This window comes from Caretta caretta, chromosome 9, assembly GCF_965140235.1.
Source record: "Caretta caretta isolate rCarCar2 chromosome 9, rCarCar1.hap1, whole genome shotgun sequence".
In the NCBI taxonomy this organism is placed as follows: domain Eukaryota; kingdom Metazoa; phylum Chordata; order Testudines; family Cheloniidae; genus Caretta; species Caretta caretta.
The window spans coordinates 83,384,443-83,648,329 of NC_134214.1; the positions used below are offsets into that span (position 1 = coordinate 83,384,443).

Consider the following 263,887-nt stretch of genomic DNA (forward strand, 5'->3'; position numbering starts at 1 on the left):
GGAAATAACATGAGTCAATAATATATTTACTCACAGTAATAATAACTCATGTTATTTTCATGATGTGCTATCCCAGTAGTTTGATGCCCTATCCCATTTGATGGCCTATCCCAGTAGGTATAAGTATATAAGTATGTTTATAACATTTTAAATATTCAAAGATCATAAACAGAATCCAGCAAATACCCAATACGCTGTATACAAAAGCACCCTTGCTAAAATACTTGCCCAGCATCAACTAACTTCAGCTAAGATAACACTTAAAATAGATAGTCAGCTGCAGCTTTGTAACTTTTGATTTGCTGCCAGCCTCTCACCCTTTGATTAGAGCAACAGACTTATTGCCCTGATTCGGTATCCGGGACAATGCTCAGTGGAGGACTCCATCCTGCACCTATTGAAGTCAATGGTGCAGGATCAGGCCTTAAAAGAACTGATGATTTTTCTAAAGCTGAATAAAAATAGTTGAGAAATACAAGGGGCATAAGCCTGTGAGAAACAAGTAATAACCAAGTGTGACGGGATCCCCAGGGTGCAGCCTGGGACTGTGGGACCGCTATGCCCCTGAACTTTCTCAAGCCTGGTCTGTCTCTCACAATGTCTTGCTAGTGAACAGCAGCAAACCCCTCCAGGTGCTATTATCACTCAGCACAACCACATGTGGAGCCCCACAGCCAGCTAGATTGCTTCAATGCTCCCAGAGCCACTCATGAATCACACAGAGAGGAATCAACTAAATCCCCCCAACTCCTAGCACTGTACCTCAGGAATATATTGTCTTGCACTGCTCAAGATGAGCAGTGCAAATTTATTAATTGGTTCACCATTTCATCAATGGAAAGTGGACATACACCAGCCTTTGCAAAACCTGAGCAGATTTGCCACACACTTCATACAAACTCACTGGTAAAGATAGACAATAAAACAAATTTATTAACTGCAAAAGATAGATTTTAAGTGATATTAAGTGATAGGCAAAAAGTCAGAGTTAGTTACCAAAAGAAAATATAAACACGCAATCTAAACTCTCAACCTTATTAGAATGGGCAACATCTAGATTAAGCAGTTTTTCTCACCCCACCGGATATTGCAGTCCTTAATGTATAGACTTGTCCCTTAAATCTGTGCCAGTCCCCTCAGTTGGAGTCTTCAGAGTGTCCTCATTGCTTGCAGCATAGGTGGGGTGAAGGAGAAAGGCGAAGCATGGGCCCCATGTGTTTGGTTTTATACCCTGAGTCCATGTGCTTGGAAAACACAAGTCCAGCCATGTCTGAGTGGGCATTGCTGTCTCCAGGCAAGGTTGAGAAATTCCCCTGGTGTGGCCTCATGCAGGTAGGGGCATGTCTTCACTAGCAACGTTAAAGCGCCGCCACCGCAGCGCTTTAACATGGCTGTGTGGTCGCAGCATCAGCACTGGGAGAGAGCTCTCCCAGCACTTTAGAAAACCCACCTCCACGAGGGGAATAGCTACTAGTGCTGGGAGCACAGCTCCCAGTGCTGGTGCACTGCCTACACTGGCACTTTACAGGGCAGAAACTTGCAGTGCTCAGGGGGGTATTTTTTCAGTTGCAGCGCTGTAAAGTGCCAGTGTAGACAAGCCCTAAGTTTTTGCATTGTAGCTCCCTTGCTGGACAATGGTTGTTGATGGGTTGATTGACACCCCACCCAGGTGTTGGTTACTTTCCTTGCTGTTGCCTCTGGGGAGCTAATATCTGGTGGATCTCCCAACTTAGGGCATGTTTTAGTGACAACCATACAACACAATTCTCATAACTTCATATGCATGATATCCATATATGGATAGAGAAATGACTTTCAGCAGATCATAACCTTCCCCCTGATACCTTTACGTGTAAGATCATGATTATATAAAAATGAGGAATATGGGGATTCCAGGATGCTCCCCCAAGGTACAGAATGTCACACCAGGGATGAAACTGTAGGGAGGAAAAGAAAAACCACATGACATGCTCCACCTTGTTACACTGCTGTAGTATTTTAATATATATTGAAAGTACTGTATGTTCCATGGCAAACTAGATCTATTTTTTTCCCCTTCTTGCTTTAACAGTTGCTCATAAGAGGGGTCCCTGAATAGAAACAGGGAAGCAGGGTTGGATGGAAAAGGACTCCGATTGAATGGAATACTCCAAGCTTATTAATTTCTAAGATCCAGTGGTCTAAAGTAATGAGGTTCCAGGTGTTTTTAAAATAAAAAATGTTGTTGCCAAAAAGAGGTTGGGGGAGAAGGGCATAGATCTTTCAGACTTTCTGTGCAGCTCTTGATGATGGTATCAAACTTGCTGTCATGAGGTGGACACAGGGTGTGCAGTAGAAGAAGAGTTCTGTATTGGAACATCTGCTCCTTCCTTGGTGGCTCTAATGATCTTTAGGGGTTGTAATAATTTAATAATAATAATATGTAATACATAATAATAAAATAACATTGTTACCTGTCCTGCTTTCTCTTAGGAGCTGGCATGTAAACTCCCAAGGAACAGAGACTGGCTCTCACATCTTTCAGAGAATTCAGGACTTCATCAGTTTTGCATTAAGCAGATCACACCCTTTGAATGGGAGGTCCTCAACTGTTGTTTGGACCTCCTTTGTTATTTCTGAAGATTAAAGCTAGGAAGTCCTATGCATGGTGATGGAGGTGGCCACTGAGTATGCTGTGGTATCCAACACATCAAACGCTTCCTGTAGCAGTGTGTGAGCTACCAGTTGTACCTCAGATACAATACATTTCCGTTCCTCCCAATGTTCTTGAGGGAATTTCTCTATACACTGTGATACCTTGTCACAATTAAGGTAATCATACTTTAACAGAAGTGCCTGGTAATTTGAGATGCAGACTTCATTATAAGTAAATTTTCCTGCCAAATAAACCTATTTCTGGGGAGGAATCCATGTCTCCTGAAGGAATTTTTTGAATCCTTGCTATCTGGACCTTTCATGCACTATCAGCATTACCAGAGATCAAGGAACTAGATATGTCTTTAAAATATTCAAAGGGAGTTTCAAGGGAGTTCTATCTACCAATATCTATCTACCATTTTTAGAGGTAAGTGCCAAAGATGCTGGAGTCTGCCACAAATGTTTTTCTTGTTCTAGTAGCCCCTCATAAATGATCATGGTAATCTGTCCAGGCATAAGAGGAGTGCAGAATATCTAGTGGTTTATGCAGTTTTTCTTGCACAAGCACCACAGGGATTTCTAAAGTCTCTTCTATGTGACACAAAAAATCCTGAAATATTTTAAAGTTATCTGGCTGAGTAGGAGTGGAAGGTGTCAAGGTGTCCTGCAGTGGCTCAAGTCAAGTGTGAGTACCAACCTCAGGACAGACTGTTAAGAAGCAGGGCACAAACTCCAAATTAGTTGTGAGTTCTATACTTAGATTTCAACAATGAATTAGCAAGTGTAAACCCCTCAGACACTATAAGAGCCCTTACATGAAGTCACAGACTTGGGTACTCTGATCTGTTTTGCCACCCAGGTAAGCCTACCTTTGTGATAGATGGTCCTTTACACCAAGGATCACAGCAACATACTGGTTACTCCAAGTCCTAAAGGACCAGTCATTGCTTGCTCCCAAACATGTGGAGGCCTATGCAGTCACAAGGGACCTTCTAAGCTTCTCAGTACCGATATCCTCAGCAGCACAAGAAGTACTTTACACTCAGTACCGATGCTTGCATCAGGAACCCATAGTACCTTTACCTCCCAAGCTTCTGCAGAGGCTGGTGCAGTCCAAGGGCAAGCCTCGGATGATATCCCTGGTACCAGGCTACCTATTCCCAGTCCCAGCTGTTTCTGGCCCCTGTGCCCCATTGTCCGACATTTCAGATTCTTCCTCATCGGACTCAGAGGTGCATCCATCTTTATGACAAGTTAAAAACTTCCTCAAGCTACAAACTTTGCCTTGTCCTTGAACCCTATGCTTCCACCACCAAGCGTGTTAAACAAAGAACAGGGAAAGAGACCACTTGGACACGTCTTCCCCCCAAAATATCCCCCCAAGTCCTACACCCCCTTTCCTGGGGAAGGCTTGATAAAAATCCTCACCAATTTGCATAGGTGAATACAGACCCAAACCTTTGGATCTTAAGAACAATTAAAAAACAATCAGGTTCTTAAAAGAAAAATTTTAATTAAAGAAAAAGTAAAAGAATCACCTCTGTAAAATCAGGATGGTAAATACCTTACAGGGTAATCAGATTCAAAACATAGAGAATCCCTCTAGGCAAAACCATAAGTTAAAAAAGACACAAAAACAGGAATACACATTCCATTCAGCACAGCTATTTTACCAGCCATTAAACAAAAGAAAATCTAACGCATTTCTAGCTAGATTATTTACTAACTTAACAGAAGTTCTGAAGAGCATTCCTGACCTGGTCCCGGCAAAAGCATCACACAGACAGACAGACCCTTTGCTCCCCTCCACCCCCAGTTTTGAAAGTAACTTGTCTCCTCATTGGTCATTTTGGTCAGGTGCCAGTGAGGTTATCCTAGCTTCTTAACCCTTTACAAGTGAAAGGGTTTTGCCTCTGGCCAGGAGGGATTTTATAATTCTGTATACAGAAAGGTGGTTACCCTTCCCTTTATATTTATGACAGCAAGCTAGTTGGCAGAACTGCTATTCGGGACAGTTTAGATGGCACAAATGTGGCAGCTCAAACCCTGGCATTACCCATTTCTATGAGATGTTCATGGTTACAGTTGTCTGGGATCTCCTCAGAAGTCCAGCAGACCATTGAGGACCTAGAAGCCTAAAAAATTCCAGGGAAACATTAAAATCTATAGGATACTACACTTAGGCAACGAAGAGGAAACAGTTCAATCCTCAACCACCATGCAGATACCAGGATTTTGCTTCCAAGCCTCAAGATCTGCTGAGGAGAAAGTACAGGGGTTATAGAAGACAACATCCACTGCCGCTCTTCAGCATCAGTGGGCTCATCCTGTCCAGCCCCCTCATCCAAACAGACATTTTGATGCATTGGTCAAAGGCGGTGTACCAGTTCAATTTGTTTCCCACCTTTTGTTTACAAATTGTTTATCCCACTTCCTAAGTGCTTGGGCCCAGGTAACATCAGATTCGTGGGTCTTAAGCAGTGTTCCCTCTAATTTTTTACATCCATATGCGGAATGAGTGTTGTTATATGCACCAATACAGAGGTGATGTGTGATGGGGCCAAGGGGTTTGCAGTCTGGGAGGGGGCTCAGGGCTGGAACAAAGGGTTGGGGTGCGGGGGTGTGAGGGATCTGACTAGGGGTGAAGGCTCTGGGGTGGGGCCGGGGATGAGGGATTCAGGGTATGGGAAGGGGCTCAGGGCTGGGGCAGAGGGTTGGAGTGCGGGGGATGTGGGCTTTGGGGATGAGTGGTTTGGGGTACAGGCTGCCCTGGGGCTATGGTGGGAAGAGAGGACTCCCCCCAGCTCTCTCTCGCTGCAGCAGCTCAGGGCCGGGTGAGAAGCACCTCTCCCCAGCCGCGGCTGCTCTGGTGGGGCTGGGCCAGGCTGAGGGAGAAGTACCTCTCCTTGGCAGTTCTGGTGGGGCTGGACTGAGCCAAGGTAGGGGCTCCTCTCCCTGGCAGCTCTGACAGGGCTGGGCTGGGCTGCCAGAGGGGCTCCTCTCCCTGGCAGCTGTGGTGGGCGTGGGTAGGGGCGTCTCTCCCCGCCTGCACAGCCCTTGATAGCCTGCTGCACGACTGCACAGCTTACAGGGAACTTAGGTCTTAACCATGGTGTTGTTCTTTGAGATACATTGCAACTGTCCATTTCACAACCCACACTCCCTCCCCTCTCTCTATCAGTGTCTATCCCATATGAAAGAAATGAGGGGGACTGAGGATGGCTCCATCTCTTATATTAGCACACGTGATGAGAAAGGGTGCTCAAGACACCCCAAGAGGTACCTCTGAGGGAAAAAGTTCTCCAACAACTGTGCACAAGGTAGGCATACACCTACAGTGGAACAGATATATGCAATATCTTGAAGAACAACAGTTATAGAAAGGTAGGTAACCATTTTATTATGTATTTGAACAAGTTTAGAATGAGCTATGCCATGCAACTGGATATGTCTTCTATTCCTTGGCTGGGAGCTTCTATTCTTAGATCATAAAGCCCTTGGGACAGAGACTGTATCTTTTACAAGCACAATACTATTCAACAAGCAAATCTCATCTATGCATTAATCTTCACATCTTACTGATGTGAATTGGAGAGGTTTGTTTGGATAGAGCCAATTTCCTGCATAACTGGGAGGAGGAGGAAATGTTATAATATTTTAGCCCCACACAAAATTTCACAATAGGTAGGTGTTCTTACTGAAACAGTCAGTGACATAAATGTTAGGTTTCAGAGCAAACATTCCATTAAGAGGATTGGGGAAGACAGGACTTCAGACTCTGGAAGAGAGCATTTAATTGACTAATGTTCAGAAGATTATCTTCAAAAGCATCCAACCTAAAACATTAACACTTAAATTCTGGAGAAACTGATAGGGCCAGCAGAGGTCCTTGTTTGTGACCCCCATGTCCTGGTTCATGCTAGTCCCTGTCCATAACTGGTGAAATCCTGGTCCCATTGACTACAATAGGAGTAGGAATTCACTTTTTTCAAAAAATGGAAGTTTAGGTTCTATGCATTGGGTAACTTTTGCTACACAAGCAATAAAAATAATGGGAATCCAAAGTTTGAGCTGATTTTTTTTAACCTATTACTATCTTTAATCATAAGGATATGCATCCGATGAAGTGAGCTGTAGCTCATGAAAGTTTATGCTCAAATAAATTGGTTAGTCTCTAAGGTGCCACTAGTACTCCTTTTCTTTTTGCGAATACAAATTAACACAGCTGCTACTCTGAAAAGGATATTATAGTTGCTAGTTAAACTTCACAGCACTTCTGTAAGTGAATTTCTAATGGTCTCCATTTTACAGAAAAGGAAATGGAAGCAGTACTCTTTGATGGCCATTGAGACAAATGATCCAATTTTAGTGTTAAAGCACAGTTGCACAATGGTTTTGTCTTGCTTGTGTAGATGGAACCAGATTTAAAGTCATTTGGATGCTTCCCTTTTTGTAGGACAACCACCTACCTTAGCACCCAAAGGGCTCCCAAAAATTGCATTCAATTACTATTATTCTAAAAGCAGTGTCTAGCCTACACAAAGAATTCACACTCGCTCATTTCTTCAAAGGAGGAAACCAGCAAATTCTGTCATCTGCCATACTGAGGAATCACACCTTCATTGTCAGGTCTTGTTTACATAAACGAAATCACTCCAGTTGTTCATTTTCCACTCAATTTCCTATTTCATTAGAGAAAAAAAACTGCTCTCCCTCCCCTTTTCTACTTTAATTTTTTTTTTTAATATAGTGAATTGTTCTCTTAATTGCAACACTTCCGCTACATAAAATGCTCTCACTTTGGTTCGTGGGCACAAACTTGCTCTGTCGGCAGGAAATTTAATTTATAAAAACTCTCCCTTCAAAGCATGACTGTCTTGATCTCCTGCGAAGAGGAAAAGGTAACGTGAAATGTGGCCACCGCTGTATTACACGAGCCCAGTGATGAGCTACCAAAATCTTAACAACGGGTTCCCTCCTCACCCCACGAGGAGGTCGTTGCCCACCCCCGCCCTCCGGGACTCCTGCCCCATCCAACACCCTCGCGTTCCTTGACGCACCCCCCAGGACCCCTGCCCCATCCACCCCCCTCCCCTGTCCCCTGACTGCCCCCAGAACCGGGCAGGAGGGTCTCGTGGGCCACCGTAGTGGCTGCAGCACCCACGGGGAAAATTTGGTGGGTGCAGAGCACCACCAGCAGCTCCCCACCCTGCGCCCAGCCCCAGAACACCTCACCTCCGCTCCTCCTCCTCCACTGAACGCGCTGCCCCCCTCTGCTTCTCCGCCCCCTCCCCCAGCTTCCCGTGAATCAGCTGTTTGGCGGGAAGCCTGGGAGGGCTGAGAAGCAGGTGGCGGCTTCCCACTCAGGCCAAGTGTGGCGGAGGTGAGCTGGGGGAGGGAACAGTTCCCCTGCGTGCCCCCCCGCAGGTTACCTGCTGCGGCACGGGCGGCCCTCCTCTCACCACCACCCCCCGGCCCCAGCTCACCTCCGCCTCCCTTGGCCTGCGCGGGAAGCCGCGGCCTGCTTCTCAGCCTGCCACAGCTTCCCGCACGAACAGCTGATTCATGGGAAGCCTGGGGGGGGTGGGGGTGGAGAAGCAGAGCGGGGCGGCGCGTTCAGGGGAGGAGGAGGAGGAGGAGGAGGAGCAGAGGTGAGCTGGGGCCGGGCAGGGAGCTGCTGGTGGGTGCTCTGCACCCACCAAATTTTTCCCCTGGGTGCTCCAGGGCTGGAGAACCCATGGAGTCAGCGCCTAAGGCGCCACTTTTGGCCAGGTAAATTTAGAAGCCCTTTTAGAACTGGTTGTCCCTCGTGGAACAACCGGTTCTAAAAGGGCTTCTAAATTTAACAACCAGTTCTAGCGAACCGGCTCCAGCTCACCACTGCATGAGCCCCTATGTTCACTGCTGCTGCATTACCCAGATAAAGCTATTTGATTTCTCTCCACTTCCAGAGGAGAAGTGGTTTTATTTGTTTTTTTAAAAGAAGCAGAATTAAATTTTAAGACTAGAAATGCTTAGTCTGACAGTCTGGTTACATGATTTGGTAAACCCAATTTGCATAGCAGTCTACAGCCAAGCCTACTATACTTGCCTTATGCTGTCTGCATAGTTTTACACTTACACATAGTCTGTAATCCCAAAATATTTAAATGTATAGCTACCACAATAGCACAACTGAGGGCAGCAGTGCTGGAATTGGAAATTTTTGCTGAGAAGGCCAGCTCAGAGCCCCTCACTCTTCTGAGCAGCATAATGGGATCTTTAATGTCTGCACAGAACAGACACAACCCTTTGGTCTAAAGGCATACACAGAGGGAACTGACGGTGTTCAGTTGATCTAGGTGGATTGAAGGGGCAAGTGGAATCTGCTAAAATTCAAACTAATGGTTCTACAGAGTGTAGGTATTTCAACCCTGACTGTTCGATCCCTAAGCAGATCTCCTTGGCACAAAACAGGGACCTCACAGGTCTTTATTAGAGCACTTTGTTTGCTCTATTTTAATTCACCTTGCCTTCAAGTCTATGCATTGTATTTACAGTCTTGGTAGAGAAGACAGAGAAATGGTGTGAGACGTAAAACATTATCCCCATTTTATAAGTGGGGCACTCAGCCACAGAGATTAAGTGGCTTGCTCAAAGTCACAGAGCAGGAGAATCTAGATCTCTTGCCTGTAAGTCCACTGCCTTAACCATAAATGCCATCCTTCCTCTCTACCCACTAAAATGATTTGGTCCACAGGTTTCCTACAACTGCTTGAAAGCTAGTGAGTCATATAAACTATGTGCTCCTCTGAAGAGCCTATAAAAATGTACCTCGTGTATTTAAAACTATTACTAGAAACAAGCCTAACAACATAGTTAAAACAACAAAGATTTTACCTTCTCAGAAACAGAGTCCTAAGTGGCTATGGTCTGGATAGCTTAGATATCATGACTATGTTCCCAACAGTTGAAGTTCAGCAAGTTTGAAAATAACTAATGGCAGCATTCGTGGAGTACTGATGAAAAAGCAACAGCTGAAGCAATTCATAATTGCATTGCAAACATCTTCAAAGTTCCAGCACTCAATGCTAGCTTGCTTCTTCCTATACAAAATGCCATACTGCATAAGACCAGTAGCCCATCTAGCCCAATATCCTCTCTCAGGACACTGGCCAAATGCATCAGAGGGAATGTACAAGAAAATCCATAAGACCAAGATAGAATTTCGTAGCCAGAAGAGTCGTTTTCTCTTAACACTGTTGTATTTTGGGACTATATTTTCTGTCCTAGTCCAGTAGGCCCCAGACAGTTTATCTGGTCATACTGCTGACAAAAAGTCTATTAGGTCAATATACTGGAGTGAGAAAAATTAACTTCACTTTCAAAAGGAATCACAACTTTCTATTTTATTAATAGAATATTTTATAATATATGTTTAAATTTCAGACGCAAGAACAAGGATCAGACTGTAAAACATTTTATTGAAAGTTGTCCAAAATCCAGTCAATCATGTGCTTATCTGTGCCACTAAGGCTCATCATTCTGAGCCGTACAAAAACATCTCAATATTTAAATTGAACCATTACCAAAAGACTAGATTAGTGTAGTTAAGGCACTTGAGATGTAAGTTAATTTAGCGAACTTGCATAACAGTTACATTCTAGTTTGAATGAAGCGGTTATTTCTCATGTACTCTTCAGTCTAAAGAAAACTTCCATAGCCCTTGCCCCTTTGGGACAGAGAAGAGGACAGGAGGTGAGAAATTACCTATTTATAACATCCTCCATGATAAAACTACCTCCAAGCATTTGTTCTGCCCTGCAGCACGTAGCACTATCTAGTCAAGCTGAAAGAGTTCCCACTAGTATAGGTGCTGGAATTCCTAGTCATGGAATTTTAAGACTATTTGGGCTGAAGCAGAAGAAGTCAAGTCTCCTCCTTCTTAGGGATGGGATGGAGAAGGAAGTGTCTCAGGGGCACACCATTTTCTGCTCTTATTTCCTCTAACAAGCAGAAAGCAGAAAGGGCTACTATAAAACTAAGAGAATCTCCACCGGGATAGTAATGTTTATCCTAGGATCATACCCGTATTCCCCCCCACCCAATCTCCCTAGTAAGTAAGGCTGAAGGAAATTAGAACAAGTTAAAGGAGGTGGCAAGTTACAGTTCCAAGTGATACTGACTGAAAGTGCTTGCATGTCTGCTGGTTTGGCAGGACTATGAGAATATTTTTAAACCACATTTAGGATCCCTCTGCTTTATCAGCTGAAACTGGCTCTCTTTTGGGCTATGTTTCAGATTAGTTTTTCAGAATCAACTATTTAGAATGAAGAAAAGGCTAAGAACATTCCTGACCTTGGGCTATGTAGACTGGACTCACTGTGCCAGCATTTATTGCTTACAGGGGAGTTTCAGTCTTAGGCAGTCAGAGAGTCCTCACTGGCCAATTAGTAACAGGACAATGTGTTCAGAAGAGAAGGGGGGATTTCCCAGACCTATCAGACAGCTCAGGACAGCAGAGACTGCAACAAATGGTGATAATTTTATTAAAAAAATATATCAGTGTCTTTTTGGTAATGGGGAGTGATGAGCATTGAGGGGAAAACTCAATATTAAACCACTCTACGTAACTTAATTCAAGATTCCACATGCATTCACCAGTGCTATATGTTGATGACTTTCCCTTACTCTATGGGGGTAATCAGTTGCACTGCATTGCAGTCAAATACAAGAGATTCAAGTTGAGGACTGTAAGATCTGCACATTTGCCACTAGAAGCTGGAGAGTGTTCCAGAAAAAAAAAGGAAGAGGTTTCTAGGTACATGCTGAATTTGGCCCCTTCATTCATGAAAGGGTATGACTCAGGCATCAGAGGGTTATAAAAAAAGGGAAAGGAAAAATGCCAGCGAGAGTAGCAACAGGTAGACAGGAAAAAGAATGCAATTAAAAAAAAACAAAACAAAAAACATACCACCCCCCTCACCTATGAGAGAGCAGAAAACAATGAGGCAAACAAATTATCAAACTGAATGTAAGTACTGTTTCTAGTTATTTCAAAGAAACACTAGTAGTCCATAATCTAAGTTTTGAATTCCACTAGGTTTAAAGTAAAATGGTTTAACATGATGTAAAGCTTATGAAAAAAGACTGAATCTTAATACTCCATGTCACGTTCAGAGCATACTGCTTGTCATATTAAGGCACTACACATTTTCTTTGGTTCAGTGTTTAACTATCTCATTCGCTTTAAAGAGAGGTAGCATGAACCATACACATTTAGCTCTTCAGTTCCATTACACACAATTTCAGAGTTGATATCTTTCAAATGCTCCAGCTTGTGGAATCCTTTAACTCATCAGGAAACTGCAACAAAACATAGGATATTTTTAAAAAAAGAACTGAATTAAAGTAAGAAATATTCCATTTAGTTTTCTAGACGGTTTCATTTAGAATGATTAGGGGCATATGGGAGAATGTAACATGACATGAACTGGGTATATGGTACAGCTGAGGTGGAAGTAGTTGGGGAGAAGTCCCTTTACAGCAAGTCCTATAGTAACTCATAAAGTTGATTGGCTCTGGAGGGAACCACATCCATACCTCCTGGGCTACAAAGTTGATTAACATACAAAGGTCATTGATGGTAGGAGAATTAAAAGCTGAAAATGTGGGGGTTCTGACAGTCTCCTTCCACATCAGTCACTAGAAAGAGCAGTGATCCAACTTTGTCCATTGCTCTGGAAGCACGCCCTCATTAGTTCCAAAACACAATATGGATTTTAATAGAATTTTTTTTGAAAGAACGATTGCCCTGGCAGAAAGATGAAAATATCAGCCTACAGAAGCAAGGGCAAATCATAAACTAGCAATAGAAGAGGTGGTCAATGGGAGCTGGTTTCCTAACTCCCATTTGAACTTTTAAAAATTTTCCCCCAAAAGGATAAAATAGTTACAAATCAAAACCTGGTGTTATATAGAGTCCTATTGATTAGGACTTCAGCCCCTCAAAAACTGTACTAGATGCTCCATATAACAAATGCAGAGACACAGACAGCTTTGAAGATCTCAGCCCAAGAAATGTAGAACTCCAGGTAGAATTTGGGTTCCAAATCCCTTAAGCAGCTTTGAAAAAAATCTCATCTCTAATGAGGTAACGATTACGAAAGAGGTGACTTGGAAAAAAATATAGGAAAAAAGCTTTAAGGTCATCAAATGCTTCACTCCTATTACTGAATTTATGGCGAGTAATGACAATGGGGCATTAAAGATGTTTAATACTAAGTAATCTTTGGGTTCTTACTTACTCTATACCTGTCAGATTATAAAAAGTACCGTAGCACTTTTTCTTTTGTTCTGAATAGGATAGAGGAAACAGGGACTAAACTGTTGACCACAGCAGGTAAAAGTTTCTGGTCATTACTGCAATCAATTCACTTTTACACCGTTAGTTTCACCAAAAAAGGGTCTTCAGGACAGTTTGTTTTCCATTTTTCTTCTTAAGTGGACTTCAGGCAAAGTATTGTTTTTTATAGTCACCCACTTTTGTCAAAAAACTATTGGGAAGGGAAACCCCAATCAGAATGAATGTAAGGTAACAGTTTATTGATTTTTAGTTACACTGTAAACCATGCAAGTAGCACCCCTATATTTTTATAAAATCTCAAAGTTTTAAGTCACTGTATGTTTATTTACTAGAATATTCTCTGTTCTAATCAATATAATATAGCTACATCGACACCTATGTATTAAAGCACAATAATTTAAACAGCAAAAAAGCCATACCTGTATGGGTAGCCATGGTATTTAGATCTGAAGACAGAGAGCAGCCAGCTGAAGAATAATACCACCAGGCCAACACCAGCTACACACATTACTGTAGATAAGCAACAGAGTGCAGAATAAAATGACCAGACAGGTAAGTCTACCCTGAAACCACCACTATGGATAGGGCTTTAAAAATGCTCAATAATAGCTAAATCTCCACCTGCTGCACTCAATGGGAATTTAACTGTGGATGTCAACAGGAGCAGGATTAGGCGATTGCTGAGTCCCTTTGAAAAAAATCCCACCCTGTGATGCTGGCAGACCAGGTGCCAGCTCTTGTCAAGGCTTTAGACCTCAGCAGAGCACTGACAAATTCACTGCTGAAAACCAGTCTGTTTTTTCCTGTGTGTTAGTATGGTTAAGAGGGTACTGAACTTACAACCAGGTGTTTAGACTTTATAAAATGCTTGTAAATTGCTGCATGCATTAATCTCACTTATAATATGTTTATCACACGCTATCAGGAAATATTTAAGTGTTTGCTTTGCAACTGTAAAAAAAAAAAAAAGTTTGCTCTGAAACTCTGAGCCCAGTCAGGAGGGATCATCTCCTGTTTATCAAGAAGGCCTATCAAAACTAAATGGGCCATTGTGGGACACCACAATACAAAGGCTTTGGCTATGTCTACACAGCACACCTTAGAACGGTACGGCTGTGCTGCTGCAGCCTCGCTGTTGTAAGGTGTGCCGTGTGTGGCTCTCTAGCTCTCTCCCAGCGACAAAGTAAAATTACCCCCTATGAGGAGCGGTAGTTCTGTTGACAGGAGTGCAGCTCCCGACGACGAAGTGCTGTCCACAGCAGCGCTTTTTGTTGCTAAAACTTGTTCCCGGAGGGGGTTGGTGGGGGGGTGTTTCACACCCAAGTGACAAAAGTTTTAGCGACGAAAGTGCAGTGTAGACATAGCTTTTATTAATTGCCCCTTCCACTCTTGAAGAGGCTACATGCAAAAGGGCTCGTCCCATCAGCTTGAATTCAGGAAGAAGAAAATACAACTAGCTGACAAGAACATTTTTCATCTCTTTTGCTGTTTGGACTCTCACAGGGCCAGAGCTATGAAATAGAAGCAGAGATCTGCAGGGTCAACCTGGGTTAGTCCTAAAAGACATTCAGAGCTGACATATTACAACAACTCTGTCACCTTTTGAAACTATACACTAACTCATTTGTTTATATGTGTTTGCCTGCTTTAATCTTGTAATAACTAACTCTCATTTCTCTTCTTAATTAATAAATTCTTAAATAGTTTACTATAGGATTGGCTACAAGCATTGTCTTTGGTGAGACGTAAGGTACAAATGGACTTGGGTAGCTGACTGGGGTCCTTTGGCTCCAGGAGTAACCCGAATACAGTATTGTGTGATCTTTGGTGTATAGCAACCACTTATCACTAAGTCCAGCTCGCCTGGGTGGCAAGATAGACTGGAATGCCCAATGTGACTGTGACTCCATGGTAAGACGTATAGTGCTTTAGGAGTTCACACTTGTTACTGGGTTGGTGATATCTAATTATAGAACATACAACCAGTTTGGGGCCTTTGCCCTACTTCTTGACAGTCTGCCTTGAGGTTGGCACTCATGGTAGCGGGCCACTCCAGACAGCGTGACACACCCTATATAGATAATGCAGATCCAGTATAGAAAAACAAGCCCCTCCATCTCTTTTAATTAACAAATATTACATAGCACTTATAAAAGTCCATATAACCCAGAATGCCTTTTTTTCTCTCTTGCACCTCACTAAGCTCCTCCACATGCTTCTGTAGAAACAGAAAGTTCACCTCTTTCAGGGTATACCATGCACAACAGTTCAACTGGGTAGAGGAAAGCATCTCTCACTCACACACACACGTACGTTGTGGAGCAGCAGAATAGGGGAAGGTAATTTCATCCCTAGGTTGGGAAGTAGCAGGGCAAAGGAGACAAAGGCTGGTGTCAATAACTCCCTGCTCCCATCCACAGGGCTGAGTGTGCAGAGGGAGTTTGAGCAGAATTAACTGTTGTAGATAAATGAGAGGAGCTAGTGCACGGCCAAATAAGAGTTCTTGCACATTATAATATAGAAGGTTGTGGTTGGGTCAGCGTATACTTTTCTGCTGAACCAACAGTCATGAACTGTAGAGAAGGAAATGTGCAAAACATTTCTATAGAACAGACAACAGAGATGATATACAAGCATTTAAAAAAATCTGAAGGTGACAGTGTCCCTTTAAGAAGCAGCCTACAAATAAATGTTTGAGAACCTCTGTGATAAACCATAACTGCCACAATCTATTAGGTCAATAATCTGTGAACTGACAATAGACTGAAAGAACATTAGTCGTCTTTGTTACACGAACCAAATGTACATAATGTTACTTGAGGTGTACATGCTTTATCAGGTTCTAAAATAGAACTGTGGAATGTGACAAGGTAAAGGCACCCCAGTGTGTAAAGGATTAGCAGGTCGCTGCCTGTCACATTGCTATTCAGGATGAAGTATAAAAGGAAGGGGAAGGCGAGTCAAAGAAGCAAGCTGTATCTTCTCCCCTCCTGGCTGGTTAAAGCAAGGAAAGCCTCCGAGGAACTATTGCACAGTGTTTTCCAGCTGATTTGCTCTCTGCTTCATGATAATCTGTGCATAATAAACAAATAAACCCTGAGGAAAAGACTTTAAAAGGCCTAAGGCCTGGAGCTTTATGTCCATTTCTTGGATGACGACTAATCTGGATTTTTAGTTAAAGGCCATTTTAGAAGATCAAATATATATTTGACAACCTGGAGCTACCCCAGTGCTCATCCCTCAATTATGAGTTTAATAGTTGAGCTTTTATTTTTTAGTAGTCTCTCACAGAGAAACGAGACAATAGCGAGACACTATCTTGCTTCTCTCCTCTGTGCTCCAAGTCCACTCCAACAATTGTATGAATAAAAGAGGGAATGTGAATTAACTTTGAATTTTATGGTTTTGCTAGATTTCAACAGTGAACGAAGAATTAAGTGCAGAGAACCTAAACACCTCGGGGCGGGGCGCAGGGGGGAGCTAATAAGAGTGCCAGCACTGTCGTAAACCATCACACTGGAAACATTTCCTGAATGCATCTTCCCTTGATGGAGATTCAATTAAGCAACAAAATGCACTGCTTGGATTAGAAGTAGTACTTACTTTTTCTTTTCCCCACCTCCATATCAGAGGTAGCAGCTTCATGCAGGAGTACCATTCCTAAAGTAACGCCACCATCTGAAAAGCTGTTTAAGGCTAAACTGACAGAGACACCATGTACTTATTTTTAAATTTAATAAATCCAATCATAATCACATATGTGGCACATACAAAACTTATTAGAAAGATTAAAGACTCCCCAGCCAAGATAGACACTGTAGAAAAATTACAACTAACATGCAGTAATGGTATTATTATTCCAGGAAACACAGAAGAGCAAAAACCAGGAAAATGTAAGGGATCTGTTTAACTGCACTAGCTACAAATCATAATTGGACTCAGCAAGCTTGCAACAAATACTACTTTTCCCTCAGAAAGAGGGAGGTATGAATTAAGACCTTGCCTCTAATTCATATTGCTCTACCTTGTTCACCTTCCCATTCCTGATGAGAAGTGATTCTCAAAAGCTTGTCCATGTTATTTAACTTCTGTTGGCCTAACAAGATGGTAGTTAATAGATTTCTGTTTTTGTTTAATTTGACAGACTATAAACAGGCACAAACAGCAAAGTCTGGACTTTTCTATTATTCAGTTTGAACTATTATTCACCAGTAAAAATACTGCTAAAATTAAGGTAAGGATTTATAAGTTGGTTATGCTGTATTTGACCACAAGGAAATCTAACATAGTGAAACTCTTTTGACAACAAAACAGAACACAAGCCCTACATTGTTTAATTGCATTCTAGTATGTACATTTCAGGCCTAATCCTGCTCCCACTGAAAAATAATGGGTTTTTATCATTGACTTATAGACCCTTCAATTCCAGTTGAAATGACTCTTCAGTTAGTGAAGCTACATGAAAAGAATGACTTAATTATGAAATGATACTACCAAATTGTGCCTTTTTTGAAGAGCTTTAATGATTAGAAAATTTGGTAGGTACATGGAGGGAGTGGAGACACAGACACACAAAATGAGAGCACTTTAAAGCCCCCAATTTGTTTTAACATCTTGTCATTGCAATCTGCCCGACACCTCTTGATAGGTGGAGTTTGACTAGATTCAGAACCAATAGAGGAGAGTAATAATAGCTAAAAAAGGAAAGAAATTCCCTCTGCCCCAAAACTGGTCTTTATGGCAACATTTTTGCCTCAAAAAATATCTCCCATGCTGTTCAATAAATGCACGGACATTTGGAAACCCTTTCAAAACAGTCACAAAACACTATCACCAGCTTAAAACAACCAGAATAAATCAAAAGTGCAGTGAAAGAAAACAAAGATTCCTGGTGCTTTGTATCAAACTTAACATTAATTTCTTCATTCACCTGAACTGACAAGTTATCATATATTGTGGCTACACTGTAATATTGTAAAGAGACAAAAGACTGAGCTTGTCATTTACTGAAATAAAAAGAGACTCTGGGGGGGAAGAAAAATAATTCACACAAAACCCATTTTGGAGCCTGATGAAACCGGATACCAGCTGAGAATTACAAGGTCAACTGTAGTTTTTTGTTTTGGTTTTAAAACTAGGAATGTGAAACAATGAGAAAGTTAATGCGATTTTAAGTTTTGTATCATTTATATAATGTGTACCTCCAAAATGCTTAGCAGAATTAAACTACAAAAAGGAAAGGAATTGGGGGTGGGTGAGTAGAAAAAAGGTAGACTGCATTTTCAGAGGAGAAGAGAGCTTGAGGTGGAGACACCCTAGAAAGTCTGCTCCAGATGGCAACAGCTGTAATAGAGAGGCTCATACACCAGTGACCTTACTACGGGAAAGGAAAGGTCTACAGGATGGCTGCGGTATATTATGGAGAGGTTAAAGGAAAAGGGAAGGGAATTTTGTACTAGATCTTAAAATGAACCAGTAGATGTGGAGCCAGTGCACTAGCTTGATGTTATTATGGTACATTTTCTGCTCTTTGTACTTTGAAAATGCAGGCAGGGGTATCTGAAGAGCGGGGACTTTGAGGCTGTAGAGAGGTTGTTGCTATAGAAAAGGCGAGGAGACAAACACCCTGGATGAAGATTTCAGTAAGGAGATAAGGCAGTGGCATACAGAAGTGATGTGGGGTCGGAATTGGTGGATTTACAGAAACACAAAAGATGCTTCAGGAGGAAAGTTCAGAAACAAGGACAACTAAGGTTACCGACAGTGGAAGGAAAAAAATTGCACATCTGAGCTGAGGTAAAATAGGAGAGAGGAGTTGGATTGGAAGATATTCCTCTTGTCCAGAAGAAAAACTTTAAAAACATATGTGAAGGCAGTGGTGACAAAGCTATAAGTTTACTCTGTCAAGACAGGAAAACAAAAGGTGTGAAACATTAGCATAATAGCTAAGGTTAAAATAATAATAGGAGAACTTAGAAGTATGCAGTAGCCAATGAATTAAGCATTTATGGGATTTCATTGGACAGGAAGTCTTAGTACAATGAAAGGCTCCACCAACAGAGAGAGAAAGGATAATTAGTTCTGCTTCCACTTACCTATTGCCAGACACCAACACAGGCTGTCTCAAAGAATGCAGTCGTCCATGGTTTCATTTAAGGACATACGAAGAGAACGATACCTAATCCTGTTGAATTGGCAGATTGTGGGCATAAGGAAATGTTAGCTGTTGACATATTATAAAGGCACTGCAAGGTTTTGGTCACCAATATCGGTATTATGTGATCAGTTTGAATCTTAGCAAACTACTCCTGTAGTGAGGGGAGAAGGTATAGGTTTGGCAGAAAATTAAATTGCCATCAGATATGTATATTTCATTATAAAGGATACTAAACAGTAGAACAATGTGTGTTTCAGCCACAAATTGGGCTTGGCTGCTTCCATGGATATAGTTCTGTAAAAGACAAAATTCAATTAAGAAAGAAACTTTGGAGCAGAGTTTAAAGTAATTAGTAATGGATATAAAATCTGGCCATTGAGAACGAGATAAACAGAAAGCAATAGCAAAACACAGGAAATGCAGATAAGAAAAATATTAAAAATGAAAATTATTTTCACTCAATGTGGCTTAGACAATAAAATATTAAGCATGTTTTGTTTGATATTAAAAGGTTGCAAACTGAACAGGTTAACAAACAGCTTAGACTATATGGAGAATAAAATTTTTACTGCTAGTCAGTTACATATGGAAAGCTTTGTGTATGCGGGGCTATGTTAGATCCAAGCACAACATTTTTGACAGCAGCTCAGCAATACTTTATAACACGCAGAGAATTAAAAAAGAACATGTGGTTTGAAAGTGTATGTGTCTGTCTGGGTAAAGATCATGATGTAATTTCACATTTTACTCACAAGTTAATTTAACGATCTGTGAAGCAGCATTCAGTTCAGTGTCAATATCTGGGGCACAGGCATCTCAAGAGATGTCATGTGCCCAGTAAAACTGAGAAGCACTTGAGTTGCATCTTGCCTATCTGATATGCAAGGCAGAAATGAAGAGGACAAGACAGGCTGATATAACTTTTTAATAAGTCATAGGATTAAATTATTATAAAAGTTCAGTAAAACATTGCCAAAGAGAACAAAGCATGTCTGAATACATACAAATAGAAATAATGGTTTTACGTACTAGTTACTGGGTATGTGGAGGAGGTGAGGAGAGAAGTTGTACATGTTAAAAAAAAAAAAAGGAAGGCCAGGTTCCAGGAGGCAATAAAACGGTTTAACACAGAGAACCTGAAAGCAGCAGAAGAAAGTTGCTTAAAAGTCCAACTGCTGTCACTTCTCCCACTGCCCGGAGAGGTCTTAGTTTCATTTTTTAAAATGTGTGTATGGAAGTGACAGAGTAGAGCAGCGGGGGGCATATGAGAGATGGAATTAAAATTTATTGAGACAAGACAAAGAAGGATGGATGGGCTTGAGATAAAAAGTAGATTAAAAAAAGCCAGTTCTGTTAAAATAATGTACCTCCAGAGTCTAAGCAGACAGTGCAACTGTTGCACTTCCTCTAAAATAGATTAGTAACAAGAATATATTCTAGAAGAAAGCGGTTAGCAAAATATCTATAAAATGTAATTCCAAGTTTGGAAGTAGAAAATAAAACAGGTATCATTTCTGACTCACCTAACACGTAACACGATCATTTGTACTTATCTACCCTAAATAATTTTTTTGTATCTTCACTTAATTTTGATATGTCTACAGCAAGAAATGGAAGCCTCCTCTTAAAATGCAGCATACTTGAAACTAAGAAGTCCCTCAGCATTTAAAATGAATAAATGGAACTATAGACAATGGAGTTCCCTCTTCTGAATTGGTTTTCCCTGCTCCTAATACAGGGTTCTGTCTAGACCATTCCCTTTTTAGTATTAGCTATTACATGCAATCTAGTCATGAATTAGAGTGATTTATCATACTGAGTTGAGCATGGCATGTCACCAGGCTGGTCAAAATGATCATTCTTAGTCTGATTAGTGACTACATTTCTAGTTTTATTTTTATGTATTTTATTGCACACAAGAGAAATAGCTACAAAAGACAAAACACTTTAACTGAATCAGACATTAAGCAGCCTTTGTTCTTGGATCATAGGGTTAATAGCACCATTCTTGTGGCATTGACACTAAATTATAAGGCACTACAGCAAACAGCAGTCTGGCTGTAATGAACTTCAAACCAATTTAGTATATACTGTCACATTTACTCTATGTTCTCTAAGCTAACAACTATGTAGTAAACTTGATTGGCAAATTCTGACTTCATTGCTTTGTGATAACATCCAAAATATTAATCACAATCCATAATAAAAAGGTCATGTTTCTTTGTCCTTCTTAGTCAAAAGAATGATAGGACCAGATGTGGGTCCCTCTAAATCCATGCTGGAGCCCTGAGGAGCTTCCTGTTCTCACATCTTACTCTCGAGGCCCTTCTTTCATGATTCCTATATTTCTGGCAGAGGATAAATAGGTATTCCTTCTAAACCAGTTAATACAACTCCTCAAATTTGCCCACTGACTGCTCAAGAGCTCCTTCTGTAGTATTCCTACTCTTGCTGACACAGGAAGCAAGAAGTCAGAAACAAAACTCGCATCCTGGATTTTGTGTTTTTAACATGGATCTTTTCACTGTAATCCTACAAAGATAAAGACTTACCACTTGTCCTGTATGGGGATTCTTATGAGCATATGGTGGCCCTCTGATGTGATTCCACATTTGGCCTGATGTCATTGCTAGCACAAAACACTAGAAAGAAAGAAAGGAAGAACATAAGACAAATTAGTATGGACCTCATACGTCTCTCTATTCAGTTTTCATCTTTGCAATTCACTTCACCCAGGAATGTACAGATGTTGATGTCGCCTTATACAACGCATAGCACAAGATCTATTCTTAACTGATAATGTTTCTCACAGTTTGAACTGAAAAGGTTGCAATCAAGTAGTACTACCAGACAACCATGAAGAAAAGCTACATGAACCTCATCTTCACTCTAACCAAAAGTATGGACTTTTCCTTCCAGAAGTCATGTTTTTCAAAAATCATCTGCACTCAAACCTGAAAGTCCGTGGCACAAATAACCCTTTATGTAAAATATGAATACTGTAGTAATATGATCTGCATTACACCGAACTCTTGGTCCCTGTGCTTCTGGATTTTGCCATTAAGATGAAAAGACTCTTTACAGTGTACTACGTTCTAGCCAAGATGTCCTCTCTTCTTAGAGGAACAATAAGCTCCCATTTCAAGGAACACTGGATGTGCCAAACTAGATCAGGCCACTGTCCCATCAAGTCTGGTATCAACTAATAGCAAACAAAACCACACCAAAGCCGTATAGCAAGGAAAGATTCTTTCCGATCTTCTGAATGCTATCAACATATATTTTTAATATCCTGAAATATTTTAATATCCATGTATTTTAATATCCTGAAAAATGAGTTTTACTGAATTAGACTAGGGATAATCAGAGCCTAAGTATAAACTGGGTATAAAACTCATTTTAAATAAAATTCACACTAATAATCTGTGTGGAGGGATGTGGCATGTAGTCTGGCCTCATCTGTTTGGTTACAAATGCTCTCCTAAATTGCTCATGTTCAGCTTACTCTGAGGTCAGTAGGAGAATCTGGTTTATAATACACCCAGTTGACGGAAAAAGGTTATTTGTTTCACCACTAAATAGTTTCCCACGCAGGAGAGGTAACAAAGCAAATGCAATATTTCCTTCCCTTTCAATTCAATCTGGATCAAGTTGAAACAGGGAGAGGTTAAAAAAAGTATTTTTGCTTACCAAAGCAGCAAAAGCCCAGCCAGTTTTGTTATAGAGAAAATCCAGGTTGCTTCTCCGTAAGTACACAAGGCCACCAATGACTGCCAGCAGCAGACCCAACATCAAGGGACCAGCATAATTCGGAGGTCTTATCACTCGAATCTATGCAAGCAAACGGTTATCTTAAAAAAATTCTTTTTTAAAAAAAAAGCAGGATGAATATGGAGAAATAAAACCATACCAACGTACACAACACACCAACTTAATATTTCTTTAATAATTCTAACTGTAGTTCAGAAATGAATGCCTTTTATCTTTTGTTTCAATAATACATACTATAGAGCAAAATCTGTTAGGCCATATTTAATATTCTTCCTGTGATAATGATTTATTTCCATGGAGGTGGATGCTTTTACTGGTGGGTGAATCCACACAAGTTTGTAAAGGGATTTGGAATCATTCTAGGTGGAGAGCATTAAATAAATGTAAAATATCATAATGTGGCATATAAAACAAGTTGCCTGTTTTTAAGAGATACTTCATCTCCAAAGCTCAGCTAGACACAGCTGGGCTTAGGACCTGCTTTGAACAGTGTCACCGAGTAACCAATTAGAATAGATTTCCTTCCCCATTGTATATATCTGGCAAACAGACTCTCCATAGCTAGATTTACATCGCAGGAAGGAAATGAAAGTCCATCTGTACTTACATTGACATCAGTCCTATCAGCTATCCAACGAGCAAGCTGCTCGGCCGCAAAACCTCGCACTTGCAGCTCATATGTGTCACCCCTTTTAGGTTTCCCTTTTGCTGGGAAGTTAATGAAGGTTGGAGCCGAGTTCATGTTTAGCTGCATTAAAAAGATTAATAAATAAAAGTAGAAGTGAAGCATCAAGAATTAAAGTTATTTAGCCATTTAAACTTTTCTTATTTTATTGCACGTTTCTCATTCATGTTTTGTCCTGTAGCTTATTCACGTAATTAAACAGAAGGGCTATTCATAAAATAGAACTCATGGGTATTTCAACAAAAAATGGTATTGTAGCTTGAATGTTTTTTCTCATAAATGGTCTAGGATATGCAAAAATCCATGACACAAAATTATGTATACAGTACATTAGTCAGACACATTCTTCTTGAATGCTCCATACTTTCTTCTCTCTTTAGTATCGAGAATGTCCTGAGACACCCACAGTTATTCGCTACCCAATGCTAACAATAATGCACATCTCAGAAAGCAGTTTGAGACTGGGTATTCTCCCATTAGGTTTAACACTGCACTGTTTAATTTCTAATATAAACAATATTCTCATGTCTTCAATACTGACGTCTGTGGTCAGCAAAGAACTCAAAGAAGGCTGTACAGTTAATATATGTACCTGAAATCAGCTGAGAGATAAAGCTCCTGAGAGTTGTCTATATGGTAAAGTACTATTCTTGCCCTTGCTTATAAAGGAAGGTTTTTTGAATCTTTGTATACAAGTATATCTATAAAGAAATCTATACAGTAGTGTCTAGAGTAAACGTATTGGCATCAAAAGATAATCGCATACATCTTAATGAATATTGATGAGCCTTCTCTTAATGTGTTCTAGCATATTTCTATAGCGAAGCAGCTATTTCTGTCATAAAAGACCTGCATAAAATTTCCAACAGCATGGCTTCACCAAAATTTCACCGTGAGCCTAAACCTCAGATAGAGTGTAAACCTTTCAGTGACCCTGGACTGAATTATGCTTTCAGACTAAAACAATCATGGCACTCAAAGCTTGGCAAATCAGCTACAAAATCTGATTTTCCTTTTGAGTTGCTTCAACATGAAACTGAAATCACAGTTTTATAAAGGTCCAACTGTAAATCTCCAAGATCAAGATTTGATAATTCTCTGAAAACAAATTAACACAAACATAATGTACATTCTGGATCAAGTACTATCCTGAATAATCTGTATGATTGAGCTGCACAGGTTCCAAGTAACTTGAAAGAACGCAAGGAGGGTGGCATTTCTAGTTTCTTCTGAGGATTTTGCACTTCTTTCAAAAACAGATTTTGTGTGTTAAGAGACAGACCACAGATTGTTTGCCTATAACTAACATGTACTTTTATTTTTAGGAAAAAATTAAGTGGACATTTTAAAGAGTAATTTACTGTGCATTCCTAGTAACTTGTCACATTTCTGAAAATCAGATGGACATGAAAATATTTTCAGTCAGTTAAAAAAAAAAAGAAATCAGTTTTCTGACACTGCTCCTTTAAATGGGACACAGTTTCTTAAAAATACCTTTATAACAAATTAAAGGTTCTTCCCTCTCCCATCACTGTTTAGAGTTAGAAGTCTTTTGCAAACTGCCATAAACATTTAAATTAGTTCCAGTATTTTACAAGTCACTGTAATTCCATTATTACACTGAATGGCATTACAAGAGTTAGACATAAAAGACCTAATCAGGTCATCCAGTCTATCACTCATACCTATTCAGCACTGTTACCTGCGTATTATTAGTAGTTTGGCCTATTAGTGCTACTGTCACATTAGCAAACAAATCTTGCATATTTCTCATGGATTGGAGGGTTGTTGTGGTTTTAAAAAAAATCTGTGCAATTTCTATTTTGCAGCAGTTTCGTTACAGATTGGCCAGCATCCCTCATTATGGTAATACTGTACCATATCTTTTGTATTGTATATTTCTTTATCGCTACCCCCCAGTTCTCCCCAAATAAAAATCACTTTAAAAAATGAAAGATATATTACCATCTGAAATACATCCGAGCCTTCATCAAAATCCACCATGGCAAAAAAAACCTTATTGGTAAATGCACTGGAGTATCGCCAGGAGTTTGCCAGAATCTGGTATTCTTCATCAGCTTGCCTGAAGAAAAAAACCCAACATATAAAACCAGATGCTATACTCATGAGGCTATGTCAAAAACAGAGGGACCTGTGAACATCCTTCCAGCTCTAACATCTCACTGGAAGTAACATCTCTCAACCACACCAAAACTCCTTTCCAGTTAAGATTTTAAAACTAACAAGATGTGTCATGCTTCATTGCTCATTCCTCTGTTTTCAGCCTTGGGCACACAGAGTTTTTTGTTTTTAAGGTGTGGGGCAGATCTTCTGGACTGGTCAAGCTGCACTAGGCCCACCATCAGGAAGCAGGGCATATGAAAAACTGATGCTCAAGGCTGTTTTTCATTGTGCCCAGCTGCCTGTGCTTCAAGATGCTGCTGTGACAGCTGAAGATCATCAGAATGCAGCAGAATTCAAGGTATGCCCTCTTCCCCCAACATGCTTCTGTACATGGAAGTGACCCAGAGATTTCCCCGACTAGCCATTAAAGCCATCCTCAGAGTCCCTTTATATCTCTGGAGCAATACAAAGTGGCAGAAACAGAACCTAGGATCTGATACAGTATAAATGTAAATAAATACTCCAGATATGAGCAAAATCTCAAACTGCAAGGCTCAACAGCAAACTCTAAAAAAAGTGTTTAGCCATTCACTCAAAAAGATTAATGTTAACTCCTCCAAAAACTTCCCTTTTTCATTCTGCACAGCTGCAATTATTACAGCACAGAGATCAACACAGTTAATATGACTTTAGATAATCTGTGCATATATAAGAGATTGCATTAGAAAAATACTATTACAGTTTATTGTGTCTTAGTAGCTCTCTCCCACTCTGAATGAAACTGCTCAAATTCAAGAAAAAGGTACTGCAAAGTAGGTCGGTACAGCTTTTACCCACTCAGAACATATGGCACCTTTTACAGTAACCATTAAATTTAAGTTCTTTAGAATTTAATTAAGTCCATACTTGCACACAGCACACTGTCTGTGAGGCTGAAGAGCAGTGAACATCACAACCACTGAGTAATTTCTTGGTGGTGCCTTTACAAGGCGACGAAACTTGTCTCCATTCATTCGGATAACAGCTCTTTTGCTGGCCCATTCCATCAGCTGGCTAACTTTTTCAGATAAAACCATCTAAAAAATAAAGTCAAAAATGTTTATTTTAAAAACTGGACTGACATTAAAAAGAGTCTTGTCTTTTGATCCTCTGAACCGTTAACAGTCTCATGGTGATATTTCAACAAGATGACTGAAATCCAAAAGAAATCAAGACACACATTATGTGGTCAGGTTGAGAGAGTCCACAGTTTTTTATTATAACAATGTTCAATGGGAGTTCTGAGCGTTCAGTACTTCCAAAAAAAAAAAAAAACACGTCAAAAGCCAATGATCAGGCATTAATGTACCCAGAAAACAGATCCTAATATTGTCCAGTAATACTAAACAAGCCTACTGATTTAAATTAAATTATAGATTAGTTTTGGATCACTTCGTGTAACTTAAGAACATTACCTTGTTCAAAAAATAACTGCTCAGTTCCAATGATTTCTCTACTGGTGATACTGTTAATAGGCTCCATTCTCTTTAGCTAATCCAGACAAACCCATACACAAGTAGTGCAATCATTTTCACATATAAAAACACTTATCTGTATGTAAGCTTGGACACATCTTAGTGACAGCAACTAAGTAAGGTCCACAATTCTTCCCTACCGATGATCACAGATGACCTCGTCTCAGGCACGACCCAGCTCCCCACGCTGCTCCCCACAGGCGGGGGCCCGGCTCCCCACAGGCGGGGGCCCGGCTCCGGGCGGACGGCTCCTCAAGGCTGGGGTCCGGCTCCTCAAGGCTGGGCAGCCCAGGATATGGCCGGGCTCCCCCAGCGGAAGGTAGCCAGGCAGACTATGGCCCTTATAGCTCTGGGAATCCCAGGCCGGTTTCTCCCTCAGCCCAGCTGGTGGCGGGGGGCCCTCACCTCCTTCCGCTTCTGCCCTGCAGTCCAGGGTCCCTCGCAGACCATCAGCACCACCAAGACCCCCAACATCAGCACCCGCAACGCCGCCATGTCCGCTCCTTCCACCGGCACCCGCCGCTGATTGGCCCTGCCGCTTACTCAAGCACTACTCTATTGGCCGAACAAGGCGGACAGACGACTTTCCATTCACGTCCTTGGCTCCAGCTCATTTTGTATTGGTCCAACGTCCTCATCCGTCAGCCAATCGTAACGAGGCAAGCTGTTGTAGTGCGATTGGTTGTTTGATGAATTGGGAGGAGTCGGTTCGGAGGGCCAAGGAGCGGAACTAGTGGTCGGATGGGCTGTGATAGGGACCGCAGGATCCAGGGCGGAGCTAAACTGGCCTGGGTGTTGGAGTGCGATGAGCTGAGGCAGCAGCGTCACTGCAGTTAAATAGTTGGAGTAAGGACAGCATTACAGCCAGGGCACAGGGCAGCATCAGCAATGCAGGGGGGGTGCCTCGTGGTACCGAGGTGTCCAGTCTGGCTTGCACATTATTCTAGGTGCTGTTTCAGCTATTATTTGTCTGGGAGTCTCATCCGCAGCTCGCATTGCACTGACAGTCTTTTCCTGTCCTGTCACATTGTAAATGTGAATCTTAATGTGCTATCCTCGTGAAGCATTTTCAGCGTTACTGATGACTAACCAGTACTTATCTCTTCAGCTAAAAGTCCGTTTTCCAGATTGCTTTCCTTGGCTTCCATTTTTCTGAGCACTGTCCATTACGTCTCTGGTTCTCCATTTCCAAGCTTCATTGCTCCACGGTTTATGGTGCAACTTTGAACTGTTTGCCCCTGAAATTGTTACTATATTAACTACTAACCATGTTCTTCAGCGTCTATGAAAAGTCCATGAGATCTGAAGGCGCCGACCCTCTGAAGGCAGATGGGTCTGTTAATACACAGAAGACACTTTTATTATACATTTATGCATTTTATTATACATTTATATTCGGTTAGACATAGGATAGCAGGAGCAACCAACAGGATGGCTGGATGCCTCTGAAGAAATAGTGCGTGCCGGGAGTATTATAATTAGGAAAATAATCTTTATAGTAGATCCTCAAATACCCCTCTCATGCAGCTACACAATCCTATATTCCTATTCTTGGTATTTATTTTAAAGTATCATCTTGATCCGTCAAGTTTTATTTCTTGTATCCTGTCATACTTTGTGCAGATTTGGACCCTCGTGCTGTAACTGGGTCTACCTAAGAAGACCCTTGCATGCAAGTGGAACCTCGTTGACCTAAGCAGAGCAGTTTCGCGGTTTGTCTCTTCATGGATCATAAAAACTGTCTGGAATATATCAGTATAGCTATAATAAATCAATATCGATAACATACATAGTTATATACGAATAGAGATTTCCGCTATACATACAGGAATGAACGTTCTTTGTATAAAGACAAGGCACTATCATGCATGCATCTATATCACTATCAAGAAAGAGATGGAATGTACTTCCATACCTATATCTTTCGATGTATGACATAGGTATGGATTTAAATTCTATCTTTCTCGACATATTCTTACTGAGAGATTTTAATTCGGTATCCATTACATATGCAAGAGTTTACGTGATTTAAGTAATTAAATATGCACCTGTTTGTATAGATATAAACTGTGATCTTTCAATCATATAAACTACATGCTTAATTTTACTCATATGCACATGTATTTGTAAAATCAGAGCCACAGGGATTTTACATTATTAAGATCGGTACATCAATGACCAAGTTAGATCATGCCTATGAATCAGTAAAGGCTTTCTCTGAATATATAGTGTAAATCCCTGTCTTTATTTAGTCATTTTTATAATGTAAGTCCCTATTTAATGGGCGCCACAATGTATATTAATATTATGTAAATTCCTGTCTGCGTGAGGTGATCCTTACCCTGCCGCGTAGTAAAACGCTTCCTCGGGTGCTTATTACAGTTAAACTCGGTGTTTTACTCGCACAAATGCCGAGAAGAAAAAAAAATGTGTCAGAAGTGGGATTCGAACCCACGCCTCCATACGGAGACCAGAACACCCAGCCCTCGACAGAGGAAGGCACTTTAAGCCTTGAGTCTGGCGCCTTAGACCACTCGGCCATCCTGACACTGCTGTTAAAAGGGCAGCTGGGAGATCCTTGTTCTTCACTGCAGAGTCAGCGCCACTAGCATTCTTCTCCTGCCTGATTAATTCCCATAACAAAAGCCATCACTAACGTAGGGAGTGTGGGGGAGCCCGTCGGAGTCCCGGGCCCGCAGCTTCCCGGGTACAGCGGCTTCTTCCCACACGGTTGTAAGAGCCCCTCCACGCAACCGCAGAAACTACATTTCCTAGAATGCCGTGGGGCCGCGCTCAGGAAGAGGATGGAATACAAAACGGGGCGCATGCGCAGCGTTCGGACTTCCTGGCTGGCCACCATTTTGTTTTTCACTGCTCGCAAGGGTATAAGGCGCAGAAGGAGAAGGGCAGAAATTATCCGTCCGAGACGCCAGCATGTTGCCTCTGGCCAGAACCGCGGTGCGCCTCAGCGGTGAGCTGTGGAGGGGTCCCCAGAATCCCAGTCCCCTCCGAACCGAGAGCTCTTGAGCCGTGTAGCGCCCCTTCCCCGCCCCTCCGCAGTGACCTGGTCCGCCCTGGAACCGAGCTCCCCCCGACCCCTGCAGTCAGTTGCCTCCGCGAGCCCGTTCCCCGTCCGGGTAGCCTCCGCCGAGGCGTGGGGAATGGCGTGGGCACAGGGGTCTGCTCGTATGGATGCTGTTGTAGGAATGAGACCTTGGATTGTTACTTTCCAAGGCAGAGTGGGCGCGATATATACTGGAAGCCTACGGATTGATGGGTGATGTCTTGTGTTTGAGCACATATGTAAACGTTTGGCAAAACGCTTAATTTAAGCTCAGTGGTTTTTAAAGTGGAAGCTAAAAAAAGGGCGGGGGTTTAATGTTAGGGAAACCATGTTTTAGTGTGTGACTATTTCAGTGCATTGCCTACGTAAAATGCTCTGGAAATAACATCAGGTTACAGCCTTCTTGAAGTTGGTTGTCTGGGCCTTGGTCTGACCTGGTACATTTAATTTCACAAGAGTAAGTGCATACAAAATTTTTCAGCTCTTGCGATTTATATTTCAATTAGCATTGTCTACACAGTGCGTGAGTCTTTTTCCTGGTTTTGTGTGAGAGAGAGATACCATCATAAGTTTTCTGGCTTCTTTGCTCCTTCTGGAAACACTTGGATTAATTACAGACATTCTTTGTGAAAAAGTATGTATTGATAAGTTTATAGACTAACCATATATCTTAGCATTTGAGGAAGTGATTGTACCTAGAGTGGCACTAGAGATTTGAAATTGAGTGAACAAAAGGTCTTCATTTCTGTGGGTGTATTTTATAGTTACCTGCCTAGTGAGAGTTCTAAAGTAGCTTGCCAACCAAATAAAATAAAATGTTAACAAGTCTTTGATGGATTTGTCTAAAATAATTTTCTCTGTTCCGGCAATTGTGTGGCTTTGTAATGCTGCCAGAATGTTACAAAGTCTTGTGTCTAGCTCTCTGTTTTAATGAAGATCATCCTTTATTCTTAGTGTTCTGAAGTACATTTTTTTTCTAGGGGATGCAAGGGAGGACTGCCAGAGACTTGAATAGATGTGTATATCAGTCCATTGGTACATCTTACATTTTGACAATTTCTCTTAGCTCGGGGCACTCAGTGGATTGCAGCAAGACAGAGTCACCACAAACATGCATCTGACTTCCATGATAAATATGGCAACGTTATACTACTTGGTGGAGCCCTATTTTGTGTCTCCATTTGGGGATATGTAAGTACTATATGATTGGTACTATCACTAGTGTCTGCTGTAACTGTAGCCCTGAATTTGCAAGTTGTTATGCACCTTTATAAGGATTTGCCTATATGAAGCTTTGGGGTTTCCTGAAAGAGTAATTTTGTATGCATTAATACCCCAAAGGGAAGCGATTCATTAGTACAGCTTTAAATGTAGGGCTTCAATAGGCACTTATTTTGAATACCAATTTACTGCAAGTCTTCAGAACTGTTAAACAGCTTGATTAAATATAAGCTAAGCACACTTCCTTTGTCTAATAATGCATTTCCAAAATGGGCAGCTGGATGAGTGAGCTATTCAACTCAAGTTTTCTTTTTATGTTGGTGAAAATATTGTGTGGCTGTACTATAAGAGCAAAATATTGGACTGATGCTGTTATCCCCTGAATTTCACAGTATCTGTTTTTAAATATAGATTTCTAATACAGTATGTGACATAAGTCGTCTTTTATTTAGAGTTTAGTAAAAGACAGGTGTGGATATTGAGTTATTAATATTTCTGTAATACCAGTTACTGTTGTAAAATAGTATAAATGTAATACCAATTGAATCAGTGTGAGGGGCTGAATAAGATCTCAAATCTGAGAGTAAAAATAATTCTGATAGAGAATGATGCCCCTCAACTGTGTTCTTTTATTTTAACTTCTTGTTCTTGAACAGTTGCATAGGTTAAAGATACTATAAAACTGTCACTCTAAAAGGAGACACCTAATATGCGTAACTTTTACTCTGTATAGCTTTATTGGATTTGAGGGCTACTAACTATTAATAATGGTTAGGGTCCTATCAAATTAATGGCTGTGAAAAATGCATCCCAGACCATGACATCTTTTGTGTACTTTCACCATGTAATAGGGTACTTTTTTATAGTTAGTGTCCTATGCTACAGAGTAAAAGTATACAAAAGTACACAGGTCTTCTCAAACTGGGGGTCCCCACCCAAAAGGGGTTAGCAAGGCTATTATAAGTAGCAGTGCTGCTCCTGGTGGCAGTGTTGCTTTCAGAGTTGGGCACCCAGCCGCTGCTTTGACCACTCGGCTCTGAACGCAGTGCAGAAATAATAGAGGCAATATCGTGACCCTCCTACAATAGCTTTGTGACCACCCTTTTGAGTCAGGACCCCCAGTTTGAGAAATGCTGAATCTTAAGGGCTTTACATGTTTATATTTTACCATTTTTAAATACATACTCATGTTTATTTAAAATTTAAATATCTGAAACTGTGAAATTCAAGATTTTAAAAATGCTATAACTGTGAAACTTAGGAAATGAACCATGAATATGGTAGGTACCTAATGGTCTTTTCAGTCTAGCAGAGCAAGGTATAACATGATCCAATAGCTGAGAGTTGAAGCTAGACCAACTCAGACTGGAAATAAGGCATAATTATTTAACAGGAGAGTAATCGGCCTCTGGAACAACTTACCAAGGGTCATGATGGATTCTCCATCACTGACCACTTTTTAAAACAAGATTGGATGTTTTTCTAAAAGATATGCTATCCAAATTATTTTGGGTAAGTTCTATGATATACAGGAGATCAGCCTAGATGATTACAGTGGTCTTCTGGCCTTGGAATTAGACAAACTTGTTCTTATGTAACTTTTTAATCTATTACAGGTGGCAACACAAACTGGAATTGAGTGGAATTTATCACCTGTTGGCAAAGTTACCCCAAAAGAATGGAGAGAGAAATAGCCTTTCCTTATTCTGGACTGAAATGTGCAGTAATCCTGAACTGGTCTGAAATTTTCATTTCTGCCATACGTGTAATGGCATCTGTTCACTGATTATTGCTATCTGTGATGTGGCATTACTGGTTTAATAAATATATTTAAAAATTCTTTTGTTCATCTAGGTCTTATTCCTGTCCCATGTTTCATAGCTTGCTATAAAAGTATAGGTTTCAGAGTAACAGCCGTGTTAGTCTGTATTCGCAAAAAGAAAAGGAGTACTTGTGGCACCTTAGAGACTAACCAATTTATTTGAGCATGAGCTTTCGTGAGCTACAGCTCACTTAAGTGAGCTGTAGCTCACGAAAGCTCATGCTCAAATAAATTGGTTAGTCTCTAAGGTGCCACAAGTACTCCTTTTCTTTTTATAAAAGTATAGTGAGCAATTTTAAGAATATTGCTTGGTTATAAAATCTTGAATTTTAGATACATGATATTCCTTAAAAACCACTGATATGAGTTTAGGATAGATGCAGATGATGAAGTAACTGAAGGCAAATGAATCTTTTTGCAATAACCAGACATTTAAGAGCATGTGGACGACACGTCTACTTGTGTAGACTTTATTCACTTCAGCTGGACTCTGCATGCAGACTTACTGCAGGGACACATCTTCCATTCTTAAATCATAGTTCTTTTAACAAAGAAGCATTGTATTTTGTCTTTTTTTTCACTTAGCAGTCTTCTTAAGGGCTGCAAGGGGCACTGGTTTATCAAGTCTCCCTTTCAGGAATCTATCATCCCCAGCATCCTCTACTTCTTACTGGGTAATGGAAAGTGAACTTATCTGAGTACATTTTAGAAGTACCCATTAGCCAGAATAATCATAGTGTGGAGATAGTAGCAAGAAGTATATGCTTACAGTCTGCAAAACTAAGTACCAGTAGCTAGTGACAATATAGAGGGGAGGCCAAAATGTTCAAGAATAGATTGCCTGTATAAGAGGGCTAAACATGGCTTCTGCTTGACATCAGGCTCCTGCTGAAATGGTTCTTGAACTCAGGAGGTCGATGGGAAGTTGGTAATGCCTGCCTTCTCACCATTGGTGGTGCTGTTTGGAGCCATGAATGCTCTTAAAGGTCTGACTGAGGCTCTGGCTATACCAGAAGCATTTTACCAACATTGGAATGCTGGATGCTATACTAGAAAAGCACTCCTAGTTTGGATGCAGCTGTGTTGGTTGTGCTTTCCACTGGTATAGTGAAAGCCTATACAAGTAAAAGTGCTTCGGTGTCAGTGAGGATGTAGATGCAGTTATACCAGAAAATCCCATTAGAGGCTTCTGCCAGCATAACTGTCAGGGATCACTTTTCACACACCTGATCAACATACCTATGCTGGCAGAAGTCTGTAGGTTGAACCTGTTTTTAGACTGAAAGGCAGAGGCACAGGGTGAAATCCTCATCCCAATTGTCTATAGAAATTGTCATTAATTTGCTGGTTCTTTGTATATTTAAGTAGTGCCTAGCACAATGGGGTATTTTTGCCATGTAAACCATACACCCTAGACCAGTCTGAGGAACCAGTTGCTGCCTTATTTCCTGTTGCAGCACTTGTGCAAGGGCTCCTGATAACTCTGGAGTGTTCTGACCATCTTACTTCCTAAACTTATGTTGACACTTAATACTTAGTCCTGTCATGAATGCAGGGGACTGGACAAGATGACCTCTTAATGTCCCTTCCAGTCTTATGATTTGAAACTCAAATGTATCCTGCCATATGAGGCTGAAGACTGACTTTCTGGCCTAATTGGATGTGGGAATATTACCTCTGGTGATTATAGGGCCCTTTTTCACTTTGCAGGTATATGACATTAGTGGTTTAAGACTTTGATACCTGATCCTTTCTGATTTTTAAGTTATATCCCAAAAGGAGTATTTTATAAACATTTTAGTAGCTCTTAATATGTTTACTGGTGCAATTCACTGCACTAAGATCACTTCAGTTAGAGGTGTGTAGGGCAAGTGCCCGCAGTCTTTCCCCCACCCTCAACTGTGGTGCTAAAATACATTAATATAGTTTTCGGAGTAGCAGCTGTGTTAGTCTGTATTTGCAAAAAGGAAAAGGAGTACTTGTGGCACCTTGAGAGCTTATGCTCAAATAAATGGTAGTCTCCAAGGTGCCACAAGTACTCCTTTTCTTTTTATTAATATAGTTGTACTGCTTCCTTTTTGGGGTATCTGGTAAAGGAACCGTATCCATGTGCATATGAAGGTCGAAACACAGTACTTAATTTAAAAGAAATTTGTATACACTTCTGTGGAAAGGTGCTAAAGTGAAAACTGGGAAGAATGGAAGTGCCTGAATATAGCCTCTTCCTAAGACACCCTTCTCTAATGGGAGGACTATATGACACCCACCCTCATATGCTGAGGTTACAGTAGGTTTCTAAACTGTAATCACTTTTAGAAAAATAAACCAGGGCAGCAATCTGCCTTAGTTACCACCTCCTCCTCCTATGTCGTGTGCTGGGTTCACCCTCCTTGCCACAGAGCTCCACTCCCACTTCCTTGAAAAATTTGAACGAAATGACCTTGTTCCCCCATTGCTCTGAAGAGCTTTGATTTTGTAAACGAGATCCTTAAATTAACCTGTGATGTTTCATTCTGCTTCAAAAAAACTAAACCACAGCCACTTGACCAGAAATGGTATTGGGGCGGAGGGAGAGAATCAAACTTCCTCTACAGTCCTGTGACTGCGATGTCGCCAAGGCCTTGCTGTAGCAAAAACGCTTGACTGAAAATGTTCCACCCTTCCCCTTTCTCGCAGGGTTGGGGGACTCCGGGTCATGGGGCCCCTTTCCCTTGAGGCTCCGGTACAGCGTTAGTCACTCCCTTGTCACGTGATTGGGGGACTAGCTTGAGCTCTGTCACGTGGCTTTCTGCACGGGGACGGCGCCGAGTGGCTGGCAATGGTAGCGGGGCGGGGCTGTCAGGGGGCGGAGTCTCCGCTGCCGCGCTGAGGGGCGGGAGTCGCTAGCGCAGCTGTTGAGGAGCTGGAGCGCTGCTGGCGGAGCGCTGCTGGGTGAGTGCGTGTGCGCGCGCGCGCGTTCCCTCGCCCGGCGCTGAGGGGCCCGTCCCCAGACAAGCTGGTCATCGCGCGTATCTCCTTCCCCAGTCTGCCTTGGTCAGTGCTGCCCCCCGCGCTGTGGTGGGCTTCAGCCCGGCTCCCCGGGCTCTGGCGTGGGGTGGGGGAAGCTGTGACTGCGGGCAGCGCGCTCCTCAGGCCCAGCAGCCCCGGGCTCTGGTGACATCTCCTCCCGCCGCCCCACTCTCTGGGTCGCTGAGCTGCTGGCCGTGGTGGGGGCTCCAGGAACATGGGGGAACAGTTTTCCCATCTCGCAAAATGTTTGAGCTGTATGTATGTTGGGGGAGGTCGGGAGGGAGAATGCATTAGACCTGCCGCTGGTGTGAGGGGCTATGCCAGCAGGAGAAGCCTCCCCTCTATCTCTCCTTCGCATCCCCGACAGGTATGTGTGACTAGGTATGGCCAGGATGATCCATGCAGGATTGTTGAAGCTGTTGGTCCCAGGGTATGAGGGACACAAGGTGGGTCAAGTAATATCTTTTACTTCCCTTGGTGAAAGAGAAACTTTCTAGTATACACAAAGCTCTGTTTCAGTAAGAGCTGAAGAAGAGCTCAGTGTAAGCTCAAAAGCTTGTCTCTTAACAGAACTTGGTCCAGTAAAAGATATTACCTGATCCATCCGTCTTTCAGGATGATCCAGGTAATTTCGGGAAATATAAGGTGGTGATTAGAAGGTTACTCCTGGCTTAATAACATGCCATAATCAAACATGACTCTTCACTTTTATTGGTAACACTCTAGATTATTAAAGGGTTCATAAAATCTATATATCTCTTATGCAGATTTGGATGGTGTATTTTGTTTTATTTTCTTTTATTTCTCCCAGCTTGGATAGTGAAAGTCCACCTGCCTCTCCCGCAGGTGGTGAACAGGCAAAACATGTCATTTACTGTTCTTACTGTTCTCATTTTTATTTATGCTTGGATATTTAATTATGCATTGTTCTTGTTAGTATTTTGAGACTAATCTAAAAAATAAGGCGCCTCTGTTAGTCTTATTATATACCCACATAATTAAGATGCATTCTATTCCTTAATGTTTAGAATGGTCCTATTTGGGCTATATTCATATTGTCCAAAACCCTCCATTTGCTATTGTCGGCAGTGGTTGCTGGGAAGGATAGAAGCAAGAAACAGGATTTGCTATTAATTGATCTCAAGTTTTATTAAGCTCTTGTTTGAACTGAAGTAAAAATGTTTGCCATGTATACTTTCTGATGTGCATCTTATAAAGAGCTAGAAGCCCTGAAGGATTTTTCATAGTTTGTATAACTCAGGCAGGATTTGTTAATATCTGGATTTTTTCAGTTTTTAATTCAAGCAATGTGAAACATAACTAGTTGAGAGTCTCACAAAACTTAGATGTGCGTTTAGGATGAGCTGTTATCCCTGGACTATCTAGTTACATTACTGCATAGATAAGAGCAGTGCATGTAATCATTTGCCAGTAAAGACCAAAAAGTTCAATTTGGCTAGCCTCACTGGCAAGCTCTGGTGTAACTTTCCCTCCAGACCACTCAAAAAACTCCACTTCTGTAATTTTACAAAGAAATGCTTTAACAATTAGAAATAATAAATTACAACATAGCTGGCAACCTGGTCCTAACAAGACATGTGCCTGTTACCAGCCTGATCATATACCTTGTGTACTATACGCCTTTTGCCCAACCTTTGCCTGTTTTTGTATCTTTGCAGATTGTAATGTCTTTGAGGTAGGGGCCACATATTTTTTTTCATGCAATTTCTAACACGTCTTTCATGCTACCATAATACAAATAATAAATATGAATACGTATAAATGAGGAATCACTGGTTTATAAACCCAAATTTATCTCTAGCAGTAAACAGAATACTAGTGTAATACCTTTGGGATTCTGTTCCTACCAGCTGTATGATTTCAGATAAATCCACTGACCTCTCTTAATTTTTGCGAGCTGTAAATTGAGGTGTTGACCCTCCCAAAGGTATTTTGAGGATGAATATTTGTACAAAACTTAAAAAATGGTCAGTGTTGTATATGTGCTATGTATCATTATTGGTCACAAGGATAAAACAGATAATACAAGCTTTTAGTTTATTTTAGGTGAGACACCCAGTTGAGAGTCTGGGATTTTAACAGTCTTGCAGCCTTCATTTTACATGACTGACTTTTTTTTTTTTTTTTTATTTAAATGTCCACATAGTAACATGCAGTTGAGTGATTATATTTTGGACCCTTCAAACTTCAGTTCATGCCATTTGTGATTTTTCTACGTTCAAAATTCACTGTTTGCACGTTAGAAAGGGTGGCTTAACTGGTTGTGGCGCTGTATCTCTCTGTTATCTTATGCCAGATTACAGCTTCTTTTCCTCTTCTGCAGGGAAAATTGCCTTTGAGAAATATAGGTTCTTTCCCTTCGTGTCTCCTCAACCACTTATTGCAAACACTTTTTAGTGAGTCCCTTGGAGAAAATGTGGTATTTGGAATCCAACCTCGAGAGACAATCAGACCAAATAATGAAGCCTGCAGTACCTCAGTCTAGTGGCAAAGATCCTGTGGAGTCTAAATATTTACGATAAACCTGCTACTCAGCCACTGAGAGCATCTTCACTATTTGGTATTCTGCAATTGCAGAGCCAGCCTCTTTCTAGTATTGTGCTGACTTCATTGATGGTGTTGATGTACAAACAAGGAAGTAGTATTGTTTTGTGTTTTGTAAAATACAGGGAGAAGAATAATGGGAAAGGATAAAAACTGGCAGAGAAAGGCATTTCTAAGGATATTACATAGTAAAGAATATAATAAAAAGTACAATAAAAAGCTATCGGGTGCCTTACAAATGCCATTTGAGGCCAACCTTGTATATGAGGTGGTGATGCTTTTGACTTTCTTCCAGCACAGCAGCAATGGATTGAGAACCTTTTGGTTTCTTGCATCCTAGTTGTTTCTATTTAAATTAATGGTAGAAACTGCCTCCCTTAGATTGACATGCTGCTTGTTTGTGATGGCAAGTCCTAAATCCTCTTTGTTTATAGAGGGTCTACAGTTGGAACAATACCTTGGTTTTGAGTTCAACCATTTTTTATCTCTAAAACAAAGTCTGATTAATACAGTTTTATAAATGTGTACTTGATAATCTTGTATTACAAGTTACTCACTAGACACTGCTTGCCTGCTGGTGTAATGGTTACAATCTTAAACTTTAGTATATAATTATATATGCTACTTGGCATACTTTTCAAATGCTAAATAGGATTTTGATTTACAGATGACGCTTCAGCCAGATCTTGCCTCTACCATCATCAGACTTTAATCATTCCTTGTAGAATGAGCTTCTTGTCTGAGCTACTGCAGATAAAAAATGCCCTTGAGTTTATAGGTAGCCTGTGTCCTTCTAAATGTATCAATAAGACCATATTGTAGTTTGACCCACTACAGTCTTGCTACAGGAGATAATCCTTCAGCCTACATTCCACAAAGTGGAAGGTACTTTTCAGATTTATTCCATCTCACAAATGACCATGATTTGGAACTTAAGATGGCAACAGTCTGTTGCTCTACAAATGCTATCTATTTTCTGAGTTTCTATTGAAAGGAAGTAAAGTAATGTACAGCATTGGTCCCACAGAAGCCAAGTTCAGTATTCATGGCGTGCTGCAAGACACATCTGTTTACAAAGGTATTTACTGATTTAGTTGCTTAGGAGAACTGGTGTCTCTTTGGTCAGAGAGGTAACATATTTTAGGGCTTGTCTACACTTAAAATGATACAGCTGTGCCCACTAGAGCACTTCAGTGTAGACGGTGCCTATGCCAACAGGAGGGATTCTCTTGTCGTCATAGGTAATCCACCTCTCCGAGAGGTGATAACTGGGTTGACAGAAGAATTCTTCCTTAGGCCTATCACTATCTACGTGGGGACTTAGGTTAGCTTTATTATGTTACTCAGGGGTGTGGATTTTTTATATCCCTGATTGACATAGTAAACTGACCTAATTTTTTTTGTGTAGACCAGACCTTAGTTGTTTTGAGTAACCATGGGATAGCAGTTGTTTAACGCTTATGTGTTTATGGTTGTTTGAATGCATCTAGAGATTAGCAAATCATATTAATGCAAAAAAAAACAAAAAAAAAACAACATGACATAAGCCAGAGAAGTTTTGAAAACCATCTGGGTGGGCCTTCTAATTCATTAGAATGGTCCCTTCTTATGGGAGTTTAAAAATACCCCAGGACGGTTTTTAAAAATTAATTTTCAGTATTGTTGCTGCTTATAGCTGGTAGAATATGTCCTACCATATGGATTTGAAGATGATGGGGTGGAACAGTTCAATAAACAATGGTATAGTGATTAACATGATTGGGAATCAGGAACTCAAAAGTTAAAAGCCTGGCTCTATCTCTCTCAACTCACGGTAAAAACAACGAGGAGTCTTATGGCACCTTAAAGACTAACAAGTTTATTAGAGCATAAGCTTTCGTGGGCTATAACCCACTTCTTCAGATGTATGGAGTGCAAATTACAGTAGGCAGGCATAAATATACAGCACAAGAAAAGATTGGAGTTGCCTTTACCAAGTGAGGGGTCAGTGATTCAATCAGGATGCATGTGTCCCATTCCCAACAGTTGACAAGAAGGTGTGAATGTCAACAAAGTAAAAATTACATTTTGTGGTGCTAACGATGCCAGTTGCATCAGGATGGATGGCACATACTTCATAGTTGATGGGAGATTACTTCTTGTAGTGACCCAGCCATTCCCAGGCTTTATTCAGGCCTAATTTGATGGTGTCAAGTTTGCAAACAAATTCCAGGTCTGCAGTTTGTGGTTGAAGTCTGTTTTTGAAGTTGTTTGTTGAAGAATGGCCACTTTTAAGTCTGAAATTGAGTGTTGAGGGAAGTTAGAACGTTCTCCCACTGGTTTTTGAATGTTATAATTCTTGATGTCTGCTTTGTGTCCATTTATTCTTTTGTTTAGAGACTGTCCTGTTTGGCCAACGTACATGGCAGAGGGGTATTGCTGGCAAATGATGGCATATATCACAAACCAGTGGGAGAGCATTTTAACCGCCCACTTGGTAAGGCAACTCCCATCTTTTCTTGTGCTGTATATTTATGCCTGCCCACTCTAATTTTCACTCTGTACATCTGAAGAAGTGGGTCATAGCCCACAAAAGCTTATGCTCTAATAAATTTGTTAGTCTTTAAGGTGCCGCAAGACTCCTCGTTTTTGCTGAAATAGACTAACATGGCTACTCCTCCTCAACTCACTGTGTGGCTTTGGACATGTCATTTAACTTTGGTATCTGTCCCCACATGTGAAATGAGGGTAAGATGTATCTTGAACACAGGAGTTATAAGGATTAATTATTAATATTTGTGCTAGCCAAATTATATAACATAATTAGCATGTCGCTGGCTATTTAATGGAGAGTTTGTCTTCATTTAATATTATCACTAGGAAGAAATTGTGGTCACAAAGTTCCTTTTCAGCTTCAACCAGACGTTTCTACCCTTAGAAGTAGTACTGAGTGTAGAACCTTGTGACTTAGGGCACATCTTCACTGGCAATGTTAAAGCGCTGCCGTGGCAGCGCTTTAACGTGGCTTGTGTAGTCGTGGCATAGCGCTGGGAGAGAGCTCTCCCAGTGCTCTAAAAAACCCACCTCCACAACGGGCCTGGCTCGCAGTGCTGATGCAGTATCTACACTGGCACTTTACAGTGCTGAAATTTGTAGTGCTCAGGGGAGTGTTTTTTTCACACCCCTGAGCAAGAAAGTTGCAGCGCTGTAAAGTGCCAGTGTAGACAAGCCCTAATTCAGATGTAAATTTGTGTTTGTTTTTTGTTTAAATTAGGTTCAAACTGTTGTTTTGGCCATACGTGAAGAAGAGAGGAAGATGGTATCATACCCTATCCTAGGATTTTTATAACATCCTTATTCTAACAAAAGGGTACTTATCACAAGAACAGTTTCAGTTTCATGACATCGGAAGTTCCTACATGATAGGATAGATGAGTGAGTTGTCTTCGTCTCTGGTCGCTCTGCGGGAAGGAGAGAGTGAGCTGTGAGTAGAAACTGTATAGGTTCCCAAGCTCTTGCTTATCTTGCTGTCTTTAAGCATGACCCCGCCCTATCAGAATAATTGCTATCTGAACTGGCAGCATTTTCTGTCTGCCTTAATTTGGATTTTATACCAAGAAACCGACTCCTTTTCCTGATAAAGGAAAAGACTCCTTTTCTCCTGATAAAGGAAACACAGTTTAGCAGGATACAGCATAACTGGAAGATATCTTCAAAAGTCAGAAAGTAATTTCTTTTTCCTGGTCTTAGCTAACAGGCATAGATGAGAGGAAAAATAAAATGAACTGCTTTCAAAGATGACTCTTCTCCTTTCTTTTTCTGCACATCTCTTGCAAAAAGTTTGATGTTGCAAAAATATGCCTCCTACTTCTCTTGGATATTTACTCTAAAAGAATTGTCATTTCTTTTCATATATTGTCTTGTCAAAAATCGAGGTCAAAAGTGACATTTCCAAGAAACTCCATCCAGTTAGGAGCTGTATTTTCCAGGAACCAGCAGATCCTGGTTTGTGTGCACATCTCATTTTCAAACAAATTAAATGCTCTTTATTAAAAATAATTTTATCATGCTTCTGATATCTTTTATTTTGGTAGGTAGAATCAGCTAGTAGTTAAACGTACTGAGTTAGGAACTACCAGGTTCTGGTTACTGATATGCCATATATTGCTGCATGACATCCAGCACCTCACATAATGTTGTGTTTCAGTTTTCCCATTTGTAAAATGGGGATACTTCCCTACCTGACAGTGGGGTTTTGAGACTGAGTTAACGTTTTTAAAATGTAGGCCTACATTTTCAAAATGGATCAGTGACTTTTTTGGGTCAGCATTTTTGGTTGTCTAGTTAATAACACCTTGAAGGGGCCTAATTTTAAGTACTAACACTTGTTCTCTGAAGATCAGACTCCTTTAAAATGTCTCAACATGAGTATCCAAAAAAGTTGGCACCCCAAATCACCAGGCACACTTGAAAATTTAGGCTATACAAATTATCCAAGTGCGAAATACAGTATTTTGTCACTACCTGTATTATCTTTTGTCATTCTGCCTCAAATAGTGTGTGTACCTAATGCCAAGAGAATGATCAGGGTTTATGAAGAATGAAAATTTGAATTGTTACAGACAAGGATGGCCATATTGTGTCATGGTGCAGCATGATCCACTAATTTCCACAACGTTGCTTGCTGCTAATCAATAAGGAGGTGCACCCTATGCAGATTCCAGGTCTCAGTGTGGAGTGCTCCATCTAGCATTGGAGTAAATGAGTAGTGGCACAACGTGCACAAATACCTGTAACTGGAGGTGGTGTAGTGGTTAGAGCATTTGGTTAAGAAGCCAGGGGCTGCTGGTTCGCCACCCCACCTGCCCTGCAGAGTTACAGCAGCTGGGTACCCTGTGCAGGGGACTCCACCCCAGTGGGTGTAGCAGCTCTGACAAAATAACTACATGAAACTGGAGCAGAGAGTATGGCTTTAAGATCTGTCTCAGTAAAAACTGTGGCTCTCGGATTAGGGTAGACCATGCCATGCAGAGCCCTGGGAAACTCTTCTCACATAACCAGGGGTCAGACAATGAAACTAAGAGGCAGCCGATTTTGAACAAAGGGAAGTACTTCTTCACACAACACTCAGTCGACCTGTGGAACTGTTTGCCAGGGGATGGTGTGAACGCCAAAACTATAACTGGATTAAACAAATAATTAGATAACTTCCTGGAGGTTAGGTCCATCAGTGGCTATTAGCCAAGTTGGTCAGGGATGCAACGCCACACTTTGAGTGTCCCTAAGCCTCTGACTGACAGATGCTGGGACTGGATGATTGCCTGTTCTGTTCATTCCCTTTCAAGTATCAGGCTGGGCTAGATGGACCATTGATCTGACCCACTATGGCCATTCTTATGTTCTTCTTGCATGTCAGAAGTATGGGATGTCAGACTAGATTATCACAGTCAATCAGTGTTCAATAGACATAACTTTAAAAATCAGTTTTATTTGAAAATGATTCTTTACCTATCACCTTTAGATTTGGGTGCAAGTAAATCAAATAATAAAAATAATCAAATGAATGTTGTCAACTATTTGCAACAAGTCACATTAACCCTGGGTTTTGGTTGCAGGCCTCTGATAAATACTGTTCTTATCATAAATATCTCTTAACAAGGGAATGCATAACAATAAGTACGTTGTAAAGATCTAATAACATTGTCTAATCTAAACTTCTGCCCTTGGGTCTATATATGACTTTAGCACCCTGAAATTGGAGAACCTAAATGAGAGGCTGTATAGTCCAACAGATAGGGCATTGGCACAAGTGAGAAGACCTGGATTCTATTTGCAGTGCTGCTGCTCACCTGATGTGTAACCTTTGGCAAGTCACATCCCCACTGTTTCTTCTCCCACTTGTCTGGTTGGATTGGAAGTAAGTGCCTGTGGAGTGCTTAGCACAATGGGGCCCTGATGTTGATTTGGGCCTATAGGCATTACCTTGGTACAAAAAATAGCTTTTATATATATAATATATATATCAATTTCTGACAAAACTTCAGCCAACTTAGCAATCCATATCAGGAATGACTAGAGCTCTTAAAAATTCTTCAGGATTTTTATGTTAGGGAAACTTTTTTTCACATTAACTGCAGAGCAAAAATCTTGTGCTTTTTACTAATTAATTATGGTATACGAGGAAGACCTCAAAGTTTTAACAACAAAAAAAGCCTGCCCTTCTTGATAGAATTTGTGAAAGTCCTAACAAATCATTGGAGATATATTCTGCTCCTGGTGAGGATCCTTTTTGGAGGAAAAGTCTTTTTCTGTATATGAAATGTACGCCTTCAAACCCATCAAACTGGAGTGACATAATCTTGAGATTAATTTATTTAGATATTATGCTGGACTGACAGTATGAAAACTAGCCGTATAGGTGGTAGGGTTGCCAGGTGTCTGGTTTTCAACCAGAACACCCGGTTGAAAAGGGACCCTGTTGGCTCCGGTCAGCGTCACACTGGGGGCCCAGGGCTAAGGCAGGCTCCCTATCTACCCTGGCTTTGCGCTGCTTCTGTAAAAGTGGCTGCCAGGTCCAGGTGGCCAGGGACTGGGAGGCTCCACCTGCTGTCCCCGCCCTGAGTACCAGCACCACAGCTCCCATTGGCCAGGAACCATGACCAATGGGAGCAGCGAGGGGTGGCGCCTGTGGGCACGAAGGCAGCGCACACTGCACAAAGCTGCCTGGCCGCCTATGTGCCTAGAGACTGCAGGGATCTGGCGGCCGCTTCCTCGAAGCCGCGGTAGGCACCACCAGGACCTGCTCTAGCCAGGAACCCCTCCTGCACCCCAAACTCCTCATCCCAGGCCTCATCCCACTGCACCCCAACCCCCTGGCCCAGCCCAGAGCCCCCTCCTGCACCCCAATCCCCTGGCCCAGCCTGGTGAAAGTGAGTGAGGGTGGGGAAGAGTGAGTGACTGAGTTGGGGACTGGAGTGGGGTGGTGCATGGATGGGGCCTCGGAGAAGGGGCAGGGCAGGGGTGTTCTGTTTTGTGTGATCAGAAAGTTGGCAACCCTGCTAGGAGGTCATGATTGGGTGCCTGGCTGTAATCAAATTAGTTCCTTCCACATCTGAATGTCTCAAAGCACTTTACTAACATGCCTGTATCAGACCTTGCTGCACCCCTTTATGGTGGGAAAGCTCACTGTTTTTCTTTTTCACCCTTTGTCCCTGTTTTAAAAATAGGGAAATGCAGGTTGACTTGCCACACAGGAAATCTATGGCAAAACCCAGAATAGAACACAGATCTTCTGACTTCATCATGTGTTTTAACTGTTAGAACATGCTTCCTCTTGATATGTTACTTATTTGTTCTTTGGTTTGTCATCTATTTTATCCTTATTTGAGATAATATTGACTACAAGATATAATAGTCAGATACTATTCAGTATTAATCTACCATCACAGCTGTTACTGTGAATGTTCATGTAACAATTCCATACTGTAAACTCTTGCTTTTCAAAAACTGATATTGTGATTTATTTTCAGCATTTTTTATATTTATTGTTACGCAGCTTTTAAGCTCTAGGAACTTTTTTATAAATTATTTAACGGTTATTAAATTTATTTTTCAATTACTTAAAGTAATGTAGTCAATTTTTAAAATAACAGGTGTTTTTAGATAGTGCTATTATAGTTGCTTTTCAAGTGTGAGGTGAAGCGACAGCTCCCTCTTGGCTAAAAAGAGAGTTTAGCCATTGCCTCTGTTAGAGCTATCGACAAATAATTGATTTTTTCAGTTTGGTGTCTGCACCAAGAAATCTCTCAAACAATTGTTTTTGGGTTAAACAAAATATTAAGTTCAATTAGAAACAAACATATTTTTTTAAATTCCATGTAATTTTTGGATGTTTTTTATCCTTTAATTTTTTCAATAAACCAAGGTAAATTTTGAACTGAGTTTTGAAATAAGTCTTTTTTGGCTTTCAGGGTTTTTTTTCCTTCTTTTTTTTGTCTGACACTATTTGCTGAATTTGACCTAAATTCACGAATAATTTCGGTTGACGCCAAATTAGATTTTTTGTTTGGTGAATTTTACCCACCTCTGTTATCAATAAGGGTGCTAACTGAATTGGTTGTATTATATAATGGTTTTGATAAATAACATATTTTATAAAGCATTAAAATAATATTGCTAGTTTGCTTGTATCTACATATAATGCAACTTTACAGATTTATACTGAACAGCCTAAAATTTAACTTTAACAGTTAATATTTCCCCTGATCCCATAATTCCAGGGAAAAAATCATGCCTGTGGCATATGTGCAATTTTGCAAACTAACTGCAATCCAGAAGTCCATAGTGTTGTTTACATAACACAACTTCCTTCTGAGTATCAGTCCTATGTTACTGGCATTTTTTATATATGGGCTTTTAAAAAGAAGGTTCAAGAGGTGAGGGGTTTGGCTGGCTGATTGGCTGACATCTGTGTTGAAGAGTTGTGACTGAGCTTAACATTTTCTAAACCAGGCAGCTGTTTTAGGCTTTGAAATGCTGGAATTCCCTTCTCTTCTCCCCCCTCCCCTCCAAGAGATATAGCTATGGAAGGCTACGCTAAATAACTTGGATTGAAAAATTCAGAAATAAGGCTGTGGCTTATCAGGAACTCATGTCAATGGATTGTAACTCCTTCATGCCTCTTGGCACGATTCTTTATGTTACCATATCTTAACACACTGTTCTGTTTGCCTTTTTTTATCATTCTAAATGCACAGAATCTTTATTAATGGATTAGCATTTCATTGCATAACAGTTGTGGAGAGGCTACCATGAAAGAAACTTATTAAGCATCATTAGGCATTTTGACTTGTGTTAAAAAAAACACGAGCAGACTCCCCATAGCTAAAAATTACTAATGAAAAGTGAGACTACTCGATGAAAGATGAGGACCCATCACATGGGGTGCAGTCAATAATTATTGTGCCAGTTGTGATTATACTGCATGTCAAGCAATAGATCTGCTGACTATCATTTGTGTGCATTGTTCTTATCCCCTTTCACACTACTGATCTCAGAATTCTTGTTTTTGTAGTAGTTGTAGAAGAATAAAATGTCTTCTGTTTGTTCTACCTATTTATTCATTTTTGTTGTTTGGCTCTCTGAGGTAGTAGCTCATGATTATTCTAGTTCATGCAAGTGTTAATACTGACTTCTACACTAGCCCTAAGTACAAACAGAGCCAGTGGCTGCTTGGGGCCCCACATTCCCTGCAGACTCTGCAGTCAGCACACGGACCCTGTCTTCTCTAGCAATGAGACCAGGAGAGAGAGAAAATAGCTTCCTGCCTGACATCATCATCTCTTCCCAAACCAATCCCCAGCAGCAGGACCAAAGGCAAAGGTAACTTTTGTCATTTCTGATCCTCCAACTTTGAGCAGTTTGGAGTCCTGCTTCTGCCTGTTGCCCTTGCAAACCAGTCTTGGTTGGGATGAGAGGATGAAACCAGAATAATCTATTTTAAATGATTTTTGCAAGAAGCATGTGGTATAAACACTGTACAGTTCTGGTGAAAGTCTGAGTAAATAAAAGTAGGAGCACGGCTCATACCCACTGTTGATGTCTGTGGCAGAAATGTTAAATCATAGAGCCAGGTTTTTAAGGGTCTTGTGGCTTTTAAGATTTTTCCCTGCCTCTTGGCTAACATTTGCTGAATGCGGCTCTGAGTTTGGCAGATGCCTTGATCAAAAACTGCGCTGTTAGATACCTATCATGGAAAGTTGGTGTTAAAGTTTAGAGAGATTAGCTAGTCTTAATTGAGGATTTCAGAGGAAATGTAAGGAAAGCAAATCCAGAAAGTCTCAACACTTCCAACTAGTTTTTATGCTTGTTGTGAAAGTTAAATATGGGTCCTATTTTGACCCATACACACCAGTAGCAAGTGACTGTAAAGATTAATTTTCTTGTATCTTTCTCACATTCCAAAAATACTAAAACCCTAATATAACTAGAAGTTAATGTTACAGGTGATGTATGTTGTGAGCAAAGGGTCTTGAGTTTTGTTGCATTCAGTTTACCTAACCTCACTCTCTGCCAATCCTGACCTGAGACTGGGAATTAACCCCATCAGAAACTAGATGGGGAATACTAAATTCAGGGAAATTGTGCTGTACCTAGTTTAGAAATCTGTTCAAGGGCATTTGTTCAGCAGTTTGGCATTCAGTGGTTTGTGGCTAGTTTTGCTCTTTACTTTTTCATTTCAGGTTGTATCTTTTAACTAGTAATCTTGCAACTACAAGGAAGCAAGTAACATACACAAACTGGACAGAATATAGTTACAAACCTCAATGGTGCCAAGGTTCTATTGCATAAGATCACACTGATCATAATCTTCTATGCAGGAATAATGAGCAGTTTGTAAGTTATGGACAAACTCAGATCTGATTTACCATTCTGTTTTGTTGAAACTGAAATAGAGCTTTGGCAAAATTCTAGCTTGAAGAATTTTAAGAATAATTTGAATCTACAGATCTGTAGTTTTTATAACCTTTTTTTATTTATAGACCTCTAAAAAATTTCGAATGGCAGTACGAACCCCTTTGGAAATCTTAGACGTAGCCTGTGGACACCTAGGGGTTTGCGGGTCACAGACTGAAAACCACTGCTATAGATTTTTAAAGGAAATTGTGGCTGAAAATGAATACCAGAAAATGTTGCTGATGGTATTCAGACAAGGCCTGATCCAGCCCCCCTTTGAAATCAGTTCACTGACAAAAAAGAAGCTTGGTTAACATGGAGTTAAGGTTGCCTTTTGGTATCTCCTATCCTTCCAGAATGTCTTGTTCAGCAAAACCGAACCTCTGAAAACCAGGAAATATAAAGTTAGGATACATGTCAATGAGTCTTTAACTCTGACTCTGGACCTGGCAATAGCCACTGGGAATTATGTGTATTTACTCACGCTGTGAATACAATGTGTTGTGTAGTTGGAGGAAGCAGCTTGGCATAGTTGTGATTGTGGTAAGAGGAGATCTGGGGGTCTCTGCCCATTTGTGGGGGAAGGGATCTGAAACCCCCCCCCCCCCCGCTCCGCATTTGTGTGATCAAAGTCAGAAGATGCATGTATTCCTTGAGCAATTAGCATGCCTCATTTCAGAGATGATCTGTAGGATCAGAAAGTTCTGTAGTTGTCTCAGTAGCTTAGTGTCACTTACCATGGGGCTTATGAGCAGCGAGGCCTCAAATGAGACTGCTCTGTGGGTTTAATGATAAATATGGTGTTAAATGGCATCCTGTGCATAAGGGTGAAGGGGTTATAAAAGGGAGTGAAGGTTTTTAAAAATTTAGCAGCTGTGGTGGTGTTTCTGTGGGCTAAATGTTTCAGTGTAGGGCAGGTGTAGGTAGCTCCTGTTCAGTACAGCTCACCTAAACATGAGTTTTATCTTTACCAAAGAGAAGGCATTGTTACAGGTTTCCCTCCCCTCCAAGGTGCTACCTGGGACTGGGGTACCACTGAGCCTGCCTGACCCACCAGCCTGGGCTCCCTTCACGCTGTATTTCTGAGGCAAGTTAGCCAAGCCCTCCCTCAGGCTTCAGACTGCACTTTACCAGCACACATACAGGTAGGGACACACCCAGCTGCAGAAACACACACACATGCTGAGATCAGCTCTGCATGAAAAGACACAGCGAAGGAATTGCCCAGTACTCAAGTGCATGCCCCCCTCTAGAGGTTAGACCCAAAATTGTACCATCTTGCACTGCACAGAGAACTATACAGCGTAAGCGCATGAAATTTGCCCCTCCCTCAATGTGGAGAGAGATATGCAACAGCTTTTTGCATCCCAGTTATGAATTCCACACACTGGGTTTTAGAGAGAACAAAAACAAGTTTATTACTGCAAAAGAGATTTTAAGTGATTATAAGGGATAACAAACAGATCAAAGCAGATTATCCAGCAAATAAAACAAAAACGCAATCTAAGTTTTTAAGTTACTAAAGAAACTGGTTACAAGTAAAGGAGGACTTGTGGCACCTTAGAGACTAACAAATTTATTTGAGCATAAGCTTTCGTGAGCTATAGCTACCACAAGTCCTCCTTTTCTTTTTGCGGATACAGACTAACACGGCTGCTATTCTGAAACCTGGTTATAAGTAGTAATTTCTCACCCTAAATAAGGTTTTAGGCAGGTTGCAGAGATACTTGATGGCCAGCTGCACTTGCCTGCAGCTTAAATCAGGTGACTTGATCACATGACCCTGCAGCCTTAGAGGCTGTTTGCAGCATCCACAGGAAGCCTTTCTTGGAGAGAGATTAGCATCTTCTATGACCTATTGTTTTTCCTAATGGCCCTTTCCAGCCATCAATTTAGACTGATTGCATTCTGTCTAATGACTATTCCCCCGCTGTAAACATATTTGTAATAGGTGCATAGATAACATTTCTAACTTCAGATACAAAAATGACACATGCATATAAATATTATAATATTCAGTAAATCATAACCTTTCCAACGATATCTCAGGTGCCTTGTCTTGCACAAAATACATCATAATTATGCCATACTCATATCATAATATTACTATGAAGAATATGGGGCATAATGCCACAGGCATTAGACGCTGTCCTATAGTGGTCATGTACCCTTTTCCCTGAGTGTTCTGCAATATCTGCAAAGGCAGAGTGCAAGTATGCTGTTAAGAATGTACCAGAATATTGCTCAAAGAGGCCAGAGTTAGGGTTGTCTTGGAGTATACCTTAACTTTGTATTTTCTGGTTTTCAGGGGTTTGAATTTTGCTGAATTTGACATTCTGGATGTGCATAAGATACTATCCGGCAGCCTGAGCTCTGCATTAACAACAAATTACAAGACAATCTGAGTAGGTGTGCATATTTTAGAGCACATAGGAAAGTCAATCTTTAAACAGAGGTTTTCTTAACTGTAATTACAGCAGAGTGCCAGAAACATCCCATTGTCTTCAAGAGGAGTTGGATTGAGCCTGGTGCCAGGTTCTAGTCACTTTGTGCCCAAACCTGCACATTTTTCACTTATTTCAGTTGCTGTTGAGGGCACTCAGCACCTTGTTGTATGTTCTCAGCTCATTTCAAGACCAATCCCTTAACCTGCAGTAGCAGAAGTCTTCCAGAGAATTACTAAATGCATTGAAGTGTGGTGACTTTAAACTAGGTTGTTCAGGTTTTGTAAGGGTGTGGATCGAACAAATCGGAGAATCATCTCTAATTAAATATTTATAAAACTTTTGAAATGTTTGTACTAAATGTCATGAGATAAGTAAGTGCTTTAAGTAGGACTGTGCCCTAAAAAGTGATTGTTAAATTGGTGTGTGAGGCTCTATATTCACTGTGTTCTGCATCATCATCAGATGAACTTTTTTCTAGCAAAGTTATGCCATATGAAAAAATTTAGTTAGTTGCCAGAAACTTTATAATTTTTCCTATTACCAGCTTTGCACTTAAAAACCTTTCAATAAGTGAAAAATGTTTATGCTTTTGTGCTGGCATTTCATCATTACTCTGTTTTACCCTTTAAAAAGGCACTAGATTAATTCCTTTACATGTAGAGTTTTTCATGCCATTAATTTTTTGTGTGGCATTTATTAGTTATTTATATAACTATACAAAGCACTATATGTTTGTGGGGGTAGAGGGGTCTATGCCAAGCAAATAACAGGCACCTTGCCCTGTCCAGTGATGCAAACTAGTACAATATAGAACAATAAAATAACAAAGACTGAGTAGTGGGGGTTATTGTGGTTGGAGCACATCACAGGATAGAGGGTTTTAAAGAGATTTTTGGAGGAGAAGGTGGGAGGTTGGCATAAATTAGTGGAAAGAAAAGGAGTACTTGTGGCACCTCAGAGACTAACCAATTTATTTGAGCATAAGCTTTCGTGAGCTACAGCTCACTTCATCGGATGCATACTGTGGAAAGCGTAGAAGATCTTTTTATATACACACAAATGCTTCGTGTGTATATAAAAAGATCTTCTACGCTTTCCACAGTATGCATCCGATGAAGTGAGCTGTAGCTCACGAAAGCTTATGCTCAAATAAATTGGTTAGTCTCTAAGGTGCCACAAGTACTCCTTTTCTTTTTGCGAATACAGACTAACACGGCTGTTACTCTGAAAACTGTCATAAATTAGTGGGAAGGTCATTCTGGGGGCATACCCAAAGTCATGAGTGCGTGAAATATAAAGGGAGTGTAGAAGTGCACCTTAGAGGGAGTGTGTTGGAGAAGATAAGGGCAGCGAGATAGGCAAGATCCATTGTAAGCTAATTGTAATGTGAACAATAAATATGTCAAGCTGTATTAATGTATTACAGAATTAATATTTCCATTACTGGAAATCCCAGCATATGCACACGCTATGTTAGTCACTGATGTCTAGGGAAAAAAGTAGAGAAAAATTCTGCTGATAAACATATATATACTATGAAGGATGTTTGGATGAAAAAGGCCTTTTGTTTGAGTTCATGTGCAGCTGCTGCTTATTCCTCACCTGAAATCCTTTTTCTCTGTTTGTTGTGGAAAGAAATAATCTTCACTGAAATTATTTGTTGTGTAATAAACCAGGTTCTGAATTTGGGTGACAAATAAGCAGCAGGTGCAGATGAACTTTTAAAGATCCTGTTTTCCCTATAAAAATTTTCTAGAAGTAATATAAAGAGGAGGGGAGAAAAAAACCTGAAATTTGTACTAATGATGCTCCCCCACTAATTAGGCCATCTCTTTTCTCCCGACTGTTGTAGAGTATCCACAAACATTGATCCTGATTCAGGAAAGCAGTTATGAACATGTTTAAATCTATTTTTATTCAGGAGAGCGCTCAAGAGTGTACTGATTCACTCTCCTGAATATGAATAGGGATGTATTTTTGAACTGGGAGCATGTTGAGTACATTTCTGCTCCCTTTCATTAAATGACTACCTCCATGAAGAAGCCAAGTACCATCTGTCTCTTGGGTGGTCACGTTTCACTGTATAGCAGCAGCATTATGTGGAAAGTAGGATGTCTTTCTGAATATTCCCTTAGGGTGTCAACAGGGCTATAAAATGGCAGGAACATTCCTGTGGTTGACCTTGAAAGAGCATGAGGAGGCAAGAGTAAAGAGGGAAATAGTTGTTAAAACTTCAAGAGTTTTATTAAATAATCAAATTAAGAAATTCCCATATTCCTTAAAGTTAATTCATTTTGTGCTGCATTTATGGAGCTGAAAACCACCAATTTATATAGCAAAAGAAGGAAGCTAAGACACACATTTATCATGTTTGTTTCCAGAGAGCTGGATGAATATAGCCATTCCTACTTCTTAAAAACTGAATTTTGATTCCATTTACTCTTCTCCCATGCTATAGTGGCTGCCTGACAGACAAGTTCCTTAGAGAGACAAGCTTTTGAGTTTACACCAAGGTGTTTTTCAGATATGTTCATCGTTACATTTCCCCTTCACTTTGAAATCTTCTGAGGAAAAACATATATTCTTAGTTTGTTGAAATGGATGCTAATTAGACCAAAGTGTCACTCACCTTTCATCTCATTATGAAGCATTCTTCAGAAGAGTTTCAACTTTTGTGTTTTTTCTTGTGATAGTCATGTATGTGAGTTCAAGATAAGAGATAATCCTGATAGTAAAGTGGTTGCTTCACAATCTTTGTGCTGTTCTAGTAGATTTCAAAGCAAAACCAGGTATTTTCATGCCCTTGTGTCATGGGGAGGAAGAGCATATTCATTCTGAATGAAGTCTCTCTGCAAAACCAGTTTTATGAAACATTTTGAATGTTATACTGTAGTTTAGTTTTCTCACAATAAATTCCCATTATCAGCAAAGCACTTAAGCTTGTGGTTTGCTTTAAATGCAGGAGTACTCCCGTTGAAATCATCTATACACTCTGCTGTTTTCATTGCTATCAGACATTAGGCAGTTAATTACCTTTTTCTTCAGCAATTGCTCATACTCTTTCCTGGTCAAATGTCCGTTGTAATTTTTATTTGTAAAAGACATAAATTCCTTCCTCCTTTTTCTCCTTGTTTCAAAGCTTATTCTTGTTTTCTATGAGTTAATTTTTTTTTTGCCAGTGGCTTACATAATCTAAATATTTTGCATCAAATTCTGCTTTTGTTTGTTTACTTCTCCTAGTTTAATTTTCAAACTTGAAAATATACTTTTAATTACCTTACATTTAATTATTTGGTTCAGTACATTTTAGCATTTACACAAACAGAAATGAATGCAACATCCTGCTAAGTACTAGTAAGTAGAGCTACCTCAAGGACATGTCAGAAAGGCCCCCTATCTTTTCCAGTTCGTTTCTTAGGACTGCATCCCATATGGCTGCTGTTCTTGTTAGTCACACAATAATGTGTAAAACAAACAGATCTATGGAAGAATTAATTCTCTTCTTGTGCATTCTTCTCACCTTCAGATTTCACCCAGTGCCATGGTAATTGACATTACCAAAAGCTACATCTTACTGTTTTTTTTTTAACTCCTTGCTTGGAGGTAGAACACTAGTGATTCAGAACTGATACATGCAATTAAATTGTCTTGGCTATAGCATAGAGCAAGTTTTAAATGTATGAATTCTTTTCTTCCCGAATACTTAATAAGTATATATTCAAAGGTAAAGGATGTATGTAAGTGGTTAAAGGATTCCTTTTTAGACATCTGTTTCTCTGCAGTTCCTAGCCCCCACCAAGTTGTTACTTGTACTTAATTTATATGTTCCCAGTTACAATATCTATTTAATCTTATGCGGGTCACCTTTTTTTTGACCTTTAATGCAATATGAGGTTGGATTGCTTTTTCTTTTTAATTCATGTCTCAGTATTTCCTTTTGACTGATAGGAATGTGAAGACTGAAGCAGAATGGATCCGTCACTGGGGGCAAGATCCATGGTAGTCTCCGTGGAGGGGATGACATGCAATTCCTGTGTTCAGACCATTGAACAACACATTGAGAAAATGAATGGAATTCACAACATCCAAGTAAGTAACTCTACCAAAGTCTCCTACATGATATGGTTCTGATGGGAGAAGCCATGATAAAGATTGATCTGAAGTATGCAGCAGAGGAGGAAAGGACTTAAAAACTACATAGTCATTTTATTATCTGTGGATTTGCTGTTTAGAGTGGCTTTGGAATATTTCCAGTGCCAGAGAAATGCAGAAATATACTTTTCCTGCAACTGATGACAATTCATTTCATGTTTTTTCTAAAGCACCTTTTCTCTCATACTTAACCAAGTACAGCAATGTTCTGTATAGAAAGCAGAGGAGAGGACATTATGTAAAGTCCAAAAGAAGAGAGCAGATAGAGGTCAAACTACAGGAAAAGTGGTGGTGGTCCACTTTTAATCCCAGTAAAATAGTAGTAGTAACACTTAGCTCCTACGTAGGGCTTTCCGTTAGATATCTAATAGCACCTTTACAAAGGCGGTAAGCATCATTATTCTCATTTTACAGATAGGGGAAACTGAGGTGACGTGACTTGCCTAAGGTCTCCTAAATCACAATCCAGTGTTCTGTCCAGTTGCCTTCCTGTGGCTGTTTTACCCTAAACCTCTTCAGGTCTTTTCTTCCAGACTTGCAATGTAGTGAGGCAGCTTGTATAGCCTGTGAAAGGAGAGTGTGCCTTGAGTTGCTCAGTGAATCCCAAACTAATTAACCATGGTGCCTGTCACCAGGAAAAGGAATGTCACTACGATGTGGAACTTGAGAGTGGGGATGGGGAATAATGCAAGGGAAAGGGGAGATTCTTGATGTCCCTGCCAGGCATTCAGAATTTCCTTTCCTTTTTACTGTGTTTATATGGGAATGGGAGGTGGTATTAGCTGCATTGTGCTCTTTTAAGAGAAAAAAGTAGTTCTTTTTCCTTATTAATTTAACTGTTACTATACAAAAGTGTTTTAAAAGAGGTTGAGCTTTTAGTAGAAAAATTTATCTACTTTTAATCAAAACTTCGTGTCTTCAGAGATTCTGGCTCAAACAAGAAATCCAGCTTTTGTAACCTGGGCTATTCTGGAAAAAAAAAAAGAATCTGTCTAACTTGAAACAAAACTGTTTTAACAGGAATATTTTTAGCAATGTAAGCTGTTCCATTCTAACCAATACATCCATTTTACAATATGTTTATAAATAATAAAGCAATTTAACACCTGATCAATCCATTCTAGTCTTGTGACCTGTTATTTGGTGCCAGAAAGCATATTTAATCCTACCAATTACAACAACAGTGTGCTGTTAATCCCAACTGTTTGGTGCATAGGTGAAGTTTTCCCCTGCAAATGAGGTTTTAACATTCTGTGGCAGTTAAATGATCCTGTATAAAACAATGTACCCCTTCTTTCTGTAGGGAGGTATTTCCATCTTAACAGATGTGGTCTAGACAAACATTGGGCTTGCCAAAACAGTGGAGCTTATTTTTTGGCACGTGGTCACTATAACTAGCTGTGATGCGCAGCTGTTTATCAGAGGATATGATGCAATCAGCTAGTACAGGTTACTTCTACCTAAACAAGGAGTTGGTGCCAGCTATAGAGATCTGTGAACAACAGTGGTATTTACACTAGATCCTACTTTTGATCTCCATTGGTGACTTAATAGAATTTGAACTTGATTGATTCTGGTAACAAAAAACAGATCCTCTGGCAAAATCAATAGTTCATTGTTTTTAGCAAGGGTTACTACTTTAATAGTAACATTGAGAGATCAGACCAATAAATAAGCCTCCACCAAAACTAAGTAAAATGAAGAATTAAATGAATGAAAAATACTATCTGCAAAATAAAATTATGTTAGTATCCTTCTCTTGGTGCCTTTGGAAAATTACCTGAAAGGTTTGACATTCTAGAATCTAACATAGTTTAAATTGTTCCACCCTCCTCCTGAAAATTGTACTCAAAAACCTGTGCTTGGAATGAATGATTCATGACCTCCCTGAAGATAACATGCTCTGTATAGCCCCATTAGTAGCAAGTACACTGTGAAATGGGTGTTTAAAAAAAAGGCATTAACCACTTCGTTTTGAAACAGTAGGCTAGAAATATTATTCTAATACAGCTCTTGCCAAGCCATATTTGGCCAAAAATATATTGTAGACACTAAAAGTTTAAGTGGAAGAGGCTTATAATGAAAATCAAGAGGTCATAGTTAATGCTTAGTCCACATTACAGAAACAAAACTTTGAGTTAGGTGGACAGATTTATTCTCCCCTTGGCCCATGCGTAATCTCTGTAAATAATAAGGCACTGCTGTGTTTAAGGGTTATCAGATAGGCCAGCAAAGGAAGCATATGTTGGACATCTAATGCAGCCACACACAGATTTAATTTGGCTTATTTTGTTTTGTAATTGCAAGAAAACCAATAAACTATGGTATCCTTGTTATTGATTCTGCCAAAGTGCGTAATTGATGACAGAAAAGGAGGAAGGTGGTCATTAAAATGATTAAACTGATGTAATTTGATCACAGCAATGGTCTCCTGGTTGTTTTTTGCCCAAGGAAAAGATAAAATTGGAAGATAATGTGTTGGGCCTCTGACTGGTATTGGTTTGCCCTTTTGGAAATGGAAATAATAATGTTTGATTCCATTCCAGTTGGGAGCAAATTAAATTGGGGGTATTTGTATTGTATGACGTGAAAGAGTAGGATGTCTGTGAACCTCTAAAACTTGTTGTTCTCATGTTGAAATTCTAAAGCTGTGTCTCATTCAGTAGAATTTGATCCTCTCTATCCCTACTTCTAAGGTGCTAGTCCATGCTCTGGTGTTATCCTACCTCCAAGTCCTGAAGTCTTCTCTCCAGTTTGTCTCCTCCCTTATATCTCAAATGTTGATACTAACAACACATTCTGTTCTGTCCATTTCTTTAATACACAACCCTGCTCTTGGCTATTTGCATTAACTTTTCCTCATAAAATTGAAACTTCTCCTGACTTTCAAAACTCTGTCTGGCACATCCACCATTCCTACTTTATAGCCTTCTGCATCTCTGTGCTCCACCTAAACTTATCTCCTAACCATTCCACTTCATCTAAGTCATCTCATTCACAATTCTTCTGAAACCCACCTGTTCTGCAAAAATTTCCAGCTATAAAGATTTACTATTCTGTATTGCATTAATTTATGCCTTTGAATTGCAAGCTGTGTCCAGGTTCCTAGTGGGGAGCCAGCTATGGTCACTCAATTAGGGTGAACCCCAAAGAATGGGGCAGACAATCCCCATAAAGCTGGTGGATATTCAATATCTAGATTTACCAAGACAGCATAAAACAGCTTCTTTATTACCTCACTGGTTACTCAGGAGTCCAAACAATACAGTTCCCTTAAAGTGATCCAGCCTCAGGCTTCCATCCAGGTACCTACGTCAAATATGATAAAAATTTCTGTAAATCTTATTTCATCATATAAAAGAAAAGGTTCTACCAATCCCAAAGGACTGGACACATTACCTCCCAGGTTAATGAATGTTTCAGATCTTACCCAAATACACGCTACACCTAATTCTTATTAACTAAACTAAAATTTATTAAAAAACAAAAGAGAGAGAGTATGGTTAAAATATCAATATACATACAGACATGAATTCAGTTCATTGAGGTGCAGATTCATAACAGAGACGGTGAGCTTCGTAGTTCCAAAGAGTCCTTTTAGAATTCAGTTCATAGGTCAAATGTCCAAATCTCATATTCAGGGCGTACCAGCATAACTGGGACCTCAATCTTGCGACTCAAACTTCCCCGATGAAGTGTAAGCAAATCTGAGATGACAGAATCAGGACCCACGGGTCTTTTATACAATTTCATGTCCTCTTTGACAAGTTGGGATTTCCTCAGGGAACAAAAGGTAATAGGATGATTTTGAAGGAGGTTCATCACTGGTGCTTAGCTATATGAATTAACATATGGCCATTTGCTTGTTCCTCCACCATTCACAGTACATTTCAAGGAGATGAATACTAAGATATCCCATGTTTACAATTCATTTAAATGATAGCATCGTCCTTTGGCCTCTGAATTATCAGAATACAGCATAGACAGGGACTGTTGATTACATTGTCTACCCTACTTATACATATGTAAATACACAAAAACACAAACATTATCTCCCTACCTGTCTTTTGAGGGTTATTTATTTTGCAGGATGTTTAACCCTTTCTAGCCATGCATCACACAAGCTCTTTTGATAGATACCCTGTTTATTTGGCAGAATTTAGCTGTCATACTGCACCATGTACGACTGTAGTGCTATATAAATATGAAACACCCTTATAGAAAAGGTTTTTCATATGTATATCTTTTCCATTAGATTGTGTCCTTGTAACCAGTTCTATTCAGAGTGCACTGACATTAGGGATGTAAATAATGTGTAAAAACAGTAACCATGTAACTAATTAAAATTCTATTGGTTACACAGTTAAATGTTTACCCAGGGAACTAAAGGTGCAGGGGTGCTGCAGCACCCCCATGTTTTACATTGGGATCCAGAGTCCTGGCCATGAGGCTGGCAGCCTGGAGGGACCCCGGGTATGTGGGGCCGGCAGCTTGGAGGGATGCTGGGCACGCCTCACGGCAGCTGGGACACTAAGCAGACTTTAATCTTTAGCAGAAACGGATAAGCATCAAGCTTGTCGGTTAACCGGTTAAACTCTTACATCGCGAACTGACATGTTTGGAATATAAGTAGGATGTGACAAAGTTGTTTCTTCTATTGTATGTTGTTCTAACAGTTGACATGCATCTCAGGGTAAAGTCAACAGAGAGTTTTTGTACTTTGGTTTCAGTTTTCAGTCTGTATGTCCTCACTCAAGATCATCTGTGGGAGTATTTTATGCCATTATATTATTTATTTGTATTGTGGTAGCACCTAGGAGCCCTAATTATGGACCATGACCCCATAGCCCTAGGTGCTGTACAAACACAGAACAAAAAGATGGTCCATTCCATAGAGGCCTTAAGGAACCATATGAAGAACTGGAAAGAAGGTTTCCTATACAAGATATCTGTTTCTTCAATAAACAGTTTATGCAAACTTCCTTATTTCATTTTAAATTGGATTTAAATTATGACCTAAAGATTGTTAGTTAAACACGACATCACAGAATGTAGCAGATAAAATTTAAAAAGAAAACACAGTGTAAAAAATTTGTCCAGTACCACTCCGGGAAGCTGCTAATTTTCTCCAGAAATGTGTAATTATGGCAGGGTTTACTGCTAAGTACGCACATAACAACAGGCATGAAAGAGAACATCCCTTAAGTACTGATGGTGAGGAAAGGGACATGCAGAGAGAACTACATTTGCAGCACAAGCAAATGTGAAATGTAACTCTCACCAATATGAAATTATTGTAGAGTCTGTACAAAGTCTAGTAGAATAAGCATGGTTTTCAATAATTATAGGTCAGCATCAGGAATTAACTGCTGATATGGGGAAAAATTACACTAAAGCTAATTCTTGGCCTAGCTGTAAGAAATGATACACCTTTTATGTATAATTTTTAGAGATTAGCAAGCAGGCCCTATGTATTTCTGCTTGTTATAATGTGAATACTTGTTTGTAGTTTAGATATTTTCTCTCTAATGGGTAGCCACCCTCTTGAACTTCTCATATGCTAGCAGCCTGTGTATGCAAAATAATTCCCCTGAGTGGAATTGTGCTGCATTTCTACAAGATCACTGGGCCAGCACCAACCAAACACTTCTTAATTTGATTTATTTGTTACAGCAGAACAATACAGAAAATGGGAGGGTCATTGCAAATGATTGAATTTTGCAAATGGAGGAAGCAAATATAATAAAAAGGGAAAATACACTACAAAATGTTTATTTGTTTTGACATTTGTATTTTAGCACATTATGAAGTGTTCTCAGTAACTGAAAGTTGTAAATATAAAGTAACAAGAAACCTTACTCCAAGACGCTGGTTTTAAACCTTTGCTGCAAAGAAGGGAGGGTCATATTTTTTTGAATATCCAGATTATAAAGTGTGTGTGTGTGTTAGTAAAATGAGGCTTAGCAAAGTTCTACTAATGTGATTTGGTGAATTCATACTAGGAATTTACAGCTCTTTTGCTTATCGTAAATAATAAATGAGGTTATATCACCTTCAGCGTTGGTTTACATACTAAACAAACTGGCCTAGGTTGGAAGTGACAGAAAATTTACTGTCTGATGATGGTGTAAAATGAGTTAGTGGTCACCATCTAGTGCATAGTGGACAGGTGTTGGCATCACAAAAATATTGACAACTACTCCGGGGTTCCTCCTGCCCCCTGCAGCTCTCAGCCACCGTGAGAGACAGGGGGGACCATGGAGCTCCCCGCAGCTCCCAGCTGCCACGGGCAGGGGGACCCCGCAGCTCCAAGCCCCATGGGCGGTGAGAGTCCCAGGGAATCCTACGGGGTCTCCATTTTGTCACGGATATTTTTAGTAAAAGTCAGGGACAGGTCATGGGCTTCCATGAATTTTTCTTTATTGCCTGTGACCTGTCCATGATTTTTACTAAAAATATCTGTGACAAAATCTGAGCTTTAATAATGAGGAGCTGACCAGGTTGAGGTGTCTAGGCACTACTGCAACATACATTTTAAATAATAACAAATAAGTCTTGCTTTTGCAGACTTACTTTTTCAGCCATCTGCCCATCCCCTAATGCTTTCCCCGCCCCCTCCTGTTTTCTGTAAATAATCCATTTGGTGTTCTAAAACAGGCTGTTATAGAACACACAACTCAGATTATAGGTAAGGCTCTGTTTGAGCAGAGAGCTATAGTCACAGATTCAACAGATGTCTGGGAATGTTACAGAGTGAAGCCCCCCACATCTCTGGTCTGTTTCCTTCCTTTTTCTTCTCACACTCCCGTAATCCATCACTGCACCATTGTATGACAGATCAGAGTTGTGCCTTTGCGCAGTTTCTGCTTTTTAAGATTAGATTTGATACGTTTGTTTGCAATGACTAATCCAGTTCAACAGACCTTCACTTTAGGGTTTTAATATGGACTGTAAAAAGCATTGAAACAATGTATGAAAGTTGCTGTGTGAGAGCAGTGTATGCAGTATAACAGAGCATAAGATTCTGAAATTGGCGGACTGCTTCTGTGGTAGAGCCTCCCATATCCAATCATGTTGTTGTCACACAGGTGAACATAAATTAATTTATGGTTTTCATAAGTAGAGTCTCAGACTTTGTCTTCAGGTGAGCCCTCAAGGGCAAATGATAATGGAGAAGTGTCACTATGGTAGGTGTTGGAATTATTCATATTTGAAATTATTAGTATGGGAAATGAACAAACACTAATTTAACCATACATTTTTCTATTAAATCCAAAGGCCAAATGATACTTATACAATTGTTCTAAATAATAAGCAATTTACTACATACAAACAATAACAAAACATTTATAAACATTTGATCAAGATACTTACAAACAGGCTACACCTAGGGGCGCTTAGCAGAGGCGATGTGTGTATGGGCTTGTGGGGGCATGTGCCCTGTCCCATTTGCTGCTTGGCTTGTATTGAGCATGCTCACATGGACTGAGCACGCACACTGACACTGCTGAAGCTGGCTGCCCTCACTCTGCCCCCTCACTATTGGCAGGCCTGGGTCACCTCTGGTGCTTAAACCTATATTGGTTGGCTCCAGTGTGGTTAGGCAGGTATTAGCAATGAACCCTTTAAGAGTTTACTTTTTTAAACTGTTCTGCAGAAAAGTGATGTCATTGCCAATTACTGCCTTCAGCTAAAAGCCAATTTGAGACCGTTCACGCTTATTTCCATTCTTAACCCAGATAAGATTTACAAGGCCATCCCCCCTTCCCAAGGCCACTCCTACCTATCTCCTCCCCTCCTTCTTGTGGACCAACAGTTTTTCCATTGCACCGGGTTCACATAAGCTTTAACACTGGTATGTGGTTGGGAAGGCCATGTTGTCTCATTTTAAGACAGATACTTTTTGTCTTCTTTAAAACCATCTGCAGTCACCCCTATCAATTAGAGGCATTCTTTTTAGCAACTTTCCCTTATCTCATTAGTTATTCTTTGAATTGGACATCCTCCCTATTTTATTCCTTCTGGCTGTATTATTTTCAAGGCCTTCCTTCTACTTGTTAATCAGGGCCTTTCTTTACAACGCGTATAAGAACATAAGAACGGCCATACTGGGTCAGACCAAAGGTCCATTCAGCCCAGTATCCTGTCTACCGACAGTAGCCAATGCCAGGTGCCCCAGAGGGAGTGAACCTAACAGGTAATGATCGAGTGATCTCTCTCCTGCCATCCATCTCCACACTCTGACAAACAGAGGCTAGGGACACCATTCCTTACCCATCTGGCTAATAGCCATTAATGGACTTAACCTCCATGAATTTATCTAGTTCTCTTTTAAACCCTGTTATAGTCCTAGCCTTCACAACCTCCTCAGGCAAGGAGTTCCACAGGTTGACTGTGCACTGAGTGAAGAAGAACTTCCTTTTATTTGTGTTAAACCTGCTACCCATTAATTTCATTTGGTGGCCCCAAGTTCTTATATTATGGGAACAAGTAAATAACTTTTCTTTATTTACTTTCTTCACACTACTCATGATTTTATATACCTCTATCATATCCCCCCTTAGTTTCCTCTTTTCCAAGTTGAAAAGTCCTAGCCTCTTTAATCTCTACTCATATAGGACCCGTTCCAAATCCCTGATAATTTTACTTGCCCTTTTCTGAACCTTTTCTAATGCCAGTATATCTTTTTTGAAATGAGGGGACCACATCTGTACGCAGTATTCAAGATGTGGGTGTACCATAGATTTATATAAGAGCAATAAGATATTCTTCGTCTTATTCTCTATCCCTTTTTTAATGATTCCTAACATCCTGCGTGGATGTCTTCAGAGAACTATCCACGATGACTCCAAGATCTTTCTCCTGATTAGTTGTAGCTAAATTAGCGCCCATCGTATTGTATGTATAGTTGGGGTTATTTTTTTCAATGTGCATTACTTTACATTTATCCACATTAAATGTCATTTGCCATTTTGTTGCCCAGTCACTTAGTTTTGTGAGATCTTTTTGAAGTTCTTCACAGTCTGCTTTGGTCTTAACTATCTTGAGCAGTTTAGTATCATCTGCAAACTTTGCCACCTCACTGTTTACCCCTTTCTCCAGATCATTTATGAATAAGTTGAATAGGATTGGTCCTAGGACCGACCTTTGGGGAACACCACTAGTTACCGCTCTCCATTCTGAAAATTTACCATTTAGTCCTACCCTTTGTTCCCTGTCTTTTAACCAGTTCTCAATCCATGAAAGGATCTTCCCTCTTATCCCATGACAACTTAATTTATGTAAGAGCCTTTGGTGAGGGACCTTGTCAAAGGCTTTTTGGAAATCTAAGTACGCTGTGTCCACTGGATCCCCCTGGTCCACATGTTTGTTGACCCCCTCAAAGAACTCTAATAGATTAGTAATACATGATCTCCCTTTACAGAAACCATGTTGACTTTTTCGTAACAATTTATGTTCTTCTATGTTTCTGACAATTTTATTCTTTACTATTGTTTCAACTAATTTGCCCAGTACTGACATTAGACTTACCGGTCTGTAATTGCCAGGATCACCTCTAGCGCCCTTCTTAAATATTGGCGTTACATTAGCTATCTTCCAGTCACTGAGTACAGTAGCTGATTTAAAGGACAGGTTACAAACCATAGTTAATAGTTCCGCAATTTCACATTTGAGTTCTTTCAGAACTCTTGGGTGAATGCCATCTGGTCCCGGTGACTTGTTACTGTTAAGTTTCTCAGTTAATTCCAAAACCGCCTCTAGTGACACTTCAGTCTGTGACAGTTCCTCATATTTGTCACCTACAAAAGACGGCTCAGGTTTGGGAATCTCCCTAACATCCTCAGCCATGAAGACTGAAGCAAAGAATTCATTTAGTTTCTCTGCGATGACTTTATCGTCTTTAAGTGCTCCTTTTGTATCTCGATTGTCCAGGGGCCCCACTGGTTGTTTAGCAGGCTTTCTGCTTCTGTTGTACTGATGTTCTGATGCTTCTCATGTACTTACATATTTCCTTAACTAAACTTAAGATAACTCTAATACTTTAATTCTTCTTCGAGTGATTGCTCATGTGTATTCCACAATAGGTGTGCGTGCTCGCCACGGGCTCCGGTGCCGGAAGTTTTTCCCCAAGCAGTGCCCGTGGGGGGGAGCGCCCCCTGCAGCCCCTGGAGTGGCGCCTGCCTGGCGTGGTAAAAGGGGAGCTGCGCGCTCCCCCCCCACCCTCAGTTCCTTCTTGCTGCCAGTGAAGGTGCGTTGGAACTAGTCTGCTCCAGCTTTGCTGTAGCTCGATCCCCAGTACTGTTTGTTTGTTCAGTGTTAGTATCTGTAGTTAGTTAGCTGTTTAGTTAGTTTAGTCAGTCAGTGAGCCTGGGCCGGGGCATGCCCCGTGGTTTAAGTCGTGCGGCTCTTGTAGGCGTTCTGTGCTGAGAAGTGACCCACACGCAGACTGTTTGCGCTATTTGGGAGAAACCCATATCAGTGAAAGGTGCAAGATTAGTATGTCGTTTGAGCCTCTGACCAAAAGAGAAAGGGACATTAGGCTCCTGATGGAGTTGGCGCTGGCCCCATCTCCAGCACGCCGTTCCAGAATGGTCCTCAGCACCACGGCGTTGGTACGTGGCGACCCTCTGGTTCCATCGACCAGTTGGCACTGTTCCCCGTTCACGGGGCAAGCCAAGAGGGCCAGGAAGACTCCCTCTTTGCAGCGGCACGGAGGGAAATCCAGGACAGAGGCTAGACCCATGTTGGGCAGTTGTCACTCCCCACTGGGCCCCAGGACTCCGACTCACGTCGAGCGGAGTAGCTCAGCCCCTTCAGAACAGGCCTCTCTGGATGTCCAGATGCCTTCCATGCCTGAAGCCCTCCAGGCGGCCCAGGACGTTATGTCCATACTGGTGCCAGGAGCGCCGCTGATGTTGGCCCCACTCTCCAGAGGGAAGCCGCTGCTGGGATCTCCACAGTCGCCTCCGGCTCGGTCTTGGTTGAGGGAATGTTCCCAATGCAGTTCACTGCCCAGCGACCGCTCGGGGCAGAGTCCAGGTGGATCGCCCTCGACGCCGACCAGACTGTCTGTCTGGGTTCCATATGGCCGGGACTCTTGGCACCACTCGTCCTCAAGGAGTGATTATCGACGCGACCGCGGCAGGCACTGCCAACGGTCCTCGTCTCAGAGCAGGTACCACAGCCAGTCACGGCATGATCGTCGACGCCGTTCCCGCTCGGACTCCCGCTCCAAGTCTCCAGCAAGACATCGCAGTCCCGGGCGTCGATTGCTGGCATCTCGCTGTTGCGGGTCCGCCCATCGAGGCCATTCGCAGAGCAGCTGCTACCGTCGGTACCGATCCTTCACATTGAGATTGTAGTCTCATGGCCGATGTCGATCCCGACACCCGCTGCTCCTCCCGGTCCAGAGGCAGCAGCAGATCATACGCCAGCTCGGCCTCCATTCGTAGCTGTACTTCGATGGGCCAGTCCAGGCCAGCCAAGCTGAACAGCTGGCCCCACTGGTGCCGCAGCAGGTGCAGTGGCACCGAGCATCGTGGCTGGCCCAATGGTACCAGTGGGCACCGTGGCCTCTGGCACAGCCCCCGGTGGGGGCTCGCTCGGTGGCCAGAGCTTCGAAAGCACCATCGGCCTCCCTCTCCAGACCCCCAAAGAAGAAGTCGGTGGGACGTACGTCCTCGACACTGTTCCTGGAGTCCAAACAGGTGATGGACCCTCCGATGCTGGCTGATACCCAGAGCATCGCACTGGCCTCCTCTCCCCATCCAGAGGAAGCGATTGTGGCCCCGCCCCCCTGCGCCTGCAGGAGGACTTCAGGGCCCATCAAGAACTCATAAAGAGAGTGACAGCAAGCCTCCACCTCCAGGCAGAGGAGATGGAGGATCCCTCAGACTCCCTGTTTAACGTGCTGTCCTCATCGGCACTGGGTAGGGTGGCCTTGCCTCTCCATGAAGAGGTGGCTAACATTTCAAATGCCCTGTGGCAGACACCAGCCTTGTTGGCCCCTATCTCTAAGAAAGCAGAACACAAGTACTTTGAACCCACCAAGGGGCATGCGTACTTGTATAGCCACCTGGCGCCCAACTCCCTGGTGGTCGAGTTGATCAACCACAGGGAATGGCAGGGTCAACCAGCCCCAAACCCAAAGAACTAAGAACTCTCGGAGATTGGACTCTTTAGCAAGGAAAATTTATTAGTCTTCGAGCTTCCAGTTGTGAGTGGCAAATCATCAGGCTCTCCTGGGCCGGTACGAATTCAGTCTGTGAGGACTCCCTCCAGGAGCGCGATAGAAAGGAGTTCAAGGCGCTAGTGGAGGAGGGGGCAGCGGCCACTAGGGCATCCCTGCAGGCAGCCTCAGATGCTGCAGATACGGCCGCACGATCCATGGCCTCTGCGGTGTCCATGAGACGGGCGTCATGGCTCCTGCTCTCTGGGCTTTCCAGCAAGGCGCAGTCCTCCATGCAGGATCTCCCGTTTGACGGGAAAGCCCTGTTTGCGGAGGAGACAGATACAAGGCGTCACGTCATGAAAGACTTCCGCACGACCCTCCAGATTCTGGGCCTATATGTACCGGCTCTGGCAAGACCTAAGTTCAAGCTGCAGCAGACGCCCGTCCAGGTCGCCCTCCCGAAGCATGAGGCCGCCCACAAGAAACACCAAGACTATAAGAGATGCCTCAGAGGCAGTCTTGATGGCCCCCCAACCTGGCTCTTGTAAGGGCAAGCAGGCCGGGAAAAGGTGCTTTTGATGGGATGCTTGGGGGCACCCCACCAGTCCTCATCAGGGATCCACCCTCAATAAAGCTCCCCTTCTCCAACTGGTTGTGTGCTTTCCTCCCGGAATGGTTGCAGCCAACCTCAGACTGATGGGTCCTCACACCATCTCCCGAGGTTACACCCTCCAGTTTACTTCCTCCCCGCCCAGCCACCTCCCGCTCCCGTCCCTATTGGGGGACCCCTCGCATGAGGCTTTGCTTGAGCAGGAGGTGGGGTGGCTCCTAAGACTAGGAGTGGTAGTGGCGGTGCCCAAGGAGTTCATGGGCAAGGGGTATTACTCCTGATACTTCCTTATCCCAAAGGCCAAAGGGGGGCTCAGATCTGCGAGGTCTGAACCAGTACATGGTGAAACTCAAGTTCCGCATGGTTTCCCTGGCCTCCATCATCCCCTCCCTGGATCCCGGGGACAGGTATGCTGCCCTCGATCTGCAGGACGTGTACTTCCACATCCACATATTCGAGGGGTACAGGCGCTTCCTCCATTTCGTGGTGGGACAGAATCACTACCAATTCATCGTCCTCCCATTTGGTCTGTCCATTGCCCCCAGGATGTTTATGAAATGCATGACAGAGGTAGCAGCCTCAGACGGTGGGGGGTCCAGATTTTTCCCTATCTGGATGACTGACTGGTCCAGGGCACCTCCCAGTCCCAGGTGAGGGATCACGTGGCGCTCCTCCTGTCCACGTGCACTGCCTTGGGCCTGTTGGTAAACAGCACCAAGTCCACGTTAGTCCTGGTCCAACGCATAGAGTTTATTGACGTGCTCCTGGACGCAGCGTCGGCCACAGCCTCTCTCCTGCCAGACAGATTCGAGACCCTGAAAAGTCTCATTGACTTGGTCTTAAAGTTCCCAGTGACAACAGCCGGGGTTTGCCTGCAGCTCTTGGGTCACATGTCGGCATGCACGTATGTGGTCCATCTTGCCAGACTCAGGATGTGGCCCCTCCAACTCTGGTTGGCCTCGAAGTTCTCCTAGGCCATGGACAGGATGGACAAGGTCTTCACTGTGCTGGACTCTGTGATCGCCTCCCTACGGTGGTGGTTCACCCCAAACAACATGTTCCAAGGGGTCCCGTTCAGGGACAGAGCCCCGTTGTTGGAGCTGGGTTGTGGGACGCGTCAGACCTGGGTTGTGGGGCCCATGTGGGGAACTTTCAGGCCCAAGGCCTGTGGTCGGCCCAAGATCTGACCCTACATATAAATGTCAAGGAAACCAGGGTGGTGCAGCTGGTGTGTATGGCCTTCCGCTTGCACCCGGAGGGCAAGGTAATCAGGGTCCTCACGGACAACACAGTCTCCATGTTCTATATCAACAGGGAAGGCAGGGCCTGATCCTCTGCCACGAAGCCCTGAGGCTGTGGGACTCTGTATAGCCTACAACATCCACCTGAAGGCCTTCCACCTACTGGGTGCTTGGAATGAGAGAGCTGATTGCGTGAGCAGGGACTTTTCCTTGCAACATGAGTGGTCCCTCCACCCGGAAGTGGCCCACCGGCTCTTACGAAGGTGGGGAACTCCCTAGGTGGACCTATTCGTGACTCGACAGAACTGGCGATTTCCCCGGTTCTGCTCCGGGGGGGCCTGGGGAGGGGCACTATCTCTGATGCCTTTATCCTTCCTGGTCAGGCCGGCTACTCTACGCCTTTCCCCCGCTCCCTCTAATCAGCAGGGTCCTGGAGAAGATAAAGACGGACAAGGCCTGGGTCATCCTGATTGCTCTGACGTGGCCCAGGCAACATTGGTACGGGACCCTCACGGGCCTGGCAGTAGCTCCACCGTGGCTGTTGCTGCTCCTCCCGGACCTGCTCTCTCAGGACCAGGGCCGCCTACTCCATCCCAGCCTAGCGGCTCTTCACCTCATGGCGTGGCTGACCAGTGGTTAGGCGGAGAGGAGAGGACATGCTCAGAACATGCTCAGAACAAGTTCAGCGTGTCATCCTTGAAAGTAGACGGCCCTCCGCTCACCGCGCTTATTTGGCCAAGTGGTCCCTTTTTTCTAGATGGGTGGCGGACCATGGTGTCTCTCCCATGACCGCCCCGGTCCAGCTTATTCTTGACTACCTTCTCCACCTGAGAGCTCAGGGCCTGGCGCCTTCGTCAGTCAAGGTGCACCTGGCAGCCATATTGGCCTTCCATCCACCGGTGCAGGGGCACACGGTGTTTTCCCATTCTATGACTGGCCAGTTCCTCAAGGGGTTGGACTGTCTTTTTCCGTATTCTAGACCCCCGTTTGAACCATTGGCCACGTGCTCCTGGTCTCACCTCTCATGGAAAGTGGCCTTCCTGGTTGCAATCACGTCGGCCAGGCGAGTCTCGGAGCTCAGGGCCCTGACCTCCGAGCCGCCGAACACGATCTTTCATAAAGATAAGGTCCAGCTCCGCCCACACCCCGCATTCCTCCTGAAGGTGGTCTCTGCTTACCACATGGGTCAGGACATTTTTGTACCAGTCCTCTGCCCCAAGGCCGACACGTCCAGTGAGGAGTGCCGTCTCCACACACTCCATGTGCAACTGGTTCTGGCTTTCTACCTTGAGCAGACCAAGCCGTTCAGAAAGTCCTTGCAACTATTCGTCACCTCAGCTGAGTGCACGAGGGGCCAGCCGATTTCCATTCAGTGGCTTTCCAATTGGATCACTTTGTGCATCTGTTCCTGTTATGAGCTGACGGGTGTCCCCCCGTTGCCCATTGTGAGGGCAAACTCGACTCGGGCACAGGCCTCGTCGGCTGCCTTTGTGGCCCACATCCCCATTCAGGACATCTGTAGGGCCGCCACGTGGTCTTCGGTTCACACGTTCATCTTGCACTATGCAATTGTCTCCCAGGCCAGGGATGATGCCGGGTTCGGCAGGGTGGTAGTCTGTCCTGGGAACTTGTGAACTCCTACCCACCTCCAACAGATATAGCTTGGGATCACCTATTGTGGAATACACATGAGCAATCACTCAAAGAAGAAAAGACAGTTACCTTTTCTGTAACTGGTGTTCTTTGAGATGTGTTGCTCATGTCTATTCCACATCCCACCCTCCTTCCCCTCTGTCGGAGTTGTCTGGCAAGAAGGAACTGAGGGTCCGGGGGAGTGTGCAGCTCCCCTTATACCGCGCCAGGCAGGTGCCACTCCAGGGGTCGCAGGGGGCGCTCTCCCCCTACCGGTACTGCTAGGGGGAAAAACTTCCGGCACCGGTGCACATGCTGAGCGCGCACGCCTATTGTGGAATAGACATGAGCCACACATCTCGAAGAACACCAGTTATGGAAAAGGTAACTGTCTTTTTCATGCTTATCCTACAGTAGATAAAAGCTATTTGACATTAAACTAGTGGGTGGTATTAGCTCTAAGTCATTTTTTTTCCTCTTCAAGGTATCTCTGGAAGGAAAGAATGCAACCATTATCTATGACCCCAGACTCCAGACTCCAGAATCCCTTCAGGAAGTTATAGTTGACATGGGATTTGATGCTACCCTGGCTGATTCAGACCCACAACCTGTTTTACTTGACACTACTTTTCTAACCATTCCTACTCAGTCACATGTAACATGTGAACAGATCTGTAACGCCCTACTAAAGAACAAAGGTATCTTAGGTGTTAAAATTTCCTCTGACCAAAAAACTGCAGTTGTGACATTCATTTCTTCTATTATAAATTGCAACCAGATTATTCAAATGGTGCCAGGCATAGATTTAAATACTGCAGCACCAGAGAAGACATCAGGGACTGGTGAAGATTCCATTTGGTCCCAAGCATGTGATGTTGTGCTAAGGATGAAGGTAGAGGGGATGACCTGCCATTCTTGCACCAGCACCATAGAAGGAAAGCTTGGCAAACTGCAAGGGGTACAGCGGATTAAAGGTAATGCTTTATTTTAATTTTACATGTAGATTGTTAATTGATTACTCTGTCCTTTTTTCATATCTGTTGATGCGATCTGTCATGAAGTTAGGTCGTTCAGTAGGATGATTCACCTGTGTATCAGTGGAATCACAGTTTTACGTTTTAGAGCACAAGTGAAAATGAGTTTGATCCGATTCTAGTTTCTAACAGGAGCATTCTAGTCTCTTTCCCTTCCCCAGTGAGTGAGCACTTGCCTACTTTACAAAACCGTTTTACAGTTTGGTAAGGTGCATCATCTTTGCTCAGGAGACTGCTAGGCCTAGAGACAACAGGATGCAATTAGTATTGAAGTTTGTTGACAGAGTGTCATAAAGAAAATAGCCCAGTCTCTGACCAAGCTATTGGTCTCACGTGATTACTTTACGTTTTGATTGAGACCAGAGTAATAGACCTCCTCTTTCTTTCATAGCTCTAATTATATTTAACTTTAAATAACTAATAATGTTGTATGTAAGGTAGTATCATAAATGGAGATGGCAGAAACACACATTTAATTGTCTATAACATAAAGAAAATGACTTGGGGGTCTATTATGGAAGAGTTTGTTTAGCATTAATGTAAGAAATAACTAACACACTGTTGGGCAAGGCATGAACTTTCTAGGAAAAGGTCAAAAAATGATGCAACAGGAGATTAAGACCTGTTGCAGTATTAGGCACCAAAGGTAGAAAAACTAGATCACTTTGGGTACAGTTTTCAAAAGTATCTAAGTCCCCTTTTCAGTGATTTAAGCACTTAAGAGCCTAAGTCCATCCCATTGACTTTCAGTGAGACTTAGTGATTAAATCACTTTTTAAAAATTTTACCCCATTGACAAGATGCGCTGTTCATAGGACTCTCTATGGTCAGTGATATTTAAATAGAATGTGATGAGGAGGGGATGGGGAGCAAAGACACTAATACATTTTTCTGTTTAATTTTTAGTTTCCCTGGACAATCAGGAAGCTGTTATTGTGTATCAGCCTCATCTAATTACAGCAGAGGAAATCAAAAACCAAATTGAAGCTGCGGGTTTCACAGCATTTATCAAAAAACAGCCCAAACCCCTCAAGCTGGGTGTTATTGAGGTGGAGCGTTTAAAGAACACCCAAACCAAATGTTCACAGGGAACACTTCAAAAAAGTCCAAAGCATATTAATGACTTAAAGGCCATTGTTTTCAGAGTCGATGGCATGCACTGCAATTCGTGTGTCTTAAATATTCAGAGCAGCATATCAGCACTCCCATCTGTAGCAAGCATAGTAGTTTCTTTAGAGAAGAAAACAGCTACTGTAAAGTACGACCCAGACTTCATCAGCATAGATGCGCTGAGAAGAACCATAGAGGCAGTATCACCGGAGACGTTTAAAGTCAGTCTTCCTGATGAATGTGAAAGCGTTGAGCTTTTCGATGCACAGATATCTCCAGTGAAATCTTCTCAGACAGCTTTAAACAGCACAAACCAATCCGTTAGTCAAGTTACTGTGGTAAATATTGAGGGAATGACTTGTAATTCTTGTGTGCAATCTATTGAGGGAGTCATTTCCCAAAAGCCAGGTGTAAAATCAATATCTGTGTCTCTTGTGAATCATAATGGGACTATAAAATATGACCCTCTCCTAACTTGTCCAGAAGACTTAAGATCTGCAATAGAGGACATGGGATTTGATGCTTCCTTATCAGGTAATGCCAAGCTACATTTTTTGTACCGAGTTTGTATAACTAATTCACTTCCCTTCAGCATATCATACTGCCTAGAATTAAATGTACAGACGTATGGGGTACAGACTCAACTTGCTGAATGAGGTACTATCTGTATAATTACTTTTCATGCTAATGGGGCTTGTACATGTGGAGACCCACCCCTATAGTGTGGAGACTCATTTCCTTAGTCCTCTGGATTAATTGAAGATTATTACAATAGTGGGTAAGGTGTAAATACAGCGGTGCTTGGTGTCACAACTAGGGCAGGTCTACAGTGCAGTGGCGCTGCTTCGGTGAAGACGCTACCTACACTAATGGGAGGGCTTCTCCCGTCCATGTAGGTACTCCCACTCTGCGAGAGGTGGTAGCTGTGTCTACGGGGAAGCCCTCCTGTCAACCTAGCACTGTCTATACCAGGGGTCAGGTCATTTTAACTGCATTGCTCAAGAGGGTACATTTTTCATACCCTTGAATGATGTCTTTATGCTGACCTAATTTTCTAATATAGGCCTGGCCTGAGTACTGTTCAAACATATAACAAGGAGTCATTCCTTGCCCCAGAAAGCTAACCATCTACATAACAGACAGGATACAACAGAAGGACAAAACAGATGATGTGGGAGGGTGAGTAAAAAAGGTAACAAAATGAACACAGCTGAGCAGAAAAACAGAAGTCACAGTTTGTCAGTTACCTAACTAGTATCTAAGGGAGTGGTTTTTAGGCATCAGAGCAGAGGTAGGCTTAGTTATTTGACTTAGCACCCACAGAGCAAATACATGCATCTTTCTGATAAGGTGAGTGCAATTCGGCTTCTCAATCAGGAATACTACAGTAATGTGCAGTCATGCTATGTTGTGTCTGGGTCATAACTTGTTTCAGAGGTTGTTAATAAATTCACGATTTATGATTTTTTTCCCACTCCCCAGCAAAGACAGAACCATTGGTATTAATAACTCAACCTTCACTGGAAGTGCTGTTAGACTCTCAGGATAATATGCTTTACAAAACAGCGCTGCGCTCCAAAGTGTCACCAGTCCATGATGATAAACAGGAGGCAAGGACTCCATCGAAGTGTTACATCCAGGTCACTGGCATGACCTGTGCTTCCTGCGTAGCAAATATTGAGAGAAATTTGAGGAGAGAAGATGGTGAGATATACTTCAGTAAAACCTGTTAAATCTCTAAACGTGTTTTAGAGATATCTTTACAGCTGTCGTAGTGGAATTTTAACGTGGGGTTAGAGGGAGAAACAACCACCCGTTGAATTTTGATTGTTTTACAGTGTACATCCTACAAACTGTTGCATTACTGGGTATAAAGTATGTGGTCCTGCACACTGACTATAAAGCTCCATTGCCACACTTGATACATACTACTCTAAATTGCACTCTCAGCAAATTTGCGGATGATACTAAACAAGGAGGAGTGGTAGATACGCTGGAGGGCAGGGATAGGATACAGAGGGACCTAGACAAATTGGAAGATTGGGCCAAAAGAAATCTGATGAGGTTCAACAAGGATAAGTGCGGGGTCCTGCACTTAGGACAGAAGAACCCAATGTACCGCTACAGACTAGGGACCGAATGGCTAGGCACCAGTTCTGCGGAAAAGGTCCTAGGGGTGACAGTGGACGAGAAGCTGGATATGAGTCAACAGTGTGCCCTTGTTGCCAAGAAGGCCAATGGCATTTTGGGATGTATAAGTAGGGGCATAGCCAGCAGATCGAGGGACGTGATCGTCCCCCTCTATTTGACATTGGTGAGGCCTCATCTGGAGTACTGTGTCCAGTTTTGGGCCCCGCACTGCAAGAAGGATGTGGATAAATTGGAGAGAGTCCAGCGAAGGGCAACAAAAGTGATTAGGGATCTGGAACACATGACTTATGAGGAGAGGCTGAGGGAACTGGGATTGTTTAGTCTGCAGAAGAGAAGAATAAGGGGGGATTTGATAGCTGCTTTCAGCTACCTGAAGGGGGGTTCCAGAGAGGATGGTTCTAGACTATTCTCAGTGGTAGAAGAGGACAGGACAAGGAGTAATGGTCTCAAGTTGCAGTGGGGGAGGTTTAGATTGGATATTAGGAAAAACTTTTTCACTAGGAGGGTGGTGAAACACTGGAGTGCATTACCTAGGGAGGTGGTAGAATCTCCTTCCTTAGAAGTTTTTAAGGTCAGGCTTGACAAAGCCCTGGCTGGGATGATTTAATTGGGGATTGGTCCTGCTTTGAGCAGGGGGTTGGACTAGATGACCTCCTGAGGTCCCTTCCAACCCTGATGTTCTATGATTCTATGAAATTGCCTTGGCAGTAGTGGAATTATAGCACTCAAAGGATTAAACACATTGTAAAATCAACTTTCTGATTTCTAGGGAGATTAAAACAGTTTTATCGGCTGCAGCCCCAAAGCACAAGGGAGAGCATAGAGGGTGACATAAAGTTGAAGCTTCTCATTCATCAGTACATCACTCCCCTGTGCATTGGGGCTGCAGCTTATAAAACTCTGATCTCATACTTACTCCTAGGTACATACCCTCTGTTTGCCTGTCCCACCCATAGCATGGTATTAATTAGCATTCAACATGTGCAACACATTGACAATGTACAATACAGAGAGTCTCCTGCATTTTGAGAGTAAACCAGTTACTGATGTACACAGTGGATCTTTAATCCTTAAAAACTCTGGTCAGTACAAAATGAATTGTTTCAACTTTTTAGAGGGCAAGTAATTCCTTTTAAAAAGGCACTCATTTCTCCATTCAGTTTTTGTATTCTCTCCATTATTGCCCTTTTAGAAGCTAGACAATTGCATTTTGTTTGTTCAGCACACTTAAAATGCTTTCCAGATTTTCAACTCAGTGTTAGCTAATTCTCCCCATTACACAGACAAGCCCATACTGAGGCCAAGTTAACCATGCTTTACCTGCTTTACTTCCTTGTGGTAACTACTTTCTCCCCTTCACTCCTCCCCGCCTTAGGTCATCAGTGGGGTTGGAACCCAAGGTCCCCGGAACTAAAAGCAATGAGCCTTTACTGTTTGACCTAAAGGACCAGATAGACCTGGTAACTTGGAGGCATTGGCAGACTCATAAAAACTGTTTGTGGTCTAGCAAGTAGGGAGGGATAAAGAGCCAAGCTCTTACACCGTTACATGGTCCAAAATGTAATTCATAGTTATGACCATAATTTTGTGCTCCCTTTGCTAACAGGATGAGGAGCTCTGCAGAAGCAAAATACTGCAGGGTCAAATAACAATGGCAAATGAAGGCTATACTTAATCAGTTTAAAATAATATGAAAGTTGGACAAATCTTGGACTATTTGATGCTTTAATCCTTTGGTGCTGGGAGAAACTGGAAAGTAGAGAAAATTCTTTTGTTCTGTGTTTGTCAGGACTGTGTGTTAGTTCCTTTCTCTTTCCCACATGTATTCAATCAGTTTATTTCTTACAGAAAAGGCCTTTGGAAATACAAATAGTGGGGAGCCCTAAAACCCTTACAAAGTGTGTTTCTTAAATTTCTTAAAAGGAATTTTTGAAAAAAAAAATTGAGGATGTTTTCGAGCTCCCTTAATGTATCATAAACTGGAATTTTTGAAATTAACCAACTTAAACAAGTAGTAAATCTGGCATTTCCCTCAGTTTTCATCGTCTTCCTTTACCTCTAGACTTAGATTCGTCCAGTACACATGTTCTCTCAGAGCCTACCTTTTATTGCTTGTTCTGAAAGTGCCCCCACAGTATGCTAGGTGCAGACTACCTGTTTCACAGTCTTAGTGAATGTGGGTAATTGCTAGCCTCCTGTAATATGGTGATTGAGGAGCAGTATGTTTACTAAACTAAATGTGTTTGCACATTGTTCTAATACAATGTTTAATTAACACTGTACTTTCTGGTTGTATATTTCTAGGAATATGTTCTGTGCTTGTTGCTCTAATGGCAGGGAAGGCAGAAGTGAGATATGACCCTGCTATCATACAGCCATCACTCATAGCAGATCTAATCCGTGAATTGGGATTTGGAGCTACTGTTATGGAAAACTATGATGGAGATGGAATTCTAGAACTTGTTGTAAGCAGATCATTTTAACAAATAAACCATATCAATAATTTATATTTATATTTATTGTTCAATGTGCATGTGTAATGTTTTTACTTCCTAGAAAGCTTTCCGTACAGATAGGATTGTCTGATTCAAAGAAAAATAGATATTTGTAAAATAGATAGCTGCATTTGGCTGTTACCATGGGATAAAATCTATAGTTAAAATGACAGTGTAAACTTCTGTATTGATTGATTAAAAGATAAATTCAAGATTCTGATAAAGCACCTTTAAATAGTACAGAGTTAAAAAATATTTTAAAAATTTTAAGAGTTCTTACGTTCCTCTGTTGATGTTTATAGAAGACTTATGGGCAGATCTGAGAATAGCAACACCAAACATGGTTTTACATATGTCTCTCTGTCTTAATGGCACCCATTACCAATAGTACTTGAATGCCTCACAATTATTAATGTATTTATTCTAACAACACTCCTGTGATATACAGAAGTAGAGTTATCCCCATTTAAAAAGCTTGCCCAAGGTCACACAGGAAGCACCAGGGAACTGGTCCCAGGTCTCTTTAATCCCAGGCTAGCGCTTTAGCCAGTAGACCATCCTTATTCTCCAGTTGCCTCTTCCCCACCTTCCTCTTCATGCATACTCCTGATTGCTGCATGTGTCCTCTTCGGTGTCGGTTCCAGCTTTGCTGTTGCTAATAAACATACTCTTCCAGAGCTTAGGGATAGTGCATGTGAGTACCCCTAGAGGAAGACTTGAGAATGATGTCATCATGCTAAGTGTGAGACAGAAAATGTGACTGACAATCAACAAAACAGCTGAAGTTAACTTTTCACCCAGTGCAGTCCAATGCACAAACACCTTGGTCTACACTAGGAACTGGGTAAAAAGGGGGGAAAAGCTGTTTTTCCCCTCTAATCTTTTAATCTTTGTTAGAGTAATCTTAAAGATTGCTTTTACCAAAAATACGTAGACAGTTTTTAGCTGAAAATATGACTTTCAAATAGAATATCTGCTTCTATAAGGTAAAATGTCAGTGGAAAGCTATGCACAGGTGGTTTAGAAACAAATGCAATAATACATGTCAAATAGCAACAAACCTCCCAAATATATGACAAATGTACCTTTTCCCAGTGTATTCAATCCATGCCTTTTATTGAAAGCTTGAAATATTAGCAAGGATGCAAAAAGCTGAAATGCTGATCTTTGTACCACCTCTTCAGTCTTTTTAAAAATTGTATATTGACTATAAATGGAAAAAAGTAGCATTCAGAATTTTTCAACCTTCTGTGAAGATGTGCAATTTATATGCCTCCACTAGAGACTTTGTTGTTGCAATTGATTTGGTAGGAAGTTGCTCATATACTGTGGTGATGGGCAGCAAAATAAAACCTAAATATAGATAAATATTACAAACTATATGTGGATTTGCTAACCTACACATTATTCAAATATCAAGCCACAGTGCCACCTGCTGGTCAGATAGCTGTATATTCCAAAAGGGTTTTTTGTTATACCATCTATGGATGCTATAACTCAGATAACAAAAGCACAGTTTATGGTTTCCTATTTTTTCTCAGATTCTCTGTTTGTAATAGATGAAAAAGTATTCACTAATATTTTAAAAAATCAGTCTTTGGTTTTGATAACAGGCAAGAATTTGTGTTTAACAGGTGAGAGGAATGACATGTGCCTCATGTGTACATAAAATAGAATCCACCCTTATGAAGACTAAAGGTGTATTATACAGCTCAGTGGCTCTTGCAACCAACAAAGCACACATTAAATATGATCCTGAGATTGTTGGTCCTCGAGATATTATACAAACAGTAGAGGTAAGTGCTTACGTGGTATTAAACTGTTTCATTGGGCCACTGAAAATCTTATAGAATATCCAATATGCTTCCCAGAGTTCTAAACCCTGGAATACAAGAACTCTTGGTATGTAATGGTTATGGAACAGAGGTTTATCAACACCAAAATCCTGTCCACTTTCTCTTCCACCCACTCTTCTCACCATCGGTGTAGAGAAGTCAACATAAAGAACAGGTGTTCTGGCAGTCAGGGAAACTCCATATGTCAGCAGAACAGTACTCCTTGGTGACCTTGTCCATGCCCTGCAAGGAAAGGCTGGAAGAGCATTTTAGAACAAGTTGAAGCCTAAGTCTGACAGCTATTTCTGAGGTACCTTTTGACATAGAAAGTGAAAGAATGACCTTATAAATGTGCTAATGAAGCAAGTTGAATGCATGGCCTGCTCTACCAGATAACCTACAAATATCTCTATACAGCACAAGATGTCTTAAAAAAAGTAGAAATAAGTTTACATTGCCCGCATAAGTATGTTCCAATTCTCTGTGCCAGTGGGCAAATTCCTTTTTCTAGATGGCAGGGAATGGCTTTTGTGTACTGTAGAGCAGTTAACACGTTCATGGTATAAATTGTATAACTATAATATCACAGGTGATATTTACTTGCCTGGACAAAGAAATACAGTTGAAGGTGTTTTCTCCTTGTGCAGTATTGATGACTACCTGCAAATCAAGATGAAAGTGTATCTTTTGTGATATTAATCCTCTGTATGGTAAAATCAAATCCTTGCTACATTTCTCTTCTAGGATTTAGGTTTTGATACTTCTTTAGTCAAGAAGGACAGATCTGCTAGCCATCTAGACCACAAACAGGAAATAAGGCAGTAAGTATTACTCAGTCTGTTTTAAATTCTACTTAAATGTTCATTGATTCTTCTTATAAAATTTGAGGCTGTTTTTGAACCAGTAGTGTAGTTTTCACAAATTACTTTGTTGATCTCTACAGACATTGTAGCTAAAATGTTATTATCTGTGTCATGATTAATTATCTGTTACTTGTGAAACAAGTCAGATTTTCATAATTTTTTTCCCTTATCTAAGGTGGAAAAGATCTTTTCTTGTGAGTCTGGTTTTCTGCATTCCTGTAATGGCGCTGATGATTTACATGATGATTATGGACAGTCACTTCTCAGGTGTTCACCAGCATCGCAACATGAGCAAGGAGGAAATGGAGGCCTATCACTCTTCTATGTTCTTGGAGCGTCAGGTCCTGCCAGGATTGTCTGTAATGAATTTTCTGTCTTTTTTATTGTGTGTCCCTGTTCAGGTAAATAAAAACATGGTGACTTTCAGTTTGCTGTCATTAGAAATTCACAAATAGAAATTGTCTTTTTATAAAGGAACATTAAAAAAATTAAGCACAAAAGATCACTTTGTGAATGCTTTCATTGAAATCAGTGGGTATTTTAACTTCAGTGAGAGCAGGATTGGATCCATCATCTTCTATATTTTAGCATTGTAATTATTAGTCTTTTTTTAATTTGAGCTCCCTTGATTTGCGGTAGACTTATTAGATGTTTGTTCTTCATATCAATTGAAATATTAATATTTAAACTTTTTTAACCTGAACTTTAAAAAAGGATGCACGGAAAAGAACCCTGCACCTTTCACTTTCAATAAAGTAGCTTTAGAGCAGTAATTTTTGCCTTTGTATTTTCAAATGAGTAAAGTACAGTTGTGGTTGTTGTTGTTACAGTTATTTGGGGGCTGGTACTTCTACATTCAAGCATACAAAGCACTGAAGCATAAAACTGCTAACATGGATGTGCTCATTGTTTTGGCAACCACCATTGCATTTGTCTACTCCTTCGTTATTCTTCTAGTTGCAATGGCTGAAAAAGCAAAAGTGAATCCTGTGACTTTCTTCGACACACCTCCTATGCTATTTGTGTTCATTGCATTGGGCCGGTGGTTAGAACATATGGCAAAGGTAAAGCAAAATAAAAGTACCTGCTCATGTGGTTGACATGAAATAAAATACTATAAAATGTTTGAGACAGGTTGCACTAGAAAGCATGAAAGATTAACTTTTTAGTGAGATACAGAGGCAATACTTAGCAAGCAAAATCGCAGCTTGTAAGAAAACAGAAGCAAGACTGAACTTTATATTTTTATAAATATTTGATGTAAAGTGTTACATCTACAAATTGCAGGAAATTACATGTGTGTAGTTATAGGGTGTGCATGTTTTAAAATGAAATCACATGGGAAAGTGTTATCCTGATTGCTTATCATTTGTTCATGTTGCATAACGGTTTTCAGAATTGCTGAAAATCATTTAAAATGTCAAATTTATTTTTTCTAGTCAGTTTGCAAGAAGTGTTTGTTTTAAAGGGTGAATTGTATTGCATGTAGCTGTTTAGCCTGTGATTTATTTTTTGTTGATAGCGTGATCAAAGGGAAACGTGTCAATTCATATTCTAGGGTAAAACATCGGAAGCCCTTTCAAGACTAATTTCACTACAAGCTACAGAAGCAACTCTCGTTCACCTAGGACCAGACAACATTCTTTTGAGGTATTTTGCTTTGTCCTTCCTTTCTTTTCTTTGTTTTTGAACTAATACTTTTACCTTGCTGAAGATATGCACAACAAATAACTTGTTCAACTTAAGAGAATTTGCCAGATGTAACATTAAAATGTAATAAAATTGATACCATTCTGATATCCCATAGTGGAACCTTGCTAATTTGCACTTTGAAATTGAACGGATTTTCTGAATTGGCAAGTACACAAATAATAAATAATAAAGTATAAAGCATCACAAAATGCCCTTTATCAATTAGCAATGTATGAATTGGTGAGATTCTGCTGAATATAATCCTGAAAAGTGCTTTTTGACTTGGTAACATCACTAACCATGTTTTATTAAATGTACTATACTCCCTTCTCAGTGAAGATCAGGTTGACGTTGAACTGGTTCAACGGGGTGATGTTGTCAAAGTAGTTCCAGGAGGCAAATTCCCAGTTGATGGCTATGTTATTGAAGGACAGTCTATGGTAGATGAGTCCCTCATCACAGGTAAGCTGTTTGCTTTTAAAAAAATTTAAAATATTTCTTTGCATCAAATACTTATGAACAAGGGAGATTAAAGTTCACTATTTTGCTTGTATGTTTTCTAATTGTATGTTAGGACTAGAGAGTAGTAGGAAAAATAACACTGTCAAAATCAGAATTTGCCAGCCTAATGTCTGCTGTTGGCCTTTATGTAGGTGAAGCAATGCCTGTGACTAAAAAACCTGGCAGTACAGTTATTGCAGGTTCTATTAATCAGAATGGGTCACTGCTGATCTCTGCAACTCACGTCGGAGCTGATACAACTCTCTCTCAGATTGTCAAACTTGTGGAGGAGGCACAAACCTCAAAGGTACTTTTTTCTGAATAGTGGCATTCATTTAAACTATTAGTTTCTGCCTCTTCATTTAGGCCTCTATTCAGCAAATCGCATAAAGCTTAGAGTCTTTTAAACCTCAGTATAAGTCTTAAAATCAAGACACCAAGCAATGTCCACATATCAATCAGAGAAACTTTGAACTCAAAACTTCAAAGTTCTGAGTCTCTTAATTCTCTAAAGTCATGTCAAAATGTCAAAACTATTGAGAGACTATCTAGGTTTTATTAGAAGTATATGTTGAATATGCTGAGATACTCTGGTTACACTAGTGCTTAAAAGCATGGAAGAGAGTATCATGTGATTAGAATTTATGTTTTTGTATTTTCTCTTCCGTAGGCTCCAATCCAGCAATTTGCAGATAAACTTAGTGGCTATTTTGTTCCTTTTATTGTGGCTGTCTCTGTGGTTACCCTTTTCGCTTGGATTGTAATTGGGTTTGTCAGTTTTGAAGTTGTGGAAATATATTTTCATGTAAGTGACTCTCTTAAATCACTTTCTTAAATGTTATTAAATAATAGGTGTAACAGAAGTCTGTTTGACTGCAACAGTTCCATCCTAGAATATCCTCACAGTCATTTGTCTAGTATGTTGTTCACATGCTGGAATGTTTTTCTATATTTTTGCTTATGAAAGGAAAAGTGCAAAGTCATATAGCACATGATAGTTAACTAAGTCTTTACAAAATATTTAAAATTACTTGGAAAGCAGCTATCTTAGCCCTGGTCTACACTGTGTGTGTGTGGGGTGGGGGGGGGTCAACCCAGAATATGCAACTTCAGCTACGCAAATAGCGTAGCTGAAGTCGGCGCATCTTAGGTTAACTTATCTGGCCGTGAGGATGGCGGTGAGTTGACCACTGCCACTTCCCCGTCGACTCCGCCTCTCACGAGCTGGAGTTCTGGAGTCCAAGGGGAGCACGTTTGGGGATCGATTTATCGCGTCTAGACGAGACACAATAAATCTATCCCCGATAGATCGATCACTACCCGCTGATCCGGCAGGTCGTGAAGGCCTGCCCTTATTAGTACTACTTAGCAATGGCTCTGTCTGATACAAATTAGGACTGAAAGTGTCAGCTTCTCTACTAAAAAGACTCAGAAATGGGAACTTTATTTTGAAAAAGTATCGAACTTACAAACCTGAAAGAGTTCAATGATTAACAAAAATATCTTGTTTTTAAAAATATTTTAATTGGTTAACTTAATTATTAAACTAATTATTAACTTTTTAAAACAAACAAAGCAATAACTTGACATTACAAAAACCTTGAACCTTCCAAATTTCCTTTCCTTTGGGAAAGATGATCTCTTCAATATAGGTCCCAGTTCTGCATCAGGATCTGCTGGCACAGCCCCATGGAGAATCCAGCTTGAAATCAATAGACTTTACACACTGGTGGATCTCAGTATAGGACTGGGGCCCTAATTTGCACCATCAGACAGTTAAGATGGCAGTTTCTTGCTTGATTATTTTTTCTGACAGAGGATGCAGATGAAGAGTCTAGTGGAGAATGTTTATAGGCCATTAATCACCATCTGTAGTGATTAGAGTATTGTTTATTATGGTACAGTTTCAGGGAGTCTCATGGCTTATATTCTTTAGTTTGAGAAAATAAATAGAATGAGGCAGGTGTCTTATGGGTAAAATATAGCATGTGATATGTATATGCAATATAGGACAGAATAAGGTTGCGTGGGCAATCAGAATTCTGGTACTTACTAACTTTCGAGTGCTTTACTTTTCAACTTTAACATTCTTCAAACATAGATTTTTTTTTTTATGTAATTACAAATATGCCTTTGTGACTAAGAAAATGTATAGTTGACTACGTGGTTTACAGTGTTCCTTACTCGGTTACTAAAATGTGTTTCTGCGTCCACAGGGTTACAATAAAAGCATTTCCAAAACCGAAGTAGTAATCCGCTTTGCTTTCCAAGCCGCCATCACAGTTTTGTGCATTGCCTGTCCTTGTTCATTGGGATTAGCAACCCCAACAGCTGTGATGGTGGGTACTGGGGTAGGAGCTCAGAATGGCATATTGATCAAAGGTGGAGAACCACTAGAGATGGCTCATAAGGTAAAAAATGTTATTTATTTTTCCAAGGCTTTAATTTATAGTAGGACTCTACATGCCAGTATTCTGCATTTGTTTCCAAACACAGAAGTTATCACTGCATGTTGTCTGTAAGTGGCTAGGTAGTAACTTTGGACAGTAACTTTGCATCTGAATGATTCTGCAGTAAGACCTTTATGCAACAATGCAGTTTTCTGTTTTGCTGCAGGTAAAGGTGGTGGTATTTGATAAAACAGGAACCATTACCCATGGAACTCCAGTAGTGATGCAGGTGAAGATTCTAGTGGAGGATAACCAGATGCCACGTAATAAGATTTTGGCAATAGTTGGGACTGCCGAGGGTAACAGTGAGCACCCTCTGGGGACAGCAATAACAAAATACTGCAAGAAGGTATGGTACTGAGATTCTTTTAGATGGGCAGAATATTTTGCAGTGATAGAGATCCTCTCCTATAGAGCTTTGTCTCAATATTGTGTGTGCGTCTGTGAATAACCTTGCACTGACTAGAAAGTGGTTGGCTTATTGAAGTGGCCTTTTACTTGGAGAGTTCTGAAAGTTGAAAATGATGAAGGCATGAGAGTGATTTGGTACTGTTTACACTGGAGCCTGACACTTAAACTTGTGTTTTGATGATTGCATTTTATCTGCTTATGTTCTAGATTTGGGTTTGGGTGTAATTTACTGTCAGCACACTTATAAATGCAACTGGTTCTGTATTTTTCAGAAAATGTTTGACCTTTTATCTTAGGAACTGGACTCAGAAACCCTTGGAACCTGTACAGATTTTCAGGTAGTAGCAGGCTGTGGCATTAGCTGTAAAGTCACCAATATTGAAGCATTGCTGTACAGGAGGAATGAGAAGGTTGAAGAAAATAATATTAAGAATATGACACTCATAGGAGTTGATGAGAACATTGAGGAGTCAATGCAACCTGCCTTGATTATTGATGCCAAATTGCCAAGTAAGCTGACACATACATGTAAAATAAAATTTGTGCCAAGAATGATGATCTGGTTTTGTCTGACTTTTGTTGAGGATGCTGGGGGAAGAGGCTGCCATGGATCACTAACCTTTCCCCTCTGGAGAACTGGGTCTGCAACCTCCTGGAGGTACAAAGGAGTTGCTCTTTACTTAATTAAATAGCTATGTATTTTATTCATCTGTGGAATGGGGTCATTGATGCTTCCATATCTCAAGGCACGTGGGCTAAAAGGAGCTCTATTAAAGTGGGACACAGAGATTTTAAAGTTCTGTGGTAAAGGTAATTCGTGTCAGAGCTGGAAATAGAACATGGGAGTCTACTCCCACTGCCTTTCTGTGTTCTCTTTAAAACTGTGCTTCTTCCCAGATGATTACTACCCAAAATCTTCATGTAACTTACACTCTTGACCAGTCTTTGCTCAAAAGAGGCTCAGCTCATGGCTTTCATGTGTATTAGTTGTCCCATGTTACAACTGTAGGTCCAAGTAAATGCTATCAGCCTCCTATTGCAGAACAGTTAATTCATTTACTTATCAAAAAAACAGGAAAAGAAACGTTTGTGGGCTGGGTAAGAAGAAAACAGTTCCTAAGCATTATTTAGATTTTGGGTAATGATGCTACTAGTCTGTCTGACCAAATGTATCCACATGATTGTAGGATTGTATTTTCTTTCTTCAGCTACTTTGAATCATCAAAAGTATTCTGTTCTCATTGGAAACCGGGAATGGATGAATCGAAATGGCCTCCTTCTTAAAAGCGATATTGATAATGCCATGATTGAACACGAATGTAGAGGTTGCACTGCAGTCCTTGTAGCTGTTGACGGTAAGATTGTTGTCCCTTTTCTGTGTTATTGGATTTGACTTGTGAGCATTTAAATAGAAAGTGATGAGGGAAACAATTGACCTTGAAACTATTAATAATTAAGAATAATTAATAATACCTTGCTCTTGTATAGAATCATGTGACCACAAATGAGTCTCTAGCTTTCAACTTTTTGTAACGTTTTGAAAGATAGAGCCTCGTCCATTTCTCCTTTACTGCACAGATGTTTGGGCACACTACAAGGACTTTTAAGGGTTAGGAGACTAATAAAGAAGGAGAGAGAATCCTTTGGGCTCTGAGAGGGTCTTCTAGGACCCACTGCCTGCTAAAGGTGGGGAAAAGAACTTTAATAGGAACATGTTCATTTTCATGCTGTCTGTATTAGGAGTGCTGTGTGGCTTGATAGCTATTGCTGATACAGTGAAACTTGAAGCTGAATTGGCAGTCCACATTTTGAAGACTATGGGTTTAGAAGTTGTTCTAATGACTGGAGACAACAGTAAAACAGCGAGATATATTGCCTCTGAGGTAAATTGCTGAATATCTAATTGACTTACAATTTTCTTCATGGTATTCTCCCTACCCCACCCAATGAACTCCGTTATGCTCTACTCCAAGGGGAGGGAATATCTCATTTCATATTTTAGTGTGTTCCCCCCCGCTACCCCCCACACTCATACATAGCAAAATTGGTTGAAGGTGAAAAGTGCCAACAGTGTAAAAAAAAATCCAAGATGTTAGTAACTAGTACAGAAACACTTGTAGGTTTTTTATAAGCAGCTATAACTCTGACTTCAGTGTATTGCACTTCTTACATCGGATTTGGATCAGGACTTTTAGCCTGATGATGTCCCTTTTAACCCTCATAGTGCATAATAAAATCAGTTTATTATTGAATGTTCCTCAAGCAATTATCTATGTAAGTATCTCTACTTAAATAGCTGGCATGAAAATACATTGATCATTGGAGAAAGATTACTCTTCTAGATCTCCTTGGTTTCTTTGAGTTGTTATAGCAATTAGTGTCTTCTCAGCAGTCTGTAAATTCTCTGCTAAAAGGGTGAATTAGGACTGTTTCCTGCTTTATATCTTCCTATTAACTTTTTAAATTTCAGCTTTTTTAATAGAATTGGTCTCCCTTTGCTAATCCAGTAATCACAATTACTACTTTTCTTGCTAAAATCAAGTCACATCCCTAAAATAGACTAGGCTCTCCCTTGTGCCAGTGACCTCATTGGGGAAATGATAAAATAGTGTGGCAGTGGCGGGGGAAGTCTCCAGTGTGGTATGTTACTTAAAGTGAAATTGGATTGTATTTTGTTCACTCAGAGGGATACTGTCTGCTCCTCACCAGAGAGAACAGAAAGCATATAAATTCAGAGACAGAATCTTGGACAGCACATGGAAAAGTTGTAATATGGTTTTATTCTTTCTCTTCCTTTAGGTTGGCATCACCAAAGTGTTTGCTGAGGTTCTTCCCTCGCACAAGGTAGCCAAAGTGAAACAGTTACAAGAGGATGGCAAGCGGGTAGCAATGGTGGGAGATGGTATCAATGATTCCCCCGCTCTTGCCATGGCTAATGTTGGAATTGCAATTGGCACAGGCACTGATGTAGCCATTGAGGCAGCAGATGTGGTTTTAATTAGGGTGAGTAATGGAACTAAGCTTGTTTCGTTAAAGAAAAATGGGTGGGGCCATGCCAGAGGCAGTGAAGTGAAAGCTGTTGTTTGGGACCTGTGCTCAGTCCCTCACTCCAACACTGGCCTGACTGGGACAACTTCAGAGATGATGTGCTCCATCCCTACAGACCAATGGAATTGGAGCAGGGAGGAAACTATGTTTCTCTGACTCCTAAAGGTGTGATGTTCATTGGCTCTGGAAGGAAGCTGCAGCCAGCTTTCTTTTTCTGGATGTATTGTGGCAACAGTGCCAAGTTTGAGGATGGGTAAAGGAGGGGGAATGAGGGTGACCTTTGGGGAAGGAATGGAACATTGAAAATTAAACTTTATTTTGGTAGGACGCTATAACACCTAGATCACACCTAGAACATCTGTTGATCACATCTTCCTGCGTGCTAAGTTGCACTTAATAATGAATTTTCACAGCCTGATTATAAATGCCTGAAAAACAGAGTTTGATAGGAACCCTGACAAATGACTGTATCAACACTAACGTTGCTGTAAACATATTTATTTGTTTTGCATCAGTGCCCAGGGACTCTAAACACTTATTGTGCTGGGCACTGTACAAACATAAAATAGAGGAAGGACTGACAATCTAAAGACACCTATTAGAGAGACACTTGCATCTTTTAGAAATGCTCAGTGCACAGTATTTAGCTTTGAAAACAGTAATATGATAACATTTCATTTGTGACGTTAGTTTTCTTTGACTTTTCCTATAAACACTTTTTAATTTGCAGAACGATTTGTTGGATGTGGTGGCAAGTATAGATTTATCAAGGAAGACCGTCAGAACAATCCGGTTCAACTTTGTCTTTGCTCTAATTTATAATCTCGTGGGAATTCCTGTTGCTGCTGGTACGTGAGTGTTCTGTTGTAGTACTGACATTGTGCTTTATTAATAGATGATTGCAGTGGGTTTTTTTTTTCCATAAAATGGTACCCATCGTTCTTGTCTGTGAGTGATTATCAATACAAGTTCTTTACCTTTAAAGAGATGGTGGTGGAGTAGCAGGGAGCTATCCCCTATTATGATTAATATAGATATGGTCTGTACATCGACATATATTTAAGAGAAACGTTTTGTTGAATGAGGCGTGAAAACCCATGGTTTTGACTTCATGAAGAGAACCATTTACTGCAGGGAAAATAAGCTACGCCTGCACTTGAACTTTCTGTTGTATTTTAACACATGCTAGATAACCCATTTTAGCTAATACAGCTGTAAATTTTAGTATAGAAATGACAAAATGATTATTCCTACCTGTGTTTCTGTTTTGCATACACTAGAACTTAGTCATGTTTGTTAACGTTAAAATGCAACTAAAACTTCATGTATAGTCATCCATAGGGACACTTGCTTGGTTGTATACAGTGCATTAAAGGTACTGTATAAGGATTATTCTGTTCTTATATGGTTTTTCTGGAATCAGTGCTGGTTTCTTTCCTAGGTGTCTTTCTGCCATTTGGTATCGTTTTGCAGCCATGGATGGGCTCTGCTGCAATGGCTGCCTCTTCTGTTTCCGTTGTGTGTTCTTCTCTGTTGCTAAAGCTGTAAGTGAAAAATTCTGTATTTATTTTGATTTGCAGTCATAGGTCTCTTAGTTTAGAGGCAGAGGGGTCTAGTGAACTGAGCACAGGATGAAGAGTTAGAGATTTCTAAACTCTAATCCTAACTCTGGAATTCAGGCAAGTCCATCTTTAGTAGTGGCTGTCTTCAGGATGGTCACCTTCTCAATACAATTCCTTCTTGGTTTCTTTTTTGTCCGTTTTGCTTCATCGGTGTAGCCAGTTGATTCAAAATATGTCAGGCAGTTTTGTTAAACATGTGAGTTTGAACTGCAACCACGCCAGGTGTACATGATGGGAGCTATAAAAATCAGTAGTGCACTTAGTATGTAATAACTCTTGTCACTGAAAATCTGTGGGAAGTTTTGTTGCCATGCTGGCTTTTCTACAGATTCTGTGGCTATGATGCAACACAGCTGGGAACACCACACCTGCAGGCATTGAGGACTTAACAGTATGAAGTACTGCAATAAACAGTACCCTGTTAAATGCTATGGCTTGTGTTATTTCTTACCCCTCAGCCAACTTCAATGGAGAGCTGTGGTAGATGTGATACCATATAGTGTGGGAACCAGCGAGTGCAGGCGTCAAAGGGCCATGGGTAGAAAAGGCGATGATTTCCTAACCATAGTATGCCTCTTCCATTAACAAAACCTGTAGATGTTGTCTACCAGAATGTACCTTGGAATTTTAATACCCAGTCAAGCAGTTAAATATAAGAAGTGGTACGAATCTGTTTTGCTCTCCCTTCCCCTTTTGTTTATTGTTTTAAAATAAAGCTCTCATTTGGTATTAGAATCAACCAAAAGATGAGAAATTAGACGTTTTTAACACTGCACTATGTATTCAAATTATGAATGGCAGTGGGTATTAACTGTACTGATTTGTACATGAGCATCTGCAGTACAGTTTCTTTCCACATCGGGTTGTCTCTATTCACAGTTACTGCCAACTAATTTATACTGGATTTTTTTTCCTTAGCTACAAGAAACCAAGTTATGAGAAATATGAGCCCCGTGCCCATGGCAATATGAGACAGAAGAGTCGTTCGGAAATATGTGTCCATGTTGGAATTGATGATACTGGGACAGCTTCTCCCAAACTGAGCCTAATGGATCAAATCATCAGTTATAGTAGAGCCTCACTAAATTCCCTGTTCTCAGATAAACGCTCCCTCAACAGCATTGTTCTCAGTGAACCAGATAAGCACTCACTTCTAGTGGGAGATTTCAGAGAGGAAGAAGACACAGCATTATGAAAGGCTCTTAAAAAGATACAGTTGGCTAGAATTCTGTACGCACTGATAAGTTCCAGAGGTCTGACTTATTTTAAGGATTTTCCTCTTATCTTCTCTAGGTATTAATTGCCCAATTGTACAGGAAAGAAAATATTTTTTCATGTTTTAAACACTGAAGCTGGTGCATTTATTTGCAGTGACCTTCCAGTATTTTTTACCAGACACAGCAAAGAAAGAAAGGGCAGTGGTGGCTGGAGCCTGCAGGTGAAGCCAGGTAATGTAGCTAAGAAGCTAGTAATGTCACGCTATTTTTCTAGAAGATGCTGAAATACAATTAAGAGAAAACACAGGGGAACCAGAAATGGAGTAGAGGACTGACCAACAGGCAACTGGGGACAGTTTCTTGATGTTTAGCATGGCTGATATGTTTGCTGTATCAAAGATGTTGATGACCACAGCTATAAACACTAAAAGTGCTCTTCATTTGCAAATGGATGTGCCTTATTGCATAACTTTTGGGATTTCTCTCATGTATAACTTATTCCATACAAGAAATTGTCCTGCAAAAGCTTAGAATGTTTTTTTTGTTTGTTTTTGTTTTTAAACCAAACCCCTTGCCATCTCTTCTCCCTTGATCTGGATCCTGGTCACATATAGAGAGAGAGAACTGAGGGAGCTTTGGTTTATTTCCCTCCATCTTCTCCCCGCTAAACTTCTTTCCTTTCTCTGTATATCTGTGTCCCAATACACTCCTGCGACTGAGATTGTCTGCTAGAAAGCACATTAAGTACACACAGAATGGGTTGATATGTCTTGCCTCTCCCAGCCTCTGCTAGCTCAGAAAGCACACCACCTGCGATTTCTCCCATGCTCTTCTGAGGAAGTAATAGAGTATGCTACTACCTGAATTATTGTTTATTTTTAAAAAGCCTGTTAGCATTCAGTGGAGTTATTATTAGTTACCAGCACCTGCCAATTCCCTTTAAATGAATTGCGGTGATTCATACTGATGTTACAAGGTCCACCATTGTAATCTTTACAATTACGCCTTCACACTTAAGTAATGTTACCACACAGTGTTTGCTCCATTTACTACCTACTGAGCTAATGTCAATTGCTTGTAAAGATGTTAATAGTGTACCAGAGCCCTGAACCAAAACCTGGGTTCCCAACCACGTCAATTTGGGACTATCCAGATCCAGACTATGTGAATTGGGCCCACCTTCACTTGTTATAATACTGAATTCTCAAAATTAGATTTTTGATCGCTAATCATAAATATTAAAAATGAAATTTCTCACTGAGAAAGCAACTAGGTGTTTATCAACCATTTACCTCCCTGGAATATTGGCTAATCTGCAAATCTTATTCTTGAAATCCTTTGCTGAGAGAGCTATTTACCAGTTTACTAGGTAAATAATGATGAGGAACTATACCATGAAGTCTAATCCATGGTGTGAGAGTTTAATTCTCATTTGTGTTTTTCAGAGAGGTCAGTCCATCTGTCAGAGAATAGACACAGAGAACAATAAATCTTAGTGTTCTAGTTTTTAAATTGAGAATCAGTGGTTATGCACAGGTTATGTAAAATGTCAAAAGCAAATGTTTAATGTATAATTTTCACTACTGAAATGACTGTCGCTTCACAAGGGAAAATATCAAAGTCTGAAAACAGGAAGTTTTGTGCAGCAGAATACATTGTCTCTAGGGTGTGATGAGAGAGTATTTTACACATATCGTAATGCTGAATGCAGTATATAACTTTTTGTTGTTTCCACATTAAAGAGAAAATGAGGAGTAGGAAAACATCAAATTTCCATTCAGGAATTTGGTTTCATGAGATCACAAACTGATAAGATTTTAAGAAATATTTCAATCTTGATTATATTTGTCCTTTTTAGTGTCAGGAAACTTTAGTTTATGCTATAGTAAAGCCATTCTGTTAAGTGGTATTCTCAGTCTTGAACAACACAGCTATTTCTGATTAGTGGATGAATTGTTATGTAGAAACCAGTAAAATATTGCCATGCAGCATTTATTGCTTTAAGATCACATACGTTGCTTCCATGATTCCAGTTTTGTTTTTCACCTACCCTCATTTTCAGAGGCTCTTTCTGGCAAGACTCAGCAGGTGCAATGGGGAGTATTCTGCCTGATTTGTTTTCTCAAGGAGGAATTTTACATGGCAGCAGCCTGTTTCTTTATACAAAAGAACTGGTTTTGAATTATGCTAGTAATTGGTCATCTTCTGCCTGATCTTGCAACAAATACAATTGGGCCCTGTCCTACTCAAAAATGGGAATTTTGCCACTCACTTATGTGGGAGCAGGAACAGGTTCATAATCCTATGCTTATCACATCTGTTGCATGGGAAAAAATATCAAAATTAAGACTTTTACTTCAGGAATCAAGAATGGTCACTTGGGACAAATCCTGGTTTTAAACTCTTGGTTGGTAGTTAGCAAACATACGGTAATGAGAACAATTTATTACTCAGTGTTTAAGATGAATAGATGTGGTTAAATCTGCAAGTTTTCCTTGTATGAAAGTCCCTCTTTAATTATTTCTGCATCATTAAAACCAGTATTTGATCCAGTTACTGCACATGCACAGTGGTATCCAATAACAAGGAGCCTCTTATTTTAATCAGGTGACTGAAAATTTGTTTTGCACTTGAATGAATATACACTGCATTGACATACTCTGCATTGTACATCTGGTCCAGAAAATCTGAGTCAGTCTTTTTGAAAACAGGGTTTTTTCCTGGTAAATGTCGGTATAGGAACTTGCTGACATTTTAGAATGTTTATGTTGATGCTTTGTGAATAAAATATTTCATGCTGTGCTTGAAGTTAAAAAACCAAAATGTTTTCCAGTTTGAATGTACAGTGCAGGTGAAGTAGCATAAAAGGTAAAATGTTTGAACACATGTAAATGTGATAATTTTTTTCTGTAAATATACTTTACTCCTGTCTATGGACATCTTGAAATCCTGTGATTATGTGTCATCAAAACCATTTTAAAATATTCAGTTACAAATGAAACTATGCATCAAACTAGTTTATTTATTATTATTATTTCCTGTACTGTCATTAGATAGATGTAAGACCTCTGGTTTATTTAAAAAAACAAAACAAAGCCCTGAAAATAATCATTGTCTGAAATTTTACACTGGATTTACCAGTAAACTTTTACAAATGATACAGGCATGCCTCTTATTACATGTAATCAATTTGATACCAAAAGGAGCTGTAAGACCAACAAAATCAGAACAGAAGCAGGGCAATGTTTAATTACATGAGCCGATAAGAATATTTTGTTTTCTGGCCAAGAAACCAGAAGTTCCAAGTAAATATTTTTAACTTTAGAGGAATCTTTTTTTATTAAGTTTGGTATCAGAAAAGGAACGGTGAACAATTCTGTGAAATACTAATTTTAGTACTGTTCTGTCTGTTTAAATTTACACCTATAAGTATGTAATATTACACTACAATTCTGTCAAGATTGTGCCTTCAACTTTGTAATTATAATGTTGTCAAAATGTAATGTTCAGTGCCTGTTTTTTAAAGTGCTTTCCAGAATTCCATTCTAATACTTCTGTTGTGAAGCTGTATTGTTGTGCTTCACTATAAAGCTTAAAATGTATGGCTTTTAGAAAGGATTCTTTTTCACCTAAGTAGAGTTGCTTTGCAGCATATTTAAATAGTCACATGTAGTGGGTGGGCATTATGGAACCATCTGTCTGGCACCACATGCTGTTTCAACCTTGCTCCCCCTTTCCAATTTCATAGATGACCCTCTTATTTGGGAATGTGATTTACTGTGAATTGGGATTTTTTTATTTTTATTGTCAGCTCTGCTATTGGTCTGCTACAATATATGATCTTTGGCAAGTAATTTCACTTTTGTGCCTCACTTGGTCCAGCTATAAAATGGGCTGGGATGCTGTGGGCATGGTCAATTAATGTTGGTTATGCACACTTTGAGATCTGTGGGTAAAAGGTATCAGATGGTATTATTGCAGAATGGAACCTTTCATTTATGTAGTCACTCCATATCCAAAATAAACTGCTAACTAGCATAAAGTTGTACTTGAAGCATCCTAAACAGAGAAGAAATTTAACCTGAGGGCCCTGTGTGAGGTCATGGCACCCTTTGTTCTGACCAGAGTTTAAGTCTAAGTCCTAGATCTCTGCAGATACTGTGCATGGCCAGAATGATTGCTGCAATAATTCAAAGGGCTCAGAATGAAAGATGCAAGGACACAAAAATGACAGGCAGTGGGGTGGGGGCGTTGCTGTTGAGTTCACTGGCTAATCTGTTGACTTCCACAGTATAATCTCCCAAACACAACATTTAAAATAAAAACAATAGTAGAACTGCCTCTAACATTTTGCTGTCTGCAAAATACATCTCTCCACCAAAGCAATTCTCTTACCAGCATGTTTGCTGAGTCTTCTTTCTGTTCCCCTTCCTGTGATTGCTTTTCCAGCATCATGCACACTTTATCCCTGTCTCTATGAATGTATAAGTAAAGGCATTGTTGGCTGTGAAGTATTTCTGTCTTTTGTGAAAAAGTCACAGTTGTTTAATAAGTCCTCTCTGTCACTCTCAGGCTCTGATTCTGAACAGATCTACATAGGTGCTTAACTTATGCATGGTAAGGTCCCATTGATTTTGTTGGGACTGCTTACAGTATAGAAAGTTAAGTGTGTGTGTAAGGCTATGTCTACACTGCACTTTCGTCAGTAAACTTTTGTCAAAAAGTTTTGTTAACAAAAAGTGTCAGCGTGGGCAGCACTTTGTTGACGGGAGCGCTACCGCCTCTCGTTGCGGGTGGTTTTATTTTGTCAGCAGGCAAGCTCTCTCCTGCTGACAAAGAACGGCTACGCTGCACACCTTACAGGGGCATGGCTGTAAGGTGTGCGTGTAGACATAGCCTATGTCTTTGCAGGGTTGAGTCCTTAGCTTTCCTTTAAAAAAAACATTAGCATGGGAATCCTGCAAACAGGTCTGCAGGTGCAGATCCCCATTGAAAGTAATGGGGTGCCACACACATAGGTCTGGGAATTTCAGTGCACGGATGAGACCTATGTTTCTAGCCATTGTGGTGGTGAATTTAGGGGCTTGTTTACGCACAAACTGAAACCAAAATAGCAACATTTGTTTTAATTCACACCTTTAGCTATTTTGGTGCAAGTCTGTGTGTGGACACACTTATTTCAGATTGAGTGTCCTATTTTGTTGAGGTCTATTATTTTTTACCATTTAAATTAAAGTAGAACATTCTTATTCCAAAAGAAGTGTCCACATAGATTTGCACCAAATTATCTAAAGGTGGGGACTAAAACCAATTTTTAGTTCATTTTGTGTGTGTGTACAAATCCTAATCTTTCAAATATGAACTAAGGAGTAACCCCTGGAGGTCTAGTGGTTTGGAGTAACCTAGTAAGATGAATTTGGTCAGAGAGGTGTGTTCATCTCTTCATCTTCATTTGAAACACTGAAAGACAGAATAGGTAAGATTATGTGGTAGTAGGATCTAAAGAGAAGAGGCCAGCAGCACTGTGACCACTGTGGATTGCTGTTTATAGAAGAGGAGTAAGAGAAAAAGCAAGAACTCTTTGCTGTTAACAAGAATGCTGGGAGCTGCCTGAAAGCCACCAGAAGAGAACTGCCTAGTCTATCTGTCTACTTATATGGCTGTTTTGACTGAGCGTTTCCCCCTCCGTAATGGATTTCATCCTCACAACTAGAGTTGGACAAATGACTCTTTACATTTGCTTGCATTTGTGAAAAATCAGAAAATAAATCCCATTCCTCCTGTAACAAAACCAAAAATTCTAAAAAAAAATTCACCAAATTAAAAAAGTTGTCAAAAACTTAATTGCAAACAGCCATTTTGTTCAACCTGAAAAGAACTGTTTCATTTTGTTTCTTCGCACTTTTTTACCATAAAAGCAAAGAAATTCTAGAAATGTAGGATTGGAAGGGATCTTAAGAATACATCTAGTCCAGCCCCCTGCACTGAGGCAGGACCATGTAAACCTAGATCATCCCTGACAGTGTTTGTCCAACCTGTTCTTAAAAATCTCCAATGATAGGGATTCCACGGCCTGCCTTAGAAGCCTTATAGTTCTTCTTTCATATGGCTTGGGTAGGTAGCAACAACTACAAATTTATATCTAAGTTTGATAGCCAGCACATTGCTGCAGCAGTGACCTGGTGAATGTCCTTCAGGCCCCGTCAAAAGAACAAAGGGGACATTCAGATACGATGTGCTCTATCGTTTGTGCCTGGTGACCACAGTTTGCATACAGGTGTTTGCCTCATTTTCTGTTTAAAGAGGGTTTGTCTACGTCTCCCATGAGATGTCCTGATGTGATTCAATCTGCACCAGTCTTTCCGACATAAATCAAAACCCGGTGGTTCCTCAACAGGATCAATGATAATGGTTTGTTTTGAGTGGTCGAAGTGCTCCATGTGACTCTCCATTGAACCTCAGCAGCAAAGTTGGGCGTAAGGATCTTGATACGGTTCCATAGAGGGTTGCAGGATTTTAATCTCATCTTTGGTGGGTTCTGCAGGTCATGATGCATTGGGATCCTCGTATTTGCATTGACATGATTAAGAAAGTGAGATGTCTGAGCAGCTCTTCTAATCTGTGGAGGTTGGATGTGCAATAGGAGCGGGAGCCAGTCAACTGGAGTAGATTTGAGCGTCCCTGACACTATGTGCATAGCATTATTGAATTGAGTGTCAAGGAGTTTAGTGTGACTTCTGTGAGACCACACTGGTGCACAATATTCAGCTGCAGAATATACCAAGGCAGTTGTTGCGGTTCGTAAGGTCCATGGACTGGAGCCCCATGATGTTCCGGCCAATTTTCTGATAAGCACGACACGAAACCTCACCTTATTGTGGGTGTTCTTGAGGTGCTGTCTAAAGATCAAACTCCAGTGTAACGCCAAGATACTTTGAATTAGCTTCTTGGCTGATGCTTTCACCACAGAGCTGCACATAGAATCCTAGAATATCAGGGTTGGAAGGGACCTCAGGAGGTCATCTAGTCCAACCCCCTGCTCAAAGCAGGACCAATCCCCAATTTTTTCCCCAGATCCCTAAATGGTCCCCTCAAGGATTGAACTCACAACCCTGGGTTTAGCAGGCCAATGCTCAAACCACTGAGATAACCCTCCCCCATAAAACACCTCTCCACCTGCCACCCCATTGGCCATGCCCCTCCACTAGCTGCCCACCAATATGTCTTCAGGTCCCCTCTACTTAACACAGCTCTCAGTGATCTCAGCTCTTAGTAGGGGAGCCTCACTGCTGGTGCAGCTGGATAGTCTTCTTGCATCAGAACCACTAGTCCAGAGTAGGTCTAATGCATAGACCCAAATATCAGCAATTTCAGCTCTGTAGCATATAACAAGACTCTTACTTGAGTTTGATATCAAGTTTGATATTAGCCATTTTATAGTTCAGATGGAAAGCAGTTACCACGTTTGTTTGGGGTTTTTTTGGATTAGGCCTACGTTTCCAGCATTGGAAATAATCAGCCATAGTGCTAAGATATTGGGTTAGGGTGCAACCGATGGTATGAAGGCTTGGCAATATGATCCGCATACATGAATTTTCTTGAGTCCATTGCTGGTATATAGCCTTATAGTCAGGTTAGATAATAGGAAAAAATGTTCTAAATCTCCCTTGTTGTAGATTAAGCCCATTCTTGTCCTACCTTCAGTGGACATGGAGAACAATTGATCACAGTCCTCTTTTAACAGCCCTTAACATATTTGAAGACTGTTATCAGGTTCCTCCCCACCCCACCCCCATCATCTTTTCTGAAGACTAAATATGCCCAGGTTTTTTTTAATCTTTCCTCCTAGATCAGGTTTTCTAAACCTTTTATCATTTTTGTTGCACTCCTCTGGACTCTCTCCAATTTGTTCACAGCTTTCTTGAATTGTCGCAACCATAATTTGGACACTACTTCAGCTAGCGTCTCACCAGAGCCAAATGAAGTGGGACAGTTATCTCCCTTGTCTTAGGCCTGGTCTACACTGGGGGGAAGGGGGGATCGATCTAAGATACGCAACTTCAGCTACGAGAATATCTTAGATCAATTTAGAATCACTTATTTCGCGTCCTCGCGGCGCGGGATCGACGGCCGCTGGTCCCCCGTCGACTCCACTTCCACCTCTCACCGTGGTGGAGTTCTGGAGTCAACGGCAGAGCAATCGGGATCGATTTATTGCGTCTACACTTACACATGACACTCCTGTTAATACACCCCAGAATTATATTAGCCTTTTTTGCAACCGCATTACATTGTTGACTTTTATTCCATTTGTGATCCGCTATAAACCCCATAACTAGTTATTCCCTGTTTTGTATTTGTGCATTTGATTTTTTCTTCCTAAGTATAGTGCCTTGCACATTGCTTTATTGAATTTCATTTTGTTGATACCAGGCCAATTCTTCAGTTTGTTAAGGTCATTTTGAATTCTAATCCTGTCCTTTTGAAAGTGCTACTATGCAGTGTGCACTCCTCCTTGACCTCCAAACAAGTATATACGTTCTTGATGAATAATGCAACACCTCTTCCCTTTTTTCTTTGCCTGTCCTCCTTGAACAAGCTATGCTTCTCTATACCGATATTCTAATAATGAGATTTATCTCCTCAAATCCGTGATATGAATTGTCATAATTCAGTTTATGTACTAATACTACCCGCTCTTGCTGTTTATTCCCCATATTCCTTGCATTTGTGTATAGACATCTAAGATGTTGAGCAGATTTCCCCCACTGTTATCCTTCTAGTTTCTATGACCCTACTGTAATTTTCCATTTCCCTGATTAAACCCCCACCACCACCACAAAAAAACCCATCTATCCCTGTTTTTGGTCACCTATTTACTACCTGGGTGTGGGCTTTTGTCATCTTCCCCTTTTGAACCTTTAAAGTTTAAAGTCCTCCTCACTCAGTTGGCGAGTAGGTGATTGAAGATGTTCATCCCTTTCTTGGTCAGGTGGACCCTGTCTCTTCCCAGCAGTCATTTTTCTCAGAACAGAATTCTACTATCAAGGAAGCCAAAGCACTCCTGTCTACACCAACTGTGCAGCCATGCATTCATCTTTAGGATGCATGTGTCCCCTGCCTGGGCCCTTATTCTCAACCTGGAGGATGGATGAAAACAAAACCTGTGTCCCTAACTCCTTCACTTTTTGCTTCCCGAGCCCTGCACTCACTGCTGCTCTGCTCAGTATCATATTTGGCAGTATTATTAGTGGATGATTTGGATGTGGATGATTATCATGGGTAGTGGTCAGAGAGATGGATGAGCCTTTGCAAGCTTTCCATAAGGTAGTGAAACACTTACACAATGCCCTTATCATACAGAATTGGATATAAATGCATCACAGTAAATCTACTGTGGTTTAGGATCATATTGTAAGGAGTAGATCTCTCCTTGGGAGGGTCTAGGTATATTGTGAGTATGGTTGGAAAATGTGTGTGTGTACACATTTCAAATGTTACTGTTTATTTTTCCTTGTGATGTTCCATAGACAGGGCAGTCTGTGGCTGTGTGCGTCATCAGCTGCCCCACATCGTAAAAGGAGTCAGCATCCACTGTCAGTGTTCTCTGCTGATTCATCTTAGTTTCCACCGGAGGACTGAAAGAACATGATTTTTACAATGCTTAGAATCCTAAAAATAAATGACCACTAGGTGCTCCAGAAACTGCTGTCTAACACATAGGACAGAGCATATGATCAGTGAATCATTGTGTGCATATTTGGACAGGGCTTTGAACATGTATATTTAGACAATCCAATAGTTAAAAATGTGACATGAATGGAAGACAAGATTATCTCAGAGTATATATGTTTTCAACTCTATCTACAGAACTGTGGACATATTAATGTGTAATACACTAGGACTTGTTCTGCAATGAACACCTCTATCTAAAGACCTGCAGAAGAGCTTCCCCGAAGCTTGAAAGCTTGCCTCTTTCAGTAATAGAAGTTAGTCTAGTAAAAGGTAGACCACCTTGTCTCACCCTATCTAAAGACATTTATTATTATGTATTAATACTTTTACATAGGCCATGCCCCTAGTAAAAAGAAGTGGCAAAATTAGTTCTATTGAGTTCTCTCACACAGCATGGAACATCAAAGAGGCTAGAATAAATGTTTCAGAGGGGTCTGTGTGCCTGTGATTTCTCTGGTGAAAGGACGGGGTCTTTACACACTCATTACCCTGAGTGGAACACCCCTTGCCCCCACCTGTCACTGGCATTGTGTGTTATTTTTATTTAGCGTGTGCATAGTTGTCTAGCCAAGCGATGGCATCTTCAGGGGTGTGATGCATTTCTTCTAGGCCACCGCTGAACCAAGTTGGCAGGCATTCATCAACAATGTGTGTCATCATCGGTGTAGTGCCCTAGCTGCGCAAAGAGCTGTCATGAAGGTTCCAGCGATACTGGTTGGCTGCACAGAGACCTTGCCCGGTCCAGAACCTGTTCACCAGGGACCATTGGCGATGGGGCAGGTCAAAACCAGGCGGACAAACTGTGGGGTCAGCGCCAAGGGACTGGTTGGGGATTATAAAACATATCCATTCCTCTCACCAGTGTTTCCTCCCTAACATCCTGGCGTGGCGGATGAGATCATAATGGGCAATGTGACGGCAAATGTGCAGCTGGTGGTTTAAAAAGGTCATTGTGCAGCGGTAGGCTTGAGTTGGCGCGTATTTTCTCCAGTAACCTGCCACTGGCAACCTCTGGTCTGATAGGAGGAGGAGCAATATTGCTCAGAACTGGAAGCCATGGGAGGGGAGTCGGATGCAAGGGGCCAGAGGTGAAACGCATGGCAGCATGTAACTGCCTATCTTCCAGTGGGTGCGTGGGGATGTTACAAGGGGTCCAGGCCTAGCAATGCACAGAGCAGGCCGCCACAGGGTGCACTTGAATCCCCATTTTCCCAAAGCAGGGGAAAGGGGCGGCCCTACAGCCCGCGTCACCGAGAGCCGGACCCCCAGCGCCCCGCCCCTCAGGCGGCCATGTTCCCGCCCTCGGTGAGCTAGGGCTCCGTGCGGGACGTGACCGCCCAACCCAGGCAGGCTCCGCCTCCCGAGGAGGCGGCCGCTTCTCGCTGATTGACGGGCGGCCCGGCCAGTTGTCTGACGCGGCGCGGCCGGGTGCCCAATGGGCTCCGGGCGGGGGGCGGGCCGGTTCTGCCGCCTCCCCGGGGTGACCCAGGCGCCGGGCAGAGCGTGACGGGCTGCGGCAGGGAGAGCAGCGGGCGGCGGATCTGGGGCGCGTTGGGCAGGACGGAGCCAGCGGCGGGCACGATGTCTCTCTCCACCAAGCTCACCTTGGACAAGGTGGATGTGAAGGGCAAGCGGGTGATCATGAGGTGAGGAGCCGGGCTGGGCACGGCGCCGGCTGCGGCCCGGGCAGGGCTCCGTGGTGGAGGCAGCCGGCTCCGGCGGCAGGGAGTGAGTGGGGCCCGCTTGGATGAGGGAGACTCACCCCCATCCAGCTCTTGTCCGGCCAGGCCGGCCCAGGTGTGAGACAGGGTCTCCTCCGGGCCCGCCTGCTCCCGGGCAGGGTGACTGCGGCCGGCCTTCTGCAGAGGGCTGCCTTGGTAGTGTCACTCGCCAAGCCCAGCCGGGCATTCAGAAATCAGGCGTCACTCCCCCCCCCCCCCCCCCTTATGAGATTGGATCAAAAATGATGAGCTTCTGAAATACAGAGTCCAGATTCTTTTTTCTTTTGGGTTCCGGTGTTTCAGCTTTTTACATGGGTTCGGGGCACGTTTTTCTAGGTTTTCTCCACAGCCACGAGGGCCAGAAATTTTTTCTCTCTCTCTCTCTCTTTTTAAATTAAAGTAAGGTTCTTAGGACTCCAGCAGCTGGAGCTTTACGTAAGGCATCAAGTAGCACACGCTTTGGCAACAGTCAGTCGTTCTTCACGCTCCTTTTTTTTTTTTTTAAATGTTACCCTCATGAGTGTGCCAAAAATCTGTAAAAGGTCTGTGTGTGATTGAGAATGAGGTTATGGTTCCGATCAGCGACCCAGTAAATTTCAGGGATTTATTCTAATAGTCTCAGTACACGTTCCTAAAAAAGGGAGGGCATTAACCCCCCCCCCCCCCAATCTAGCAACCACGTGTTGGTTCATATTTTACTTGGGCCCAGCTTCATGAAACTGTAGCAGCTTGTGAGAGTGATGCGTCAGTGAGCAGACTCCTCTCTAGGGCATGCGGTGCGATGTGTGCCTGTGATGTGACCCCCCAATGGGATCAGCTTTAGGAAAAGTGGATAGGGTATTTTTTTTTCCTGTTAGAAGTGTATTCAGGAGGCATTTCAAACTGTATAAGGACATTTTGGAAAAATAAAATTAGGTCTAATTTTCACTCAGGCTGTTCCTGGGGGTTTGACATAAATTGCACTGATCTGTCTTTGTCAACTGTCTAAGTGGGCCATCTTGATTATCACTACAAAAGTTTTTTTTCTCCTGATAATAGCTCATCTTAATTAATTAGTCTCTTACAGTTTGAATGGCAACTTCCACTTTTTCTCTGTGTGTGTGTGTGTGTGTAATCTTCTTACTATATGTTCCATTCTGTGCATCCGATGAAGTGGGCTGTAGCCCTCAAAAGCTTATGCTCTAATAAATTTGTTAGTCTTTAAGGTGGCACATGTACTTCTGTTCTTTTTGTGGATACAGACTAACACGGTTGCTACTCTGAAACCTGTGTTAAAAATGTATCCCGTTTAACCAGCAGGCAATCATCTACACGCTTTTTTTTTATTAGTCCAACAAACTCTTTTCTGTGGCTTTTCTTTAAATGCCCTTTATCAGCCTGGTGATGGAATACTGTGAATTCTAATCTGAATAAGATGGAATGAAATAGATATGTTTCCTTTTAGGAAGTTTGATTGACAGGCAGGGATGTGAGTTCACCTGGCAAAAGTTTATGGGATAGCCCTCTGATGGCTCTGAATATCCATTCTGACATAGGAACATGTATAGATCTTGCACTGCTTACCCAGGCTATAATTTCAGGCTATAAATGTACGGATATTTGCTTAAATTGCACCCCCCCCCCCTTTAAACTAGACCAGTTGTTCCAATAAACAACTGAAAATGAATTCATTGCTGTTAACTGAATAACGGTGATTCCTGTTAGCACAACAATACTCATTGAATTGTTAGTGCATTGCACTTCCTGATATCAGACTCTTAAACAGGAAATTCAGTTGGCCTTTATAGAAATCAATTTTAAGCCTGACCTGGGAATTGGTACGCTAGGCGCTGTGAACTCTTTTGGTACACTAGTGCTTTAAGGCACATCTGCATGCACGTAAGCTTTAGATTTTGTTCTTTCTAGGGCAAAGGCTTTTCCCAAGGTCATCTCAACATAACAAGTGCATACCACTTAATTTGGTGCATGAGTGGCAGGTGGAATGTAATGGCCATACCACTAACTTCCTTTGTGCCTGCTTCTAGTCTGTAAAAATGATTTTTTTTTTTCCCCTCTGTGAAATACCTTGTGTACTTCTGTTTTCAAATAATTCAGCAAGATTTTGGCTGTCTGGAGGCTGGTATTGCCAGATGGACAGAAGAAACTCAAGCAAAGAGAACCCAAAATGCATCCTGGTTCATTTCCCAAATACAGAAGAACAAGAATTTCAGTCTTTTTTTTTTTAACGACTAACTATTTGACCAGTTTTTCCTGCGACGTGTTTTAGGGTACAACCCTGCATTGGCAGAAGATGGACTGGCTGATAGAATCTAGTAAAATCAGAGGGTCTCCATTATTAACTTCTGTGATTTAAGAAATAAGGTGTTGTTTTAAAAGTGATTCATTTGGTACCTTATGAAGAAATTGACTCATTTGATCAAAGGCTTGCATGTTTACCAATTTAGTGTGGTACTTGGTCTTTCCTTTCTATGTCCATTGTACCAAAGGCTTTAAATGTCTTTCCTACTTCTCTCCCCTTTGAATTGTGGGGTCGATACAATCAATCAACCGTCCAAAGTCTGCTGAGTGATACGCATTCATCATCTGAGGTGAAATATTTCAAGTCACCCAAATAATTCCTAAACTCACTTTAGTTTTTGCTTGATTACCATCCTTCTAACACAATATTGCTGCTAATTTTTTAAATATGTCTGTACCATAACAAGGCTGCTAAACGGAAATACAAAATTGCAGACAAGATGTCAGGGTTGATCTGTGTGTTTTGTCTGTAGCACATTTCTCTGAAAAGAATTAGCTTGTCTTCTAATTGATACTGAATTTAACAATTTTTTTTTTTTTTTTACTCCTGTTCACTCAGATAATTTTTGGTGTATGTGTATATATACCCCACCCGTCTTTCAGTGCTAATGCAAAAGGGTAGGAGCCCTAAGCAAAACTGGTAGTTTAGTGACTTCCATAAGTCTTACATTTATTCGGTTTAAGGAGCAATCTGGTTTCTTTGTCTATTAGCTGTAAGGCTGCAGAGGGAGGCAATGGTGGACTGGAGACTTTGCTAAGCAAATTGTTCATTTGCTTCATGATTGTAAAACAGTGACAGTGTTGTGGTGGTGGGTTTTTTTTTTTTGTTTTGTTTTTTTTATTGGTCTGTTGTACCATGGGCTGCCAGTTCAATTCTTTCTGCTCAGCTACTCCTATTTTGCTTGGAGCTTTTAAAGATCTGGCCTCATGCATTTTTTACTAAGCACACTGCAGAGAAAAATGCATGCAGCCTGCTGGATTTTGGGACCATTTCATATTATGACACACAAACTCCAGGGTAATATCTCATTTACTCATCCAGATGCTGGGATACTGCTTTTACAGAGTAAAAGTTACCGTTTTCCCCAAAATTAAAAGGCTTTGCTCATTAGTCATCATGCATCAGCAACGTTTTCCTGTCAGAATTGCTGGAAGTAAAAGCAAAGAGAGGGCTGCTCTCATTAAGTTCAAACATTCTCTGTCATTCTGGCATCCTGTGAATAAGTTCTGCCTTCAGTTATTATGCAACACAACTTCCTGTCACGCCTTAGCTTATGGGTACTAGTATGCTAGACAGAAATGGCAGAAACTCCTCCCTTTTCTCTCACCATCTGGCCAATGTGCTGTTGGGAAATTACCCTCCAAATCCACATGAGATCTGCTGAAGAGAATGCAAGAAAGCTCAAGTAACTAACCACAGAAAGACTAGGGATAATTAAGGAGCTTATAAATAATAAATTAAGTGCACAGCACAGTACACCAATGGGACCAACAAAAATCACAGGCCTCTGCTTTGAAAATCCTGTGATTGAAAGACCTGAGTGCATACAGAATAAATGGAAGAGATCAGAGTTGCAGGCAATATCTGGAATACTTCATGGAATCCTTCTGCTTTCCACCACGCACCCACAGAGGTATTATAGAGGCCCTGATGGAGTAACCAGGATTGTTTTATTTTCTTCCCTCTCTTTACCCTGCAGTATTAAGGCCCCTGATCGTAATTGTTCTGGGGATGTGGTTTCCTAAGGATGTTTTATCATTGCTGCTGACTTAGCTGGAGAACTGCAGTCTGCAGAGCCAATTAATCTTTCATATGAGCTCACTAGCTGAGCATCAACTTACCTTTTCAGTGGGCACCAGAGCAAAAGTCTAAATTGGGCAGGGAGGAGGAAGTAATGGTATTCTTCCAAGCCCTGCCCAGTTGTGTTACCAAAACGCGATGCTACTCTCAGTACATTGTGCAGGTCCTAGTAAGGAGGAGGGATGATTGTTGTGTGACTTGATCAGTAATAAAATTGTAAGCAGTGTTTACCACATAAATGTAAACAATAGGCTTCAGAGTTAACGCACTGAGATGAGTGGGGAAGGACACACCATTCAAAGCTTCTATTTCAGGCTGACTGCAGACATAGGCAGAGATAATAAATTAGTTGTTTTTTTTTTTTTTTTTTTTTGGTTAGAAGATGCTTTATGACTAACTGTTGGGTCTGGAAGATTCTGAGAGAAGTAGAAAATGAATCTTGGCATCCTGCTGGAGAAATGGAGTTTTGAGAGCAATTTTCAAAGGCGCCTAACTTCCGTTGAAAGTCAATGGAAACTAGGCACCCAGCTTGCCATTCATCTTTAAACATCTCCCTCTTTACTTGTGCCTGCCTCCACTTCAGTGGAGGAGTCTGCATAGTAACTTCCAAAGAGCAAGAAACTAGCTGATGTTTCCTAAAGCTTTTTCCTCCCCATTGAGAATAAACTGTGTTGTTGGGGTTTCATAACATGGGGCCTGATAGTGCATATAGTACTCCTGTTGATATCAAACCATCAGACCCATGGGAGTTAGCTTTATGGAAGGCTTGCAGGTTTGGCTCTAATGCTGCAAGATATTCAATGCAAAGTTAAATATATTATTATTATTACAATAATATTGCATAATTTTGCAGTCCTCTTTTTCCTGGCTCAGATGCGGTCCTGCCTTTACGTGTAGTCACATTGCATGATTCTTTTAACCACGTTCATGATTTTTTATCACTAAACACGGTGATGACATGCTATAGTTTACCTTAAGCTTCCATGCTCTTTTTTTCTTTCTCTTATAACAATGTAATTTTCATGGATACTAATGTTTACTCACAAGTGGCAGCATCCATTGAATCCATAAGAAGAGATTTAATGTAACTTTTTTTTGTTCCCTTCCTGTCTTCTACACCCTGGCTACTGTGACCTCACTATTCCGATGTTTTCAGTCACATACCAGTTTCATGTTGAGACTTGCTGTACATTAGGGTAGAACTGAAAACCTTGCACTTCAGTGAGCTCTTGAATTGCTTTCCTAATTAGCAAGTTCCCCACCTCTTTTTAAAGGAAATCAGTTATTTGCAATTGAGCTTAAAACATTTTTTTTTCTTTTAGGGTTGATTTCAATGTTCCAATGAAGAACAACAAAATAACAAACAACCAAAGGTAAGACTCTTCTTAAAATCCAAGTAGAAGCCTTGGTGGCCCTGTCCACACTAAGGACACGTTATACTATACAGTTCAGCTCCAGTGGTATTAGCAATGATGTGTTAGTGTGGTTAGGCCACCAGCTGCTACCACTATGTCATCTAAATTGTCCTGGAGAAAGCCTAACTCCGAAACATTAATAAAAATGCCTGTGGCTGTCAACAACCCATCTATACTAGAGATCAGATTAGCCACTGCTGGTGTTAGCAATAGTGGGACATTTGTAAAAAAATTTCCCTAGCAGAGACCAAAGCCTTTGCTTCCACGCTAAACATGGTTGCAATGTTATAACTGTCAAGAAACTGTGTTTTCCCTGACTGTATTCTCATGTGAGAATCTGCTAGAGTTGACATGGGGTGCCAAAGGCACCTCTCCTCTCACTCAACCACATCAATGTTTTGAAAATGATTGTTTTGCAGATATAGAAGGGGACAACTGATGTACAAAACATGCCGTATGTCATTTTGGTTGACCCCAGTTGGTGCAGGTGGGATCTTAGTTCTAATCAAGGAAACATTTGTTCGGGACATTAAGATCAAATGGCTAGTTGTTTTGCTTGTCTTTGTAACTGTTCCAGCACCTACAGACAGATACTAGCCCTGTTTACACTAGTATATTTTTGATAAATTTTCCCACCATTACTACCGGCCACCTGCAGGGTTTAGGAAGGGGTCCACCCCCCAGTGTATTTGTGCAGGAGGGGGAATCCCTTCCTCTGAAGCATCAGGATAGCCATGGCTGGAGATGGGACCAGGTATCCTCTTTCTCAAGTGCTTGGTCATTGGTTCTTGCTCACATGCTCGGGGTCTAACTGATCAGTATGTGTGGGAACAGAAGGAATTTTCCCTAGGTCAGATTGACAGGGACCTTGAGAAAGGCAAAACCCCCAGTCGTGTGTGGGTTCAGGTCACTTGCCAGGATTATCTGGGCATATCTTGCTTAATCATTTCTCTGCCACTGTGGTGGCCTTGGGCACTGGTGTACCTCGGTCCCTCCTATTTTCTGTCTGGGGCACATCATAGTTTCCTATGGGATGTAATACTTTGATCACATTTCAGTTGTTGGATTTAGTGTGCAGTTCCAGGGTGATGCTGGTGGTTAGTGACATACCGGAGGTCAGGCTAAATGATCTGGTGGTCCCTTTTGGCCTTAAACTCTGTGACTCTATTGGTTCAGCTTCTAGGGCAACAGTGGGGTGGGGGGTGCTAGTTTCTGTAAGGTGCAGTGTCTACTGGCGTTCTAACCATGAACAACTATCAGGGTTAGATGATGTACATAAAACTCCTGTGCCCTGTCTACAGTAGAAGATAGCAGCAGTTCAGCTACTGAAAAATGGGTAGAAATCTAGTAGTGCAGATTGTACTTACTGTTTCTGAAGCTGTTAGACATGTCCATACTCGGTTCATCTTGCAACTAGAGTTATACCAGTGCACTCTGGGACTCCTGAAGCTCCCCATAGTGCCGTTGCTGTTGCTGTGATTGCATGCTACTGGATAATCTCCACATGCAAAGTTCTACCTTATGGGCTCCTGGATGTTAACATCAACCATACCAATCATTATAACCAGTGCCTGTTGCAGACCTATGGAGGGGCTGGATATCCCATATGGTGTAGTATTGTTGGTAATGCCGTGCAGTGTTTTAAGAATAAGGATGGATTTTACAAATGTCTGAGGGAAACCTGTGGTGGACTTTCCCCGTCATGTAATAATGTCTTCTTGCAATTTGTTCAGATGAGAACCTATTTCTGCTGTTTCTCTCTTCAGCTTGCCCTTATTTCTGTTAGAGGTCGCTCCCAGCAGATATGCTTCAAGGAGTCTGCTTCCCATGCTTAATGGCCAACAAGTTCAGTTCTCTGGGAGCTCAAATTGAACCCCTTACGAACTTCTTTTCTGTCATTTTCTTTGTGGTTACAGAATCAAGGCAGCTGTCCCTAGCATCAAGCACTGCTTGGATCATGGCGCCAAATCTGTGGTTCTGATGAGTCATCTGGGCCGACCTGATGGAGTCCCTATGCCTGACAAATTCTCCTTGGCACCAGTGGTTGGAGAACTTGAAGCATTGATTGGCAGGTAAAGTTTTATAGCTGTTGAGTTTATGCAGGCTCTCGCTATAAATGGATCTTATAAGAAAAGATGTTGTTGATGTCAGTTAGATGCATCTGTGTGTCTTGACTCGTGCTTCCAGGAAGGTCTTGTTTCTGAAGGACTGTGTGGGTCCAGAGGTGGAGAAGGCCTGTGCTGATCCTCCAACTGGCTCCATCATCCTCTTGGAAAACCTCCGATTCCATGTAGAAGAAGAGGGGAAAGGGAAAGATGCTTCAGGGAACAAGGTGAGACATCTCATTTTTAACTCAGTTGTGTCTTTCCCTTATTCACTATTGTAGGGCAAGCAGGAGTGACAAGGGGCTGTGTGGGATATTTTATAGAATGTGTTTAGAAAGACTCTGATATAGCTGGCAGCATTTACTCTCCAAATGCCTGTTTGAAAGGCACTAATACGATAATGATATTGAGTGACCATATTGACAGGTAAAAAATTGAAAGATGATGCTATTGATGCCAGGAGCTCAGGATGAAGGCGCAGTAGCGGGCATTGTTATAAAGGGAGGAGCAGAGCGAAGGGTTATGGGGAAGCTACTGGCTGCAGCTGAAGGGTTTTTATTTTGGGATGTGAACAGGAGAAAATATAGTATGGAAGGAGAGAATTTATTGCCTCTTGGTAACTGTGAGAACCATGTGTCCATTTCAGTCTTATTTCTAGGGGTACTAATGGGTTGTTTAACTACTGTATTGTACTAGCACTCTGAAATACCTTGAATAAGACTGCTTTTCCATCAGCAACCATACAGGGTCCGTGCAGCCTTGTACCTCTGACATTTTCTTGAAGGTCAGGAAGAGCACTTGCTCTCAGATGGTTTCTTTTCTTAGCATTGGTGACCCCATTAGCCAGGCAGGCTTTGGCTCCCTTCAGATACAGTGCATGGAGTGGAATGCTGATGTACAGTATGGTGCCCTTTATAGCCTGACACACAAGACTCTAGCTTAGAAAAAATAGCCTGGCGTGCAAGTGAGCCTCTGAAAAGAGGGTGCTCCCATTATGGGCACTAAGAAGCCGTGAACGGCTGGTATTTCTTGCCACAACCTAACTCTTGGAAGACAATATGTCTTATCCTGAGAGGGCCAGATTCGTTTCCTTCCGAAAGAAATAATTGTCTGCACTTACTCCAACTTACTCTTCGGTCTCTAACTGGCTGACTACATGCTGTAGCATATCAACAGGGGCACAGACAATGGAGTGTGACAGTAAAGGAGGATGTGGCAGGCTTGGTTCTTGTCCCAACAGAATGAAAATCGATGTTGCAGTAACAGTGATATTACTAATCTGTGGCCCTGTGGGGCTATTGATGATTTCTGGTGCACACTGAACATGATGGGGAAGCTTGTTAAGCACATCACTCTGCAGCGAAGTCTACATCTAGATCCATCTCCTGTTCTGCTTCTAGCAATTATTGGCTCTGAAAAGCACTTAAATTGGTCAACTTGGGAGCTACTGATAGCATTAGTCTAAATTCTGAAATTCTTTTTTGGCGTCCCTTCTTCTCAGCCCACAAGAGCAAAATGGTTTGTCTCTGTCATGAATATTAAACTCAGTTAAAATCTCTTGTTGCCAGTGGTTGGGCTGGAAAAGAGGCTATGAGATAAGTCCTGACCAGTATCAAAAAGCTGTCTTCTAGGTCATGGGTACTAACAAGCTTCTCAGATGTTCCCTACTTTCAGTAGTTCGATTTGTAGACCCAAAATGAACAACTGAGTCTGCTTTGCAATTATTTGTTGCAGAACTGCTGGTTCATATTGTAACTAAGTAACACAAACTTGTCTTTATCTCCTCAGATCAAGGCTGAGCCTGCAAAGGTGGATGCTTTCAGAGCTTCTCTTTCTAAACTGGGAGATGTTTATATCAATGATGCTTTTGGAACTGCCCACCGAGCTCACAGGTATGTTAACCACCTTCTGCAGGCAGTGGTACAGAATATCTGTCCTTTGGATTCACTCTGGATATGCGAGTTTGCTTAGTCCTGGTCTTCTATACTAGCAAGGTGTCCTGAACAGCACTGCAAAGGGAATTTTCAGATTAGCAACTGCAACTCAACTCTGATAAAGTTTGAAATTTGCTTGTTGAGTACCCCTAGTCGTTCAAAAATGGATATAAATCTTCAGGAAAATGAAGCCTGCTGGGGCTGTGATTTGGGGGGGATCCAAATATAGAATCATAGAAATGTAAGGCTGAAAGGGATCTTGAGAAGTCAAGTCCAGCCTTCTGTGCTGAGGCAGGACCCATTAAATCTTGACCCTCCTTGACAAGTGTTTGTCTAACCTGTTATTTAAAACCTCCAAAGATGGGGATTCCACAACCTCCTTTGGAAGCTTATTCCAGTGCTTAACTACTCTAATAGCTAGAAAGTTTTTCCTAATATCTAACCTAAATCTCCCTTGCTGCAGATTCAGCCCAGTATTACTTGCCCTATTTTCAGTGGACATGGAGAGCAGTTCTCTTTATAACAGCCCTTAACATACCTGAAGACTGTTATCAGGTTGCCCCTCAGTCTTCTGTTCTCAGGACTAAACATGCCCAGTTTTTAACCTTTCCCCACAGGTCAGATTTGCTAAACCTTTTCTCTTTTTTGTTGCAGTCCTATGGACTCTGCCCACTTTGACATCTTTCTTAAAGTGTGGCACCCAGAATTGGACACAGTACTCCAGTTGAGGCCTCGCCAGTTCCGAGTAGAGCAAAACAATTACCTCCTGTGTCTTACACATGACACTCCTGTTAGTGCACTCCAGAATGATATTAGCCTTTTTTTATATCTGCATCACACTGATTCCTATTCAATTTGTGATACAGTATAACCCCCAGATCTTGTTCAGTAGTATTACTGCATAACCAGTTATTCCCCATTTTGTAATTTGTGCATTTAATTTTTTTTCCCTCTGAAGTGAAGTACTTTGTGCTTGTCTTTATTGAATTTCATCTTGTTGATTTCAGACCAGTTCTCCAGTTTGTCAAGTTTGTTTGGAATTCTAGCCCTATCCTCCAGCGTGCTTGCAACCTCTCCCAGCTCGGTGTCATCCACATATCTTATAAGCATAGTCTCCTCTCTGTTATCTAAGTTTAAATACGGACTTTTCCTGACCCAGGATTGACCCTTGTAGAACCCCACTCAATATGTTCTCCCCGTTGACAGTGAACCATTGAGCATGGTCTGTGACGCAGTCGTGCACCCACCTTATAGTAATTTCATCTGAACTGCATTTTTTTGTTTTGCTTATGAGAATGTCATATGGGACTGTGTCAAAAGCCTTACTGAAATCAAGATCGATCACATCTACTCCTTCCTCCCTATCCACTAGGCCAGGTTGTTTTGGCATGATCTGTTCTTGACAAATTCATGCTGGCTATTCCTTGTAACCCTATTATCCTCTAGGTGCTTACAAATTCATTGTATAATAATTTGCTCCAGTATCTTTCCAGGTACCGAAGACCTGCTGAGCTTCCCACCACATGGGAAATGTACATACAGCTTTACTTTCAATAGCCTTGTGACATTATTTCTGGATGTATGCTGAGAAATCCCCAGTTCCATTGTCAGCTAACTAAGTTTAGTCTTGAATGACATAGTCCATGCAGCTTTTACCCATACCCATGAACCCTTTCTGAGCAAATGGCTGAATTTAACCTAGCTACCGTATAGTCGAGTCCTGTTCATTTTGTAGCTATTTAGAGTTTACCTCTTATTATAAGAATTGGCAAGCATATGAACTTTGAACTGACTTTTAGGCTATTGAAACTTAAATCACTTGAGAGACAAAATGGGTGAGGACTTTTATTGCACCAACTTCTGTTGGTGGAAGGTACAAGCTTTTGAAAGCTCTTCTTCAGGTCTGGAGAAGGAAGCAGAGGGTCTGGCCAAATAAAAGTTCAGACAGATTGTTAAGCAAAAGAGATAATGCATATTGGAAATGGTCACTTGAAACGGAGTGGGCAAGTGGGGGTTAGACTGTTATGCATAAAGAGTTTGAAGTGGGCAATTAAAGGGTAGCAGGCTGTGTGTGTGTGACAAATTTTTGTAATGAGCCAAAAACCAGTGTCTCTGTTAGTACATGGTGTTTTGGTGTCTAGCAGACTTGTTTTAAGTTCCCAGGCTAGCCTTTTGAAAGTGTTGTACATGTTTCCCTTGAAGACAAGCAGTGAAAGATGGGGCATAGAGTTAAGATCACTTGGCTAGGACTTCTCTAGACTATCAGGCAAACAACTCTGTAATCCTTTTGCCTAAAGATTGAAACTTAGTTCAGCAGACATCCACATGTGTGGGGTGCGCATATATACATGCGCAAACTCCAGGGAGGGCCTGCTTGCTGGGCTTTATTTCATAATCCAGGGCTATGTGAAGATGAATCTGCTTTTATTTTTGTTGTTCCCACCCCAGAATTTCAGGTGTTGGCCCTTGCTGTAAACATACCTTGCATGTCAAACGGTCCATGCAAAAATTCTCTGAGCTATCTACAGAACACTAAACACAGTAAGATTAGACTCATGTGTGGTCATTGTTTTCATACAGATCTCTTGCTGCTGTTGCTGAATAAAGGGTTAACATATGCTGCTGTGGACATTAAAAGTCCCCTGGCACTAGGAATGTTAGGATTTTGCTGTTGGATGGCTTTTCTACAGATTACAGAACTCTTTTTTCCCCCCTTTTGATTCCACAGCTCCATGGTAGGCGTTAATCTGCCTCAGAAAGCTGCTGGCTTCCTGATGAAGAAAGAACTGGATTACTTTGCAAAGGCTCTGGAGAGTCCGGAGAGGCCCTTCTTGGCAATCCTTGGGGGGTAAGAGCCAAAAGTGTATCTTACATGCACTATTTCATTTTAACACACACCCACTTGAGTGTAGAGTGAATGAACAGTTCTACCAGTTTGTGTTGTGAACAAGAATTGTTTTCTTCCTAAGCAAAAAATGGTGTGCAAATCTTGAGTCCCATGTAATTCACACACTACAGAGGAGCTGACTGGCTCTGTCCATTCCAGTGTTGCTGGCAGGCTCTGTTTGAATACTGTGCTAGTTTTTTAGCTGCCCTAATCAGAGTAAGGGTATGTCTACGCTGCCCACATTACAGTGCGGCCGTGGCCGCCTGTGACGTGGGCAGCGTAGACACACTTTATTGCCAGGGGAGAGCTCTCCCGGCGATTTAAAAAAACAAACCACCACCGTGAACAAGGGGTAAAGCGCTATCTATCCTGGCGCTTTTAGTGCGAAAACTTCTGTCACTTGGGGATGTTTTTTCAAACCCCTGAACGACTAAAGTTTTAGCGCTGAAAATGGCAGTGTAGACACAGCCTTAGCCAGCAGCATTATGCTGTGCAAATGAACCAGAAGAGCTTTTAGATGTAAACAATGGCCTTGATACAGAAGGTTGTCAGTTAGTGACCTTTCTACTGGGGTTCAGAGTACAGACCTAATGCAAACTCCACGTCTCTTTCTGTAAGTTGACACTACCTGTCATTATGCAACTGTGACCTACTGTAGTTAGATTCACTTCAGCTCTTTACAGGCAATTAATGTACAAAGACTTTCCCCGGGGGGACAGCTGTTGAGTAACTAGGAGTAATCTCCCCATGTGCTGCTTATTTTCTTGTGGTATGTATGCGCGCTTTTCAGGCTGGCATGTTGGTTCTGCCAGGGTCGCTTTGACCCTGAGGAATGAATAAAAACACAATGTAGACACCTGGCTAAGTGATATGAGGCTTGGACTCTGCGTAGCCTCTTGTGGTCCAGTACGACATGATTATTAAATAACATGAACACTCGTATTCTCTTCTGAGATTCCACTTACTTCTGCTTCTCGTTCTGCCCAAAAATTTAACCTGTTTCTTAAGAAATACTGTTTTATTTATAGAATATAAAAAGCTCAAACTTCCATTGTTTGTTCTTCATAACATGACCTGGGCTTAGCAACGCTCTCAGCAATGCTGCCTTTATTGACACCCTTCAGAATCTTAGTCACATCTTGCCTTCTGTTATATGCACATGCCAGTCTAGGAGAGCGATGGGAGCTGCATGCACAACACCAATGGCAGCATTTGGCCTGAATGGTTCTTTCAGAATTAAAGGGAGCAGTGCTTTAGTTCTTGGTAGTGGAAGCTCCTGCTCGAGTTGCATCTTGAAGGGACACATTATCAGAACATCAAGGATATTGATGAAATCAAGAGATCACACTACAAATAGGACCATAAGAATGGCTGTACTGGGTCACACTAATGGTCCGTCTAGCCCAGTGTCCTGTGTTCTGACTGGCTGATGCCAGGTGCTTTCAAGGAAACCAACAGAACAGGGAAGTCATCAAGTGATCCATCTCCTGTCATCCAGTCCCAGCAACTAGCAGTCAGAGGTTTAGGGACACCCACTGCATGGGGTTGCATTCCTGACTGTCTTGGCTAATAGCTAAGGCTGCGAGTTTGTCATAGAGGTCACGGATTCTGTGACTTTCCCTGACTTCTGCAGTGGCTGGTGCGCCTGGCTCAGGGGTAGCTCATGCAGCCCCTGTGCCAGATGCCCTGGCTGCTGCTGGGGCAGTCTCGGGCCACCGTGTCTCCTCCCCAAGCAGCCAGGCTGCCCCCCCCCCCCCCCGGCCGCCACCCCCTTCCTCCCGCCCCACTCTCCCCCAGTTCTGTTCACTGTTATTTTTAGTAAAAGTCACGGACAGGCCATGGGCCATGAATTTTTGTTTACTGCCTGGGACCTGTCCGTGACTTTTACTAAAAATACCCCTGACTAAAACGTAGCCTTACTAATAGCTGTTGATGGTCCTCTCCTCCATGAACTTATCTAATTCTTTTTTGAACCCAGTTATAGTTTTGGCTTTCACAGTCTCCCCTGGCAACCAGTTCCACAGGTTGACTATGTTGTGTGAAGAAGTATTTCCTTTTGCTTGCTTTAAACCTGCCTATTAATTTCATTGGGTGCCCCCTAGTTCTTGTGTTGTGAAGGGGTAAATAACACTTCCATATTCACTTTCTCCACACCATTCATGATTTTATAGATCTCTATCATATTCCCCCTTAATCGTCTTTTTTCCAAGCCAGAAAGTCCCTGTCTTTTTAATCTCTCCTCATATGGAAGCTGTTCCATACCCTTAATCATTTTTGTTGCCCTTCTCTGTACTTTTTCTGTTTCTAATATATCTCTTTGGAAATGGGATGACCAAAACTGCACGTAGCATTCAAGATATGGGCATACCATGGATTTATGTGGTGACATGCTATTTACTGTCTTCTTATCTGTCCCTTTCCTAATGGTTCCTAACATTCTGTTAGCATTTTTGACTGCTGCTGCACACTGAGCAAATGTTTTCAGAGACCTATGCACGATGACTCCAAGGTCTCTTGCTTGAGTGGTAACAGCTAATTTAGACCCTGTCATTTTTAATGTTCTTGTCACATGCATCTTCTTCCAGCTTGGGACTGCTGCTGGCTGCACAGGGCATGGGACTTCTATATGACCTGGTTGCTGGTTTGCTCTTTGGCCCTGTGTACCCTACAAAACTTGCCCACCAGTTCAGCTGCAACAGTGTTAGCAACATTAGGAGGCCAGCTGCTTAAAATGGTGTTGGCACCAGTGCACTGTCTGTGCTGTGGCTCCTGGTGATGTAATGTCTGTGGAGTTGAACTGGGGTTGGCAATAGTGGGGTAAATCCCTAATGTAGACAAGCCCTCTGTTAGAGAAGAAAATCTGCAACACTTGGTATTAAAGAGAGGGGAGAGCATGGGTTCACGTGGTGCCATCTCTGAAATTTTAGTATTATGGACACTGTCATAGCATTGTGATCTGAAACTTATGCCTAAAATAGACTCCTTTTCTTTTTGGGGGAGAGGGATTCTGTACTAGCTTTGATCTTGAAGCAGTTCAAGTAGCTTGAAGGTGGCTTTTTCTGCTGTACTTCTAACTTAATGGAGTGGTAGTGCTGGGCTAATTACATAAACTGAGCATCAGGGGCCAGTGTGAGATCACAGTGGATTATGCATTAGCTGCAGTCAAGAACTCTGATGTTCTAATCCCAGTTCTGCTGCTATCTTTCTGGGAAGCCTGGCAAGTTGTCACTTTTTCTCCCCAGTTTGTAAAATGGGAATTGTAGCCGCTACATGGGTGTGGTGAGGCTTGAATAGGTAATGTTTATACAGTGATATGAAAATATTAAGTGCTGAATATTTATCTCCTAGGAGTTGCTGCCAGTGCTGTTGTAGTATTACTCCCTGATTTTGTTATACCAGCTGTTGCAGGATGGCCTTGAGATGTAAAGCCTGGAGCATATCAGGCTGAGTTTTGCAATTCTTGGGTGGCTAAAATGGCTCTGTCTTGCATGTTGTTACCTCCTGCAAGGTACAAAGATCCAGGAAAAATGCACTGCTTAAATCAAAAAAAATCCTGCTCAAATAGTGTTATGTCTAACTATATTACTTGCTTTCTCTTCCTCTCTCCTCCCACCAGAGCTAAAGTTCAGGATAAGATTCAGCTCATCAATAACATGTTGGATCAAGTCAATGAGATGATCATTGGTGGTGGAATGGCTTTCACTTTTCTCAAAGTACTCAACAATATGGAGGTATGAAACCAGCAGTTCTGCCTGTTTTAGGGGGAGGAGGAGGGAGGCCAGGTGCTTGCACTAGATCATTCTCTCTCCCTTCTCCTGGAGTTCAGAACTGAAAGTTCATAATCTAACTCAAGAACAAATGTAATACTGAGTGGTCTCAATTTGCCAGCATTATGGGGGCCTATCGCTGAGGTCTGGATGCTGTCAAGGAATGAATAATAATTTGAAAGTAAGTACTTGTGGCCTTGGGCGACGCTCAGCCCTGTACAGAGAGCCAGCAACAAAGGCCTCCAGTGTCAGCCGTCAGAAAAGGAATTCTGTGGGGCAAAGGACTCATGCTGACCCTCAGCCCAGGGGTGAATTTCTCTCCTAAAGCGCATATTAGGTATATCTCCACTGCAATAAAAGACCCATGGCATTGCTATGGCTAGGTCAATTGACTTGGGCTTGTGAGACTCGGGCTACTGTGCTAGACAATTGCAGTCGGTCTGTAGTCTGGGCTCTGACACCCCACGAGGTGTCTACGCTGCTGTTTTTATCCCTAAGCCCAAATCAGTAGGCCTGGACTCTGATACTCGGTATCACGGTGTAGATAGCCCCTTGGAGCCTCAAAACAAGCTTTCCCTGCTGCTTCAGATTAGTAGACCCATAGCAACCCCTCCATAGTGATTGAAAGCTGAAAGAAATTCTTTTCAAATATCCCACCACACTCTTCCTCCTCTAGATTGGCAATTCTCTGTTTGATGAAGAGGGATCAAAGATCATCAAGGACCTGATGGCCAAGGCTGAGAAGAATGGTGTGAGGATCACTCTGCCCGTTGACTTTATTACTGCAGATAAATTTGATGAGAATGCGCAAAGTGGGGAAGCCACTGTGGCCTCAGGGATCCCTGCTGGCTGGATGGTAGGTGTAATAGATTCATAGATTCCAAGGCCAGAAGGGACCATTGCAACGATCTAGTCCAGAGGTGGGGAAACTAAGGCCCGCAGGTCACATCCGGCCTGCAGGACCATCCTGTCCAGCCCGAGTTCTTGGCCCGGGAGGCTCGCCCCCGGATTCTCCCCCGCAGTCCCCCCTCCCCCACAGCCTCAGCTCACTGCTCCGCCAGCACAAGGCAGAGCCCGGCCTGACCCGGTGCTCTGTGCTGCGCAGCGTAGCTGGATGTCCTGGTGCAGCCATGCTGCCAGCCACCGGCGCTCCAGACAGCGTGGTAAGGGGGCAGGGGCCAGGGGTGTGGATGGGGGTCGGGGTGGTCAGAGGGTGAGGTTGAATGGGAGCAGGGGTCCAGGGGAGGGCAGTCAGGAAGGAGCAGGGGGTTGGATGGGGTGGACGGGGGAAGTTAGGGGCAGGGTGTCTGGGGGCAGTCAAGGAGAAGGGGTGGTTGGATGGGGCAGGGATCCTGGGTGGGGGAGGGAAGAGTCAGGAAGGAGAGGGGGGTTGGATGGGGCAGCAGGGGGCAGTTTGGGGCGAGGGGTCTGGGGGTGGTCAGGGGACTGAGAGCAGGGGGCGTGGATGGGGCAGGGGTCCCCGGGGTGGCCATCAGGGAACGGCAGGGGTTGGATGGGGCGGGCCATGCCTGGCTGTTTGGGGAGGCACAGCCTTCCCTAACTGGCCCTCCATACAATTTCAGAAACCTGATGCGGCCCTCAGGCCAAAAAGTTTGCCCGCCCCATCTAGTCTAATCTCCTGTATAGCACAAGCCATAAATCTTCCCCAAAATAATTCCTTTTTGAACTGGAGCATTTTTTTAATGGTTAAGTAACCTCCCTGTTAAAAATTTGCACCTTATTTCCAGTCTCACTAAATAAACTAGGGAAAGTACATTGGGGAGAGGATGAGCATCTTTTCTAAGATTCTGTGCAGGAAGCTTGTGCATGTACTCAGCCGTGTAGTGTATATTGACTAAATAAGTTGTGAAAATGTGTGTCTTGTCTTGCATTTTTAAGTATAAATCTTGAGTAACTTTTCCGATACTAAGATGAAAAAAATAAAATTCCTTTTAAAACCTTCTGATTTCAGATCAGAGAGGTTCTGCATAAAATAGGGGATGTGCAATTTCTGTATTTAGACTTATAGTGAATGGCAGAGACTGCTCTCCAAGGCTCTGAGTGCTTTAACTTTCTTTTCAAATGACTGTTCATAATAAGAGAAATACCACAGCAGGCTTCACCATATAGCAGCAACAGCTAGCAATTTCCTCCTAGTTCCTCAATATTCACTGCCTGGGGAGGGGGGGAAAAGCTCTCGCCTCTTATCCAATCTGTTGCTGTTCCTGCACTACCAATGAGCTTACTGTGTTCTAAATAAGTTCACTAGTCCTTGTCCCAAGGAGGTGACTGTGTCTTTCAGACTGACACCGATCAGATGTGGCTAGCACCTGTCAGGCTGATGTGACTGAGAGGTGGTTCAGGAATCTCTGATTTAGTGAGGGGGTGTGTGTGTGTGTCTTTTTTTTTTTTTTTAATTATTTAAGGAAGCCACCTATATGTGGGTGATTTCTGATGAAGCTGTACAGTAATTGCATCCATGTTCTCTTACCTGTTAGGGCTTGGATTGCGGTCCTGAAAGTACTAAGAAGTTTGTGGAAGCTGTGGGCAGGGCCAAGCAAATTGTGTGGAATGGTCCAGTTGGTGTATTTGAGTGGGAAAAGTTTGCCAAAGCAACCAAAGCACTGATGGATAAAGTTGTGGAAGTTACTGGCAAGGGTTGCATCACCATTATTGGTAAGATTTTGTGTCGATATATTATAAGTTGCTGCTTGCTGGCATCGAGTTACAAAGTGATTGTAAAATCTCATGCCCTTCCTTAAGGGACTGTTCAGTTCTGCTCTGGCAGCAAGTGTGGCCTTGAAGGGTGCTGAGCACACTGCTGCGGTAGACTCAGCTGACACACAGCCTTGAGAGGAAGAGCAGATTCTTCCATGCCAGCTTTCTCTTAGTTGGATGAATTTAAATTTCCTTCGATCTATAATTAATTTGCTTTGTTTAACAGGTGGTGGAGACACTGCTACTGCCTGTGCTAAATGGAACACCGAGGATCTAGTCAGCCATGTCAGCACCGGAGGTGGTGCCAGCTTGGAACTTCTAGAGGGTAACTTCTTTCCTTCTGTTAATCTAGTTCAGAAACTGAGGGGGGGGAGTAGCTCTGCCGGTTCTCAGCTAGCCTGGGGCTTACTTTGGGGTGGCATAGTAATGTAATGTGGCCGGTGAAATACAAGGGACATAGGACCTGCTTTGTCACTACCTTTGAGATACCTAGTGACTTTTTTATTTTAAATGCTACTTTCATTCCTTACTCTACTCCTTTCCTTTCCTCTTTTCTTCCAGTACTATTCTAAAAACAGAGTTTCTCATTCCAGAAGGGGCAGAAATGAATTGGTAGAAACTAAAACACACTATTTTAAGAGCTCACCTTTGTTTTTTTAAACTCCTGGCCATGCCTTTGCTCCCCCCATCCCCATTCTTTTTAAAAAGGAAAAATGTAAACATACTAAGAGGCTTTGTCTCAGATGCTAACACCAGGAATAGTTAGTTAATCCTTGTAATAGTTCTTTAAAGGGTTTCATGAAGCAACCGATGTAAAAAGGCTGAATAGTCTGTACTTCTAGCCAAAATTTACAGTAGCTTTAGAACATTCTTTTAAACTATCCACTCATTTTATGGTGCCCTCTAGTGGTCACTTAGAATTGTACACTAGTAGATTTGAAAGTTTAAAATAGTGAGAATTTATAGGACTCTTTTATGGGGGTTGTATTGTACTGTGAATGGGTTTTCATTTCCTCTGATGATTAGCTGTTTCCCAATATGTGTAAATTCTCTAGTGCTGTCACATACTGTATAAAAGAGAAGCCACAATAGATAGTAGTGCCGTTCAGCGGTTGTATGCTAGACAGGGCTTTTGTTTCTGTTGCCTAGGGAGTAATGGTGAAGGGAAAAAATGCAAATTGCTGGAAGGGGCACTGTGCAGCTGACTTACTTGAAAGGACAAAGTTGTTTAGTTTTGGCCCAAATGTAGGTTTTGTGTGTACAGTCTCTAAATGTAATGAACCCCTAACTGATTTGAAATACTTAAGCGTTGTGAACACTAGTGAGCTCTTTAAAAATCAACTATTGCAGCATTGTACTACAGCATAAGAATAAGACTGACTCAACGAAAGTGAAACCAAATAGTCTATTTTCATCCTCAAAACCAAATGAGGTGCAGGAGTAAAATGGCATAAACAGTGGGAAAAATTAAATTTTTTGAAAAAAATCCTGTACTTCAATAATCTGGTATTTAACACAAGTTGTGGGGTTTTTGTTTCGTTTTGTTTTAAATAAAGGCTTGTAATGTTAACTCCCCACAAAATCCCTTTCCATTTCCAGGTCTGCAGGTCACCTATGATTCAAAAATATGGAACAGCATCAACGGCCAGATCCAAAGCCCATTGCAGTCAATGGGAGTCTTTCCATTGAATTCAATGGGCTTTGGATTAGATCGTAAGAGGGACTTGGTTAGAATTGTACAAACCATGTTAATTGAGCAGAGGAATCTTGACTTTTTACCTTTCATGTAAAGGGATTTTCTGTTTTCGTATGAATACAGTTGTGTATCAGATGTTCATTGGCACTTTAATGTGTGTTTGCTCATATAAAGCAGCTAAGTATAACACTAATAGCTACAAAAATTAACAGGGGTATGTGGGGTTAGTGTCCTCTTGCAGCTCAATCGTGACTGATTTGTTAAAATGTTGCAAGATGCTAGGTTAAACTTTTATTTTTTTTTAAAGTAAACCTAACTTTCCTTGGGTTTTTAAATTGCTAACAGGTAAAGTTCTTCCTGGTGTAAATGCTCTAAGCAATGTGTAATGGACAGAACGCTTCCCCAGTATGTTCCTGTGCACAGCTCCTAACCATCAACACTGCTGCGCTTCTGTATCTCAGCTCTGCAAGAGGCAGATCACAGAATGTAAACCGAAATTAGATGGCATTATGAGAAGAGGACAACGGAGGTGGCTTGAGTCTACAGTTTACATGATGTGGATTTGTCCACGGTTATCCCACTTGAACTAATGTAGTGCGTTAAATTGTTGGTGTTAATTTAGAGTGTATATATTTATATTTTGCCTCTTAAAGAGATTAACCCTTATTAAATGTCTGTTTCTCAAAATAGATTGCTGCATTAAGCTTGCTCAGTGTTTTTAGCAGCTGTTTTTTGTCACTTGACACAGTTCAAAAACATTTTTTTTTGTTTTTGAGATTGACTGTAATAGCTGCTGAATAAATGTGTCAGTGCTCACCAGTTGGTGTGTGTTCCTTCCTTCACGTAGTAACCTGCACAAGAACGCACTCATCTAAAGCTGTGCTTCATATGTTTGGGTTTTTTGCCTTTTGTGCTAATGCATTGTAAACTTCTAAAATGCATTTTCAAGCTGTCCAAGTGTTTGGCATTATTAGCATCCTAATATACTCCTGAAACTGATTTTCCTGGCATGATGCTCGTTGCTTTGAAGCTTGCAGATGCCAGATTTGTTATCAGGGCAACAACAGGACCTTACCCTAAAAAATCAGCATATATACCATTATGCCAGAACTCCGCCACTATTTGATAAGATTAGAGCTAAAACTAATTTCAGATAACAGATTAGGATGAAATTTGGGAAATTTCAGACTTGGATAAGCACTTGCAAATCTGAAAGAAATCAGCTCAATTAGCTGGTATATGATACATCCAGTTTGGATATACTAGAAATCTAGGAATCCCTGAAAGTTATAAGCATTCTTTTCCCGCTTCTGCATTGCATGTACATGCAAGTGAAACAAAGAAAGACTTGGGTGCCACCTTGGCTCACTCTTTGAGAATCAACTTCAAAAAATTAACCTCCCTTCAAACTGTTAAGGGAAGCAATTATAAAAGCATTAAGGTGTGCACTAAATGTGGCATAGCTGAAACTCTTAGCTGAGACCCTCTCTAGCCACCATTATAGGACAATTGGGGAGCAATCATAGAAACCGCATTTTAAAGAGAATAAATTTAAAATAAAAGAATTCCTCCCCCATATCCCCTTCTCCCCGCTTGTTCTAAACCTGTTACATCAGCATTTCTCAAACTGGGGTCTGTGGACCTCTGCAGGTCCCTGAAGGTACCCCTGGGGGTCTGCAGGGCCCCACTGATCAACTCCTCCCCCTCCCTCTCAATGCCTCCTGCACGCTAAAAGTCCGGTGGCGCAGCAGGGCTAAGGCAGGCTCCCTGCCTGCCCCAGCTCTGCACCACTCCCGGAAGCGGCTGGCATGTCCTTGAGGGGTGGGGTAGGGAGCCTCCATGCGTTGCCTCCCCATCCTGAGCGCTGACTCTGCAGCTCCCATTGGCCAGGAACTGCAGCCAACAGAAGCTATGGGACAGTGCCTGCGGGGAGGAGCAGTGCGCACAGAGACCCCTGCCTAGGAGCTGCTGCAAGGGGGATGTGCCAGATGTTTTCAGGGGCCACCCAAGGTAAGTGCTGCCCAACTGTAGCCTGCACCCCAGCCAGAGTCTGCAACCAAACTCCCTCCCAGAGCCCACACCGTGCACCCCCTCCTGCACCCAACCCGCTGCTCCAGCATGGTGAAAGGGAGGGGGGGGGGGATGGAGTGAGGAGGGGCGGTGCTTCAGAGAAAGGGTGGGGCAAGGGCATGGCCTCGGGGAAGGGGGCAGGGTAAGGGCTGAGTGGTGGGGCTTGGGGGTCCCTGAAAATTTTAAATCAAAATGGAGGTCCTTGGGTTGCTAAAGTTTGAGAACTGCTGTGTTACATAACAGGATGTAGCAGCTAAGGAGACTCCTAACAGCTTCCCTGTACAGGAAATTTAGCGACAGTGTTCTAAAATATGCAGTCTTCAACAGAAGAAAACACTGGGTGGAAGGGGGGTGGCATATGCTCCGGCTTCTGGGACATATCTTGTATCAGTGAGATGTGGGGGCTGTGTACCATATGTGCCTTTTGGACTGAAATGTAAATATGCTGTAAAACGTCCAATTAGCTTCTTACTAGACTGACTACTGGAGTCTTAATGGGTTGTTCACACTGTAGGTGCTACAGCAGTAACTTGTGAAACATCACTGTGAGGTAAAGGTGATCTAATGACTTATCAGTGTGGACAAAACAAGTTTTTGCAGGAGTAGGTATTTGGGCCTAAAACACTGTTTTCTGACATCTGTCTGCACAGACAAGAGAAGAAAATGTTTACAGCTGGGCTGAGTTACATTTCACACATGCTTTGGGAGAGCTGGCTATGAAAAAATTGCCTTTTGGTTTTTGAACACCTCTAATGCTTGCATTTATAAATGCAACCCTAAGTCTCTGCCTCCAGCCCAGTCTGCTCTTTTTCAGCTACTGGATCCACTTAAGACAACTAAATTTAAAACTTTCCTGTAACCTCACTATTCCATGCAGGTAGTTGCCACAAGAATATCATGCACTTGTAAATAGAAAGGGCACCATCCATGAGAAATCCTTTGTTAAAATATGGCTTGGATTATGAACAAGTTTGAGGAAACCATAGATTAAGAGAAATAAAACAAGGAAGAGCAAAAGTAATGCCTCCAAGGGACCGTGTCTCTCTCCTCTGACATCCTGAATCAATTGTGACTCAGGAAATGGCTGCTGCTCTTGCACCCATGCAGGTACCTTAGAAATGCAGGTAAAGGGATAATAAAATTGCAACAGTTGACAATCAACAACTGTTACACCACAACTGCCACACGTGATGGTAGTAGGCCGCCTTGAGAGAGTCAGCTGACAAACTCAAGGACTGAATGATGGTCTTTCCAAGTTAGGGTCGATGGCATTCACAGGGCTGAAGTATTGAGGTGGCTCATGACCTTTTTATTATACTGTAGATAATTTTTAAATGGCTTGTGTTGTAATGTAGCATCTTGGTTCTGTGTGTAAATGAAAGGCTTCACTCAGTTGTTGTGAATGTGACACTTAGCACTAAGGCTAAATTCACACAAATCTTTTAAAGCCTTTTATTTTAAAATGTTTCACTCCCAGCTGCAAGGGCTGAAGTTCTTCCTTGCTGCTATATTTTTGTTACTCTTCACTTGCTAAATATATTATTCTGTACAATTTCCCATCATCAGCTTACGATCTTTGTGTTCTAGCACCACATTTCCATTATAGGATGATTTATAACATAGTATGGAGATTAACCTTTAATGTTTTTGATTTATCATGCCCTCCCAACCAAATTCTAAACAAATACAAGTAAAGCAGAATAATAAAATCATATCTAGACGAGTATAATTTAAAACTCTGCAAGGTTTATCTAAAAAAATGCAAATCCAGCAATGCATTAGAAATAGCCATTAAAGTCATCAATCAAGATATTTATAAGGTACTTAATCACAGTGGTATCTAGGTGCTAAAACAAAATTAAGGGTTGCATACAATTTTAAATGGCTGGGAACTATACTGCCTACTAATACTAGTTATCTACAGCTAGTCTGTGGATATCTGTATGCTCATTTTGAAATGTTCCCTTTTCCTCTTACTGTATATCTTTGACCCTGTTGTCATGGGATGGCACATGTAAAGAGAGAGTTCTCAAATCCCATTGTGAAGGCTTGGGATCATTTGGGGGGCAGTGAGTTTCATAGGTTTGAAAGCTAAACTAATTCAGATAAGTGATATTGAAACGGAAACCTTTTAAATGTGAGTGGCAAGTTCCAGAATCAGGCACAACCAACAAAAAATGCTGTTAAACAACAGAAATCACGATGCATGGATGCTGCCCTTAGTCACATTTGTGTCTCAGCCATTTTTATGGTGCTGCTGATGAAGAAGAAAATACTGTTACTATTTAATGGACACACGCTGACCTTTCACTGGAAAGTCTGAGAAAGCAGCTCCATAAAGAGAGTTTGTTACTAGTCCCCCACAATCCAGTGACACAAAAGAATGAGAGTGGCACACCAATGAGTTGTGTTGTCAATAGGCAGGCTGAATGAGACAGGGCTGTCAGCTAGAAGCCATACCTGCAAAAATCTGCGTAATTATTCATGCATGGCCAGAGGAAGCTAAGATTAAAATATGTGGGGTTTTTTTAAAAAAGCTATTTCTCGTTTCTTTTCTCCCCCAGTCCCACATTGGGTTCCACAGTCAGTCTCAGATGTAAAAAGTAATAAATATTTAGACTTCATAGGCAATCTACTCATTACAAACCTCAGTCTTTTGGGGTGGTAGTTTATTGGATAAAATCTGGGGCAGGGAACGTGTCTTTATGGTGAACGCTCTCTTCGCCCTCTATAGGGCTGTGGGTGTACTGTCTATAATATTGCACATAGGCATAAAACAACACTGAGTAGGAGCAGCCAGCTCACCAAGAGTCAATTGGACAATCTCTGCCTTCGCCTAACATAAGTCATGCAAGCAAAAGGTTGCTTTCTGTGTACAGAAAAACATAACAGCGGTGGCTATTTTCAGTATGGCTCCCAAGGCGCCGGGACCCGGGAGGAGACGCCCCCCCGCCCCAGTGCAGCACCGCTGTGGACTCACGTCTTCCCTGGGGACCTTTGGGGGCGCGTCAGGGGGAGAGAACTACACTTCCCAGCAGCCTTTGCAGCGGGTTCCCACAGTGGGGCATGCTGGGAGTCGTAGTTGGCGGCGCCCGGTGAAAGTTAATCGGCGAAGCGGCGGCAGGCCGTTCCCAGAGCGCCTCGGTGTGTCTCATTCTCGTGCCGGCTTTGGCTTTGTCACCTCCCGGGGGCGCGGCGCAAGATGGATGAAGTGGCGGGCGGCTGCTGGGGCAGGTGCCCGCGGGGTAAGGCGCTGCCCCACAGGGCCGGGGGCAGGATCTACCCGCCGCGCGAGGGTCCGGGCTGGGGGCTGGGGGCGCGGGGCCGGCTCGGGTGCGGGCGGGCGCGGCTCCCGGCAGCCCAGGGGCTCTGCACGGGCTGCAAGAGCTTTTCCGCCGCTGCCCTTTGAACTACTTTGTGTCCGCCGACCAAGGGGGGATGCGCCCATCCTCCTCCCCCTTCTCGCTGTCGCGGGGCTTGAAGGGCGTTTGCTGAGAGAGGGATTTGTGGCCCCAGCTCCCTCCAAACGGCAGCGGCGAGAAACAAAACCGGCTGGTTTCCTCCCCTCCCTCCGGAGCCTCGAGAGAGGGGGACTGGCCTCCCCCCGCTGCCCACCTCTTCCCCTTCCTCCCCACCAAGCCCTGCTCTAGTCCCCGCTACTCCCTCCCCAGGGTCCCGGGGATGGGGCTGCCCCGCCCCCGGGCTCCCCGCAGGTGACGGGGGGCGGCCCTCCCCTTCTGTCCCCTTTCCGCACCTGCACCAGAGTCCTGCGGGTGCAGTCCGGCTTTCCTGGCTCTCTGCCCACCCTGTATCGTCCGAGAGGAGCTGTCTTGCCCTCCCCGCAGTTCAAAGGGGCGGGGGGTTGTCTGGCCTCTCTTCCCCCTGCTCCACTCTAGTGGGCCGAGGCAGGAGCTGGAGGGCTGGTTTTGTGGCTAAGGCACTGGGCTGGGACCCTGGAGACCTGTGTTCAGTTCCTGGCTTTACCACAGCTTGCTTTTGTGACCTTGTGGGGGGTGTGTGTGTGTGTATTCATTAATAACTGTGAGATATTTGAATACAAGAGGGGTGGGGGTATTTATCAGACAGAGGAAGGGGCTTCCCTCCCCCCTCCAGCTTGCCTTAAAGCCCAGAGAGAGCACATGCCCCTCCCCAACACCAAAGTGTGGGGCTGCCCTGTGCCACCTGCACCCCCAGCCCCAAACCTGTAGCATAAGAACGGCCCTACTGGGTCAGACCAAAGGTCCATCTAGCCCAGTATCCTGTCTTCTGACAGTGGCCAAAGCCAGGTGCACCAGAGGGAATGAACAGAACAGGTCATCATCAAGTGATCCATTCGCTGTTGCCTATTCCCAGCTTCTGGCAAACACCAGGGACACCATTCCTGCCCATCCTGGCTAATAGCCATTGACGAACCTATCTTCCATGAATTTATCTAGTTCTTTTTTGAACCCTGTTATGGTCTTGGCCTTCACAACATTCTCTGGCAAGGAGTTCCACAGGTTGACTGTGCGTTGTGTGAAAAAATACTTCCTTTTATTTGTTTTAAACCTCCTGCCTATTAATTTCATTTGGTGACCCGCTAGTTGTTGTGTTATGAGAAGTAGTAAACAACATTTCCTTATCTACTTTCTCCACACCAGTCATGATTTTATAGACCTCAATCATTATCTCCCCTTAGCCGTTTCTTTTCCAAGCTGTAAAGTCCCAGTCTTATTAATCTCTCCTCATATGGAAGCTGTTCCATACCCCTAATAATTTTTGTTGCCCTTTTCTGAACCTTTTTCAATTCCAGTATATCTTCTTTGAGATGGGGCGACCACATCTGCACACAGTATTCAAGATGGGGGCGTACCATGGATTTATATAGAGGCAATATGATATTTTCTGTCTTATTATCTATCCCTTTCTTAATTATTCCCAACGTTCTGTTTACTTTTTTGACTGTCGCTGCACATTGAGTGGGTGTTTTCAGAGTACTATCCACAATGACTCCAAAATCTCTTTCTTGAGTGGTAACAGCTAATTTAGGCCCCATCATTTTGTTGCCCAGTCACGAGAGATCCCTTTGTAGCTCTTCGCAGTCTGCCTGGGTCTTAACTATCTTTACTAATTTTGTATCATCTGCAAATTTTGCCACGTCACTGTTTACCCCTTTTTCCAGATCATTTATGAATATGTTGAATAGGACTGGTCCAGAACAGACCCCTGGGGGACATCACTATTTATCTCTCTCCATTCTGAAAACTGACCATTTATACCTATCCTTTGTTTCCTATCTTTTAACCAGTTACCAATCCATGAGAGCATCTTCCCTCTTATCCCGTGGCAGCTTACTTTGCGTAAGAGCTTTTGGTGAGGGACCTTGTCAAAGGCTTTCTGAAAATCTAAGTACACTATATGCACTGGATCCCCTTGGTCCATAATGCTTGTTGACCCCCTCAAAGAATTCTAGTAGATTGGTGAGGCATGATTTCCCTTTACTAAAACCATGTTGACTCTTCCTCAACAAATTATGTTAATCTATATGTCTGACAATATTGTTCTTTATTATAGTTTTATTATAGCATCTACATAAAGATTCTGCTCTCTTTTTCCATCCGTCCCCTAGGCCTCTTTAAATTCCAAAGAGGGTAAGTAAATCCATACCCACCAGCTGGGATGTGTTAAGAGAACAAACTTTTCACTCAGTTTACAATAATCCCAGCAGAGTCAGTAGTTATAGTTTTGTGCCACTTCCTGCAAATCGCATTTAGCTCCATAAATTTATTTCAGTTCTTTGTTCTTGAATAAGTGTCAGGATCCTGCTAATCACTGCAGCCTTGGGCAGGGTCTGGGCCTAATGATCTTTGAGGCCAGGCACTGAGGTGATGGCAAATTGGGAGAATAAGTAGGTTGGGATTCTGTCTTCATTAAACGTATTAAATATCCACTATGACCCTGCAATCCAAGCACAGGGAATAAATCCTATTAATTTCAGTGGGCTATTTACCTGTGTAAGGGATGCAAGATTAGGCAGTAAAAGCTAGATTTTGGGTACTGATGAAGCATAGCATATAAATTGGACCCAAGGTGGGTTTAAACCTCCTTTGTTCTCTTGGAGGCAGCTAGGAGCTGATAGACCCCTCCACATAAATTGGAGCAGCCCAAGGTTCCTACATCAGTGGCTTCCTAGGGGTGGTTCTGTTAGTTCTGCAGCACAAGGCTCTTCAGTAATGCCCCTTCCTGCTGCTGCTTCCCATGCTGGAGGAATCCTCAGCGGCTTGGTTAGCATGTCTCAAAGGGGCCACAGCAGAGACCAAAGTTCTGGCACTAACTGTCACTTCACATAAAATTAGTGGCTTAATCCTGGCAAAGAGCCTGGTTTCAGTCCCAAAGCGGTGTGATAGAAGCAGGAGATACGACTTGTTCAGGGGAGGAGAGATTCTGCTTTAATTTAATTTTGATTCCAATATATAATAATAATACCTAGTGTTTACTTAGCACTTTTCATCAGTAGAATTCAAAGTGCTTTACAAAACAGGTAAGTATTATTATTCCCATTAAGAATGCCTGTCACAGGCACTGGGCACCCTCCACAGATAGTTAAGAATACAAACCAGTTAATGAAAGCAGCAGTGACAACCAGTGACCTTTTCCCACACACAAGAAGCCATTCCACAAAACCACAATTTCCACATCAAATAAAACTCCATACCGTATTAGCTCCCAAATCTCAATTCTCCTCAAGCACCTGCTCAAATCAAAGGGCTTTGTGGCCTTGTAGATTAATGTATTTAGGTTATTACAGACCAAAGGAAGGGGAGCTGGGGAGTGAATTCCAGGGTTGAGGGGCCTCAGGGAGAATATTCTGTCAGTTGGTCCTTTATCCAAGTTCCGTCATTCGAATAAGTATGTGCATGTTAGGGAGCTTATTCAAACCTAGAGTCTGAACCTATCAGAGTTGGCCCTGGATCTACTTCAGTCTATTCATAGAAGAGAAAGAGTAATTCAAAATTAGAGATTGCCCAGAATTGGAACTCAGAATCTAAATTCAGTTTACATGACTCCTAAGACGAGGGAAACTTTGTGAAGAATGCTGGGCCAAAATTTTATAAGGTCAGTATATGACACTTTGTCATAAATGGATCTGAATTCTCCTGTGTCAGCCTCAAACCCAAACTCTGAATCCTATCCTAGTGCTAAACCAGATCTATGTATCTTGTCCTCTTCCTCTGCCTATTGGAAACAGAACACCCCAGGATTGATGTTTCCCTACATTGGTCACTCTGAGTACCACTACAGACAATATCCTCTTCCGCAGTCTGAGTGCTTGATGTCATGTCATAGTTATTCCCTAGGAATGTGTCTGCCCTGGATTGTGATGATAATGCTCAATGGTGACCTAATTGCCGCAGTCTCACTGTGTAGGAAAAGTATGTGTTTGTGGCCTCTTGGTATGTCTTCTCACCAAAGAGATCATTGCCTCACATTACAATGTGCCTGGTCTAGCTTTCCCACCATTGCTACCACTGTGGAATTGCACCAGTCCTAGTACAAGGGTGGGAAATTTCTTGAAAATTGCCAGTATAGAAGGAGCCTCAAATCTTAGGTGGAACTAAAGAGAAAGGAACAATGGTCTAGGTGCCATTCCTGGTGCTGCTGCAGAATTAGGGCTAGATCTGCAAAGGGGACTTAGACTCAGCATAGCAGCACCCCATTTTTAGGTGTCGTGCCTCCGAATCGAATCCACAGCTCTGAATTAGGTGACCAGGTTTCCTGGACAATGCCTGGGAAAATTAGGCACCTAAGAAGGGGATCCACCAAGCCAGCAAGCTGAACAAGGAGCTGCCTAAGCTATACAGTGGGAAATGCTGAAGAGAAAGGTGGGGCCTAAGTCTTGCCCCTCAAAAGGAATTAGCCACCTAACTCTGGGCCAGAGGGAGGTGCCTCCTCCTACTCAGAAGACAAGCCACGACTCCTTTTCTGAATTTAGATGCCTACGCCAGGTTAGCCCTTTCTCTCATAAAGGTGGTGAAGGATGTGGGAGACCTGGGTTCAAATCCCCATTTTGCCTGATGTGGAACAGGAAGTTGAATCCAGGTCTCCCGTGTGAACATAGCGCCCACTGGGCTAGGGTAATCTAGGGTGGAAGTTTCTCCTGGTGGAGCTGTTCCACTTTGTATGAAATGCTTAAATGTTTGTTGGGCCAGCGAGAGTGCGTGAGAATAATTTTATTGCCCAGTGCTTAAGGCATTCACCAGGGATGTGGTAGAACCAAGTTCAAATTGCTGTTCCAATGAGTATTTAATTATTTATACAAAGTGGAGTAGCTACAACAGGAAAGATTGAGGGTAGCCTTCCTCAGAATATCTTAGAGCCCGGTGATCAGGGCACTCACCCGGGACATGAGACCTGCATTCAAGTCCCTGCTCCCCAGAAGGTTGACTGGGGGTCCATCCCTTGGCCTGTTGGACATAAGGGGGGGTGCGGGGTGATCCCATCACCAGAGCTATGTTTTGTGCAAGGCCCAGTCTGGTAGGTGTCCTCTGAGAACATTTACTGACCTGGGCTCTGCAGATGAGATTTGTGGGGGAACCCCTAATTTGAGGATCCTGCTGGGGCTTACGCATGAGCTAGGCAGTGGGTGTCAAGATTTAAGCAGCTTTATGCACGCCCACTGCAGGTTGGATTGTTTCAAATCAAAGCAATTTAAATCACTGATTTTAATCGTCATTTAAATCAGCAAGCAGGGAACCTTGATTTAAATCTGTAAAGCCACTGTGAATGTAAGGCATGGTTAAAGTTTAAAGTATTAATCACCTACATACATACTGTAATATTGGATGTATTCTAAATGCCTGAGAGAGTTGACCTATGGAGGGAAGAGGGGGAATGGAGAGAAGCTGGGAGGCAGAGAATGGAGGAAGAGAAAGCAGTGACGAGGAGACAAAGGAAGTGAAATGGTAACAGAGAAACTCAGGGCATGTGTAAACTGGTATGGGCACTGTAGCACCATAGCATAGATGTTTCCTATACTGATGTAGGTAATCCACATTCCTGAGTGGTGGTAGCTAGGTTGATGGAACAGTTCTTCCATTGACCTAGCTGTGTCTACACAGGGAGTTTGGTCAGCTTTTCACACCCCTGGGTGACATAGCTAGGTCAATCTAAATATTAAGTGAAGACCAAGGCTGAGAGTATGGGACTATATGAATTGCAGAGAAATGGGAGGGGAAGAGATGGGCTGGAAGGAGACTGGGGAAAAAGCAGTGTGCTGGATTGTTTGGTGAGCATTATGGAGGTGACTGTGGCTGTGTGTCACACCAAGCATCCCTGTGTGTCCTCCAGCACACTCTAAAATGTCATCTATGGGAGAAAGGGAAGATGATTCCTGGTAGAATACACGTTCACACAATGAAACCTTTAGTTTCTTCGACTGCATGTCTGTAGAGAGCTCATTGCTTCCCCGTGACCCCAGGAGACACTTCCATTTCTTTTCATGTGCCAGTGTTTGGCCAGCGGATGTAGGTGGGGCACTATTGGGTTCTCTTATTAACTCTTTAATTCACTGAATTTCCTAGTCTTGGTAGAACTAGATATTTGCATAGTGTGATCAAATAGAAGATTCAGGTTCTTTTACAGGGAGGCTGTTGTGCTGCCTCAGTCCTGTTACAGTGACTCTTACGTGTGTTTGCTTTTGATGTCCGAAGCTTAGGAGTCTGCATGCGTGACCAAGGGCCAGAGCTGACTACTGAATTCATATTTCTGACTGAGGTGAGGGTTAGTATGAGCATGGGGAGAGGGGTATATGAGCAGCCCAGCAGGTACAACACAGCTAATAAAAGGGAGAAATGTCCACATTTTCTGTGGTATAAGTGTCTTGTACTGGTGTCACAATTCCTCTCGAATTCTTTCGACTCCTGCTTTTAGCACCTTCTAATATTGCAGTGATCTCTTTGTGTATACCTGCCATGGTCCTGAGTATCAGTGTCTTGAAAAGTGTAGAGCCTCATGTTTGAAACCACCTGGCACTTCGAGTAAGAGTAGGAGTTTGCTTTGGCTGCCTTTGTTCCCCACATGGTTTGTGCAACATGCTGTGTGTCATTTGCCTGTCACCCTCCACCCCAGAGTTAACTGCATCTCACTGGTGATTGTATGGTTAAAAAGTGCTTTGGGATTATATGTAAGCGGAAAGTGTTATTAGAATGATGCTCTCCAGAACCAGAATGCATTGGACCAATTGCTATTGAAATTGACTTTGCTATATGTTGAATCTTATCTATTTGAGTTGTACTATTGATTATCATTATTATTATTTATTTATTCTTGGTAGCCCTCACAATTGTATTTGGTTTAGGGTTATAAAACTCTCTATAGATGTCCGTCCTATTGTCTTTATGGTCGTCCCATAAATTAAAATACACAATGCAAAATACACTATAAAGGATATCTACCAGCTGAGATGAGAATGGTAAAATAGACCCAAGCCCCTGCAGCACTCAGTCCATCCCCTCCCCCAACTTCTGCTAACTGTTCTGGCTGCTTTCTCCAAACCACTGCCCTTGTCTCAGTTTTAGCTGAATTATGTAGCAAACAGCCCTCACCCAGTCCCATGGTTTTTAGGGTCATATATAAAAGAACCCAAGGCCAGATTTTGGAGTGTTCAAGCATCCACCATGAGGGTTAGATTTTCAAAAGAGCTCCACTCCCATTTAGGCACCTAATTAAAGGTCATATCTTCAAAAGTGCTTGGCATCCAGCAGCTCCCATTGTGATGCTTATGGCCAATTTTCAAAAGACCTCCGTAGGTTGGGTGCTGAACTCCTGAAAATTCCATCCAGAAGCACTGGGTGATTTGTTCCACTGCTGTGGCCAGGTCAGCTGTGGTAGAGATGTGAAGATGGGTTTCTTCAGCCTGGTGAATAAATTGCAGCCTGTGCCCCCTCATTAAATGTTGCCAACAAGAAAGAGCTCTTGAGGCAGAGGCAAGGGTTGAAACAGACACAGCGGTAAAAACTCCAGCAGCAGGTCTGTAGTGCGGCTCGTACTGTTGAATTGATGGAGATGCATGCCAAAGCCCCATGTATTTTTAAAAAATTAATTTCTTTATGTATGTGTTTAATACTTTAGGCCAATATTTGTGAGGCCTTTTGAGATCCTTGGATCAAGTATATTATATAAGGGTCCCAAGCCCATTACAATCCATCAAAAGAATCCCATTCCTGTTTTCAAGACATTTAAACAACAAAACAGAAACCATTTTAAGCAGCTTAATGTGTATTTATTGAAGAGACGAGTCTCCAAGAAATAGCTTGAATATCATGGCTTTTCATTACTGTATATTAAGAAGGAAATCGGAAGAACAAAAAGCTACTTTTGAAAAGTGTTCAATGGGAAACAAACTGGCAAAACCCAAGAAACTCAAACCTAAGGCTAATGAATACTCTGTCCTGAACTCGCATTGTCTCTTTTGATTCCCCACACTCTCATGAGCTGCACACAGATTCAGTTTGCCAGTCTTAACCCTTCTGACTGAGGTCTGCTCTACATGCAGTTTTTGTTCTGGTATAACTATGTTGGGGTGGGGTGTGATTTTTATTTTTTACCGATATAGTTATACCGATGCAAACCCTAGTGTGGATGCAATACTATTTGTATAAATACCAGTATAACTGAGTCTGCACTGGGGGAGGTGTACCACTTTAACGATACTATATTTTAACTATATAACTTTTGTGTGTAGACAAGGCTTATGTGTACACCAGGAGAATTAGGACCTGTGACACACCGCTGTTGCAGTTTCATGATGGAAGCTCTAGTGCAGATAGGGCTTAGAGCAGGTCTGGACTGCACTTTAGTTAAAAAGCCAGTGGCTAGCCTACACTAGCTGTTCCGCTGTTGATACTGCTGGCACAGCTGCACCCATGCCAGTTCTACAGTGGGAAATTTGAAGGAAAAACAGTGTTGTGTAGATGCACCTTTAATGTGCTGCTGTTACTTGTCACAGCAGTAATGAAATTGATGGAATGCCATAATTGAGGATTGGATAGCTGGAAGATTCAGCATTATGGAAGCCCTGTTCTGACAGATTGTGTCTGGACTATTCAGTAGCGCAGAATAGGTGCTTTCTTCTGTGAACAGCAGTAAAAACAGGATGTTTACTACCTGCAACAGTTAAATTTATTCCAGTATGGACCAAATTATAAATAATGGTTTCTGAGCTGGCAAAGATACCAAACATAATGATCTGCTAGGGTGATCTGGCCTCTTAAAAGTGACTGTTCTGTCTGCCAAAGTTTAGCAATCTGTTTAGTGTTGCTGTTGTTTGTTAAGTTGAAATGGGCCCAATTTATAGCCCATTAAAAAAAAAATGGCATATTGTGTTTTTAAAATAGAATTGATTTTCTTCGTTCATTTTTCCTCTAAATGGCCGATTAAACTTGGTATCACCAGCAGAGGATGCTGGTGCTCTGTCAGAACTCAGAACCAGCATCTCAAATGGATTGGAAAAATCTGATTAGACCTTGTTCCGTGATCAAATCTGTACTTTTTTTATTTTAGGAAAATAAAGTTTCAATCAATTATCTGATACTCACTGTCTTGCTGCTTTTAGTTCCATCAAAGGAGAAATGTAATTCTAAAAATTATCCATTTGCTTAAAAAAACTTGATGTTGGTTGTCTTTTTTGCTCTCTCTCTTTCTCTCTCTCTAACCTTTGAATAGAGTTTCATGTGTTTTGTCCTCAGCAGAGATTATCCTCCTCTTTAGATAATGTATTCTCATTTCACTGCTTCTTTTTAATTTTTTGGTCAGAGTTAATATTCAGAATCAGTTTAATATTTAATGCTGCTTTTATTGGGAGGATATAGGCTGATCCTGTAATTAGTTCCACTCAGATGTTGGGGAAGCGGGAGGTGTCTGTGTGTGTGGAGCTCATTGTAGGATTGAGGCTATACTCTTATTCTTGCAGGGGGGTGGATAAAAAGATCAATTAGATCTCTTTCAGCTCTCAATTCTGTGACTCTAATATTAAAAGTGAGCTGCAAAGGACTTAAATACAAATGGGCTTGTGTTCTTTATTTCTTTTTCTTTTTTTGTTATTGTTGTTGCTTTGCTTCTTTATGATGTATAAAGAGGGCCTGAAAGATCTTTCTTTTTTCCGAAAAGAAAATTTGCCTTTTTTTAGTCTTAGGAATATCAAGAATATGAAGTCTGCTTCTTCTGGAGGACTTGCTGAATGTCTCAGAACATGTTCTATTGTGTGTTCTCAGAACTTCGTATTGAAATTTTAGTAAACGCTTCCTTTCTTCAAAATGTTCAATAATCACTGCAGTTAAATAGCTGTTAACAACACAAAACAATACACTATCTGACTAAACATCCCTTTTCCCTCTCACTTGCTAAACTTTCATTCTTTTGTGGTATCATCATATTGTTAGTTCTTCATCATAGAATCGTACAGGGCAAATTCTAATTTCAAATGGAAAAAAAGTGTGTGTGTATATCTATATTATAATAGGCTTTCTTTGTACAACACAGAGGGGAAAAAAGAGATGCACAAGTCTAATATTTTTCTTTGTAAGTGACCTTTAAGACAAATAAACTGCAGTCTAGAACAGAAGCATTAATTTTGGTTGGGAAGAGTAAATTGTATAATGTATAATTTTCATTGTGGTGAAGTATTGATTATACTGGAATTCCATGTCCTCTATCACTTTTTATTGTGGCACCTTTCCTTAATAATGTGTCGACATTAGGGGAAAAAAGGAGATCAGTAGAGTAATATTGATAATAATACAAATAATTACTGATATCATTGGTAATGGCGTTTGTGATTGATATTCCCACATTTAAATAGTCATTGATGAATATGACCTAATTTGATTAAATGATCACTGTGATGAAGATCGAGGGACGTGATCGTTCCCCTCTATTCGACATTGGTGAGGCCTCATCTGGAGTACTGTGTCCAGTTTTGGGCCCCACACTTCAAGAAGGATGTGGATAAATTGGAGAGAGTCCAGCGAAGGGCAACAAAAATGATTTGGGGTCTGGAACACATGAGTTATGAGGAGAGGCTGAGGGAGCTGGGATTGTTTAGCCTGCAGAAGAGAAGAATGAGGGGGGATTTGATAGCTGCTTTCAACTACCTGAAAGGGGGTTCCAAAGAGGATGGCTCTAGACTGTTCTCAATGGTATCAGATGACAGAACGAGGAGTAATGGTCTCAAGCTGCAGTGGGGGAGGTTTAGATTGGATATTAGGAAAAACTTTTTCACTAAGAGGGTGGTGAAACACTGGAATGCGTTACCTAGGGAGGTGGTAGAATCTCCTTCCTTAGAGGTTTTTAAGGTCAGGCTTGACAAAGCCCTGGCTGGGATGATTTAACTGGGAATTGGTCCTGCTTTGAGCAGGGGGTTGGACTAGATGACCTTCTGGGGTCCCTTCCAACCCTTATATTCTGTGATTCTATGAAGTGCATGGAAAGCGGCCCCTGCACTACAGTGCCTTTTTATACACTGTTTTATAACACACAGTCCACTGTGGATCTGATTCAAAGCCCACTGGAGTCAATGGAAGTCTTTTCATTGACTCCAGTGGGCTTTAGATCAGATCCTATGTAGAGTCCAGCAGTAAACTTTTTTAAATCCTAAAACACTTCAGTAATAGTATTTTACACCCAAAGATTTCAGCATGCTCACAGGTCCTCTGTGAGATAGGTCCTTATTAATATACTTGGTTTAGAGATGATTAAATCAAATCCCTTCTTAAGAATCTGATCTTGAAGCCGTTTCTTAGGCAAAACTCCCATGTAAATCCGTGGGAGTTGGGCATGAATATAGCCAGAGTGAAGCCAACACATTTAATTTAATTTTTCTGTAGTCGGTGATTGCTTAGCAGCATTCTAACTATTTCTTCCGAATTGCTCTGTAAAAGGGGGCCTGTGCTTGCTAATTATAGCACTTCCCTTACAGGCTGTAGCCGAAAGGGATTAATGGTGGAAACATTGTCGCTCATTTTGTTTTCCATTTTCAGTGGGTGAGGCTGCTTTTGTTCCACTGCACACACTAAAGTCCCAACTACTCTGTGCTGGGAACTGGATTAAGGAGCTGTGTTTAAACCGCCAATCCTAGTATTAGCTGGAACCATGTTCCTCAATTCAGTGTAAAGCCTGGGATAAACAGGGTCTGAGGCTATCTATGGCCATGTCTACACTACAAATTTTGGTCGACGCTAGTTATGTTGGCATAAAGCCGCCACAATTAGTATAGTGCTTGTGCACATGTGTACTTGGCTCCTTCCATCAGCGCTGCACATACTCACCAGGAGTGCTTGTGTCAATGAACAGTGTGGTAGGTATCCTGATGTATAACTCACCATTGTTCAGTGCACTATTTTTGGGGAAGTTTTGGCAGTCCGTGGTGGGACAGAAATGAGTCTAGCAGGGGTGGCTGTGAGCAAAGGGTCAACTTCTCAACATGCCACTCTCTCCACCCCATAATTTTTGTGACTTTGTAAAAATTTCACAAACCCATGCATCTCCCCCGCCCCCCCCCCCCCCCCGTCAGCCTTCTCTGACAGAAGCATGTGGCATACACAGCTCTGTACTACTGTCATAAGTGTTGCAAACATTGGATGGTATTTGCAGAGCTGTAAGAAGAACCACATCAGCGGGGAACATGATGATTTCTTGGAGGGCAGATTGCTGTGGAACATAGTGAGAACCAATTCAAGGTTGTTGGTGGCACTCACAGAGCAGCTATAGATGATGGAGCGCTGCTTTTAGGCCTGAGAAACAGGCACTTACTGGTGGGATTGTGTTGTAATGCAGGCTTGGGATGACGAGCAGTGACTGCAGAACTTTCAGATGCACAAGGCTACATGCATCCGATGAAGGTGAGCTGTAGCTCACGAAAGCTTATGCTCAAATAAATTTGTTAGTCTCTAAGGTGCCACAAGTACTCCTTTTCTTGGATCTTTCTGGATCTGTGTGCCAACCTCTGGAGGTTGGGCAGGAGGACACCAAAATGAGAGCTGCACTGAAAGTGGAGAAGCAAGTGGCGATCTCACTGTGGAAACTTGCAGCATTGGGTTGCTGCTGGTCAGTGGGAAATCATTTTGGAATTGGAAAATCCACTGTGGGGGCTGTTATCATGCAAGTGTGCAGGGCCATTAATTGTCTCCTGCTGTGACTTTTGGCAATGTGCAGGATATAAGGGATAAATTCACAGTAATGGGGTTCCCGAACTGTAGTGGCGCAATAGACAGCACCCGTGTCCCCAGATCAATTTGCCTTTGAGTACATCAACAGAAAGGGCTACTTTTCTATGGTTATGCAAGTGTTGCTGAATCATCGGGGACACTTCACCGACATCAGTGTTGGCTCTGAATATTGGCAGCCTTTTCCACAGCCAGTGGCGATTTTAGCTGATATCTCACTCCTGAGGGTAACAAAGGCACAGAGAGCACAGCTACTGCTGGTATCCCAAAAGCTGCCTGGGCCCACATGCTGCTAGCTTATGTGCTACAATGGTGTCTGCTGAAGTTATGGCTGACTGGCATAGGAAAGTGTCCTACCATGGAGGAATAAATATGGGTGCTATCCATAGAAACCTTTGACAGATGATTGCAGAGTACATCTGTGACAGTTGCATCCAGATCTCTCAGGAGGATTCAAGGGTCATCTCTGTATACATAAACAAACTGCTTCTTAGCGCCCCCCGTAACTCTACAGAAGATTAACAACGCTACCCCTCTTTGTTGTACTGCTATCTCTTCTAGTGAGAGTAAATTAATGAAAAATTAATGGCTGTGACCTGTTAAGTTGGGGCACCATCAGTACATCACTGTAATGGGAAACACATTTGCACGCTTACCCAAGGTTCCTTACCCTGCATCGGGCTCACCCATGCTCGACTGTCGGGACTAATTGGTCTGTGATGGAATCTCAAACAGGTCCTGGCTCATGGCATAGCTGGACCACCTGGTCACATGTTCCCCATCCTCTTCCCCATCTGTGTCCATTTATTCTTTTACGTAGAGACTGTCCAGTTTGACCAATGTACATGGCAGAGGGGCATTGCTGGCACATGATGGCATATATCACATTGGTGGATGGACAAATCAGATGTCAAGAATTATAACATTCATAAACCAGTCGGAGAACACTTCAATCTCTCTGGTCACGCAATCACAGACATGAAGGTCGCTATCTTAAAACAAAAAAACTTCAAATCCAGACTCCAGCGAGAAACTGCTGAATTGGAATTCATTTGCAAATTGGATACTATTAATTTAGGCTTAAATAGAGACTGGGAGTGGCTAAGTCATTATGCAAGGTAGCCTGTTTCCTCTTGTTTTTTCCTACCCCCCCCCCCCCCCAGATGTTCTGGTTTAACTTGGATTTAAACTTGGAGAGTGGTCAGTTTAGATGAGCTATTACCAGCAGGAGAGTGTGTTTGTGTGTGTATGGGGGTGGGGGGGATGTGAGAAAACCTGGATTTGTGCAGGAAATAGCCCGACTTGATTATGTAAAGAGTTGTCACTTTGGATGGGCTAGCACCAGCAGGAGAGTGAATTTGTGTGGGGGGGTGGAGGGTGAGAAAACCTGGATTTGTGCTGGAAATGGCCCACCTGATGATCACTTTAGATAAGCTATTACCAGCAGGACAGTGGGGTGGGAGGAGGTATTGTTTCATATTCTCTGTGTATATATAAAGTCTGCTGCAGTTTCCACGGTATGCATCCGATGAAGTGAGCTGTAGCTCACGAAAGCTCATGCTCAAATAAATTGGTTAGTCTCTAAGGTGCCACAGTGTTTCTACAACCGGTCCATAGCTGTGCTGCATAATCTGATCTCCTCACGGGCCCAGGAGATCCAATATCTCCTGTCTGCTCCAAACTGGAGCACATCTGGAGCGTGTAGCTGGCATGGTAAGCTGGACAGTTGCACACAACAGTGGAGAGCAGGTAGGTACGCTTGCCAAGCTGGAAAATCAGGAAAAGGTATTTCAAAAATTCCCAGGGCTTTAAAGGGGACAGGGCCTTCTAGTCTCCGTGACCCCTGGGCAGCAGAGTTCACAATTGTGATCAGAGCAGTCAGTGTTGGGCATTTGTGGGACAGCTGCTGGAGGACTGTTAGGGTTGCCATAAGTAATGCAGTGTCTACACTTGCGCTGCGTCAACCTCAGTACATAGACCATGGCTCAGTGCTGCTCAGGAAGGCGTTACTGTGTTGCTGTAATGGGGTACTTACATGGGTAAGAGACCAATTTAAGTGGAGACACATGCACAGTTAGGTAGAAGCAAGGTGGCTTATGTCAACCTAACTTTGTAATGTAGACTAGGCCGATGTAAAAGTTTTCTACAGTAATTACTTTCCCCACAGCAGTTTGCTAAATTACACGGTCATTAAAATTTTATTGTGTAGAATTAGCAGGTTAATAAACTGCTGTAGAAAGACACCCGTGAGCATTGAGAGGGGGAAACAAGACCGTATGGCCGATGAGAGAGAAAAGATGGGTAAGGCAATATCTTTTATTGGACCAACTTCTGCTGGTGAGAGAGATGAGCTTTCAAGCTCTCCATTGAAGCTCTCCATTAGATATGGCTCATAACTGTTCAAATGTCTGTATTCTGGAAAGCAGAATTTTCCTAATAACCCCAAACATGCTAGGTTTTACAGTAGTAATTTTTAATATCATTGGGATGCAAGTACCCATCATTACCATCTCATGGTGTACGAAGACCTGTTTCACATTGAATGTATGCCTCATCCTCACTTCTGCTGGGCCAAGTGGATTGACCTTTCTCTTTTCACAAGGCGCAGTTCTCAGCTGAGGGGAAGCTTTAAGGAGACTTTTCTTGTAGGTAGTGTTATCCACTGGATAAAATATGGGAAAGGCATCATGAGTCTTTTGGGTTCTATTCCTGGCTCATCCTTTGGCTCACTAACGTTGGGCAAATCACTTATCCCCTCTGTATCTCCAGTCTGTTCTCTATAAAGCAGCAAAAATGATTCTTAGCCAACTTTGTAGCACTGGGATCTGTGGATGAAAATAAAAACAGAATATTCTTATAACTCCTTTTTAACCACTGCATTCGCTCAGAATAAAGCCCTTGATGTTAATGATCTTATTTATATGGGGAGAGCAAGACAAGGAAATATTCTCTCTCATAACTACCTGTTCTTTGGCTCCTCTACCTTCAGTAAACTTCCTAGCCACATCTCTTTTTCTGGCTCCATCCTGTATGTTTCTGTTGATTGTGTGATCTTTTCATATTACAGTATTTAACTCAGTCTGCAACTTTAGCTCGAAATTCCATAAATCTCTAAGTGAAATGAATGTGTAGGGCCATATTCTCTTCTCTGGCAACTTTGTGCCACTCTCACAGTGGGGAACTCACTGGCTTTGGAGAGCCAGTATAACCACTTCCCCCCCGGAGCTTTCAGTGTAGGAGGGAGGCTGGGGCAAAAGGGGAATGGCCACAGTGCTGCTGTGATCTGTGTAGTCTCAGCTGACATAATGGCCCCAGGGGCCATAACCAGCAACACACTTTCTATGCCAGGGATGGGGGTGGCACTGGTGTTGCAGCATTTACACCCCCTCAGCTGTATTTAGTGGACATTAGGCTTAGCTGGGAATCTGTTCCATTTAGTGAGGGTGATATGAGCAGCTTCCTAAACTCCAGCTGCTGAGGAGAAAAGAGAACAAAAAGAGAGCAGTGGTTACTGAAGGGAGAAATTTTAAATGAAGTCATTTTAAAGAATGCAAAGAGCGGCAACCCCTCAAAAATCATAGGTTGGGGGATCCCAGGTTATCAAGTACTATTCTAGGAATAGGATGGGCTCAGGATTTATTTTTCTACTTCCAAATTTTTTCCACAGTGATATTTATCTTCTCTGCCTTGAATACACCTATTGTAACCTTTGCGTGATTGCATAACTTGGCCGGAGAATGCTGGCGTGGTTATTAGGAACCTCTTTCTTGTGCTGTTTCCTGAATTCCCACATTCTAGTGTGATCTGTGTGTGGAAAACTGCTAGGTTCCTTCATCTGGCAGCACTTGAGTCAGTGTGTGCCATAGCTCACGAGTCCTGTGCTAGCTGGAGGGGTGGGGGAGTGAGGATGCAAAGGAAGAACGTTTTCTGAGGAGAATTTGGATTTCATGCATCTCTCTTTGTTCTTTTCCTGTTCAGATAACGCTGTTATCTCTGATTGGTTTAAAAAAGTGCTGCACTAATGTTCTTTTGAATAAACAGAGGAAGATGACTTGAGGTTAATAAGCCTTGGGCAAGGCAAGCCATTTTTCACAGTGTGAATTTAAAAATATTTTGCTTTGTTGATGAACCTCCATTTGCCATGCCACAAGTTTTCTTTTGGGATGCAGGAGGTAGGCAGTTATGTGGTGGGATCATATATTTCAGGGTTATTTATAAATGTTTCATCCAGCTATAGCTATGTATTTCCAGCACACTCCTCACCATAACTTCTGGCATATATTGTGCTCTGTTTACCTGTTCTAGCTGTAAATGTTGTGGGAATGTTAATGAATTGTTTACATGTGTTCCTACTTTTGTTTTTGCTAAATTTTTCCAGCGAATGAGCATCAGTTACAGAAAAAAACTTGTGTATTTATATGTGCAGGCTTTTGGAATTTCTGGGGGAGGGTTGCTTTATTTTCCTGAAATTGTTTCCAGATTATTTTTATAATAGATTTATGAACATATGTAAATAAGTCTTGTGGGTAAAGCAGTTAAAAGATGAAGGGCCACATCAGGCTGTCCTTCCTCACAATAATAGTCCCACTGAACTGACTTGAATTGGACAAGACAAGGTGGATGACGTATGTGGCTGCCAGCTTTCTAATTGCACAAAACTGAACGTCCCTACCCCACCCTTCTACAAGGCCCGGCCCTGGCCCTTCTCTGAGGCACTACCTCCTGCTCACTCCAGCCCCCCTCCATCTGTCACTTGCTCTCCCCCACCCTCACTCACTTTCACTGGGCTGGGACAGGGGGTTGGGGTGCAGGAGAGGGTGAGGGCTCTAGTGGGGGGTGTGAACGCTGGGGTGGGGCCAGAAATGAGGAGTGTAGGAGGGGGCTCTATGCTGGGGCAGAGTGTTGAGGTATGGGAGGGAGTGAGGGCTCCGGCTGGGGGCCCAGGCTCTGGGGTGGGTCTGGGGATGAGGGGTTAGGGGTGCAGGAGGGAGCTTCGGGCCGGGGCCAAGGGGTTTGGAGTGTGGGAGTAGGATTAGGACTGGGGCAGGAGGCTGAGGTGCAGGCTCTGGGAGGGAGTTTGGGTGAGGGAGGGGGCCCAGGGCTGGGGCAGGGGGTTCAGGTGCAGGAGTGGGTGCGAGCTCCAGGAGGGGGCTCAGGGCTGGGGCAGAGGGTTGGGATGTGGGAGGGAGTGCAGGGTCTGGGAGGGAGTTTGGATGCGGGAGGGGGTTCCGACCTGGGGCAGGGGGTTTGGGGTGCAGGCTCAGGCCAGGTGGCACTTACCTAAGGCAGCTCCTGGTCGGGGCTAAGGCAGGCTCCCTGCCTACCCTGGAGTTTTAATGGCCTGGTCAACGGTGGTGACTGGAGCTGCTAGGGTCCCTTTTCGACCGGGCATTCCGGTTGAAAGCCGGACGCCTGGCAACCCTAATGCGGTAATGTCTTTTACTGGACAAGTTTTATAATGCAAGCAGCATGGTTTGACCAGTGGCCAGTGGAAACTGCTGCTTGATGAACACTTCTGGAAATTGGTGTTACTTTAAGGCCTGATCCTGCAAAGTAAATGAAGCTACTCAATGGTGCAAATATTTGCAGGCCTTGGACCTAAACTATAAAATGAGGGAGATGAATTGCCATGATGGATAGACCTCTTCCCTCCTTTCTTTTTCATCTTATTCTTTCTTGAAATTGCAAGTTACTGAAAGAGGTAGTCAGAAAACAAATAAACACTGTCACCCCAGTAATCTCCATCCTGCTTTTCAGACAATGAAATGACCTCACAGAGAGGTGATGTGGCAAACAAAGGATTAGAGTTTATTGTATGTAAACAAAGGAGGAGGTGAATTGTGAGAAAGGCAAGGAAATAGTTTGTATGTAAATATTCTGCTACCCAGAAGGTCCCTTTGAGAGGAGGAGTAGTTGTGGCACCTTAGAGACTAACAAATTTATTTGAGCATAAGCTTTCGTGAGCTACAGCTCACTTCATCGATGAAGTGAGCTGTAGTTCACAAAAGCTTATGCTCAGATAAATTTGTTAGTCTCTGAGGTGCCACAAGTACTCCTTTTGTTTTTGCGAATACAGACTAACACGGCTGCTACTCTGAAACCTTTGAGAGGAGGGGCCATATTGTTATCTCAGACCTTGTTTGGATTGGGTATTTGCCCCGATTACAGGGCAGGGGTGCAGTGTACCCCTAGAACAGACAGGCGAAGAGGCTATTTGCACCAGTGGAGTGTATCTGTTTCAAGCTCTAGCACTGGTGTAGATAGCAGCTTTGCCTGACTATGCTAGAGGTTTGCACAATTACAACTATACTAATGGTTGTGGTATTGCCAATCCCAAATGTTGAAAAACCATGAGGCAGGGCCCCCAAAATAATGAGATTGGATTAATAATAATGAGATTTGGAAATATTACGTTTTGGGTTCTTTTTCTTTGTCTTCTGTTTTTGAAAGGCACGGTGAGGACTATGTTTTCAAGCTTAACTCTGCAACCGGGATGGCTAGAAAGAAGCTTCCTTAGAATTTCACCTTTCCTTTCCTTTTTTTTTTTTAAAGTTAATCACATGATTCTAGGAGCTGAGATTTTAAGAAAAAAACAAATCATGAGACTTCATAAAATCGTGAGAGTTGACAATATTGTGGTTGTATTTGGCACAAATCTAGAGAAGGCATGGAGCATACACTCTTCTCAAATCTATCATTCAGGTGCAATTCTGGGACGGCAATGGGGGTTTTAGACGCTCAGAACTTACAGGTTTGGGCTCTGGAAGAATATTTAACAGTTTTATTTTTGAGTAAAACAGTTAGTACAGGGGACTCCTCCTTTAAAGTGTCCTCCTTAAATGCACTTACCTGATTTTCATGTATTTAGTCATCATCTGTTTTTTCCACGCTTTCAGTTATTTTCTGCATGTTGTGTAAATTGGAGTTCTCATTTAGCTGTGCTGAATTGACTTGATGTTTTCAAAATGTGGGGCCTAATCCTGGAAACACTTAAGCATATGACTGACTTCATCCAAGTGACTTGTCCCACTGAATTCATGCTGATTTTCCTTCTGCATTGAAGTAAGGCTAGATTAGGCCTAATGAACCCAGATCAATATATATTTATTATTATTTCATTATTTATTAAATATCAGTGAATAAGAACTGCACAAATGCACCTACGCAAGAACATCCCTTGTTTTTACATCACAATTACTTCCCTACCTCACATGGATGTTGTGAAGCTTAAAGTAATATTTATAAAAGCACTTTGAGATCATTGGATGAAAAGTGCAATGATATGTATTTTATTTATTATTATGTAATTTTACATACAGTGGTTTTTGTATAAGTATGTAAACAAGTATATATAATATTTATATATAAATGACTATATTCATGAAATATATTATATTTATATATTCAAATATATGCTTCAAGCTGTAACATTTTTACAGCTTGATATTTGTAGTAACATTTTTACAGCTTGATATTTGTAGTAACATTTTGAGATCATTGGATGAAAAATGCTTTATAATAGTGTTTTTCATCCAGTGGTCTCAAAGTGTATCGAGTTGTAAAAATATGTTACAGCTTGAAGTATATATTTGACAATATATAAAAAAATAAATAAAACACATAGTAATCACACTTTTCATCCAATGATCTGAGTGCTTTTACATGTATCAAGTGGTTAAATATTTTATAGCTTACAGTATATATCTTAATATCTAAATAGGATTGTGTAAATAAACTCATATTTATAGAGAAATCATAGGGCCAGAGTATGCATGAGCAGTGCACAATGATATGCAGTTAAGGAGCTCACAGTGCTTTTCACCTTTAAAGCCCTTTACCAATATGAACCAATTAGCCACTACAGATAAAAGGCCAACTATTACACTACAAAGTTTGCGCACACATTTAACTTGATTTTCTTCATTCGAATTGCAAGCAAGCTGATTCAGGTGACCAAGGTGAAACAACAATATCCGATCTCTGGTGCTATCAGCGCTTCCAATTTGTTGAAAGGTATTTTAAGGAATTCAGGAGAGATGCTTGGTTCTATTTTCCCCCCTTCCTCCTCAAGATTAAAACAGGTTTTTAGCTGCTTCTTCAGGGGGCTGTAGTTCTTCACTAGATGTCATTTTCCTTACAGAATTTCCTGCAGGGGCACTGAGTCCTCGGTACACCTCTCCTGAGACGAGAGGTTCAGACTTAAATCTCCCTGCTGCTCCAGCAAGAATACAATAGAAGCTTGTCTTGGGTTTCTGGGTTTTTTTAAACGTGTGTGGCGTGATGGACAAGCCAGTCAGCCAACAGAAAACTGCACCGAAGATGGAGCTGTCCAATAGACATAAAAAGAGTGGCTGGGAAGGCTTTCCTTCTCTCCTGGCTCCTCCCGCAGTTCTACAACATGCTGAAGTTGCTCTTTCCAGTCTGGACTCTGTTCAGCTAAACTTTCGGAGGGATTTTCCTTTTGGGTGTCTTGATGATGAGGCTCCAGCAGCAGGGCTGCAGTGTGGCTTGGGAAGGCTGCTGCTAGGGGGAGCTGGAGGAGGTGTGCTTCCTGCATTCTTCTCATAACATACTCGCACAGCCCCAGCGGGAATCCAGGCTAGGGGAGAGACCGAGAGAGCGTCGGAAGAAGGAAAAGAGAAGAGAGACGCTGCTTGGGCTTGATCTCTTTTTGCAGGATATTCTCCTCCCCAGCCATGTTTTCCCATTAATGGGAGATCAGTCCCTGAGGTCTGGGGAGCTCAGAAACCTGTTTGTGCAGAAGGCACATTTTAAAAAAAGAAATACTTTGTGTGTGAGAGCAATTCATTGAGATCAGTAACTTTCCTCCGAGGCCGGAATGCAGTGGTTGGATGGCCGCTTTTCCCTCCCTGGGCAGAGGGGGACCGGAGTTTCCTGTGCAGTTCTGGGCTTGACAAGCAGAATTTGTACTTAGCAAATTGCACTGGGACGGAGGAAACTTTTGAAGTTCTGTTCTCCTTTTTGCCATTCTTAAATAAGCCACATTCTTTCTTCCAGGGAAACCAGGCACGTCTGATCGGTCTGCAGTTGGATTTTTTATACGTCGATCCTGATTACTTGTATTAAAAAAAAGTCGAGCCATAAATTCGGCCCACAGAATCCCCCCCCCCCCAGCAAACTATTATTTTTGCAATTAAAGAAGTTCTACCCTCCTCCCGCCTGCTTTATCGACACTGAGAATGAAGGAAGGATCTGCAGTGAAAGCTCCCTGAAGTGCAACATCTCTGTCTCTGCCTGTGAAGCCAGCCTGTTGAATCGTGTACTGCAGCCACCTTTCCTCCTGAATCCAGTGTTTCGCCCTTTACTCCCTGGGGTAAAAAGAGCACAAAGTGAAAATTCTGTTGGCAGCAAGGCGTCCTTTGTGTAGCTGACCCAAAGAGCTACAAGAGAAAAAAGAGAAGAAAATCCTTTTGTCTCCAGCTCAAAAGTAGGTAAGAGAAGTAAGTGTTTATGGCACAGTGGAGCCCGCATTATTTGGGATAGCATAAACCTAGGCGTTAGATTTGCTCTCCTCTCTTCTGGTTAGTTTCTTTGTCCATCACTGTGGTGTCTGAGAACCTGGGGTCATTATTTGACCCGTCACCTCCTGCAAATATTTGAGCCTAGCCTTGCAAAATTGTCATTAAAAGTGCAGCAATGACATTTTGCTTGCCCTGGGTGACTGGGCAAGTAGAATTTTGCAAGGCTGGCTTAAGTGAGGTTGCTCGCTGCTCTCGTTCACGGCAGCGGTGTTTGTCGTTTTCTTCCACTGCTGTGGCAAAGTCTGAATCTACATTTCAAGATTTTCTGCTTTTCCGATTTTACAGAGAAATACCCAGGGCTCAGTGTGTGTGTGTGTGTAATCTTGGCTTCCATACCGTATCAAGATTTCTTCCTGCTGCATTGAAGCTCTAGTTATGTATGAAGTGTTTAATTAAAGTGTTTTATTCTCTATTGTGCTTATCAAATATAAAAATGTCGGTCACCAATACACAGAGTGCGTGTGTACGAATGTATAACCATGTATTATTTAGTGAGCATGGTTGGTGAACTTGGCGCTGTACTGAACCTATGGGTAGTTGGGAGCTGTGCCTCTAGGAAGTTTCATTCTAAGATGAACAGTTCTGTATGGTCATGCACAGAGAATGACCAGATGAAGGCCCAGTCTCCTAGCAGGGCAACACACCTTTTGTGGCAGGCTGTTTTCTTTAGTGAGTTAGTGTTAATTCGCAAAAAGAAAAGGAGTACTTGTGGCACCTTAGAGACTAAGTCTTCTGCAGTTTCCACGGTATGCATCCGATGAAGTGAGCTGTAGCTCACGAAAGCTCATGCTCAAATAAATTGGTTAGTCTCTAAGGTGCCACAAGTACTCCTTTTCTTTTTGCGAATACAGACTAACACGGCTGTTGCTCTGAAACCTGTTAATTCACAGCGCACATATTGTGGTTTCGCAAAAAGAAAAGGAGTACTTGTGGCACCTTAGAGACTAACCAATTTATTTGAGCATGAGCTTTCGTGAGCCACAGCTCACTTCATCAGATGTGTACCGTGGAAACTGCAGCAGACTTTATATACACACAGAGAATATGAAACAATACCTCCTCCCACCCCACTGTCCTGCTGGTAATAGCTTATCTAAAGTGATCAACAGGTGGGCCATTTCCAGCACAAATCCAGGTTTTCTCACCCTCCACCCCCCCACACAAATTCACTCTCCTGCTGGTGCTAGCCCATCCAAAGTGACAACTCTTGTGGTTTGTCTGTGAGAACATTTCACGTGCTTTTAATTTTTCTTCTCCCTCTCCACTACACCCACCTTCGCTTCTTCCAAAACTCTGTGTCATGTCCACAGAAGCCTCTGTGAGATTCTACCCGGACTATACCGGAGTGCTCTTATCCATGGAGGCTTCTTGTTCCATGTTGAAATGTGAAGTGTCTCCATAAGACAGGTCTGGCTGCTTCTGAGGCATTCCCTGTCTCAGTGCCAGGTTCTTCCCCACTGTGTGGGTTTTCCCTGAGGATAACGCAGGAAATTCCAAGTTTTGGCTTGCAACATTTCCTTCACTATGTCCTTTTCTTTCTGGAGGGGTGGGGTGTGGAAGGGGAGTGGGAAGAGCCTCCTATTCTACCACCGTAGAAGGGGCAATTGTCAGTGTCCTCTAAATCGGTGGATCTCCTAAGATCTGCAGAGGCCTTGTGTCTCTGCTTAGCTACCCTGTGACAATGTACCTTCACATTAGCTGACCCGGCTTTTCAAGGAAGCAGCATCAGCATCGATGCCTGACTGGAAATTCAGTTGCAGATCTGTGGGGTGCAGAGTGAAGCACACTGCAGAGTGTGACTGCTGCTGTTCTCCACTTCTGCCACCTCATATTTATTCTGGTGATCAAGGCTCCCTACCCCTAAGCGCTGAGTCAGGTCCCAGGAAGCATGCTATAGAGCAGGGGCTGCTTCCTCATTTCCAAAGTAGGAAGTGACATTGTTGGCTCTTTCTGCTCATGGAAATGGAGCAAAGAATATTGCCCTTTGCCAGCCTGGCAGTCTAGTGACTGTGAATTGAATCTGTGGTCCACATGTAGTGTAGAATGTGATATCTGAGCCACCAGACCATACTCTTACTTTTGATTTGAATGTATAAAATCTCACTAGAATATAGTATACTTAAAAGGGCAGCTGATTTGGAAGTACTTAAGGTCAGAGGATCACATTCCATAAGTTACTAGTCTGGAAAGGCTATAGCATGAATGTTTGATCCATATGGAAAGAGTTGGTAAGTACTTTTATCTCTACCCCACCACCTTCCAAAGATACTATATAGTGAAAGTGCCTTTGGAGAATTGTCTTTTTACAACTTCTTTATGCTGAAGTGGGTTATATGGCAATACTTCTATGGTATTTTATTGGTGAATTTCCATGGAGTTCCCATGGTGGTATATATGCCATCCACATTAATATTCAAGGGCACTAATGTTTTTAAATGCAAAATGACTTGCGATGCACAAGCACTTAATGTTGGCTTTAACAATTTATGCACTCATTGCCACCTGGTAGGGATCTTTCCAGAATAAAGAAGATTTATGATTGTAAATGAAGGCTTGAATTATGTACTTTCAGATGTACCCTGACTAACGCAAGCCATTCGCTTTGTAAAAGAATATTAAGACTGAGTGGGAGTACAGAGAATTAAATGTTTTTCCTCCTCCCCATCCCCCACGTTCCATATAAACGGACTGACCATTTTCATTTCGTATTTAATAGTAGGGCTGCAGTGTTTCACTGCCAAGCATTCCTTACCATGCTGGTGAAATTGATGATTTTTGGATTGCAAATGTTCTCATCCCATTTTTTTCTCCCTGTGAAGCCAGTCTAGAAATAATGAGTTTCTTAATGGGGATGTCTTAATGGGTCGCTGTGCTCTGTGTTTGTACAGTGCCTAGCACAAAATAAATAATAAAGTAGAACTTTCACATTTCACAACATAATCATAAATATATAAAACTTCTACTCCTCAATAAGGCTTCCATTTTTTTTTTTTAACATTGGGAAATATTTGACATTGATTCAGGGCACTGATATCTTAAAAAATAGTGATGCTGCTTTATTCCCGATAATCAACTGAAGTTGACGGTCCAATGGCTTTTGTCCGCTAATTTAAAAATATTGTTTAGCTGTGAGTGTACCTACCTGTTGATACCTTTTTAGGGCACGCTGCTGGCTCTCAATTCTTTATTCTGTTACGTTGATGGCTTTTAAAGGCGTCATTGATTTTACCCCAGTGAAAGTACAACTGTTCCTCAGTGTTAAGATTTTGCATTAGAATTTGGTTTAAATCAAAAAGCCTGAGTCTGAACACCCATGAACATAGAGATTTTGGATCTGGAGCAGAATGCTGTTTGGCTTTGGGCCATGCGCAAATTTATAAAGGAAAAGCACATCCTTGTTCTTGGCATAAGGTTCTAGGCTTGTTCCCTCTTTAAATAATAATTTAAAAATAAGCAGGAGACCGTCTTTTGACACCCTCACCGCATCCGAACTTTAATGGTACATCCTGTTTTCATGGACTTTTGGTACTAACGGTAGATATTCATTGATTGGGGAAGTCTCTTGGAAGATTTTCTAAGGGTAGTAGTTTTACAGAGTGTTTCTCTTATTGTGGATGGGAGTGGAATGTTCTCTGTTGCTAGTGTTTGCTGCTAGGTATGCCCCTTCCATGGAGACCAAGTGTTTGTAATATTGTAAGAACAGCCATGCTTAGTGACTGGCAATAAGGTAGAAGGCTCGCCCGCTCCGTATAGCCAGTTGGAATATAATGAGGATCTGACTCTCTTGGCTGTTCAGATAAGTGTTCCAAATTGCCCATTGCTGTAGGTATGAAGTGCCATTAAGCAGTAGAGGATTTTCCAAAACAATTCAATCCATTGTGCAGGGTTGCTGGAACAACTTGTATAGTGGGGAAGCTGAGAGCCATTGAACCAAACTGTAAACCCTGTATGTAATGGAAACCTCTTCAAGACAGGGGGTGCAGCAGCACCCCTAGTTCCAGCATCTATGCCATTGTGTTAAATCTGGGCCACGATGCTTCTGCAAATTGGCAAGTTTCGTGTTACCAAGAATTTTGTGTGTCTTATTTGGTCCAATTTGTGGTTATTTTCTCAGGTGGACTTTCATCTGTCTCTCTTACTTGCTTTCCCCGTTATAGGGCATTATCACTTTTGGGGTTGAGCTTCTCCATAAGGTGCTGAATTCCCCTCTTCCCCTTCCCCCCCCAGTATTCATTTAATCAGCTGAAAACTGTCTTTAGATCAGTGATACTCAGATTGAGCCTGGGGAGCCGCAAGTGGCTCTTTAATGTGTCTCCTGTGGCTCTTTGCAGCACATGATATTAAAACATTGTGATTTAATTATTAACCAATCAGGATGCTTTTACTTTGTTATTGACCAATTGTAGTTGATAAAATAATAATACTGGTCAGTCATTTTGCTGTGAGAATAATATATCTAGTAAATGAAACAATGAATTCACACTACTGTGGCTCTTTTGGGTAATGTTGATTGCTAATTTGGCTCCTGAACCACTGAGGTCTGAGCATCACTGCTTTAGATCAGGGATTTTCAAACTTCATTGCACCACGACCCACTTCTGAGAAGAAAAATTACTACGTGACCCCAGGAGGGGGAACAGAAGCCTGAGCCCGCCCAAGCCCCGCTGCCCTGGGAGGTGGGGCCGAAGCTGAAGCCCAAGGCTTCAGCTTTGGCCCCGGGCGGTGGGACTTGGGCTTCAGCCCTGGGTCTCAGCACGTCTAAGCCAGCCCTGGTGATCCCATTAAAATGGGGTCACGACCCACTTTGGGGTCATGACCCACAGTTTGAGAACTGCTGCTTTAGATCATTGTCTTTTGTGAGAGAGGAGGCAAATGGCTTTCTTATGAATCCAGATTGGCGGCATGATTCACTAATTTGTTAAATTCCTATTCAGAGTAAAAGAGAGAGCATCCCAAAGCTGCTTTGGAATGCAGTGCCAGCCAGCTACATAGAGTGAATCTATTGCAGGCCCGGTGCCGCGGAGATAGTTTCAGTTCTTGTAAAAATATTTGGTTCATGCTTCAAGTATCTCTAGACTGGATTTACCACTTAGATTGACAGTTTGTCTGTACGAAAATGTTGCAGTTAAGTGTATCAGAAGACACCATAAAACTGTAATATTTCTGTAATATTGCATGTAACTCAGCCTTGCAAAACTGTCATGAAACTTTTAACAGCTCAGGCAAAGATCTCCCAACCCCCGCCCATGGGATGACAGGAAACAATAAAGCAAAAGAATCAAAGACCAATTAAAGTTTAAGTCTGCAGTATAATATTTACTTTTCTTGTTTGTTAAACCCCTCCAAGCAAGTGGAGTTTTGCAAAGCTGTTGTAATTTTTCTTTACTTAGACACCCAGCTGTATTTTCTAAATAATAACTTATTAAATCTTACCTGTGTAAATGTGTTGTGTATATTGATGGCCATTGAAGTGCGAACCAAACAGTTGGCTTAAGTGAGAGATCAGAGAATGAAGAATGAATGAGTGGCTCTGATCTGGTAGAGTTAATGACTGATATATTTTAAAAATAAAAAATAAATAAGCAAACAACTCTTTCCCTGAGCAGTGGAGAAATATAGACTGCCTTGAAGCTTGTTTCTAAAATCTGGTATTAAATGTGGTGTTTGCTGTGATGGGTTTAAGTGGGCAAGGCCTGGGTGCTGGAGCCTTGCACAGTGATGTAGTGCAGGAAGTCAATGCTAGTTAGCCACCTGTAATAAAATCTAACATGTCATGTTGTGGTGAGCAAGTCATGTATTGCCAGTTTGGTGATGAAAACGTAAGTGCCCTCTCCGTGTTTACAACAGCCAGATCTTCACGTGTTTTCCTTAATGGTCCAAAGAGTTCTTCTGCATTCGCTGTCCTGCAGAGGATGCTCAGCTATAAGCAGGGCCATTCAGATCTCTGTAGCCTTTTTTTTTTTTAACTTCTAGTTCCCAGGATGACTCTTGTCTAATTTATCTCTGAGTAGCAAACTTCTGGTTAAAAAACAGAAGAAGCTGTTTAATACTGTCTGAGATTCTGAATCATTTATGACATATGCATATAAGCTTAAATCACAATTCTGTTTTAGAACAAAATATGTGAAAATCATGGGGAGCTTGGTTTATGTTTTGGTTGTTTTCCGTGCAGCCACTGTTAATGCATATAATACACCAATAATTGTTAGAACATAAAACTAGGACGTTGCTTATACTAGACAAGTACACTGATTTAACTAAATTGATTTAAAAATCTATCTAGTCAAACTGGTGCAAGCCCTTTAATATGAAGACACTTAAATCAGTTTAACTCTTGCTTTAAATTGTGTTGGTAAACTATGGACCTTAAGTAAATGGATGTAAAACAGGTGTATTTGATTTAATAGTCCCTTCATCAGTATTTGCATGTTTATACTGAATTTATTTTAATAACCAATTCTAATTAAACTGGTACAAGTTTTGTGTGTAAACAAGGTCTCTGATTTTCTGTGTCCTTGAGCAAAGTCACCTAGGCCAGATCTGTGTTTAAAAGGTTTGTTGATATAACTATACTGGCAAAACCTCCTAGTGTAGATGCAGCCTATACCAACAAACAAATCCTTTTGCTAGCATTGCTTATACCAGTTCCCTGAGCAAAGTAAGTATAGCAAAAGCAAGTTTTTGCTGGTATAACTGCATCCTCTCCAGGGCTTTTGCCAGCATAGCTATATATTGTTGAAAAAAAAATCACTCCCCTAACTGGCATAGCTATACTGGAAAAATATTTAAGTGTAGATCAGCCCTAACCACTCAGCACTGCAGTTTACCCATCTGTAAAATGGGTACAATAATATTCCTTTTTCCTGGGGTTTTGAGACTTAATATTCATAAAGTACTTAAAAATGCAAATCACACATCATTATGATGAAAGAATAATGCATACCAGTTTTAAACTGCTCTGACTTTTTAAACATTGATTAAACAGGATCTTGAGCCAGCTTTCCATTAATTTAAAAAAAAAAAAGCTTTGCAGTTCACCTCATACCACTGGTAGCACATAACAGGCCTCTCTGTGACCTAGGTTTGTCTCAGTACTACCACAACCGAGCCTGGTTATAGTCCCTCAGGAGGAGGATTGGGTCATAGTTTCTCAGAAGGAGGTATTTATAATCTGTGAGGCTCATGAATAATTAAAAAGTTATCAATATTTAGCCATTGGATAGAAAAATATGTATTTACTTGGCTTCTTTCTGCAAATAAAAACCTGAAAAAATGAAGGGCCAGATTCTGATACCCACACTCTGCCAGTAGCCATTTCACTTCAGTATGACTGTTTGTGGAACAAAGTGCCTCTCAGCATGAAAAGGGCTTTTAGAATCTGGCCCTAAACAAGGCTAGAGCTGTGATATATGGGCAAAATCCAGGGAATTAATTCTTTGCTAACATCAGGCCATGGTTAAGTTTTTTTTCCCTTATCCGCTGCAAGTTTTTATTAATATTAGAGATCTGCATTAACTGAATTATTTTGGCATGTCTTAACTGACATATCAGGAAAAACTACCTAAGAATAACATGCAACATAAATCTCTGGCTAGGTAATGCATTTCTATGTTCACTTTGTCTTATGCTATGGGAATTAATTCAGCTTTTTAAAATGTAGAAGTTGATTCCAACCTTTTTATCTAATGCACAGCTTAACATTTTGATCCTATTTATAGGGACAAATGAACCACCCTAAACATTTTTCTCAGTCTTGATAATGCAGATGAAACTGGTTTGTGTGTTTTGAAGATTTTATTTTAACCTCACATGGTTTTCATTATCTGAGAATGCAAAAGAGAGGCCTGGACTAAATCAGCAAAGGAATGGAGAAACCACACAATGAAATGAAAATGCGGCCGACGCATACTTGGGATATTTGTGGGATGGGGCTGCTGAGGACAGAAGCCCATTGCTGCCTGAGTACTGGCAGCAGTAAGGAGTCAAGTGTCTGTAAAAACAAAACTAAATGTTGAATTCAAAAGGCTGTTTGGGTTTGACAATTCACAAGGCTGCTCTAAAAAACTCAAGAGTTGTTGAAGTCAGTGAAGTTCAGCAAGAATGAATTTGGCCTAATATATATTGATAAAATTCACCAATGACCTTAATGCGATGTAAGGCCTGGTCTGTATTGGAAAACTTGCACTTTCTAGTGTAACTGAGTCTATTCAAAACTGATCTAGTTATATCATGCAAACATCTATGGTCGAATCCTGGTTCTATGCAAGTCAACAGTAAAATTCCCATTGACTTCAGTGGAGTCAGGATTTCACCCTAGATGTGCAGGAATTACTATGTCTCTTGCTAAACAATAGTCTCCCCTGGAGTACATTGCAACAGCTGTGTAAGAGCACACCCCAAAGTCAGTAGATCTTGCAATTTGACCAAGATATCAGGAATAATGCCCCTTACCCATTTGATCAACACTGTTGAGTTTGGGTTTCCAGTACTGCTGGAGAACCTTTAAATCCCTTAACACCTCTTTTTACTGAAATATTTAAAAACAAGCCCAGGAAACATTTCCATTTATACTGGATTTTGTAAAGCATTTCCTGCTTCATTTTTATAATAAAAAAACTAAATTATATTGGGCTAAAATTACTTGATAAGGTCCTTGTAAAGAAATGGATACTTTCTTTATGATGGAAGAACAGGAATTGGGAGTAGGGGTGAGGTCTTTTCACCTCTCCTTCAGGCTCCTGAGGAGCCTCTTACCCTCACTGATGATATGACTCAACTGTTATTAGGTCAGTGCAAGTAAGGTTTTCACTCAGTGCTTTCTGTTCAGGCTTGCCAAGCTTTACTTTATTTCCTTCTGACCTGCTTCCAATATGGTGAGCAGGTTGGGAGGGTATTTAGCCACTGTACGATTCTTGTCAACATGGTACTTGAGAGTTGTATCAGTCGCTAGAACTATGATAGATCTACCTAGATTCCTGAGCCCCTTGCTGCAGTAGAATGCCTGATGATCTAATGCTAAAAGCATGTGTCTAATTTGCGTGGTTCCAAGTGGCACTACTTCTTGGTTTTAGCTAAAAGGAGGAAGTTTTCCTCTTTTGTGTGATGACTCTGTCCCTTTGGTATGAAGATGTGTAATGCTGGCGCGATACATGCACCTGCTGGTTGCCGCACCTGCAAGATCACCTGAGACACCGTCAGCAAACACAAGCAACTGAGAAAGGAATAATTGAATCTAAGCTAGGGAAGCACATGTTAGGCAACAAATTTGCTTTGGTGGCGTTTACCTGTGGGCTCTATACTTTGAAATTTAATTGGGAACAGTTGTGCTCTGTTCAGAAGCAGATGGTAAAATATTATCAGAACTCTGGGGACTTGTGCGTCCATGCCTCTGGGGTTTTGGGTATTGGAGCCAGAGGGCATGCATACCTCTAAAACCTTTATTCTCAAGGGCAATCCTTCCATATATTCTCCCCTCTCCTCCTTAGAAAGGGTTGGAGTACAGTTAAGAATGCTTAGTTATAACCTGCATCAGGAGCGCTGGAATCTTGGTAGAAGTGGGGGGAGGGGGGCACAAGGCCCCGCCTCTGTGGCCCCGCCTTCTCTATCGTCCCATTTCCTGCTGCTCCTCTTCCCCCTGAGGCTCTGCCCCTTGGCCAGGCTGAAAAAAGTTGGAGCCGGGTGGTGGTAAACTCGGGGACCCTCCAACTATCCTGGGCCAGGGGCCCAAGAGCAGCCCCTAGCCCTTTTCCCTGCCACCTGGACCCGAGGTGTGCCGCCCAGGACAGGTGGAGGGTCCAGGGCTCCCCACAGCGTCCCTGGCTCCCTGGCCTGGCCAGGAGGTGGGGCCTTGCGGGTAAGAGGAACAGGGGTGGGGCCAATGAGAGCGGCCCGCACTGGAAGGAGGCTGGCGCTGCGGGCAGGGACCTGATCAGCTCCTCCATCATGAAGCACAGCAGTCCCTGCTTGCCCTGCTTTGTGCCTGCCCAAGGCTTGCAGTTTGTGGGGGGGAACGTGGCCCCCTACCACCAAACTATGCCCATGTTAAAAAGTGGGGGGGCCATGGCCCCTCCATTCTGGCACCCTGACCTGCATCATTCATTAAATGGCTCGATGTCCTCACCCTCATGAACCCAACATTTCCAGCCACTTCAAAGGGTGTGTTTGTGTGTGCACACGTGTGCAGTAACTGCATTTCCAGGTGGCCTGAAGGTTGTAAGGGCTACTCGTGTGAATAAACAATTGCAGGATTGGGCCCCTGTTTAGGCTGTATGGAAAGGGGAAGCTTGTTTTCTCCGTTACAGATCACTCAGAATGTGAGCTAGTCTCTGCTTTTACCCAGTCCTGTCTAAGGTATCTGTTATGCTTCATGGCCCCTCTTTATCTAAGCACTTCTAGAGATACCTTTTAATTTCTGACACAGTCCAAGACCGTCACCTTCACACTAAGCATCTCCTCACCATTCTCCTGGAACCGACAAGGGCAAGCAAAGACCTCTGATGCCACAGAACTTTACAGCTGCCTATTAAAGTGTGTTTGACAGAGAGCCAAACTGTATCTGCTCCTGCCAGCCTGGGGGAGGGTCTGGATCATATCTACATTTCTAAAGAAATAGACCATAGCACCATCCAGCAAAGCCATTAGGCTACTTGGGAATGCTGTTATTCTCCACTTTGAAGTGGCTGGAAGTGTGGAGCTTGTGAGTCCATAAAGCCATTGGACTATATTTTATTTGTATGGATGGTACAGGATTGAGTATTAAAACTGAATGTGCTTAACTGTACTTCAGCCCTTCTGAGGAGGACATGGAGGAGGTGAACCTGTTTTTATCCCACCTGATGTGTTCGCTAATTAGCTTCTTGGCTAAGCAGTAATTCAGGGCAAGTGTGTACAGGTTGCATTCACAGGGAATCTTACATTCCACTTACTTTCGCAAGCAGAAAAGAGATGCGTCCTTTCACTTGTGTTCTTACTGCTGCAGTCAGTCCACGCAGGGTAATATGTAGCTATATCATTGTAGTCATTCATCAATAGTGGTGAGTATTTCATTTGTCAGTTTATTTTCATAATGCAGCCTGTGGAATTCACCTCAGGTGGCCCCTTGCAGCAGAACTGTACTCTAGAACGGAATCTTTCTTTGTAAAAAGTGTTTCTAGCCTTTATGGTTGGGAAGAAAACGACTTTGCAGGCTATCTGAAACAGTAAGCGTGAGTGGCCCCATTCATCTTAATGGTTAAGCCTGAAACCTAAAGTTGACCATTTAAATGGCAGCATGAACTAGTTCACTGCCAATCATTTTGGCATAGGTATCATATAATGTGATTATGCCCAAACTCCAGCCTCCCATGCCTTTCCAGGTGCCAAAGCCTCTGGCCTCCCCTTGACAACTTGCAATGCACTTCTGTGTTTTCAGTGCAGAAAACTTTGGCACATGGAAAACTGAAAATATTGGGGGAGCGTAAATAGAATTTAGTATCCAGATAAATAACACATAAGCTGCAGTACTGATTGTACTGATCATTTTCATGTTTAATTACATAAAAACCTCCATTTAAGTGGCTCTGCTATAGAATTTCCAGCATTCCGCACAAGAGCGCTGCAGAATACAAGGATCTTCCCACACAAGCAATTTGCCCAAGGCCCTCTTTGTGAGTGATAATTAAATAAGGTGTAGCTAATAAAGTTGGGTCAGCAATAACATTGCTAACACCTGGAGTTTCAAGAAAGCAGGATCTATTGGCTAGAGCATTCCCATAGTATAACTGGATTCGCCTCTTGTCCCAGTTTTCCAGGGATGGTTCCTAATTTGGGCCCGAAGTACAGGTGGATTATTTAGTGTTCCTTAATCACAGATGGAATTTTTTTTTGAAGTGGGATGTGGTCTTTTTTGTTCTATTGGATCAATGCAAGAAGTTAGTGCTGTGTTGAGGTAAAAGAGTGTGTGTGAAATAACTGCGGAGATACTTAGCACTTCTTTACTCTTTCAGGAATATTAGAGGGCGTTAGACACACACAGAGATTGAATTGCTCTGTTGAGAAATCTTTTAAATTGAGAAGCAGGATTTATGGAATTCTCCCTCAAATGACTTTGCATTTTAACAGGAAGATACAATCCACATTTGCCCACTTGACACCAAAGAAGTACTGTAGTTGGGTGGAAAGACAACATCATATTACATGATAAAAGCCTTTTTGTGTTCTCATAAAAAAGGTTGCTTTGGGCAACTTTGTAAAAAGTGAGTTAAGGATGATATTGGTATGAGTGGGACTAAGGATCCTTGAACTTAAGTTGGGTAATACTGGGAAAAGAGGCTGGAAGTTGCTCTAGCTATCTGCTATCTTAAAGCCTGGGTTTAAAGGATCTCTTGCTGCATATTTTTGGCAGCTGTTTTCAATATATCCCTCTCAAGTTAAGTCACTTGTTAAGAATTTGACATTAGGTGTTAGTTCTTAGCCACCATCTTGCATGTAATACACCACACAAAACAAGCTTGTTCCATAGTTAGATATTGTTCATATGTATTGAAATTGCTGATGATACCTTAAGTAGTTAACTTACAGACCTGAGATCATTTCTTTGGGTGTGGATGTGTGCTGTAATAAGACTGAGACAGAAGCATTCATGTCTGCATTCCTTCACTGCATCTGTTGACTTTATTTTTTGAAACATTCCAGGAAATCATGTTAAATTATATACCTCAATGACTGACTGACTTTTTTTTTTTGCTTGCTTTATTTTGTTTTGTTATAATTGTCTGTTCCTAAAATACGTAAGTGCTGTGTATACTAGTATGTGCCACTTCCTTTGCATGATTCACTCCCTCTTCAGAGATCCTAGTTTATTAGTCGATTTAACATCTCTATTTGAGAGTGTCAAGAACACACCTAGGAATTTATGTTCAATTTCATTTTATATATATATATATATAGGGGGAGTTTTATATCGATATAAATGTAGAAGTTTGATCTGATTTTTGTCTCCCTCTAGTTTCAAAGATATTAAAATATTATTTTAAATTGCTGCAGTGCTTTTCATCCTAAAGGGCAAAGGATGATGCTAAAGAACAGGATTTTGGAAGTAGATCTGGGCTCCGCCATATACTTCTGCTAGACCAGTGGTTCTCAAAGCCGGTCTGCCGCTTGTTCAGGGAAAACCCCTGGTGCGCCAGACGGGTTTGTTTACCTGCCACGTCCGCAGGTTCAGCTGATCGTGGCTCCCACTGGCTGCGGTTCGCCGCTCCAGGCCAGTGGGGACTGCGGGAAGGGTGGCCAACACGTCCCTTGACCCACACCACTTCCCGCAGCTGCCATTGGCCTGGAGTGGCGAACCGCGGCCAGTGGGAGCCACGATCGGTAGAACCTGCGGATGCGGCAGGTAAACAAACCGGTCTCGTGCGCCAGGGGCTTTCCCTGAACAAGCAGTGGACCAGCTTTGAGAACCACTGTGCTAGACCAGTAGCAACTGTTCCTCACTTTTCCCATCTAAAAATTGGGATAATTCTTACTTGCCTCACAGGGATGTTATGATGCGTAATTCATTAATGTTTGTAAAGTGCTTTGTGATCTTCTGATGGAAGGTACTATATTTATTATTGATGTGTGTATACAGTACCATTGAAAGGCAGCCATCAGGGCATCTTCAGCAGTTTAAAGAATTGGGGAGTTTTTATCACTGTTTCTTTTGAAGGCACAAATAGGACAGAACATGATTTAGCTACAGTTGTTCTCAAGGAAGAAAACTGTAATGATTAAGAAGTATCTGGAGTTAGATGTTGGGCAGTAGGATTTGTTCATCTCATAGGGTCTGAAATCTTTAGGTTCAGGAAAAGTGGGTAGTAGGTGAAGGGTTGGGGAGCATGAAATATTGACCAAGTTTTGTAACTCCTGATGTCCTCCAAACTGCTGGTTAAAATGTTCTTTCTCTTTCAGAATTTTTTGGGGAGTGAAGAGAGCATCAAGTGATCCCAATTACTGAAGGGACTGAAACCATTTGTGAGTGGAGATTTTGGACTTGCAGGCGGAAGGTCAGGTGTCCCCTCATGTAGCAGAACTGCTCCTCCTGACTGGGGAAGTCAAAGTGACGGAAATAAGGTACATGCCATAGTAGATATGATTTCAAAGAAGTGAAAATCCAGTGCATGTGTCAGTATCTGAATTCTCAGATTGTTGAAAAGGCTTTATGGAATAGGGTGTGTTCTAATTTTCTCTCTAGTAGACTCTGGAGAAGAGTCTTCTCTCTTGACAGTACATCATCGTAAGCAGTAGTTTGTGGCTGATATATCTACACTGTAAGCTGGCATGACAGAGCAGAGGAGGTTGGATGGACATGTAGATAAGACACATAATGAAGAATACTTCAGAAGAGTCAGGAGACCTGGATTCTAGCCCTGGCTTTGCCACAGACTGTCACTAAAAAAGCAAGCTACTTTTGCTCACACTTTCAAAAATGACCCTGGATTTGGGGTGCATCAATTCTTGCATGCCCAATAAGGGACATGTTGGGACTGGTTTTCAGAAGTGCTGAGTACTTGCAACTCTAATGGGAGATGCAGTGTCTTAGTCCCGTCTGACCACTTTGGCTCCCTGACCATCGAGCCCTTACTTAGTGCATGTCTACATTTACTGGAGGATCGATGCTGCGGCGATTGATGCATCAGTGGTCTTCAGACGTGCTAAATCGACAGCCGATCGCTCTCCCATCAACTCCTGTACTCCACCTGATCGAGAAGAGTAAGGGGAGTCGACGGGAGAGCGTCTCCTGTCGACGTCGCGTAGTGTGGATCCTGCGGTAAGTAGATCTAAGCTATGTGAATTTGAGTTACGCTATTCATGTAACTCAAATTACATGGCTTAGATCAACTTTTCCCTTTAGTATAGACAGAGTCTTCGTAAGTACTCAACATTGATCTATGAGTTTCTTAAATGATGTTCACAATGTTTTTCCTTTCAAACTCGGAGTCAATCTGATGATTCCTCCCCGTCCTCCTCCTCCTCCAGTGCCCTCACCACCCCTTCCCCCATAGTTGTGTGGTTGTAACTGATGTCATTTAGATGTCTAACTACTTTAATATGCATGTGTGTCAGGAAGTTAGATGTCTAAATGACATCACTTAAACCAGTATATAGTTGTTGGTGCAAAAGCGAGACTGGACTTTAAAAATCTGCCCTCAAACCTACAGCTACTCTAAAAAAATAACCATCTAGTCAGGCGTTCATTAGTTTACTTTAAATGACCCAAGTGATGGGGATTCTCATTTTTCACTCTGAGCATATAACTTATTTAGTGTATTTCTTGTTTTCTTCTTAAATTGAACAGATTACGTGCTGAGTTCCCTATTCTCTTCTTGGTCCTTGTTTACATGGCAAAAATGGAAACTGCAATTCAGCACTGTCAGGAATGGGTGTACAGTGTAGCTCAGTCATTTTACCACCATGTTGTGAATTATAGGTCTCCTTTTTGCCAATGATCAGCCTTCCTGTTTGGGGCATTCCGTCCATAGCCCTGCCACCTGCAGTCAGTGGAGTCTTCACCGCCTTATTAGGCAGGTCCTTCCAGTGTCTGACGGTCTTAATGACCCCCATTGTTATGAAAATCCTTTTAATCTAACTTATATTTTTCTTCAATTTCAAGCCATTGCTCCTAAACAGTGAGCCAATGAAGAGTTGCTAACCACGTTTCCTCTCTGTAGGTCAAGGGCAGCTTTTGCATTCCACCCCAGAGGCACCACAGTTTGAGATGAGGAATTCAGAAGAGCAAACAGCTACGACAGTTTTACAGCGTCTGCTGCAGGAGCAGCTCCGATACGGAAACCCAAATGACAACCGCAACCTCCTTGCCTTACATCAACAAGCCACAGGAAATGCACCCCCTTTCAACAGCAATGGGAGTCCAGGGTCTCAGAACGAAGGGCTGAGCACCCAGGACCATCAGCTTGTGACTCATGCTGCCCGCCAAGAGCCCCAGGGCCAGGAGATTCAAGTGGACAATAGCATCATGGAGAAGCAGCTCTCTCCAAGACTTCAGAACAGTGAAGACCTCCCAACGTACGAAGAAGCCAAAGTCCAGTCACAGTATTTCAGAGGCCAGCCGCATGCTAGCGTTGGGGCAGCGTTTTATGTGACGGGGGTAACCAATCAAAAGATGAGGACTGAAGGGCGGCCTACGGTTCAGCGAATGAACCCTGGGAAAGTCCATCAGGATGAAGGACTTAAGGACCTCAAGCAAGGACACGTTCGCTCTCTTAGTGAGAGACTGATGCAGCTGTCGTTGGCCACCAGTGGTGTCAAGGCCCATGCGCCCGTCACGAGTGCTCCGCTTTCCCCCCAGCAGCCAAATGACCTGTACAAAAACTCCGGTTCCAATGATTTCTATAAAAACTCAGTGCCCACGCCTCCCCAGCCGAATATGAAAGCAATAGAGCACCGGGGCCCTCCGCCAGAGTACCCTTACAAAAACATGTCCACCCCACCCATGAACTGCAAACCTCAGGACCCTGGACATTTCTATGGTGATCATCGCATGAGCCAGCAGAGTAGATCCGATGGGCCTATGATGAGGTATCAGCATCCTCCTGAGTATGGGTCAATCAGGTAAGGAGCTCCTTAACTGCTTAGTCACCTTCCCAACTCGGTGGATTTTATCTTTGTAAGAAGCAAAGAAGGGGCAAAACTCAGCCTCCCAATGCAGGTTGGGTTTGAACGAAGATCCCATCTCTGTTGTGTTAGGCTGTAGCTATAGTATGGTAGGACTGTTGCCCAGGTGTTAGGGGCCAAATTCCTTGCTGTAGTGGCCTAACACTGTTTAAAATACAGTTTGATCTTGTAGCATAGATGGGTCCACATTGAGTTTTATCCAGGTTCCTGAGCCATGCAACCGCTCTGCTAAAAAGCCAAAGCTGTAGCATGATTCACTGTTGAAACATGCAATCTCTTGCTGCAAGGTTAAGCCATGCTTTAACTGGATCTGCCAGGACAATAGATTATTAGGGTATAAACCACACCTAAATGTTTTTATATGAGCTCACTTAGGAAAGGGGAAAGTGCATCATCCCAGACTTGTTTGTTTAGCAGCCATTATTTTTTTCCCTGAATTAATTGAGATCCTGACCTGTTCTAATTTGCTCTGGTTCAGGAGCTGGATCTGATCTGGGGTAAATACTGATATCCTGGGTGGGTGAAGCAGTTCAAGTTTATTAAACTGCAATGCAACCTGGCTCTAAGCTCCCTTTTCTTTCATCCTACCCAACTTTAAGACCAAGCCCAGGGTGGATCAGATTTCTCTCTTAGACCAAGTGGAAACCCACTTCAAATGTTTCAAGCTAGTGGACATCAGTGTAAGAATTTCTGCCTTATTTTGTGGCTGGACAATGCTCTAAAGCAGCAACACGAGGTCAGTGAAGTATTACAAAAGTAGGCAGGGGAGGCTGTGTGTATTTGTGTCTAAAGAGTGGGGTGGGAGGAAGAGAAGAGCCAGTGCTTTTGGAATAGATTCAGAGCTCTGGAGAATCTGAATCTAGGTGGATCCTTTCCAGCCCTACTGGAAGCTATTTTCAGGCTTCATTCGCCATTGTTCATGATCTGAAATGCTTTCTGCAGCAAACAGGCCTGGTGAGAAGGCCCTTTGATATGTCGACATAAATAATAAATAAGCCAGGAAAGGAGGAGGGTTTTTTGGTTTTGTTTGTTTTTTCCCAGTGGGACTAATGACTGTAGAAGTTGGTTGCAAATGGTTCACAAAATCCATAGGCAAGGCCACAAATTGCTATGCAAGCTGAAAAGGGCAAGAGACCCTTAACGATTATCCCTCAGTGGGAATATTCTTCATATGAGAGACTTAGCCTATTTTCTGTGTACAGAGAGAGGCATTTGAAACCACACCAACAGCTTACTTTTCTGTGTTGACTGGATCTTGGCCAATGGAAGGAGATTCAGCTGGCAAGTTTTCAGGTGTTGGGAAGCAACTTAAATTTGTCTTCAAAGCACTGTGAGTCCAGGAGGTTACTTTTTAACCTGCATAACTGCACAGGGCAGAGGTTTCCTTTGGAAGCAACTGCTGAAATGGTGGAACAATTAGAAGACGAAACTGTTAGCTCCTAATCCATAAATTACAGAGCAGCATAGCAAAACCCACCCCCCTCCCTCTTTAAATATACTGTCATTAAAACAATAAACCTTCCATGCTGCTAAAGGTGCAGCTGGACAATGGACTGGGCATTTTAAAAGTCCACAACTTTTAAAAGAGGGGACACTTTCTGAGAGTCAGGGAAGGGCAATGAATGGCTTTGCAGCCTTGTCTGGAACGCTGAAAATCTTCGAAATTCTCATGCTGAAAATCTTCAAAATTCTTTCTTGTGCATGCACTGGGGCTGTTTATATTTGAAAACCCAAACGAATCCTGATAAATAATTTTTTTTAAGTGCACAGAAAGGAATCAAAGACCTTTCTTTCTGCTCTTGAAACCACACCCACTTTCCCCCCTCATTGTTTAGTGGAATTTGAGGGTGACCGAACAATGCAGTTAAACGAAAACTGGTTGAGCAAGATAAACATTAGGGAACTCGCAGCATTCTCATGATTCACCCTTTTGAGTCTGGGAAAAGAATGGTTGGTGGGGTAAGTTTAACCCACCAGGTTAACTGCAAACTGTCTGCCTCACCTGCTTCTGGGTGGTGTTAGTTTGGGAACATATATATGTTCATAACGACGTTGGATTCATGGAAATATCAGGCCAGCCAGGGATTAAGGCTGACGCATCCATGTTATTACTTGGCACTTTTAGAAATTTTAAAAATAATTGAATATGGGTAAGATGAATGTGAAGCTTCAGAGGCCTGATTCTCTCCCTAGTAGCTGCCTGTTGCACTTCAGTGATCATGATGAATAATTCAAGTTCCAGCCCCATTTTGGACCTGATCCATCAGCTCTTGTGTGGGGGACTACTTCTGTTGCCCGCAGTGGGACTGCACTTGTGAACGAGTGCTGCAGAATTAGGCCCATAATTAGTATTTTTTCGGCATACTGTTTTCCCCTCTGCAGCCTGAGCTGTGTCCAAGTAGATGATGATCAGGTATGAACAGGAAGCAAAACAAAAATACTTCAGTTAGATTTCAGCTGTCTGTCTGATCATGTGAAGGCTGCTCACTTTGGTGGTTAATGTTTCCAAGTTTGGGACGGGAGGGCTGTGGAAGAAAGGGGAAGTGTAACTGCTTGAGCACGAAGGAGAGGAAGGGGAGAAGGAGAGTTTTTAATGAGTCAGGTACCTTCTCTGGTCTCTTTATTTCCCCCTGGAGACTTTGTGTATGATGTGATGTGTGCAGTGCATGCAACATTCAGGGCTTCTAATGCAGGAATCTATATTGTTTTGCTTGGTGTTCTTATTACCATGTAGTATTTTCCGACGTCTCTGCCCTCACAGCTAAAATACCTACTTTCTTTTGTAGTGGGCAAAACCACAAATCCAAGTACGTAATCTGCACCGCTCCATGTTGTATGCTGCATGGAGATGTACCAGGGAGTGGAAAGCAGGAATTCTCTCAAGATGCAGTCTTGAAAGTGAAGAGGCCCCTTAGGAGTTGGTCTTCCCAATTTGGGAAACACTCAATAAAATTATTGCTCTAATTTCTTCTGCAGTTGGTATTTCTGATGTCCCCATCCAGTATAGCTTGTCGCTCAGTTGTACACTGGAGTAAATTTAATAAATAATATATATATTTATTTTACATAGATTGTGAGTTTTTTCTTGAGTGTTTGGATAATGTCTAGCACCTAGTGAGCAGAACTAAAAATAAAAAATATATATTTTTAAGCTATGCATAAAACGCCAAGTTATGGTTAGCCATTGTCTTTCACAGAGTTAAGTATTTGTTGAGTTGATTAATAACTTGCCAGTCCCGTGTACTCGAAAATAACGAGTTGGGCCTCAAACATAATGAGATTGACTTAAAAATCCAGAAGTCTAATACAAACAAACAAAAATCACAAAACGTTTTGGGTTCACTTTATTTGTCTTCTGGTTTCTGAGCCTCTGTGGTTCACACATGTCATGTTCTCAATCTTTTCTCTATAACTTTGCGGGTTAGAAATGTGCTATATTAAAATAAGGTGACAGTTGTAATTCTCTCATCATCGGAGGAACCCAGGAGCTGGGGCTTTGAGAAAACCACCAGATACCACAAGAGAAAATTGCAGGATTTAACAACACTGAGTAACCGTTTGAACTTGTATATTGAGCTTTGCAATTGAGGATTTCAGGGTGTTTTTAAAAGGTGGTGGCATTACCCCCATTTTACAAATGGGGAAAGTAAAGGCACTTAGAATTTGTGGCTTGCCCAAGATCAGACATCTAGCTAGTGTCAGAACTGATAGTAGCACTAAGGAGTCCTGGTTCTCAGGTCAGTGCTGGAACCAACAAGCCCAGACTAATTTTAGAAGGTGAGATGCTGCATAGGTGAGCTCTGCGACCCTTGGCTGGTTGGCAATCTTGGAAATGTATTCTGTTTAGCAGTAGCTCAGCTGCAACTTTCTATACTTACTTTTTTTTCCACTCATGTTTTTTTTTTTTTTTTAATTATTACTGTTATCAGGAACACATGCACAAAAATGGTAATCTCCCTTCAATACTTACCTGCTCCTTCTGCTCACCTGCAGTTGGGTGAAAAGAAGGAGAGAATAATACTCTTCCCAAACTTTACTCTGCACTTGCCATTGCAGAGTAACAAAATACTTCCACTAAAATGATCTGTATTGAAGTAGTAAATAATGTTAACATTTTAATGATCCTTCATAGGCTTACAATGTTTGTTAACAAACCATTTAGATTAATGGAGGCATTTGACCTGTGTTGGTTAGTGCTTCAGGCTGTCTGCTGCATACTCGGACAGAGAGTACAACGTCAGTTCATGTCTGGAAGATTTTCTTGGAAACATAAGGGTTGGCAACTTATTGAAAATGTAAATTCATACAGAAACTGATTGGACCACTGTCGGTCAACATAGTGCTGTGTTTGACATCATGGTCAGGTTTTTATGGAAATGATTGACATCGCGCAGAGGATTATGATGTCACTTGGGAATAAACTCCAGGAGCCAGTGAATTCTGAAGAAGCAAAAGTCTAACATTTCATGTAACTTTCCTTGATGATTTAATAAAATATCTCAAGATTAGGTTCATCTGCAGAATTTTCTCTAATTGGGATATTTTTTCAGAGGTTTCTGTGAGGCATTTGTGGGCATTTAAGGTGGAATGTTAGGGGCCAGGTTCTCTTTTAGGTTTTTTGGTTAGACGAAAGGGTTGGGTGTCATGAAGACTCAGGATTCCCCTCCTGGTTGAAGCATTGACCTTGAGCAAGTCTCTTGACCTTTTTGCCTCAGTCTCCACTATTGGTTTTAAAAAAAAAGGTATAAAGCAGTAACCTCCCAGTAGAGAAATAACCAGATGTTACATCTGAGCTGAACATTGCTGAGGAAATTAATTGCACATCTTCTCTTTCTTCCCCCAATCCCTGAAAACCACATGCTGCATCTGATCTTTCCTAGGGAAATGCATTAATTGAAATAATGTTGCTACCAAACAGTAAGTAACACAGTCTTTAGAGGGTAGTAATGATATGGGCAATAACCAGACCAGTACTTAGTTTTTCTGAAGTGACAGTGAGTTGCCTCTCTGGCTGCGTTTGTTAGCCTGCTAGGGAATGTGAGAGCCAAAGAGGGATTTCTAACCTATGTTCCTAGTAATAAGAGACAACAGATGTAACTTGTTCTATGTAAACAGGAGTGGCTTTGACCAGAAGAAGTCCAGTTAAAAGTAACAATCACATGCTGGATACAGTGGCATGCATTTATGTTAAATAAGGCACAGGACGTGTAACCCCGAGGTAGTATATCCCATGCAGAAGCTCAGAATATATGACCTCTAAAATATCTTGCTAACAAGATGTGGTTAATGCAGATGTTTCCTCTTTGGATGTGTATGAAAAGTTGATGCATGAGCTTTGTACAGTACAGGAAGGCCGATTCTAAGCACTCAAACATCCTCTGACAAATATTTCATGTAACCCTTTAGCTACTAATCCCCCTAAGCACTTGCAGTCATTAATTAATGTTTCGCTGGATGGAATGGAAGGATGTACCTGGGGAATTCTGCAGCGCAGCAGGTGTATTCCACCTAACATCCCTGATATGGTCAACAGAGTAGCCCAGTAGGTGGATGTACTTGGTATGTTCAGCAGTGCAGAGCAGCACAATAGGTGTCATTCCTCCTGGCCATACCTGATGCAGGGTTGCGAGTGCATTCCACCTGCAAGCTTGAACAGCAGCCAAAGGGTAAAGAAGTTACAGCAGAAGAACAGGAATGTTTTACAGAATGGGAAATACCAAACTTGTAACTTTTAGGAAGGGACTGGACACTGTTTAGAAAACTAGACTGTTAAATAAAAAGTGTCCTCAGAACTTCACCAAATTGAACTGTTTTTAAAGGAGGTGGGCATATGTGCATGGGAAATTTATGGTGGGATGGGGAGAGAGAGATCTTCAAGTTTCCTCATCTCTTACTCCTTCCCACAACAGTATGAGAGTTTTTCCTCCAGGGCTGGCCGTGGCTCCCCATGCAGGCTGACAGTGCTGTTCCACACATCAACCAGAGGGAGTCTCTGGAGCAAAGAGCTCTGGCACTCCTTCCCCTGAGGCTGAGCAGTCTATTAGATATGTGAAGTGCTCAAGTGACAGCTGCCATCTTGACCAACACACCAGGATGTGAGCTGGGGACCTCCACAGTTGCATGCATGAGCTGCTACAGCTTGAGTTAAAGTTGTTTAGACAGATCTATAACAGACTCTCATCCTCTGCATATTGGGTACAAAGGTGATCTGTAAAATACCTGTTGTGTTGGGACTGAGGAAGCTTCTGGACCCAAATTCTGATCCCAACTGTCAGGCTGGCTATCACCTCCTTTTAACTCTCTCCGCTGGCTGTGCTGTGGCTCATTAGTGGGTATTTCAGTGTACTTGAGCCAACAGCAGCTGGCACAGTAATAAACAAGACCATAGCCTGTTCCTTTTAAATCTGTATCCTGAATTGCAGAAAGATTTTCTTGGCTGGCAGGACCTTTGCAACGGAGCCTATGCAGTTCAGTACAGGACTGGCTCAACTGTCCTTAGTTTAATATATTATCTATGTAAAGTGAGGAAAAGTAAACACACGCAAAATAGTTCTCCTTTCAACAGTTCAGATTTGATTTTTAATAAATATATTGCCAGTGTATTCTGAATTACAATAGTGCTATTCTGGAGTGGTTGACAGAGTGGATCTCAAGGTAGTTTCTTATGCCATCTCTGTACAAACGTACTCATGAGCTTAGGACAGTTGTTACGTTTGGGATTTTTTCCACACAGCTGCTTAGTGGTTTTGAAGCGCTTCTTTACATGATTTTTCATACTTAACGTATTTGCATTAAAGTCTTGTGCGCGGAACATCCTACCGGTAGCAGCTGTTACATGTACTTGCATTCGGCACCTTGCCACACAGCTTGGTTGATGTGTGATGCTCTGCAGAACTTCAGCTGAATTTGCTCTTATTGTTTTACAGGCAAAACCCTGACCTACACCTGCAGTTACAGCAGAGACCCCCTCACCATCACAGCCCAACTTCCTCCTTAACGTCCTTGGGATCTTTGACCTTACTGCAGTCTCCACCACCATCCAGATTGTCTCCTTCCCAGCATCAGCAACCTCTGACTCCAAATCAGGGAGACCCATGCTTTCTACCGCGGACCCAGCAGCTGTTCCTGTCAAACCAGGTCCATCAGGGAGATTTCTACCGGCTATGCCAGCCTGGTCTAGGCCAGCAGCAGCCGCAGCAGCAACAAGGAGATTCCTACACATTAATGCCAAGGGCTCAGCAGATACCTTCTCCTTATCAACAGATACAAGTAGATCCTTTTGCCATTGTTTCCAGGGCCCAGCAGATGGTAGAGATCCTGTCAGAGGAGAACCGATCCTTACGGCAGGAGTTGGATGGGTGCTATGAGAAAGTGGCAAGGTTACAGAAGGTGGGTGTTGAATGGAACTGACCTTCTCCTTTATCTAATATTCTCTGTAGTTAAAATGACAACAAAACAAATGTGGGCTGGACGGTTCAGGGCATGGGTGGCTTGTGACGCTTCCCCTTGGAGGCTAGCTCTCCCTCCTGCCTCTTCCACTTACGGCCCCGCCCCCTCCCCCACTCACTGGTCCCTCCTCTCCTTCCCCCCTCTCTGCTCGTGCCCCCCGCATCCCTCCTCCTACCAGAGCTCCACAATTCCCTCCCCGTCCCAATTCCCCCGTATTTCCCCATCCTACATGCAGCTCACCCATTGCCCCTGCCCCCCATTCCATCCTGCTCCCTGCATCTCCCTCCACCCGCATCCTGCCCCTTCACACATCCCTGTTTCCCCTTCAATCCCCTCTTGCCCACGTCCTCGAACAGCCGCTATGCGGGTTGTCCCTGCAAGAGATACACCGGGCTGCCCTGCTTCAGAGCACACCGAGTGCAATATAAGCCCCGTCAACGGAGAAGGCTCAGGAATACCACTTCGAAAAGCAGCAGCAACTTCTCATTTAGATTCAGAGCAAGAGGGTTTGGTGGAGGAAATTAAAGGCTCCTCAGGAAAACTCTGATACCTAGGAGTAATCTCTTCAATTAGAATCTCCTCCTTCCCCTAACCCAATAAAGCCATTCTCCTAATAGACATGGGGGGTGTTGGGTGGGGCGGTAAAACTGTGAGAAAGGAACATTATCGGTTTCTTGTTTTAAATGGCACAGGAAGGGTAATTGTGCACAAATGCTGCACTTCGCTGTCCAAGCCGTTAGTGCACTGATCTCATAGCAAGTAATGAGTAACACTCAGATGACAGGGAGGCGGGCAGGCATGTAGAAGAATGCACTGACTGTGCAGAGGAGTGGCATGCATGTCAGCAGATATAGCTGAGGCTGCGAGGCGAGGGGCATGCAAGTAAGCCCATGTGCGCGCAGAAGGAGCAAGGAGCACAGCGCTCCCTTGCAGCTGCACGCTCTCCCTTCTCTGTCCCCCCACATGTCACTGTCCCAGCCCTCAGCACACCGCAGGCTGGCTTCACGCACCCTGCCAAGAATGGGAGCTGGCGGCAGCTTTCCTGGCCACAGCCCAGCTGGTAGCAGCCTGGGGCCATACCCTCCCCCCTGCAGCCAGGGTAGAACCAGGAGGCACCATGTGAGGGGGAATGGAAAGGTCTCTTTTACCTTCCATCCAAGCAGTGCCCTACCTGTGAGCAGGGGCTGGGTCAAAGGAAGGGGTGCCCTAGCTAGGCTGAGGTCTCTGCACTGGGAGAGGCTCCTGGGGAGCAGCAGGAATGTTACTCCTCAAGATTCACCTTTCCCAGCTGCAGCCAGGGCTCAGGGATCCCCAGCAGCAGAGGCCCAGGGCTCAGGGACCTTGCAAGGGGCGTGTGATCCCGAGTCACTGCGCACAGCGGGGAGTGCGATTCACAATCACTTCCTGCTGCTGCTGCCCCAAGGCAGGGAGTCCAGCCATTCTTCCCAGCCAGCTCTTCCTGGGTCCTCTCGAGGTGCCAGTCTCAGTGCACTGCAGCCCCCCTGCTCTGGAACCTGCCCCTCGGGGGCTCCATGTCCCCTGGGCAGGGGCAGCTTCATCTCCCCACATTAAGGGGGCACAGAGGCCAATGTACCTGTCTGAGGACAGAAAGGCGACCAGATCCTGGGGTGGGGGGACTGTCACCGGCAGCAGGGAGGCCACGGTGGAGAAGAGCAGCCAGGCAGCGGCGGGTGGGTTGGAGCTACCTGTCAGCTTCATATGCACCATGCAGGTTCTAGGGCCTCCTCAGCTGCCCTGGAACCTGCATAGCACATAATAAAAATGTCCTCCTGCAGATGTGGAAACTGCCAAAACTGGGGTTGCAGCGGCAGCGCCAGGGCAGGCTCAGCCTTCCCTGGCCTATTATACCTGCCGCCCATGGTTCAGGGGATTGGTTATCTGTTCTGGAGCCTTTCATCTCCATACCCAGTTTGGAACCTGCTCATGTTGGTAGTAGCTAAGCTTTATCCTCTGCTGGCGTTTTGTTGATCTACGTGTGATGAGCTGGTGGCCTCATTTCTGCACCTAGTAGACGATTGTGCCTGTTCCAATTGCCAATAAGGGTGCCATTCTCAGAGAGGCGGGTGGCTTGACTGGTTAGCTCAGTTACTTAAAGCCAGTTCTAATAACATTGAGGCTGCAGATGGTATGATCTTCCCGTTAGGTCTGGAGAAGGCTTAGGTATTATGATGGTGAGTTCTCTAGAAATACTTGAGATTCCATAGGCCAAAGACTAAGTCAGTCATGGGGACTGAACTACCTTCTTGCCCCAGAAATGGTCCCTCCAAAACTGCCTGACAGTGCATTGTGAGAGGAGCTTGCACAGCTGCTGCCCATGCTGTGTATACCCCAAACTGTGGGTAAATAAAGAAGTTTGGACCTTCAGGGCTGTTAAGCCAGCTCTTCTCTCTGGCACTATAAATCCACTTAAATCCCCGACATAACACAATTCACGTGTCATTCTAGTAGCCTCACTGTTGCTTGCTTTATACAGCAGGGATTGGCAAAGTAAGAGAGACAGCCCTCACCATCACACCGCCACGTATGGCTTTTATAATTCTTAAAACAATTGTCAGTAGTGTGTGTTTATAGTTGTGCTTGCCTGATAGACAAACAAAGATAAATTGCTTGTTGGTTACTGAATTCACCAGCAATTAGAACCTGCAGCTGATCAGTCAGCTCTCCCTTTACCCTGCAGATGTGGAGAGAAGGTGAGCACAGGCTGCAGTTCAGGACTCTGCAAACCTCTTTTTGGGTCTTGAACTGCACTTTGGCCCCTAAATAGCCTGCAAGGCCCTTGAAGTGCCTGGCTGTTGTAACTTTTACCTAGTTGTTCTTGTTTCTCGTACCATGTCGGAGATCCTGTGTTTGCTATTTCTTCCCATGGCTGCTTATTCCCAACATGACTTCTGTCCAGGTTGGTTTGTTCAGTTTTAGGGAGGTTCCAGTGAGGGAAGTGTTTTAGTGAAGTGTTTGACAGCTTCCTGATAACAAGGGATAAAGGAATTCTCTTTCCCCCCTTCCCCCACCCCTCCAATCAACTTCTTGCCCCAGGAGGTCTGGTGAGGTCTGCTGTTTGGTGGATTGTTAGTGCCAAAGTGACATTAACATGTTCTGCCTGCTTTGGAGAACTGGAAGTGAATTGGCTTCTGTCTCTGGTGAGCAGTTCCCTGCTTAGACATCAAACCAAGAGGCTGTACAGTGAGAGGGGATGGGGAAAGCTATATTTTACTGTTTAAACAACTGTGGCTTCAAGACTCTGTAAATTGAAGTTAAATGATGACTGACCAAATATTCTGGTTTATTTTCAGAGCTGTGTCTCTTAGGCTATGGCTACACTACGTGGCTTTTAGTGGCACAGCTGTGCCGCTAAAAGCCACGCAGTGTAGCTGCTGTTTGTCGGCAGGAGAGAGTTCTCCTGTCAACAAAAAACTTCCACACACACCCCCCATGAGCGGCAGCAGCTTTGTCGGCAGGACAGCGGTCCTACCGACGAAGTGCTGTACATATCGGTGCTTTTCCTCAGTAAAACTTTTGTCGTTTGGAGTGTGTGTGTGGGTTTGGTTTTGTTTTTGTTTTTGTTTTTTTAACACCCCTAATCAGCAAAAGTTTTGCCACTGTACCCTTAGTAGATAGGATACTAGACTGGGATTCAGGAGACTTGCTTGGGCTGTGTTCTCTGCCCTGCCACAGGCTTACTGGGGGACCTTAGGCAAGTCATGTCACTGCTCTGTGCTTCCGTTTCCCCATCTGTAAAATGGGGATAATGATGCTGACCTCCATTGTAAATCTCTTGGAGATCTACTGATGAAAACACTATCTATGAGTTGGGTATTATTGTTATTTATTAATTAGATTGAAGATTTGTAAGTAGAACGTACAAAATAGATTGGTTTCAGAGGAACAGCCGTGTTAGTCTGTATTCGCAAAAAGAAAAGGAGTACTTGTGGCACCTTAGAGACTAACCAATTTATTTGAGCATGAGCTTTCGTGAGCTGTAGCTCACGAAAGCTCATGCTCAAATAAATTGGTTAGTCTCTAAGGTGCCACAAGTACTCCTTTTCTTTTTACAAAATAGATTGTTATCCCCTAAATAAATACAAATCTGCAAAGCACATCGGTAACTTACAGTTTGGTATTAATATTTTTAAATATAATTTTATTTATATGCTTTGCTTGTTCTTTGGCTTTATTTTTTGCATCAAAGTCCTTCTATGAAATTGCTTTTTGACCAAGCTCATGGTGGTTTCACTGGGTAGTTGTGCCCCTGCTCCCAGGCCCCAGCATCAAAACCTGCAAAAACGCATTTCTGTCTTTTCAAATAACTGTTCCCCGCACTGACTGTTGTAATGAAGAGCAAGGGCCTGGAAGACAGGACTCCAGCTCTTTGTCTAGCTGTGCTTCTGACTCCCTGTGTGACCTGGGGTACGTCACAACGACTTTGTGTCGCAGTTTTACGCACCTGTACGATGGCTAGAATCATGCTTTCCCTCACTCGAGGCTTAATAAATCATTGTTCAATAAAGCGCTTTGAGAACCTCAGAAGAAAGATGCTACCTAAGTGCCAGGCATTGTTAATTCTAAAGGAAATGGATGCTTTAATTTGCTCTGCAGCTGGAAACAGAAATTCAGCAAGTTTCGGAAGCATATAAAAACCTGGAGAAGTCCTCCTCTAAGCGGGATGCCCTGGAAAAGGCTATGAGAAATAAGCTGGAAGGAGAAATTCGTAGGCTTCATGATTTCAACAGGGATTTGAGAGGTAAAATATTAAAAAATTCAATTTAAAAAAAAATTCTTTTGTACTTGTCTGTTTTTCTTTGTGATTCACTTGTTATGGCTGATACGCTTACAGAGCATGACCTAATACTCCAGGTATTCTCAACTGTCTAGTGTTGTCATCAGAGTGCTGGGAGTGTTGAAAGGTGAGGTTCAGTTGATTACTGCAATATCTAACTTCCAGCCTGTTAATCATTAAGGAAACAGAAAGATAGCGACAAGCCAAAACTATATCCCAGGATATAATCCTGGGGCTATTTCTCACGTTGTATTCTAAAAACATTTTATTCAAGTGCCAATGTGAAACTGTGAATGCTGACATTCATGTCCTGTCCAGTGACCCCTTTGCACTCAACATTCCTTATCAATCCAGGCAGCTCTTCCTTCAGACTCTCCTTTCCCTTCCAGGGCAAGATGCTGTCTGTATTTCCTTAGTAGTGTCTGGCTCTTGGTAAGAAGTTCCATCAGTATCGTGGTAGGGAATTGAGGCTGTCAGCGAGTGGTGTTGGAGCCGAGATTGGCAATGGTTAAGCATTTAATTTTTCAAAGGGAGAAAACGGCTTGTGGTTTTAGAAACATAAACACAGAATAATTTTAACTAGTTGTTCAGCCTTTTCTGTAAATGCTTTCTGGTTCTCCTGTGTGTTATCTGCCATCGCTTTCCTCATGGTCTCTAACCGTTTAAAGCCAGGTGACTTTGGAGAATGGGAAATATTTTGTCTTGGTCTAAAGTCATGTAGGGTATGTCTACATTGTTGTTTTAAAAACGCACAGCAGTCATTCTCGGCGTCTGGGTTGCATCTCGGGCTGGAGCTTGGGTTCCGAAGCCTTCCCACCTCCCTAGGCTTTAGAACCCAAGCTCAAACCTCTACGCAGCTGGATTTAGTGCTGTAGTGTGAGACTCATTGGCGGTAGGTTTTAAAATGCATAGTGTCCAGTACTACACTGGAGGGTGACATACGGAAGCTTGTAATAAATAAACTAACCTATTTTTTCCCAGCAAATCAGACATCCTAAGCAATTAATATATGTGTCCTAAGACTGATATAGCCTTTTATTAGCTCTGCTGTTTCAAGAGACAAATGTTGATACACTTACTATTAGGGCTATTCATTTTTCTGGAAAGTCAGGTAATCAGAGATCAGGCCACTAGGGCTTATAGTTTTCCAGCTTCTGCCCAGAAGATTTAGTGGAGGATTGCGAGAGAATGACATACCCTTGCGGAAGTTAATTTTAAAAAGTGATATCCTTTCTACAGGTTTTTGGAGCCATCCTGTGTTATTTAAAAGAAAATTATGTCCCTGGGATAAAATTCCATAGGATAGTTCAACACTCTTGTGATTTTTTTATTTTTTTTTTAAATTTTCGAAACTCTTACATGTTATAGATCTTTAGAAAGACAAGGTGGGTGAGGGAATCTGAGAGAGAGACCTGAAGAAGAGCTCAGTGTAAGCTCGAAACTTGTCTCTCTCCCTGAGAGGAGTTGGTCCAATAAAAGATATTATCTCACCCACGCAGTCTCTCTAATATCCTGGGACCAACACAGCTACAACAACAGGCAGTGCAACAGAAATTTTTAGAGTAATTTATAGAGAATTCTGTTAGCTTCATCCCCCACTGAATTCTCTAAAATATTTCCCGAAGAGTGTTGGAGCTAGAAATATTTAAACAGCATCTGTGGGTGTTGCAAAAGCAACTGCCCCTTCAGTTTCTGATCCAGGCTTTTTGTTTCAAATTGTTTAGAAGCAGGAGTCCTTTGCATAGGACTTGTTTTTACACGTCCAGAGTAGATGCAACTCACTTAGTGATTCTAACAGCATTTCTGAAAGTTTTTCATTCTCTTGTTGTTTCTCCTCTTCAAAAAAAATTCTGCAGAGCGTATGGAGACGGCCAACAAGCAGCTTGCTGAGAAGGAATTTGAGGGATCTGAGGACAATCGGAAAACCATCTCTCAGCTCTTTGCACAAAGTGAGTCAGAGGTTTACTGTGGTTAGGAAAAATGTTCCACTCAGGCTGGGAAAAATCCTCCACTCAGGCGGTGTCGTGTAGTCCATATCAGTCTGTCTTGTCATGCACTCAGATATTACTGTGATGTAGGGCACATTGGAGAGTCTCTGAAACTACCAGTGCAAGAAGAAGTTAAATTCAGGTTTCTCCTTCTGTCAGCACATAAAATACATCTACTCACCTACAAACACAAAGCAACCTGCTTACAGGGTAAATCCTATCACTGGGTGATGAGAGTCCATAACATCAGTGTGCTTCCATGCATAGGGTGGAATTCTGATCCCTCACATGGGCAAGGGCTTGGAAGGAAGTGAGGGCAGACGAGGAGCTAAGTTGAGATCCAGGGCTGTGGATCCCCCAGCTGTTTCCCAGACAGTCGCTCATTGGCATGGTCAGTTTAGCAAAGATGCTGGCAGGGAGAACTTTCAGTCTAAAAGAATAAAAAGGAGGAGCTCTGCCTCTATTCTGCTGGGCTGGGCAGCGATACCCAAGGGTCATGACTTATGTCCAGAGCAGTGGATCCATCACAGGGCAAACCAAAATTGCAGGTATGAAATTTTGCCTTTCCCCTGTACTGAAATATCTTGAGGCTTATGGCAATGAGTCAACTTTCCTCCTAATTCCATGGTGCACTCCACCCTTCTGACAATGCTTGCTTCTTTCCTGTTGTGTTATATAATGTCTTTTAAAAAAAAAAGAGAGAGATAAAATTGCAAAATGAAGAGGATTTGCAGTGGTGCAATACACTCCGCTTCTCCTCCTTTGCAGTGCTGAAATCCCTCCCTTGTGCTGTCCTCAATCTACCTCCGTTCACTTAGCCGTTCATGTTGTGAGTATGTGGCTTTGAAGTCACAGGGCTTAGCTGTCCATGTAAATCCCTGAAGATGGTATTGGGAAGTCTACTTAGTTGTGAGATTAGTTTAGTTTGTTTTTTAAACTGGATTAATAGATGTTGAGATAAAAGTACAAGAGGGGAGAAATGCTGTGTTTTATTGCTTGATATCTAGAGGTGTACCATAGCTCTTATGAGATGTCTGTCTGCATAAATCACACAGGCTGGATGCTGTTCTCACTGAAGTCAGTAGCAAAACTGGCATTGATTTTGGGAGCAGAATTGGGCCCTGTATGTGTGAATCTGTAGGTTACAATCCTCCAGGCTGTGATTTAAACCTGCAATACCAGCTGATGCGATCCTTGGGCTGTAGGAAAGAATCACCTAGGGAAGGGCAGGTGGTGTTGCTGCCATCTATTATCCCACGTTTCTGCCAGCAGAAGCCAGCTTAAGGTTGCAATCAGGGCTCCCTAACAGCCCCACTTCAGAGGCTGCCCTGTAAATGTACTGCATTGACATGCTTCTTCTTGGCTGCCCTGGTTATGCTCCCTCCCTGCCACAGCAACCATTTTTTGGGCTGCTCTGGTCCCCTCACAGAACGGAGTTTGTAGCTTCTCTATGCTGCTAACACTCCACACTTGGCTCTTTTCTGGTGAAAGAATGGGAACTGCTCTGTGTCTGTAGATATATTTATACGCTGGTGTACACCACACACTGTCTACACTAACAGCTAAGGTCTGGCATCTGTTTTTCAAAAACTTTCACTGCTTGTCCTCATTCCTTTGCATGGGATATTAGTTTTTGGAATGCAGTTTCTCTGGTGTTGTCAATGCCGAATGTAGGTTGCTGCAGGGGTGCATTCTGAAGTTGAATTAATGTTACCAGTGCAAGTGATTGGCTTCTTCTGAGGACTGCAGTGACTCTGCAGAAAGCACGTCCGCTCAGCACTCTTGCTTTGCTCACTTACAGGTTTGCTTTATACACTTGCATTATATTTCCCCTGGGCCTGATTTTGCCCTGTTTACTACTTCTGTGAATGAACATGCAGTGTAACTGCACAGATTCTAAGGCATTCGTGAAGTTCAGCTCTTGACAGATGGCAACGTAACTGGAGCAGTCAGTGAGCATGGAGTAGATTCCAGTCAATTTTGTCTTGACTTGACTGTTTCCATGGTAGGATGACAGTGTGTGCATTTGCTTCTGGCATTTGTGGTGGTGTGTAAATCTGGACACCACCCATTGTCCAGCTGGGACACAAGTAGCGTGGCTTGGATTCTCACAGTATGAATTGGACCTGCTGAGGCTAGAATTGACTGCGAAGGGAAATAGTCAGGACTGAAATAAACACTTTAGAGGGCAGAGGAAGCAAACGTGTAAAATTGTACCAATAGCCCAAGTGAATCTGCTTCCAAAAACGATTAAAAAACCTGAAGTCCAAGCTTGCAGTCTGTGTGCCTCATCACTAGCAGCGTTATCTGAGCCTACTAATCCTTGCTTCAAGAGATGAGAAGCCATCAAATAGCAATGTTAAATACGAAATCCAAACAATGTAATAGATTTTAAGGATAGAAAGGACCATTATGATCTTCTAGTCTGACCTACTGTGCAACACAGGCTTTAGAACCCCACCCAGTAATTCCTGCATCAAGCATCAGTTAGTTCTTCATCCAATGTGAACAACTGGCAAATGCATACAGTGCTGGCAAATGGTGCCAGGTGATGCCTTAGAGGGTGAATTCCTTATGTAACCAAAGCACGGGTACAATTGGACCAGTGACCGTGCAGGCCAACATGCCTCAGTCCTGACCTGGGGTGTCACTTTTAAGGGCGACAGAGGAGAGATGAGCTTTCATTGCTCATTCATTTCCTGGCCCCTCTGAAAATGCCAGCAAAGGGGGCCACTGGGCGGTGCTTCAGTAATGAAGACACTTGCCCGTCAGGAACTGAACTGAGGTCAGTGAGCTGTCATGGTATTTTATTTATATTTCTGTATTTATGGATTAATTTAAAAATGTGCTCATCACAGAATAGGGCGTGTCAAAAGCAAACATTACATTGTGGCCCTAAGCTGGACAGGTCCCCTTTGCACCCCTGCCATCACCCAGCCAGCAAGCAGTGATGTTACCAGGTTAGCTTGTTTTCTTATCTTAAACCAGTGAGCTAGAGATAAAAAGGTGCTGCATTCTCTTAGCCATCTATCTAATCAGGGTAAGATAAATGACCGAATTTAACATATTTTTCTCAGCAATCTATTATCTCTATCCCTCTGTATAGAGAGAGATGTCGGCCCTTTCCATTCTTTGGAGAGCAAGCAGCTGTCAGCAAAGACCTCCTTGTTCTTGATCACTGGTAGAATTTAGGGGAATGCCCCACTCCTAGTCGTCTGTCAAAGAAAGCTCTATCTATTTTACATTTCCCACTTTATTTCTGTAGATAAAGAAACACAGAGGGAGAAGGAGAAACTGGAGATAGAACTAGCTGCTGCACGCTCCACCAACGAGGATCAGCGAAGGCACATTGAGATCCGTGATCAGGCCTTAAACAATGCTCAGGCCAAAGTGGTGAAACTGGAGGAAGAGGTAAGGTCACTGGTAGAGAGAAATTGGGGTAGCTCCAGGTACATGTTAATGAAAGAGAATGTGGCAGTGATTTACCTTTTACAAACTGGGTAGGAAATCTGCTATCTTTAAAGCTGTTTATCTGTTTAGCTTGTGTCAGTTAATTAAATTGGTGCAAAAACAGAGCGTATATAAGCCATAAGCCTGTATTTCCATTAAGGGCTTTCATCCTTTGAGCAACGATGTTTCATTTTCCTCCTGTTTTAATCAATGATAAAATGGGCTTGAACTGAAATCTCAAATCCAAACACGCCCAGAATTTTGGGGGAACTCAGGTCAGGGTGGGCTTTTAACTAATAGTGAATAATCTCCTCTCATGCCGTTGTCCACTAATGCTTTGGTGGTGTTCTGGTACAGAGCTACACTGATCACTTTGTATTCCTTACTCATATTGAACTGGGTGGAGTTGAAGAGGAGTTAATAAAGGAAAACAGTTTTAAAAGCATAATTTGAATTAACAATTTTTTTTTAATAAGCAAAGAATCAACATTCTGTTTCCCAGTGGAAACATGCCTGTGTCACAAAAAACCCCATGATGGTTGGCAAATGGCAATCTTTGCAGACTATTACGATTCCATTTATATGCCGCTCCTTGGTCGGTGTGCATCCCCTTGTTGTTTGTGTGTGTGTGCCAGCCAAAAGAATCCCCATCCTGAGGAGCTACAGACTAAAGTACAATATAAACAGGAGCCATGCACATGCTATGTGGTCATGCAGTTGAATGGGAGGGTTTTCAGACTCTCCTTAAAGGAGAGGATTGACATGTCTGAGACAGAAGGTATGAAGATGCAAGTAGTTGAAGCAATCAAAGTGGGATGTCTGGGAAAAGACTTTGGCAAACTCTAGAGTTGTGGAAGGAGAAGAGGGCAGAGAGAGAGGTGGATGTGGAGTCATTTGGAGAAATGGAACTTCAGCTTTACACCGAATTAGAGAAGTTAAGGATTGACTGGATATGGAGTATGAACTGCCCTCTGAAAACATGAGGGGTTCTTGCACATCTGGGGCAATGTGAGGAAAGCTGGCCCTGCTGCTGCTTGTTCTGGAGATAAGCAGAGGAATTCCTGCTCAGGGACTGTTGACTTAGCATCTTTCACCAGCACTGTCACACCAACGCTGTCAAATATTTGAGCTGCCCCAGGTATGGTGCTGTGCACAGCTGTGAGACTTGGCTTTGCTCCTCAAGATAGCAAGGGAAGTGGGCCCGAGAGGGGGTGGGGACTTCGTGAAGCTGGAGGACTGAGAGGTTGTTAAAGACCAAGAGGCAAATTCAGCTCTGGTTGCAGCTGACACAACTCCATTGACTTCAGAAGAGCTGCATCAGCTTATGCCCAGGCTGAATTGGGCCTTGTGTATGCTCAGGAGAGTAAAGAGTTGTCAGGTGAAGGCTTTTAAAATGAGAGAGGGTGCTGACGCTGCTTCCATCATTGTAGCATCTGAATGACAGCAGATTAGTAATAGATAAACATGCACATGTTGTATTTCTAAAAAAGCCATCTTGTATTAGTAAGAGATTTGTGGTATGCTGCGGTCTTATAAATATTCTGCCAATAGATTAATTTTTTTAAAATAAAATATGGGATATACTTAATGATCCCTGTTTTTAGGTCAAATGCACTATAGTATAGTCTGTATGAAGGTTTGTGGTGTTTTTTATCCAGCCATTGCTTGAATCTAGGCCCCACAGGAAGTGCCACCTTTCCTGTTGCAGATAAATACGGAAGCTTCTCAGCAAGTGAGCAGAAATTAACTGTCAGGGTTGCACTCTTTAGTGGAGGCATGGGGAGAATGGAGAAAAAATGACCACTCTTTGCAGTTCTCCCAAATCACTTTTCATTAAAATACTTAGGATCAGGAAGGATTTGTTGCCTCATTGGCACTAAACTGTGAGGGCTTCTCAAATCTTTGATTTGCTTTTTCAGTAAGTTTCCAAAAGAAGGCACAGGAAACAGCTCAGTGCTTAGAGTAACAATTTGAAAAGGACTCTAAATGTCAGGCTATGATTCTGTGGTTTACAGTGACTAAGATATCTGAACAATTTGTCAATGATTTCTTTTATTCCTGCGTGCTTTGCCCGAATAGGCAGTCCCCATAATTGTCAGGAATTTCCAAATTAGTGCTGCAGAAGAGGGTGGAGTTAGTTATGTTAACACTTGGCAGTGGCCCTGGTTGTTGCATCCTGTATTGTGTGGTTGGTTGTTTTTTTTTCTTCCTCTTTGGCTTCCTACTCAGCAGATTCTCATCCTGTCTGATATCTGTCAGATCCTTTAAAAAACAGAATTTATTCTAATTTATATCAGAGCTAGAAACTATGTGCCGCTGAACTTAAAAATTTGACTTGCAATCAGGATGAAGGGATTCTTTTCTCAGCTCTGTTACTGACTCACTGACTTGAGCAAGTCAGCTAACTTTCTGAGCCTGTATATTCCTCTTCTAAAACCTGGGAATAAAACTACTTGCCTACTTCATCGGAATGTTCTGAGTCTTAATTAATATTCTGTATTCTAAGAACTTGGTGGCAGGGTGAAAGGGTTATATAAAAGAACTATTAATACTGAGAAAGCAGCCTCCTTGGAGTTCTCCAAACTCATTGTGGAGGCTGCTAGAGTAGGAGAAAGGGACGCTCACAGAGTATTTTCCTGCATTGTTAATAGTAGATTAAATGTTTCTTTAAATAAAAGTTTAAAATAAGGTGCAACTGAAATTAAAATTAGATGAAGTTGGTTTATTTCTGGGCAATAGTAGGGGTATGATCACGGATACTTAAAGGAACTCAAAGCAAGTATGTCTACAGTACCCAGTATATGTCTGTGTGTATCATATAATGTTTGCCCTTAACTTCTTATCTGTGATTTCAAAATTATTTCAGGTGGTGTTTATCATCCGTATTTTTTTTTCACTTCAGAAATAATGAGGGTTTCATTGTCCTCCCTCTGCCAGAGGGCCTTGGTAAGATCTTGAGGGAGGAGCTGAGAAGCCGCTTGAAGCAGTAATGTGAACTGTGGCTTTCCCTCCTCCTGATGCTCACCTACAACTGAGCCAGCGGTACCTCTGCACTGCTATGTATGAGACGCAGGCCTGACTAAAGCCCTGCACTTATGTTTCTCAACATGCAGTAGGCCAGGGGCATGTATATAACAAGATAAGTAACCCAAGGAGAAAAAAACAGAACTCCATCTTTCTGTATGTTTATCTTAGGTATTTAAAAGGCCCTCATCTCATTGGTAGTTAAGGACTATGCTTTTATTTAATGTGCATTTAAAATAAAATGTTACTACTTAATGTATCTGGGAGAAATCGGATCACATCCTGCTGCTGTTGCCTCCATATCGTACCTCATTGATTTCAGTGGGGACTCCTGCTTAGCAGTCGGGGTAAGGGAAGACCAATTGACCCACAAGGGCAAGTTTTGAAATGAGTTCAGCTCCCACAGAGAACCAGTGGGAGCTGCTGGGTGAAGAACACTTGAAATTCTGTCCCCTTCATTGAGGTGTCTGAATGGGAGCTGAGCTCTTTGGAAACCTGGCTCATAGTTTGCAGCAAAATGTGTCTTGTGTAGGCTGTAGGTGCAAATTAGTAAACGCTTGTTAAACTCCCAATCAAAGAACTTCTCTGTTTTCCTGTGGCCATAGCAGTCTCATTAAGGAGATAATTTACTTAATGTAGTTAAGGAAATGGCTGGTGCTAATGCCAACAATCCAGGCCAATGAATCTTCTTCCTCACTGTTGGCTCAGGCTGATCAAGAGGACAGCTATTTTGGTGGCTGCCTCTGGGATCATGGGAAAAATTGCTGGCTTTTTTGAGACGTTGAATTTAAAGAAGAATGGGCTGGCTGCAGAATAGCTGGCATATGCCAGTTAGTCTAGTTTTTTCCTTTGCTTGAATGAGTGTCTAAGGCCTGGTCTACACTGGGGGAGGGGGATCGATCTAAGATACGTCGACTTCAGCTACGCTATTCTTGTAGCTGAAGTTGCGTATCTTAGATCGACTTAGAATCACTTCACGTCCTCGCGGCGCAGGATCGACAGCCGCCACTCCCCTTCGACTCCGCTTCTGCCTCTCGCCCTGGTGGAGTTCTGGAGTCGACGGCAGAGCGATCGGGGATCGATTTATTGCGTCTACACTAGATACGATAAATAGATCCCTGACAGATCGATCACTACCCGCCGATCCGGCGGGTAGTGTAGGCGTGGCCTAAGAGGCTGCTGAGGGAATTGTTAACCATTGCTATGCTGTATAGGGTTATCATTATTTTTTCTAGCACGTCAGGAATGCACAGCGTAGGTCAGGCTGGGAGACAATTTGGTGTAGAAATTGGAGCAGGTGCCTGGACTCCTGGGTTCTGCTGTTAGCTGTAACACTGACTTTGTGTGACCTTGGGCCAAGTCCTTAAATTTCCCCTATCGCATCTATTTCTCATTTGAGCAAAGTAGGGTGTAATACTTGCCCATCTCATAGAAGTGTTGTGGGCCTGAGTGGTTTAAAGTTCTTCGAGTTAAAAGGTGTTATTGAAGTGCAAGTATTTTAGCATTAGCATGAGTTGGCTTCATGTATGCCGCATATGTAGGGGCAACATTTTTATATAAAGTTCGGTAATATATTTCTAGTCAGTTTCCTTCTCCCTTCTACTTTAGGCCTCATTACTAAGTGCCACAGTTTCACAGTAACAACTGAGTGATTACAGTGTCATACCAAATCCATTTCTAGGGCAATATTTAGCCTTTTCCTTCTCAGTGAAAAACCCTGATTGTTTATATAACTAAAACATAGTTTACATGAATTCTACATACCAGAACTAAAATACATGCTGGCTGTAAAATATCTTGCAGTCCCAACTGGTTAACTGTGTACTATGGACTTAATACTCCTGGCAACTAAAGGAGACTTTTCTTCAGCCCCCATTGTAGGAGTCAGTAGTTTTGGAGAATGGATTGCCATTCTGTCCTCAATTGCATTGCAAAGGTTTGAGTGGTTTTGGTGTACAGTATGCAGGAAGATGCTAGGGGTCTAGGATGTGTTCCAATATAGGCCTTGTCTGGACTAGGATTTAAAATTGCATTATTAGCATGTGTTGGGTTACATGCTAACTAACAGGTTTTAAGAGTCTACTGTGGGCAAGACACTATAGGTAGCATATACTAATCTGGCTAAGTTAATGTTAACAGAGTTGCAGAATCTGCAGAACTGGCCATAGTGACCAGACCCATTGACTCTGCGTACCAGGCTTTCATTATGGCAACAGGAATTTGTCACAGGTGCCTACTGCAGCCACAGCTGGTGATAATGGAGGAAAGGGTCATCAGCACTGCTTTTAGAAAAGATGATTTTAAACTCAATTTCTCCTTAAGCCAGTCGACTCTTAACATTCTCTTGATGGAGGGCCAAACTTCAACCAAGCTGCCACATTTCCTCCCAAAATGCAACTTTATCGGAGTATAACTTTCATTCTCTTGGTTCCACCACAGAACAGAGCCTGAGCGGTCCAGATACAACAGTCCCAAAGTAAAGCAATTGCCACTAAAAGTACAGATTAGTAGATAACACACGTGCAACTCACAATGTAAAGGAAAACAACCTCCTCCCAAATTTATAAAGCACATTGGGAAAAACCCTGGAAACAAATTTTGAAGGAAATATTCTTTACAAAGGAAGCTTCTAGAAGACATAAGACATTACAGCCATACAATGTGAACATAAACCAGCTACCAGAGCTAAGATAGCACAGGTTTTCCTGGTTTATCTACAGTGTAGGGGAATAATGTGATATTTCTGGTTACACTCTGAGGTTTATCTGTGGGCAGATGTTGAAATGTTGACTTCTTAATGGTGTCTACTGTATCTTATATGCTGTATCCAAGATGTCATTCATAACAATTATTTTTAAAGGAAATACTTTATTTGCAGACCTTGTTCACGCATGTGTGTATGGCAATGGGAGGAGAGAAAGGTGCTTTTACATTTTTTCCCCCTAAGTAGTGTGTGCATGTCTTTCATGACCTGTCGTTCTGTAATGATGCAGAAATGGCTTTTTTACTGCTGCATTTCCAACTCTGTTTCTGCCTGTTAGTAATTTTCCAGAGGTGGCTTTGAGGCTTTAACCCAAACAAATAGAGAGACAATATTATGACCTTCCCATGCAGCAAACCCTACTCCCTAGTAAGAGGATAGTATTACCAAATTGCTTCAGCATGAGCTCTTGCTGAGGCCAGTGGCATCTTAACTGGAACTGAATTCAGTCAAACTGAGGGTTCACAAGAATCTTACAGGAATATAGTCCAACAGCAGAGAGAGAGAGTTACATACGTTATATATGGGTTAAATGTGCTTGCGCTCTTTTCTTAGTATGTTTCGGAAATAGTGAGCAAATTCATGTGGGGAAATACATTTTCAGCTGCATCTGAACTGATTCAGCTTTAGGATCAATCCATTATAGAATCAAAACACACTGGAAAGATTTTAAAAAATATGTTGAAGATCTCAGAAATGGCGGGCTCCCTTTGCAGCTAAGGACCTGTATAGGGAAGGGTCTTCTGCCCTGACTGCCTTTGTTCCCTGCACCTGAAGCCCCCGGCAGAGCTGGGCTCCTCACTGGATGGGTGTGACCTCCGCTGTTTTTCCACACCCTGCTGCCTTGCCCTACAGAATGGCACTAGTTTAACTACAAGGATTCTGGAGCCCTTGAGGATATTGCAGGATTTGTCTCTAAAGCGCTTAATAAAATGGATGAACTGTTTTTGTTCGGCTCTTGGAGTTTTACCAATCAGTCTCTTTCAGTGAGCAATTCTAATAATATTCAGCTGCCTATCTCTAGATGGGAACACATTGTTCTTTGCTATAACTGATTTTTGGACCAGTAGTTCTGCACGTCTGATCAAATGCTCTCTGTGGCAAAGAATACCTCAGGTAGCCTGGTGGCTGGAATTGCTAAGGAATTCTCTGCATTGTTCTGGGAAGTGGGTGTTTTAAGTATGTTCCCATGTGAAGAGCTAGTTCCTGCTCTCCACAGCTCATGAATGTATTTGTTTAATTATTTCATTCCTGTGTATTTAGAGAGATGGATTTATTTCTGTTTGCTGGGAGTCTTGCAGTTCATGGATTTCAATGTGCAGTCGTTTTTAAGCAATAAAATCATTCTGACTAACTTGGAAACAAAGAACTGCTCAGGTCAGCCAGAACTCTCTTGAACAATGTAGCCTTAGAATCCCTAGCCTGCCTTGCTGCTCTTTATTGCACTGAAACCTACCAGAAATGTCTTGACTGCAGAAACAGTCTTCACAGTAAAAGAAGAATGAAAAAACTACTTGATCAGGAGACCAAGGAATCTTTTTGGGGCACTTCCCTGGCTGATTTTAATTTTGTGCAATTTATTCCCATTACCCATTATGTCGTGCTTAGACATCTGTGTAAAACTGTGTGGCAGGACTTCAGGAGGAATGTTTTAGAAGGGAGAGTGTTGTTTTGGAATTCTTCCTGGAAAAATGATAGCATCTATTTTAAACGGTTAAATTTGACATCGTTGCAACAGTTAAAATGTCTGACAGAATTAAAACGACACCCTAGGTATCTGGAAATGAACTTTGCAAAGTAGCCAGGCAGTGAAGTTAAAAGGATTTGTATGTATGTATCTAGCCCCGTGCTGTTAGAATTGCGCCAGGTACTGTAGAAAAATTTCTGTCTCCCAGCATGGTTGTGCTGGGATGCTGTGCAATAGCTGGCAGCCTCGCAGCCCTGAGTGGGCATAGTTGAAGTCTTTTGGGATCTTTTAATTTTAAAAGGTGCTATGTTAATGGAAGACTATTAATATGATAGAGTACTCTGTAACTTCACAGCACCCCCTCCAAAAGATGAGTTACTATTGGTAATGTGAACATTAATTTATTACCCGATTACATTGAAAAATCTGTATCATTGAAAAATCTGACATTTTGTTATGTTTGCGTGTTTAAAAAAAATCGTTCTCAATCTATTTTCTACAAATAAATAACAGTGAAGCACGCAGGATTTAAACTTAATTTGATACAAGGCTAAGAGAAAAGATGAACAAACGGATTTACGTTGGATAAATTCATATCATAATGCAAAGAAATAGAGTAAAGCTAGCAACCAAAGCATCCAAATTGGTTAGAATTTGCATCTGGGAGTTATAGTTCAGTGGTTGTGGGGAAAATGTTAAGAAATAGTCTAGAAGCCAGGAGTTTTTGGAGAAGAAATTGAACCGTCAGGTTGTTAGTGATGGGAAAGGGCACATTGAATGTACAGTGCTTCTCTGCAGGTTCTTCTTGACTTGTGCGTGTTACTGGTCCAAAGTTGCAGCTGCTTAAAAAGAGTTTCCAGATCTTGCTGGAAGGGAAGGAACGGGAGGCAGATACTGCTCTCTACATCTTCATAAACGAGCAAGAGAGAGCTGTTAAGTGGAGCACCTGTTGACTGAGAAGCCAGTTACAGAAGGACTCGAGCATCCACTGCTGCCGTCTCTCCAACTGGCAGATGTTGTTATGGCCATCAGCGTGGAGCAGCCAGTTTTGTTTTCTTATTGGGGGGAACCATGACAGTTAACAAAGAACAAGCCTCAGCTTGGTGCTTTTTTTTCTCTTTTGCGTGCAGCATTTTGGCAATGTTCAAGAAACGCTGTTTCCAATTCCAGTCTTAGGAAAACATACTCATATTCTTGATTTATGTTAATAAATTCCCTCTGTGCTTGGCTGCAATATTCCTGGGCCTTTTTATATTGAGGACAAATCCATCCAGAAGATAAAATAGAACTAAACTTCTGCAATAAGACTTCAGCGGATGAATCCAGGTTCACAGTTTATTGCTCCAAGCTGATAGTCATAGTAGCGAAGAAGTCAGAGATGGGAAAAATACCACTTCATTGTATAACTTTGAATATAGAATATACTGTGTGTTGATTGAGTACAATAATTGCAAGAGGTAACATAGTATCTCGTGCATAAGGTAGTGGAGATACTTTAGGGAAGTCAAATTTTCAAAGGCATCTAAGGTGTGATTGTAGCACAGGCAGGGATACTCATGCTAGCTTTAATCTAGCTAGCATGGGTAACAAATAGCTGTGTAGACATAGTAGCATGGGATAGCAGCCAGAGTACAAGCCCACCAGGAACCCTGGGTACAGGCACTTTGGAAGACCAGATTAAAATTCAGAACAACCTCAACAAGTTGGAGAATTGGTCTGAATTAAAAATAAAGACAAGTGCAAAGTACTTCGCTTAGGAAGGAAAAATCAAATGCACAGCTACAAAATAGGGAATAACTGGCTAGGTGGAAGTACTGCTGAAAAGGATCTGGGGGCTGTAGTGGATCACAAATTGAATGGGAGTCCACAGTGCGATGCAGTTGCAAAAAAGACTAATAACATTCTGGGGTGTGTTAACAGGAGTGTTGTATGTAAGGCCTGGTCTACCCAGGGGGGTGGAGTGGGGTGGGGAGATCGATCTAAGTTACGCAACTTCAGCTATGTGAATAAAGTAGCCGAAGTCGACGTACTTAGATCTACTTACCCCGGTGTCTTCACTGAGGTAAGTTGACAGCTGACACTCCCCCGTCGACTCCGCCTGGCCTCTCGCCCTGGTGGAGTACTGGAGAGTGCTCAGCAGTCGATTTATCGCATCTAGACTAGATGCGATAAATCGATCCCTGCTGGATTGATTGCTACCTGTCGATCCAGCAGGTAATGTAGACAAGCCTTTAGACACGGGAGGTAATTACCCTGCTCTACTCAGCACTGGTGAGGCCTCAGCTAGAGTACGGTGTTCAATTTTGAGTGCCACTCTTTAGGAAAGATGTGGACAAATTGGAGAGAGTCCAGAGGAGAGCAACAAAAATGACAAAAAATTTTTTAGAAAACTTGACTTATGAGGAAAGATTAAAAAAAACCAGGGTATGTTTAGTCTTGAGAAAAGACAACTGAGGAGGGGACCTGATAACAGTCTTCAGATATGTTAAGGGCTGTTATAAAGAGGACTGTGATCAATTACTCTCCATGTTCACTGAAGGTAGGACAAGAAGTAATGGGCTTAATCTCCAGCAAGGGAGATTTAGGTTAGATAGTAGGAAAGAGATTTTAACTATAAGGGTATTTAAGATCAGGAACAGGGTTCCAAGGAAGGTTTGGGAATCCCCATGATTGGAGATTTTTAAGAAGAGGTTGGACAAACACCCGTCAGGGATGGTCTAGGTGTACGTGGTCCTACCTCAGCACAAGGGGCTTGCAGTGAAGATGTAGCCAAAGGGATGTTAAAATTTACCCATCTTTTAATTTCGTTGAACAAAGATGAGTTCAAGTGTTTCTGTACTAAAGCCCCTTTTAAACTTATTTTTTTATGTACCTAATGCTGCTTGACATGGAAAGGATAACTCCGGTTTCTTTTAAAGAAAAAGAAATCTGACTTTACGAAAAGCCACTGAACAAGCCATGCCTGTACTTTAGGTTTGGTACATTAGTTAAACATGTGCGGGCAGTGCTAATATGTTGGGCAATCACCTGTGTTACAACATTTCACCTGCAGGTTCGGCTGCTGGGAGCATTTTCAAAGTGAACATTTCAGTTGAATTTCTGTGGCCTAATTCTTTTTTTGGCTGGGCTCTTGGTATTTGTTGACTGTAGGCCAAAAACTTAATCCACACACATTCTCACATTTATTTAATTATAAAACTAGTAAATGTATTTTCTTTTAGCAGGTGATTGGCTGCTTTTTTTAAAAAAATTGTGCTTTACAAAATTTTGGAAATATAGTAACTCATTGGATAGCACTGGGAGAACCAAGATCCTTGGTTTATTTCATGCATTAGAGAGTTAGAGATCATTGCTAATTGTCCTGCATGAATTACTGTGTTTTTGCATTTTCCCAAGCACTTTATCATGTTGTACCCTGCATTTGTACAGAAAGTGTGACCCCTGTGCAAAAACAAGGACTCAGAACCAGAAACTCCTGGGTTCTGTTCTTGGCTCTGCTGCTAACGCACTGCATATGAGTTTTGGCAGTCACTTAACTGCTCTGAGCCTCCATTAACTCAACTGTAAAACTGGTACAGTAATATCCACCTTACTGGGGAATTAAAAGGGTTAGTTTAATTCTTGTAAAGCACTTAGAGCTATTCATCCAACAATTTCAATCTTCATATCATCATTTTTTTAAATCATTGTTTTCAATAGCAAGAGTTTAATGTAAAATTGCATTAACATGTTCTTGCATCTCCTGATTCAAATACATTTGAAATCTTGAGCAATCGAGAGGTAAAAATACCTACTTACTGTACCTGCCCTGTTTGGGAAATCTTTGGTTGGGTTACTCATTGTTTATCATACCTTTATAATAAAATACCAGTCTCTGGAAAATCCTTTAGGGCAGCAGCACGGCATCATGCTGTGAGATTAGGTGTCTGCTGAGTTTGAGAATAAATGATACCAGACTTGGGACTGGTGGAAAATAAGATGTTGCTGTCTGCAGCTAACCTACTGTACTACTCACACTGGGTTCTTGATAGTCAGTACTTAATTTGTGCCAGGGCTTGCCAGGGCTGAGCCGCAGCACCTCTAGGCTTGTCACATCAGTTACGAAAGTAAAAAAATTGCTTGAGCCCCAGCACCTCTTTCATTACAAATTAAGCACCATCTATAGTGGCTTGATGCAGAGGGACTGAGGAGCATATGATGAGAATTTTTTGAGGGATGACATAGGGAAATCAAGAGAGTCTAAATTTTGCAACAGTGTCCCCTGCAAATTGGGCTCTGAGTCTCCCAGGGAGTACTGCCTTCTTCAGCCATTATTGTGTCAGTTACGCTGAGGGAATTCTGTGCCAACAATTAAAAATTCTGCCCACAATATTTTAAAATTCTGCGTATTTATTTGATAAAATAATACAATTTAATCACATCATTTTCAATTATTTGCTGACAAGTATTTTGAAATAAATTACCAAAATAATTGAAAATGGTCTGATTATATTGTGCTATTTTGACAAATAAAATATGCAGAACTTTGCAGAATTTAAAAATTTTTAACTGTTTGGCATAGAATTCCCTCAAGAGTACCAGGGTTCTGTGTGGCACAGTTTGGGTGCTGGGGCGAATCTGTACGCACAGGGACTCGGAGTGGGGTTCTGGGTACAGAGAAGGAAAGGGATGCACGGGTGGGTGGAAGGGTCACTGTACAGCGAGTTGTTCCGCTGTCCGCCCAACCCCTGTGCATCTGGGACCAAACCCCACCACCACTGCTCAGCCTCCCCCCCGCACCCAGACGGTGCAGAGCTTCCTGCAGCCAGGGGAAGTTTCTGGGGGTTGATCTAACCCAGAACCCCCTGGTTGTTCTGTGCAGGGAAGGAAGGGCGGGGGGGGGGGAGGAAACTACTAGGACTAATTCCGAGATCCCCCACCCCCTTTGCCCCAGTGATTTCTCTCTCCCCTGGCTGCCTGAACAAATGCATCTGAGCTGGTGGGGGGGGGGGGGGGGGGGAAGAGAGGTGAGTGAGCACTGGTGCAGCTTCTCTTTTCTTCCCCACAGAAACCATTTTCTGCAAGGAAACAAAGAGAATCTGCGGGGGGGGGTGGTGGTGGTGTAGAGGGGGCATTTTTCTGCTGTGGCGCAGAATTCACCCAAGGGTAGTCAGTGGGTTGTCATCACCTAGGGCCCTGCCCAGCACTTGAAGCCCAAACCTAGCTAACAACAGTTGTTCGTATTTTTCTCCTCTGGCAACCATCTTTATAGCTGTGTTGTAGGCCTCATTTGGACTGCAGTATCCACTGCGTTTAAACCCTTCAAACAGAGTTGGGCCATGGTTCCTTAACATGGATAACACGTGGTTTGGGCCTCTCCATATGAGAAAGGCCAAAGCATATTCTAGCATGGCTCTTGGGTGTGTTTATAGTATGGTCTTTAAATGTGCAGGGGTGGGCAAACTTTTTGGCCCGAGGCCCACATCGGGACTGCGAAACTGTATGGAGGGCGGGTTAGGCAAGGCTGTGCCTCCCCAAACAGCCTGGCCCCCTCCCCCTCCCTTCCCACTTCCCAACCACTCCCCCCCCCCCCGTGCCTTGTCCCCTGATCGCCCCCTCCTGGGACCTCCCCACCCCTAACTGCCCTCCAGGGCCCCACCCCCAATCCAACCCCCCTGACCCCATCCACACCCCCGACCCCTGACAGGCCCCCCAGGACTCCCACATCTATCCAATCCCTGCCTGCTCCCTGTCCCCTGACCGCCCCCCCCCGAACCTTTGCCCCATCCAACCTCCCCCTGTCCCCTAACTGCCCCCCAGGACTCCCTGCCCCTTATCCAATCCCCCCCGCTCCCCATGCCACTCAGAGCTTGCAGCCGTGCTTCCCGGCTGGAGCCAGCCACGCCACCACACTGGAGTGGCGGGCCACATCGCTGGCGGCGTGGCGAGCTGAGGCTGTGGGGGTGGGGCCGGGAGCTAGCCTCCCAAGCTGGGAGCTCAGGGGCTGGGCAGGATGGTCCCGCATGCCGGATGTAGCCCGCGGGCCGTAGTTTGCCCACCTCTGCCATAGCGTGATTCCCCAAGGTCATCTTTAACATCTCATTACTGTGAACACTACCATACTGGGGGAGTCTGCTGTGATCTGGTAGTACCAGGATCCAGATAACACAGATTGGACTTGCTTGTGTAGATAGCACCAAATTGAGGTTACAAAATCATACAAGTCTGGACTGTGTTTTAATCCTGCTGGGGCCCTAATGTTTCATAAATAGGTCTCCCAGCCTGATAATTTTGATAGGTTAATGTGGTTTGGCTAGCATAAGTCTTCGGGGGCAGTGAGAGAGAAGAATAGAGTGGGACTTCCTAGGTCACTCTGGCCTCTGGAACAATGCCTAGAACCATGCACAGTTGTTGCTAGCACTATTCTGTCTGCAGTGTGGACAGAATACAAGTCCTTAATCTGGTTATAATGTTATTTTGGTGCTCTTCATGGTCTGATGGTTATGGCCTCAGATTGGCGCGCAGGAGTTCTGGGTGTAATTCTTTGTAGAGCTGGTCAAAACCTTTCATGTTTTCAAAACTTTCTCTGCATTTTTTGACAAGCTGTAATTCCTGGCTCTGACACAAACTGCCGGTGTGACTTGGGCAAATCACTTATCCTGTCTGTGCCTCAGATCCCCATCTGTAAAATGGAGATAATCCTTTCCTGCCTCACAGGGAGGTTGTGAGGATATATTCATTAATGCTTGTGAATGTTCAGATACTAAGGCAATGGGGTGGGGAGGGCATATGGGTACCTAGATTGGGCCTAACTGTGACTGGGAATGAGAGAAGAGGAAAGAAGAATGGGGAGCAGGTGGGAACTAAAGTTATTATCATTGTCCTCTCTTGTTTCAGCTGAAAAAGAAGCAGGTTTATGTGGAGAAGGTGGAGAAGATGCAGCAGGCACTGGTTCAACTGCAGGCAGCCTGCGAGAAGCGAGAACAGTTGGAGCACCGGCTCCGAACTCGCCTGGAGAGAGAACTGGAGTCTCTCCGGATGCAGCAGGTAACCTGGATTAGTCCATGTACTGAGCAGTTTTTCATGTCAGTATATTCCTAGTAAGGTTTTCCTGTCTAAACATGCACAAAACATGCAGCAGAGCATGATCTTTCCCCTCTTTTGTATAGAACTATAGCAAAAATATTCTTTTGCAAAATGTTGCCATTACCTTGCTGGGTTGGTATTGGTTTCACTCAACTGAGTAAACCTTTAAATTCTATCCCAACGTTTTAAAATTAAAAATAATAGCTGATTCCTCATCTGGGAGGCTGCAGGCATATATCTCGAAATTGTTTTGGACTTTTAATGACTCCTGCTTTGCATTTTAATTTGTAATTTGTCTTTAATTTTTAAGACACCCCTGACACACACACCCCCATTCCTGTCAAGATTTGTTAGGTGGTCACATCTGTTCACACAGGCTCAAACATTGGCCTGAAGACAGAATGCTCTTTGGAAGGCTTTTGAAGCCTGATAACATAAATGCTGTTGATGGAAATTTGTAACCACTAATATATAATATGCTCTAACAATTTGTACTGAGCCCATTTTTACAATGGGATGAAAGGAAAACATTTTTTCTGGGGACAGTATGAATTGAATTTGAATTCTGAGTCCTGTTTGACCCCATGTTAACACACGTTAATTAATGTGATTGTAAATTCTGGTGTAAGTAGGATACAGATATTTGTTCCTCGTGTTTAGCCCTAAACTGCAACATAGAGTTAAATGTGACTAGGAACAAATGTTTAAACCCTAGAACAAACATTTGCTCTAGAATTAACAATTGTTTAATTAACACAAGGTAAAACAGGACTAACAATGCAAATGCAGACATGCCATAAGTGAGGGAGAAGAATTACGACAATATGATAGTCTGCAGTTAACTGTTTTTTGGGGACACTGGTGACTGTCTCAGATTACAGCTAAAAATCCAATTGACTGAAACATATGCCACAATATAATAGACAGTAAATTAAATGGTAAACTACTTCCATTTTTTTACTAGAAATGATATGATATTATGTGATTAACTCTAATGATAGGATTAATAAAAAAAGATTTAAACAAAAACATAAGTATATGAAGGAAGAAATAAGTTATATTATTAATGAAACTGTCTTGGAAGAAGACCAGATTTAACACATTCTGTAATGGGTTTAGATATAAATGTTATTTAAAAATTCTTCCTATCTAATACAGAAAATATATCGAATTGACATAATTTGAGAATTATTTGCAGTGTTCAAATTACAAGGTTATTTAAAACCAACAACTTGTAAGTGGACGTAACAAGATTTTTGCTTTAAACCATGGTTCATCTTAAGGAAACAGAAAATGTAAAATAATCTGAATCCTGAGTCACACATATTAGATTGTCTGTCTGTTTGATTCCTTCTCTTATAAATGAGCTTTTCATAACTAACTTTCTGGGCAGAAGGTCTTGCACTCCCAGAAAAGTCTCCTTATAATACTTTCCTGTTTAATATTATTCTTTGAGCTTTTAGCATGGAAAATCTCAAACATCTTTTTGTATTTTCCAGTATGCCTCTCTTTGGCTTATTGGCTCCAAATGGAATAAATGTATCTATGTTCCAAACCTCCTCTTAGAGTTTAATTACTTCCCCCCCTCAGTTCCCAAGTATAGCATGTGATCCCACTTTATATGTGACAATGTCTAATCTCAGCCCCTTTTCTAATACCCGGGATTCATTTTGCAAAAATTACAAGGGGTCTCATACATTGTCTTCTCCTAGTTCTAGTTCCCTTGCCTCTAGTGGCTTTTTGTCATTGTGCCAGACACTTTCCATCTTTTCATTATAAACAAAGCTTGCTTTTCTAACTAATTATATTCCTTATTGTAATAAGTGAATGATGTCACATGCTGCATCTTGTGATTGGAGCTGTGTTGGAAATCTCAATACAAGGCAAACGCATTTTTTTCACCTGGTTCTGATGTGGCTGGGTCTTTATCCACATCGCTTGTTCATAACTCAGTGTGGCACAACATTACCAATGATTGTTAAACTCTTTAGCCTGATTCAAATCTTGCTTACTCTGGTGCAACTCCATTTAAGGTAGAGGCATTACTTACTTTAGTGTAAAACTGGAGTGATATTGGAATTGGGACCCCTATTATTTTGGCTGTGTAGATGGGCTTTAGTCACCACATCTGAGTAACAAGATACAGCTTTCCAGAATATAGATGATATATATATATATATAGAGAGAGAGTAGTGGTGGTAGGTGTGTGGGTATTATCTAATATTTTAATTGGGTCACGGTGTTCATGAACAGAATTATTCATGGGGCAGATTCTCAGCTGGGGTAAATCAGCATATCTTCAATGGCTTCAGTGGAGTTCAGCTGATTTGCCCCAGCTGGTGATTTATGAATTTTAAAGCTTGAAGGGACCATTACGATCATCTGGTCTGACCTCCTGCATAACACAGGCCATAGAATTCTGCCCAACGATTGCTCCATTAAGCTGATAACTAAGCCGGCCTCTTCATCCCCCGTGTGAGAACAGGGTCTTCCAAATCTATTCTGATGCATTTTGTTCTTTTGAAAATCAGCGTCAAGGTACATCTCAGACTGCCAGTGCCTCGGAGTACAACGCCACAGCACTTATGGAACTCCTGCGGGAGAAGGAGGAGAGAATTCTTGCCCTGGAAGCCGACATGACTAAATGGGAACAGAAGTACCTAGAGGAGAGCGTGATGAGACAGTTTGCTTTGGATGCAGCAGCTACGGTGGCTGCTCAGAGGTAAATGAGACTATTCATAGCAGGGTATTTTTCCAGTAGAATGTCATATTTCCTACCAACGAATGTTACCCTGAGTCTCACTTTTCCATGACACCTCCCCTTGCCCTGCACACATCATCAGCTAAAACTCCTGGAATGGAGGTAGAGCTTGACTGTTTTCGCTGGGATTTCTGCATAGTTGCCAGCATTTAGAAACTTTGAAGGGACTGTTTCCTCAAATGAAAGAACTGTGTTTTTCATACAAGTATTCATCTGAATGGCTTCTGGAAGCTGTTGATTCAAAAATAGATGGTAGAGCAGAAAAAGATTTACAAGAATCTGTCCTTGCTGCCGTCACGTAAGATCTGGGAAGCGTGGTGATTCACATTTGGCCTGAATGCCACATTTGTTCACCAGACTATTTTTGCAAACTACTTTGTGGTATTGTCCACAATATGGCTGTTAACCAAAGACACATACGCAGAAATTCCGCTTAAAGCATTTGGCTGCATAAGATGGCATCGTTTGTGGGGGCAGGGAGGGAATGGTGTCTGAAATTTGGTATCCAGCTTAGATTCCAAGACGACTATCCAGAAATACTTGCTGTCAATAGGCTTCAGTTAGCTGGTGAGCAAGTGCTGCTAATGGAGTGCAATTGGGCAGTGCTTACATGTGATTTTATTGCTAACTGGTGCCTGCCTCCTGACAGAGGGCTTTATTTTAGTCCATTTTGTAAACCAGATTCAAGTGCAGATGTTGCAACTTTGGTACTTTTGCCTAGGTTCGTAACTTATTGCAGGATCATAATAAAAATCAGCGAGGAGAGTTGCAGTATTTGCTGCATTAGCATTTAAAGGGTTATCTTCTCTCACTCCAGAAGCAGCCTGTTACCTCAAGGTATTAATGCTTCTTGTGCACTGTTTTCCAGCTTCCCTGAGATTCTCTAAATGGCTTCTTTAATGTGTGTCCAGGGGACATGTTATATTTTCAGTCCACGCTGATAAGTAGGAGTGTGGTCCGTTGGTTGTCACATATGGGGAGAGGACACATTAAGCCAGTTGATGTTGTATTTAAGTAAACAAGCAAGGAAGGTTTCCAGAGTCAGGAAAGCTCCCATCTCCAGACTTTAGTTTCCTGTTTCCTTCCAACTGCTGGTCCTTAAAAGAGACAGATCTAGTACTTCCCTAGCATCTGACAGTCAGAAAGTTAATTCCAAGTTAAGATTGGCCACCATTCCTCCCAAATGTTCCTCATTTCAAGGCGACACCATTTTTAAGCTTCCTGTCTGAATAGTCTCTTTGTGTTCCTTATTTTGGGGTTTTGCCATTCACTGCATCCCCTGTTCGTGCCTTGGCAGAGTGAGAGGTATGCTGGCCGCTCCACTCTTAACCCTGCCAGCCATGGGAAGTAAAATTGGCACATTATAATGATTTGGTAGCTCTCATCCTGTCTCAGGTTGCTGCAGTCTTAATGTTATTTGAATGTGCATTTATGTTGTATGGGGCCTTCTAATTGTTAGGACCCACATGGTGGTATAATGGCATAGCATGATGACTGGTATTGAAGTGAACAAGGGTTGTAATATTGCTGTATTAGTTTTATTAGCCTGCATCGCATTGTTTAAAATATGGGATGCTACAGAATAATAACATAAACTCTCTTCTCATCCTACTGTAACATTTGGGCTGAGACTCTCAAAACCACCTAAGGGGTTTGGATGTCCAGTTCCTATTTGGTGTCTGTATCCCCTAACTGATTTCGAAAATCTGAGCCTGAGTGTTTGGTGTGTGGTGTTTTTAACCTAAATGGCAGGCTGGACATTCCTAGGACATGTTAAAAAGAAATCTATCTGAAATGTAAGGGTATAGCAGCCTTAAATGCTTGGTATGTGTTTAGTAGACTATGCAAAGATTGCAATGGGACAGTGGTTCTCAGCCTGCGGCCCAGTTAGCACAGAGCTGTGGCCCGTGTGACCTCCTAAGGGCCATACAGGTAGTATTGGTACACACTAATGGTAAACAGGTTGAGAACCACTGCAATGGGGAACCCTAAGTGTGTTGTGTAGAAGTTAAAGTGAAAGAGAGCTGTTTATACTCCATATCCAACCAGTACCCAGAATATTTGAGCACTAGCCTGTAGGAGAGAGGACTATATATCTAAAATCATCAGACACAAATTCACTATATTCTAGCTTAAAAGAGAATATATGTGTCTAGCCTCTCATCCTGGGGTGCCATTTTCCCTACATCCTTGTCCTGGACTACACACAAACTTGCCTGGGTTTAACTAAATCCGTTTAGAAACACACCTTTAGATGAGCAGGACTGTGTGTAGAGTAGGCCCTTGTTTTTAGTGACTTAAGGCATCTGTATTGTTTCTTTAGTGCTGGGAGATGGGTTTTCCTGGTTTGAGATCCATAGCCAGAAATGGAGACCTTGAACAAGCCTTTACTCAAAGAAGTGGATATCTTTGTTAAATAGTTTTGAGAGATCATTGTGTGCTGTTGGGATGAGGACAGTGCATTCCTATGGTCCTTTATCTGCTATACTGCTCATTCTCAGGGACACAACTGTGATCAGCCACTCGCCTAATGCTAGCTACGACACCTCTTTGGAAGCTCGCATTCAGAAGGAAGAAGAGGAGATCCTGATGGCCAATAGGCGGTGTCTTGACATGGAGGGCAGGTAAAATACAGTTTGTTCTCAGACAGCTTCTTTCGCATTGTAATTTTAAGTTGATGGCTGGGGCAGGCTATTGGGAATCATCGTGTCGGGGTATTGGTAGCCTCACTTATAGCAATGAAAAATGAGAGATACCAGGTTGTGTTCACTTGGTTGAACAAAACAATTGCATTTTCTTTCACTGTTGGTATGGTTTGGATTCATAAGTAAAATGCCCCTCAGACTCTTGATTCTATTTATTTTTTTAATGTTCTGTCCATATTTGTCTGCTCTTCTTGTTCCTCTTCACCACCTTCATACAGACGTGTGCTTCTAACACCACGCTCAGGTAAATTTGGATCATGTCTTAACAGTGCGGTTCCATGGGGGTGTTTGTCTTGGTGTTTGGCACAGTGCAGATTTGCTGAAGAGCATTAATTCCTCCTCTTCCTTATCCCTTCGCTTTCTGGCCATAGCTCTTGGATCTCAAACTGATGCTGCAGTTGTTGTGTCCAGTAGCCTGAGGTGGGGAGCTCAGTGAAAATCTCTCAAGTGTAAAATGTCTTGTCCATGATCTGGCCCTATGCCACGATGGGCCAGTGAGCACCGATTATTCAAGTTAGTTAGCTCAGTTGCATTCTCTTTAACAAAGAGCTGCACTAATTCCCCGAATGCCTAAAAAGCAAGGGATAGTTACGAGAACACAGTGGACTTTGAAGCATCAGCCTGAAGATACTGTTCTTTTTGTTATCCTCTTAGGATAAAGACTCTCCATGCTCAGATCATTGAAAAGGATGCCATGATTAAAGTCCTCCAGCAGCGCTCCCGGAAAGAGACCAGTAAGACGGATCAGCTATCTTCAATGAGACCAGCTAAGTCCCTGATGTCAATTTCTAACGCTGGATCAGGCTTGCTGTCCCACTCTTCAACACTGAGCAGCACTCCCATATTGGAAGAGAAGAGGGAGGACAAAAGCTGGAAGGGCAGTTTAGGTAACGTAATCCTAACAAAAGCATGGTTAGTTATGTTAAGGGAGCGCGGTCTAAAACCACTCGGGGCAGTGCAAGCAATGGAAGGACGATGTCCTGACTGAGGGTGCTAGGTCCGCCACAAACAGATACAAAGATATGGTCACTGGCCTGAAGGGCTCACAGCCTTTATTTGGAGAAAATGTGTTGTAGTTAGTCCAAGTTATTAGTTATTTTTTCTGTAAATGGCTTGGGGCCCAAACCTTCTCCCATTGCTGTAAATGGGAATTTTTTGCAATTGACTTCAGGGTGAGCAGGACTACACAGAAGTGGGCCGTGGAGGGGAAGCAGCATTGTCTAGTGGTTGGAGATAGGGCCTAGGAGATGAAACCTATTCCAACATTACCTTTATAGTGCTGAGCGACCTTGGTTTTCCCAACATCTGTGCCTTACTTTCCCCGTCTGTAAAATGGGGATAATGCAGTCCTTCGTAAAGCACTTCGAGATTGGCCGTTGAAAGGAGGGGGAGAAGTGCAAAACTGTGAACTGGGCAGAACTAGTGCTGAGATGCTCCTTATATGTAAGTGCTTTAAAATTTCTTCCCTTTCTGTCCACAAAGGTGTTCTGCTGGGTCCAGAATATCGCTCGGAATCCATTTCTTCAACGCCCTCGCCGGTCCTTCCCTCCACCCCGCTGCTGTCTGCACACTCGAAAACAGGCAGCCGAGACTGCAGCACTCAGACAGACAGGGGAAGTGAACAAAATAAAGCTGCTTCCTCTGCTGTGGCCCTTGTACCCGGGCGACATCCCACGACCAGCATGCCCTACAATTCAGACAAAACAGGTAACTAGACCCAGCTGGTCCCCAGTGGAGCATTGGTATGAGGTCGGTGTAATTTCTGTTTCAGGGTGCTAGTTATGCAGAGCCTTTTGGGACTGCCAATTCTATGGGTTTAGATGTTGGAAGGGTGATATGAGCTAGGTGATTATCACAGTAAAGGCTGGATCTCAGAGCGCCATTTGGTGAAAGGTTAATGCCAAAGGGATAGATTCTGATCTCCATTACGTTGGTGTAAAGCCAGAGTGAATATACTGAGTTTAACGCACTGCAGATTTGTACATCATTGCATAACTATGAAAGAGAGAAAGTAAGGAAAGAGAGAGAAAATCTGAATTTTTAAATTTCAAGAGCTGCTGTCAGTCTGTTGGCCAGCATCACAAACTGCCTTTATGAATAAGCAGGAAACTCCCTTCTTCCAATAATATCCCCACTGTAGCTGTAGTTGGCAACTGGAGTTATAGCTTGATTCTTTCTGATATGTTTCCTCCTCTTGATATAGATGGGCCAGTTTTCCACTCCAGCACTTTGGAAAGAAAACCGCCTGTTCACAGCTTGGGGCAGGACCTCACTGATGCAGAAATGGTGGAATACCTCATCTGAAAGGCTGAACTTGTATCAAAGCTGGGACACAATAGCAAGAATTTTTTTAAAAAAGACATTTTTATTAGAAAAAATAGAATACCTGAGTAATAAAGGAACACTCAGCTCTTTGCTCTTGTATATTATGTCTCCAAAATGTGGACAGGTTAATTTATAATTTGTTCTAAATTATAAAATACTTGTTCTTTGAAAGTCGTTCCCTCCCCTCTCTTCCTCCCCAAGCTTGTTTTTAAATACTGGATCTGGTAATGTCTGGATAAAACCAAGGTCTTAAATGCACTAAATTCTATTTTTAATTTCAGTATTTTTAAAACCTTGTATTTTTTTTTAAAAAAATAGTACTTACTTTCACAGCAGTTGGTTAATTTCATTTGAACACTGCCAAGATGGGCGTAATGACTCTGCAAATTTATTGAGCACCAGGTCACACAATGACCACGTAACATCACAACCAGATTGGTGTGCTTTGTTCTGAATGTCACTGAAGGCTCCAGAGTACAGGTATTCTGAGTAGCTTTGTAAAACTCATAAGAGATGATCAAGGGAGCTTTTTTCTCTATTGCCCTCAGTAGTACGAAGTCAATATGGATATTCCATGGCTGGAAGGATTTCAGTTTTCACAATGTGCTCATGCACTTTTTTGGGGTTTTTTTGTACTCTATCTCAGTCACATTATTTTTAATAACTCCAGAGATTAATGTCATGTTTGTTATTTTCAGCAGTATCAGAGGGTCCCCAGTACTTTTATACATATATAATTTTGAGTAATTTATACAGTAGATAAATAATATATTGCATTCAGGTTTTAAATTAATAAATATGAAGAAACTGTGGGCCTAATCCTGATCTCAATAACATCTGTTTTTCACCTTTGTAACTCTACTGTCTTCAGTGGAATTACTCTGAATTTCCACCAGTGTAGGTGTTGAGCCCTGTAGTATTTGAATATTAGCAACTTGATCTGCTGCATTAGACCTTGATAGAGAATTATTTTTGGTATATTTCCCTCTATTTCAAATCTCTTTCTAGTTTGTATGTCCCTCATTCCATGAAATAACGGATTCTCTTTTCATATAGCAGTGTCCAAGTTCGTACCTTATACAAGGCAAAGGGTACAGTTGGTCATTGTTAAAAGTTTCAAGTGGCAAATTCTGTGTGCTTCCAAAATATTTTCCTCTTCTAACTGGAGAGAGCAGCATTTCTGTGTTTTAAAGTATTTAAGGGAATAAGTTTCACAGTTGTTCATCATCAGTTTCACTTTCAGGTTTTTAGGATCTAGCCCAAATGCTGCAGTGCATGGGTTGCAAACCCTGCAGGGGGGGTGTTCAGACACATTTTAAAAAAGGTTTGTTTTGAGGGTTTTTTAAAAAAATTATGAAAACACTTGTATTAATATTAGTTTGTTTTAAAACACTTGGTTTCCTTAAATTTTATGTCTTTACCTGACAGTGCTGCTAAAGCATCTCAGCTGATCCCAAAATTCCACTACAGCATTGTAGTAGCCAAATCTTGCCATGGAGTGAAGTAGCTTCACGTTAAAGCACCAAGCCTTATCCTACAATGGGCTCAGTACCCTTCACTCCCACTGAGTCGAGAGCACTAGGCACCTTAGTGCATTAGGCCCTAAATTGCAGTGGGAGTATGGAGGCTGCAGCGCTATCACCTATTGGTACTGTGTCTTCTAGCCTCTGGCTAATCGGCTTTTAAAAGGATTAAAGTAAATTGGCCTTAACAGATCAGTGGGAGCAGGCTGGATTTTACAGGGGAGAAGAAAACCCAGAAAGGCGTCCCCCATTAGTAGGCCTCAGATACCTGTCTTGGTTTTCATCTTGTCCCAAAGTTAACACTGTAATGCCCGAATATCCGCTCAGAGTGGGATTATATTTTACTTGAAGCATTCGTTCAGCAGAATGGATCATGCTTTACTCTTGAAAGGCAATTCCTCTCGGTCCTGGTGGGTTTGCCACTTGCTAATTTTAATCATTGAGAGCTCTTAGAACCATAAAATTTAGAGATGGCAAAGTATGTTGGTAAGAGATGGCCACAGTGCAAATACCCTAACTTTGCCACTGACCTCTTTCTCTAACAGCCTGAATCCACCCCCCAAAACTGGACACCCACAATGTGTGGGATAATTCAGAGCTGTACTTTAAGAGTTGGCCCAGCTCTACCAGGTAGGTCCTCGTCTTTCCTCTTGGCCTGTACAGAATTGTTCCTTAAAGTTCATTCTGTTATATTTTGTCCAGGCAAGTGTTCTTCCCCTTCCCATGGGGATGCCCTTCACAGCCTCATAGCTCTCACTGTTGAAAATACCTAATGTTCTTTTTTGCTTAATTTCATCCCATGACATCAAGTAATGCCTACCTGGGATGATTCTAAATGATGCTTCTCCTTTCTTTGTTGTCATTGGATGCATTGTGTGACCTTATCCATCTTCCTGCCGTAGGATTGTTCCCTATTGTACATTTTGTGTGCTGGGTTTAATACAGTGAACAGCTAGGGAGATTGAGAGTATAGCTGTGAGAGGGATTCAGGGTGAGAAGTGGAAGTCTTTTCGTTAGTCTTTCAAAGTCTGGGAAAATTGTACCTTCTTGAGTGCTACTCAGAGGCAGGGAAGAAATGTTCTATCCTGTGCCCATTAGTCCATTCTAACTCAGTTGACCGGCATTGGAACTAAAATTTATGGATCAATTATGCACATATGTCTGATTGGGTAAACTCCAATTTGCCTGGGTCCATGTGTGTTGATGATTAGGATGGACCAGTCAACACTGGTTGTTTGTCCTCCCCCAACTCATTCCTTATAACAAAATTCCATTGTAATTATTCTAATGAAGAAAAGAAATAGAGGGTTAAGCTTTCTGAATGAAACACAGAACCTGCACAGCAATGGTCTCCTCCTGAAAATGCAGGCTAGAGGTCTCCAGTAATGAAAAACTTCAGTATTACATGGTTCCTTTGGCAGTTCTGTGCAAATGTGAATGAGTTTGGAAGGAAACATTGCCCACAATTTCATATTGCTTTAGTTAATTTCCCTGTTTTCTAGCACTGATGTCGTGAGTTAAGTTTTTATTACAGTCAGCCATTTAAAAAAGAAAGAAAGGAAAAAAAGGTGGATTATTCTTGTGTGAGCTGGGGATCTGAGGTCCTCTTGCTGGGTTGACAAACTAGGAGCCATCAGGAATATGTGCTTTCCCCTAAGTCTTCCCTGAGTGATCCTGATGTGAATCTAAACAAGCTGCTTTCTTTGTGGGAGTCATGTGATATAGTTTTCAGTCTTTCTCTGTACAGATTTTTCAGTTTTGTTTTTAAGCAGAAGCTACTTAAAGAAGTCAAACTGCACACCTGGTCCTTTTCTTTCTGTAGACTACTTTCTACTGAAGTAAGATTGTAATTCAAAGTAATTGCAATGAGCTTAAATCTCAAACCAAACTTTAGACTAAGAGTTTGTCTTAAACTCGGGTATTAGAAGCAGAGTTGCAGCTTTTATAAGGAAAACCTCATATTCCTCTTTGTAGAGCAGAACAAGCATACATTTTTCATCTCTTTCTCTTTCCCCTTAAATGCTCACAAAGTGTCCAATCCCACAAATGCTTTCTATGGGGAACTCTCTGAGATTTGATGGCCCAGGGGACTGAGTAATAGGAGACAGAACCTTTTATCACTAGATGATTGGTTCAGATATGGCCCCATGTCATTGGTGACTTTAAATGCTCCCATCTAACAGCTGTTTGTTGATTAAATGAGTTAGTGGGTTTTCCTAAGAGCTATCCATGGGGCTGGTTTGCAGGATTCACTCAAAAGTTACCAAGAACACTGCATGCTCCAGGAATCCATTGCTCAAATTATGTGTTGCAATAGTCTCTCTAGACATCTGTCCAGTGAATCCTATTACTAGCAGCCACCACAGAGACTGTTGTTTATCTGGTCATTTTACACTGGCGGTCGTGTAACACCGCACATTTAGTATGGACAGACTTTTTTTGGCCTCTGGATTTTAACACCCATTAGGACTGGTGAGCGCCTACACAGAATTTACTGTAATTCTCCACACTGTGTCAAATGTGCCTAGGGGTTCTCTTTTCGTATATTCATATAGGAACTTTTAAAAAAGCTAGCAGTTTTATGTCTAGAAAGTAAAAGACAGTAAATATAATTGTACTACTGTATTTATGAAGAAAATACTTCTTTTCCTCCCCCCCAAAAGATCTTACTCTAGGGTGGTTTTAGTTTATGATTTCTAGTAATGTTTCTTAGGCTTTCAGGAAAGCATTGAAACCTGTCTTGTTTGCACTGTTGTGTAAATGTAAAACAAGTACTGAGCTAAGGAGTTTAGATTAAAATAACAGGCCCTTCCCTCTCCTAACTCAAGCAGAGCCTTTGGGGGTTTTGTTTTAGTTCTCAAATGTTTAAATAATTTTTCAGTCACCTCCACTTTCTGGCTGGGACCAGAAGCAGAAGTGTTGAAATAAATCTCGGGTGACTTGTCCTTTGGGATTCCACTCAATATCCACAGGTCAACTTGATGCTGATCAGAACCTTTAGAGGTTTGCCTCTCCATAGACTCAATGGTAAAACTCCCATTGACTTCAGTGATTTTGAGAGATCTTCTCCAGGATTCTAGTCCTCTAGTTCTCCATTTATAGAATAGTAATTGTTAGATGGGTTACATTTTATGCTGTCTTGGTTTTCCTTTCCCTGGAGTTGTGACCTACAGGGAAGAGCCAGAAGAAACTGACCAATGTGCTGCTTATCTTTTAGGGTCCAAAATATCAAACCATGAATGGAAACATGATAAGTTTGCTATTTAACAACCGTAGAAAATGTATCAAGAGAATGGTCTTTTTTTCTATATAAATCTATATTAAAATAAATTGTGTGGATTATTTTTTTCCTTTTTGTTTAAATTGTCAAGTTGATTTCATAATTGGGGAATGAGCTCTTTTGTAACTCACTTGTTGAAATAGCCCTAAAATCTTTGAAGAATGTGGCAGCTTTAATTCTTTTTTAAAAAGTGTAAATATGCACTAAATCTTTTGTAAATGTCTGTATTATCATGTCTGTAGTTAGCCATAAAAATATCTTCAATGTGTTTTAAAATGTGGATCCTGTGTTTTGAAATTTATTTTTATCATAGGTTTGCTTTTTTTGTTTGTTTGTTTTTAATTACCACAGACATTTTCTGTGTATGCCAAAAAGGGGTATTAACACTCAATCCAATTCACTTTGGGACCTGATCTGATCTCACTTACGCAGGTGTAGATCGGAGTAAATGGAGTTTGCACCAGTGTGAGAGGAGAATCCAGTTCTCTGGCTCACATTTTCAAAAATGTGGTTGAAACGTGGGGAAACTTCTATTTTTTTGAAGGGGGGGGGGAAGGTGTCCCTTTTTTAGCTGAAAAATTTTTTGGTCAAAAAAGCAAAATGTGAATTTTCCCAACCAATTATATAGCAGGTCAGAAAAACAGGATCAAATTTTTTCTGAAAAATGTTTGGCAAAAAATTAATCCCCTTTCTTTCCTCCCCTCCCCCGGGTTGAAAAATTTAAATTTGGAACATTTTGACTAGCACTGACAATTTAGGGTTCTTCAATTTTTGGTTACCCAATTTGAGAAGGGCCCACTGTTTGAAAATCTGGCCATTTTTGCTTGCCTGAAATTGGGTACCCAAAATCACAAGTTACTTTTGAAAAGCTTGCCCTTTGTCTTTAAGCTGCTGATGTAAAGTTTGTTCGTTTACTTCTGGTATGAGTTGAATACTTCCATTTCTTTTCTTTTTTTTCACCCTTATCTTGCATTGGAAGGGAAAGAATGCTGATCATCTGGAGGTGAGTAGGTCTCAGCAGGCTTGTCGGAGTTGATGTGTTTTCATTGTTAATCTTTAGAAGAGGAGCTTGATATTTCTAATCTTCATGAGCTGCCAATAGTTTCTTAAATAATACTGAGTCAGCAAATCTGGGAGCCAGAGGTTAAATTAAAACAATTGGTCACAGCACTACAGAAATTTTAATGGAGGGTGGGTGTGTCTCTGTCTGTCTCCCTTGCTTGCGAGCTCATTTGCCTTGTTGTTTAGCTGTGTAATCCATGGACAACAGCAGTGGATTTCTGCACAGTTGGCTTTTCTGCAGTGCAACTGTAGTGCATTTGCAAGTTGCCTTTTAAACACCATTTAAACATGGTGCAAAACCCAGTTCATAACATAGTTTGGCCATTTATTGTGAATGTAGCCAAAGTTCATTAAAGTTCAGGAGCCTTACCCAGCACCCACTGACGACAGTGTAGAAAGACTCCTATTGACTACAATGAGTGTTGGATCAGGGCCGTTGCAGTGATAAGTCTGGTTCTCTCTTGTCCTTGCACTGGTTTGACAGACCTGTTTTAGCACATCCATACATGGCAAGCCTTACAATACAGCTGTCCCAGTGTGTTCTGTCCTTCCGGGTTGCACAGTTCCCAGTATTATTGCTTAGAAAAACGCTTTTGGGGCAAGTGTTTGGAGTGAGTTTTCTCTCTCCTTGCTCTTTGAGTCTTGATGTGCCAAATGTTTGGGTTTAAATTAAAAACAAATTCTAATTTAATTTGGTACTCTGTTTTTAAATGGCTGGATCTTTACATGGAAAAATAGATCCATGTCATTGCAGACTGAAACTGGAAAAGTGTAGGGTTCTGTTGTTTCCTTGGCATGTATGTAACTCCCTTTACCAGGAAAAGGGGCTCTAATTGAACACAGTACACCAATGGAAAGCTAGCTTACAGCCCCAGACAATTTGTTGGCTAGTGTACACATGACAATACTCTTAAAGGGATGTTATTGCTTTCCACTGAGCTTTTCATATCTGGCCTAGGTTTAATTGGAGTACAGCAACTTCAAGCATAATTATATTATACTAACCGTTTTATTATATTTTAACAGACGCTTTAAAGCAATTGCTAAAATACACAGAATCCCAGTGTAGTTTGAGTCACTTACATAGGCAGATGAATGACTCCCCTCCCCTATGTAATGTAGAATCTGAGCATCTTTCTTGTAAAAACAAATCCTGTAACTGGAATTGACTTCCTAGAAATGTATAAAACAGGATGGCAGCAAGAGGCCCCGTTTGCTCTTCAGGGGGTTAAAGGCCTCTTAAAAGGGACATTTTTGTTGAGGGGGGGAGGAGACAGGGAGTAATGACATAATCTTTTGTAGTTTTGGGAAAAACTGATGAGCACAAATGTCGAGAGTGAGGAATAGTGTTTCTTTCAATCGATAATAATTTGCCCCCCCCCTTTTTTTAACCCCCCCTCCCACAAAGCTACATTTATTTATTTGTGTATTTATTTTAGTAAAAAACTGAGTTCACCAGTGGTAGGTCTATGAGATCCTAACAGTAGAAGGAACATTTCTTAGGCAGAGTAACTGCTTTCTTTCCCCAGTAAGTTTTACAGTGAGTTGTTTTCTAACAGAAGAATTATTTTTGCACTATTCTCTTTTTCTGTTGCCATGCTCAGGAGCTGGAAAATAAAACTCAGTCTGTAGTATTTTGTTGTTGTTGTCTTTTATTTCTTCTGGATGAATTGTTATTCCTTTCTACTGTGCATGTCTGAAGGAGCACAACCAGGATACAGGACAGAAATTTGGCAAAACAGGAAATATTTGCTGGTAAAGAAGCTTGTTCGGGGAGCTGGGGAGATATTGAGGAGATATTTTTTCTGGCTAGTTGGTCTGTTCTGCATTGGTTCTTGTGTATCCATCACCATGAAATCAAGACATGCCAAACCCACACCAAAAAAAGGGGGGGGGGAAATTGGGCTTATTTTTGGCTTAATTGTCTTATGAGTTGCTTGTTGGCTAGTTTTTGGCATGTAGCTTGTTGCTTCTTTTTTTTTGATTGGCTCCTGGAAAGCAGGAGCATGGGTGAGAGCAAGCAGGGGCAAGGGGCAAGCAGGGACAAGGGGCAAGAGAAAGAGTCAGGGATGCACAGCGGGCCCACCAGAGTCCCAGGCTGCACACCGGGGGGAATCTAGTCACATATAGTGTTGGGGTTCTTAGGGATTGGCTTGTTTTGGCCTTGTTTTGAAATGGGATTAGCTTGATTTTTGACTTATTGTGAAAGTTGGGGTGCTTACTTACTGTGTGAAAGTTGGCAACTGTGCATGGAATCTGAGTATAGACTGTAGGGCAGAATTGCATCAGTTTGCTTACCTTGGAAATTTTTACTTTTAATCATAAGAGCCTGAAACTTGATTTTTATTAAATTAAATCTTAAAATTTTCAGAAATAGACAGGCCCACTGGAGAAGAGTGGGGATGTGGTATCCTCTCTTGCGCAGCCAACCACTGGAATTATGGAAGGACAAACCAAAGGCAGATAGAGGACAAATTTGAATGGGCTGCATGTCCCCTCCTTCACCCTAAAATGTTATGTAGAGGACCTGTTCCTTTTTTCATTTTGAGCTGCCTAAAATCTTACACTCTGATATCAACTTCAGAGAAAAGAAACCCCTCTTCACACACACTGTGTAATGGTCTCAACATACAGCCCTCTCCCATGTTTGCAAGTCTTATATAGCTGGGAATCTAAACCATAAATTCTCTCCCTGGCTTCCATGAAGAGGAAGATTTGTGTGAATCTCAGATCAGTTTCGCTCAATCAGTTTGCCAAGTTTTGAATTTGTAACAGGTGTAATCTGTTCACATAGCTCCAGGGAGTTCATACCAACAACTGTGCACCTTCTGGCGAGTGCATTAATTGACCACCCCTTCCAATAACAATAACATGAGTGTCCCCCATATTTCCCAAAACTTTGGGTTTTCATGGATAACGCTTGTTCCTGCACAGCAGCAGCAAAGTCACATTGCTATGATGTAGCCCTGATGGTCCGTAGAATGGACTTCCACCTTGAATGGTCCTTTGCAAGTCTCTTCCTTCGGCAGGAGTCAATATGGAAGGACCTAGGCATGCTAAATCCCTCAAAATTGCATCTTCCAACCTCATTCACAGTTGGCCTTGTGCTCTACTTCCTTCAACCTCAGCCCTATAAACGTTCTGTAAAAGTGTGGCACCTTCTGCACATTGGGCATGATCCCACCATAACAATTGTCTTGTTCTCAGGTGATGCAAGCTGCAGCTTGCTGGGATTGTGTTTCCTTTTTCATGGCAAAATCAAACCAACAGATGTTAAGAATATTTGCTGTAACTTTTGACACTGAGAACTGTTTCGTTTCCTCTCCTCAGCTGCTTTTAATAGCCATGTTTCTGCTCCATCTAACAGGGTTATTATTAGTACCATGTTGAACACTCGTACCTTAGTTGCCAAACAGATATCCTGCTGCTCAAACAGAGCCCTTTGAAGACACTGAAATGCCACTGATCCAAGATTGATGCAACATGTGATTTCCTTGGTTATAGAACCTCCCACTGTCAAGTGACTACCTAGAGAGAAAAACTATTCATACATTCAGTGTTATTGTCATCTGCATGTAGCATTGGCAGGTCATTAATTTCTGTTTTATAGGAGGTAGGATAGATTTAATCCACCACCCCCTGCTCCTTGTCCCCTGACTGCTCCCTGACCCCCACCCCACCCCATCCAACCCCTCCTCTCATTTGTGACTGCTCCCCTGGGACCCCCACCCCTTCTCCCTGACCGTCCCCGGAACCCCTGCCCCTGACTGCCCCCCATCACCCCCTCCAACCCCTCCTCTCATGCCTGACTGCCCCCCCGGGACCCCTGCCCCATCCAACCACCCCTTCTCCCTGTCCCCGACTGCCCCCAAAACCCCTGCCCCTGACTGCCCCCCACTGCCCTATCCAACCCCCCCTCTCCTTCCTGACTTCCCCCTGCGACCCCTGACCACCCCGACCCCTATCCACACTCCTGGCCCTGACCACCCCCTCAGACTCTCCTGCCCTCTGTCCAACCCCCCTGCCCCCTTACCGCGCTGCCTGGAGCACTGGTGGCTGGCGGCACTACAGCCGAGCCAGCCACGGCACCGCGCAGCACAGAGCACCGGGTCAGGCCAGCCTCTGCAGCCCCCCGCCCAGAGCATTGCGCCGGCGGCTCAGTGAGCTGAGGTGCGGGGGAGGAGGGCTAGCCGGCTGGGCCAGGAGCTCAGGGGCCGGGCAGGAGGATCCCGTGGGCCGGATGTGGCCCGTGGGCCATAGTTTGCCCACCTCTGGTCTAAGCTGTTCTTAAAACCCACCAATGATGAGTTCATAACCTCCTTAGGTAACCCGTTCCAGTGCTTAACTCTCCTTAGAGTCAGAAAGCTCTCCTAATATCTATCATAAATCTTCCTTGCTGCAAACTAAGCCAATTATTTCTTGTTCCCCTTGGTGGACATGGAGAACAACTGATCACTGTCCTCTGCATAACAGTCCTGAACATATCTGAAAACTTTTCATGTCCGTCCCTACAGCCTTCTTTTCTTTAAATTAAACATGTTTCAATCTTTCCTCCTATGTCATGTTTTCTAAACCCCTTAGCATTTTTGTTGCTCTCCTCTGGATTCTTTCCAGCTTGGTCACATCTTAAACATTTTTTCTTCCTTGCATTGTATCAAATGGGGTCTGCTCTGTGTGTCTGCTCCTGCCAAAATACTCTGTTCAGTGCAGAATTCTCTGTCAGACCACTAGCTAATGTGTTTTCCTTTCTTAAAATGTGGTGACCAGAATTGGACCCAGTACTCCAGCTGAGGCCTCACCAGTGCCGGGTAGAGCAGAACAGTTACCTCCTGTGTCTGACATTATTATATTAAATTTCAATTCAATTAATTCTACCTCTACCTCGCCAGCATACAAATGAGAACAGAACTGAACCGCCTGCAGTTTTCATGAAGACTTTTTTTTAGATGGAAATATTTACTTTACCAATTTGGTTGATCTCTATGAGGAAATCACAAAACTGTGGAAAGAGACTGTTGAGTGAGTGCAAAGGGAATTGGAGTTTGAAACACATTTTTTTTAGCTTAAAAACTGCAGTGCAGTGTTTGGTAATTGCAACACAGCCCTGACCAAGGCCAGGAAACTGGAAAGGTTATGAGTCCCCCTTTGCAGTATAGTTTAATCAGATGTAGAAGACTTCTCATTAAAAAAAAAAAAATCTGTCAGGAGTTATTTAAAGATCACTTGATTACGGTTAGCCCGGTTGTTTTTGGCTGGATGCTCCAACAATGTCACTTCTTGGCAAAAGTAGCTCAGTGGAAAATAGGCGTGACATCCTCTGTGTGTGTGTGTGTATGGTCTCACCCCCCTCCTCTTCACATTTACAATCTAGCACAAATACAGATACAGCGCCAGGCAGCACCAGCAGATGAAAAATACAGCAGAAGGTTTGGGAGTTAATTACATAATAAACAAAAACCTTTATTAACGTTCTAAAATGAGTTTGAAGGCAGTGGAGTTATTTATATTATTATGGGCTTTCGCTCTTTGGGGAATTCATTGAGGAGTAGTGTAAATGGGCCCTACCATGTAACAACATCAGCATTTTGCAAATTAAGCCTTCCACTACCTCTATATTCTGGTAAATTTAATCATCCCTATGTTGCAGCTAGGAAGCTGAGGCACAGAGAGTTGAAGTGAATTGGCCAAGGCACACCAATAGCAGATCTGGGATTAGAACTCAAAAGTAATGATTCTTTTTCTTCTACTCTTCCTGTAGACAATCCCCTTCTTTTGTGTATAGTCAAGCTCATGCTAGTGTCCCCCGCACTGGGCTTCCGTGCCAAACCTATCCAAACGGAGCCAGCAGAGGAAATCTGTACGTTGCAACAATATGTCGGCCCATAACTGTTGCTCTACATTTACATTATTATAGCTTTATTGACTTAGTATGAATAAACAGTACAAATATATATGACCCCCTCAAGGATTAAGGAAAGAGTAGATGGATGCTGGAAAGTCTGTTTGTTTAAACTTAGCCCTGGTTTGTTCTGGTATCCAACCCATTTTAAGGACGGTCTGTCTGGGCTTTTCAGTGACATGTACTGTCTGTTGATATCAGTGCATGTGAGACAGGATAGGACCAGCCCTGCCCATATCTTGCTAATAGGACTGAGTCTCATTTCAGAACCTGTACCCTGGATGGGGCCAGGCCCATTGACTGTGAGCAGAAAACTCATTAGGGCATTTATTCAGGCACCAATATATATATGAGAGAGAGAGAGGGGGAGGCTATGGAGGAATCCCAGATGGAGAAGATATCCCAACTATTCCAGATCTAAGCCCCACTCTTGGCAATGTGACATGCTTAAAGTTAAGAATATGCCTAAGTGAATGCAGCATCAGGGCCTGTCACTCTACAGTTGTAGTGGGGGACAGGGTGTATAGCTTCATTGAAACAGTGATGAGACAGAGAGCAGAAAGGAGTCAGTAACCTATTGTAGATATCAAAAGTAAATGGACTCTAATTTAAGATCCCATAAAGGAATATGAGTTTGACTGACAATGGTCCAGTGACAACAGTCTCATGAAATAATCTCCCTTTCATAAAACCTGCTTTTCAGGGCAAAAAGGCATCTGGTTGAAACCTTTGAGCCCATCTCTAACTGATTTCAAGTCCTGACCTGGATTGAGCTTCTGGAGCTTGAGATCAGTTTTATAATCCCTTGGCTCCACCCCTTACTGGTTTTAGCCAATCAGCTCTTTCCACTTCTCCATGCAGGTTTCATTTCATTCTGTCTCTCTCTCTTTCACTCTTTTATTAATTACTTTTTCTCCCATTAAAACATTTTCCCACCCTAATTCCTCTGCCCATGAGGGAATAAGGGTCCATCACTAACAAGTCACACACAAACAAACCAGAATTAGAGCAAATTAACCACCTATTAGCACAAATTCCCCCCTTCAGTGGGAAGCTGCACTGTTTCCTTCTTTGCAATACTGCAGCCTTAACACCTGATGGTGCTGTATTAAGGTAGGAACAGCAGCACTCACCTGCCTCACTATCACATGACCTAAAATGGAGTCTAACAGCTCTGAGCAAGTACTGGCTTCTCCTGCTTCCAGAGAAAGTCCTGCCAAAATCAGTCTTAAGGTAGGAATGTCCAACTTTCTACTTCTTGAGATAAGAGCACTTGGAAGATGGAAGAAGCAGCTTTGCAGCGTCCACCCTGCAGTTGAGTTTTCTTTTTGTATCTTCTCCTTGAGACTTTGCATATAACTCAGAAAGGGAGTCTGAGAGAATCTGTGAATTAGCAATTTAGCAGATGGGCGGTCTGTGGGGCAGCTTACTCTATCACAGGTCTTTAGGGCCTGGTCTTACTTGAATTGAAGTAAACTGGAGTCTTTCTGTTGTTAAACAGAAGTTGGCCTGGGGCCCACATGATGTGACTGAGTTTATTCTTTGTTGCGCCAAACATGGGGAAAAGTCCTGAGTGATGTAATTGTGTTGTCTCTGTATATTGGGGGTTTCTCAGAGAGCGAGGGAGAGGTGTAAGTTCTCTGCATTTAACAGGTACCAGTGCATATTTACAGAAGCCTTTGCCCTCATCTGGATTGTCTCCTTGGGTAGAGTTTTTGTGCACAGAGATGCGAGAATGTTTACAACTGCGCACATGGAAATTTGGGACTCATTAAAATGTTTGCATCCAAATATATTTTTAAAATAATTGAAAGGAAATTGTATTGCTGTTAAATGCAGATTACACACCAGTGGAAAATTAGACTAAATACATTTATAAAGTAAAGCAATAAGAGCAAATTGAGACATGCAACAACTATGGAACCTAAACAGGGAATGCTTAAAAGTAAAAATTAGAGCTAACTCCAGGAAGGGCCAGGGACTAGGAATTGTTGTAAAGAGCTTTGGAAAATCTCACAGAAGGAGATATCTTTTGCTTCTGTATATACACATTGTGACATGCTGGTTTCTGATTTCACTTGTATGAGTATAAATCCAGAGTAACTCAGAGTTACTTCAGTGTAATAGAGATCCAAATTTGGCCCACTCTTTAATATACAGCACAAAATTAAAAGCATCTAGTTTGCTTCAAATGTGGAAATCTGTGAAAACAAGCTTAACAAGCCCCCCTGAAATGTGAACTGGTCCAAAATGAAATCTTAATTTTCCATGTCTTAAGTACCCCATACTAAATATGACAGGGCCTAATTCCTTGGCATAGCCTAAAGAGAAAAGGAGTACTTGTGGCACCTTAGAGACTAACTAATTTATTTGAGCATAAGCTTTCGTGAGCTACAGCTCACTTCATCGGATGCATTCAGTGGAAACCTAGTTATTAGGAGTTTAGTCCTGCAAGGTACTGAGGGCTTGATTTTCAATGGGACTTAGGTGCCTAAACGGCTTAAGCATTTTGAATAAATCCCACTGAGTGCCTAGCTTCATCTTTAGGGACCTAGATCCATTTGTAAACCTAGCCCTGAATGCTCTCAGCTCTCCCTGCTGTCTCTGTGAGTGGAGAAGGTTCAGCACCTTCCGGGATCAGGCCCCAGAGCAGGGTTAATGGTGCTGCTCTGTCTTATGGTATGTTGCCATAGCAGTGCAGGGAAGATCATCCAGGCTGTAAACAGAAGACTTAATTCTCACATCCTTCTTGACCTCTCATCCATAACAAGAATTAATTCGTTGCTTGTAAAGAACAGGTCTCCAACTGTGTCCAAGGGGCCTGTTTCCTCTTGTGTTCAGAAGTTTCCCCTTCCTTTAAGGCAAACGATATCCTAAATCTTTCCTATTTTTAGTTCAGTGTGTAAACCCTCAAGTTCTTGTTTCAGGTGAAATGGGAATGCCAGGTCTGCATTCCTGAGTCCCCGGATGCCTTTAACCCTTCTCTATCCTATCTCCCCATGAGAGCAAAACCAAGTGAGTAATTTTCACTTAGAAATGCATTTTCCAACATTTGCAGCCAGATTTCCTGGCTGGCTTTTCATATTTTTAAATTATTTGTGGTCACCTATTTCTTTTAAACTACAGTGTTGTAAAAGAAATACACGACAAGTCAATTTACAGTGCCGTGGGCTGTTCCTGTCTGTCTTGTCACCCCTTTGTCTGGAGCGGCTAGCCAAAATATTGGGGTCTAGTAGGTTGCTCCAGTTAGGAGGAAAAATAGTTGACAGTCAGGTATGTCTTTGATGCTGTTTTGTTTATTTACAAAGACAGTCGAAAGTCCTTTGTCTCTGAAAAGTAGCAGGAATCAAATACAGGAAACTGCTGGTTTTGCTCCCAACACCAAGAGCACTTTTTTCAGCCGGCACTCCAGACCCAAAACCTCTCCCCAGGTTTCTTCTAGGGTCAGCCACCATACATTCAGCACGCATGCGTACGCGCACATACTCTTGCTCTCTGTGTATGTGTCTTTCCCAGCTTTTTGTCCGTTCCCTCCTTCCCACCTACACCCTCTCCCCAAAACAATACCCAGTAAAAGCTCCTGCCTGGGTTCACATGCGTTTTTTTTCTTTTTTTTTCTTTTTTGGTCTTAGGTGGGGATTTATCATTACAGTTCTTTTAACTGAAGGATGAGCTCATACCTATTAATCTTAATGATCAGACTCAATTCAACCAACAATAAGGTTTCACCCAGCTTGTAATGTTAGCGTAACATTTTTTCTTTAATTTTTTTTCCTGTTTGAATTTAATTGTGCTCAAAGGGGCCACTCTGATTCTGCTGGAGTCTGAAGATCTCTGTTTACTCTCACAAGTAAGGGAGTGGTAATGCATGGTCACACGTCCCAGCCTACCCGTGATCTGGTGGAATCGCCTCTAGACGTGAAATCAGGAGGTATAGCCCAGGAGAAGCAAGGGCAAAAGTGGATTTATGGAGTAGGGGCTGGCATGGCTGGTGATACAAGTTAACAATGGCTCTAGGAGCTGCTCCAACCTAAGCTGGTGGCTGGTTTGCAGCCCAGATAGGACAGGGCATTCTGCACTCTGGCTATACTTCTGGCACATCCCTATGTCAGGGACTGTGAGAGGAATAGGGGTATTATACCACCACCTGTCAGTGTGGGGAGCCCCTCTGTAGCTGGAAAGTTCCTGTTAGGGGATCTGGTGGTCGCTGGAGTCCTTTATGCCACAAGAGCAGCCAAGAATTGGGTCACAGTGAGACTCTTAACTGAGCTGCAGTTCAATGGGCATTGTGTGGTGGACACTAGGAAATGGACTGACTTCACCCAAAAGGTGTTGGAACCCCTTAGGCTCTATCTACACTACCACTTATGTTGGCAAAACCTATGTCGCTCAGGGGTGTGAATATTCCACCCTCCGAGTGACACAAATTACGCTGGCATAGAGCTCGTGTGCATAGAAGCTCTCCCACCATAGCTTCTGCTGCTCACGGGGATGTATTTTTATTCAATGTCAGCATGGAGCATCTTCACCACACATGCTCAGCAGTAAGTGTAAACATGCCCTTAGTCACTGCCTACCTCCCTTGGATTTAAATCAACATCCTGAAGATGAAAAATTCTGTGTTTTCATTACTCCCACTCCCTCCGCAACTCTTTTTCTCACTTCCCTATTTCCCAGCAATGTCATGGCTCAAGACCATGTTAAATAATCTCATGGTGTTGCTCTTGCTTTCATCATAGGGAACTGTTGATGTTTGTCACCGATGACTATGTACAAAACTAAAGTGTTACCAAATAAATAAGATAGCACATTAATCAAGCCATCGGGGTGAAATTCACATCTGGGCAGAGAGTTTGCACAAGGCCTGTGTGTCACTTATATCCTACTTCAGCCTTAATTTTGAGGTCCGAAGTGGGACTTAAAATGATGCTTAAACCTTGTTCTTGCTTCTCCGCACAGGGGCTAATTTAACTTCTGTCCAGGAAATTCACATTTGAAAACCTGCCCTTTGTGGAAGGTATTATGCAAGCATGCCCTTTAGCTCTGATTCTGTTTTCTTTAGCTTTAGAATCACTATCAGTAGCAATAAGGAGATTTTTAAAAGCCCTTGGAGTGCAGGAATATAACTATGGAATGTGGATGACAGTTTGTTCCTAATCCAAGATCCTGCTGTTTGATACCAAAAACACTAGCAATAGTAGCAGAGGGTATAAGGTGAAAAGGACTAAGTTAGAAGGTCCTATCTCTACTTGTTGGTTGGCTGGCTTCAGACATTAAAGAATGATGTTTTGCTGGGTCTGAAAAAAATGAAATATTTTGGAATCAGAATAAACAAAGTATGAAAACAAAAATTAATGCCAAAGACGACTCGAGACTAAAATACCTCTATAAGAACAAATTATCGGATGAATTACAGAGGTAAGAACCCCGTTAGATGTTAAACTTGTGGTGCAGGGGTAATGTTATAAAGATTGTAGGAGCACCACAGGTTAATTACTAGTTCTCAAATGCCACAAATGGATATTCTTCAAAAGAAACAAAACAAATTCCAGACTAAAATGAATCAGATTACAATATGAGTAAACAAATGAGGCTTGAAACAACAAATGTACATCAAAAGACTTTGACTGTGACACAGATCTATTCTTTATAATTAAAAGCTAGAACATTAATGCCCTGGGGAAATGTACTGTAAAAACTGTATATTACCAGTGACATGCACCTTCGAAGGGTGTTTATTTAAATTACATAAAGCTTTACACTCTAATGCTATTTCTGTGTGGGAAATGTTGTGTGGAGTACATTGTAAAACCAAATTGCACTATAGGAAAAAGTTCAGGGACACCTATAGGGAAAACCCTCAGTAAAGATAACTGGGTAGCTAATAATTTTGGACAAGTGGATGCAGAAAGGAATTCTAAGGATGTCAGACTTTGAGCTAGCTAAGAAACACTTTGCACCTTCAGTCAAAACAAGGGTTGAGCAGAGATGACTTGTGGCATTATCTATAATTGTGTGCATGGATGGGTAATATCTTGAGAAGAAGTTTGCCTACCCAAAACAAACACCTGTTAATGAATTGTCGGGAAAACTGAGACATCTACCCTGCTAGACACCAAAGGACTAGAGTTTTCATTTGTGTGTGTTAATAAAGAAGCCCATATAAAGTATATATGGAGAAAAGACCTAAGAACAACTACAGTTCACCTTCCATGGGCACAGAGAGGTTACGTGACTTGTCCAAGGCCAGACAGGGTGCTTTCCAGTGGACCATGCTGCTCTAGTATCTAGTTAAAAAAACATGAGAACCTCTTACTGGTGCAGTTTAAAATATTTCAAACTATACTGGTCTCCAGTATAACTACATAGACTATGTGAAGGGAGAGGACCTGCTTGAAGAAGGCAGGAGAACATACACACGCTCACATTTTGGAATTACCAAAGAAGCCAAAAATTCTGAGTTAGCATCCTAATGACAGTAAAGCCTCATCTACACTTGAAAGGTTTGCTGGTAGATCATATAGACACAGATTATACTGGGATAAAAATCCTTTTGCCAGCATAGCTTTCCCTGGGTGAAATAAGCTACACTAACCAAAGCTCTCTTTGCTGGTATAATTGCATCTACACTAGAGCTTTTGACAACATAGCTACATAGGCAAAAAATCACACCCAACCACCATAACGAATGCCAGCAAGACTTTTAAGGGTAAATCAGGCTTAAGTTCACTGAAGAGGCGATTCCCATTTGTTCTATTTATTCTGCAATACTCAGTGTTATCAGACATCCAGCATGAAGAAGTCAAGTGGTTTTCACCCAGTTCAGTGGTGGCAATTATATAGGCACAAAACAACCTTAAACGGATAGGAGAGATGAGGAAGAAGAGGAGCTCATGATAGATCAGAAGTTGCAGCTTCTGAAAAAAGCAATGTAGGATGCAGAGAATAAACTGGAAGAAGTCAGTGAAACAGGGGAATGAAGGTAGGTTTCCTCCGCTATTTGTTTAATAGGAAGCCTGCACCCACTATTATTTTAACAATCTCCAACCCTCACTCCCACCAGGGCTTTATGTGGGGAGGTGTAAACAGAAAGGTGAATGTTGGGCTTTCCAGCCTCTCTGGGGGTGGGGGCAGGAGGTCAAATGGCTTTGAGGGAATTGCTTGAACTACCCCTGATGCCTGTCTCTTTGCTATCATGACTGGGGAGCACCCTGGTAGCAGACCAGCAAACTGTTTCCTGTAAATAGCATGACAGAGAATACAGGGCCGAGTCTTTCTTGTAACTCTCTCTAGTTGAGAACAGGGTTTACAAACATTTACATTCCCTAGCTCGAGTTGCCGCTCCTCTCATGCCTTATCACAGGTTTTCCTTTTGTTACCACTTAGTTAATCCTCTTGTTTATCTCCTCAGGAATTTTAAAATGTTATCCAAAGGCAGAAATAAAAGCAAATACTTGGCAAGATGAACTGAGGGTCAGATGTCTATTAACAGCCTGAGACTGAAACGGACATTTTAAAGGAGGAAAATGAGCTGGTATATATAACAGAGGTATTGTCTTTAAAAGGAAAGCCATCAATTCAACCCCCATGCAGATCTGAAGCCATCCTGGTTTTGCTCCAAGACCAAGATTTGACTGAGAAGATAATCTCATTTGGGGGGACAAGGGAATTGCAAGGGACAAAGACTCGATGGAGAAGGGATCTTGATTAGACCACGTATCTTCCATCCACCCTGAACGGTCACTAGCTTTTTCTTAGGCAACTCAAAAAAGAAAAGAGGTACACTTTAATATAACATTTCAGTAACAGGAAACCATCCCCATGCACACTGTCCAGCGCCATACATCTAGAAACTCCCCCTCTGCAAAATAGAGGCTCACAGGTTTGCTGCACATTTCACAGGAGGCGGCGTGTGTCATAGGCATGTGTCCCTCAATTAATTACTGTTAGGAAAAGGACCGCTGTCCTTCAGTGTCAGGCTTGCATAGTTAGTATGGTGACCCTGTTGGCTGTTTGTGGCGGTCCCACGAAAGACACAAAACTGAAATCCTGTTGCAGCGAACAGAGATCCTCTGTCAGCTCAAGGGGCAAGGTTCGATGTTCTGTCCCCACTGACTGCCATGAAGCATATGCAACTGAGATCTGTATATTATCATGCTATCCTTTACCACAAACAAAATAGCTGCAGTTGGGGAGAGGGGGCATTGTGAGGAACAGATTAGACTGAAGCAAGCATTCAGATAAACAGAGGCCTTCCCCAAATCAGTCTATTTCTTTCAAAGCTCTTTGGTATAGTAGAATACTCTGAAAGAGGCGTTCATTTGGTGTTAGATTTATTTATATCCTGACATACAGTTTGCTGCCAGTCACTCTTGATTGACTGTGTCCCAAACGTATTTTCATCCCTACCTCTCAGGAGAGTTGCATGGTTTAATTAGCGTTAGGAAAATGTTTCAAGATCCGTGGCTAAAAGGTGCCACGAGAGAAATGCTGAGTGTGTTAATGAACTTGACAATGCCTTACAGAGAGAAACTGTAAAGCAAATGGTGAGCCCAGTCAGAGTAAAATCCTTTGGGTATACAAAAAGACATTTTCTTTATAGGTTATTAATTTATCTCTCCCTCTGAATATCTTCCCAAATGCTGCTCGTGAGGTCTATTCCTCCAGGGAGTCTGTGTGCAGAAGTCCCCTGGAGATCAGATGTACAGAGGATTCCAGGACGCAGACCAGCGGGGGGCCCTTATAGACTATGCAGTAGCTAGTACTAATTCAGTTATAAATGCTATCATGTGGTTTACCCTGCACACGTACTTTCTTCCAAGAGTAGCAGGTAGGTACATACCTGATCCAATTGGCAGCTGTGTGGGAGTATAGTATCCATGACAAAATCTGGATAGTCTCCTCTATTTGCATTTGCTTTTATATCCAACTCCCATTGGTGTCCATGAGAACTGAGTTAAGAAAAAGCTGACCGGATTCAGATGGTGCTTAGCCCAGACTCGGCAGTACATTAGAAGTTGCGTCTCTGACAGGTAACTAGCAGAAGTATCTTGGGGAGAGGCACTGCTTGCCCCTGACAGGGACTTCTGTGAGGTTGGATGGAGGCGCTGCATATCCTGGGGGCCAAAATGCTGAAGAAACAGCAGGCCAGATTCTGCTCTCAGTGCATTGACTTCAGTGAAGTTACTTGGGATTCACAACAGCGTAGCTGAAAACTGAAGTTAGCCCAACATATATAGCCTGGGACGAGCATCCCTAACCGCTGGTATCTGGATGTCCCTTTGTTTGAAATCTGTGCGGAGATGACCCCAAACCCGTATCACTGGCAGCCACAAGCGGCTGTCCTTGGTGGTGGAGCTGCAACTAATAGATTCACAGGCAGCTTGTGACAGGTGACCTTGCTGGGGCTACAGTCCTGACATAGCGACACGCAGCGCTGTAAATGGCTCATTGGTTGTGTGTGAAATGATAAATTCTTTCACAGTAAACTCGCTAGACCTACCTCTTGGCAGCCGTCTTCTTTTTGATTGCCTGGGAATATATCAAAGGAATCTATTGGAAACACACGATCTGCCTTTTTTTTTTTTTTAAGAGGGGGAAAAATGAAACCATATGTTTTGGGAGGTCAAGGATGGATTCCAGGAAAGTTCTGTTCTCAGTTAACTTTAAACATTTCACTGGCACTTTTTCAGTGTGTGTGTGTTTAATAGGTCACCATATTCATCCAACTGCATTTAAAGTAAACAAACTTCAAACAATGTGCTTGATCAATTTACAGAGCTTAATTGGAGTCCTTCCTCTTTTTGGGGGGGGGGGGCGGGATGGGGACTGAGGGAAATATTTATCTATTTCCTAGGAGCCAGGGAGAATTTTTTTTTTATGTTGGGTTTTCCTGTCCTCATAGCTTCGCAGAGAGCTTAAGTTACCCTTGTAAAACTCTCAAGCCTCTAACTGCAGAGAGAATCAAACCCCACAAGGATTTAAGATTCCCCTGGCAAACATGCCTCATATTTAGGAATCAGCTTTGACTCCAGTGGTTTGTGCATTTGCCACCAACCTCTAAACTTCCTCCAGCTGCATAGAAGACCCATATGTGGGAGCAGAGAGGCTGCAGAATCTCTCTTGGGAAGATCAGTTTCCTGATTCATTTTGTACATGTGCATTTCAGATCCTTCTCTGATTTTTATGAAGAATGAGAGTTTAAAAGTGTGATTCTAGTCTGAAAGGGGGCTGTATAAAAACAGCACCTTCTTACTCCACAGTCCTCCTCCCTTTGCCCAGAGTTGCATCTCTTTACTGCAGTGACAAAATTAAGTTCAACATGTCTCTTTATTCTTGTCTGTCCTGCTGAGCAAATACAGCCATCAGAAACAAAGTCAGCTTCAGTTCTGGATTGTGCATCGTCAACAGCCTTGGTAACTAGGTTCCAATCACCTGAGTCAGAGGGTGCCTGTTTTACAACTGTGCAATTTCTTTGAGGACAATCATTGTAATAGGTGAAGGCAGGAGAGTTGCCTGGGTTAGCTGAGGGCAGAATCCAAAGGCAATAGGGTTGCACAGATGTAACTGAAGGCAGAAACCGACCTGCAGAATCTTCGTTACTGGTAAATGCCTGAGTGGAATAGAACCTCATTTGATCTTCAGAGGAAATGTAATGTGAAATCATTGAGGCCCCATTATGCCATATTTAGAGTCACTTTTCAGGGCAGATCTGCATTTTAACCTTTTGTTGTTTTTATTTCATGCCTTACCTGCTTCTCCTGGTTTCACATAACTCCTTTATCTCTTTTGCCATTGTTTCTGATCTTTGTCTATCTTTACATCTATAAGTGTGCACTAAACCACCTACAAAGAGCAACTTGGCCATCTTTAGCTTCCTGGCCTATGGGAAGGACTGAATATAGAATCATAGGACTGGAGAGGACCTCGAGAGGTCATCTAGTCCAGTCCCTGCATTCATGGCAGGACTAAGTATTATCTAGACCATCCCTTACAGGTGTTTGTCTAACCTCCTATTAAAAATCCCCAGTGACGGAGACTCCACAACCTCTCTAGGCAAGTTATTCCAATGCTTAACTATCCTGACCATTAGGAAGTTTTTCCTAATGTCCAACCTAAACCTATACCTTGCTGCAATTTAAGCCCATTGCTTCTTGTCCTATCCTCCAAAATTAAGGAGAATAATTTTCTCCCTCCTCCTCGTAACAACCTTTTTATGTGCTTAGAAACTGTTATGTCCCCTCTCACTCTTCTCTTCTCCAGGCTAAACAAACCCAATTATTTCAATCTTCTCTCACAGGTCATTTTCTAGACTTTTAATCACTTTTATTGTTCATCTCTGGACTTTCTCCAATTTGTCCATATCTTTCCTAAAATGTGGTACCCAGAACTGGACACAATACTCCAGCTGAAGCCTTATCAGCGTGGAATAGAGCAGAAGAATTACTTCTCTTGTCTCACTTATAACGCTCCTGCTAATACATCCCAGAATGATGTTTGCTTTCTTTGAAACAGTGTTACACTGTTGACTTATATTTAGCTCATGCTCCACTTTGATCCCCTGATCTCTTTCTGCAGTACTCCATCCTAGGCAGTCATTTCCCATTTTGTATGTGTGCAACTGATTGTTCCTTCCTAAGTGGAGTACTTTGCATTTGTCTTCATTGAATTTAATCCTATTTACTTCAGACTGCAGTTTGTCCAGATCATTTTGAATTTTGATCCTCTCCTTCAAAGCACTTGCAACCCCTCCCAGCTTGGTATCGTCTGCAAACTTTATAAGTGTACTCTCTATGCCATTATCTAAATCCTTGATGAAGATATTGAACAGGCCTGGTTCCAGAACTGACCCCTGTGGGACCCCATTCGATATGCCCTTCCATCTTGACTGTGAACCACTAATAACTTACTCTCTAGGAATGAAAAGGAGTACTTGTGGCACCTTAGAGACTAACAAAATTTATTTGAGCATAAGCTTTCATGAGCTACAGCTCACTTCATCGGATGCTATAGCTCACTAAAGCTTATGCTCAAATAAATTGGTTAGTCTCTAAGGTGCCACAAGTACTCCTTTTCTTTTTGCGAATACAGACTAACACGGCTGCTTCTCTGGGAATGGTTTTTCAACCAGTTATGCACCCACCTTATAGTAGCTCCATCTAGGTTGTATTTCCGTAGTGCATTTATGAGAAGGTCATGAGAGACAGTATCAAAAACCTTACTAAAGTCACGATATACCATATCTATCACTTCCCCCCTATCCGCTGGGCTTTTTACCCTGTCAAAGAAAGCTATTAGGTTGGTTTGACACAATTTAATCTTGACAAATCCATGCTGACTGTTACTTATCATCTTATTATCTTTTAGGTGTTTGCAAATTGATTGCTTAATTATTTGTTCCTTTATTTTTTCGGGTATTGAAGTTAAGTTGACTGGTCTGTATTTCCCCAGGGTTGTCTTTATTTCCCTTTTTATAGATTGGCATTTTATTTGGCCTTTCCCTGTCCTCTGGAATCTCTCCCGTCTTCCATGACTTTTCAAAGATAATAGCTAATGGCTCAGATATCGCCTCAGTCAGCTCCTTGAGTATTCTAGGATGTATTTCATCAGGCCCTGGTGACTTGAAGATATTTAACTTGTCTAAGCAATTTTTAACTTGTTCTTTCCCTATTTTAACTTCTGATCCTACCTCATTTTCACTGGCATTCACTATGACGTCCCATCGCTACTAACCTTTTTGGGGAAAACTGAAACAAAAAAGTAATTTAACACTTCTACCATATCCACGTTTTCTGTTATTGTCGCCTCCCCTCCCCCCCCACCATTGAGTACTGGGCCTACTCTGTCCTTGATCTTCCTCTTGCTTCTAATGTATTTGTAGAATGTTTCCTTGTTACCCTTTGTGTCTTTAACTAGTTTAATCTCATTTTGTGCCATGACTTTTCTAATTTTGTCCCTACATACATGTGTTATTTGTTTATATTCATCCTTTGTAATTTGATCGTTTCCACCTTTTTTGTAAGACTTTTTTTTTTTTTTTAGTTTCAGATCATTGAAGATCTTCTGGTTAAGCCAGGGTGGTCTCTTGCTGTACTTCCTATCTTTCCTATGCAGTCGTATAGCTTGCTCTTGTCTTGTGCCCCTAACAATGTCTCTGAAAAACTGCCAACTGTCTTCAGTTGTTTTTTCCCCTTAGACTCGCTTTCCATGGGATCTTACCTACCAACTCCCTGAGTTTGCTAAAGTCTGCCTTCTTGAAATCCATTGTCTTTATTTTGCTGTTCTCCCTTCTACCATTCCTTAGAATCACGAACTCTATTATTTCATGATCACTTTCACCCAAGCTGCCTTCTACTTTCAAATTCTCGGCCAGCTCCTCCCTATTTGTCAAAATCAAATCTAGAACAATCTAGCCTCTCCCCTAGTAGCTTTCTCCATCTTCTGAAATAAAAAATTGTCTTCAATACATTCCAAGAACTTGTTGAATAATCTGTGCCCTGCTGTATTATTTTCCCAATACGTCTGAGTAGTTGAAGTCCCCCATCACCACCAAGTCCTGTGCTTTGGATGATTTTGTTAGTTGCTTAAAAAAAGCCTCATTCACCTCTCCTTCCTGGTTCGGTGGTCTGTAGTAGACCCCTACCATGACATCACCCTTGGTTTTTACCCCTTTTATCCTTACCCAGAGACTTTCAACAAGTCTGTCTCCTATTTCCATCCTAACCTTGGTCCAAGTGTATACACTTTTTTAATATATAGCAACACCGCCTCCCTTTTCTCCCTGCCTGTCCTTCCTGAGCAAGCTGTACCCTTCTATACCTATATTCCAGTCGTGTGTATTATCCCACCAAGTCTCTGTCATGCCAACTATGTCATAGTTGTGTTTATTTACTAGCATTTCAAGTTCTTCTTGCTTATTCCCCATACTTCTCGCATTAGTATACAGACATCTAAGATACTGATTTGATTTCCTCCCTCTGTTCTCTCTTGTCTCTCCCTTATCCCTGTTATAATGGCCAATGTTCCCCCCCAGATTCTGACCCTTCTCCCAGGTCTCCATGTTTTGGACTTACCTGTGGGCTTTTGTCACCTGCCCCCATCAAACCTAGTTTAAAGCCCTCCTCACTAGGTTAGCCAGTCAGTATCCAAATATGCTCTTCCCCTTCCTTGATAGGTGGACCCCATCTCTGCTTAGCAGTCCTTCTTCCTGGAACAGCAATATAATGTCTTCCATTTCAATAGTGCTTTTCATTTGAAGCATCCCCAAGTACTTTGTCAAATACAGAATCCTTGACCCCCTCACTAAAATGAAAGATGGCTATAGGGTTGAACACAGCAGCTGTCTAATAGCACCCTGCAGCACCACACACAGTCTAGGACAGGAAAAAGAAGACATCTCTAACTGAAACTGAAGACGACAATTTTAGGGAGGTGGAATGTTATTACCCTGATTGGGATTGGGCCAGGATAGCAGAGCTAACAATGCTTCACTAGTAAAATAGCCTGGGATCTTCAATGATCACTAATGGTCAGGACTTTAGTCTATGTCTACACCAAAAGACAGCATCTCAGCATCATGTTAGAGCATTCATTCAGTTCTGACAGGAAACAGTATCACTTACTGAATCACTAGCATCATTTCCCACGGTACTTTAGGTGAATGGTTACCAAAGAAATCCTAAGCACCAAGCAGACCTGACTCTGCTGGACTTGTGAGAATTGATGAGATCACAGCTGCAGGTGCAGCTGTTAGTTGCAGAATGAAAATTGGTAGGATTAAGAAGTTAAAAATTCTTCAGTTTGGCCGTAGAGGGTCTCCTGTCCTCCAGGAGAATAGAAGGATATGGCTCTCTAAAGCCTGAGGCTTTACTTTATTTCACTTTCTTGGGTTGAAGGCACAGTGCCAAGCACATGACCTTATCATGCAAAGGACAGTGATGTGTTCCAAGTGTTCTGTAGATAAGTGCTGCCTTGTTTAGCTGAAAGCAAAACAAAATGAAGGAGGATGCATGCAAAGCCTGGTCTTTGAAAAACAAAAAGCATGCACTGGTTACTACTCCACGATAACCTTGCATTTCATACAAAGCATATCCTAAAAGCCTATATAGAGATAAATGCTGCATGTTGTAGCACTAAATAACCAATAGTAGCAGAGGGAGAGAAAAACTAAGGGAGAAAAGAGAGGTTCAGATTTGAATGAGAAGGAAAGGGAGTTGCATCTAGCAAGAGATGCAAAGAAGAAGGTTCTCTCACCAATGAACATAAGAATGGCCATCCTGATCAGACCAGTGGTCCATCTAGCCCTGTATCCTGTCTTCTGAAGTGGCCAGTGCCAGATGCTTAAGAAGGAATGAACAGAACAGGGCAATTTTGAATGATGCATCCCCTGTTGTCCAGTCCCAGCTTCTGGAAGTTGGAACTTTAGGGACATCCAGAGCATGGGTTTGGGTTCTTGACCACCTTGACTAGCAGCTATTGAAGGATTTATCCTCCTTGAACTTATCTAATTCTTTTTTGAACCCAGTTATATTTTTGGCCTTCACAACGTCCCCTGGCAATGAGTTCCACAGGTTGACTGCGTGTTGTGTGAAGAAGTACTTCCTATTGTTTGTTTTAAACCTGCTGCCTATTAATTCAACTGGGTGACCTCTACTTCTTGTATTATGTGAAGGGGTAAATAATACTTCTTTATTCAATTTCTCCACGCCATTCATAATTGTATAAATCCGTGGTTCTCAACCAGGGGTCTGGGGCCCCCTGGAGGCGGCGATCAGGTTTCAGGGGGTCCACCAAGCCGGGCCAGCGTTAGGGCTCGATGGGGCTCAGGGCAGAAACCCACGACTTGGGGCTGAAGCTGAAGCCTAAGCAATGTAGCTTTGCGGGGATGCCTGTGGCATGAGGTCTTGGGCAATTGCCCTGCTTGCTACCCCCTAATGCTGACCCTGGCTTTTATATGCAGAAAAACAGTTATTGTGACACAGGTGGGCCATGGAGTTTTTATAGCGTGTGGGGGAGGGGGTCCCAGAAAGAAAAAGGTTGAGAACCTCTGGTATAGACATTTATCTCCCCTTAGTCATCTTTTCTAAGATGAACAGACCCAGTGTTCTAACTCTCTTTTCATATGGAAGATGTCCCATACTCCTAATCATTTTTGTTGCCCTGCCTCTGTACCTTTTCCAATTCTAATATCTCTTTTTGGGATGGGATGTTCAGAGCTGCATGTAAGATTCAAAGTGTGGGCATACCATGGATTCATATAGTGGCATGATAATATTTTCTGTCATATTATCTATCCCTTTCCTAATGGTTCCTTACATTCTGTTAGCTTTTTTGACTACCGCTGTGCATTGAGCAGATGTTTTTCAGAGAACTATCAGCGGTGATTCCAAGATCTTTCTTGCGTGGTAACAGCTAATTTTGATCCCATTAGTTTGTATGTATAATTGCTATTATTTTTTCCAATGTGCATTACTTTGCATTTATCAACACTGAATGTCATCTGCCATTTTGCTGCCCAGTCACCCGGTTTTATGGAATCCCTTTGGAACTCTTCACAGTCAGCTTTGGACTTAACTATCTTGAGTAATTTTGTATCATCAAATTTTGCCACCTCACTGTTCACCCTATGTTCCAGATCATTTATGTTGAATAGCACAGGTCCGAGTATCTTTGTGGGACTCTGCTATTTACTTCTCTCCATTGCGAAAACTGACCCTTTATTCCTACCCTTTGTTTTCCTGTCTTTTAACCAATTACTAATGCATGAGAAGAAAAGGAGTACTTGTGGCACCTTAGAGACTAACCAATTTATTTGAGCATGAGCTTTCGTGAGCTACAGCTCACTTCATCAGATGTATACCGTGGAAACTGCAGCAGAAAGTCTGCTGCAGTTTCCACGGTATACATCTGATGAAGTGAGCTGTAGCTCACGAAAGCTCATGCTCAAATAAATTGGTTAGTCTCTAAGGTGCCACAAGTACTCCTTTTCTTTTTGCGAATACAGACTAACACGGCTGTTCCTCTGAATAATGCATGAGAGGATCTCCCCTCTTATCCCATGACAGCTTAATTTGCTTAAGAGCCTTTTGTGAGAGACTTTGTCAAAAGCTTTCTGAAAGTCCAGGTACACTGTATCAACTGGATCATCCTTGTCCACATGCTTGTTGACACCCTTAAAAAATTCCAACAAATTGGTGAGGAATGATTTCCCTTTACAAAAGATATACTGACTCTTCCCTAACATACCTTGTTTATCTGTGTGGCTGATAATTCTTCCTTTACTATAGTTTCAACCAGTTTGCCTGATACTGAAGTTAATCTTACCAGCCTGTAATTGCCAGGATCTGCTCTGGCGACTTTTTTTTTTTAAAAAGTAGGCATTATCTTAGCCATCCTCCAGTCATTTGGTACAGAGGCTGATTTAAGCAGTAGGTGACATACTACAGTTAGTAGTTCTGCAATTTCATATGAGTTCTTGCAGAACACTTGGGTGAATACCATCAGGTCCTGGTGACTTATTACTGTTAAATTTATCAATCTGTTCCTCTAATGACACCTCAATCTGGGACAATTCCTCAGATTTGTCACTTAAAAAGAATGTCTCCATCGTGCGGATCTCCTCCCCATCCTCTGCAGTGAAGACCAATGAAAAGAATTAATTTAGCTTCTCTGCAACAGCCTTGTCTTCCTTGAGTGCTCCTTTAGCACCTGGATTGTCCAGTGGCCCCACTGATTCTTTTTTTAGCAGGCTTCCTGCTTCTAATGTACTTAAATTTTTTTTGCTGTTATTTTTTTTTAATGTCTTTAACTAGTTGCATTTAAATTCATTCTAGGCCTGCCTGATTATACTCTTACCCTTGACTTGCCAGATTCTATTTTCCTAGGATTTGATTTCCAATTGTTAAAGGAGGCCTTTTTGCCTCTAACCGCCTCTTTTACTTCACTATTTAACCATGGTGGCATTTTTTTGGTCCTCCTACTTTTTGTTTTGTTTTTTAATTTGGGGGCATACGTTTCGTTTGAATCTCTGTTATTGTGTTTTTAAAATAGTCTCCATGCAGTCTCAGTTCCGGCCAGATTGTATGAGGGGCAGACAGGAGGATGGTACTAACTGATGGGAGAAGAGACTCTGTGTCCATGAGCAAGATGGGATCAAAGAGACTAGTAATGAACTGGATCCTGCAATGACTGTGAAGACAGTGAGGCTGTTGGAGGATAGGGTCGAAGAGGCTTGGTTCCTCTTTATATGCCAGGAGGAGGGCAGTGAATGGCAGCAGCAAATGTAGTGTACTGGTCTGCAATCTTGGGTGCCCCTGGGCAGACAGTACTTCCCTGTCATGTTCCCATGTGCTTGCCTATTAAGCTACTGCAGTGATATTCGCAAAAAGAAAAGGAGTACTTGTGGCACCTTAGAGACTAACCAATTTATTTGAGCATGAGCTTTCATGAGCACGAAAGCTCATGCTCAAATAAATTGGTTAGTCTCTAAGGTGCCACAAGTACTCCTTTTCTTTTTGCGAATACAGACTAACACGGCTGTTACTCTGAAACCTGCAGTGATATTAATTCATTGGCCTTCTAGAGTGCCTTTCATCCCGGGATCTTAAGGCATTTTATGCAAAGGCTGAGAATGGTGCAGCCAGGCCTAGCAGGGAGGAGAAAGTGTTGCAAACGCTGGAGAGTGCCTGTGATCCAAAGCGCCCCTAGTATTGTACAGGAGAGAAGTCTCCAGCCTTGGCAAGGTCCCGCTGCAGGTGCTGGTTGGCCACAGGGAGCTCTGGGAGAGGGAGGAGGGGAGCAGGTTTGCTCCTTCTGGAGACTCTCAGCTGTACAAACAATCAAGTGAAAATCACAGGATGTTTACAACTAGGAACTGGGCAAAGAGAGCATGTAAACACGAGCCTGGGAACAAACCAGAAGGCGCTGCTTGTGCTGTGGTCGCCGTGAGGGACCTATAGATTCCATTAGGTCACCTGTGCCAACTGCAAACCAGAGGATGGGGGTAACAATTATTTATTTGTATTGTGCCAGAGGCCCCAGTCATGAGCAGAGCCCCATTATATTAGGCTCTGTAGGCAATGCCCTCAGGCTCTGAGGAGGTTATTCTCTGAAGCCCCAAGTCTGCAGTCAGCTCCACTAGTACAGACCCCTTGCAGAGCACGGCAGTGATGGGGCTGGTCAAAAATGGCCCATCAAAACTGTTTTTTTTAGTGGCAAATTGAGTTATTGACTAAAGAAGTTAATTTTTTTGGAGAAAATGTTGACTTTTAGTGGGAAAACTGAGTACCTGAAAGGCAAAAACTTTTGGCCAAAACCAGAAGATTTCAATTTGGATGTGCCGCAGCGGTTCCTCGTGGGAGTCTTAGTTCAGGTGCCTCGTGCCCCCATTCTCCTCTATGGGGTGGGCTGGGCTCCCCAGTTGCACTCCATTTCTCATGATGCGTCACAGTGACATTTCCGAGTCCAAGTTTTCTGGTTTCGATTTTTGTTGTTGTTTGTTGCACCATTGACATTTTCTATGAATTTCTTTCCTTTTGATCAAAATCTCACTTTCTGCCTGGCTTCATCAATTGGCTGTACCTTATGTCTTCAGTGGGGCTCTGCAGCAGGACAAGGGGTTCATGCTTGCTGATCAGATTGAAGGATTAGGGTCCAATTTATGCCAGGACTCCAAAAAGTCTCTTTAACAAACAGAGCGAGGGGACGGCAGGAGATGAAGGAGGATGACGGTGACAGGAACATGTTGTTACATAGATTAGCGATGTCCACGGGTTTACAAATCTTTATTTTTTAAAATGTAAACAGATAGATATTAATGATATCAGATGGGTAAATATCAGTGCTATCTGGGATTGATCTAATGCCGGAATGGGGGCTATTTGCCTGACAAGGGGTCTTTGACAAGGAGGAAGCACATCAAGAGTTAAATAGTTAAGCATTACAAGATTTCAGAGTAGCAGCCGTGTTAGTCTGTATTCGCAAAAAGAAAAGGAGGACTTGTGGCACCTTAGAGACTAACCAATTTATAAAACATCTTCTGTATTTTCCACGGTATGCATCCGATGAAGTGAGCTGTAGCTCACGAAAGCTTATGCTCAAATAAATTGGTTAGTCTCTAAGGTGCCACAAGTCCTCCTTTTCTTTTTAAGCATTTCAAGGAAGATTCACAAGAGGCTGACAAACCTATAGGGGGGAAAAAGGAAGCCGCTAAGTACAGCCAGTGTTACTGTGCGGGCCAGTAAATAGTTAATCTCCTGGTGCTGGAGTGTTAGTGCTCATGCTTCCAATACTAGCATTCAGCATTGTGGAAAAGTTTTTAATATTTATGTGCACAGTCATTAGCAACATCTGCAGTTAAACTAATTCAGCTCAAATCATTAAGGCTCAGTCCTCAGGCTTCAGGGCTGATCATTAGAGAGGCTCGGGAGGAAAATGTTGCACTGCTGGATGCAAGAGGCAGGGGAGCTACATCTTGAGCCGGCACTGTTGCAGACCGGGAACTAGATTTCACATTTAAGTATTGCAGAAAGGGGTTTTTACAAAACCTAGTATTTCGTTATTACTTTGTTGAGTTATAGTAATGCTTAGAGACCCCAGCCCAGACTGGGACCTCACTGAGCTAGATGCTGTACAGCCAGAAATGGTTGCTGCTCCAAAGAGCTTACAATTGAAACAGACAAGAGAGACAAACGGGGTGGGGAGGGGAGTAATGGTAAATTATTAGGAGTAAGTGCTAAGTAAGGGAATAGAAGAAAGGTTTAGGATTGAAGCATTTCCCTGTGATATTGGAAATCCAATCACAAAAGGACAGCCCTACTAGTGCATGAGAACCAGAAAGCTTTGACAATGGAATTTGACTGGTCAGTTTTCCTAAAATGCGAGTTTCAATAATAATAATAAGAAAAACCTAGCAGAATTGATTCAAAGTACAAACAAAACAAAACAACTTTCAGTTTTCTACAGTTTTATTTATGACCCAAGTAAGGACATTTTAAAAGAGAGAGCATTTTAAAAATTATTTGTATTAATTATTTATATTGCAGTAGTGCCTAAAGACCTCACCAGCTTAAGTCCTCACTGCGCTAGGAGCTGTACAAACATGCGGAAAAATGACAGTCCTTGCTTTTCATCTTGAAAGCTTCCTTTAAAGTGCTGAGGAGGGTGAGGCTGGGTGCGGTTTAGGTCACTATTCTATCCTTAATAGTTGTTGTTATTATTTGGACAGCACCATTATCTATCATTTGAACCCTGGACCCGTTGCTACTATTGATAGCAGGTACATGGGGCTTCAGCAGCTGGGCCCATTGATTTTGAAAACTTCCTCTCAGCAAGAAGCCTCGATGTAGTTGGCTGTGGCTGCAGCAGCTCAGCTCCACAGGCCTTGTGACACATGAAGGTTAAACCTCTGACTGGTTGGTAGCTCTCTGGGGGAACCCGCAGGAGAGAGACACTTTCCTAACAGAAGTCACTGAATGAGCTGCTCATGCATGCCCTGCTGTAGGCAGATCCAGTTTCTGCTAATCAGCTGTGATGGGAAATTCATTTTCGACTTTGAACCCCATGTGCCTCTCCAGTTAAGCTGCCAGTGTATCTCCACCATGGACTCAAATAACATTGAGGGGGATGCCGCCAACTGCTATCTTGTAGGGTGTTTTGTAATAACCTGTACTGGTCCCTGGATGTTAGAGACCAGGTGGGTGAGGTAGCGTGTTTTATTGGACCAACTTCTGTTGGTGAAAGGTACCTTTCCTAGACCCAAAGAAGAGCTCTGTGTAAGCTCAAAAGCTTGTCTGTCTCACCAACAGAAGTTGGTCTAATAAAGCATATTACCGCAGCTCACCCACCTTGTCTCTAAAATAGACAAGACATTTCTGCTTATGGCCCTGTTTTTTTTTCCACCATCAATGTTGTCGTCGTAGCCCTGAGAAGTGGAGGAGTTAACTTTTGTTCCCTCTGCCAACTGTTGACCAAAATACTGTAGGTCTACGTAAATAGTTTTTATGTCATTTAAATATTTATTTTATTTACATTTTTCTTGTCTATTTTCACATTTTCCTTCCTGCTGGCCAGGAGGGGGACTAGTTTTCTTTTCAACAGACATTTCAATCTTGGGGCACATCTGTGCAGAAGGTCACAATTTGGAATTTAACAGCTAAAAGTGTCTCTTGCCCCTCACCCTGTGATGTGGGTTTGCTTCAGCCCTCAGTACTATAATGCAGCATACTACATGCCAGCTGGTTGCCTCTCTTCAACCCAGAAATGGCTGTGTTTCTGTGGTGCTGTACATATACACTTTGTAGTTGTCATGGGATCCATTGGGATGAAGGGGACTCTATAAATGCAAATTATTGATCTGATTTCTTCTCTGTAATCTTGAGCCCAGTTCAGCTCCTTTAGAAGAAACAGAGAAGGAACAGACGGACAGAGACTGTGTGGATTGGCAAGTGTGACTGTTATTTTTGTACTCTGAGGACAAAGGCTGCAAAATAACTAACATTCAAATTTCTCAGACTCATCTGAACCAGCCCCTTGAAGTGAGCACTTGACGGGTCCTACACAGAGAGAATTCAAACAACCAAAGGGGGGTTCCTATGGAAATACCACAAGTAACGGGTATGACCTTGACTTGGCCTTTTGGAAAACCACATAAAAACACAGAGAGGATACAACAGGAAGAGGCCCTGGTTCTCCCTCGTCACACCCTGTCATTTCCAAGGGAGAGCAATCGCCCCTTCCTGTTTCCATACCCCTCACCTCACCCTCCTTCTTGGAAGACACTGACACACAATGTGAGCTTCTAACCAGCCAGCTAATGGAATACTCATCCCAATAGAGAGGTTCCTTAATGTGAGGCTTGAGTGGTGCCTATGGCTTTGCATTCAGGTGAATTTCACTGATCCCCTGCTTTTGTGGCCCAGCTTAGTAAAATCAGCCTGCATGCATACTTTCAGTTGGGGGCTGTGCAGCATTGCAGACAGATCTGCTGCTCATTTTTTTAACTCTGTAAATTGCTGGGAAAGCCTGTTGAAACAATCCTCTCGCTTACACCAGCAGTGGACTGACTTAGTGGAATCCTCCTGATCGACATCACCGTGGGCAGGAGGAATCCACCCCATGAGCTCACTGGCATCACCTGGTGCTTTGTGTTGTCATTTATACCGTGCCAAGTGTACGGTGGGTATAAAACACAGCCTTTCTGATGCTTTGCAGGCCTGTAAATGGCTACACAAAGTGCAGGGCAGTGATGAATTAGGCCCCATATGTTTATCACATCCCTTATTTTGGGAGTCCTCCTTCTCCAACATAATAAATTTCCTTCCATCAGCTTTTAGCAACTTTTTCATGGTGTGCTGGTGGGAAGCTCAGGAAAACTTATATAACCCGCCTCCCTTAAGGAAAAAACCCCCAAAGAAGCAGCTTGCACCGTGTATTCTCAATGTCAGGTGCTGGGTTTGGACACAAGTAGGTGCTGCCTATATTCTAACTGCAAAAATGAAAGAAAGAAATAAAATAGTTAACTTGGTATTAAAATGGGCCAGACATAGAACACCAGATCGGGACTCTCCACAACTTTGGGAAAGTGCAGACCCAACAGCAGCTGTGCATCCAAATAGCGTGACTCAATCTCACCCCTAGAATGTGCAAGCCGGAGCCCAACATTTGAACTTGGAATGCCGACACAATAAAGATTCAGAGTGGAATCTTGACACAGACTTTGACTCAGGCCTGCCTGCGCTGTGTTTGCTCTCTGGCATGATGCTGTGGCTGAAAGCGTGCTGAATTTGAATGGGGACATTCTATATATGTTGCATACTGAGTGTCTGAATTTCCTACGTGCATGTGTTGTCAGTTTGACTTTTTTCTCTTTTTTGGCTTTCCAGGATTGTTGTCATGTGATTCCTGAGCACTTGAAAACATCCTGAAAGAATATCCAGCACATTTTACCCCTGTTGGATTTCATTTTTTCTTTGTCCAGCAATAAAAAATGTCCCTGAAACCTATCCACCCATGGAGCACTGGGGAAGCCTAAAGTTAGAGGTGATAGAGAAATGAGCGCAGAATCTGGCCCCTGGATTGTATTTAGTCTGGAAGACTTGTCTGTTATGTGCAGTATATCTGTGAGGGAGGTTTCTGTAACACTGCCTAAAGGAGACCACAAGAGGGAGCTTTGAGCTAATCACACCTAGAACGCTTGTTTAAAAGGAAAAGGGAGTTACAAAAATATTAGCTGAACAATGGCATCATGGAAGCAAAGGACTGTGCTCTTGTCTGGGTATAACCTGAGCAGGGTCTGGATTTGTACAGCCACTCTGGCAGAAAGTGTAAAGTATTGACAAGTACCTGGCTTTCTGTGGGAATGATGGAAAATAAGGCGATCTAAAGCAGTGGTGAAATCTCCTGCAGAGACTGTTCCACCACTCAGAGAAGAGAAGAAACAATGCTTCCAGCCCAGCACACAGCAGTACGTGACCTGGATGTGTTGTGGGGTCAAAGGTGCCCCTTATAGGTACTCATGGGCATGAGAGTGGAACAGGCTTGTTGGCCTCGAGGGATCCAGGAGATTGGAGGAAAACCCAAGTCTGAGAGTAGGTACCTTAAGTGCTCTCATCTCCCCAGTACCGATTATGGCAAGCATCGAGGGGAGACACGGAGCAGAGCCAAGCTGCTGGGCAATGCCAGGTTCCAAGGGCAGGCACTGACAGTCCTGTTTTCCACAGTGGGCACTGATTTTGGGTGCCCACTTTGAAATATCTAGAGCCTGATGCTCAGCACTGCTGAGCACCTGCAGCTCCCATTGACCTCTGTTATGGTTGTGCACCCCAAAAATGAGTGGGTGTGAGCAGGGAGCACTGAAATGGAGGTTAAATCACCTGTGCCCATTTTATGGATGAGGAGCAGGGTTCAGGGCCATGCTCCCACACTTGTCACTGCCTTTGGGATCTCTGGGAGTGCCAGGAGCAGGACAGCAGGGGGCAAGTGGGAAGAGGGCTTCTTGCACTCCTGCAGGATTAAACGCAACATGTGCTGTGCTCCGGTGGTACGATGTTGGCAGAGGGACTGTTGTAGCCAGGTTGTATTTGACAAAACAAGGGGGCCTTTATAAACCTGCTTCAGCTGTCCCTGGTTCAGCGGCAGAAGCACCGCCTGGAAGAACAGGCTCTTGCTGAGAGCATTCAGACAAAGAATCAGCTGCTCTAATGCCCAGATTAGGACAATTAACCTGCAGGACAATTGCTCCATTAATCAGCTGGGTATCGCATGCTTTCCTGATGCTCTGTGGTTTTTAACACTCTCCCAATCACCTATTCTTAGCCTTGTTTCTCTGAAAGAGCCATGTGGCGGGGAGCCAGCTCCAGTAGACCTGAATATTTCAGGTTCCTGGAAGATGTGGTTCTGCTTTAATGGAAGGAAGCAGTAGCAGGCATTAGTCACCTTCGATAAGTCAGGCGGCAGATAAGCAGGCCTGACTGGGGGTTGGGGCAGCGAATTCAAAGTGGGCAGGGTATGGGTGGCAGTAACGGTAAACTGCTCTGTTCTTCCCATTCAAGTTTGTTTCCAGCTCTCTCCCACTTCACTGGAGACTCCTCCTGTATTTGCATCTTGCTCCTGATGAAAAATGCCAGTTTATCCAGAGCCTTTGATGGGCTGCCTGGGGTGCTGGGATCAGCAATTTGGCTGATCACGTTGCAATCGGTTTGAGCTTTTCCTTTTTCAACAGTTCTTCCAGTGAATTTAGCCTTAGGGAAAGATGCCAGATGGAGAGCTCCGAACGCCTCTGTTTATTTACAGGACAGATTCAGCCTGAGTAGGGGGCAGTGTAAGCCTATATACAAACACGCCACCAGCTGCCAGTGCCTCTGAACCCTCATTAGTCCAGCCTCCATGCTCATTTAATCCCCAGACCCACCGTTGATAAGGCCAGTTATATAACCCATGCTCATGGCCATTAAGGACTGGATTGTGAGACTCTTTTCAGTAGGTCACCATGCTGCCATCATATCGTAACAGCTTTAATTTACTACGCACCGTGGATGGACATTAAACCAATGATTTACAGATTAAAAGTTCCCCAGATATTTCATATCCCCCAAGGTGTCCTGAGTCCCCTGGTTGAGCTTTACAGAAATGGCTTTTCATTTGAATGAAACTGACTCATAAGGGATAGGGTCCTATTGCTTGCTGGCCAAAGGGGCCTTCTGCCCTCAGAACATCCTCTAGGGGGCACTAGCATGTAGGTATCTGCAGTTCAATGGTCAGTCATCTCTTTCCAAAAGGATGGCCTGAGGGAACCTGTGTAAATTTTAATTTGTGCCTCTGTGGGACTAGGAAAATAGGTGTTTTCTTTTAAATCAAGTTCCCATTCAAAATGCCAGTTAAAACTTGAACCTAAGAAGGTAGAGGGTGTATTGATATAACACTGGTAAATATACACTGGTCCAAGCCATATTTTTCTCAGGGGTCTCCAAGTTGCTGAGTCTTTTACAATCCACTCTCTCTGGAGTCCCTAGCTTGCTTGTCTGTCTCTCCGTCACAGAGATTTCTAAGGCATCTACTGCTTTGGGATCTCTCTTAAGCCACCTGCTTTCCAGTGCTGCAACTCCCCTTCCTTCACCATCAAGGAAGCCCATAGACTCTAGAGCTGTCTCTTTAATCTGTGATTTTGACTGATTTAGGAATAGCTGCTAGAGTGAAGAGGCGAGGTCTGTCTGGAAAAGACACCTGAAGAGTGAGAATAATTCTGATATGTATACCCCCTGGAGTCCTTTAATGAGTGGGCACTCCCCACCAGGGTCGGCTCCGGGCACCAGAGAACCAAACAGGTGTCTGGGGCGGCAAATGTAAAGGGGCGGAAGGACGTCAGGCTCTGGGGTGGCAATCTGCCCTTGGCGGTGGCGGTAATTCAGTGACCCTTCTTTGATCGCCGGCAGCAATTCGGCGGCCGCACCATCACTCCGCCTCTGTGTTTGGCGGTCAGGTTTTTTTTGTTTTGCCGCTTGGGGCAGCAAAAACGCTGGAGCAGACCCTGCTCCCCGCAGCATTTGTCCAGGATCCATGCCCTAGTACTTCTCTCCTCCTCTCTCTGGATCCCTAATACCAACTCTGCATACTTCTGCAGGGGACAGGTGTAATTGGAAAGGTGCTTTTGGATGTCTGGCTCATTGGCAAAGGCCTAATGAGGCTCTTTTCAAATTAAACCTGAACTTGAGTGTCCCTTTCAGTGCACTATTTAGAACCAGGCAGAAAGGTTCAGGAGAGATGTCTCCTTGGATCAAGCTCAGGTCAGTCTATAGCGACAAATGGTTGGTGGTGAAGCTTGACTCAGTATGGTCCCTAGTATAGAGCTGGGTGACCAGATAGCAAGTGTGAAAAATGGGGACACTTCTTTGGGAGGGTGGGGAGAGGGCCAAGACATATATAAGCATATATAAGACACAGCCTCTAATATTGGGATGGTGCCGATAATATAGGGACGTCTGGTCACCCTAGTATAGAGCCATGGAGATGTTCTCCTGGAGGAATGAGAGAGCATTTTTAATGCAGTGTGCAGCAGCAGGCCTGTGTCAAGGAGAACGGAGCAGCCTCCTATCCCCCTGTCTTTACAACTCATTAAAAATGAAGAAGCCTTATTAAGTGATTTAAAATGTGGCTTTTTCCTTAGTGCACTTGCATTCCTGCGGTTCATTGTTGGTTACCTTTTAGCCATTAGCTTCACAGACAGTCAATAAAGCACTTATCAACCCCAGGGGGCTTTAATTCTGAAGTCGTCTGGACTTTATCCTCTCTCCTGATGGACTAGTAATGGTGATATGAGGAACCTTTCTGGAATGTGGATTGCATCTTTGGGATGCTGTCTGCTTTAGGAAGCAGATGGGGTGAAGAAAATGGGAAATGCATCTTTCTTGGGGGTATATATTAATCATGGTAATACCTGAGCACCAGAGGTGAAAGTAAGCTGGTATGGGCCGGTATGGCATATTTGCAAGAGCCAGTATGCTGCTGCTGGAACGGACCGGCTTCCTCAGGCTGGCGCTTTAAAGGGCCTGGGTATTTAAAGGCCCCGCCTCTTCCAGTTGAGGCCACGCCTCTTCCAGTTGAGGCCATGACCCCTGCTCAGGACTCCGGAGTACCACTAAATCCTTTGTTACTTTCACCCCTGCTGAGCACTGAACATAGTGAGAGGGAGTAAGACTAACCAACATGCTGTCCTGTGTTCTTCCAGTCTGGCAGCTAGATGGATGAATTCAGTTACCAGGTCATTATGGCCATTTCCCTGGAAGAGCAAAGTGCTTCAAGTACACGGTTCTATATAGAACCAGATAGAACAACATATGGCAAATATTACCAGTTTTCTTTAATAAAATACAGTCGCATTGTTTCAGCCTGGTCGGGGTTTGGGTATGCAGCCCAGACCAGTGAGAGGTTGTGTCGCCACTTGTCCTGTAACGCTGCATCCCCCACAATGCTTTGCTGCTGTAGCTCCCAACCTGGGCTACTCACAGCCAGCCTACCAGCACGCAGACCACACCCTGAGTGTATGTGAGTAAGGCAGCCCTGGTTCAGCAGCTCTGACCCCAGCCTTGGTGACAATTGGCAAGGTGACCTCAACACACTCCCTGTCCCGAATTTTCCCCAAACTGCATGCCCTGAAGTGTCCAGCCCTCTCCTGAAGGGCTCAGAGAAATAATATAATATTTGTTGCTCCTGTAAAGAGACAAAACCACATCACAGCTTATTAACTTAATGGGAGTAAATACACTCTTCCCTTTAAAACCAGCATGAAGGTGGTTTATAGCAAAAATAAATGGATTAACAATAGGACATAGGTTAAGTGATGGGAAGTAAAAGGAATAAAGTTAGAAAGGGTTACAAGCAAATAAAATTGAAAACACTCATTGAAAAGTCTAAAACTTAATCTAACAAGATACAGGCTTTGTTCCAGACAGTTTCTCTCACCAGTTTTTTTTTCTTCCCAGCCATGGCTGACTTTCCCTCAGGCAGGACCTTCCACAAAAGTACAAGTTGATGGCTTCCCTTATCTTCATAGGTGAAAGAGCTTTGCCTAAGCAGGTTTCTCACCTATATTCAGTTCCAGAGACTTCAACCCCTTTTTGGTTGAAGGACCCATCTTTCTCAGCTTGCTAGAGCTCTGTTCCCTTCTGTCTGTCGAGTGATGGATGCCTACGAGTACTTCTGTCTTTGCTTGTATCTTCCAAAGCTCAATGAACTTGTTTCAAGAGGCAGGATGACCTCATGGTACTTTTCCCTAGCTGTGGGCTTCCCATCCCCCTGCTGATTTCTATGTAAGTGGAACTTTCGATTGTTTCTGGTTTCACAATGCTTACATTATACAGGAGACAGGTAGACAGCTGTGACCCTGCCTGCCTGCCTGAGCAGCCTGTACAGCCTAATATCCACAAGTATCCATAGTTCCTTATATAGTGTGAATACATGCATTTCACAATGATAGTAATCACCATTATGTCATTAGCTTTCAGAAAAGACCTCATTCTATATTCTCTTAAAATACAGTAATATTGTATGCAATCAGTTGATTCAATTGCTTATCACTTGATGTTCAGCCCCCTGTCTTTATAGACCAGTGAACATTTACAATGTATTCTTTGAAAAGTAAAACCTGGACCAAACTTCTCTCTCCTGCTGTGTGTTGCTGCCATGCTGTCTCCTCCCTCCACTTGTTAGTGTGAGGTTTGCCTCCGCCCTTTTTTAGCTAGATAGGTCTGTTCACATGATATGTAAATACATTTTCACTGTCTTTCAAAGTAACTCCCAGGTAGGAAAAACATGTTCCTTTGACCTGGTCTACACTAGAAAATTAGGTTGGTTTAACTATGTCAGTCTGGGGTGTGAAAAATCCACCCCCCTGAGCAGTATTGTTAAGCCAACCTAAATCCCCGTGCAGACAGCTTGCGACCGCCTCTCAGGGAGGTGGATTGCCTATGCTAATGGGAGAACCCATCCCGCACACATAGGCAGAGTCTTACACTGAAGCGCTACAGCAGAGCAGCTGTGCTGCTGTAACATTTTAAGTGTAGACAGGCCCTTTGGCTAGCGCAGATCTGTCTACCAGCCCCCTGGTGTGCTGGATTTAAACATACCTAAGACACATTTCTAGCATATATCTGTAACTCTTAATATCCACCATGTACATAGATCACAGAAGAATATTATGATCAGTGGGTTATTAGTTTTCAAATGATACCTCACAAGGCATATTTTGTGCAAAGATTATTACAGTAGGGTGTGAATACAGGGGTGCTTAGCATCACAGTCCTATTTCAGCCTGGGGGATGGGCGGCTGTGAAAAAACTAGAAGCTGTAGGTATTAATCACTTTCCTGTTTGCTGCTTTGTTATTGCATGTTCAGGGATTTTATTTTTGCTCACTAATCACGGTAACTGCTTTCTACATGCCACCGAGATGATGTACCAGTGGGAAACTGAATGCTACATTCCTTAGGGAAAAATCCTGATACATATATTTTTGTTAGAAGATACTGCTCAGCTAACACCGTAAAGACAAGTGAAAAGAGAGCTGCACTTCTTACTGACAGCCCACGCTGTGTCCAGTATGTTTGGTCTCCTTGGTGACAACCATTACAAATATTAGATCAGATATTTAAATAAATGCATCTGTGTTCTGTCTGTTCCCCCATTGTGTTCACTCTCCATGACCCTCCTAACAAATGCATTTGCCGGCAGGAACATTGAGGGAAATAGCAAATTTCAGCCCATATTAGGGAGAGTTTGTGGAAGGTGCATTTGTGATCATGAGTATTTACTCCCAAACCTGATTCTAAACGTTGTGTTAATCCAATCAGGGAACAGAAACATATTGAGTGAAATCCTGGCTCTGCTGAAGCCAATGCGAGTTTTGCCATTGACTTCAATGGAGCCAGGATTCAATTAAAAGAACTCAGGCTTTGACAGCCAAGTACTTGCAATGAGCTTGCTACAGACCAAGAATTGTTCCCAGAATTTGGTGATTAATTTTGAATGTGATAAAATTGTGATCTGCTCCCAGGCAAAGAGAGGTAAAATGAAAGACATATAGTATTACTTACAGGTTATTCACCCACCTCAATTCTATGTAGTATGCTTAGAACACAGGAGGCATGCCAGGGTCCTGGGTTCCAGTGCTGTCTCTGTTGATGATTTATTGTGTGCCTTTGACCCATTCAGTCTCTGTGCCTCTGTTTTCCTATCTGTAAAATGGAAATAATAAGTCATAACTAGCCTTGCAAAATCATCATTAAAATTTACTAGCACAACCAGTCTGCATCTACCATGTTACTGAAGAAAGGGACCCCAAATAGGTAGTGTTTTCCCCCATCTTGCACTACAATGTCTGCATTGGGTATTTTGGTGGGGGGTCTGGCTCAGAGGTGAAGATGTTACCAGTGGTGCTAAATACCTATGTTGCTGGCAGTTTCAGTGAAGTTACTAAAAATGAATATCTTGTACTAAAGAGCCTTAGACAGCTCTTTGCCAGCCCCATTGGTTTCAGATCTATTCCCCTCATTTTGCAGCTATTATATTGAGATATAATGTTATGATGAAGTCTCATTATATCACAGCAGAACATGATGCTAGTGAGTTGCTATAATCTCTGTCCCTAGAGTGACTTGGAAAGATCCCATTAGTCTCTCAGATGTTGTTTGCTGTAGCCATGTTGATCCCAGGATAATAGAGACACAAAGGTGGGTGAGGTAATATCTTTTATTGGTCTAACTTCTGTTGGTGTAGAAGAGCTCTGTGTAGCACAAAAGCGTGTCTCTTTCACCAGCATAAGTTGGTCCTATAAAAGATACTGCCTCCCCTACCTTATCTCTCAGATGTTCGTCTTTGAGTGATGGAATATGTGCCAGCTTCAATGACTTATTTGTAAGGTGACAGAGTGAAATCCAGGACATAGGCAGCCCCTCCTTCTGTACTTACATGAACACACATGTCCGATATGCTGATGACCAGCTGTGTAAAAAGTGAGCCCTCTTGGCAGCTCCTGCTAGCTCTACCTGTTAGTATATACTGACCCAGGAGACTTGAGGTGTTCTGCAACGATTCCAAAAGCACTATGGTGAGCATTCTTACCAGGGCGCATTTTCCTTGTTTTGTACACGCATGGTCCTAGGCAGTAAGGCCACTACGGGGGCTTGCTCAGTTTATAACCATGACTGGATCAAATTGTGGCTCCAAAGGTGAGACTGTAGATTTATCCACTAGCCCTACCTAATTTCTCTCTCTATTATTTATAGCTCATAGATATAACCTCTTTAAATGCCACTCACAGCCTATGTGAAGCATTCTCACCCATCAAAGGCTAAGGGGCCTGGTGTTAAGGTACATTAAACCCTATCAGAAATGTATAACCTTCTGCTGGAGGAGAACCCAGGAAACACTCAAAATGTTGTGCTCTTAGTGATCTACACGGTGTTGGTTACTGGAGTAGTGGGACATTACAGTCTCAGAGTAAACCCTGGAGCACTACACCCCCAGGAGAGAAGATCTGCATGGGGACCACAGAATGGTCATTTTTCTACAACATACATCACAATGATCATAGAATCCAAAAGCAATTAAATGGGGAGCATCCCGACATAAGTTGTTAGCAATGGTGGACACTTTTTTTTGAATAGAGGCACACCCAAAAGAAACCTCCAGGTTTTGACTCTCCAGAACTTCTCGGGAAGTTCAGGTCCAGCTGTTAGGGGGCTTATTCCTTCACCCACTTACTTCCCTGGTCCTTCTCGCATGAACAGAGAGCAACAATACCCGAAGTCCAAAGGTGCAAAAATTCGATGTTTATTGGGGTGAACTTCCAGCAAGCATGATTCCAGTTTCCTTCCTTAGTGTCCCCCTTCCCAGCTCTGACACCACAGAGCCTTACACCTGTGTCCCTGTACCCATTCCTCCCCTTAGCCAAACATGAATCCAATTTCCTCACCCCTGTTCCCATTTCCCCTCCCCACCCACTCACTTCCTGATTGACTGCAGACTATATAGTAAAACTTGAGTTCTGCTTAGCTATACCTTAACCAATCATTTTCCTGAAATTTAACTAACCAATCCTAACATATTGTAACATGATTATGTAACCAATTATATCCCACCACCTTAATTAGTTTACACCCAACAAAATTAATTATACAGCAGACAGAAACAATCACAGAACCAGACAGAGATTATACAGACAAACAATAGCAAAGTGGGAACTATAATGACAAAACAATACAGAAGTGAGGATTTCACATCCCAGCTATTGATAAGTGAGTTCTTGCCAGACAGGGTGCTATCAAACTAAGTTTCCTTTTACATCTTCTAGGCACTTCCCTTTCTCTGGAGGCGATAGGCATTATCAGGACAGGATTGTATTCCTAACAGCCCAATAACACCTTATTTCAATGTGACTAGTTTGGAATGTGAGGATGTGACCGGTTGCTTCCCAGCTTATGGCTGCCTCTGTTGCTTAGCCAAAGGCCTTAGCCTAAGAATAGGGCCTCAGACTGTCACAGTAAGAGAAGGACCTTACACTGATTCTTTCTTTTATACCTCTAGAACTAGCCAAGTGAAAAGAATACACCTAAATTCTTAGAGTATGGGCCTTTACAGACAGGCCTGACTATCTATATCCTAACACCAGCCCCATTTCTATAATGGGCCAAACCAACCTCCCTGTAACAAGCTGTGGCTCCGTGTACACAGACATGCTAGTCAGCAGTGGCCAGCAGAACCCAAGGCACCAAAATGACTGTTTTTCCTGATTATTTGCACTATAGCAGGGCCCAAAGGCCCCGGATCAGGATTGGAGCCCCACAGTGCTAGGGATTTTACAAAAAACGAACAAAACACAGTCACAGCCCCAGAGCACCCACACTCTAAATGTTACAGACCCTTGCTACTTGAACTAAAGGAGAGCTCCTTTAGTTGGGAGAAAGTGGCAGAGTATGGTGGTTAGATGCTGGATGGAGACATGGTTGCACAGACTAGGTCAGGGACTGGGTATTTTGTGAATGGCCCTGAAGAGTGGGGAAGTTCCTCTCTGAATTTGCTCTTGAACTGTGTGGCTCAAGCTTGTCTCTCTTCTTGATGCCCTTGCTTATTAGTCTGTCTTGTTTTTGTATTTGTAGTATCGAGGAATGACTAAGGAGCCCCCCAAGAACAGGTTGCATGAGACTTGATTGGGAATAATGTGTGGATTAGTCCTGCAAAATACAGGGGTTCCAGGCTGGGTGACCCCCCAGGAGCTTTCCTGGTCCCCGACACATCTGTGTACCTACTAGTCCATAATTAATGCAAGGGACTGATAAGATTCCCCAGGCTCCCTGCTGAGGTCTGGCTCTGATGAAAGCAGGCTGTTTCGTCTCCCGGTCAGTTTGATTCATGCAGATAATTTAATCTTTAATTGCTAGATCAGGTAATGGGCTAGACTACTCTCCTGTCTGTGTTACAAAACATATTCGAAGGGCCAGATATTTATGGGGCCAGGTGTTCGGCGTATTGTGGGTATTGACTCCTCACTGCTGTTGTCTTTTGCTAAGAGCTCTGAGAAAACTCTCTGCAAGATGTGTGTGTTACTGTGATATCAGATTCATTTGGTTGCAATTGTCCTGCTCCTAATCTGATTTTGGAAGCAGTTATCTGGGTTGGAGGTGCAGCAGCAAGAAATGGGGCGATCATTCCCCGGATACAGACCTATGCCTTTCCTTGCTATTTAGTTTTTGCTCTAAGATCTCCAGTGAACGCTGTGTACTCCATGGAACTTGCCACGCTGGTTAACAATATGCTAAAAATATAGAAACACTAGTACGAGAAGGAAAAGGTTTGCCCTTTTGACTGGGTATAAGGCCTCTGGCACTGACTCATTATCTCATCCTGGGCAAGTCAATTAACCTTTATCCTAATGTCTATACAGGGATAAAAGCCCTGTGGCAGCTGACTCAGGCTTGTGGGGCTTGGGCTGCAGGGCTAAAAATTGCTGTGTAGACATTCAGGTTTGGGTTGGAGCCCAAGCTCTGGGACCCTCCACCCTCCCAGGGTCCCAGAGCTCAGGATCCAGCCCGAGCCCAAACATCTACGCAATGATTTTTCAACCCTGCAGCCTGGGTCCTGCAAGCCTGAGTCAGCTGACCTGGGCCAGCTATGTGTGTTTGTTTTTTTTTCCTTGTGTAGACATACCCTATGTGCCTGTGTTTGCCACTTGTTGTGAGGCTTCACTCATTATTTGTAACGTACTTTGATAGCCTCTTCTGAAAAATGCTATTTTGCACTTTGGCAGAATATCAAAGAGGACTCAATAGTACTTTTCCCAGGAGAAAAATGTTCAGAATATAAGTAAAGACAAGTCCAAGAGGACGGCGTTATATCTAGGAGCTCGGGGCAGACTATAACTTGGTAGTTAGATTCTGCATGCATGAATTCTCCCTACATGTTCAAATAGATACATTGTTGTCCTTGATTTTGTCTTTTAAACCATAAGACATTGTTACAGTGCACTGTTAAAGAGCCAATGCACCCTACCCCAGAAGCAGTTGCATTTCTCTGATGCGTAAAGTGATCCCTAACTGTCCAGTTCTGTAAACCCCCAAAGTGCTTGGGAATCCTTCTGGATGAAAGAACCTGTATAAGTCTGTTATGTTGCTTTACATATATGAAATTAGAAGAGCCTTTACATAGCAGCAGCTCTTTTATTTGCTGGAAACCCATCAGCCTGACTACTGAACCAGCAAGAGAGGTATAAAGGGCTCAGTCACATGCAAACTGCATGTGTCTAGTGTAGAAGAAGGGTCACCTGCTATTATTCTGAGATTATTCTCAGTTGCCAGTTCAAATCCACTTTGGGTCAGTATTGATCCAAAGTTGTTGTCATGGCAATTTGTGTGTGTGTGTGTGTAGGTGAGCTGCAGGTGATATTGTGGCTATTCTTAGTCATCCCACATCACAAAAACAAACCACCATCAACTAACTTGTGGGTCTCCACTGAGAGCGTGACCATGGGGCCCTAGGCACTACAGTAGTAAATAAGTTTCATTCTAACAACAAGTGGGGCATGGAGGCTGAGCTGCTCTGCTCTCCTCTCCCCAAGATTTGGGCCCTCCTGACCAGAAGAGGCACGTTGGTAGGGGAAGCGATCTAGTGCTATGTGAGTTCTGTAGATAACCAGAATTTCAGCTGTCATTCTGGTACCCTTCACTAGTGCTCAATTCACCCAAACACTAGACATAACATGTAAAGAAAAAGGATTATTTTCCCTCTTCTTAGGGGAAAAATGCAAATGTTCAGCCCAAGCATCATCATGTTTCAATAAGCCAGTCCCTTTGAATTCCATTTTATGTTCAGAAACTGCTGAAAGGACATTTTTATCCTGGTTAAACAAACATCTCAGGCTTTTTCTATGCTCACGGAAAACAAACCTCTTTTGAAGTGAAGTCGGCAACAGCCCTGTTCAAGGCTCCAGCACTCCGCTCTCATTGTCTCTTTGAAAGTTAACTCTTTTCCTTTGTTGAGACCTCTGTCTTTAAATGTTCTTTTGATCTAGGCTTCATTAGTCACCACAGAGGAATAGGGCTGAATTTGCATAACAGCTGCAAAGCTACCTAGGATTCTGTGTCAGACATTTATGCCATTAGTCTGTTTGGGGGAAGGTGGTTTGCTGGGGACTTTGGGAAGTTAGCAGTGGAAGACCCACAGGCTAATAGTTGGGCTGTCTCTACAACCTGGCATGACTGGAAGGGGTTTTGGTGTTTGTTTTAGTTAAGGAGGAATGGCACTCCAAACCTCCATCCTTGTCTTTATGACAAGATTCAGATGTGCCTGTTCTTGACAGCACTGATGTGGTGGCTGGCTCAGAGTGGCAAGGTGCCTGTGGGAGAACAGGTGCAGGGTACAGTATTATAAGGGGGAGGTGTAGCTGGAAGCAAAGATACCAAACGAGGTGACCATACTGTTCAAGGTGCAGGAACAAAGGGAGCAGGTGAATGCCCCATATCAAGTGCAGGTTGAGGGAAGCAGATGCAGTGGGGGGAGCTGACAGAGGTAATTACATTTAGAAAAGGAGAGAAAAGAGAGGCTTATGGGACAGTGGAGCATAGATCTGTTGCCTCTCCCCTAAATAGCCAGCACCCTTGCTCTCCTCCACTAGTTAAAAACCCTAGTGGTACCACGGGCATTCGTGCTTCTTCGAGCCCAGACCAATAGTTTTTCTGGCTAATTACCCAAAGCCTCTAATTTCTAAGCTTCTAATCCAGCTACCTGCTTTGAAACTCTGCCTTCTCCACCTGCCAGCCCCTCTTCTAGCCCCAGGGGCCCTGGGATTGTCAGAAGCAGGGCATGTCAAAAGCAGCAGTGTTAGTTGGTTAGTTTGAAAGCTAGTGAATATACTTACACTGTAGGTCTTTAGTGGCCGACCCCGTCCCTCCTATACCACACCCATGTTGGGGTTAAAATGCCATGTGTACTCTGAACTCGCTGCATCTCACAGTTATGGTTAGTGCTCCCGGCAAAAGGCCCTCGCTCTCTGCTGTGGTCACCGTCTTCTCTTTTCTTTATATATCTTACGTGATTTCATGTTGATTTTTTTTGATTTAGCTTGAGACCTCTTGCAGCAGCTGCCATGGAGCTTACACCAGCCCCGAGAGTAGGGCTTTCTCATGGCCAGATATTTAACAGCGCAAAACATCTACCCCCTGGGGTTGTGGCAGGTGTGAGACCTTGGCTGTACTCTTCCAGAAGGCTGATTTTCTTTCCCATGTTAAATCCCCACCTAGACAGACGGACTGACTGACCCTGCGTTGTCCCCACTCCCTCCTGTCTCTCCAAAAACCACCAAGGCTGCTGCTTTCAATCAGTCTACAGCACTGCGTAAGATTCTGCAGCGTGTTAAAAGCAAGTAGGGACTGATTTCAACCTCATTGCAGAGCTCTGCCAGTGCTCCCACAGATTTAGGGGTCTCCAGATGCTCTGAGATGCCATCGAAGCTCTTGTAATGAGCTCTTCTTCCTCAGCTGGTGGGACTGTACAAGCATCAAGAAATTGCTCTCCACCACCCACATGAGTGTGGCAAGCCAGCTGCTGGTTGGATTCTGGTGGTGGCAGTGGTGTGGGACGGGCTTCCCTCCTGGGTCACATGGGGCCCTGTGAAGAGTTCTTTGGAGTTCAACAAAAATGCCACTCACAAAGTTTCCTTTGAAACAGCATCCTGCACTCTGCAAAAGTCCGGCTCTTCCAGGATCTGACAGAATCCTAGGACCTTCTTTGGTCCTTTCAGGCTTTGGCTTCATTGGTAAAGCCCTCAGCAAAGGGGCCCTCCGTAATGGTTGTTTTTCTGATGTGGCTTCTTAAGTAGCTCCAACCTGCTGAAGTGTGTCCATGATAACTTTTATAGAACATGCCCTGATAGCACTTAGAAGTTCAGTCCTAGGCAGGTCTAGCAGCGAGAGAAGATGATGAATTGGAATCTCTTTGTTTTATGGCTCATTGGGTGGGTAGAGGATGAGAAGAAGAGATGGGATTTGCAACAGGTCGAAAAGGAAATCAACCCTATTATGCTTTACAAGGTGGAAAGGTCCTTGTCCAACAAACAGCAGCCATTCTGGTGAAAACCTTTGTATGCTGACATTTCTTGGCTCTCACAAACTGAGCTTCCCCCCATGTTTTTAACCTAGCTTTTCCATTTCCAGAGCTAAGTTAAGCGCTAATCAGTGAAGCATGATTCCTGTGGCTGGCTTGCCTAACGTTGCACTGCAAGTCAGGGAATGGAAAATGGAATGCAGGAAAAGTCAAAATAACCTCAGATGAAGGTCACATCCACATAGTGTGACTCGATGATCCTTTGAACAGTGTCCTCCCTACAGCTGTATCCCAAAGTGCTTTCCAGAGTTTGAATAATATGAAAAGGGTCCAGATTCTGCTCTCCATTACACACGTGTATTATATGGTATAAATTACAGAAAAAGGGAGGGAAGGGAATTTTGACTGTTCTATTAGGAATCAGATGAAATTTCTGCCTGGTTTAATATCTCTGTGCTTCAGGACAGCAGGCAGGTAAAAAGGGAAAATGCAAAAATGCAGCAAAGGTTCAGGGCAATGAGGGAATGAGGCTGTTTTCTCACACCATCTTGGAATCATCATTACGATTCTTCCCATCAGAAAACCCTGGCTGAGTTGCTATGATGTTTGCAAAGCTCGATTTAAAATGAACATTGCTGTGGTTGAGTTGGTTGCGTTCTGATTTGCAGAGTGGATGTTTTCATGCCCCACTTTACCCCATGCTTATCAAGTACTGCAGAGCTGTGAGGGGAGGTTAGCGAGAGCATGAGGTAGCATTAGAGTGAGTGTCCTGCACCTGCTATTTGAGACGTTTTCTGCACAGAGGCTGTCCAGGAAGAAACTAAGACCCCAGATTAGTAATGATGGCACAGAATTCTGTCACCATTAGGTCACTTGCTCAAATCTGACTGAGGTCAATGAAAATGTTTAGTGGCCCGTTTGAGCTGAGTTGCTGATATCCGCTCCCTGGGTAGAGGGCAAGGGCCATGTTTTGCCTCAGACTCGCCAGATAAACTCACACTGTGGACGGCTATCTCTAAGCACCCGCACTGCCAGTTTCCCTCCACACCTGGCACCCTCATTGGCAGTCTCAGCAGAGGAGGGCAAAAAAGAAAGAGAGCCACCCCGAAAGTGATCCTCCAAGCTCAGGGCTGAGGCACAGTGGCAGCAGGGCAATGTGGGGAAAGTTCGTCTTGCAGCTGCCTGTGCTGGGCTGGTTTTGGGGATAAATTGAGGCCTGCACTCTCCAGGGCTGTCAAGCTGTCCTTCCCTCCACCTTTCCTATAAAGAAAAGAGTGTGTGTGTGTGTGTGTGTGTGTGTGTGTGAGAGAGAGAGAGCGAACCCCAGATGTGGTGACAAGGGAGGGCAAACTTCTGGTGTAAAATCAAGCCGAGGTGAACACAATCATAGGACTGGAAGAGAATTTAAGATGTCATCTAGTTCAGTCCCCTGCAATCCTGGCAGGACTAAATATTATCTAGACTATCCCTGACAGGTGTTTGTCTAACCTGTTCTTAAAAATCTCCAATGATGGAGATTCCACAACCTCCCTAGACAATTTATTCCAGTGTTTAACCATCCTGACCGTAAGGAAGTTTTTCCTAATGTCCAACCTAAACCTTCCTTGCTGCAGTTTAAGCCCATTGCTTCTTGTCCTATCCTCAGAGGTTAAGAAAAACAATTTTTCTCCCTCCTCCTTGTAACAACCTTTTATGTATTTGAAAGCTGTTATCATGTCCCCCCTCAGTCTTCTCTTTTCCAGACTAAACAATCCCAGTGTTTTCAATCTTCCCTCATAGCTCATGTTTTCTAGACCTTTAATCATTTTTGTTGTTGTTCTCTGGATTTTCTCCAATTTGTCCTTAGCAGTGTGGAGTAGAGCAGAATTACTTCTGTTGTCTCTCTTACAATACTCCTGCTAATACATCCCAGAATGATGTTTGCTTTTTTTGCAACAGCATTATACTGTTGACTCATATTTAGCTTGTGGTCCACTATGACCCCCAGATCCCTTTCTGCAGTACTGCTTCCTAGACAGTCATTTCCCATTTTGTATGTGTGCAACCGATTGTTCCTTCCTAAATGGAGTACTTTGCATTTGTCCTTATTGAATTTCATCCCATTTACTTCAGACCATTTCTGCAGTTTGTCCAGATCATTTTGAATTTTAATCCTATCCTCCAAAGCACTTTCAACCCCTCCCAAATTGGTATCATCCACTCACTTTATAAGTGTACTCTCTATGCCATTATCTAAATCATTGATTGAAGATGTTGAACAGAACCATACTCAGAACTGATCCCTCTGGGGCCCCACTCATTATGTCCTTACAGCATGACTGTGAACCACTGATAACTACTCTCTGGGAATGGTTTTCCAACCAGTTTTGCATCCACCTTACTGTAGCTCCATCTAGGTTGCATTTCCCTAGTTTGTTTATGAAAAGGTCATGCGAGACAGTACCAAAAGCGTTCCTAAAGTCAAGATATACCACGTCTACTGATTTCCCCCCTATCCACAAAGCTTTCCTGGACAGGGCAATAAGCCATCAGGTTGGTTTGACACAATTTGTTTTTGACAAATCCACACTGACTTTTACTTTCACCTTATTATCTTCTAGATGTTTGCAGATTGATTGCTTAATTATTTGTTCCTTTATTTTTCTGGGTACAGAAGTTATGCTGACTGGTCTGTAATTCCTTCGGTTGTCCTTATTTCCCTTTTTATAGATTGGCTCTATATTTGGCCTTTTCCAATTTTCTGGAATCTTTCCCATCTTTCATGACTTTTCAAAGATAACACTAATGGCTCAGATTTCTCCTCAGTCAGCTTCTTGAGTACTCTAGGATGCATTTCATCAGGCCCTGGTGACTTGAAGACATCTAACTTGTCTAAGTAAATTTTAACTTGTTCTTACCCTATTTTAGCATCTTCTGATCCTACCTCATTTTCACTGGCATTCACTACGTTAGATGTCCAATCACCACCAACCTTCTAGGTGAAAACTGAAACAAAGAAGTCATTAAGCACCTCTGTCATTTCCACATTGTCTGTTATTGTCTCCCCCCACACCAATTGAGTAACAGGCCTACTCTGTCCTTGGTCTTCCTCTTGCTTCTTATGTATTTGTAGAATGTTTTCTTGTCACCCTTTATGTCTCTAGCTAGTTTGATCTCATTTTGTGCCTTGGCCTTTCTAATTTTGTCCCTACCTACTTGTGTTATTTGTTTATATTCATCTTCTGTGATTTGAGCTAGTTTCTACTTTTTGAAGGACTCTTTTTTGATTTTTAGATCATTGAGGATCTCCTGGTTAAGCCAGGGTGGTCTCTTGCCATACTTCCTATCTTTCCTATGAAGTGGGATAGTTTACTCTTGTGCCTTTAATAATGTCTCTTTGAAAAACTGCCAACTGTCTTCAGTTGTTTTTCCCCTTAGACTTGCTTTCCATGGGATCTTACCTACCAACTCCCTGAGTTTGCTAAAGTCTGCCTTCTTGAAATCCATTGTCTTTATTTTGCTGTTCTCCCTCCTACCATTCCTTAGAATCATGAACTCTCATTTCATGATCACTTTCACCCAAACTACCTTCCACTTTCAAATTCTCAACCAGTTCCTCCCTATTTGTCAAAATCAAATCTAGAACAGCCTCTCCCCTAGTAGTTGTCTCCACCTTCTGAAATAAAAAATGGTCTCCAATACATTCGAAGAACTTATTGGATAATCAGTGCCCTGCTTTGCTATTTTCCCAACACATGAATGAGTAGTTGAAGTTCCCCCATCCCCACCAAGTCCTGTGCTTTGGATTATTTTGTTAGTTGTTTAAAAAAAGCCTCATTCACCTCTTCTTCCTGGTTCGGTGGTCTGTAGTATACCCTCACCATGACATCATACTTGTTTTTTACCCCTTTTATCCTTACCCAGAGACTTTCAACAAGTCTGTCTCCTATTTCCATCCTAACCTCGGTCCAACTGTATACACTTTTAATATATAAGGAAACATCTCCTCCCTTTTTTCCCTGTCTGTCCTTCCTGAACAAGCTGTACCCTGCTATACCAATATTCCAGTCGTGTGTATTATCCCACCAAGTCTCTGTGATGCCAACTATGTCATAGTTGTGTTTATTTACTAGCATTTTGAGTACTTCCTTCTTATTTCTTATACTTCTCACATTAGTATACAGACATCTAAGATACTAATTTGATTCCCCCCCGCCCCCAGTTCTGTCTTGTCTCTCCTTTATCTCTGCTATAACAGCCCATGCTCCCCCCAAATTCTGAATCTTCTCCCAGGTCTTCATGTTCTTGACTTACCTGTGGGCTTTGGTCACCTGCCCTCTTCGAACCTAGTTTAAAGCCTTCCTCACTAGGTTAGCCAGTCTGTATCCAAATATGCTCTTCCCCTTCCTCGAGAGGTGGACCCTATCTCTATTTAGCAGTCCTTCTTCCTGGAACAGTATCCCGTGGTCAAGGAAGCCGAAGCCCTTCTGGTGACACCATCCTCCCAGCCAGGCATTTACCTCCAGGATGCATCTGTCTCTGCCTGGGCCCCTACCCTTAACTGGAAGGATCGAAGAGAACACCACCTGTGCTCCCAGCTCCTTCACCCTTACTCCCAGAGCTCTGTAGTCACTTCTGATCTGCTGAGGGTCATACTTCGCATTATCATTCGTGCCCACATGGGTGAGCAGCATGGAGTAGTAGTCAGAGGGCTGGATGATCTTTGACAATCCCTCTGTAAAGTCTTGGATATGGGCCCCTGGAGACAGCATACCTCCTGGGATGCCATGTCAGGGTGACAGATGGGTGCCTCTGTCTCCCTCAGAAGACAGTGACCAACCACCACTACCCTACGTTTACTTCTGGGAGTGGTGGCTGCGATTCTCCCAGCCATGGGGGTACATGGCTTCTCCTTCTCCACTTTTGGGTGTGATTCCTCATCGCTCGTTGCCAGGGCAGCATATCAGTTTTCCATCACCACGG

The 263,887-nt window shown here is 42.5% G+C and overlaps 5 protein-coding genes and 1 non-coding gene across 14 annotated transcripts; 4 read left to right on the forward strand and 2 right to left on the reverse strand.

Annotated features, from left to right (window-relative positions):
• Nucleotides 1-10,080: 10,080 nt before the first annotated feature.
• MAGT1 (magnesium transporter 1) lies at nucleotides 10,081-27,792 on the reverse strand. Its single transcript, XM_048864389.2, has 10 exons — nucleotides 27,639-27,792; nucleotides 26,626-26,795; nucleotides 25,561-25,678; nucleotides 23,518-23,658; nucleotides 22,830-22,970; nucleotides 21,692-21,781; nucleotides 19,370-19,433; nucleotides 16,586-16,660; nucleotides 13,402-13,492; nucleotides 10,081-11,982 (listed from the first exon to the last, which is right to left on the reverse strand). Exons 1-10 carry the CDS (start codon nucleotides 27,726-27,728, stop codon nucleotides 11,967-11,969), a joined length of 996 nt encoding a protein of 331 aa, XP_048720346.1. The 5' UTR covers nucleotides 27,729-27,792; the 3' UTR covers nucleotides 10,081-11,966.
• A 1,871-nt stretch (nucleotides 27,793-29,663) lies between these two features.
• TRNAL-CAA (transfer RNA leucine (anticodon CAA)) lies at nucleotides 29,664-29,781 on the reverse strand. Its single transcript has 2 exons — nucleotides 29,744-29,781; nucleotides 29,664-29,709 (listed from the first exon to the last, which is right to left on the reverse strand). It is a non-coding gene; the product is annotated as a tRNA-Leu (tRNA).
• Nucleotides 29,782-30,051: 270 nt separating this feature from the next.
• Nucleotides 30,052-33,357, forward strand: COX7B (cytochrome c oxidase subunit 7B). The gene is made up of 3 exons (XM_048864871.2): nucleotides 30,052-30,204; nucleotides 31,364-31,488; nucleotides 33,135-33,357. Exons 1-3 carry the CDS (start codon nucleotides 30,168-30,170, stop codon nucleotides 33,210-33,212), a joined length of 240 nt encoding a protein of 79 aa, XP_048720828.1. The 5' UTR covers nucleotides 30,052-30,167; the 3' UTR covers nucleotides 33,213-33,357.
• Nucleotides 33,358-36,204: 2,847 nt separating this feature from the next.
• Nucleotides 36,205-97,870, forward strand: ATP7A (ATPase copper transporting alpha). 5 transcript variants are annotated; one of them, XM_048863399.2, is made up of 23 exons: nucleotides 36,205-36,271; nucleotides 55,744-55,884; nucleotides 72,087-72,576; nucleotides 73,543-74,280; nucleotides 75,229-75,450; nucleotides 78,202-78,362; nucleotides 80,027-80,188; nucleotides 80,972-81,048; nucleotides 81,266-81,491; nucleotides 81,921-82,154; nucleotides 82,649-82,740; nucleotides 83,117-83,244; nucleotides 83,436-83,590; nucleotides 83,954-84,088; nucleotides 85,500-85,694; nucleotides 85,900-86,082; nucleotides 86,441-86,654; nucleotides 87,353-87,499; nucleotides 87,885-88,027; nucleotides 88,944-89,147; nucleotides 89,923-90,040; nucleotides 90,634-90,736; nucleotides 91,733-97,870. In XM_048863399.2, the coding sequence occupies exons 2-23, from the start codon at nucleotides 55,765-55,767 to the stop codon at nucleotides 92,007-92,009; spliced, it is 4,524 nt and encodes a 1,507-aa protein (XP_048719356.2). In that variant the 5' UTR covers nucleotides 36,205-36,271; nucleotides 55,744-55,764; the 3' UTR covers nucleotides 92,010-97,870. The 5 variants fall into 5 exon arrangements, with proteins under 5 accessions (XP_048719356.2, XP_048719354.2, XP_074988592.1 ...); XM_048863397.2 differs by lacking the exon at nucleotides 36,205-36,271 and adding an exon at nucleotides 36,279-36,373; XM_075132491.1 differs by lacking the exon at nucleotides 36,205-36,271 and adding an exon at nucleotides 36,279-36,373 and having other exon boundaries at nucleotides 72,381-72,576.
• Nucleotides 97,871-103,249: 5,379 nt separating this feature from the next.
• Nucleotides 103,250-124,927, forward strand: PGK1 (phosphoglycerate kinase 1). The gene is made up of 11 exons (XM_048864247.2): nucleotides 103,250-103,412; nucleotides 108,909-108,959; nucleotides 110,918-111,073; nucleotides 111,189-111,333; nucleotides 112,895-112,998; nucleotides 115,769-115,888; nucleotides 119,544-119,658; nucleotides 120,371-120,550; nucleotides 122,193-122,370; nucleotides 122,639-122,737; nucleotides 124,454-124,927. The coding sequence occupies exons 1-11, from the start codon at nucleotides 103,348-103,350 to the stop codon at nucleotides 124,492-124,494; spliced, it is 1,254 nt and encodes a 417-aa protein (XP_048720204.1). The 5' UTR covers nucleotides 103,250-103,347; the 3' UTR covers nucleotides 124,495-124,927.
• A 4,330-nt stretch (nucleotides 124,928-129,257) lies between these two features.
• On the forward strand, nucleotides 129,258-213,662 carry AMOT (angiomotin). Of its 5 annotated transcripts, XM_048863951.2 has the most exons (14): nucleotides 129,258-129,423; nucleotides 151,396-151,829; nucleotides 165,846-166,007; nucleotides 167,606-168,506; nucleotides 175,496-175,958; nucleotides 180,633-180,777; nucleotides 182,670-182,762; nucleotides 186,067-186,212; nucleotides 200,600-200,749; nucleotides 203,320-203,510; nucleotides 206,051-206,173; nucleotides 206,909-207,141; nucleotides 207,737-207,961; nucleotides 208,458-213,662. In XM_048863951.2, the coding sequence occupies exons 4-14, from the start codon at nucleotides 167,653-167,655 to the stop codon at nucleotides 208,556-208,558; spliced, it is 2,724 nt and encodes a 907-aa protein (XP_048719908.1). In that variant the 5' UTR covers nucleotides 129,258-129,423; nucleotides 151,396-151,829; nucleotides 165,846-166,007; nucleotides 167,606-167,652; the 3' UTR covers nucleotides 208,559-213,662. The 5 variants fall into 5 exon arrangements, with proteins under 5 accessions (XP_048719908.1, XP_048719909.1, XP_048719911.1 ...); XM_048863952.2 differs by lacking the exon at nucleotides 151,396-151,829; XM_048863954.2 differs by lacking the exon at nucleotides 129,258-129,423 and having other exon boundaries at nucleotides 150,767-151,838.
• Nucleotides 213,663-263,887: the final 50,225 nt, after the last annotated feature.

Bases quoted from the DNA above. Each gene is read 5' to 3' on its own strand.
- MAGT1 (XM_048864389.2), bottom strand. From the start codon at position 27,728: ATGGCGGCGTTGCGGGTGCTGATGTTGGGGGTCTTGGTGGTGCTGATG. The intron at 23,659-25,560 runs GTAATATATCTT...TTTTTAATGCAG, and splicing joins GCTCGGATGTATTTCAGATG to CTAAACATGAACTCGGCTCC. The intron at 19,434-21,691 runs GTAAGTCTTTAT...TGTCTTTTACAG, and splicing joins ATCCCCATACAGGACAAGTG to AACTATATCCATGGAAGCAG.
- COX7B (XM_048864871.2), top strand. From the start codon at position 30,168: ATGTTGCCTCTGGCCAGAACCGCGGTGCGCCTCAGCG. The intron at 30,205-31,363 runs GTGAGCTGTGGA...AATTTCTCTTAG, and splicing joins AACCGCGGTGCGCCTCAGCG to CTCGGGGCACTCAGTGGATT. The intron at 31,489-33,134 runs GTAAGTACTATA...AATCTATTACAG, and splicing joins GTGTCTCCATTTGGGGATAT to GTGGCAACACAAACTGGAAT.
- ATP7A (XM_048863399.2), top strand. From the start codon at position 55,765: ATGGATCCGTCACTGGGGGCAAGATCCATGGTAGTCTCCGTGGAGGGG. The intron at 81,049-81,265 runs GTAAGTATTACT...CCCTTATCTAAG, and splicing joins CACAAACAGGAAATAAGGCA to GTGGAAAAGATCTTTTCTTG. The intron at 86,655-87,352 runs GTAAGCTGACAC...TTCTTTCTTCAG, and splicing joins TATTGATGCCAAATTGCCAA to CTACTTTGAATCATCAAAAG.
- PGK1 (XM_048864247.2), top strand. From the start codon at position 103,348: ATGTCTCTCTCCACCAAGCTCACCTTGGACAAGGTGGATGTGAAGGGC. The intron at 111,334-112,894 runs GTGAGACATCTC...TTATCTCCTCAG, and splicing joins AAGATGCTTCAGGGAACAAG to ATCAAGGCTGAGCCTGCAAA. The intron at 119,659-120,370 runs GTATGAAACCAG...TTCCTCCTCTAG, and splicing joins AAGTACTCAACAATATGGAG to ATTGGCAATTCTCTGTTTGA.
- AMOT (XM_048863951.2), top strand. From the start codon at position 167,653: ATGAGGAATTCAGAAGAGCAAACAGCTACGACAGTTTTACAGCGTCTG. The intron at 182,763-186,066 runs GTGAGTCAGAGG...TTATTTCTGTAG, and splicing joins CTCTCAGCTCTTTGCACAAA to ATAAAGAAACACAGAGGGAG. The intron at 186,213-200,599 runs GTAAGGTCACTG...CTCTTGTTTCAG, and splicing joins TGGTGAAACTGGAGGAAGAG to CTGAAAAAGAAGCAGGTTTA.